This window comes from Lepeophtheirus salmonis, chromosome 13 (genome assembly GCF_016086655.4).
Source record: "Lepeophtheirus salmonis chromosome 13, UVic_Lsal_1.4, whole genome shotgun sequence".
Lineage (NCBI taxonomy): Eukaryota > Metazoa > Arthropoda > Copepoda > Siphonostomatoida > Caligidae > Lepeophtheirus > Lepeophtheirus salmonis.
In genome coordinates, this window is record NC_052143.2 from 9,451,765 (window position 1) to 9,726,726 (window position 274,962).

General features: G+C 31.8%; 3 protein-coding genes and 12 long non-coding RNA genes across 19 annotated transcripts; 10 read left to right on the top strand and 5 right to left on the bottom strand.

Annotated features, from left to right (window-relative positions):
* Positions 1 to 3,505: 3,505 nt before the first annotated feature.
* Positions 3,506 to 4,484, bottom strand: LOC139907084 (uncharacterized). The gene is made up of 2 exons (XR_011783412.1): positions 4,368 to 4,484; positions 3,506 to 4,290 (listed from the first exon to the last, which is right to left on the bottom strand). It is a non-coding gene; the product is annotated as an uncharacterized lncRNA (long non-coding RNA).
* A 407-nt stretch (positions 4,485 to 4,891) lies between these two features.
* LOC121127407 (MFS-type transporter SLC18B1) lies at positions 4,892 to 43,084 on the bottom strand. Of its 2 annotated transcripts, XM_040722750.2 has the most exons (9): positions 42,567 to 43,084; positions 28,483 to 30,284; positions 28,349 to 28,422; positions 24,011 to 24,158; positions 23,240 to 23,402; positions 6,662 to 7,016; positions 6,498 to 6,593; positions 5,515 to 5,683; positions 4,892 to 5,461 (listed from the first exon to the last, which is right to left on the bottom strand). In XM_040722750.2, exons 2-9 carry the CDS (start codon positions 28,909 to 28,911, stop codon positions 5,138 to 5,140), a joined length of 1,758 nt encoding a protein of 585 aa, XP_040578684.1. In that variant the 5' UTR covers positions 28,912 to 30,284; positions 42,567 to 43,084; the 3' UTR covers positions 4,892 to 5,137. The 2 variants fall into 2 exon arrangements, with proteins under 2 accessions (XP_040578684.1, XP_040578683.1); XM_040722749.2 differs by lacking the exon at positions 42,567 to 43,084 and having other exon boundaries at positions 28,349 to 33,896.
* LOC139907082 (uncharacterized) lies at positions 24,153 to 29,149 on the top strand. The gene is made up of 2 exons (XR_011783409.1): positions 24,153 to 25,265; positions 25,324 to 29,149. It is a non-coding gene; the product is annotated as an uncharacterized lncRNA (long non-coding RNA).
* LOC121127409 (uncharacterized) lies at positions 34,949 to 42,471 on the top strand. 2 transcript variants are annotated; one of them, XR_011783410.1, is made up of 3 exons: positions 34,949 to 37,183; positions 37,246 to 41,183; positions 42,023 to 42,471. It is a non-coding gene; the product is annotated as an uncharacterized lncRNA (long non-coding RNA). The 2 variants fall into 2 exon arrangements; XR_005867830.2 differs by having other exon boundaries at positions 34,949 to 41,183.
* A 1,962-nt stretch (positions 43,085 to 45,046) lies between the features above and the next one.
* Positions 45,047 to 46,977, top strand: LOC139907083 (uncharacterized). Its single transcript, XR_011783411.1, has 2 exons — positions 45,047 to 46,235; positions 46,310 to 46,977. It is a non-coding gene; the product is annotated as an uncharacterized lncRNA (long non-coding RNA).
* Positions 46,978 to 55,664: 8,687 nt separating this feature from the next.
* On the top strand, positions 55,665 to 59,360 carry LOC121127770 (uncharacterized). Its single transcript, XR_005867916.2, has 2 exons — positions 55,665 to 56,124; positions 56,200 to 59,360. It is a non-coding gene; the product is annotated as an uncharacterized lncRNA (long non-coding RNA).
* An 8,492-nt stretch (positions 59,361 to 67,852) lies between these two features.
* LOC121127579 (uncharacterized) lies at positions 67,853 to 72,471 on the top strand. The gene is made up of 5 exons (XM_040722991.2): positions 67,853 to 69,678; positions 69,758 to 69,847; positions 70,070 to 70,253; positions 70,333 to 71,272; positions 71,358 to 72,471. The coding sequence occupies exons 1-5, from the start codon at positions 69,370 to 69,372 to the stop codon at positions 72,187 to 72,189; spliced, it is 2,355 nt and encodes a 784-aa protein (XP_040578925.1). The 5' UTR covers positions 67,853 to 69,369; the 3' UTR covers positions 72,190 to 72,471.
* LOC139907057 (uncharacterized) lies at positions 72,460 to 74,290 on the bottom strand. Its single transcript, XR_011783370.1, has 2 exons — positions 74,151 to 74,290; positions 72,460 to 74,082 (listed from the first exon to the last, which is right to left on the bottom strand). It is a non-coding gene; the product is annotated as an uncharacterized lncRNA (long non-coding RNA).
* A 14,994-nt stretch (positions 74,291 to 89,284) lies between these two features.
* LOC121127908 (uncharacterized) lies at positions 89,285 to 92,569 on the top strand. Its single transcript, XR_011783437.1, has 2 exons — positions 89,285 to 91,456; positions 91,924 to 92,569. It is a non-coding gene; the product is annotated as an uncharacterized lncRNA (long non-coding RNA).
* Positions 92,570 to 104,309: 11,740 nt separating this feature from the next.
* On the bottom strand, positions 104,310 to 105,227 carry LOC139907114 (uncharacterized). Its single transcript, XR_011783439.1, has 2 exons — positions 105,096 to 105,227; positions 104,310 to 105,034 (listed from the first exon to the last, which is right to left on the bottom strand). It is a non-coding gene; the product is annotated as an uncharacterized lncRNA (long non-coding RNA).
* A 57-nt stretch (positions 105,228 to 105,284) lies between these two features.
* LOC139907113 (uncharacterized) lies at positions 105,285 to 106,122 on the top strand. The gene is made up of 2 exons (XR_011783438.1): positions 105,285 to 105,417; positions 105,776 to 106,122. It is a non-coding gene; the product is annotated as an uncharacterized lncRNA (long non-coding RNA).
* A 1,046-nt stretch (positions 106,123 to 107,168) lies between these two features.
* Positions 107,169 to 111,794, top strand: LOC121128164 (uncharacterized). The gene is made up of 2 exons (XR_005868068.2): positions 107,169 to 110,229; positions 110,573 to 111,794. It is a non-coding gene; the product is annotated as an uncharacterized lncRNA (long non-coding RNA).
* An 8,448-nt stretch (positions 111,795 to 120,242) lies between these two features.
* Positions 120,243 to 123,089, top strand: LOC121128730 (uncharacterized). Its single transcript, XR_005868263.2, has 4 exons — positions 120,243 to 121,764; positions 121,814 to 122,290; positions 122,649 to 122,749; positions 122,847 to 123,089. It is a non-coding gene; the product is annotated as an uncharacterized lncRNA (long non-coding RNA).
* Positions 123,090 to 123,537: 448 nt separating this feature from the next.
* On the bottom strand, positions 123,538 to 189,624 carry dpy (fibrillin-like protein dumpy). Of its 3 annotated transcripts, XM_040723103.2 has the most exons (134): positions 189,352 to 189,624; positions 187,260 to 187,310; positions 186,939 to 187,143; positions 185,072 to 185,541; positions 184,731 to 185,010; positions 184,275 to 184,649; positions 183,625 to 184,137; positions 179,324 to 183,556; positions 178,284 to 178,967; positions 177,801 to 178,214; positions 177,430 to 177,741; positions 176,862 to 177,368; positions 174,597 to 176,762; positions 174,399 to 174,539; positions 174,301 to 174,342; positions 173,040 to 174,077; positions 172,659 to 172,982; positions 172,235 to 172,555; positions 171,864 to 172,178; positions 171,464 to 171,775; positions 171,078 to 171,404; positions 170,704 to 171,018; positions 170,323 to 170,643; positions 169,927 to 170,235; positions 169,556 to 169,870; positions 169,261 to 169,464; positions 168,841 to 169,194; positions 168,563 to 168,784; positions 168,302 to 168,499; positions 168,053 to 168,244; positions 167,607 to 167,981; positions 167,332 to 167,544; positions 167,086 to 167,277; positions 166,820 to 167,029; positions 166,574 to 166,762; positions 166,154 to 166,507; positions 165,867 to 166,088; positions 165,590 to 165,787; positions 165,337 to 165,528; positions 164,906 to 165,277; positions 164,628 to 164,840; positions 164,335 to 164,526; positions 164,065 to 164,277; positions 163,817 to 164,005; positions 163,397 to 163,750; positions 163,111 to 163,332; positions 162,848 to 163,045; positions 162,587 to 162,778; positions 162,156 to 162,527; positions 161,886 to 162,098; positions 161,625 to 161,816; positions 161,335 to 161,547; positions 161,083 to 161,271; positions 160,657 to 161,010; positions 160,373 to 160,594; positions 160,116 to 160,313; positions 159,811 to 160,002; positions 159,368 to 159,739; positions 159,089 to 159,301; positions 158,846 to 159,037; positions 158,573 to 158,785; positions 158,330 to 158,518; positions 157,911 to 158,264; positions 157,627 to 157,848; positions 157,182 to 157,571; positions 156,752 to 157,123; positions 156,466 to 156,678; positions 156,206 to 156,397; positions 155,926 to 156,138; positions 155,627 to 155,815; positions 155,208 to 155,561; positions 154,924 to 155,145; positions 154,655 to 154,852; positions 154,406 to 154,597; positions 153,977 to 154,348; positions 153,700 to 153,912; positions 153,450 to 153,641; positions 153,176 to 153,388; positions 152,773 to 152,961; positions 152,351 to 152,704; positions 152,067 to 152,288; positions 151,808 to 152,005; positions 151,552 to 151,743; positions 151,118 to 151,489; positions 150,844 to 151,056; positions 150,574 to 150,765; positions 150,301 to 150,513; positions 150,050 to 150,238; positions 149,640 to 149,993; positions 149,356 to 149,577; positions 149,087 to 149,284; positions 148,833 to 149,024; positions 148,389 to 148,760; positions 148,111 to 148,323; positions 147,862 to 148,053; positions 147,583 to 147,795; positions 147,333 to 147,521; positions 146,918 to 147,271; positions 146,436 to 146,855; positions 146,176 to 146,367; positions 145,750 to 146,121; positions 145,478 to 145,690; positions 145,169 to 145,360; positions 144,895 to 145,107; positions 144,650 to 144,838; positions 144,246 to 144,599; positions 143,962 to 144,183; positions 143,707 to 143,904; positions 143,448 to 143,639; positions 143,011 to 143,382; positions 142,736 to 142,948; positions 142,479 to 142,670; positions 142,205 to 142,417; positions 133,488 to 133,676; positions 133,055 to 133,408; positions 132,778 to 132,996; positions 132,480 to 132,677; positions 132,233 to 132,424; positions 131,802 to 132,170; positions 131,502 to 131,714; positions 131,206 to 131,397; positions 130,924 to 131,133; positions 130,670 to 130,858; positions 130,233 to 130,586; positions 129,965 to 130,183; positions 129,704 to 129,901; positions 129,454 to 129,645; positions 129,022 to 129,390; positions 128,746 to 128,958; positions 128,483 to 128,674; positions 128,209 to 128,421; positions 127,956 to 128,141; positions 125,524 to 127,875; positions 123,538 to 125,437 (listed from the first exon to the last, which is right to left on the bottom strand). In XM_040723103.2, the coding sequence occupies exons 1-134, from the start codon at positions 189,355 to 189,357 to the stop codon at positions 124,068 to 124,070; spliced, it is 43,944 nt and encodes a 14,647-aa protein (XP_040579037.1). In that variant the 5' UTR covers positions 189,358 to 189,624; the 3' UTR covers positions 123,538 to 124,067. The 3 variants fall into 3 exon arrangements, 2 of the variants coding, with proteins under 2 accessions (XP_040579037.1, XP_071749293.1); XM_071893192.1 differs by having other exon boundaries at positions 158,330 to 158,785; XR_011783436.1 differs by lacking the exons at positions 123,538 to 125,437; positions 125,524 to 127,875; positions 127,956 to 128,141; ... (16 more) ...; positions 133,055 to 133,408; positions 133,488 to 133,676 and adding exons at positions 137,502 to 137,552; positions 137,606 to 137,977; positions 138,039 to 138,230; ... (11 more) ...; positions 141,534 to 141,887; positions 141,952 to 142,140 and having other exon boundaries at positions 158,330 to 158,785.
* Positions 189,625 to 238,938: 49,314 nt separating this feature from the next.
* On the top strand, positions 238,939 to 248,182 carry LOC139907062 (uncharacterized). Its single transcript, XR_011783377.1, has 2 exons — positions 238,939 to 239,198; positions 244,042 to 248,182. It is a non-coding gene; the product is annotated as an uncharacterized lncRNA (long non-coding RNA).
* The last annotated feature ends 26,780 nt before the right edge of the window (positions 248,183 to 274,962 follow it).

Consider the following 274,962-nt stretch of genomic DNA (forward strand, 5'->3'; position numbering starts at 1 on the left):
TTTTAAAATCTTATTAAATACTAATGATTTTACATATTTTTATATTGGCCCTAATCAAAAAGAAATTAATTTCATTACCTCATAAGTTCAGAGCATCTTATAAAATTTCAGATCCCTAGAATGTCATAGCCTGGTAATTATATCCAAATTATTTGATAAATTATGAAAATATTTTTATAGTAATGTGGCATCCTTCTTTTTTTTTCTGTTTTAGGTTTGAGTTTACCTCCACAATGTACGTGATTCATGACATAATAAAAAATTTGAAATATAGTTATACTTGTGTACAAAAAACAAACTATCGCATTTTTTCATTGTGAGGATCAAGTTTGGCTACTTTAATTGCAATTTGCGGTACACCCAAAGGGTTGAGAAACATAACTTACAGATAAAAATGGGCAATAGTGTATCAAGGAATACATAGGTAATCTACACTCATTTTTGACTTAGGGGCCCCATTTTTCATTGGGTGTGAGATAAAAATGCTCAAACAAATGTAAGTATGTACATTTAACAAATAAGAAAAATTGCTTCTTCTTCACTCAGTGTGGGGTATATTTTTCCATGGATAAATTAATATTTGCTCTATAATATATAAACATACACATGAGTAATTTAATACACAATATCTACTTAATTGGCATTTGTTCAAAAATGAAAAGGTCGTTTGAGTCATATAAACAAGTTTTAAGGTAAATCGTCGTCGTAAGGGGTCTTGAGTTTGTAATTAATAAAATCATAAATATTTGGTTCTTCATTTTAGAAATGAAATGAATAAGGTTATACAATTTAAAAAGAATTAGTGGGGGTAAAGTAAATATAAAAACTGCCTGACGTTTCACTTTTAAATGAAGATGGGATTAATGATGAAAATCGTTTGTATTTTGGGCATGTTTCTTGAAAGAAACCGAAAATCAATTTTAATTTTAAGGAATTTTAAACACCTTTTTTTATCTTTAATCAAACGTGTTATTCAATAGAGCAAAAAAATAATGCAATTATAAGCTGTAATACTGTATATTACTGTAAATTAAGTCTTTTAATGATAAAAGTAAATGAATTAAATACATTTTCAAAAAACTAAATTGTCTTTAAGACAAAACTTCATTGATTTCAGACAATTTTGAGAGTTTAATAGGTTTAGTTATAAATAACTTAGTATATTCAAAGCTATCCAAAAATTAGGCTTTTGGTGACAATATTTCGTATCCTTCAATTTTCCTAGTACCCTGTTTAGAGCATGACAAAGCACCATCAGTTCTAGCTCTTGACATTGCCAAAGGAGTGATGCAATATTCAACTACGATAGAATACACATGATATACAAGAAAGGCTTTAAAGGCTATACTTTAAGAAATATGGCTACAATTATGAAAATCAGACTTCTACTAATGAAGTTATTAAACAAGATGAAACAATATTATTAAGTGTACTAAATGTTATACAAAGTATATATTCATATACGATCCAGTTAAAAAACATATGTACGCTTCTCCAATGGTTCGGATATGCACATATTAATCCCCTCAGTGATTAAAATAATATAATCTGCCAGTAGACTTTAAAAATAATAAAAATGAATGTAGTCAAACTGACAATTTGGAGAATCTTTGGGAACAAAGCATCTAAGCTGTCATGATTTTTTATTAGATTAGCTGTGAGAAGCTATGATACAAAGGAAATAAACATAAACCACCACTCAGTATCCCATAATGATGTAAGCAGGAACTACAACAATGTCGATCCACTATTCTACTCCAAATCTAACAAGGACTTACAGATATAATTCCACAACAAATAATCGGCATTAATCTTCGTCTTTCACGCACTACGAGTGAATTACTGTTTACATATTGTTCTCTCTTCAAGAATAAAATAATAACGATAAGAGCTTTGGAAAATCAAATAAATTTTTTCACCACAACTAATCTCTGGAAAAGTATTACAATCTTATGTATTGGACACAGTCAAAAAGAAGTTCCCCATACACTCTGATTGGATTGTACATGAAAAAAAACCCAGATACTTTGAGTCATTTTGGACCATGGGTATTAAAAACTATATAGAATACTCCAGCTGTTGAATTGATTTAAATGATAGGGTTATCGATTGGGAAGGCTTCTTTGAGTTCAATACCCCAAAAAAATATTCAAAAAATTAGATAAGTAAATAAGATACTTGACGCTTTTAACACTTCATATGTGAGGCAGAAAAACACTCTTGAACATTTAAATAGTTTCTAAAGTAATTCACTTACTGAGAGTAACCCTTCACAATTATAAAATTAAAGAACAAAAATTCAACTAGAACGGCGATTTATGCAGTTACTAAAAAAAAAAAAATATTTATCACTATAGGGCGTAAAACCTACTAAACAACAATTTTAAATATAGGATAGACAAGATCTACGATGGAGCAATAAGCAAACTGAATGATGGTTCTGAAGAACTTAAGGACTGGGGAATGCTAGTTACAAAATCAATCAATAATCCCAGTCAATACATAGGTTACTTCCTATTCAGAAATTCTGATTGCAGCAAATTTCGTATATTCAAAATCTTTTGGAAAAGGCACCATGTCAAAATTTGGAAAATCAATAAATGTGTTGATTTTTTTTATTTTTTGTTTTATATAATGTATTTCCCTTTTTTTTTCTTTTTAATAATAGGTTTAGCTACAAACGCTAGTTGAATAAATTGAGACCTCCACTTACATTTTATACAACTCATATATGGTGTTTATTCATTTCAACTTTTTTTTCTTCCGTGTATAAGCCTATGTGCATGTTCGGTTCCGATTAGTGTCGTATGTATTATGTTGTAACTATACATTTATACGAGTATAAATGTAATATTGAATACTGAAATGTATTTGTCATAAAGCTTGCCAAGATTAAACCTAATTTATATCAATATCCAGTACTTTTTCCAAGACGAAAAAGAGACCAAACTATTTATTGAAATTTATATTCTGATCAATAGAATTAAAAAAACATGGACGTGAATAGATATGATTTTTATTTTTTTCAATTTCCACATGAACCATAGGTCCTTCTTCTTATATTATGTACTTAATACACTTACAGTTTTTAGTGCATGATTTGTATTCAGATATATGGGTTTTGTTTAATTATTTGGAAAACAACACATTCAACGATATCCGTAAGAAGTAGAGTTTTTTGTTTAAAATAATTTTTAAGATTAAGATTGCGTATTAAAAAATGTGTTGAGGAGCAATCTTTGTTGAAACTTGATTATTGACATTTTAGAAATGTTAAAGACAATATATTCCGCCATTATTTAACTATTATTTATTATTATTGTACACATAATAGAGTAATTGACTAATTTGCAAAAAAGGAAAAATGCCGTCTTATTCTAGATATCTGGAGTTTCATGTCTGACCACAGCAAAAACTTTATCTTCATGACGACATAAGGAAAGGATAAATGCCTTATCTTGAGTGTATGTGTGTGTGGGGGCAAATGGGACTAAAACAAAAGGAATTGACCAAATTATGACTTGCACTTTATTTCTAAATTTATTTTGTGCTTTGATATTTACAAAATCTTGAATGAGATCAATTAATTTATGTATCTTATTTCTTATTGTTTACATAAACAATACTCCTATTAAAATCAACAATATTCTCAATTACTTCCTCTTTAAGTTTAAGTCAACATGAGAAGTGACCGAATCCGCACTCTCCGCTTCCTTGAAGGCCTCCGGAAGTCCATCAAGGCTTCGCCGGGAACTTCCTTGCCCAGGTTGACCAAGAACCGTGGAGTGAGCAAGCAGCTGGTCTCCAAGGCTGTGAATGAGGACCTCGGGTACAGGTCATACCGAATGGCCAAACAACCCATCCTCACGGCATCCATGAAGGCCACCAGGCTCACCAAAGTGTAAGCGTCTCCTCAATTACCTGAAGAGCCATGGAGGAAGAATCATCTTCTTCTCCGACGAGAAGAACTGGACTGTCGACAGAAGCTACAACGTCCAGAATGACAGGTGGCTTGCCAAGGAGAGAGAAGAGGTCCCTGCGGTCTTCACCACAAAGTTCCCGGGCTCCATTACGAGGGAGTGGAATGCTGTCGGTTCCGCGGAAGTCATCAGGGCATGCAAATCCTTAAGGGACAGGATGGAGAAGATGGTGGCTGCTGAGGGAGGACATGCTGAATAAATTTATTGTTTAATATCATGTCTAACTTTTTCATATTAACAAATACACTCCAAATTCCATTTTTATCAAGCAGGTTGAATTTTAAGATGGTTCCAATTTATCGTGGACACCCTGTAAGGATGAAAAAAAGGAAAAACGGATATTGCGGATGCTGCTTCTTCTTTTTTGTTCATAATTTAATAGATCACCTTGTTGATAACTTATCCTCTGAAGTAGGAATTATCGCCTATCTTTGGTGTAAATTGTTTTAAAAATGCATAATAGAATAAACATATATGAATTTAAATTTAAGTGTAATATTTTACCTGTACTACTGCTGTTTTAAACTTAAAAGGTTCTCCTTTTTATAATAGTAATTCAAGCTGATATAACCAAGTGCTTAATTACGTAACATCATACGTCTTGCTCCCGCCTTTCGCTCACGCTCTTACACAAATCCCATAACTAGTTAAATCACATTGGTACAAGTAATCAATACATTTCTTTCAGCATTCTTATTTCAGGTTATTTAAGTAAATGTAACTTAAGGCCAAGATGGGACAATATGATTTGAGTGACCAGCAGTCCTCGAGCTTGATATCCCTGGCTTAGAAATTTAAGAAAAACTTACATACACGATGATGATTTTACTTTTACTCAGAAGGTTTCAATAATAATTAATTAGTCAAATTTATTAGTAGCCTGAAAATAAAAAATGCGATTCGAGAAAGGGTTAGAGTAAGATAAATGATATATTTAATAAGAATACATAGAACGGAATTATTATTAACATATATATGAATGAAAGATCAGTTTTCATTTCTTTAAATGTATAGGTATATATAAATATAGTAACAGTTTAAGATATTTTTTATTAAAGCTCTCCATTAAAAAATCATACGTTCACAATAATACTTTTTAAGAGACTATACTAATAATTAAAATATGTGTCTGCTCTGCTCTGTTATTGATGAATGACTTAGTTAATATTAGACAGAACACTGCATGACAATCTCTCCAATATGTCTTCACGATCTCCAGACATTTTATGCCTTCGGATAGGTTGAACTCTAAGGCTTTTCTCAGGCTGAACCCGAGTAGGACAACTATTAGCAATTCGTATATTCGGATCTATTCCATCAGGTATGTCTATACAAATATTACTCGGTGTCATGGATGCAACAGAAAATATGGGATGATCCTCTTCTACTTCGACATAGGGAACATTATCCCAAGAAATTGATGACTTTGGGTAAAGAAGACATGACTCCCAAAATATCATATAAATAACAGTGATTATCACCTGTAAAAACAAAAAGACTCTTAATGGAATCCCTAAGAGCATTAAATACCTACAATGATCCCTTGAAGACTCATCACAAATGCAGCTGTATAGTCAAAGCCAATTGCATGTACCATCATACCCGATCCGGCTCTTGAAATGAATCTACCAGCGCCACTCAAGGATGACCATAATCCAGCAATTATACCATGTATATTTGGATTATCAGGATAGCCAGCATTCCTTGAAAGGAAATGTATCTTAATGATAATATTTCCTATCATGTATTTATTGAAACTTTGTTTAACTGATCACATCAAATTGATTTTAAAATATAATATGAACTATTAGTTCAAGAGGCAGCCTGCCAAGGAAGATTTCACACCCTTGAAGCACAAAAGGTTGAGTCCCTCCTGAAATTACTTGTCACCTAGAATATTGAACTTATTATTGTCAGCGTGACCCCCCTAAAAATAGCCTCTTGATGGTTCATTTGGACCATAAGGTACATGGACAAAACTTGCAGACCTATGTTAGGACATCATAAAAATCCAAGACTGACAAAAAAAATGGGAAAAAAATTCTGTAAAATGTACATTTTTCACCCCATAAGGTACATGGACAAAACTTGAATCAGTATATAATACTATGTCACATCATCATAAAAACCTAGACTGATAAAAAATTTCGCTCCGAGAAAATTAAGCCGAGCCCCTAAATTCCCAAGTTGTGACTGTCCATCGGCATTCAATGGAAAAGGGAAAATGAGACCAGTAAAGCTCCTCCAGAAAAACAAAGAGGCAGAGTCAGCCTCTGAAAGCAACTTTTTGGGAGGTCTGACTTAACTTTCCAGGACGGAAATTTGTTGGCATTCTTGGCTTTTTATAATGCCCTGAGATATAAATTGATGCTAGTCTTGACCATGTACTTTATGGGGTGAAATAAACCTTAAATTCAATGTTCTATTGTTACATAAGTAATTTCAAGGGGTAAAACCTTCTATGCCTAATGGGGTGAAATCTTCCGTGGCAAGCTCTTAGACTATAAGGTAACTTACCCAACTTCATGCATTGCATCAACAACTCCTGAAACCTGTTCACCTCCAATTCCTATACCGTTCAAACATAGAGATATAATAACAATGCCCAACGTTCTAAATTCGGAAGAAAATATCTAAATATATGTACATTAAACGTATCCAAATATTTGAACTTTACGTACAGTTTATAACCTGTGTCAACGATTCTAAATGCTCCAATGAGAAGAAATGATACTGCAACAAGAATAGCACTTATAACAATGAAAGGCTTAACTTTTTTCTTTCGATCACAAAGAAATCCCCATAATGGAGATGCGAAAGAGTTTGCACCATCCTTGAGACCAAAGAGCACACCAACAACAGGAGGTGTTAAATGAAATTGGCGAATCACACAGGGCTCCAGGTTGATGGAGAGGAATCCATTGCACATCGTAGCGAATATAAATGTAATAAAACTGATCCAAATTGCCTTTATTTTTAAAATTTGGCAAATCGTTATCTCCATTGACTTTTTCGAACTGTTTCTATACTTTGGGTCTGAGGTGAAAGGTAAAGTGAGGAAATAAAAATATAAAAAAAAAACAGTTACAATAAAAATAAATAAAACCATAATTTATAAAAGATGAAATTTTTAAAAACAAAGTAAATAAGAATTAGTTCATCAAAAGTAATTCCAAGTCAATGAAAGCATTCTTAATTTATTCCGCTAAAATTATCCAATATTTTTTTATTTGAGGTTTTTTTCTTCATTCATCAGGAGAATTCAATTAAGTGAGACAAAAATCTTGAAATGCATGATCATAAATTCAACTGAAAAAGAACCTTAAGAATGGATAAGCTGTTTACGAAGGATTTTCTTTTATTTTCAAAGATATGTCGTATGGAACTTTAATGAAGAGTTTGATTTTTGAGTGTACTCTTAATATATTGGAACTGCAGGATCTAAGAAGTAACTTTATAGCAACAAGCATGTATAGCTAAACCTCGCTCAGCGGTTTACTTTCCAAAAAGAAATTGAAAAAAAGGCTCAAAATCAATTAGTGGACAGCCCATTCCTCCAAACTATTGTATTATAGTTATTCAATTAATTTTTTATACAAATTGTTCACAACCTGTAAGAGTTAATTCTAATTGAATAAATCAACTTTCAAAACACTGATTAGAAGGCAAAAACATATACATCGAAATGCGACAACAAATATACGCTCGTAGTATATTTTGGTGTTAGTGAGGTAAGTCCGTGCTAGAACTAAAGTAACTATAGACCTATTCAAAAATATATCTACGCATTTTTTCCCCATGTTTTAAGATGTGAGAAGCTCAAAAGTCATTTTTTAAGGATCTAAGCATGTCTTATATCCTAGCTCATCGGCCTGAAAGTTTTTACAGAATGCAATATTTGATGATTTTGGGTAGTTTTGGGACATAGATAAAATAAACGATTGAATACCAAGAAAAGACATTAAACTAAAATTTGATTATTTTTCAATAATACTCTTTATATACATATATTGTATTATCTATGTAAGTATCAAGATTGCCAAGTGTAGTGAAAATAAAGAAAAACATCTAGGTGGTCGGACAGCAGCAATACTAAAATTGTATAACTCCCATCTAGGTATCAATATGATTTTTTTCTTATATCTACCCATTTTTCGCAAAAAATATATAAATATTTAACATAGATTATACACTTGACTCAACTTCTTATTTAAAAATACTTTTTCCAATACCAATTTGGAAATCAAAATATTATTTTGATTTCTTTTATACTATTTTATATGTATATTTTCTTAGATTTCTATTGCTAAAACATGAAATTAAGAGAAGAAGTTACTGGATTAAGTTATTAATAAACTAGTTTAGCAACTTGTTTGCAATTATTAATGAATTAAGATTAGTGAAATGACATGGCAAATGTGATTTACACTGTTAATGACTTACACCAAAAAAATTATGGAATGTGAAATAAAATGCAATACTACTGATCATTTAGGACTATATTAATAAACTTGTTTGTGCCACATGCAGAATCCGTTGATCATGTTCCCCTTCCCCTTCCTACGAATTCATATTTCTGACATTTGAATATCCAATTCACACTCCTTCTAATCCTCTCTCCAATGTCAACGTCTCTTTGGGCCTCACTCTGTGGATATAATCTCATTTAATGGAAGGATCATTTTGTGCAGATTCCCCTTCACATCAAGGTCTGGTTAGTGTGACTTTTGACTTTTTGAATCATTGCATCTATTCTCAAGAACATATAAGTTCCGTCAGATCTTCTACAGAATCATCATCCTATATTTTTATAATTTATACAACTAATGAGTTCTAAAAAAGACAGGATAATAGACAGAAGGAACCAGTTAGGAACAAACTTCTTCATTGAAATTCTAGAGTCAATTCCTTACAGCAATTATGTATAGTCTCCTAAACTAAGAAAACTAACTCATTGATATGAGTCCGTCAGATTCCATAATGTGAATAACGAATAAATCACTTATCTCAATCCCATTTATAGCAATTCTATTAATAAGTTCATTATAGAACGTCTATATAGTAGTAACCTGAACACTTCAAACTTAACCTTGATATTTTTATTCATTATAAGTAGTGTTGTGTCAGTGCTTATTTATTTAGGACTAAAGACTGTTCCTGCTTATCAGTCCTAAAACTTATTAATTTACGTAATTGATGACGTTATTTCTTCTTTTTTAAACAGTTCTAATACTGACTGTCCAAAGAGCTGATAGGATCGGTCCTAAGACTGGACTAAAACAACACAACTTGTGAATCTCTTTCGTCATTGGAAAACAAGAAGAAGATAATTCTAGACTCTTAAAGATAGTAGTGCGCTTCTTCTTTCTCGGTGGCTTGGTGAGCAAAGCATATTATATTCTACTACTTAGTATATTTATTTCTGTTTTCTATTTTTAAACATAAATAGTTATTTGGATCAGTTCAGAGAGAATGAGTTTAAAATAAATATAAGTGACCTCTTAACTTCTGTAGACTTGAGTTGGAATATCTGAATGCTGTTCTGATTCCCAAACTGATTGAGTCGGGAATTATCATCACATCTAAACTACGAAATTGCTTGTCACTGCTTTGAGATTGATGTCGAGTAATTAGGTGTTTAAAAATTATTCCAAGGACTTACTTGTAGAACTACTATTAGTGTGTATTACAAAATATTCAAGTAATATGAAACTAGGGATGTTTTATACAATTAGATTCCCCAGAGTAACATTGAATTAATTATTAACTGACATATATATCTCTCTAAAGAGAATAGTCACAAATCAGAAGGCAAAAGAGGCTTATTCGAGGCATCATATTTGGTTCAGTTTGCAAAATAATTACATTGACCTTTATTTATTATAAATGACATGTTAAGACCTTTTCGGTTCTTTATGTTTAAAACAGTATCATAATTTCATGTTCAATACATAATATACACTTATTCTTAATATATTATTGATTTCTACGCTACACTTATGGTTTTTTTATTACAAAAGTATATATAATTTCTATGTATTAAATGTGAATGTCTGTGTGAGTGTGTATGTCCTTCAATCACGGCCGAAGGAGAGATTTTGCTGAATTTTTTCATGTAGGTACTTATGGCTCTAGAAACAGAGTTGAAACATTTTTTGGGTCCTCAGGCCCATGGAAGCCTGTAAATAGCATTTTTAGCACTTCGCCTGAACAACTTAAGGGCAGGAGGGTATTATGGATACTAGACGGGTTCTTTGATGCTATAAAAGCGACAGTGGTAGAATTTAACCTTCCTCAGGGACCAACACCCCACAACCAGTAGGAGGAGGTATATTCAACATATTTGAAGGGGTTATTCTTCAAAACAAGGATGTGGTAGAGTTTAAACGGCCTGCATGCCCAGTATTCCACCTGTACAGCCTGAGGGGCCGGGTATATTTTCGGATATTAGGAGGGTTTCTAGATGCTCAGGGACGTGGCGGTTGGATAAATTTAACTTGACTCCGGCCCAGCAGTTCATTTGCACACCCCGAGTACGGGGGTGTATTTTAGCATATTGGAAGGGGTTCTTGGTGCTTAAACATGGAGTGCCGGTGCAGTTTAAATTGCCTTGTGGTCCGGTACTTCCCCTGTATAACCTGAGAGCCGCGGTTTATATTGCAATATTAGGAGGGTTTCTAGATGCTCAGGAAAACGGCTCCGGAGAAATTTAATTTGCCTCAGGTTTAGCAGTTCACTTGTACAACCCGTGGGCGAGTTTGTATTCTAGCATATTGGAAGGGGTTCTTGGTGCATAGAAATGGGATGGAGGTGTAGTTTCAACTACCTTGACGCCCGTTACTTTACCTGTACAACCTGAGGGCCTGGGTGTATTTTGGGGTATTAGGAGGGTTAGTTAGTGCTCAGAGAAGGGTGATGTAGAAATTTAACTTTACTCGGGCCCAAACTTTCACCTAAAAACCCCACAGTCGGGGTGGGGTGTATTCTAACATATTCGACGGGTTCCGTGGTGCCTAGAAACACAGCGGTGGTAGAGTTTAAACTGCCTTTATGCCCGATACTTCAACTGTACAAACTGAGGGCCTGGGTGTATTTTGGGATATTATGAGGGTTTCTAGATATTCAAACAAGGGCGGCAGAGAAATTTAATTTGACTGGGGCACAGCAGTTCACATGCACAACTCGTAGGCTGGGGTGTATTATAGCATATTGAAAGGGGTCCTTGGTGACTAGAAACAAGGCAGTGGAAGAGTTTAAACTATATTTTGTCACAGTACTTCACCTGTTATTAGGAGGTTTCTTTGACACTCATGGAAGTGGCTGCAAGACTACGAGTTCGGGGTCTGCCCAAGAAATAGCAACTACTTCCTCATCGTCTGAAAGAAAAGTGCCGATATATTTGTATACTTATACTCAAAATACCTTAATGACGGGTTTTTGTTTTATAGTTGGTAGTAGTGTTCTTAATTAATTTTGATTTATAAATGTCACGTGCAACGCCGAGCAAATTTACTTTAATTATGTATTCTTATATGCCTTAGATGTATTTGTTCAAAATTATAAGGTAACTAAGTAGTTAAGCGTATTAATCATCAATGTGAATTAGTTTTTTGGTTTGGTTTTTTTCATACTTACTAAAGTATAATTGAATAAATATACGATGCAAGTCGGGAATATATACTGTCCCAACTCCGTGATATATGTATGTGGTACACGAGGTTTTGCTGAAATACAAACAAATATATGTTCCGTGTTCTTCATTAAATTTTTCAATAGTGGTGCAGTGTTAACCTCGTCAGCTATTTTCAGTTTCGTCCCGTCTTTGTCAGAGTTTCCTCTGCATTGGAAACAATTTGTCCAGTTTGACTAATACTTTCTTAGCAATAAATAACGTTTGAAAAATAGGGTTTTAAAGTACAAAAAAATATGTTAATATTGCCCGGAATCGGTTCATACCCACAACCAAATCATTTAAATTGGCAAAGGAAACGCTTCTTCGAGACTATGTTTACTTTTTCTGCCCAAAAGTTGTGCAATATAACAGCGGGGCAAGTGGTGGCCCATAACCCAACACCAATTCAATCGTTTTTGTGTATGACTTCTAGAATATAACCAATTTGTTTACTTGTATGATCCATTTGACTTCCTTCTGGGTTTGCAAAGGAGGTCACAGGTACGTCTGCAGGGGTTGTTGTTCTGGGAAATTATGCAGTAGAGCAAAAAAATTAATATTTAATTTTTTTTTCCCAAAAAATTTAATCTCTTTCTGTAGCTTGAATTTTTGAAATTTTTCTACCAAAAATTTAATATTTGAAATTTGATTTCTTTCCTAAAAATTACTTTTTTGTGAATAGCTATTGATTTTAAAAAAATTTCTAAAAATTTTAATTTTTGGAATTGTTCCAAAAAGTTCCAACAACCAAGCCCCCTCAAAATATAATATTGCAAAAAACATGGGTCAGCATCAAAAATGGTCTATAAAGGTTTAAGAGTTTAACCATAAATTGCAAAATAACATTCGTTGAAGTTAAAAAGTAAAATATTCAAAATCCGTTAAATTTAGTCCAGGTTGTGAATCATTTTTTGAGAAAAGTTATAAATTTTTTTTTACAAACATTCTCATTCTTTGTGGCTAGTGGTTGTTTCTTTTTCTTTATATTTGAAGTCGTAATAGGCAAATATTTATGTATTTAATTCGATTGGTGATCTATAATTTATTAATTATTTAAAATTGATTTTAAGACGCTATGATTTTGTAAAACAGAGAACAAGTAATAAAAATATTAGTGCCAGTGATCGGAAAAACTCTGTAAGAAATCATCATTTTATTTATTCACCTGCTAATTATGAATTTACATGCAATTCATACAAAAGCCACAACATACAAATTAATTGAGCTTTCTACTTCACATTTTTCAAGTTTGAATCTATGAGGTGTATAATTTGAAAAAAATATGCACCGAAAAATTCCATTCTGATTCATTATTGTTATATTCGTGACTTTTTCTTCCAAAATAAGAAAAACGTTGGAAAGGTATTTAGTGCCTATTTACTTACTTAGATGGATTATCCCTGATGCAAGCATATTACCAAATATTATCTATTGAGGAGATCAAATTTTATGTGGGCATAACAATGATATTGTAAAACACCGGTGCCTTCAAGTAAAAGTAATTTAAATGAATTTAATACGAAAATATTCACGTATTACGACTACGAATACAAAGAAGGAGGAACACTGGGCCCAAAGAATGAGAACGTCTTCAGACAAAAAAAATATTTTTTTTCTCACAAATTCATGAATGAATTACAAGGGACTAAAATTTAACCCATTTTGAATATTTTACTATTTAAATTCAACAAATGCTATTTTGCAATTTAAAGTTATGGCTCTTAAACGTTTATAAGCCTGAGACCCCCATTCTTGATGTTGACTGCCTTTGCAAAACCAGTTGGAAGTCAAATGGATCATATAAGTAAAAATTTTAGTTAAATTCTAGATGTCATATAAAAAACAGTGAATTAGCGTTGGGTTATGAGCCCACTTCGAGCTTCGCTGGTATATTGCACAACCTGTGGACAGAAAAAGTAATTGAAGTCTCGTATAGTCGGGTTCCTTCTCCCATTACAAGAATGTGGCGGTGGGTTATGAGCCTACTCCGGCCCATACTGATATACTGCACAACTTGTGGGCTGATGAAATACATATGTTACGGACAATGTGGAAAATCGAGCCTTTTGCAAAATGCCGTTAGAGCAGGCAAAGAGCATAATTCCCAGGCAAAGTGCATAATTCCCGGACAAAGTGCATAATTTCCAGGCAAAGTTTATAATTGCATAATTCCGGGCAAAATAGCCGGGCAAACTATAAATTTTCCAATAGTGTGCTCATTTTTCGTTCATTAATATTGAGAGGTAGAATGGTTGTGGGTAATTTGATTATGAAACAATTCATAGGTAGCAATTTGATCATTAAGGATTTTATTAAGGTACAATTTCATTGCAATTAATTGGACAATAGAGTGCAGGGATGTCTAACCTATGTATGGACTACTGGCCACCTAATGTTTAGTTGTGGCCAAATACTCATACTCACTTCATGAAGTATTTTATTAGCAAAATTGTTGCAAGATCATCATAACTCGTAGAACGCTCTTAATACATATAAACACTGAAAAATATTTACTCAGACTCTAACAGGGTTGCCATATTAGCTTTTATAGATTTGTCCTTTTTTTACTTTTGGTATGAAATTGAAATAAATTTTTTTTTTTTAGACATTTTTCAAAAAATTTAACTTTCTGAGACCCATTAAAATATTTTTAGTGGCAATGCGGCCCATTATATTAAAATGTTAGACATCTCTGATTTAGTGCATTTTCATTGAAATTTATGTTACATTCAGTCAATCAAACTATAATATGATAAGAAATTATCACACGAAACTCAATAATAAACCTCAACCAACAGGTTGGGCAATGAACAGCTGGTATCTAAGGTGGATTAGCACCTATCACCACTACTATCATAAGTATCAAGGGCCCCTTCTAATTTAGGCAATATTAGATATTTTAGGTATGTTCAAAAAGATGATAGGTGTTGATCCCTCTTAGGGACCAGCTGTCCATCTACACAATCTGTATAGAATTGAATTTCTTATGAAAATGTATTATCATACAATAGCTTGATTATGTGAACACTATATCTATTTCAATGAAAATATACCAGAGTATCAAATTGATAGCAATGGAATTATATCATAATCAAATCCTTAACGATCAAATTATTCAGCATTGAATTGTTTAATAATCAAATTACCCATAATCATTTCACCTGACAATGAAAATTAAGTTAAAATGACCATTGGATCACTCTATTGGAAATTTTATACATTGCCTGGGCATTTTGCACAAAGCCCGCTCTGATGGGAATTTTGCTCAATGCCCACTCTGACGGGCATTTTGCACATTGCCAGTAACACATACATATATATTACAAAGACACTTAATTATTAATTTAATTTAATATGTTTTAAGAAAAGTTTTGCGTTATGAGTTTGTTTTCAGACCATAATTATCTTATATTTCGTCTTCGTCAGAATTTTGTGTTCGTCTCGTCTTGGTCATGATTTTTGTATCTGTCTCGTCTTCGTGAGGAAAAGAAATTTTGTGAAACGAAATGATTTTGTCTCGTCATGCTTCAAGAAGTTAACACTGTAGCCTAGCCTTTAACAACCTGTTATCACATGTAAATATATTTTTGTTAGTAATTTTTCCATGTTGCTGAGTAATATTTAAATGTAGGTATAAGTAATATGATAAGTTTTGTTACAAATTTTATTTGTGTGTATTCAAAAAATATATAAGAGCAACGATTAACAACAATTTTGCTGGATTTAAATAAGTTTTGAGTCAAAAATTGTCTCTCTTCAAACCTCTGACTACCCCAGGCAGCTTTGATCACATTTGATACGGTAGACCGGTCTAGGCATTTTTTTTTTCAAATTCGTACATGGCAATGGCCGAGTTGACCTTAAAAGAGTGTTTGTCAGCTTAGGGGGTTAGTTTGACTTGCCTACTGCTTCAATTCGCGGTAGATATTGTATCCGTTGACCCCGAGCAGCTTGACAATGTCCAAGGTGTCGTGATCGTTGCGGATTAAAGTTGCAATCTACAACAAATTTGTTCCCATCTTTGTCCAGAAGTGAGATACATTTGTTTGCAATATCTGGTTTGAAAGATAACTTCAACAGATTTTCATTAATGTGCTCAACTGTATTATTGAAACTCTTTCCACTTGTCAAAAATACAGTTAAAAAGGTGGTGCAAGACTTATTTACAACCTGGTATATAGGTAACCTACTAAACCCCCAATGTACAATTGTACATCGAATGTAATAGTCAAAATTGATTTTTATTGAGGGAAATAATATTTATTGGTTTCAATGGAGATCATTTTTACTATTGCAACTAATGTATTTTTAATTACGATAAGTGTATCAAGAAGCTTCATAAATAGAAACGGATGAAATACAATGGATTCAGTCATTATGATAATTGCTCCTATAATATATCCCCCATATATTGAGGCAATGAAATAGTTATAATAACATATTTTTAACACTAATGATAATTGATTCACAATAGAAGCTTCTTGAATCAGTACCATTATTTCCTCTGAAGGAGCCTTAATGCAACTTACTTTAAACTTATTTTTAAAGAACAGAAAAGAAAAGATGGATAAAAGTAGAATTGATTACACAAGAGTCCTATGATAAGAAGTTACACAGCGTGTATTGTATCTCGCTACCTTTTCTCCGACAAAAAACAAACCAGAAATAAGTTAGTAGTTAGTCAATTCTTCACAACTAAAGAATTCTAATGATTCAATAATTCTTGATGGCAAGAGCTAATTTAAATTCAAACAATCAACAATCAGAATACTAATCGTGGGGGAGCAGCAAAATCGTCAACTGACTACAGTATATAATGTTAATTTTTATGTTAGTGAGTAATTTTATTTAAGGAGCATAAAACTGACTTTAACTCTTACCTCATACCTCCACCCACACAAGCATAACCAGGCTATAAAATCTTTACAAACTTACATCAGACGTCAGATTTATCTTTGTAGTACTCATAGTACGTGGCTGTTTTTTTTTAATAGAACACATAAGATTTACATCCTTCCTACTTCACTGTTTCCTTTCTCGCCATCCAATAAATAATGAATGATTTCCCCCGGACTACTACACTCCAATATGTACATAACTACAAGTAAATAGATTGAAATTGAAGTATTTATTGTTTGCCTATCAAACCATTAATTCTAAGCGGATCCTTTGTATGGATGTGGACTTACTATCATTGATTGACAATCTAAAGTCCAAAACTATACATCGCCTGTTATATTCATCTCTAGCTATTCCAGATTAGTACACTGACTTCAACTATTGTAATTGCTTCAATTAATCAATGTGTGCTCTCAATAGTCTTTTAATTGTCTGAAAATGTTGTTTTATGAAGTATCAATTCACTTAAAACTAGACTTGCAGAGAAAAATTATTATTTATATATCTAAAATCAAAAATTCATAACTAATTTTATCTTATACATAAAATGATCAATTATTACGTTTTGGTTCTGAACCCCATGATATGATGAATCGTACAGCTTAATTATTATCATAGTCAATTACCGGCACTGCATTTCCTCTGTATGGCCACATTTTAAATATTTATCATTTGGCGGAGTCATGAGAAATTAAAAACTATTAAGTTAATTAAAAATGTCACTGGGAAGTATTTCTATTTTCAAAAAAGGTCATAAAAATATCAAATTAAGACGAAACGGTAATTTCTTCTTTTTTTTTTTTTACATTCTTAGGATTTGTAGCAAATTGGAAATAGTTAAAAAAAGGAGGTAAAATGTGAAATGATTCTCTTAATGGTTGAATGATGAACAGAGAAAAATAATCATATTTGACTCCCATTGCAATACGACACATCCATTACAAAAAATAACTTATTCAAATCACAGAAAACAAAATTATAAATATTAATATATGAAAAAAAGTTTTGATTAAGCTTCCTACAAGTAGTTATTTAAATCAGATATTATATAAGTCTCTGCAAAATGAAACAGTAGCCATCATTTGAAAAATCAAAAAATTTTAACTTCCCGGTTTCCTTTTTTTTTACCACAAAAAAAAAATACTAGACCTGTGATGATTTTGGTCCCTTAAAGAAGTTCGGTCTAAACCGTTTTCAAAGAAAAATTCTTTGTAAATCGGTAAAAAAATCGACATAAATCAGTAATTTAAAATCCGTTCTAGAAAGGTCCTAAAAAATATGATCTGATTAAAAACTCGTTTTAGAATCTGTAAATTCTGTAAATGTGTGTTTTAAAATTTTAAACTCCGAAAAAACAACGTCCTATGAAACTAAATGTCTGCATTAATCATATTAGTCAAACTAATAAATCAGAATATGGATTGAGATCCAAAAAAATCCGTCTATATATGAGTATAACGAGAGAGCGAACAAAATTGGTCTATTTATTACCTCAAAAAAAAACGGTCCTCGATTTGAAAATGATTAAATTTTATTCTACGGTCTGGAACAAAATATCAGTCCAAATCCGCATAGAAAATATAACTTTAGACATAGCCGGGGAAGAAATTGGGTCCTAAATCGAGTCTGAACAATAGTATTTATTCTGATTGATCCCAAAATTGAATACAAAAAACTATGTAAGTACATATGTAATGTCAAAATGTGCATGTACGAATAGATGGATTTGAGTCATTATGAATTAAAAGAGTTACCAGACTCTAAAAATAAAATTAAATATCATAAAAAAGTTTATCAAAATGATAACTACATACATAATTATGCATTACACATGTATAGCACAAATATTGAACTAATCTATAGACAAGCAAGTTTTTGCTTACGTAGTCATACGGATATCAAACAGATCCCAACACCACAATCTATACTTTGATGATAAGAAGTAAGTCAATATTTGAATCAAAGTACATTATGATTAATTATTAAAATTCAAAGAAAACTTGGGATTGTTGAGACATTTTAAACTACATATAAAGTTACTAAACACTTCTTGAATTAAAGATCAAAATATGAATAGTTACATCCAAGGTTGTGCCTGGTTCAGGTTCAGCGGTACTATCGGTCCCGGTTATTTCATTTCAACGGTTTCAGTATTGGTTCCACTTTATCTGTCCCGGTCTTCGGTCACGGTTAAGCTATCTCGGTCACGGCTAAGCTGTATCTGTCTCGGTTCCGGTCTTCGGCCTCTGTTCTTTTTTATACAGGCTCAGTTTGGCAACGGGACTTAAAATAAGGGGCGTCACTAGAAAATTTGGGCCCAGGAAATACAAACAGGGATGCAACTACCTTATACAGAGAGTGCGTAATGCCGTAAGTTCCAGCAGGGTCAATGGTTTACAAAGTAAGGGGAGGCTAGGGCGGGGCGCAGGGAGATGGAGAATTGAAGATTGCTTTCAGTCTATAAATAAATAGTATTTGTATAAGGTAAAGTTTGGGAACCCCTGGCTAAAGAAATATTATAGGGCCCTGACAAGCTTAGTAGCGGGCCTGGATCTATATTCTACCCCAACACTTCTACCCTTTATTTACACCGTCTGGTCCTTAAAACAACTTTTCCGGATCCATATGTAGCCCTTATTTATTTGGAAATCAGATACAACTTTATCACCATGGCGATGAAAAAAAAAAACCTTGGAAAACGCTGTAATTGTGCAAAGAAAAAAGCCTCAAAAAATTGAGTTCTTGATTAAAGTTAATTTTTAAATAATATATACATATTATATTGTCTTCATATATTCTATATAGGAACAAAAGCACAAGAACCGAGACCGATAAACAATATATTGCAGTCTCGGTTCGACTTTGTCGGTTCCAGTTCTAGCAGTTCAAGAACTGGAACCGCTAGACCGATAAGGGCAGAACCTTGGTAATATTTCATAATGTTTTGTTGCAAAATGCCAAAATCATTTGCTTATCTGAAAGAAATATGGAAAAAAGGGATGCGCCTCATGTACGGAAAATACATACGTTATATATTATTTCGCCTTACATAATAATGAAGGTTACATTTTACAAGAAAATTTTAAAAATACTTTAAGTTATAAAAAATATATATATATTCGTGCAATTGGATGATAAAGAAAAAAGAACAAAAATTGTTAAAATAAATCGTCGATTTTCTTAAATTTAAAGGCAATGAGCAACCTCTAAATGTTTTATTTTTTTATTTTTTCGAATTCTGTAACAAATTGATCTATTTTTCCGATCCCTGTCAATTTCTTGGGGAAACAAATTTAAAAAAACAACAACATTTATTTCTTGTAAAATAACAACACATGAGATAATATAAAATAAACATTATATCAGCTGACGAAATTTGATTTTTTCATAAATCATAATCAATCTTCTGCAAGAGAAGCATTATAAAAAATTTGAAGACCCTTGGATCTTGGGTCAATGAATGGATCGATCCTCGGGGAAAGCAACATCTTTCAAGTAATCCATGAGTACCTTTCGTTCATCCCCGTAAAAGTCGTCATGATCATGGATTCAAATCGATCAAAGAGTCCCTGAAGTTCATGAACTTATCTCCGCTCCGTAGTCCCGGCCTAATCTAATTTGTTAACTTGATATATTGAGGACTCATAATTTTCCGTTCAACATACAGGGTAGGGCAGCAAAACGTGGACTCCAGATATGGATTTAGAAATACATCAATAATTTCAAATTTTCAATTTTTAGTCAAAAAAAAATGTTAACAAAACATGTAGACAAGGTTACGCCAAAACTATGGCCACCTTCATGATCAATCACAGCCTTTACACGTCGCTTGAAGGCCATGCATGAATTGATGAAAAACTCCTCTGACAAGCTGTATCATGCAGCCACTATGGAGAACTGCACAATGAGTCCACATTTGGGTGTGATATCCTGTTGGTTTCCCTCTCCAAAGTGCCCTATATAAAAAAGTCCAGTGGGCTCAAATCTGGTGAGGAAGGGGCTATATCTCTTTAAACCAGAATCAAGCCATGTTATCTAAGTGGAACTTTTGGCACTTGGCGGAAGTGTGACAGGGGGTGCCGTCCTGAGTCCACCTGTAGTGGCCCTCAAGGTAGTTGTTCTTCAGTCATGGCAAGATGGTGTAACTAAGCACCTTATGGTAGGCCTACTGACCAATTTTCTGTCCAGCCATGAAAAAGAACGGAGGCATCTTCTTTCCATCAGAGGCCACAACTCCGAGGCTGGATATTTGGTGCCCTTAGACTTATTTTTTTTGTTTCCGCAAGCCAGCAGACATTCTGGCAGCTTTGGAATTGATCAATTTTGAAAATCTTCTTGTCCGATAAACTTTTCTTAATTAACTCATTTGCCTTGATCCATATAAGAATTTCCTTGTACCTCTCGAGCCTCTTGGATGACATGCCCACTGTCAGAAAGTGGCGTGGGATCCTTATGAAAGAAACTAATGCCAAGTTGTACTTTATAGCCCTACTGATGGTCCTAAGAGCCACATAGAAGTCGTTGGGGAGGTGATTCATCGACTTAATGGGATCCTCCTTTAGATTCTTCTCCAAACCTAACGAGAACTTCGTATCCCTCTTTAAATTATGTTCTCCACTTTCTGACATCCTGGAGAGGTATTTTTCATTTTTTCCCCATCTTGGCCAACTTAAAAACCAGGCTCCTAGAACACTTTCACAGCTTGTTGCTCGCTCATGATGATTAAATGACTACATAAATAGTTTAGTTTGTTTATGTAAAAAGGACGGCGGAAACAGAATATCAAAAAATAATCATTAAATCTTTTCATAGTAAAGAGAAAATAAACATTAATTAATAGCCCACGTCTTGCAACCCTACCCTGTATATAAACTAGAGTTCTTTCGAGCCCTCGAATCCCAGTTTAAGGTCTCTTAAATAATCCCTTTTTTATACTAGATACCTAATGTTTCCTTTTAAGATGCAAAAAGAAGTCCAAATTCAAACGAGAATATTGCGTGTAAAATACGTTAAGGGGATGATTAATACACTGAATTTCATGACAAAATGAACAGATTTGGGGGTCAACAACAACACAAAATTTATAATTTAGTTTTCAATACATATGGATTGACACCCTAATCTACATAGTATCAAAATAAATACTCCGCATAAACAAGCATCCAACAAAATGATTTAGAAACTCTGATTTATCTAGCTGTTGACAAATCTTACATCATAAAAATAAATTTTCAAATTACTGTACTTAGGGAATTCATTTGTAAAGGAATTCAACATGATGACAAAAGGAGATTGAGCTCCTATGTTGGCCTCTTTCTAAGAGTATAAAATAGAAGACAAACAACTATACGAATTTCACTCTCTTCATTCATATTTTTACCTTGCAATATCACAGGAAAAGGTATCAAATGGCTATATGCATAGTGTATACCTATAGTAAATTCTTTACATAAGTCGAAATTTATTTAGTATACACTCTACTTGTGATACTTTTTAAATATCCAGGTCTATCATAATAGCCAATCATAATCCTTTCAAATTTAGGACATCAGTATAATTCTCATAGGCTAGTAATTTTCAACAACTTAGGGAGCGTGGAAAAAGGTCGCAACACTTTTCCACTAATGATACAAGACTGAAAAAACGTAAGTAAACTAGTATAAGGGTATGACTTATCTAAAGATAAAAATACTTATGATTAAACGTAAAAAGCATACGCTCGCCGGGGAAAACTTCAGATACGTTGAAGAAGAATTCAAATTGTATATAAACTAAGCAGTCTCCATTCGATCTTCATCAGTTTATTAGTGAAACTGATCGGCGAGAGTTGTTAAATGTGAGAATTCTCCCTAATTTCTACACCTCCTTTGTTCTTCATAGTTGAAATCCTCATAATTTTATCACGGAATTCTTCATTAGAGATATGTCACGACGTTACCTCACTAACACAAAAATGTACACCGTATTTTGTTATCAGCTGTCCAATTATCTACTTCTTTTACCATTATCAACTTTGATTAGTTGACTTCGAATTAGCTCCTGTTAAGCTCTGAACTATCCCCAATAATAACAATTCCAAAGTTGGGGAAAAATTGACTATCTATCAACTGCTTTGGCCTTTTTTTTGTTTCTTTCCGAAGGAAAGGCTGCAATATACAATGAAGGTAACGACGTGATATATTTAATTTTATATTTTTCTTCATTGGTAGTTTTGTTGTTTAACAAGAAAGATAAATGTTCCGCAAGTCTAGAATATCTATCAACTGTGCAGCCTCTGTTCCATTGACATTGTTGTTAAGCACTTTTTCATATTACAAATTCAGTTAATATTAGGTGTAGTTCACAGGGAAAATTAAGATACGTTCTTCTCTCCTAAAAGGTTTGAGGTATATATATATATATGTATGGAAATTGAAATGAACTTTACACAGTTTGACTATGAATGAGAAAATGTGTGTTTATGCTGAAAGAGATTGATACATGTGTGATTTTAATAGTAATTTGGGATGATCTGAGACCAAATAAAGTTACGTATGAAGATATAAGTCAGAGGGCAACATTGATATAACTTAATTAATAAGAGTTGTGCTTAATGAGCATTAAATATATAGGTATGATGTATTTATGATTGAAATAATAATCACCCTTGAATTATAAGACTAATGAAAGAGTGATGTGTAAATCTTACCCTCAACAAAGTCCGGCATTATTGGTATACTAACAATTGAAAAAATCACTTGAAGTGTTCCCATAACGACAAATGGCATATAAAATCCTCCAATCATTTTGAACGCTCCTCCCACAGTTGGACCAAAGAGTTGACCCAGGTTCATGACACATCGTGTCATAGACTGAAATTAAAATAATTCATTTTGAACTACCTATTTGACAACAACAAAAATGACCATATAATTCCACTAACTAATGTATAACATTTTATGAAAGTAATTATAACAAAATATATGATAATTTGGTTTCTTTTATCTTTTTTTTTTGGTCATATTAGCTAAAATGACTAATGTTTCACAACCATTATCTTTCTCTTAACAACCAGAAAAGAAAACATTAAAAAAATGCGACGATTCTCAAATCGTTCCTAATCAACTCAAAACGCCATTCAACTTGGAGCAGTAAATCCCTCAGCAAGATCAAGAGGGATAATTTCTTGTATAGACTTTGTGTGAAACTGCTTCGTTAAATGAGAAGACTGGAAATATGTCTTTTTTGGGAAACATTAGTTTTTTAATATAGTAAGTTGACACTTGAGAAAAATTAGTAGTAAATTCAGTTGTTACCTCTATCATTGAAACTTTTTTTTTTTTACGAATGTTATACATTACTTAACAAATAATACATAATTAACGACCTCTTTTGACCATAGACATTTAATCTAATACATTTTTTTGTTTTTAAAAAAGCACTAGAATGTTATTGATTGAAAATTTGTATATTAACTCACAAATATTTTCCCAACGTTATCTGGAAATTCACTTGCAATATATGAGAACGTAGCAAGGATCACAAAAGCATTACTGCATGCATGTACGATTCGGATACAGACTGCAATTATCACAAATGTATAATCTGGAGAGAAAAATTCCAAAAAACTGAAAAAAAAAAAATGACTTCATTATAATATAGTTCAATCTCTTGTACAAATATAACTAATCATATTTATGTCACATCCTTCATAATAATAATAATTAATTAATTCATACAAACACGTAGGATAACACTTATTAATATATGCATATGGTACATATCACGGTGTCACCTCACTAACACAAAAATTTACAATGGGTTTTGCTGTAGGTTGTCAGATTTTTCTACTTATTTTATCCACATCCGTGTTCTGAATGTTGATTGGTTGAATTAGAATTATCTTTTGTTAAGCTTTAAACAATTTATGTCAACTAATTCTGAACCTTTTTTATATTTCTTATCAGAGGAAAAGTTGCAATATACAATACGAGTAACAGTGTGATATATATATAACCTCTGTTTCAAGCTGTTGGTAACTTTATGTATAGGTATAGCCGTAGACACTAGCAACTGGTGACTATCATTCATGGGGGTGCTGTTACATAAAAAATGATTGGGGGAGGGGGTTGGCGAGCAAAGTGAGCCTAACAGCGGGGGAATTTAGGGGGCGCTATAAGCTTCTCCAAGAAAAATTTGGATAATTGAGTACTTTTAGGGTACTTTTGAGGCCTATAGAGGGAGTGAAATACTTAAATTTATAGTAGTTTTAATATGATAATTTTATTTTATATATGTATAATATACAGTAGATTAATTAGGTTTTTTTTTTTTTTGTAATTTTAATTTCCTATAAATTTAAATGCATTTTTCTACAAATACATTTTGTTTCGTATTTGTTATTTTGACATTTTTATTTTGTTTTATTAATTTGATCAGTAACCTTTTCGTTCGTTTTCAATTTTTTTAAACATAAATATAAACACAAATGATCTAATCTGTGATCTAATCAAATATGATATTCAAAACTTTCACATCAAGATAATTGAATGAATTTTTCAGGAATTACAAAATTCAGTATTGTGTAAAAGATGATACCTTTAAATACCTGCAATTGAATGGTCAAATAAGAAATTCGAGTATAAGAATATCTTCCCGCGGTCTCCAGACAATAAATGATAATTATTGAAAAAAGAGAGATCAAAAATTAAGACAAAGCCCATTCATATTGCGCAGTAATAAAGATTAAAGGTACTAATGTAAAGTTAAAATGTATTTACTTCCTATTGACAGACTGGTTGAAAACTTTACAAGATATTAGATACATAAATGTATTAACGTCCATTATACCTTCGATCCATTACACCCTATCTGTAATTTTGAAGGATATCTTGAGATGACTCATTTTACAGTGAATGGTGCGATTAACGAAAGCATTTCGTTTGTTGCTAGTATTTATAGTTTATAGAATAGAGAGTCTGTGTAATAATTATAAATTTAAGGACTATTGATTATTATTTATATATATATATATGTTCATGTGACACAATATAAGAAATTAATAGAGGGTGCTGCAGTTCCACATTGCAATTGTGAAGCCGTCATTGGCGATAGATGAAAATAATATGATAATGGAAATTACTTTTTGTATTTGCCAGCTGAATATATGTATTTTTATTACTCAAAACGATTATCCCCTTCTTTTATTCTTAAAGAGAGAAAATTCAAGTATAAAGGGATTCTTAGTACGTGAAAAACGAAAATTAAACTGAGGATTTGTTGAGGAGTTATAAGTTGAAGTCTTTGTTGGACTTAGAGTAGAATTGAGAATTGATCTCGGAGTAGTTCCTACCTATATCATTTTGATAGAGATAAATATGGAATAGGATTTGTGTTTATTTCCTTCATCTAATAGATACTCGTTTGTAATCTCATGAAATGTACTAACGGCTATGATGCTCTTCTACCAAACATTCTTTAAAGTGTTAAGGGTGACCATGTTAATTTTGGATTGTTGTTTTTTACAGCAGACTGATAGATAATACTACTTTCACCTATGACTATATCCTTTAATAGATAATTTAAATATAGGACAAATAATTTTCAACTCTTTGAATCGCCTCCATAAATCAAAACCCTAATTAATTTCAAGATTTAGTACTACGTATATGAAAAGCCAGTGAGTTTTACTAATATCTGGAGTAACAAGGCTCAGTCACTCAACTTCATGTAGCCGGAAGTGTGTTTTTTATGGTTAAAAATCAAATTGCAAAACTTAAATTACTTTGTAAGATACTACTCCCTTGTTATTTCATCAATCACAAGCATCAGGGAATCTTTTTCAAGTCACATAATACAATTATTATCTCTTCCACGAAATTTTTGAACTGAAATTTGAAAAAAATTCCAATCATAAACACTTGTATTGAATAAGTGCTTCAACCTGGGAGTGCTACAAATATTAATTTCATTTTTCAACAAGGAAATTACAAAAAAATTACATCAAACATTGTATCCGTTAAAGTTAGGAATCATATTTTTGGCAAATGATCTACAATATATGTATATAACGTAAATATTTAATATAGAATTTAAAAAAGGAAGAGGATCGATGGGATGAATGTTGATTAATTGTCCCATTTTCATCTCTTCACTCAATATTATAAATTAATTTTGTTTTACTATAAAAATACACTTCCTTCCTACATGAGGTTGAGTGACTTAGCCTTGCTCCACACTAAATGTTAGTATAACTCATTGGAAAAGTTTACTTTCTGAAAGAGCTTAGTTCAATAAAAAGTATCTAGCTCTCAGCTCTAATAAAATCTAATAATTACTTTCAAAACAGATCCTTAAAGCTCTAAATTCAGTGACTAACAACAAAATATAATGGATTCATAGCAAACTTAAAAAGTAACATAACAAAATTATTTATGACTCGGAAAAAAAAAATCCATCCTTTGTGTATTTACCTACATACAATTCCAGCTGAACGGCAAATACCTTGAAACTCTGGAGTGCCTTATACGATTTAACTTTTTCAGATACTATTATCAGATTATTCATCTCTTAATCTGGCATTTTCAAATGTTCTAAAAATAATATGGATTTAGTATGTACTAGTTTGAAACTTATATGCTCAATCTGAAACACTTACATATTTTTTTTTTTAAATGGCGACAAAATAAGCCTTTCTGATAAATAAGTTTACATGATTTAGGTGTATAACACGTCACGTGCAGGTGAATCATTGCTTTTAATCATTCTTTATAGTGTAATACTTTTACTAAGCCTGAGATCAAACAAAGAGTTTGCACTTTTTTCATAAATAATAAACACATATTTGCAGTATATATAAGTAAGATATCATTTAGATCACAAGATAGTGTCAATGAATAGTATTTATATAAATTACCCCCTTGAATTTTACAAGTTCCAAATGTACATAATCAATATTGTGTATAAAAATAATAACAGAATTGGTATTCTCCAAAGAGTAATATACATAATATTTACTTAGAAGTCAAAAGGCAAAAAAATCCCTTTCACAGATTCAAAATACCTTTGATTTTTTGAGAATATATGAAAATAATGAAATTGAAATGAGTCACCAAACATAAACGAGTTGTATGAACGGTGTCGGTACATCCTAAAAGTGTATCAATTATCTTTTATTTTAAAGAAAATTGATGGATGTAATTCTGGATTTAAATAAATGAATAGTCCTGAAATATGTAGAAACAAACTTCTCAATAATTTAAGTGGAAATAGTATCAGTATAATGTGTTTCTATAATAATAAAATAATAAGCAATGCTGACAAAGTCGTTGGGTAAGAAAACTTGATCATTCATGCAGTATTTATTGAAGTAGAAAATTTTGATCCAAGGGTTCCAGATTGCACTATTAAAACTGTGGATTTTTAAAACTATAACCCTCTTCATTTGATACAGAATATTTATTGTAGCTAAATGTTTTTGTTTTTTTACATTAAAGAAACAAATTCAAGTTAAAATCATATTGTAAATCTTAAAATAATTCAATACATAACTATGATATATATATTTCAAAGATATCAGACCATGTAACACAGAGAAACTCAATTTAATCAATGCGTAATTTCAATAAATTAGATGTGTCTAATATAATGGATAATAAATTTAAAATATCTTCCTCTTAAAAACTTATAAATATCTCTTTACTTCTTCATAATATACTCCCTTTAAATAACTTTAATCTTATAATTCATGTATGTATACATTGAATTACTCCTAAAAGTAAGAACATACCCAAGATATTATATTATTAGTTTCACTTACCCGGAGAGAGTACAACAGAATCCTCCAGCCAACATTCCCATGACCAATGCATATCGTATTCCAATTGTTTTAAGCTGTTGAGGAAAAAAAGAAATCTGAAATGGTAATTGTATTACTAAGTATACATATCTTACATGTCTACCAATAAATGGAGTTACAATAAACGAAGTAAGACAATTAGTTCCTATGATTGCTCCGTATACTGCAGAAGAGAATCCTTTCTCCTCAGCAATTCTTGGAAAGAATGGAGGGAATAAACAGACAGCAAAACTAGACGTCATAGTCACAAACATAAGCACTATCAAAACGACCCATTGTCTACTCGAAATGGAGTTGATTTTAGATTTCTTATCTATGTCCTTTGAGTAGAAAATATCTGATCCATCGTGGTAACTCCCAGAAATGGTAGACACGTTAATTCTCCGATATCGGCGAGAAGTGTTAGATACATCGTCGTCCGATGATGATTTTATTGTATTATTTATGGAATTATCTGAAAAACTTTGACGAGATCTGTGTGTACTCGTGGAAGAGACCACCGCACTTATAACACTTGGAGCCATGATCCTTGAAAGATGTTCCTTTCCGAGTGTTTACAATTATTTTTTATAGTCATGAAAAGGCTGGAAGTACCTTCTCAACTCGACTTACAATGTTTTATGTTTACCATTTTGTGAGATAATATCATTATCTCAATGGATAATATATACAATGTACATTGTACAGGGAGGGAGGGAGGTTGCGTCTGTTAAAAAATCATTTGTTCCGAATTGAAAGTCAATGAATAAATATCAATAAGTACTGTAGTCATTAATTTAATACACATTTGGGAATATGTCTTTTATTTAATTTATGAGTTTTTAATTCAATAACGTTTTATAAAGACGTGTCTTTAAGAGGCATTTTTTATTTTTTTTTAAACGTAGGTTTTTATTACAATCACCAAATCTTCAAAGTCTATATCTCAAAATCTGGATAATTATATTTTTTTAATGACAGGTACCTTTATTAATAAATTTTCACCGAGTATTCGTAAGAAAATTGAAAAGGATATAAAACAATAATTTATATTTAATTGATTTTTAAAAGTATCTAATTAATTGAAATAAAAATATATCTTATATATGTACACATTATTAAACATTTATCGATATTTGATTAATTTGACAAATAATTTGAATGATTTTTCCTCAAATCAATTTTAAACCAAATAAATTTAGATTAAAAAATAAAAAATCTAATTTGATCCGTATTTATGAGGTAAAATTTGAAAAAAACCATATTTTTCTAATGTTCTCAATTGTTTATTATTATGGGCTGATTTATAATTTCGATATTATAGTTAAATAAATATTTCTTTCTATATGGGCATTATATAATACATATACATACAAGTTAAGTCCTCGATGATACATCAATATAAACCCAAATCCTTTAAAATACATTTTTTGAGTTCATAATACGTAGATTCCAATGCTTTAAATAAGATTTGTCCATCCTGTGGGACAGGTACAGGCAGATTTTGGCAAAACATGCATTCACTCATTGCCTATGACGTCACTATTGATAGAATTTTCAATTTGATGTATCGTACCGAGTGCTGGGTAAGAAAGGCAGATTTCGACAAAAACGCAACCACTCATACACTATGACGTCAATATTAAAAAGTGTGGAGGAATCCAAATATAAGTCGTACACGCGTTATGGTATAACCTTGTATTTCTATTAACTTTGTCTATTTCCTTGCCTATGTTTTCCTTTATTACATTCTCCCTTCGTCAGATGTACTTGTAGCTGATCTAATGAAACGTCATGACAGCTAAATTGCTTACCTCCAAAACATTCCTCGAATTGCCAGTGTTACCACATTGATTTTTTGGTTTATTAACATTCGCGATATGCGACTGATTAACATTACTAGTTATTGTGGTAGGTCCTACAAGATATGGAAGGAACTAAAATATGGTTTTATTTTTTTTTTAAAGAGAGAAGATAATTTTTACTAAGATGAAGGGGCACTTATATTTATATCACCCATGGGGGTCTGCAAGATTTTATTTGAGAAAGGGGGTATTTTGAGAAGAGATAAATAACTTTTTTGGAAACATTTTAGAGTTAAAAGTTCTTGAAAAATTCTAAATTTGTACGAATAACAATTTTATATTATGAGAACGTTAAAAACATTTTAATTTCAATGAGTTGGGATTATTCAAAGGTATATACTTACTTTTGGTATGAAAGTTCTTGAATTAAAGTGTAAAACAAGGCCCAAATGGACATTTTGAATTTGATGATAATACCCCTATTACAATGAAAATTGTTATTAGGTAAAAATATTCATTTAAATGTTATGATTTTACTTAAATAATTAGGTTGGGGTTTTATAACCAATTGTACTCACATATATGCGTAAATATGAGTATAAATGTATCGAGAATGATACCATTATACAGTAGGTATGTATGTACATTGTAGAGTTGTTTTATTGTATAAAATATGTCCTGTCGGTAAATAACAATAAAATAAAATGAGAATGGTTGTCGCAGAATTTGAAGACTGTCATGACTTTTTATTTTATCAGCTGCAAGCCGTAGAAGACAATAATCACAAATTCTACTCCTTCTATAGCAAGGACCTATAGGCTGAAATTACTTTGATGTTGATCCTCAATTCTACTTCGAGTCCAACCAGGACTTACCAGGCTTGTACCCGTTCACCCTTTTCCCGCTGAATTGTTCATTTTTGAATTATTTATTCATTCATTTAATATTTATCTACCATCAAAAGTCCAAATAAAAAAATACTCATTAATATAAAGAGCCCTTCTTGTTTCTCAATACATAAAGATGAACTTCAAGGGCGTAGCTAACTAAAGGCAAAACAGGCAATCCCAGGTGTCTGTATATGTGCAGGAGTCCAATACACTGGTGAAAATGATGCTCTCAATTTTTATAAAATGGTATCCAATTTATTCCAATTTTTTTAACACCCTCAAAATAGCCTCCAAGCAGTTTTTTAGAGCAGTCTCAAAAACTGTCAAGAGGCAGTACTTTTATTCAAGGGAGCCTACAATTTATTTTCAACACCCTCCTTCCTTTAAAAAACAACTAAACAGACATATTCTTTTAGATTAACCTTGTTTACTAGACAGGCATGGACAATATATGCAAATGCTAAGGGTGTTGTTCATTCAGGGGTGCCATAATGGGTGCGAAGAAAGAAAAAAAAGCCCGAACCTAACCTGACTTTCGGGTCGGGCTTAATTTTTCCAGAATTATAGTTGGGTCAATATCACTCGGGTTCTGTCGGGCTTTAATTTATAATTGTCTAGCCCTCTCCAGTTTCATTTTTGATTTTCTAGTTGATTTTTTTGGAGAGGCCTCTGATTGCTTTTTAATGGCTTTCTGATTTTTTCAAAACAAAAGTCTTAACCTCTCCAAACAAGTGGGTTCTGTTTTTTATTTATTGTTAGAGACATTAATGCAAGCCTTTGAGGGGGGGGGGGCCTGCCGTGTGAAATGACAAATTAGTGCCGAATCACTTGTCTATCTTTTTAAATAAAAAGTTTTTATATCTTTTATTTTTTTACAATTTATTTTGTAACACTTGTCAATAGTTTTCATTTTGTTCATTGTTAAATTTTATATTTTGCATTGGCTATTGATGTTACATTTTTTTAATTTATGAGAGGTCATTATATTCCTTGGTGATGTGCATCCACGAGGTGTAAAATTTATACTAAACCACACCCGACGGCTATTAAAAGTTTTATAATGCCTAAAAATTTGGAGGTTTTGATCAGAATTCAAATTGACAGACATTGAAGAGTGAGAATTGCGCAATATTTGTATGTTTATTGTGAGATTGTATCTCCGAGCCTGGATGTCTGCTACTTAAGCCTTATATGTACCTACTAATGACCTGAATTTTAATAAAATGATAGTTCCCTCGCTAAATATTATTATTCTTTTAGTTCAGACATATCGAATCTCAATATCAAAAAAAAATATTCAAAAACTTATGATACTTGTAGGAGAACCTTCTTGGATTATTTCTTTTTGAAGTGCACTAAGTTCAGAATCAAAAAGACGTATGATAAAGTCCATACAAAATTTGAGTAATCAAACTCACGAAAGATCGTTCTTTAATCTCAACTGAACTAAAATAGTTAAAAACTTGGAACATTTTGCTACAGAAAAATCTCAGAAACTGTTTTAAATTCTGCACTTCCAAGAGAAATTTCTCGAGACGATCCTGACTTATGCAATGATTAAGATGACTACCGACAACTTTTTGATACTATCATTCATTTAAAAGTTGTTAATGAGCCTACTGAGTGTGGAATCAGTCTCATTAAAGAATATTGTGGTTTACCAACATTTGATGAATCGCAGCTCCAATTCCTCCTCCAAGGAGTCGTAGATTATCGAAGCTTTTATATCCTTGATTCAAGAAAAAATATTCTTTTAAAATTTTAATTTAACAAATATGTGCAATGAAGTTATTTGAACTTCATTGCGTTATATTCAAAATATAGATGAATAATAAATTAGAAAAATATATAAAGTCTTATTATAGAAAAAAAAAACTTGGGAAAAGTAAATGGATATTGTATAAAAATAGTTTAAAGGTTAAAAAATGGTTCGTAATTGTACATAAAACATTTTAAAAAAATTTAACAGTTTTGAAAAATATTTAGAAGTAGCTCAAAGGCCCCTAAAGTTTTTAAATCTACATTTTTAATAAAAAACCCCGAAGTATTTTATGAATACTTTCCATATACTTCAAAGTAAAGCTTTTTTGTAATAACAATCAATTGAGCTTACTAAATTTATAATCAAATATATTTTGAGTAAGTTTTAAATTGAGCAAAGAATACATACATACATATTTAGTTAAACAAAACAATGTGTTTTGTTTAACTATAAGTTCAAATGCCTGTAACAAAATGGAAGTTGTGTTCTACTTGACAAATTACTAGGTAAAATACTTCTACCATTTGCTTGAAGGTACCATATAATGGAATTAGTTATTGGACTGTATTCCAAGAGTGTATGTCTCCCATATCGTCACTAGCACGTCGTTATTTTTATTATATCACGCAACCTTTCATCCAAAAAGAACCCGAAAAAGGCCCAAAATCATCTGGTAGTTAGCCAAATAAGTCAATCATACCAACCGATATTTATGTCTTAAGTACTCCCCGACTATCATTGCCATATTATTTATTGACGATTTTTAAAGTAAATGACATATCATTAAAATCTACATAGTATTATATTCGATACTGTATCATAATATTGCTTTGTAATATTTGATTAAAAGAGTAGTTATGAGTAGTTTTTATTTTATTTCTATGGAGAAAAAGCCAAAATTTCTTCATAGAAATAATAAAATGGCAAATATATAAACGACGCGGGATCAACAAGAAATTGTATTTTTGTTCTTTTGGAAACGGAGCAAATGTATAGAATAACTTATCTCTTCGTGTATTTATGAAAAAGAATAAATTATGAAATAGCCATGACGTAAAAAGGGAGAAGAGTGAATCGACAGCTGACAACAAAATACATAGGGTATTTTTGTGTTAGCGAGATAACGGCATGCCAGATGTTTTGTTCTTCAAAGGATTCAAAGAAAATTTAATCATTAATCACCAATACTGACTATAAATATGGAACTTTGAAAGAGATAATTTTAAAAAAGATTTTAAAGAGACGAAAATAGAGAACGATTAGTACCATTAGTTATATTTTTTAGCGATGCCCCTGAGTGTGGAGTTAAGTTCATGTCGCCTGGTGCAATGCACCCTGTCTTTTGGCTTTATAAAGTGATATATAGTTGGATATTTAGATTAGAATACAAATTGAATCTAAGGCAAACACGAGGATTACGTAATGGTTGTGTTTTCATTGTAAGAGTATGTATCAAAACTAGGATTAATGCATCTCAAGCCTCTAGAAATTATCCTTTGAATGATCTCAGTGTAATCGAATAATCCTCAATTAATATACATAGTTATAAATCCACCTCTTGCAAATTTTCCAAACATTTATGGTATTTGTTGGAGGAACTCGTTAGATACTTTTTCTTCGATGATTAGCCGCAAAAAGAAAAATGCTTAGCTCTCTGTAAGTTAAGCACATGAATACAAAAAACTTAACTAATGATTTTATACATAAAAATATTGAAGACTTTGTCACGAAGAATTTTCAGGAAATTTTTGCACCGCCTGATAGTTTATTAGAAGTTGACCCTGCACTTTTGAATGGTAGGAAAGACTATATGGAGGCATCAGAAAAAGTTGCTTCGCTCCACGTAAGCAATGATCCTGCTGAAAGAGGAGTAGTGGCGCTCATCATAGAATATAGTGGGTTAATAACAAATGACGATTCTACAAATTGTGGAAGACCATCGAAGGATCTACCCCAATAACAAAGTTTTCGATTTTAAATTTATTCAACTAACTTTCATGCGCTATAAGATTTGTTTTAACAACATAGGTTTAGTAGATATTCAGGTCAAAAACCTTTCCTTCTTTTTTTTAAATCGGTAAATTTTAAAACTTTGGGCCCGTTGAGCTACCTCTAAATATTTTTCAAACCAGTTCAAAACTTATATACGATGTCTTTCGCCTAAAAGAAAAAAATTGTGATCCTCACAACTTAACATTTCTCTAATTTAATAAATAAGCTCAACCTTAATTTAATTTCTCCTTAGAGAGAGAAATGGCACAGTGTACGTTCCTACAAAACTACAAATTGTGTGGTTAGAAATAAAAGGAGCCATTAAGTCTAGATAGTGTGTTTATTGGGATACATTTAATATTATTCTGTTCTCACAACGTGAAAAGGGGGACGGAGGAGCGTATGGACGTGTCAAACTAGGTTAAAATAAGAAGATCATTCCAAGTACAGCTAAGTTCATAGGCACTATGTAAACATTAACCCAATAAATCCGAAGGTTTAACATTTTTTACGAATTTGAACAACTCCTTCTTTGGAAATAATGAAAAATGATTCTACATATGTCATTTGTAAAATTTGCACATACATTCTCATACTATTACTTCATAATTAAGTATTTAGATGCAAAAAGATATGCCTATAAAAAATTTGAGGAAGAAACTCTTCAATTGTTCTCAAAATAAATAAAAAATTTGATAAAGACTCTCTAATATCGAAATGATATTTTTCTTAAATAAAAAATGAATTTACGCAGGGGCGTCCACAGGGGGGCTGAAGAGGCTATAGCTCCCCCCCATACGAGAAAAAAGAAATTCAGATTATTTTCTGAAAAGAATGGTTATTGGGAAATTTTTTTGTGGGGGGTTTCTTTTATAAAGCAAGGTCCTTCGATTAAATTATGCTGTGGACACCCCCCTCCAATAAATATATATATATATATTATCTTGTGGACACCCCTGTTACGATTCTCAAATTTTGAACCTATATTTTTAATTTCTAACGTATCGTATAAAATAAAATAAAAGTATGTCGTAAAAAAAAAAAAAAAAAAAAAAACGTTTTGAACGTAGTGTACGTGACGTACACCATTTTTGAGGTTGTTCTTATGAATATAGCTACAACTATTCAAATTGAAAGTACTTTATATCTAAAAGATAGATAATAAGATATTATTTCGATCATCTTGAGCTTACTTAGCAAAAACAAAAGTTCAAATAAACTCAATATTTATTGAGATATTACATGTAAAGCCATTTCGAAAAATCTACACTTCCGTCTCAATGGGTTGATCTTTATGTACGTAGGTGACATAAATACAAATCTGCTTATCCCTTGTGACCATTTCAGTGAATAAATATGAGCGTCTTCCAATCGTAATGAATTCAAATCCCTTTCCATTGAACTACTACCAATAACTTCAGCCAATTTTTATGACTTTGTTTATTCTGTTTGATCATCTTCTGATGTCAAAAAAGGATATCTTCAGACAAATACAAGCCTCTCCCTCCAACTTGGACAATGATCCCGCTATAATGAATGATCAATAAACTACAAATCAGGTTGTTAGAAATTTCATAGAAAGTAATCAATGTACAAACTAATTGAAAGTTGCACACACAAAATCAGATCTATAATTTTTCAATATATATATATAACTATATGTTCGTCACAATCAAAGATAATAATTATAATTATACCCATGATCAATAAAAAAAGATGTAGTAACTTTAGAAAAAAATACATAAAAAGCAAGGCCGTTCATATTATTTTCATGTTCGTCGTTTATTCTTTCAAAAATGAACGGAAAGCGTTAATGCCGTTCGTTTTTCCGTTCAATGTCCAACCTTGGGACTTACAATTGTAACTCCAAAGGAGCGAATCTTTATTTTTATTCCCCGCCTTTCATGAGTTCCCTCTTCAAAAATTAAATGATAATGATCATTATGGATGTGAAAATTGTCTAAATCCTCGTGAGTGTCAATTAACAAGAAAAGTTAACAGGGATAACTATAGTGTACGTTGCTCATTAATATCCATAGAGAAAGAAATACATAGAGGCGACCAAGGGCGCAAAAGTTTGAGTTATATATTCCACCTTATGGCGAGGGTACGTTTAAAGAAATGACGTCACATATGATTTTTAATAATATACATTATTTATTTTAATGGACTTATATCGGATCTCATGACGTCTTAGGTTAGAGGCATCATCACTTGGACTCATCTCGGAGCATGAGGAATTGGACTCAGAAACATGATAACTTCGACTTGGAAAAAATATATGCTATGGACATCTATTCGACTGGGATGACAAGAATGATATATTGCATGCATTAGAAGAGTTCAATTCGTATGTGAATATATATTTGTATGTATCTTAAGTCAATCAGGAGATAATTATGGCCTTGAGCTTTATCACAGATATTTTAGTCAGTTTTTAGGGTTTGAAATTCATGATATGACTATATGTTAAAGTGATATATGTTTCATATAGTATGTTAAGTGATAGAATCGTCTCCATGTTTTCCTATAATGCTATGAGGATGGATACTATATGATTAATCAGACTCAACTTGGACAAAATAGCAGGAAGACATGAAGGCATGCTAACTTAGAGTAGTCTGGGAATCTTTAAAATAACTTAAACTCGGGAAAGATGAATTCGACTCCAGCACAGGATATTACATTCAAATGAAAGAGTGCTCTGCTGGATGTGTTTTGGTCATCTAAGGATTTATTTGTATTAAGTCAAGAAGAACATCATTATCTTCTCCACTCTCATTGTATTTTAACAAAGACTTTAGTATTTATTTTAATGAATACTAAAGTTGGAGTTACGAAGACTATGGAACTAAAATGATCAAGCAAACAATTATAATGAAATGTTTATATATTTATTCATCATATATTTTAATAATAAAAATTAAATATTGTAAAGATATCAGATATCAACTATTTATTTAAGATTTTATTCGGATAATTTATTTATCGGTATTTTGCCAGGTGGATCATAGACTGATCCGTAATTTGTCATGGAGTTTAACAATATTAAACAACTATCTTCCAGATGACCAACATATAGATACTTTTTACATTAACTCACGGGGATTTCGATTTCACCTCTAGTTATATATCACAATTGTTTTTAATTATTGTTATAATCAATAATATACATTTTACTTACAACTATCTCCGCCAACAAAGTTGAGCGGATGTTTTGTAATCATCTCCGTTTGTTTGTTAAGGTAGGATATCCCATCTATCGTGGGTGTACACGTTTAAGTGTATATATACCAATATATAATTGATATTTTTGTGAGAGCAACTCTTATCCAGATATCAAAGATCAAAATCAAAGGTATGCATTAGAAATATTTGTGTAGTTAGATTAGGATTGTACCCCCAATGAATTAGTTATTATTGAAAATTACTCTCTTGTATTTTAAGAAAACTACATTGCTCATATTTGTATATTCCTCGAAGGATCTTTGAGGAGGTCTTTCAAGATCTCTGCTGGAGAACTGTAAATGTATTGATAAAGTATCCCCATGTGAATAAAATATATGAATAGGGGCATTGGAAATATCATAAACATGTCTTAAATTTTACTATAAGGAATGACATTCCGATTTTTTAAGGTTAGTTAATCACTTACTTCTTATATACTCTACATAAGTTATATATATATATATATATCCTAAAACCAAAATTCAAAAGGATTGAATGACAATATTGACACAAAATATCCCAAGAGGATATGTACAAACTACGTCTGCACATGGTCGTTGACATGAGGGGGACCATATATATTGTTAGAGTCGATAAATTTAGTTTATTTAAGTAATGATGGTCCTTTGAAAAAATAAAAATATGTTTCTTAAAGAACGTCATTAAATGAAATATGAAGACAGTTTATTAACAGATTGAAAGAAGGATAGGCCTTTTCTCGAAATTATTTCCATAAAAAATACTCATCATGTATAAAAGGAAGTCTTTAAATTTTACAAATACTAAGAATTTTCGTTGCCTTGAAATTGTCAGCTACTATAAGATCTATTTGAAAGGTCTTGGATGTACTTTATTTACTATTTTGTTGGGTTAATTTTTATGATTAGTTATATTTAGCCAAAAATTCCAATATATTTTTCATAATGGTAATGTCAAATGTGTAGTGGAGTGTATAATAAAAATAGATCAGACACAGTTAAAAAGTTTCTTCACTTCTCGTTCATGAAAATGATTACCGTTTTAAGAGAAATGAATAGACTAAAGTTGTGGACCAATGCCATCAAATGTGCTAATTGGAATCCAAAGAAAAGCTCAAGAGTTTGTCATGTAATATAATCAACATTTTTTTTAACTATGTGAGGGGTTTAAAAATTAAATGAATGGGGTTTTATAAAAAAGGATGTCACTTGGCTTTATTTGCTAATTTTTTGTACTTGAATTATTTGCTTTAGGCTTATTTTGAGAATATTGCTTCTGATGAAGTCTCTAGGAAGATGGTGGAGGAGTTTGGTGCATAATACAATTACATATTAGTATTTGAACACAAAGAATATAAGATACATAAAAATAAAAAAACCAAAGCTCTTGTTTATTATAAATTTGGGAATCTATATCATGTATTCAAATGTTCATTTGCCAAGAGGAATTCACCTATTCGTTTCCTTACCCAAGTCTTCCTATTTCTTCGGAAATACTTTTTAGACTCACCAAGATAAAATAACGAATAGCTCACATTGGATTAAGATTTTTCAAGAGAATATAACTGAATATAGTCCATTAATGAATTACTCCTTGACACGTAGTAACGGATGATTAATTTAAATAGAGTTATTTGTATGGCGGGTAATTTTGTGGAGGTTTGAGGAAAGTGACCAACATTTCTTCTCATGAAAATCAAGATAATTTTTATAACGGAATGATTACTTTTCAGATCCATATAAAGGCAACAACAACTTTATCTTAATAAATTTTATATAAATCTAAATATAATATTTATATGACCCCTCTCTTTCCTTGTGCAAGGAAAGGAAATATCGATGTTTTAATAATTCATAGTAAATTTCAAAGTATTTTTGAATTAGATACTCATGACTCATACTTTGTACAATTTGACTTTTTTTTTTCTTTATAGAATGTGAACATTTAATAAATATACGATGATATCTAGCGAGTCCTTTTAAATTAACTTTTTATATCTACATCCGTTTCAATTAATTGATTTAGCCTATATTTTTTCATTATGTTAGAATAGCAGTTCTTTATTTTAAATCCATGGGTTGTGGCTTATTTAAAATTAATTCGATCACTAATTTGAATCTTATAATATTACCAAAGATTTGGGAGAATAATATCCACGATATATTTGATAAAGATCCAATTATTTCGCTGTTTTTAACTCTGGGTTCGGAACTTGTTTCCCCCACACACTAACTACGCCACTACGCAAACCAACACATATTCAATTATAACAACATCAATTTTAGTTGCTTGTAACGATACTATAATTTCTTTTTCTTTTTTTTTTGCCCACTTCATAGGTTTGTATGGACATTTGGATGATCTAATGTACGACAGAATATTTATCAATTAATAATTTCAAACAAAAATGCATTAATAAAATCCCAAAGACTGACTGTTAAAAACCGGTCCTAAAGACCAGTCCCAAGGTTGTAATTCCCGATAGGCCCAGTCCTAAGACTGGGCTAGACCGAATAAATAAGGATCGACACAACACTAGTCAAAACTGAATTAATACTTGATTAATTCATCTATGAATTAGGTTAGTTAGTTCGATTAAAAATCTCTAATATGTGATTGGAATTATTCTAGTGAGTCCATGTCATTTAAAAGAAAATATTTCTCTTAAATGACCTTAAACAGATAAGAATAATGAACAAGCTTCCCCTTCCTTTTGTCTCCTCCTTTCTCGCAAAAGATTCGTCCATCTGTAAAAAGAAAATTGTATTATGCAATTAGATTCATAGGTAAACTCGATTCGTTTCTCCAATGATAACGTTCCAAAGACTGTAAATGGGAGGAGCTTTTAAAATTTAATGCATATGGGCATGCACTAAGCATATCCACTATATTCCTAGTTTATCCGTAATTGCATAAAAATATTAATTGAAAAGTGGCGTACTTTTAGCAAATAAATATATGCGTATATTTTTCCGTGAAATGAAGAGCTCAAAAATATTTAAATATATAATAAAATAATGTCGAATGTTTATCTCAACAGATGTATTGATCAATTTACTTATGTATATAAATATAAGACATATTCGGCTTAGATTTATATAAGTCTTCTTGACAATACGAATAGATGTGAAAATATCAATTGAACCCTCATACTTTGATTTGTAAGTAGTGGTACATCATTGATCCACAAAAATCTAATATTTGATGTGATATACGGATGTACATAATGATCGAGTTGTTTGGAAATGGGGTGGGGGGGGATGCAATTTCGTCTACAATGAAAATGGCCTAAAATCATTCCTCCTTATTAAAAATGGCCTAAACTTATCTCATTTCCCTTTAAAACAGGAATATTGTGCTAAAATTGCACTTGAATGAAAAAAAAACCAAAACAAAACATGGAGAATCTTCCGAACTTCCAATAATCAAAATCCATTGCTGAACTTCCCCCCTGGTTTGATTATACAACTCAACCACTGAATGCAGTAAAGTCTATCAATAGTAATAATTACTGATCAGTGGTAATTAATTTACATTACATTTTAACCTTTCCATTTTCAATTGGAAAAGTTACTCATAAGATAAATCTTCTCAATTCAAAATGAGAGCATCTGAGCTCCAAATGAGAATACAAAATAAACATACATTGAGTCAAAATGACATACACGTTTAGTTCATCAAGTTATCCCAATATACGTCCCCCCTATCTTGGATCTTCGTGTCTCGGGTCCAACTTATTTTCATAATGTATATCATACTTTAAGTAAAATAAGATGTGTGTCTAGTGGCTATATTTTTGTATATTTATTTGTAATTGAAAAATAATCCAGATAATTGCATCAAACCCATGGATGGGGTCCAATGGGTGTTACTAACTTTTTTCGTGAATTAATAAAAAAATTATAGCCTATATTTATTAAAAACTCTTACCCAGATACCAGAATTATAGGCAACAACAATTGTATTCAGATTTATTAATTAACACCCTTTTTCTTTATAGTAACGTCATCGGGAACCTTTCCATCTATTAATTTAATAAATAAAAAGTAAAAAATGTAGTTTAAAAGCTATCAAATAAGCTGTTGCTGGACATTACATGTGTTGAACCATATCCAAACTCTTTATGTATGGACACATGGGACAATGGACATGGAATAATATTAGTACAATAAGAAGAAGAAATAAAAGCATTATAACGATTTGAATAGAAGAAGTGCGTATCACTTCTCTGTTATCAATTAATTATAATTACACATGATGGATTATTCATATTGGAAAATACTCATAGATGACAAACAAGTCTAATATGAGGCAAAAACATACAACATTATTATTTTAGCAGAAAACAACCATTAAATGCGTTTTATAGTAATAAAAATTACATATTTGATTTATAAATTGAAATGAAATATCAATTTCAACCAAAAATAAACAATAATTAAATATAAATCTCATAAATTTATATACATATATAAGGCAAAATGTCCTGAGTTTAAGGCAAAAGTACTATACACCGACAATGAACAGTATTAATAAGGACATACCCTTCTCCAAGTGTTATTTGTCAAAGTTCAATCTTGATTTAAGGTGTCGAAGTTTGAGGTAATGTGTCTTTCTTGGACGTTTCCCATGATAACCTTATTTGTGAAGCATTCTAGATGTCGTTCTTTGTTAAACAACAATTCAATTCTTCTCTAAATCATCTAAAATCACCTTGGTATCTATTCTGAGGTTAATTTTGACTTCCCCGACCACTTTTTATTGCAAGTGTGGAAAATATTTTAATGGCCTACCTGTTCTTTTACGATCATAAACTTCTCCATATTTCTTGACGATGTATTGCAAACAATTGATTTGGGAACATCTAATTTCTTGGAAATCGATTTGTATGCACTGCCTTGCTTAAAAAATTGAACAATCTTCTCTCTGCCTTGAAAATAATATCCTTTGGTCTAGCCCATACAAGTCCATACTGAGGTAGTTTATCACATATAAAAAGATAATCAAGGGAGGATTGAAAGTACTCAAATAAAGAAGTTCTCAACTCTCCTGATCTTATTTGAGTAAAAACATATTAAAAGTGATATTCTAGACTCGGATGGAAAAAATACGACAAATATTAAGAACTGGTCATGAAAATAGCCGAAACTTTTGAGAGTGCCAATACTTATGCACATATTAGTATCTAAATAAGCTAATACATCTTGACGAAAAACTATCTAAAAAACATAATTTAGTATTTTTTTAATAAGCAGTCTTTAAAAAATATAATTTAACGTTCAAAAAACTAACTTTTTTAATGTTTTTGAATAATAAGGATTAATACTTAAAAAGAACTTATTTGAAGTGCAAGTATAATTCATTTTTCATTAACAAAAATTTGTAGTGTTAGTCGAATGTTGGAGAATAAGTTGAAGTTTAAAGTTGGAATTTATTCCTAATAGACGTAAAATTATTTAACAAATTACATAATCAATTTCACAAAATATAACTGAAATAAATAAATATGTAATATAAGTTATGCTAAGAATTTCTTAACACTGATAGACAATTTCCTGAAAAAAACCGTCGTATTTTTACTATAATATAAATGAATAATTATTCTTGCATTTAAATGAAATAAAGAATTTAATATTATCTTAAATGTATAAAAGTAATTGCTGACATATATGTATTCTTTTGTGGAATGGAAGATAGAAATGGAACTTTGAATCGTTTAGTGAAAGATTTCATTCATTAATATTGCATTAACTAATAACTCTCCGACGATCTTAATGATGTATAAATCAATTTGATGGAAGGGAACCCAAATTTGAATATTCTGATTTTAGGATATCATTTTCAGATATATCCTTTAATCTTAGATTTCCTATGTTATTGAGTTTGTAATAATTACTTTAAGACCTCATAGTAGAAAAGTTTTCCTGAAAAAAGGATTTTATACCCTATCAGCTCGTGTTGTTAAACTGTCAATTCCTTCAAAACACTAAATATTTTTACTTATGTCGGAGAACAGATATGGCTCTTGATGAACTTATTATCATCTCGAGAAAAACTGATGAAAGGAACATATTTGTCGCGTTTTATAATTAGTCAAAGTATTAAATCATTGGTTTTTTAGGGATTCATTTTTGCTAAATATATTATTAGGGATGTTCATTGAAAATGTATGTATAAATGATTTTCGCTTGACTCTGTGCATTAATCTCAAGAAAATTAAATTTAAATTATTACAAAATGAAGTTTATTCGTTCTTTAATTTAATGCAACAGGTCATTATTATTGCCAAAGCTCAAACAGAAGACACTGTACATTTTGAAGTTTGGTTGATATTTCTTTAATTTAAAGTTGATTTTAATGATACATGAACTGCGATGTCGCCTTTATGACATTCAAAATATTGTCTTTGTATGAACAAGGATTTTAACTACGAATTCGAATACTTTTATAGGCTTTTATAATGTGTCTTTTTGATCATAATTTCGATTGATATTCTCTGGGAATGTAAATAGGAGTAACAAATAGGGCACAATCTTATCTTTAATATATTTATGTACATATAGTATGTGAATTTGTATGAAAATAGTTTTTCCTTTGATGAAATTAGGTCAACCTTTGTATTTCATTTCAATTTTTCATGCATATAAGGACAACCAATTAGTTCTATAGATATGTCATTTTTGAAAGAAATACCAATGTTGCATAAAAAGTGTGCATCATATTCAAAAAGAAAAGAAATAGGAAGCAAATATATAAAATAATGAAGTTTTAGTCACGGTAAGTGTAGCTAAAGCTCTACTTGCGAGTGCCCTTGTGACCAAAGTACTTCTTGACTCCGGTAAGTACATTAAAAAGGAAAAGAAAACGGGAAACACATATATTCATGGTCGTAATTCCTAAGCATTTATAAGCGTGTGAGTTTTGCTGCCGCTGTTGGTAATTTGAATATATCTTTAATTTTCTCAAGAATTATTCTTTCATTTTTGACGATAAAAATTTTAGTAATGATTTACTACGTGTGAAAAACGCAGAGTAATATTGAGTATTTCTTCAGGAATTATGTTCTATATTAATAAGGCAAATCTATATTATTTAAGGAAAGTTTCTTTGTTTGTCGACTCCTAATAACTCCAAGAAATGCTTCACACTACCGACATTATATATATATATATATATAACTAAATAATTCAATTAAAACACACCCTCCCATATAACGAGTCTCATTTTCTATAGAAAATATACAATATGATAAGTATATGAGTAATTAAGTCAACAAATATTAATACGATAAAATATATGCATACGAGTATATATTTTATCACTGTAGGCCGTAATGAGTTTTTTTTTTTGTATCACAACAGGAGGTATGACGTCATCCCCATGAAGAGTCTTTATGCATATTGATATACAATATGATGTCGTAAATCAATTTACCTTTCATACTCAAATTACAACTTGAAATTGTAACTAGACTTTAATTTAAGTCGCCTGTAATGCAGTGACGTCTAAGTTTCGTGTTGAAGATTTTGTAGAGATGGAGCAACTGGGCATATATCTCTATTAATAATAACATCCTTGGGAATGAACAATGCAATGGATGGAAAAATAAACAAATAAATTAGTCTTCATAACAAACATTGCTTTGATTACAAAATTAATTATATAGACTTTTCCAAAACTTGGATATTTTAAAAACTTTTTCGAGAAATGAGATCAATACTAAGGTTGATAATTATTTTTAACAAATAAAAAAATATTGTTGATAAAAAAAACAACAACGAGAAAACAATATTAATAAAAATATTTTATTAAATACGAATGTCTGTGTGTGTTTATCTGGGAATATCGGCCTAGCTACTGGGTGGATTTTCTAAAAAAAAATGTAGGTTTTTAAGGCTCAATTAATGGCTCTGGTAAAAAAAAAAATGCGCTTCAAGGCCATTGTGGTCTTAAAATAGCATTTTTCCAAAAACGATTTTTTTGACTAACAAACGACTACTTCATATACAACTAAAAAATAAAAATAATGTATGCTGATTCCTTGGCCTATGAAAATGAGTTCATTTTAAAAAGTATCAAACGAAGCCATCACGATTTGTAGAAAATAACTCCGTATTCTAAGCTTGAAGGAAGATTGGACAAGCCATATAATGAATTCAACTAAAGGAATTGCCGATGGCAGGAAATTCACTGCCCAATTTTAAGCGGCTAGGGTTTGTATAATATTTAATAATTATTGCAAAAACTGTGATGGAGTTTTTAATTCTGTTGTTGTTCATGCTTTTAGCTGAGTGTCCTTTTTTGCTGTTATTGAGGAAGTTTGTTGAATGGAACTTAGAAGGTCATGTAAACACCTCACCAAACCATATCTCGGCCATAATACGGTTTGGGCTTCCCAAAAATATGTTAATTCCTTCGAAGAAGGCTAAAGTAATCGGGTTTGGCATACTTAACTCTAAGTCTTATATTGACTTTGAAGGAACCAACGGATGACATGGAGTTAAGAGGCATAATTATTGCGTACGCGTCAAGATACAAGGCTTTTGAATTGAAAATAGTCAAGGACGATACATTGACATTCGATTTAGTGCTGGATATTATACGGTATTTTTCGGAAAACTCAATCAAATATATTAAAATTTTAAATCACATTATCAAGATATTTAGTGGACATAAAAATGGGCAAATTCTAGATAATTAGTTTTGGATTTCTGATTTTTTGGGTTATTTTATGTTTTTATTTGTTGTAAGGGTTTTTTGTTCGTCTTTTTTTAATGATTATTTATTGTATAGATTTTTAGTGTACTTTTGTAAATAAAGAGGTATTTGTCTTTGGGAACTAATTTTAAACTACAACGTTTATTTATATTTATAACCAAATGTAATATCCCAATTAGTTATGATGTATTTTTTTATATTATATATTGTAAAATAAAGGCCTTAAAAAAAATCTAAGAATTATTCTTGCGTTAGTTGCTGTGTATCTTTCCACACTTTTTTTACGGTTTTGCCCGGATTTTTCGAGAACATTGAAAATTTCAAAAGAATTCTGAACTTTCTGCTTCATAAAGCAAAAAAATAATAGCATTCAAATTTTAAGACAGTGAGCTGGAGCAACATAGTTTTGCAATAAAATATACCCTCAAAATGACACCCTCAACCCCTTAGCTGTGACATCTGGCTTTCAGAATCTGTTGAGAATAAATTATTCCAGGCAAGGAACCATCTTTGTCAACTTTGCAAATTTTAAATGTGGTCAAAAACATGATTTTAAAGCACATACAAAATGGTTTTCCAATTTGTTGAAGTTTCTGGTCGCCATATGATTAAATATTTTCCCGCATTTTAGGATCTTTTCTTGAAAATATCACTTCCAGCTCTCACAAATCACAATGGCTATAAAAACTCACATTGGGGGTTTTATACCAATTCAAAACAAAACAAACGTACACATTTTTTATCCTTTGTTCCTATGCTATTGCATTATCAATTAACAATGTCATCCCGTAGCTGATGTGCAACAAAAGTGAAAGAATGTGTAAATTCGATTTTAAATGAGTAAATAGGGGTAATACACACCATGTTATTTGAGGATTAAGTAACCACTAAGGCACAAGATGGCTCCAAGAGGAGATCAAAAGGCAGATATACCTGCCATCTGAAAAAGGCCAACTTGGCAATGCTTCACCTGAGCCTATTTTTTATGGTCACGTTGTCCTTCCAAATATCTCAGAAAGCCCATCCCACTTTCAGATGGGCGGAAGCTTACTTCAAACTAACATAGACCAGATCTCTGCTAAAAACTTTCCTTTCTATTCAGCATTCTCCCAATCTGTCAGGTCGCCAGACCCTCGAGGCTGCCAAATCTTTGAAAGCAGATCTCAGTAGGCTTTTAATTGCGGCCAACCTTCAGAGGTTCTTGACAGAGAGAGGAGTTAAATGTCAGGAGTTTTTTTAACTCGAGAGAAATATAGTTCCGGAAAAAAGAGAAGGATGAATCTTCTGAGCTTGAGAAAAGGCTTGTTTAAATCTGCAAGGATGTCAACAGCTTCATTCAGTTGATTGTAAGTAGTAGGACCATTACTGGAGAAGACTATTACATCAAGCTGAGACTAGATGGATGGGGAAGTTTCTTCAGGGTTTGCCTGAATGTGATACTGAAAGACAATTTTCTAGCAGGCCCATCTAGGGGATTCAAAGACTCGGGACTGATGGGCTTGTTTTTCCTTGCAGCGCTCCCTAGTGCCCTAGAAACTTTCGAAAACGTCTGTACCCTCATTTGTCTATGAGGAAGTAATTGAGTTTAATGGGCCAGACACCGAACTTGGAGTCTCACATCCACTTCCATGAGCATCAAAGAAACCTCATAACACCCCTGAATACACCCCAGCTCTCAGGTTGTACAGGTGAAGTACTTGCACAAAGAAACCCTTCTGATATATTATAATATTTCCTACCCCATTTCTAAGCTCCAAGAACCCCTTCCAATATGAAAGAATAGACGCCCACCCACGGGTTGTGGGATGCTGGTCCCTGAGGTAGGCTAAATTCTTCCCCTGCCCTTCCCTGACCATCAAGAACCCCTCCTAATATCTAAAATACACTTCAGCCCTCACGTTGTAAAGTTTATGTGCTGGGCCAAAATACAGTTTAAACTATACCTTAACTGTTTCTTGACACCCTTCTAATATTCTATAGTACACTCCAGCTCACAGGTTGTGCAGGTGAACTCGTGGACCCAAGGCAAGTTTCCCCTTCACTGAGCACCAAGGAACCTTCCTAATATCCCAAAATATACAGCAGCCCTCAGATTTTACAGGTACATTACCAGGTTTTAAGTTAGATTAAACTTCACCGCCACTCCGTGTCTAAGCACAAAGAACCCCTTCAAATATGCTAGAATATATGCCCTACCCACGGTTGCTGGTCCATGAGGTAGGTTAAATCACTCCAACACCACCTCCCTGAGCATAAAAATAAAACGTCTAATATGAAAAAATCAGCAAAATCCATCCATGGGGTCGGCTGTGATTGAAGGACATACACACAAAGAGAGAGAGAGATTTACGTTTATTATATAGATTATATAGCTTAAAGGTTTAGAGAAGAAAAAGATGAAGAAGAGAGATTAAGACAAAGGATTTTTGACAATAATATGAAAATTGAGTGAATAACAGTTCAACGGTCAGCACTTGCATATTTCTTCGTCTCTAAGCCTTATAATTTCCTTTTGAAACCAGTGCGGAAAGATACATGCAGACAAGCAGGGAGAATAATTGTTAAAATTTTAAGACCTTTATTTTTTGTTTTATGAAGCAGAAGAGTTCAGAATAAAGAAATTTTAATTTCTTTATGTACAAGGCAACGTCAGGCAAGCCTGCTTTAGTATATAACTATACTAAAAAAATATTTATAATGTACCATTCAATTTTGCTATGTTTCTTTGATCAGTTGTACAATCTTTGTTATGAAAGTTGTTCACTATTACTTAATCAAACATGGTTTATCTTTTATATTATTGATGTGCGAATAAATGAGGATGTCCAAATAATGCATCATAAAAATGGAGCTAACTAAATATCTAAATAAAAGTCTAGAAAAAAACGAAAATGCAATTACAAAGTAGAAAAGGCCGAAAATCCAAATAAATCCAGAAAAAAAAAAGTGTTTATTTTGGCTTAAATATTTATATCAAATTATAATTTTTTATTATAACAAGCTCTTATTCCACTGAATAATTATCTGATCCCTTAGGTGTTCCTCCGTTAACCTGTTCCTCTTATTGTTGAAAATGTCCTTGAAAATGCTAAAGGCTCTTTCACAGTCCACAGATAGAATGGGGGCACTGTTGAACCTCGTTTTGATGTTTGAGTTCAAACCGGACATATTCTCACCAGAGAGGACTACCAATTTGTTTTTTCTTTTTCAAATACTTGGTTCTTCTTGAAAATTTCCTGCAGCTTGGGGGCAAATTTGGATATGTTCAGGCTCTCACGGACATTCCTAATTATGGACAAGAGGCAATCTTTCCTTGAGCTGAATGATTCTCTTCTTAAGGACCTTGAAGTTCGACTTTATTAAGGCGATATCTTTTGCAAGAGAGACATCCTCAAAAAGCTTCTTGGACTCCTCGATACCATTGTTCTCCTCGTCAGGCATTTGCTTAATTAACTCCACTTTCTCCAGTGTCCTGTTCATGGTGATTCTGCTGGGAATTTTCTTCTTGGTGTATTTTACCAAGAAGTCTTTAAACTCCTTGTTGTCAATCTTGGCTAGGGGGATGTTTGCAGACATCAAGGCCCTCGCCAGGTCAGTGTTAAAGATTTTATCACTGTATTTGTTGACGTTGAACAGCTTCTGTGTAGCCTTGTCCCCCTTGATGTGCAATTCATCATTATTTTTGTGCCTAGCGCACTGTCCATGCTGATCTAGGACCGACTTCCTGCTGGCCTTGGCGCTGAAATTGCAAAGCTTACACAGCAGGGATTTTGTCATTGGCACATAAGTCCATATCTTTGTGCCACCGAGCTCCTTAATGAGTACTGAGGGTACAACTATCTTTGGCATAGTCAAATACTTTAGACAGTAATACTTAATGTTCAATAACACAGGGTATTAAAACCATGTGTCTTCCAGTAGAGTTATATATCGGTAATGAAAAAAAAATTTAAAAAAATGGAAGACCTTAATATCTATTGTGGAAAAAGGATTGTAACAACCTCAAGAGCTTTAGTGGCTAGAGGGAAAGGATAAACGAGATTGGGGAACCGAAAAGAATCGCATGTTTTGGAAGGGCAAAATTAGAGAGTATGCCATGAGGGCTCTTACATTGCGACGATTGCAATAATATTCATTTTCTAAATGCAAAAAAATGACAATAAAAGCCAAAATGCAAATAAATCTTATTTGCATAATTTGACATCACTACGAATAAATATCTACAATGCACCCTTCAATTTTGATATTCTTCGTTGATAAGTAGTAAAATATTTCCAATCAGAGTTGTTTCGATAATAACTTTGCTGAATATGATCCCTTTTTTCTGACACAAAAATTTTGAAGAATACTGTGAGCATTTTCCCATCAACGGTGTTTGGTTTAGGGTATGGAAACTATGAACAAATCTTCATTCATATTATATTAATTAAGTCTACCACCTCCACTTGCAGAGCAGTGGGAGCAACAAAATAAAGTTTATGATTAACGTTCTGAAGATATGGCTTTTCTAAATTATTTTCCAAAAATGGATTAAAAAATCCATAGTTATTTAAAACGGAAATTTTATGGGAAAAAAATTTAATTATTAAATTTTTGGCGCTGCTGCATAATTCACCCCATTGACAAAACAAAAACTCTAGAAAAATAAATCCCCTGAACTCAGAGTGGAATTGAGAATCGACATTGGAGTAAGTTCTTGTCTTTACTAGATACAAAATGGGATTTACGGTACATTTTCTTTCTCTCACAGCTGTTTGTAGCTAATATAATATATAAAATGTAATGATAACACCCCAAAATATTTTTCAAATTGTCAGAGTTACCGAGTTACTTAAGGGTTTATTTTCTTATAACATACAGCCAGGTCATACTTTATACAACTCTAACTATTCAGCCTTATCATTAAAATGAAATGGAAAATACTTCAAAGGGATTTCTCTAAAATTATTTATAACTTTAGAGAAATTCAGATATAATCTATATTGATATCTTTTGACCAATCAGATGAACAAGTAGAAAATAATAATTCCTCATAAAATATTGACATAAAAAATACTCATGAATAATAATCAAAAGAAAGTCATTGTGATAAATACTAAAAGACAAGGCGCAAATACAAAAATAAAGTACCATAGTTATAAAAGATGTCAAATAATAATCTATTGGAGTCGTGGCTAATTCTATGCTCCTCCTTGTGCATGAAATTAATACACTCCTTATTTAAAATTAGGCCCTCCTATTCTATGATAATAAATATTTTCTTTTTAAGAAAACAAAATACGGAAATCAAAACTAGGTCATGAAGATGAGAATAACCGGTTTTAAATATAAAAGTCGTACGAAATCCTGAGAATCAAACTTAATTTTTAAATAAACTTAACAACTTTTTGGCCTATTAAATTACTTATTTATTTAAAATTAAGGGGAAAGAAGAAATCAAGGGCAAAGGCGGAATAAATCCATATTGTGCTCCATATAAACACACAAAACCTCAATTATATTGGTTAATTGATCTTGGACTTTTCATATCCAATATAATTACTATTTATTACATTACACACATGCTTTTCAAATAAGAAATAATTATTCTATTGTAACTTGAATTATACTAAGGAATATAAGACTATATTTATGAAATGAAATTGTGTTGACTATTAGCCTAAAAATCAGCATCATTAAAAGGAATAAAATTACAGTAAATTATTACATTATTAATCAATTCGATACTTCTAAATTCCATGTTAATGTCCCAGAAATTAAATATCTTTGAAACGGCGTTATCTAATTTTAACATGATAATTTAGTGTGTAAAGAGCGTTCTCATGTGACGTCAGCATGGTTGACATCGGTGAATTGGGGGAGGCTAAACAATCAAGTCTAAAAATATTAAGGAAAATAGTGAACTATGGGATGTTAAAATGTGCCCAATAAATAAAAAGGCTTAAATCTTAATGTCTATCAAAAAATAGGTTGCTTTATTGTCTAGTTTTATAATATATTTGATCCTAAAATGTATTAAAAATATCTTTTACAACTTTATAAAACCTCATTTTAATATTATAGACAAAAGTTAACTATTACAATTTAAAGGATAACATATTTTTCTCTAATTATCCTACTTTTCTCGTCCCAAAATCAATAAAAAAATTGTACAAATGTAGACATCACAAAGGGATGTTCAGTGCCTATTACTTTAATTTAGTTTAAATATCCCTGTGTATCAGTTGTATCAAGTAGTATTCAATACGAATTAAAAGTGTTTTTTTTTACTGATAAACATAATTGGAGTTTAATCAAGAATTATTGGAAATTAGTCCATTTAATGTAGTAAAAATATCAACTTTGAGCCCCCAAGATAGCGCCTCTACGGGAATGAATCCATATATCCACTTCTTTTGCCAGTTGTCGACATAACTTGCCTTATATTAGAGTGATAAAGGTGGATTGGTTAACCTAGATTCAACTCTTGCTAAATTGTGAGCAATTTACTACAATTACATAAACGAGACTTTTTTACAATTAAAACCCGTAAAATGGGAGAAATAATTTTTCAAAGTCAACTTTTTACTATTTGTCTTTTGTTTTTTAGTATGATTAGGATAATTAAAAACATATTATTCATCCAAGATTATTAAAAATATTGTATGCCAGACAAGATACTTGTCAAATAATTGTAAAATTGAATCTTAATAAGATATTTACTTGATTTACAAAACCGTAATTTCAATGATGTCAGATTTAAATATTTATCTGAACCAATATTTATTCAGGAATATTTTTTATTGCAGGTTTGTTTGTTAAGCAATAACCAAAAAATTTCAGTCTATGTATCAAACCAAATGCTTAAAGTACAAACCCCCCACCCCCTTATGCAAAATTATACTATATAAAGTTTTTTATAATTAATTATGATAATATACCAAACTGCGTTATGAGGAGAATATATTTTATTATACGGGGAGACAGAATAATTCTAAACACCGCCTTATGCAAAATCCGCTGTGTTTGAAAGCACGTTATGCTGAGATCTCCTCTACTAGGAAGAATAGGCTAATTTCCAATTAATCTTTTCCCGTTTCTTCTCTATGCTTTTGGGGGAAAAACTGAGAGATATACTCATAGATCACATTGTGATGAATTACATAACATTGATTTTAATAATCTTATTACTCTAGGTTTGTGGGTATAGATAAATTACTTCAAAGGAACTTCCTCCCCTCCCCCCTAAAAAAATAGGTTGAGAGAGATTCATCAATTTTATTGAAAGTGATTTTTGACAAATTCTTGACATATAAATGTTTAGCGACTTCCTCTTAATTGCTTAACGCAAAAGAAAAAGGTATTTTTTATTATTGAATTGATATTCGAATGGAGAAAACATTTATTCCCGGTTTTTTCAAACAAAAAAAAAAGAGCGAGGAAATTCCGCTAAATATTTTAAGGCGTTCCATTTTTTATTTTTTTTATGAGGCGCTTCTTGAGATCGCTTTTTTAAGCGAGTGTTAAAAAAAATTAATAAATTGTTGTTAGTTGAATAATTGAAGCTTTCAAAAACGGGGTTTTTAATATATGGAGGCCGTATTTATTTTCATTATTTATTTTTTCAGTTATGTGCTGTGATATTTTTAATAAAGTGATTCTGTTCTTGTATTACCATTTATTCAAACATCATACTCAATTATTGTAAATTAAATCGATAATAAAGGTTAAATTTAAACAATGTGTGTACCATAGCCATTATTTTCGAGGGTTCGGAATCCTTCTCCTTGTTACTTTAATCATGAGGGAATTATAAACAGTATAGTCGATTCCAATATCTAGTTTAAAAACATTTATAACTTTCTTCATAGGCAAAATTTTTAATATTTTCCACATTAAGTATACAAATTTATATTTAAAAAAAATTAAGTTTTTTTTTTTTTTGTTATATAATGTTTCACCTATTATAAGGTAATTACCGATATAAAATTTAAAAAAAAACAATTAAATCATAGATATTTATTGAGTTAAAGTGAAAGCAATTAAAATGGTTTACAAACATTAACTTCTACACTATTATTATTTAATTTTTCCCTATATTTTGTATTTTAAGTGGAAGAAAGTTAAGTGAAGTTGTCAGTTTTATAAAAGGTTATTCCCATGTTCATTTAAATTTAATTTGTATCTTTATGAGGAAACCCGAATTGAAAGGATGGAAATACCCATAAATGTTTCAAATATTTATTTTCCAATTATCTTTTAAAGCAGAATTATCTTGTTACCATCACTTAAACTCGAGTTCCGTATACATTTACTTTTGTATATCCCATTGTATTAGCATCTCACCAGTTATGATTATTTTTTTATTGAATTAGGTTTTGATTTTTTGGAGTATTTTACAATATTTAAGGATTTGTACACATTTTGAGCAAGAAAAAATACATAATTTTTTTTTTTCTTTTAAAGTTTAATGTTATACCAGAAATCTGTACATATTTTGAATGTAACGAATCACTGTAAATATATTTAAAAAATACCATTTTTAAAGGATTTAGATCCGAAATACGTCTATAAGATCTTTTTTTGTAAAATTATTTAATTTTTAATACATTAGTATTAAGCTCCTTTTATTTATAACTTTGATTTGTAGTCAAGAATCTGTGGTTCTTAAGCGTCCCTTCAGAGGCCCATTGATAACACAGGGGAACAATTGGGGGGGGAGTTGTATTGTACAAATGAATTAAAGACAATAATCGAATTTTTCTATGAGCGTAAAATCCAAAACTGATCTCAGTTTTTTTCTCACTCATCTGAATTTGGAAATATCTGGGATTATAGTAATTCGGGACTATAATCATTCAGACCCATTTTTTACCTTTAAAACAATCCCCCAATTAAAAGTAGTATTAAAAAACTTACGTAAAAGTGTTTTTATGATTAAAAAATGTTTTTATTGAGCCTGTATCTTGTTTTGAACTCGATATATTTTCAATTTTAGATAGAAAAATGATGAAAAACGACACTCTATTTTTAGACTCTTATAACTTATGAAAGATATTCAACGTATAATTTAAGAAATATCCATCTGGAAGGATGTTTGTTCCATTTTTTATGGGGGTGTACTAGGAAATAGTCAACATTATCATCTTATTTTTTCCAATTTCAATGTCAATTTTATGACGCCGTGCCTTGTCTAAGGAAAATGGATACAATCGAAAGAAGATAATTCTAACTTGATCCCCCATCTCAAGAGATGTTTGAATTTGGATTCCGAATTCCACGGGGGACGATGGGAAAAGAACTCATCCCAGAAAAACTACCAGACCTCATAAAGAAGACGAGTGAACTCCGTTCTAGGGAATGAGATACCAGGATCAAACCAAAAAAGCGATCACTTTATTAAGAGTAAAGAATTTTAATATTTCAAAATGGGATCACTTACAAAAAGGTCTCGAATTACTATAATCCCTGTTATTTCAGAATTGGGATGACCGAGAGAAAAAAATTGGATCCATTTTGGATTCTGCTCTCAAAAATAAATTCATTTCCACAAAATAATAAGTGTTCCCTTTAATGAATAAATATTTCTTAAAACATTTTTGGGCTGCAATTCCTAACTTAAATAATTTTTAGTCTATTTCATATTTTTTGCAACAAAATTTGAATAACTTCAAGGTATAAATGATTATTCATAGTGTTCTGTTAATCCTTATTTAGGACTGTAGACTACATTCCCGTTAGGTTCAGTCTCTGTCCGCTCTAGTTCAGTTCTGCATATCATTCCTAAGAACTTATAAAGTTTGGTCCTTGATGAGATCAATCAAGTTTATTTTTTGTTTATCCGAAGGATCTGCAGTCTTAAAGACCGGTTCCAAGGACTAATAGGACCGGTCCTAAGATTTACAGTACTGAATAAATAATGACTAACACCACACTAGTTATTTGTATTCCTATTCAAAGATTTCGTTCCATTTTGTAGTGGTTCCATTTTTTATGGGAGTGTAATAGGAAGATATCAACATAATCATCTTATTTTTTCCGAGTTCAATACCAATTTTATGACGTCGTCCCTTGTCTAAGGAAAATGGATACAATCGAAGAAAGATACTTCTAACTTAATCATCTAACTCATTGGCCCATTTTACTATTTTGTTCAGTTTTATAATATATTTTTATTATGAATAAAAGTCTGTTTTGAAGGAGAAAGAAAGCAAAACTTATTTCAAATTATATTTACTCTAATTTTTGAAGACTTATTAGAAAGAAGATTAATAAAATGAATTATTATTAACTCATAGGGTCATCAAATTATGCAATATTAGCAAAGAAATTCGGATAAATAAAGGCATTTGTCATACTCATAACAATCTTCTTAATATTTAAGAGAATTTGTAGCTCAATTTCCTATTATAAAAAAATGTGAATAACTTTTTGACCCATGTCGTAATTATTGAGGATTTTTTTATTATTTTAACTTAATTATCAAATAGCTCCAAGCCTAATATAATTATACATAATTTATTTTCACATCAATAAATTAATGTTTTATAACTTTTTAAACTCTCTTTCTTTTGCTCTAGACAATTTTTCCTTTCAAAATAGGAAATTTTGTTAGTGTAAAAATTAAAGGAATCCTTAGTAAGGAAATTAAGGATATTTGAAGGAAAGTTTTATTAACACATGAGTGTTAATAAAACTTGTGATCAGCAGTTTCATTACATAAATAACTTTATCCCATGTTTTCCCCATGAACAATTAACTTTTATTTCACAAAACCTCCTATTATTATTATTATTGAAAGCCGATTTTTGTAAATCAAAATATAGAAAGTTCTGAAAATTGATGACTCTGGAAATAGATTTGTAAAAACCCAACACGATTACGTAAAGCTGGAAACAACTGTTGCGAATATATAATTTATTTAAGTAATTATAGAAAATGAAGTTTTAAATTTTGATCATTTACGGGGAATATTAGGTAGGTTTGGCACTTAGAAGTGAATATAAATGATTGATTCTGCCTTCATTTTACGAATTTTAAATGAATGCTAATTAAAATATTTTATGTGCAGTAAAAATGATTTTTATTGCACATAAAATGATATATTTCTTGAGGGCATTCATTCTAGATTGGAAATTGCTTGAAGCTAAAATAACTTAACTTTACATAAATAATCTAGATTTAATTCCGGCGAAATATTGTTTTGATTCTCGCTCATTCTGCTTGAAGTTATTCGTAGATTATTAAAATATTGATTCTATATTTTTTTTTCTTTACACATTTATATATCCTTATCTATTACTTTATAATTTGTGCATAATCTCGAAAAATGAAACTTAAAATACATACAAAAATAACTTGATTAGATTAAATATCACAATAAAAATAGAAAATCAATTTTTATCCATTGAAATAATGAAAAAATATTATCAATGACCTTTTATGACACACCTTTAAAAGTATCTGTATATATATATACCCATAATAGAGTTTCTGTGTGTGTGTATTTTATAAGTGGCCACACCGTTGGACATAGGGGCTGAAATTTTGCATGTGTGCCTCTTTTAAGCCTGGTTGGGCTAAGATGGGATCCTGGATTTTTGTTTTTTTATTTCAGAAATTTCAGATTTGACTAGGACTCAATGTGAAAGATTCGTAACTCGACTAGAATTCGTCGTCAGATCAACGATTTTAATCAGACTCAAGGCTTGAAAATCACTGACTCACGTATCCAAAAACTTGTGAATTGGTTTGGACTCGTATTTGGAGATATTGAACTTGTCTCTTCCGACTTCTTCGAGCTTATATCTCAATAATTGAGATTCTACTAGCGCTTGTAAAAATTAATTGTGAAGAGCTCCGTTTACAAATATGCACGTATTGATATACTCGTAACATTGAATTTCTATTTGATATGTGTTGAAAGAATTCTACAAAAGAATTATCCTCATCAGATAAAAATATTAATATGGAGTTGAAATTTGTTTGCTCTTGAATTCGACTGCTGTATATATGTTTGAAGATAATTCATTTGACTGACTCAAGAAAAAGAATGATCCCCTTGTTTCATCATCGTTCATAATTTCCCTACAAAGTTTCACAGTGAAGAAACAAGATAAATAAATCATATTAGAAGGTGCAACTAATCAACTTCTATGATTCATATTTTATCAATTTTCTTTTAAATGGTTGAGCTCTATCAACTTGTGCAAATCATTGAATAAATAAATAAATGTAGTAGCTTATAAAATTCTTGGCGTTTTGCGACTTTTACAATGGACCATGCTATATATCATAATATGTAAAAGACGAATCTTTAAGAGTGTCGTTGATGTCAATATTGGGCAGCGCTTGATTCACTATTTGTGCATGTTCATAAAGATCTTTTAAATGCAATACTACATTATCAGAGATTAGAAAATGGCCAAATGACTGAATAACAGAACAAAAAATCATCATAAAATAAGCGAAGGCTTTATTAATAACAACGGATACCTAAACTCCAAAAATAAAAGTAAACACTCGTTCTAGATGAATAGCTTAGTCGTTGGGGAAAGTAACTACCGCATGCTATTACAAGATTATACTAATTCTATCTAACTCTGTATCAATAGAATAAATGTTATTAAGTAATAATCATATTTATAGTAATTTAATTAATGAGTTTCGATGTAACTGATACTACAAGTATGTATAATATCTGTTGCCTTATTTCATTTCTTGGAATTGTTCCTTCCCATTAATTAATGATTATTAGTCCACGGAAACTTATCCATAAAAATCATTCATAGAAAGTTTGTAAACATAATATTAATATAATTTTGTTTGCTTGATTCCATGCAAATAGTAACAGCTTCTTTGGTATGTTTGTCTGCTAGAAGTAAATAACAATACGACACGTCGTTCGTTACCTTAATTGAAAATATATCTCAAACTCTCTTGCATCGTACAGCTCATTAAAAGTCAACCAATTAACGTTCAGAACATTGCTAAGGGGAAAAGGAGTAGAAAATTGATAGTTGCAAATAAAATACAGAGTAAATTTTTATTTTAGTGTCGCAACGCCGTGAGGGCTACAGAATCCATACATTTCATAAAATTAAGGTTTAAGTTGAGAAGTCAAAAGCAGTCTTGACAGTCAATTTTTCAAAGTTGTACGGGGTAGTAAATCAACTTACATGCTGTGCTTCATTTAAATCTGAATGAAGTCAAATGAACTCGGACAGGGTAGGCATCAAAGAGAGATTTATTCAATATATATATACAAGAATATTATTTGTGAACTGTACGAGTGAGGCCAAAATGCCACGCATACATGTGAGATGTAGCTGCAGCTCATTTTTTCCGTTCCTTATTCACGGAGGACAATGTTGCTTTAGCAGACTCGGCAGATTTGGACTCATCTGACCACCAGATATTGTAGCCTAGGGGGTTTGAGGTCCGGTTTGGGGGGGGCAGATATTATTCATTAGGTCATTTAGAAGACTCATACCATGCTCAATTCGGAATGGTTTATGCTTTTAAGTCAAGAATGGCCTCTCCTCAAATCTCTTTGACATACGTCCAGCAGCGTTGAGAGTGTTTAGCTGATTTGAGGACAATCTATGAGCCCGGACTCATTTTCCATAAGCTTGCTAACCTTTTAGATGGTTTGGCAGTTGACCCCCAGTTTCTTGACGATGCCCAAGGTGTCGTGGATGGCGTGCATTGAAGTTGCAGTCTTCAACCTCTTTCTTTCCATCTTTCTCCAAAAGTAACATTGATTTGTATGCTATATTTGATAGATATTAACAGAAGCATTTTATAAACCATTTACTTCCGTATGTGGCTTATTCGATATACTATAAAAAAAAATCTTATATGAATAATAAATGAATAAGAAGAGCATAGAAACAGAACGAGGCTGGTAGATAAAAGGTTTTTTGTACGTTTTCAGTTAGTGTTGCATCAGAAAAGTGGACCACTTTTCAGTCAAAACACAAACTGGTGCATTTCAGTTCCTTCACATTTGTTTCATTTTACTAGATAGACAAAATTCCGGGTACGCTCAGTAGTAGTAAAAAATCATGTAAGTTTTTGAAATTATCCATTTGTGTAACTAATACACATTATAACTTGTGATAAAGACAAACACAACCGTTTTGAAGTAAAAAAAAATACAAAATGCACACCTTTTTCTTTTTTAAATAATTAAAAAAAAATTTTTTTTTATTTAAATCTTATTATTATTGATTAACGATACAACGACTTCAATGGAGGGGATATTAAACTTAAAAATTAAATATGATTCATAACTTTATTATCAAAAATATGTTTACCTGTTCTATGAAGACATATTTACATAAATTATGAATTGATTTACATAAATATAGGACTTTTAAGACAAGACAGTTTGAGATGCCCTATATATGTTATATGAGAACTTTGTTGAAATACCTTCAGTTGAAGTAAGTAATTCTACATGGTGTGTTCCTTCATAAATAAACCCCTAAAGTGGATGTTACCGAAGAAATGCTGAATAAAGACTATCAATTAAATCAATTTTTTTTTCAATATTGCCATTGCAACAAAAACCTACTAATATTTTTTCTGTACCTACAAAAACAAAAAAGTTATGGAGAATAATCTTCTAGAAAAAAATCTCGTGATAACTGGTTCATTTTTACAAATGTTGCAAAAATTACGAAATAAAATGTTCTGAAAATTAAAAAATCTGATTGACAATGTAAGAGTCTATAATTATATGTCCAAAATCCATCGTTTTGTGGAATTTCTTCTTAAAAAATTGAAATTTGACGTTTGACGAAAAAATGAGAAAAATGAACGGAAAATGAAAAATTATTCAGGAAATGAGAGATATTTGAGATAAACCTCCATTCTTATAGGTCAAATTTATATGCAAAGGAATCTCCAGACAAATTTCTATAAACTTTATTTAATTTTCAAATCCAATATTTGAAAGCTAATTGTTTATATTTACTATTTTTTCCTTTGATTATAGTTAACTGTAATTATTAATATATTTGAGCGTACCTTAAATAAAATAAATATATATTGAAAAATGTAACATGGATAATTAGATGTCATAGTTTGGTTACAAATGTAGCAATCAAAACCAGTCCAAAATACCGTGATGATGGCAAAAGCAACTTTCCTTCTATTTTCAACCCTTATTCCCAAAAGAAAAATAGCCTGAATTCATATATTAGTTAGCCCACTCTTCCTAAAAGAAGAATAATTCATAATTTAATTGTTTAAGGATTAAAAGCGATTTTTTTTAAATACCAATCTGGTATCAAACAAAGAATGGATGTCTTTTTGCTATAAAAAAGAAAAGAAGACCATACATAACAAGTACCTCTCTTTTATCATATAATTCATTAACACCTGTAGTACCCGGCATTTCCTTGAGTTATTAGGTGTCGACGAACAAATCTTGTGTCTTTAATCAAATATATTTTATTTATTAATATAGAGGATAACTCCCTCAGCTTTACTTTTTGTTCTTCATAATGGCACATTCAATGCCGACATATTTTGTAGCATGCCTACAATGTAGGTATGTTACAAAAGAGGGAGTACTCTAATCTTTTTTCTGCCCCACGTATTAAATTGCTTGAATATTTTTCTATTCATTAGTGGAAAAAATATATAAATTGATGGAAAAAATCCCTTTTTATAAGATGAAACAGTATGTAGTCGCTAATAAAATAAAAATGTAATGAACTGTAGATTTGCTTGGCAGTTTTAGAGCAAAAAATCAATCTTTCCATTTGACAGAGAAATTTTTGAAAAACCAAAGGAAGCTTGAGTATTTTTTTACTCGTTGGTAAAAAAAAATGTAAAAGTTGATTCACAGAATCAGTTTTTATGAAATAAAGACTTTTTTTAATCTTCAAATCGTCTTCAACGTTTGGGGCAAAAAAATGACCCATCTAATTAAAGATTTTTTAAACTTAAGGAAGCTGGAACATTTGTCTACTCATCAGTAAAAAAAAATTTTTTAAATGATAGATGGAATCAGTTTTTATGCTATGGAGAAGTTTGTAGAGGCTAATAAATTATGAGAGGAGTGTCATGTTTGAGTTATGTTCGTTATTTTCTGGTCACTGAACCTTGTACAATTCACATTTAGTAGATTGGGGAGAAAATCGTCCAAGAGGCATATTACAAGGTGCTGAGGTTCACCATACTGCTATGGCTCAAGGTCACCTACCCAGAGGACAACTATGTGTGGACCCGAGCTAGTATACCCTCACACAAACCGGCCAAATACCAGAAGTTCTGCGCCGACAACATGGCTTATTTTTGGCCCAAGGACATATGGCCATAATCTTCACCGGATTTGAACCCATTGGACTTTTCTGTGTGGGACACTTTGGAGAAGGAGACTAACTAGACATCTCATCCAGACATGGACTCCCCGAACGACGACATTGTGAAGGAATGGAACAATTCCTGCTATGTTTTCCACAGCCGTGTGGAGGCTGTAATTACTCCTGAGGACGGCTTTATTGAGTGAACATGTTCACAAAGGTCGTGTCTCAAAGTTTTGTTGTAAAAAATTAAAAAATTATTGACATTTTTCTAAAAATCAGTCATTCAGTCCGGGTCTGCTTCCGAACCTGTATATCCTAACTAACTGTATCCAAACATCAATTATATTTAATCATAAATAATATACATAAATACATTCTATATTAGTTTGAAAATTGAGGTACAATCATAGGAACTTGACTTCTTTGAGGTTTTTTGATGAAATAGTTCCAGTTTATATACTAGAGCAGGGGTTCACAACCTTTTACAACTGATTGGCAAAAAATTTCTGAAGCACACCTTCTCAAATAAATGAGTAAAAAACCTAATATGCCTCTGGGAAATATTGAGATCAAGCTCTGGTGGGATGGATAAGTGATTGACATACAGAATTGAACTCAAAGTTGTTTCCAGTTTGTTCCGTACCTTTAATTTTGTGAGAGTCACAATGAAAAACCTTAAATCACATAAGTAGGTGGTGGTGGGGAAAAGCAACAGAAATTTGATTGCCTGTTTTGACAGAGAGCTGTTATTATTATTATTTTATTTTTGAAGAGAGAAATCTATGTATAAAGTAATGAGAAGGGATTTAAAGCCAAAGAGGGACACTGAGGATTTTTTTGCAAAGTTATAAATATGAGTCCCTTTAGTACTCTGACTAGAATTGAGGATCAAAATCGTTGTAATTCCTGCCTATATCATTGGTTAATACATTTTGATTCATGTTTTTGTTAGAAAAGATATATTGGATATTGCTTTATTTTAGAAAACAATATTTAGGATCTTGATACAACTCATAAAACTGGACATTTCAATTATTTATAAAAAAGGCCAAACTATAAAATGAGGACATTTACCATAAATCTATTAAACAAAGGGGCAGAACACCTCTGTTGGCTTGAGCCAAGGACTATTAGAGAGAAGGATTAGAGATATAGTTGAGTTTGCTGTGGACTGTAGTCATTTAACTTATTAGTTGTGACATAATAAAAGTGAACCGATAAAAATAGGAAGAATTAAAACTGAATTGAATTTGAGGACTACAGTCAACAGATGTCTCAATAATGCATCCAGTTCCGTCAACAGACTTTTGGCTAAAGGACAATTTGCCGAATGAACATTTTGCCAAAAAAAAAATTACATTTATTGATTGTTTGAATTTAGGGTTTGAATTATATTATCATCAATAGGCGTTGTTCATATGCTTTATATCATATTGGTAAATTATTAAAGGTATACAATTATAAGGGATGGATTGTGCACAACCCGTGGGCAGGGGGTGTATCATAGTATATTACAATAGGTCCTTGGTGCTTAGAAACATGGTTGTGGTAGAGTTTAAAGAGCGTTTTCGCCCAGCACTTCACATCTACAACCTGAGGTCTGGTGTGCGTTTTGTGGTATTATGAAAGTTTCTCGATGCTGGGGGAAGTGGAGGTGGAAAAATTTAACTTGCTTTGGAGCTAATCAGTTCACCTGCACAATACCAAGGGCTAGAATATATTAAGACATATTAGAAGGGGCCCTTGCTATATAGAAACGTGTCGGCAGCAGAGTTTAAACCGTCGTTTATCCCAGCTCTTCAACTGCACGACCTTAGGGCCAGGGTGCATTTTGGGATAGTAAGAGGGTTCCTTGATGCTTGAGAAGCGGTGAAGGAAGAATTTAACTTACATCGGAGCACAGCAGCTCATTTACACAATTTGTGGGTTGGGATGTATCATAGCATATTAGAAAGGGTCTTGGTGCTTAGAAACGAGCTCGCGGTAGATTCGAACTACACTAGAAGCACATTTTACATTGTTGTGCTTATTAAATGATCATTAATTAATATAAAACAATACTAATCAAACTATCATTTTAAATTGAATTAAAATATTCAACCACATATATAAATAAATTTAATCATTTTTCGAAAAAATGTCCCAAATGGTCCATCGGCGAAATATGCGTTCGTTAAATTTCCCTTCAGCAAAATGTACTTTGGGCAAATTGCCCTTCGGAAAAATGTCCTTGCGCGTAAACATAATTCAGCAATAATGTTTTCGACCAATTACCCTAGAACCCTACAGTCTTTCTCTATATTTTTCCTGAGTAGATTAATTGTAACTTGAGTCTTACTGGTATAATTTTTCCAACAAAAGATATCGTTTTTTTATAATAACGAAATATGATTTTACTTTATCATCTTGAGTCATTAAGTTACAGGATGTACAAGCAAATTGTAGAAGTTAAGTGGAATAATTAGTTTTTACACACCGAATGTGGTCGCCCTTCTCTACTCATGACGTATGCTCAAATGTGAAAATCCAGTGTGGAATGGGCATGTTAAAAAAAAAAACCAAAAATCAACCTAGTAACCCTTAAGCTTTAAACCAAGTAGCTAAACGCGACCGTTACCCTAAGAAAATAATATGGCTAGTATTTTTTATATTTTTTCGCTAGATGTCGCTTTTCCTATGAATTTATTCATTTATTTATACTGAATACGATAACACGACGTGTTTTTGTTTATCAGTATCTTATATTATATCATATTCTAGTCTTTAAATAGTTATATATTTAGTTAATTATATTACTTTTAAATTATAAATAAATTATGTCCGTTGACAAGAATAATCTTTGGAGTCTTCGGATGTCTTAGTCTGTAAGGTCTGCAACCTGTCCTTCAAGGGAGCAGATGCTATTTTTGATCATGCGAAGACGCATTTTGAAGGGAACGAAAAAACGTTCGTTGAGCTCAATCTCTTCCAATAATTTCATAAGCATAGATTGTAAGACTATATTCCTGACTGTCGGCGACTTAGTCGAACATTCTCGGTTCCATATTTTGGAGGAGTATGATGAATTTTAGAATTGAACTACTCAAAAACATGGAAACCATGTAAACTAATCTTCCAGTAGGTATCATCCGACAATGGGAAGCAAAGACATACAGACCTCGTAGTGGTTAATTGTCTGGCAGAGTTCTTCTCTAAAATTACTCTTGATATGGTTTAAAGCTCATCCGTTCCCTTGAAAGACAAGTTGCAGAGTTGTCATGCCAACCATTCTCGAAAGACTCCCATACATTCATCTTATCACCTCACATAATTTATTGCTAAAATAACTAAACTATAGTTAATAGTTATTTATTAATGCTAGAATTAGAATATATTCAGTATTCTACTTTCTACACTTGTGACTCAAATCTAGCTATTTTATTTATACCCATATAGCTAGAGTTATTATTGTAGAAATAATAGCCAAATAGTGCCCCTAATGGATAAGAAAAGTAAATTCTGACCAAGACATTTCTCAACTGCTTATTGTTTTCGTGCTCGTTTCGTTACTTGGTTTAAAGCTTTAGGTAACCCTAACAATTTGAAGAATGCCTTGGAGGAGAGAAAAAATAATATTCATGACGTTTCATTAGATCAGTTAAAATCAGCTGTAACAAGAGAGGAAGGAAAAAAGCAAACAATGGCATTTGCTTGTATTACTCCGATGTTGATCCCCAATTCTACTTCGAGTCCAACGAGGACTTACAATTATAACACTGCAACAAATCCTTAGGGTTATGCTCCCTCTTTTATGAGCAAATACGAGCGTTCAAACAGGTTTTGAATATAATTGAATCTTTTTAAGATAGTAATTTAACTATTCATTAATTAAATAATAATGACAACTACACCAAGGAAAATAAAATTTGTTCACAAATTAACGGGCCAGCTAAAATACACATCGGATTTAAATGTATGCGTATCCTACTTATTCTACCTATAGTAGAATTAACGAAATACAGATCACGTGATCTTTGTTTTGCAACTTTGTTACTTATATAGCATTGGGTCACCCTAACTAATGTTTTCCATATTCAAGAATTAAAGAAAGAGGATAAAAACTTTGAAAAATAAAAAAACAAATGTTCAGATTACCACAAACAAAAATACTCTCAATCAAGAAAATACTTAAAATTAACAATTCTAAAATGATTAAGGATAAAAATTGCAGTGAGTGTAAACTCCACGTAAAATGAATCTTTATTAAAAATATGGCAACTCTGAGCGACAACGTATCTGTTGACAGAGATCACTGTATAAAATATGACCTGTTGGTATACAAAAATAAACCGAAACTTAACATAGTCACTCTGATAGATTGAATTATGTTTGAGAGGAAAGCAACTTAGCTGTCATGACATTTTATTAGATCAGTTCCAAGCAGTCGTGAGAACAAGGACTTATGCTTGCAACTCCCGAGCAAACCCACGTTGTTACTCTCCGTCTTTGATGAGTACACGCACTTGTTACCACTTATTACTTATGTTTATAAGTGTTATTTTCTCAAGAATTAAATAATAATGATAGAAGCTTTAGAAAATTTAAAAAAATTATATTTAGGTTGCAATTATGACTTTAGTGGCAATATTTGAACGAGACATAAAAAAAATCGTAGCTTTATCTACTTTAAGGCATTTGGGTATCATGCTAAGAATTATAAGATTTGGGTGAGTTGAATTGGCCTTCAGTCACTTAATTTTTTATCCTTTTTTTAAGGTTTTGTTATTTTTGGTTGTTGGGTACTGGATTCATAGTATTCTACGTCATATTTTATACAACTCTAACTGTAATTGAAATAAATATTATCCTATTCAACTACGAGTATTTTTGTTGTTGCAATTAGAAGAAGATTTTTTTATTTTCTAAAGCAGTAATGATTACTCTTTCATTATTAAGGAGGGATTATCTAAATATAAAGCGTGTTAGCTGCTAATATATAGTAACTCTGAGGATCAGTTGAAGTGTTATCATTGTGTTACTTCGAATAGAATTGAGGATAGACATCTTTGTCATTCCTGTCTATATATTTTTGCTTGGTAAGGAGTGGGATTTTTGTTTATTTCCTTCCTTTCACAGCTGATTGCACCTAATCTAATAAAACGACATGATTAATTAAAGATAAGCTGCTCTCCTCCCGAACATTATTCAAAGTGGGAGGGTGAACACGTTATTTTTTGGTTTCTTCTTTAATTTTTGTGGTGGGTCATATCTTTTACAACTATAGAGATCACTATAAGCATTTATGGTATGTGAAAAAAAAAAAAAAAAGAATCACAGCATGGTAGTCCAGACAATTTGAAGAATGTTTAGGAAGCTTATTTGGGAGTGAGTATTAAAGCATTAAACCCCTTTAGTGAGCATTAGTTTAGCTGCGAGTAGTTCTGAAAGGAAGGAAGTAAACAAATGTCCCACACCGTATGCAGCAAGGGCATAGGCAAAAATTAGTATGCTTCGACCTTCAATTGTACCCTGACTTCCAGAGGGACTTACTATTTTAACTCCTCGACAAATCTTCAATATTACTCTCCGTCATAGATGAGAGCACACACTTTCTACATGCCAACAACATCAACAAAACTCGCATGGGAAAAAATGCTAAGGATTTCCTACCCAAAGTAGTAAGGAGCTCCTTGCTCTCTGATAATTGTAATTTGCAAAATAGGGAGGAATAGTTAATACGAGCAAATATATTTTTTCTTAAACAAAGACATATTTTCTTAAGCTCTTACCAACATTTACTTTTTTATATAAAATACTCGCCGTTATTTAGCCAATATTCACATCCCTATATATATGAGCCTGGAAAAATATGCTCGCCCAAAAAATAACTGTATTTTAATTTAATTAATTTGTTACTTTAAGAACTTCAGTAACGCGTGCTCTTAGTTCAAAACATTAATTATGAAGTTCAAGGGGTACCATATCATTATAAGGATATAAAAATAGGAATAAAAGAAATATTTATTATATTATACATAGGTATGTATACCTGCATTTGTTATTGGCTAAGAATATATTATGTTCTTCTACATTAGTCGAGTAGACTTATTTTTAATTTTGGCTATAAAATAATACTTCCTTTTTTTTGTGTGTGGCAACAGTTCCTCCTCCAAACTACGTAGCACTCTTTTTTTATGTACTTAGGCGTGCAATTGCTCCAATAAAATATAAGGCGTGCGAGAGTGTATACAGCCTACAGCCCACATAGAACCCAACAATATGTATGCTGCATAGTTATTCATTTCAATGAATTAGGAAATATTGACTTTTTTCGTATAGAAAAGTTACTACTATGTCGGCGGAGAAAAAGGGCTACAAGGTCGAACTCCGGACCTTTTTGAAATGGAAAAAGGATAAGATTCTGGGATTTGAAATCCGATCTTGTGGCAGTCGAATGTACGTAGTGAAGATATGGTGCAAGGTATGCAAAAAACACATAAGTGAGCTCAAGTCTCGTCCCGAGTACAGAGGCAGTGTTCGAAGCAGCATCCATGCATTTGCTGATGGAACGACTTCTGTGACTAAACATCAGGTGGATAGACATTTGGCGGGAACTGTACATGCTTGGTCCTTGGAACTAGAGAGATTAGAGCCCATAGAGGTGAGCCTCCCCACAACCCATTTCTTATACAATAGACAGTAACAATAATATGACATTAATGTTTTCTTTTTTTATTTAGCGTCAAGTCGTTGACTTTAGTTTAGAAGAAAATAACTTTATAAATTATAAAATTTATAAAAAGTATCCCAAAAAAAATTTAATGATCAAGGTATGTAATATTACAGAATGTTCAATATTAATCAATAAGGAGTGCTGGATGGTTTCTTTTAGGGGAAAGGGACAGGGGATGGGGTGTGAATTTATAAACTGATAATTTTTTAAGTATTAATGTATAAATGTTATAATAATTTCCCCACTCCCTGACTTCTGACATTTCTGTCAATATTTTAAGTAACCAGTGGTTTTTTTGTTTTTTTTTCATGGGACACAGACTGAAGATGGCGTCCCTTTGCCAAATGAATCTTTTCAAAATGTAAACGGTCAGTTCAAATTAGTTACAAAGGAGAGTAGCTTAAGTGATGTGGAATCAGCATATCAATTGGCTCTTACTTTAAAGGTCCCTATGAAACTTCTGTATGTCACAAATCGTAGGATATCGTTTATCACGAAAAAACGTAAATATAGTCATTAATAATTAATAATCTTAATATCTTGATATATGTATACCAAACGTGACTATTCTTTTTTATTTAGCTCGAGAAACTGCAATGAGGAAACTTATAGGATTCCTTGGAGAAGCTGTTCGTGAAACAATTTCCAGTTTTATTAGTGAAGCTAATTTTATGTCAATCTATATGAATGAAATTAATGACAAAGTTCTCATTACTTGTCGTACAATGAGAGAAGGTGTTCCTAAATGTTATGTCGTCGATGTCATTGAACCCAGTGAACTAGAAGGAGATTCAAAAGACATTTTGGACGTAGGGATAAGGGATATATTCCAACCTAAACATAGCAAACTCAAAATTACGGAGGAAGATTATCATTATAAGTTCATTTCTTTCGTCGGTGATGGAGGAAAAACGGACAAAGAGCTTATTAATTCTCTTCTATTGAAGTTAAAAAGTGGTCGAGGATGGCTACTTGGATCTAATCAATCTATTCATCGAGTAGAGTTGGCCTGTCAAAAATGTTTACTGAATCCTAAATTTAAAACTGTCGAAACCCTATATTCCTCAATATATGACTTGCTTAGCCAATCCAATCGATTTAGAGAAGAATGTATAGTGACTGCCAATATCAATAATGCCAATTACTTGGATGATATTCCTAAAATGCAAACAGATCGCTTCATTGGAAACCGATTGTCGTGTTTATATCAACTTATGCATAACTGGCCTACTTACGTCATTGCTTCCGAAAGGTCCTTTTCGAGTTCAAATCCTTACAATCCTAAGGTAAAAAGCAAAATTTCAGTCATTCTTGATCGACTAAAGGATTATGAGTTGGCTCTTAAGTGTGCCTGCTATCTCGATATTCTGGAAAAGACGTCTCTGCTTTCGACAGTTTTTGAATCTGAAAGAGTTCTGCCAAATGAAGTCAAGTTATCCATCAACAAGACTATTATGGATCTTCAAGACTTGATAAACCCAGTTATGTCTCCACTTGAGGCGTCAATGAGTTATTTGCAAAGGTAATTTTTTTATTGATATACGTATGATGTAACTTTCCATTCTAATATGCTGTAAACATTGAATTGATTCATTATTATTTTATAGGTATACGAACGTAGAAGTGGGAGAGGATAATAAAATGATATCCATCAGACAAAGAGTTAACTGTGAAGAACCTCAAATAATTTCATCAGATCTTTTAAATATTCCTATAAAATTTGATATGTCAAGCTTGAAGTCATCAATTGAAGACATGAAGGAGGAGAACTTTCAAATTTGTACCAGGGTTGCGTTGGATATCATGGAGGTTCTCCAAGAATATGAAAAAGAGTATTATAATGATGTTTATGACTTGATGGAATGGATGGATCCATCCAAGTGGAAAGACGATCCTACTTATGGGAATGATGAACTTGTCAAACTAAGCAAATATTTCGCAGAACCCTTAAAACATGCTAGCTTTGATTCTGCATGTTTGTTGACTGAATGGAGCGCTTGTAAAACCCTGATCAAATCAAGATATTGTGAATTTGCTTATTCTAAACTAATTTGGGAGTTTATACTTTCCAATGAAACAAAGAAATTCCCTAACTTTTCATTGATTCTTCAAATTATTCAAACTCTCTCATTGTCAGGCTTGGACGCTGAGAACCACTTTAACAAGTTGGTTGAGACTTTGAAGAATGCAGACTCAAAAATAGAACCTCCCATTTTTTCTGAACTACTCACAATTTCTTGTAACGACAGCAATTGGACTTCGATGGATCGTAAAGATATAATAAGACTTGCATATCATAAATATTTGAATAGTAGACTAGCATTCCAAAGTGAGGAGGATCATAAAAATCATTTCTCGGATGACGATGAAGATGACGATGATGATGAGGATATGAGTGATGGCGAGTCTATGAACACCAAGGAAATATTACCCGATTAATGTTAGTTAGTAAAGAAATATTGACGCCATGTGTTCTGTCTACGTCATGAGCATGAAGGTTTATTGTTATGTAATAGCCCCCCCCCCTCAAATTTGTACCTGATTCCGTATTATGATTTGCATATATGTATAATAGTACTTGTATATTCTCATCAATAATTTATTGTATAAAATACTTTTAATTTTATTATGTCCACTCAAATTAAATCTAGTGCAGATGCACACTCAATATACATACTATAAAAGATTCTTTAATTAATATACCAAAGATTATAAATGAAATTTCGCTTTATTGTTCAGAAGTGTTAAAGATATATTATACACGTACAGTCAAATTGCCCTTAATTGATAGATAGATCTCCTGAGGTTGAACATGTAGTCATGAAGAGTTAAACATTGTTTAGAAAATTATGTCTTATTAAGTTAAATTTTGATACATTCTGACGTCATGTTTCCACATTGACTAATTACTGTTTTATAGAGCGTATTGAAAGAATATAATATATAAAGAACAAGTACTGTTTTCCTTGATAAAGAACTAAAAGAAAAATACGGGTAGTTTTGATGAATTTGTCGTACGTTAAACAGCAGAAATGCAGGTCAATAACTGATTATATGTATTAAAAATATCTACCTCAGTCTCCTGTTTATCAGAGTTAATAGTTATTATTATTTAAAAGTTAAGCAATATAATTTCTTTTTTATTAACATATCTTCATCTAAAAAAAGATCGACACACCTTTTTGCTGATCTCGTGAATCTTTTCTTATACGCTCAAGAATGCTTAAATTCCTACAGATCTTCTAGAGAATCATCGTATACTTCTACATATATATGTAGTTCCATAAAACGAAAAAATAATCGACTGAAGATCCAGTGAGGAACAAAGAGAGTTCTCATCCACTACTCCTTCATTGAAGTTCTTGAGTCTTTTTCTCCTAAGGTCAACTCTGCTTCGTCTCCTACTTTAAGAAAACTATTGCATTGATTAGTGTTCTTGATGTATATAATGCAGAAATAACTCATCTCAATCACATTGATATCAATTCAATTTTTAAGGTCGAGTTTGAGATGTATTTTCTATATGGATAATTATATAACTAGACACTTTAAGCCTTAACCCTGATGTGTGATTTCTTTAATACATGTGAGTCTCTTTTGTGATTTGAAAACAAGTGGAAGATGATTCTGGACTCTTAAAAATAATGTGCCTCTCCTTTCTTGATAGTTTTGTCTGCAAAGAATTGTCTATTTTCCTATTGCATATAAATAGTTATTGTATCTTGCATCAAATCATTCTATACTTGTATTATTGCATTGAAGAGTTACACAAAGAAACACTGTGATGAAAAATACAGTGAGGAACAATGAAATTTATCATTCTCCACCCAAAAATACTTCATTGAAGCTCTTGTGTTCAATGCTCCTAAAGTAAATTCTTACATTAAGTAAACTTTTTCCTTGATAAGAGTCCTTTAGTGTCGTTAATGACCATAACGCACGAATCACTACAAAATAGTATCTATCTCGAATAACAATTCCATTTATAAGTTTGTATTCGTGCTGTACTGCAAATATGGACAATGATACATCTTGAACACTTCAAGCCTCACTCCCAATTTCCTTAGTACTCCTTCGACTATTTTGCCTTTAGAAAACAAATAGAAGATAATTTTAAACTCTTAAAGATAGTATGCTCCTCTTTTCTCCATATTTTGGTCTTCAATGCAATTTTTCAATGACTTATAAATAGATATTGGGAATTTTTAAGCAACCATGTGCTTTAAAAAATATAAGTGACTTCTGAACTTTAATATATTTCGGTTGTAATATCTGAATGTCGTTGTAATTTGCAAACTAATGGAGTCAAGAATCTTCTTTTAAACAGCTAAACTAAAAGTAAAACATATTGGAATATTACTCTCGTAAATCAACGATCTTTATAAAATTAAATAAATTACTAAATGTGTGCCACACGAGCTAATTATAAGTTGATTGAAATGTATCAAAATGATAATACGATTGTTTGAGTATTAATTGAACAAATACAAATAATTACAACATCAATTTATTCTTCTAAATCCCATATTTTGATCCGAGGACAATAATTATACAAATTTCATTAAGTACATTAAAAACTTAAATTTGATTTGCGTAAAATAAATATATTAAATTAAAAGCAGTACTTGGATAATCATGTAATAATAATATTATAGATTACTAAATCATAACACCATGCAATTAAAAGAAGGTTTTGGAGCGCCCGCAGGCTGAAACTCATATTCATTAATGTTGTTTAATCCGTAAAACAACAAATAAAAGCATTAAATCTTTCAACGGACATCGGTTTGGTCTTTAAAGCCTTTTAAAAATCAAGTTTTTAGGGTATAACTACGATTCTGATATATGACAAAATTAATAAAAAATGTATATAACCTCCAGCAAATGCATTAAAATGAAGGACCTTACTTAAAAGCTAATAGCTTTTTTATATCAACCCTTTTGAGGTGAAGAAATATTGCACTTTTAAGTTGCCATAATTTTTTGTAAGAACAAATAGATGATAAATTGATGGATTTAATTAGGAAAGGGCTATATTGGAGGTAAGAAAAAACTAAGTATAGCGATTAGAAAAGGAAAAACGGTTTATGTGTCTGCTTCTTCATTATTTAATATGTTATAGGGGTGTTAAGATGTCGTTTGAATGGAAGAATTCTTGCCTGTCTTTGTTGTGAATTGATTTCAAAATGTACAATAAAATAAATATTCAAGAATTAAACATAATTAGGATATTTTTTCTGGCTTAATTCTATTTGAAATGTAGAAGCTCTCCTTTATAGCAGTAATTAATTCTCTCCTCCCCCAAATTATGTAACAGGAAGCTAATATTTACAAAGATCTTAATCCAGTAGTACCAAATATTTCGCTCCCGCCTTCTCCTCGCGCTTTTACACAAATCTCATCTCTAGTTATATCACAATGTACAAAGTATATAAACGACGACCTCCTGATGAATTTCTGTACAAATTAACGATAATATATTTTTTTCTTCTAGGGCGCTGAGATTAATATTACTATATAAAAAACTGGATTTCACTCCTCGAACAATTTACCCCTCTATTACAACGAATAGAAACCATACAACGAATTTTTCAATTTTTCTTTATATAATCATACAAAACAAACAAAATTATTATTTTAACTAAATGACATAAAAAGGTATTAATGATGTATTTCACTACTTTTGATATTATCACTTAAATTTATTTAAACTTTATTATTATTTCATTGAAGATTTGGAAAACCTGCAGTCTAATTTATGCTACGAAAAATATGTCTGAGACTAAGAATCAAAAAAATCTCCTTCGGATCTCTTCGTCTACAATGTATTACTAGGGATGGAAATCGCGTGTATTCTGGGGAGGTAAAAATAAAAGTTATCGAAAATCATCCCGGTAACCCTGGAAATTTGAACAAGGACATTGGCAAGAATTACTCCCCCGTCCAATTCTACTCTGAGTCCATCAATAACTTTTATATTATAACTTATTAAAAAATCCTCAAAGTTACTCTCTGTATTTTATGATCAAACAGAAATGTCCAATCAGGTTTTGAATATAATTGAATATGGTAATAAAAAAAATCACTACTCAGGAGTTAAATAATCAGAGATGAAAATAATTCTATTCACCGCCATGCTAAAAAAAAAACTGAAAATAAACGTGGTAACCCTGAAAATTTGAAAAATATTAGCAGTCATGACGTTTTATTAGATTAGTTATAAGAGGCGTGGAAAGGAAATAAACAGAAATCCTACAACTTATCTAATAAAAAAATTGGCAAAAACTACTTCAAAACCTATTCTAAATTCTAGTCTTAGTCCAAAAATAGCTTTTTATCGTAACCATAATAATAAATTTCCGAACCCTGTTGTATATCTAAAAATGGTTGTATTATTGATTCATTATCTTACTGTGTTTTTATCAAAGTTGAATTAATTACCATAGGTTCAAATTTGAGAAAAGTCCTAGATCATTTGTGTCCTTACATTGTAATGCTCTCAATAAAGGCATAAGAAGAGTTGACGATATGAATCCTTTCAATATTAAATTGCCATATCCTCTAAATATTAAAATTAGCCTCTTAATTGCAAAATTTTTATTGCTAAGAATCGGATTCAATATTATGTAGGGCGTCAAAGAACAATTCCTTCGTCATCATCAAGACCCAAAAAAATACAACACAAACTGTTTAAATGTATAATTGCAATGGAAATTTCCAAAGTTTGATTAAAAAGTAAATATGCACAATTTAAAAATAAAAACTTAAGACAATTTTATAGCTAGCTTGTAGTCTTTCTGAATGTAAGATAAAATAAAAATATTATTTACATTGGTATAAAATTTAATACGTATATTATAGATAACTTAATTTTTTAAAGCACATTTATTATAAAACTCATTCTATCTACAATTTCAGCATTACTAACTTTTCTTATGATGAATTCTAACATGTTATATATAAATAAATATAACAATTACATTATAGTTTTTAACATTAAATTTAATTATATAATTGTTATATTTCAATATTAATTTAAATTCCTCTTTCTCCTATAATTAAGGAGAAAAAGTCTAGACTTTTGTGAAGGCTTCTAGATTTTTCTCATGTGGGAACTCTGGTTTTGGGATCCAAGCCTTTAGAAAATTCCTATTTCAACAACATAAGAAAAGCCGTATTCAAGATGATAATTTAAAGCTTTATTCAAAGAATATAATTGAATTAAGTCCAAATGCTTCCAATCTTATCCCTTATATTAACAAGATACATGACTCTTGAAATGTCTTACTCCTTATTGATAGATATCCAAAATGTGTCAAATTCATCGCACTTTATACTGGGAAAGTGATTCCTACTCGCTATGCCTTCACAAAGTCAATGGAGTCCCAAAGTAAACTAGTGTTGTGAAAGATTAAGAAATAACTTCTAGGAAATAGTAATTTTCTTGTCTTAAACAAAACTGTAATCCATGACTCCAGTGTTGATTGGTCCTCTGCAAGGAGTTTTTTTATTGTACAACTTATTAAAAAAAAAAAACTGTCAGAATCCTTTTAAAAAAATTTCTAATAATATTGCATGTCAGTAGTCATGCTCATGGTCTGAAAATAATAGTAACACTTTGTTCTAATTACTTTGCAAATACCATCACTCTTGTCTCTGAAGTAAGAATTTATTCATTCATTATGGTGATTGGCAACGATTGAATGCTAGGGTGAGCAATTCGATTCAGTCTTAAAAGTATGGATGAAACAGAGATGCAATCAATAGCAATTATGTTTTCAATTCATTACATATAAAACCTTTGTTCCAGGGAAATTTGTACGCAAAACGTTAATGTGTCAGTACACATTAAATGATACCAAAGCGCCTTTACTTTTAGGTTATCATCAATAAAACCAACATAACTCACATGAATTATTTACCATCTGTATTATAGATCCTCTTAATATTCCATGAATGATTATTCATAATCAGTACTAAATATTTGAATCCCCCCTTTCAATATACACTCTATATCGCCATCATTTATTAGTACACATTTAAGTAGTGCGTACTTTGTTTATAAACTAATATTTGTAAACAACACTCATGCCTTATTATAAGCATGTTTCATTAAATATTTCAAGTTTGATTAATTGAATGTTTAAACTGTATAAAACAATTTTCTCTTGCTTTGGCTTATTGAAATTTCTCAAAAAATGTCACATAGATCTTATTTCACAAGAAATATTTAGATTAGTTATGTATTAAATATCAAAAATGAAGATGTTTATGTAAATGCATTAATAGTTTTTTAGATTGTTCTAGGATATTATGGACAAAATGAAAGAGGGAGAGTCATATCCCTTCTAAGATTTTCTATATCCTCCTCTCCCGCCTGACAATTAACGGCGCTAATAGAGTGACACCATTGAATTACCCCTCCAAGTTTAAAAATATTAACTGGACCCTTGTAGGATAGGCTGTAATATTATAAGAATTACAATTAAATTTTAATACATTTTGGAAATCGTTTTTTTTAATAATAAAAAACATTGGATTTTTTTTTATTAGACATAACTGAATTGCATTAAAAAAAACTGAGACCCACTCATGTTTATGTCGTAATAATTATTGTAACTTTGAGAAACAGGAAATCCACTGACAACAATCACTGGAACGTCCGCAGGATAATACATACATATGCATTGTTATTTTTATTGATTTTTTTGGATGGGGGGGAAGGGTGTTTGGTTTTGAATCTTTTTTTGAACACAAAATTCAATTTTTTTTTTTCCAAAAATTTGATTTTTTCAAAACAAAAATCAAAAATCCACAGAATTCGACAAAAAATTATACTTTTTTGATTTATTTTTCGAAAATCCATAACTATTCTTAAAACAAAAAAAATTAGACAAACATATTAAATATCCACACTTGCTCACTGAAAAATTTCAGATATAAAATTTTTGTTGAAAAATTTCAAATATTAAATTTTCAAATAAAAAGTAATCATTCCTTAATTTGGGAGGGGGCTACAGCCCTTGTGGACGCCCTGAATTATCAATGATGCATAAAATATTTCTTGTTAGTAACTATAAATAATAGAACCCGAAAATTAACACGGTAATCCAGATAATTTAAAGAACGTTTCGAGGGAGAGAATCATAGCAGTCAATACGTTTTATTAAATGAGCCCCAAACACTTTTGAGATCAAGGAAATAAATATAAATACGAGTGGCGTTTAAAAAGTAGGTGCAAAGTCCGAGAGATGGCACTACTTGTGCGTATCGAGGTTATGTTTTAGTTAGTAGAATCTCTTGGAAGAACGCACACCAACTTTCAGCCAGATTGGTCTATTTCTGTATGTTTGCCATTCGTTTGAGTCGAGGAAGTAGAGTGATTTTCAAAAATATGAACGAAAAATAATTTTGTGTGTTGATTAAACATTACTTTATGAAAGACAAAACGCCGCAGGAGACTAAAAAGAAGCTTGATATGTATTATGAGGGCGTTAGAACAGTTAATAAGTGGTTTCAAATTTTTTTGAGAGGTCATATGTGCACAAGCGATGCTGACTGTTCTGGACGCCCTGTTGAAGTAACTACTCTATAATTTATTGATAAAATCCATGATATGGGGATGAATGACAGAAGAGTGAAGGTCCGTAAGATTGCTGGTGCTGTGGGCATCTCAAGTAGGACCCTTACTTCCCTTAATTTTTTTGACCACAACTGTTGAGGTGTGAGCTGGAAATTGTTGTAATGGAAAAGGACCTTTTATGGCGCATCATGGACAATTTAACTTGCAAGTCGATTTTAAAAACGGTCCAATGACGATGAATAATATGCACCTATTACAGTTTTACCCTTTTTCAGATAGGGAAAAGACTGACCCCATAATCTTTCCGGCCGATTCCTTGATTCAAAACGAATGCCCAACAAACGAAATAAACAGATCTGGCTAAAATTTGGTGTGTATTGTTCCAAGAGATGCGACTAACCAAACATAGCCTCGATATGTGCCAGTAATACAATCTCGCGGACTTTGCACGGCCTTTCAAACGACCCTCATATAGAGGTGTATAAAATATATCCTAGTACGGTGCGATTACTCAAATAATCCTTAATTACAAAATTAACAATAAACTGTTTGTGAATAATTTGTATAGGGAAGTATGTACTAATCAATTTAGTATAAAATTACAATAGTCCAGTTATTAGAGATGGGAACTAAGCTTATACTCGCATCCATATGACAGACCAATGTAAGGAACAGCCTCAGGGTTCATGCCCCTCTCCCAGCGAGGAATATTTTTAAGGGTACCTAATTGAGAAGTAAAATAACTAATTCAAATATGAATTCATATTTCAAAAAGGGATTGTCTCAATGTGTCTTTGATAAAAAAGGCCGTATTAATTTATTTAAAAAGGATTTACTTTTTCTAATGACAAGGTCATATAAAAAAAAGTAAATTAATTTTATTTTCCAAAAAAAATATGTATAATACCATAGATTAAAAAAGGCCGTTCGTGAAAAATATATGTAAATGTCGTCGCTGAAAAATGGTTGAGAAAAGACTGAATTCTATTTTCTAGAACATTTATTTTAAAAAAGAAAAATATTCAACGGGGTTCTGTTATTTATTTTCTAAACAAATACAAGATCTGAAATTCCCCTAAAAAGAATGGAATATTTTTTTGTAAATATGTAGTGTAGGGTTGTCAAAATCTATACTTTGCCTTCCCTCTGAAAATCGTGTTACTCCACGTCTTTGTGAGCCTATAGGATTTCATACAATTTTTTAAGAAATTTTCTCACAATCGTTTCAATTTTTTAAAAGAAATATAATCAAAGTAGGACTCTTTATAACCAGAATACGAGGTTGGATCAATAACTCTGTGACTTTTTGAACTTCAGGCCTCTTAACTGGAATGGAAACACGACTCTGGTCAACAAGCATCCATCAGTTGACTCCTTTAACATTTTGAACTAGCTGCGTCATTTAGTTTGTGTATGTCAGTCGTTCATAGCAGGCCACAGCGTGAATTGTGGTGAAAATAGTAAAAAAAAAGTGAATTTGGTTGTGATCATCAAGCATTATTTTTTGTGGCAAAAAACCACGGCTGAAAATAAGGCTAAGCTTGATCAATACTTACTATGGGGACTCTTCAACATCAATTTCAATTGGTAAAAAAAGTGAATTTCGGCATAGCCGTATAAGCACGAGAGATGCCGAACGTTCGGGATCCCAGTTGAATTTGCTACACCCTAAAAAATTGAAAAAATTAGCGATATGTTGTTGTCTGATCGGAGATTTTGTAAGCCATAGGCATATCACATGGCTTAATTGTTTCTGTATTGAAAGATCACTTGGGTATGAGAAAACTATATTCAAGATGGATATCACGTTTCCTCATGATCGAACACATACACAATCGTATGAATACTTCAAAGGAGTATTGGGCATTGTTGAATCACAATAAAGAAGATTTTTTTTTCTCCGGTTTATAAGCATGGACAGTCATTTCAATTTTTTCATTGAATATAAAGTAATTTTCTAAACTATCAAAAACTCAGTTACATACATCATTATTTAATCAATTGAATATGTGGTAAAATGCGTATAATTTTTGGTCTTGCTTTCTTATTTTAAAGAAAATATCAACATTTTCAATGTGCTTGATTTCGAATCCCGATCGTTCCTTGAAAAAGAAAATATACATATAATAATATGTATGGCGTGTGGCCGTTGTTTAACAACGGATATTGATTATTTTGAGATGGCAAACCTCTTAAACCTGGACTGCTCCTTTGTTAGGACAGTGAGGAAGGAAATTGAAGGGTGCCATGATGATATCAAGACTCTCCTCCAGGCCACACTACAAAGAAAACGTTGACCTGCTTTTCAGAGTTTTTAAAAAGAAAATTTCAAAAATGAAATTTTAAATATTAAATTTAAAAAAAAAAAAAATTTCAAAATCCATAATTATTGACAGAAAATTTAATTTCGTGGAAAAAAAATTGAAAAATTAGATTTCAACTTGTAAATTTTTTCATAAAATTTCAAAACAAAAAAAAAATTGAAAAAAAATAACCAAATTCAACAGTTATTATTACAAAAAAAAAAAAAAAAAAGAAAAAAATAACCAAATTCAACAGTTATTTACAAAAAATTAAAATTAAAAAAATCTAGTAAAAACCAAAATTCCTTGAAAATTCCCTCTTCCCTACCCCCTGCGGATGCCCTTTCCCATAGACTTCTTAGTTTAGGGCATATTTGTGCGTCACAGTAACAGATCCCCTGCAACACAAAATCCGAGCTGATGTCAAAGATCTGAAATGAATTCCGCAATCTGCAAAAAAGAAAAGAAAATGCTGTCATTTAGACCTTCTCCTCTTTCCAAGGTAAAGTCCAAGTCGTTATTTGACTTTCATTTAGGATTGGTTATTATTCAATTGTATGATTAGTTTAAGGTGAAAATTAATTTAAAAAATATATTGTTGGTTGTTAAAGAGAGCATATACTGTATACTGACGGAGACATTTAATTGCTGAAATGTCTTCTTATACCTAATTAATCTTCTTCTCACTAATATGGGGGGGAAAGTACATATTAAGCGAGTATTTCTTTTAATAATCCTCGCGAATATTACCTATATCGCCTGGGCGGATGTAAATATATATTATTTGTTTATTAAGAAACTAAAAACTTTTTAAACTCCTCCTATTCAAATTTTGTTCTTTATCCTCTGACATTGATACACGCCCCCACCGTCTTTTGGTAGAGATGCCCCCTCCCCCTCTCTTCGTAAATTTCCGTGCTTTTTTACATTTAAAAAATTATCTAAAATAATAAGTAAAAAATTGAGAATATATACTCAATAACTATGTAGACTACTTGACAAGAAAAACTACATAATTAAAAATTGATGATTAAGGAGTCTAAGAAATATATAACCACTTCCAAATTATAAAGTTTTAAATCCAATAAATATGAACAAAGCCCCTATAATTTTTTCAAATTCCACCAAGGCTTTAAAACCAAGTTTTAAACACTTATATAAGCGGAAACACTTATATTCATATTTTATTTTCATGAGCAGGAATGTCGCTACGGGAGGGTGTGGTAGGGGTAAGCCCCCCAAAAGAATATGCCAGTCAGAAATATGAAATGTTTATTCAAAAGTTATTGTTAATTTCGTACTATCTTCGTTTCATATAGGCCAATCTTTATTTCTTCAAAAAAAAAAAAAAAAAAAAAAATAGTAGATTTGTTTTAATCGGTCTAACCTTAAAAAAAATATATTTTGTTGCTTTTTTATCTCTTAATTGTCATGCAAAAAAAAATTCTTCATAGCTGACAAAATGAGCATTGGTTGGATGTAAGTAAGTAAAATTAATTACACTTTGTAGAAAAGACAGCTTGTTTATTCGGAAATTGTTTGTCTTTAAAAAAAAAAAAAAAAAAAAAAAAAAAAAAAATACGTTATCCAAAAACTAACATTTGATAAGGTTATTAAAAAATAATTCGTTTCTAATGATGAAAAAAGTCCTGTAAATTTATACGCCACAAAGAAAAATCTTAGTCCTGAACAAATCTATAAACATTTAAAAAAAAAAATATTATATCCATACCTTAAACAGATCTCCTTAAATGGATATTTTATTATTTGATAGAAAAAATTCCACATAAATAAAGTCTATAAATTGAAAAAAATATTGTCTCTTATTTTTTTAATGATTCCCTATAACGTAATCTCCAACCGAAGACATTTTCCCATTTGAAAAAATGACATTTTTTTACGAAAAAGTATAAAAATAAATTATATTAGTAGGAAATTATCGTAGTAATTTATCAATATAATTATATACCATTTCTATTAACAAAAACTCCTCTTTTTCACGAAGGAAATTAAATAAGATCCTCTTAACTAATTAGAACAATGATGCTAAAATAGATAAATACAAGTTTTTAATGAGGGTTTTAATTTTGAATGACATTATTGTTGTAATTTTAGGGATTGAAATAAATTATCAGTAGGAATTGGACTACCACTGGCTTAAGACATAAGACCCTTGACCTTTGATAACAAGGCTTGTGTCATTTTTTATTTTTTAAGGGTGGGGGGGACAGAAAATGCTTAGAAATTAGTATTAGTAAAAGGAGGGATAATATTATCATTATATTTAAAATATATATATCAGAGTAAATCCATGATACATTTTAACAAATACAAGGATTTGACTCAAATTTGATTTTTGAGATTATTGACAGAAGATAAGCTCAAAAATAAAATTTTGAATTTGTAACTCAATCCAACTCAATCAGTTGCAATTAAATAGCTAAAAAAATATAAATGTGTATTTTTTACATATTTTTGTTTTGAAAAAAAAAAGAAAAACAAACCCATGACCTTTGTTTTTTACATTAATTTTTTCTAGGTTGATGATTTTTGATTTTTTTTGAAATTTTTACAATCTATAGATAAACTTCTTTTTAAAAGTGCAAAGTAAAAAATTCATGGATCAGAAGTAATGGTGTTATTTATATAAAAAATAGAACACAATTTATAAAGTACAAAAAGATTTGATCCAGATAAAAATAAAAAAATGTACAAAATTAAATGAAGTTGAGATGTTTATAAGTAACACCACGGCCAGTCCTTAATATATAAATTTTCCACTCTACACGTTTTTTTCAAATTATTTTCTAAAGTTTTGTCTTTTAATGGTAAAAGTTTCAAGTATTAGCTTTTCAATTATAACTGCAAATCATTGTTTTCGTTTACGAAATATGATTTATCAAAATCCTAATTTCTTCATTAAAAAAAAAATTTTTTTTTTTTTTTTTTTTGAAGGGGGTTGTTTTTTGGACTTTTTTGTAAAAAAAAATTTCTAAAATCGACAACTATTGACATAAAATTAAATTTCAAATATTATTTTTTTTTAAAACAATTTCAAAAATCAACAGCTCTTTGCAAAAAATTTAATTTTTGCATATCTACACTTATTAACAAAAAAAAAAATTGGAAATAAATTTCAAAAATGAAATATTGAATTTTTTGAAAAAACAATTCAAATTTAAAAAATTTGGAAAAAAAATCAAAAATTATATTATCCTGACCCAAAAAATTATAGTAAAAAAAAATCCTTGAAGTGGACTCAGAGTTGAATTCAAATGCAGATTCAAAATTTCATTGTTGAGCTAGTCTTGTTTAAATAATACCATAAATCAAATTTGCGTCAAATCCATTTCCTCATGAAAATGTCTTATGGATTGATCCATTATAGTTCAATTTTACCATGCATATAAATAATTACAACAAATGTGAACGGGAGTATTTCTTTCAGAGAAATATAAGTTATCATCCTGACGATCCATCGAAGAATGAACAAGAATTATAATACCAAAAGTTTTCTTCTTTTCTTATAGGATAACTGTATTTTCCTCGACAAAACTCCCCTCTCTACCGGAATTAATATTAGTATTAACTGTATAAATAAATTGCTACTTTAACAAGGGTATTTATATGTATTAATCATTATTATTAAACACGTAAACAACGGTTTTAGAAATGTACACCTTATTACTAAAACCTCTGCACATATTAATATTCAAACCTTTAAAAATTTTCTTTTCTAAATAAAGAGGTTCTGTGTATTAAAATGTATCTTGTTTGAAGGAAAAAATGATTCAAATAAATATATTTGTAATGACGTAATTCTTGGTGATCTAAAATTTAATTTATCGCGGCATTTCACTCCACAGATCGCTCTATGTTGATCTGTTACTTCTTTACATTGAAAAAGATATTTGTAAATCTCTTTTAAGTAAATTTTCTATTGGTCTGTCTCAAAAATTATAGACGTCGTATACAATGTGCATAGTAAATCACATTTAGTTGATTGTTTTAGTTGTAAAATATTTTTAAATGATTTCTTTAATTTCCTTCTCGTAGCAATTTACTCCTGTTGACAAAAAAAAAAACAACGAGTGAGATTTCAAAACCTTAGAAAAAAAATAGTTTTGATAAAATTGTCATTCAATGTGGCATGTGTAAGCTAAATTTAGTCTATTATCTGCAAGGTGGTCTGACAGTATGTAGTTTGCGGGCCCTACATTACTTTTTAATTTATTTTTCTTGCCTCCAAAATACAATTTTCAATAGGAATTCACAAATAATAAATATGTATATTAAACAATATTATCATTTCGGGTGTTGTATTATTTTTCCGCAAGACGCTATTGATCGTTTTATAAACAAACTAATACAACTAAACAAGGAGGAATGTCCCACTCCTTGTTATTAGAGCATATATGATTTTACTATTTATTTCAAGTCATATATTTTGACCTTTATAGCCATTTTTAATATTTTTGAACATTTAAAAAAAATTAAAAAATCTAAATTTTATAACTTTATTTTTCTTACAAACCCTCGACTTCTTATGACATCAACTTTGGATATATCTCTAATTATGCGTTTATTAGTGCTTAAAAACAGAACCCAAATAAATTTTTCATCTGCATTTGTTTTCGAGTATCTGTTGGTTAAGTCATTTAAGTGGAAGAATAAAGATTTCTCAAAAATAAGTGGTTATGTACAGGATGTTTCTCCTCATCGCAGTTTTCGGGAACGAGAAAAATCCGTGTTATATCCGTGTTAAATCCGTGTTACATGAAATACGCAGTACGAGGACTTTTCCAGTACTATTCACGTAAAATAGGAGGAATTATTTTTCCAAGTCCACTTTATTTTAATTTTAAATATGGTTACTGAAGGATTATTATGTTTAACTTGGTTCTTTGAAAAAATTAAAGTTTTTCTCCGAGGTATAATTTGATCGAATAACATTTTCCCCTTAAACAAAACCGAAAGTAGCTCTCAGAAAAAGAAAGATCAAAATTATTCCCTTCAAAATATGTTTAACCCCGGTTTTCTTATTATTTTTTTGTTTCAGAGCAATGATTTTTTCTTAGTCAGAAACAAAAATTCTTTCAGTTTTGGGGTGGGGGTCTACAGACTCTCCATCCTCCCCCACTAGACATCCTTGGGTAAATAAAATATTTTAATTTTTTATTAATCATAAATTACATATTTAAAATAATGTATGCCAGACAAGATACTTGTGAAAGGGTTGTAAAATTTTATCCTAATCGGATATTTACTAGATTTTTATCCGCTTATTTCAATACTGTAACATTTAAATGATCGGAACTTATCCAAATATTTATTCAAAAACCTTTTAAGTTCCAAGTTTTTATTTTAAGCAATAATCAAAAGTTTTAAGTCTAGGTATCAAATCAAAAACTGAGAGGACATTATCCCCTTATGCAAAATCGTATAATTTTATAATATGAATATATATAGGGTGAGTATGAACGAACTCATCAACAACTAAAAAAAAATCTTTTTTAACTAAATATAAAGTTGTTTATAATTAATTATGATAATATACCAAACTGTGTTATGAGGAGAATATATTTTATTATACGGGGAGATAGAATAATTCCAAACACATAATTTGAAACCGCATAATGCGAACCCCCTGCATAACATAATTCTCAAATCATATTCAACTATCTTAAGGATCTTAATAATCTAAACATCTTACAACCTGTGACAATCTCAAAATATGTGGAGATGTGATCAATGAACAATGTGAGTGTTTTCTTTTGATTAAAAGTTATCAACGTAGAAATCAAAAGTTTGAAAAATAAACACGTCACCCTAGAGGCTTTTCCCTTCTCCTAAACTACTGATTTACTGAATTTGCCGCTATTTCAATTTTTTATAAAGGAATAATTTTGATTTTTTCTCAAAGCTATTTTCGACTTTGTTTAATTATAAATATAAAAGTGGATTTTTTTTACTTTCCATATTAATTTTATATTTATGAGCTTTAAGCTACAGAAACGATTTTTATTTCAAAATAGATCCTAATATTACATATGTAATGATTTCAAATGAATTCATGTTAGATTAATTATTACAATTCACAGTTAAGGAATAAATAAATCCGTTTTTCAGACAGCCGTTTGTCTGAAGTGTAAAAAATCCTAATATTATTTCTATAGTTTAATGAGTTTTTGAGATCAAATCAATATTTTGAAGAAAATGTATTCATTTTTAAAGCCTTATTTTGTAGGATATCGGGACTTTACATGCATCAAAATCCAAGTATTTAATAAAAATAACAATTTTGTATATTTTAAACCTATTAAATCCTTATTTATTTGATGAGGTCAATGACTTTTCTCCATATTAAGTAGGATTGTAGGTAATTAGCAAAAGTAGGTCATTGTATAGGATGAACCTCCCATTAATAGCATGCATTATCCTCATAAACCCCCACCCATTTTTTGTCAAAGCTCTAGGCATGAGATTATGAAAATAAGGCAGGAAGGTGGAATCCTATCCAATAGGAAGGCATTAGAAGACATGCTCCTCCCATATTGACACATATTTCATTTCCAAATTCGCCACCTCCTCCGAGTATTTTTTTCTTCTTGCTTATTGTGGTTGGCTCATGCAGAGATGGATTTGATGTGGTAGTAAGGCCTAGATGAGCAAAGTGGACGTTTGTGAGACTGTATTTTCTTAACGTCTTACTTTTTTCACGACCTAATTCGTTCTTAAAGATTATAGATACAACGGAGGATACAGTGTGTTAATTGTGCAAAAAATCTACCGTGTCTCTTTTCAGGAAATTTGGAACATTGTTCTATAAATATATATATTTAAACCTAAAGGACATTTTGTAAAGGATAAATCACTTCAAAATAACATTTATCATCAGTTAACACAAATTTGTGTTAAGAAAACGATAATTTTTTTAATGAACAACTCCTTCTTTTTTTTAAATGTTATTAAATATGGAGTTGTCATATTTTGAAGCTCAAATGAGTTTTAGAAACTGACATTTTTTATTCATCCACTCAATTTCATGGGATGTTAATTTAAAGAAAAAATTGTTTCACATATTATTTCAATAGTTAATTTAAGAAACTTCGTTTGAGCTTTAAAACTTCTTTTTATATTATATATATAAATATGTAAAATTAAATTATATTTTTTTATTTTAGAATAAAAGAAAGTAACTAAAAGTTCATAGACTAATTAATTATTAATACTCATATCTTCAGTTTGATAAAGAAAATACGCTGGTTTATTTGATCCATTGAATCTTTAATTCTTTGATAAAGAAAATACGTTGGTTGTTTTGATCCATTGAATCTTTAATTCTTTAAAACTATTTACTCATTGTAGAGTCGAGTTCGTATATTTTTGTTGAAGAAAAAAAAGAGATATTTTTCGTTTATGGTTTGTTTTTGGAAATAATTTGTGGATCATCCACATTTTTTATATAAGATTCTTTTTTCTATGATAAAAAATAAAGTGCTTCAAAATAGTCTATATTAGTTTGTTTCTCAACTATGTTGTATTCCAATATCCAAACCAAATTTGTTAACTTGAATATGGGCACTTACTCTCCTCATCTCTACTTAAAAGCATAATATGCATGATTGGGGCCCCCAGGCAGGTTGTCACATTTTTTATATCTTCAATAAATAGTAAAAAAATTTCATTTTCTATTAACAAAATTTTAATACATCAGAAAAAATAATGCGTTGTTCATGGTCCACGCAACGGGGGGGCGATATGACCACTACACGATATGAGAATTTACAATTAGGTTTTAGGGAGAATTAGTATAATTTAGGTTTAAGTTTGATTTTTGTTTTTTATCTTAGATTTTTTAATAATACAAAAAAAAAAAAGATTTAAATCTTTTTTTTTTTTTTAAATTATCTTTATTACATATTTTTCTATTTTTTCAGAAAATCCCTAGGTCCTTATTGATTAGGGAGACCAATGGTTCTTTTTTACACCACCCTCAAAAATTGATTTAACCCATTTCACGAATTTATAAAAAATAATTAAAATTAATTTTTTTTAAATTACAGTCCACATTCAAAAACGGTTGATTTAAAATTTGAAACATAAATAATAGGAGTTAATTTACAAATGAATATTTTGTTCTGGTTGGCCTACAATACTGATTTTTTTTCTATTTTATTGCGAAAATAATCAATAATATAAAAAATTTATTGTTTACCTATTTATATTTGAATTTATTTATTTCCGTTTTTATACAATATTATCAAATTATTATCAAAGGATTCTTAACTTTTTAGTAATACACCTCGATTAAGTTACCCGTGAAAAAAAAAAAAAAAAAAAGATTCAAATCGATATTGATGTTAAAATAGATCTTTTAGAACCAAATTTTCTGTTTTAAATGGAACCCTAATCCTTTTCACGTCAAATAAATTCCTTTGGCGTCAAAAAAATAATAAACTTTAATAATATAGTGATTTTTTAATCCGTAAGTTCCATTTTTTCTTAAGCTATGATCTCAGAAGTTTTATTTATTGATTAATTGGTTATTCACGATTTAGCTAATTTTGACAGTAATTTATACCTGATTGATAGATTATTATTGATTAATTAATAATAATTAAGGTATATATACATTGACTAATTTAATGCAAATTTACTATAATTTATTAAATCATTTATTGACTTATAAAAAGGATAACATCCTTCTGATTGACGTAGATGGATCTAATTTCAATCTAAGAGTTAATTAATCAAATGTAGCGATACTTAGAAAGCCACAAATAGATGGATATATTAAGTATTGAGTAATTCGAGACCATTTTATTAAAGAAAAAATTGGAACAACATAATTTTATACCTACTCGTATACTATATTCATGTTAATAGAAAAACTGGCCCGGGAAAAATTACCCGTGAAAGATTGCTATTCAGGAAAATTGCGAGTGAGAAAATTGCCTTTATTTTGTTCAAACTTAAAGATGAATAATTACACATTATAAATTCGGTTAATATTATTTATGACAAATATCTAATCATATTTCTTGGTTCCATCCCCCAAGGGAGTACCTTCAACTGTGAGTAATATTATTGCAATACAATTTATTGAAATCTATCCAATCTTCTAGACTTCCACACCCAACCTAAGGCCTTAAACTATAGCTTGGTATTAGAAGGATTCCTTGGATATATTTGAGGAATTGGTGGTGGTGGTATTTAACAATCTCACACTACTCCTGGGAAATCCGAGGTTGGAAAGTATTCAACCATATTTAAGAGGCCCAAAGCTATTTATAACCCCCCTCCTCCTTCTATATTTCAATAATAATATTACTCACATTTGAAAGTAATTATTTATAATGTGTTATTATTCATGATGAAGTTTAAACAAAATACGGGCAATTTTCCTCTATAGCAATTTTCTCCAAGCCAGTTTTCCGTGCACGTTCATGTGACAGGCAGCCCATGAATCAGTGTGCCAATCCCATGATAACCTACTCCATCTTAGATTATCATCACGGTTTACAAATAAGAAAGCTTTGATGAATTAGAACTTAGATAATTATGGACTTAGGTAGTTAATATATCACTCAATAAATTTACTCAAGCTCATTTTTTCTTTAATTTGGTGAAATTGTTGGTCTAAACTTTTTATGAAAGATATGTGCATTTAAAGGTATTTAATAAATATTTTATAGTCCCTCCAATGTAACATTTATGAAAACAACATAGCTGATAAACTTCCTCAATCCTTACTAAATTCAATTTATTATTTATAAATTTTTTAAAAATTTATATGGAGTTTTTCCTACGGATCCAAGTAATTATCTTAACTTTATTTCATGTAGTATCTTAAATTATACATCAAATCTTCTAGATGGTGTCAAACAGTGGCATTGCAAGTCCCTTTTTATTATTGGGGGGAGGGGGTATTGAGCCTCTCTAAAAGTTATATATTTTAGCATAATGATCTTGAATTCAAAACATAAACAAATTTTTGATTACTTTGTATCCTTTTAAATAATTAATCATTTATTCCTTTAAAAATGAACTGATTTTATAGCTTAAGATACAGAAATGATTAAACTCTCCGTTGTTTCGAAATTGAAAGCTAATCAAATAATCTTAAATACTTTGGCTACTTAATAAAGATACTAAAATGATTTGATTAGCCCCAATATTTTAATAGCATACATCATTGATACAAAAGAAATCATGTTAGATATTTAGTTTAAAAAGTTCATTGTTACAAGTCACTAATCCTTTTAAATCATGAGTTTATCGAAGGAATTTGAGGATGATATCCAACGGATTAACGCTCTTTTTGTCGTCTCCAGTCCTCAGTTTTCCATGGAGAAGGTACGTCACTCACATGATTTGTGTAAAATAAAAGAGGAAATTCGGCAGATCAAGAACGTATTGAAGCCACTTCGTCGACAAACCCCACTCTGCAATCTGGATCAAACTTTTTTCAAAGTCCTTCTCCGTTTACAAAAAGAAGTATTTCAAATTGAGTCAGAGTTTAAAAGGATCAGCTACTCTTTTCGAAGCCCTTCCTGCTATTCGCATGGATCATGTAGAGACATGACAGAGGAACAAAGTGCTTGGAGCTTGAATAATGAGTTCACAACAAATTTGATTAATCGGAACAAGGAGAAGGAAGTCATTCGGCAAAATTGCATCAATAATTTAAAAGAAAGGCTCCGTGAACTCTCTGTAAAGATTTTTATTTTACAGGATTATAAATAGATGTACAGACTGCAAAAAAAAAAATACTCATTTAAAGTTCCTATTGGTCAAAATATCTCTTCATTCTATTTGATGTTGAGATATTTGATCAAACTAAATTATTGGTTATTTATGTCTTTTTTGTCTCATTTAGTTTAGTGAAAATGCTTATAAATTGTTTAATAAAGAGAAAATTTATGTGAAACTGTGTAGATTTATTCAAACTTGAGATATATTCATCGGGTTAGAACTTCACAGGAAATCCCCATTTATATCAGTAAAGGATAAATAACAACAGCACGTTTACATCTATGAACGTGTCCCGTTATAATATTGGGAACTATTCTAAGTACATTATCTATGTCAAAATGAGATATTCCTTACTTAGTGTGCTTAGGTTTGCGGCCCAGTAGTTCCGAGAGAAGGAAATGCACTTTCCGAATATGGACTTCACCCAAGATTCCTAGCTCAGATGGAGTAAATGTAAAACTATAATGTTTACTTATACTTAATCTGTGAAACTAACTCCATCTACCCAATTAAAGGAACATTAAAAAAAGATATTATTTCCCTTTCTAAAAAAATAAGAGGTTTCGTGAAACCAAATTAAATTTCAGGGAAAATATGCAATACATTATGTCAGTGACTAATATTCTTCCAAAATTTTCCTTTTTCTAACAAATTTGTAGTGTAAATAGTTGATTGAACAAAATATATTTAGAAATTAAAGGAATATAAGTAGCTTATAATAATATCAAAGTATGTCCATACAGTTGTCACAAAAAGTTAAACACGACGTATAAATAGAGCTTTAAATGATGACAAGATGTAAATTTGAAATAATATACAGTTATTTTAAAACAATTGATACAATATGTATTGTCCAATTCTTTTTATTCTAAAAATTGAAATAAAATAAGAATCAGACGGAGTCAATTATCAACTGTCGCCTTTATTAATTATAATATTGGTCAAGTGAAAGTAGTTTGAGGTAGGAAGGGAAACTTCCTATCATTTTAAAGGAATATGTATTCAATTATTACACCAAACAAGCAGTTTTTCAATGAGTACCCAGTAAACATTTCGTTGCATATAGAGAGAAGCAATATGGCAGCTATGAACTTGTATGTTTTCACAGCATTTTACCCCTATATGCGAGTATTATTTTGCTATCAGTTAACCCTTATTAGTAATATTATGTACAATGGTGAACATATAGGTAAAAGTATTTTGCTGAGCCTTTCAACACTGGGGAGTAGAGTTGAATAAAATGTCACTTAAATGCTCGGCATACTATAGGAATCAGGTTATAAACATAGAGGGACCCACAACAAAACGTGTCATACCTAGTTTTAGAGATTTTTCTTATTTTTCCTAAAAAAAAATTAACATATACACCTTTTTTATGTCTAATTACTCCGCGAACTTTAATTGTTTTCTTTCTATTTTAAGCAAACTATTTTTTATGAAGCGATTTACAATTCTATGTAATTTTTTCTTTATTTTCATAGCTCTAATACATTTAAAATTTATTTTTTACAAAAAGTTATTTTTGGTAAACTTCCAGACGTCTTTGGTAAAATACAGACATGATTAGGTAAACTTTTGTCTATGAAGTAGTAAAATTTATCGAAAAATTGATTGACTGATATACCTATTATTGGACTTGCAAAATGGTGTTTTCTAAATCACAAATTTAGTTGTATAAGTGACATTAATAACTAATTTAAATATGGCTACGGATACTTTCTTTTGTCAGCTACAACTCTATGTAAAAAAATCGAGTTTAAATAATTTTAATACATTTGAATTCGATTTTTTTTTAAATTCGCCTTTAAAAAAGTTAATTTTCGTCAACTTTCGGAAATCTCTGGTAAAATATGGGTATGAAACCAGTAAACTAAATAGCAATTTTTTTTTTTTTTAAATCGATCGACTGACATAAACATTATTGGACATGCAAAGTCGTGTCCACAAACACTAATAAACAAAATATGAAATATTGAAGAGACGCCATGACGTCATCTATAAAAAACCTTCAATCGAAACTGTGATGTTATATTATTAGGAAGTAATTTTTTTTAAATCATAAATTAAAATTGTCACTACCCACTTTATCTTAGATATTTATATTAAATACAATAATATATTTATTAATTTATATTTGAGATATAACCTTTTGAAAGGTTGCGTTGTAATACAATTAGTAAAATAAACGTGAACAGATGTGGTTGGTTATAGGATGTGGCATCTACCTATACATAAACACAAAATCCAAAAAACACGTGACGTCATTTTTTGAGGAGGCATGAGAACAAAATTCAATTTCCTGCTTCGAAAAAATGCAGTATTTATCCAAGAAATATAATTCTTTTTTGTGTCAACGAAATTGTACACTTAATATATGTACATTGTAAAAACCTATTCCTGGATTGAGTTATTTTTGATTTTTTTAAGCTATCTAACTATAGTTATGCGTGTTTCAAAAATTGAAATTGATAGTATGAAAAGGGTTATTCAACATTGGAAAGTGATGGGAAAAAGTTTAGAGGCTTTATGATTATCTAAAGCTAAAAAATTGTAAGAAATTAAAGATAGCCATTGTAGATTTTGTAATAAATTATTACATGATCCTATGGAATAAATTTGGACTATCTCTATTAAAAGATTAAATTAAGTAGATTGTTATCTCACAATAGATTTCTTAAAAAAGGAAAGGTGTACATTAAGGTATCTTTTTTTTTTTGTTCCAATACAAGTAAAAATAACCTTAATAAAATAAGCAAAAAGTTTATGTAAAAAAAATTGCAAAGAAAATTTATTAGGAGTCATTTTCATAAAGAAATGCCTTCTGAAATCATATGAGGCCAAGTGTAGCAAAGAACAAGGCAATATATTAGTATCTTTTTACTTTAACTTAGTATCAAATGTAACAAAATTATTATTATTGAAACTTAGATCTAGAAATGTCAGCTAACAAGTTTTTTAAAACATTATTATTTCTATTAAATAATGGCAGGAAAATTCCTTACGCCAATTTTGCTAGACGGGGATTCTACTTGACACTAATTCTATAAAACAAAGTAGTGAAACGGGCCTATTAGCTTGAAAAGATTCATAAATTTACTGATATATTTTTGCGCCATGCAAGATGTCGCTTTTTATGATACCACAGATGACGTCACTTTATAATTGTGTGTCATTTTTCTGAGGGGTATTTAACTTTTTTCGCTTTGTAAAATTTACCTTGTTAATCCCTTTAAAAGGGATTATTCATGAAGGTTTGCGTACTAATATTCAATACTCCTTGCGGACAAAAAATGAGTCGATACGACGCACTTTTTATACAAATATTGATCACGTGGTTTTTGTTTGGCTACTTTGTTTCTAGCTTTACCTGATACCACACCCGTGATAAGTACTATAATAAAGTATCCCATCAGTTCCTGTACGCAGTAAGTTTTAATCAAGTAATTAATTAATATGGAATATCATTCTTCGATTGATCTTTGGATACTAATGCGAATGATTAATAAAGTTGATAGAGTCAATGGTATTTGCAGAATGAGTCAAATGGATTTGGAGTCACATAATTCAAATGGTTGAATTTAGAACCAAGATCACAAAATATTATTCCAAACTATAAATTAATAATTTTTTTTTTTAGATTTGTGTAATTTTAATGAAATTGCAAAAGTTTATTTATTATTTTAGGGACTGAGAATATAAATTTAATTTCTAGAGTAGACTCTAGAAATCCTGGGACCGGCTCTTTAGCTATTTTGAAATTTGCAACTCCAAATCATAGATAAATGTACATATTCTCTCTGTTCCACACCGACATGTGACTCTACCGATAAATAAAATGATTTTCATCCATTTCAGCTCATGAATATGGAAGTAGAACATTGATACAGGCTGATTGGTATTTTCAATTGCTTCTATTTCGGCAGCAAATATAAGAAAATTGTTCATCCCAATGAATTAATTACATTATTAATGGGGTAATATTTCGTATTATTAGAATAATACTTATTCTAATTCCAAATCCATTCACCTCCGTGCGTAAATATATGCGGCTTTACTTAAGTCCTAGCTCAATTAAATGTAACTACTTACTGTAAGTTATATTATTTCGATCCCTTTAAACTCATGAAGTGGGGATATGAATAATGTCTACAGGATGTAAGAAAATTATCATTGTATCTTTCAACCTCGGACCTTTATAAAATAATCCTATATCCTGTTATTCAGATCATTATTCCTTTGATATCGAGTTACACAGACTTCTGATATAAACCGAAAAAATATATGTGTTGTACGTCAACATATAAGCAATCTTGAACAATTATCAAGAAAAGGAGACAATCCCAGTTATAATTTTTTTACTTCCAATATTTTTTAGATATATTTGACTCAATTATATTATTTTTATTCAAATTTGGGTAATGATTTAACATACTCCAGAATTTTGGCTATAGTTAAGAAATTTATTTTGATTTATGAGACGGAATTTTGCATTTTCCAAAAAATTTGAAAAATTACTCAAATTCATATCTATTAACAAAAAGTTAATTTTTTTCAAAAACTAAATTTGAAATTTTTTGAAAAAAAAATTCATATATTAAATTTTTGTGAAAAAAATCCAAAATCTACAGCTATTCACAAAAAATTAATTTTTTTTCAAAAATCCATAGCTATTTACCTAAAATTAAATTTTAGGTAAAAAATTTGGGAAAAAATAATCAAGTAAACTACAAAAATCATTTATTTGGGTGGGCGTTACTTTAGCCCACCCCTGGATATAGCCGCATTCAAATCAAATATGTCAACATGAAATTAAAAATTCTAGCAAGTCCGATGACATTATGTTCCAACCTTGTATTTCTATTGATTGTGAAGATCATTTTGGCTACTTTAAGAGCAATTTGCGGCAAACTCACAGGGTTAACAAGAATAATTTACAGATATAAATTGACGATAATTTGCCCAAGAATACAAATGTACTCACAACTCAATTTTGATACAAAATAATTCTAGCTTGCTTTTGTTTTGATAGACAATATATTGTGACTATTTTAGTTTTCTTTTTAGAAGTAATTATATCAAGGAGACAAAATTAGCCCACTTTGTCTATAAACAAAGTAGTTGTTGATCGACAATGACAAACATATTTATGGCGTCGGAAAAATTAAGACAAACGCTTGGGTTTCAACGGAGCTATTTTATCGATAACAAAGAATATTTATAATTGATATTAACAATGTAAATTTAGTTGACCCCTTGTAGATATGTAGTATAGGTGGGAATATGTATCTGAATATAGCAAGCAGCCATTAGAGGAACGAAAAAAGCACAAATCCAACTCTTTTTATATCTTGGACAATGGACATAATATAGAATGAAACTATTACTCCCAAGAATATCCTTTATTCTACTCCTGTTCGAAAAAGAATCTTCATTGTTACTCTACATCTTTCAAAGACACACGCATGAGTTATTTATTAATTTATATTTAGAGGTTCCCTTCTCAAGATCATTATATTATAATGGAAACATCTTTAGAAAATAAAAATCATGTTCAGATTGCAGCTACAAAGAGTTACTCCTGCTTTCTAGGGTATATTTTATACATTTCTAGTTATACAATATCATAAAATCAATTGTGACATAATCCTTAGATATTACACTAAGTTTTTTTTTTTTTTTAAATAGGGTGGCACGCCTTCCCAAGGGGCGTGGAGTAATACTTGAAGGAGGGGGATTCTTTGTATTGCGATCACCACATCTGTTGTATTTTTTCTTTCTTAAAAATATATAAATTTCGTTATTACGAGAGAAGGAGGTGCAACGATTCATATGTCGTTTTGAGGGGGGAGCAACTTCGTAGAGTTAGAGTTTGAAAGGCCATAGATTATTATTTTTATCACTACTAAATATTACTTCATAATAGTTTAACAGGTCAACTTTCAGAATAATGCATACGAGTATAATAGGTTGGAGAAAAATTAATTTTGTAATTCCCGCCCCTTTTTTTAAACAAAGGATATCTTGCTCATTATTGGTCACATTGGATTTAGCGTTGGAAAGGGGTGTGAGCGTATACTGCAAACGCTTTTTGACAGTATTGCGCTTGAACAACTCAGTCATGAGTTATCGAGCGTCGAGTATGGAGGTCTCAATGTAGGAAAATACGCCATATTTAACATTTTTACTACCCGAAAGGAAAAAAGGCGTCTAAAGCGGCCAAGAAAATTTTCGTGTAGTTGAATGATGTTCCCTCCACTGACAGACCTGTTGTAAAAAATGTGGATAAAATGATGGAAAATATACATATAGAACGGAATGTTAGCATTTGTAGCATCCCCCAAGAGCTGGACGTTGATCATAAAACCGTTGTTTTGGACCATTTGCACAAGGCTGGATACAAAAAGAAACTCGAATAGAAGGGGAATTGTATTTCATGAAAACAACCCCAGGCCGCACACATCTTTGATCACGCAACAGAAACTCCAGGAGCTCAGATGGGAAGTTCTTATACATCCACTCTACAGTCCGGACCTGCCATCAAGAACCTATTACTTGTCTATGGCCAACATGCTTGGGGGTACAAATTTGGTATCAATAGAGGCCTCTGAAAATTAGTTGGTTTAAATTGTATGACTGGAACACTTCTCATAAAGTGAAAAATACAAAATTACTTTTCTTACAACCTAATATGTATATTGATAAACAAATGAATGTGAAAATTGACTCGATCCTCGTGAGTCTAAATTAAAAAGAAAAGTATAAGTTGGCAACTTTAATTAAGGACTTATATATATACGCTGAAAAAGATCACTAAAAACTATTGTACTCTTTGCTTGCCAATACGTTTGAGTAATTAGGGATTTCAAAAATGTGGAAATCCTCGAAACATACATTTAAAAAAACTAAGTATTGGTAAACAGCAAGATACAAGTGCATTTACAAATAATGTTCTTTCTATTTTAAAAATTCAAACGAATTAGCAATCATGGAGCACTATTGTTTTTATATAGATTTTTTTTATTAGATATGTCGTCTATCAGTATTAAAGTTGACAAATTACTTTGAATACTATTATTCTTTTGATTTACACACATGATAATTTAGACAATTTTAGCAACATTTACCTTTTTTTAAATGTATGTAGGTGCATCTGCATTTTTTTTTGGGGGGTAGGGGGTCTTGGTTTTTGGATTTTTTTGCAAAAATTTCAGATATTAAATTTTTTGCAAAAAAAAAAGTCAAAAATCCACACCTATTTAGAAACAGTTTAATTTTTAGGAAAAAAATTTCAAAAATGTATTGCTTTTCTCGAAAAAATTAAAAAATTCCACAGGTGTTCTCAAAAAATTAAATTTACAAGTGAGGCAATAATGAAAATCACATTTTGTGTAATATCGAAGACTTTAAAAATCAGTTACACCTAGTTCAAAGTACAGTTTTGTTACAGTTGATCAATGGATTTACCTATATTAATAATTATATACATTTGAATAATTATTCACTGGATAGTCTCAATACTTGGAACTAATGAGCCCATAAGCTTGTACTTGTCTCTGTATTCTGAGGAATTAAAACTTGTTTTGGGCTCAAAGCTAAGATTCGAAATTTTATTTGACTTAATACAATTTGATATCAATCATTTCAGTTTTTTTCTCTGGTTATCAAGTAGAATTTTCAAAGTACTTTTTATGGTGAAACCAACTCAATTCAAGCTAAAATAAATAACAAAATATTTGATATATAAAAATTGAAGATTGGTTGTGGATATGTATTTTGTTTTATTTTAACTAATTCATCTACTGTACAAAAATAAACACATGACTTAAATCCAGAAATAAGTAGTTATGGACATGTAGTGAACTCAAAAATATCTGAATTCTCAAACTACTGTACTTGATGAAAATATTGAAGGACTAGTGGGGAAAGACTTGAGACTCGATATCAGAGAATTTGGACTTTGCTTAAGCTTACAATATAAGGATTTTTTTCTTACCTCAATAATTTGTAAGTTTCAAGTATTTGATCCAAATCCCAGTCAAGTCTCAAGCGAATAAAGACAAATCACAAATTAAGTCTGATGTTACGGTGGATATGCTTAATCTTAAATGATAAACACTTTGTGAGAAAAAAGAACTTGAGACTCAACTCAAATATCGATACCAAAAGCTTGGGACTTTTCTAAAACTTCCAGATAAGGAACTTTTCCTGCCTCTGTAATTACGAATAGGATTAAAAGGCTATTTAATGGTATACTTCATAATATTCATAACTTAGTGAGGAAGTACATACTAATAGGCCTAGGCTTTCCCGCCTAGTTTTAAACTATATTCACTTATTGGGAATATTTACTATAAATTCGAATAGATTTTCAATAGTTGACTATGTATTTCTTAACTCATTTAAGGTAATACCAGGGCACAGAAAATTGTTTTATTATACAAAAGTGATGTAAAAAGATTGAATTCATTGCAATGTCTCCTAAAACAATTTTGAGCTGTTGTAAAAATTAAAACAATTTTGAGCTGTTGTAAAAATTAAAACAATTTTGAGCTGTTGTAAAAATTAAAACAATTTTAAAAATTAAAGGAAAGTTTGCTATTAAAAGAAGAAATGATCGAAGTAAGTCAGCCTTGCTAATTAAGTAGATACATCTCTCAATTTAGTTATTGTAAGTCTTTAATTGGAAATAAATATAATTTAAAAAAACACAAACAACCCTGGATTTTTTTTTAACTATCTTTCAATTCACAATTAATTAATTGAGTACTCCAGCACTTTCGAGTATTTCAAAAGGGCGTAAACCTTTTAAATATTTAATTTTCCAATAAAAGATAACAAAGAGTTTATTAACATATGGCTAGCGACATTTTTTTAATAGATAAATAAAATTAACAAAATGGCAGAATTTGGATATTATATATTAAAGTTTTCTTTCATTAGACAATTAAAATGACATTTTATTAAATTGAAAAAAATAGTTTCTCTACATACAAATATTGAAATTTTTCAAAGCATTTTTAAGCGATTAAAAATAATCTTTTGCCCACATTAGCGACATCTTATATACATTTATAAGTTTATCTTTGGTGGTATAACATATAATGGTCAAATAGAACAGTCAAAAATTTAGCCAGTACACGTTTAAAACCAAGCAAGTTTCTTATGATATTTTCTGAGGCTTCCCAGGTTATTCAGAGGTTTTTATTTAACTCAAATAAAGCCTCATTCCCTTTCTCTCTTTCTATGAATCTCTCCTTCTCCCTCCTCTTCTCCTTTCCCTGTATCTATTTTCTTCTACCTCCATTCTTTGTTTCTATTTATCTCTACAATGCAAGTACTTTCTGATAGTTATTTATATTAAAAAAGTTGAGTGAGTAGATATTGGATGTTGTTCAACTTTATCGTATCTGAAAACCTTTGCTCTATAAATAAACAGGGGAAGGGCCGAAAATCAGTTGGTAGTTTGTCAATTCTTTATTCAATAATAATTGGTAGTTTTTCTTAGCTAAACAAAAGCTAGTTCTAGCAATTAACGTTCAAAATATTGACTAGGAGAGAAGAACTGGATAAATCGAGAGTTGAGAACAAAATACAATGAACATTTCTGTGTTTGCGAGGTAATATAATTATTGAAAAGCTATATATTTTTAGAAATATCTAATTAATTCTTAAAAGGAGAGGCTCAACATATGTCCATAATTTTAATCCTACGTTTATTTTAACAACGAGAAACATTGTATGAACAAACGAAATAGAGTTTGAAGGAAGGCAAATGCTGACTATAACACCAAGGGCATCATCCTCACTGTCAAGCTTTGAGAGGGTTTCTCTGCTAAGTCATTGAATATAAGAAAACCTAGTCCGTCCTCTAGGAAATCTTGGGCAAGAATTTCCTTCACTCAGTGAGGGCACTGAAAATGGAGGGTGTAGTGGTCCTTCCAGAACGACAATAAAAAAAAAAAAATAATAATATGAAAACTTGCACCGCCTTGCGCAAAAGAAAAAGCAAATTAACGTAATAGGGGAGTAGCCTAGTAGGTCTCAGGATCTCAACCCCATAGAAAATAATAATCAACTTACAAAATCGGCAAGGGATCAAATGTTTTTTTCCTCCCCTTCAATTCATTGAATTTTCAATGCTATTATTTGGAAGGGAAAAAAAGAGAGATGCACCTCCCAAAATCCCTGCATGGACACTCCTACAGGAGCTATGAGACCTCCTCCATACTTCAACTACTTCCTACCTCTTTTATGAAAAGTTGCATAAAATGCAACTTTTCGTTCTTTCTTTTTATGCATACGATTTTAAATACGCGTTGACGTGATAAAAAAAACAAAAAACTTATGTACCTAAAATATGTAAAAACAATCATCAAGTTAAAATATATGTACATAAAAGAAGTGAACTAAAATCCCGGGTAAAATAAAATCTCTATTGACAAATTTATATTTATATGGAGTCAAATGGGTGTATTTTAGTTGTCTGTTTACTCCACTTCAGTTTCAAATAGTATAAAATTTTATTTTATAGCCCGTAGTATGGCCTATCAAACTGTTTAATTTTATTAAATTTATATAAATTAAATGTATATTTTAGCGGTAATATTTGCTTTTAATATTAACAGAGACACACTAAAGCTCCTAAAGCCTTAAGAATAAAAAAGGTAGATTTTCTTAAAATAAACAAAGTTTCAAATAATATATAATTTTTTTTAAATTAAAAAAATCCACTACAATTCACAAAAAAATTTCGAATAATACATTTTTGGATAAAAAAATTAAAAGATCCACAGCTGTTCTCAAAAAATTAATTTTTTTGGAATAAAATATTCAATTATTAAATTTCTAATATAAAATTTAAAAAAAATCAAATATTAAATTTTTTGTAAAGAAATTTCAAAAATCCATAGCTATTCACAGAATTTTTTTTTTTTTTGAAAAATTGAATTAAATTTCAAATATTTAATATATATTGGAAAAAAAATCAAATATCCAACTTTCTATTAAAAAGCAAAAATTATTTAATTAGAGGGGGATACAGCCTCTCCATCCCACCCACCCCGGGACACCCCCGTTCACTCATCACAATTTCTTTTCTCCGCCTAAAAACCAATTTTTTTTTCAAAGTGCATCATTTTTTTTAGTCATGGTCGAAAAAACAGGGACACCTATTTGACCACATCTATATGCCCATGTGGCCACACTTGACTTTTTTTTTCTTCAATAATAATTTTCTACAGTATTTTTCAATTACAAACTAATACTGCCTTGGTGAAATGGACACCCAAGACATGTAATGTTAGCATGCAAACATGAAAAATTTAAAATATTTATCTAATTTCCTAGGAAGGAAAATCCTCAAAACGGCAAAATATACACGCATTAGATCCCAGCCTACTTTATTTGAAGTTGGTTAATGAATGTTTATGAACAGATTAATATGGATACAATTTATTAAAGAAGGCCATAAGAAAAGAAAAAAAGAATATAAATTTGATAAATATCACTAAAAAACCTTTTTAATATTTTTATTTTCTCAAGTAAAAAAAATTCTCGTAAAGAAAATGTTTTATTTATTAGAATGCTAATAATAATATTTGCCAAAATTTGAATGCTTCTCCTCAAAAAAATAAACCTTACGCCCATCTGTTTAATTAATTAGGTCGTCTGAGATCCGGACACATCTATCGACCATCATTTGATATCAGGGGCGTCCGCAGTATTATATATATTTTATTTCCTTTTTTTTTGGGGGGGGATGAGGGACTTGGTTTTGGAATTTTTATTTGAAAAGTTTCAAATATTAAATTTTTGTATTTTTTTTTTTCAAGAAACACAGCTATTCAGTAAAAATTAATTTTTTTTCGAAAAAATAACAAATTAAATTGTAAATAATAATTTTCTAATCTAATAGCTATATTCCATTCAAGTATTTATTTCACAAAAAGTTTGTTCCCTTAGAGACAAGATTTAAAAAAATATATATATGGTGTATATATTAGTATGAACGTTTTCCCCCCTTAAAATAACATCTTTGAGAGAATGAGATAAGAAAAATCCCCTCCTTAACGAAAATACGTTGTTATGCCAGATATTTTTGCCACATGTGTTGATATTTGTAAATAGTTCACTTATCGATATGATGTATATTCCCAGGAATGAAATATGAGTAAAATATATATATAAACAAAGTTTTTCAAATCAATATTATTTACAATAAATGGATATGTTATCTACAAGTTGAAGCCAAAAAATGAGATATACCATTTTAAATGAAGAACTTAGAGTTGTTAGAATGAGGATACTGAAGTAATTGCCATTAAATTCTGAGCACTTTGAATTTTAAACTTGAACAAGATACAATTTATTAATTAAAAATAGAATTTCAACAAAATTAATACTGTAAATAGATGTGCCTCTGAGTGCTGTTAATAATTTATGTAGCAACCCTTAGTGGCAATGATAGCTTCTGGGCGTTAGCGGAAGGCCTTGGAACCTGCTACCGACGTAGTTCTCTATCATGACGTCCCAGTGCTGGCTGACTGTGGCTTTGAGGGCCTCTGTATTTTGGTGACGGACACTACAAGCCTTCACCTCGATATGCACCCAAAAGTTTTATTCGAAGGGCTTGCCATCAAAGCTTTAGGGGGACCAGAAGTGTTAAAAAAAAAGTACAAAAGGTTCATTCAAAATAGTCTTACAACAAAGGAGATGGGTTTATTTCATTGCTGGTGCCAAAATTGCATTTTTCACCCTCACAAGGCTCTTGGATAGTCTGGTGTAAAACCACGGGATTTCTTGCATGGGCCTTTATGTACTTGAGGAGATTGGTCTGGACTTTTTTTTTTTTTTTTTTTTTTTTATCTCCTTGAGATCCAGTTTGACTTTTGTGAAAGAGCCCTTCTTCCTTTCCAACGTTTTAGACTGGCCGACGGCTCAGAAAGTGATCCTGGAGACACCCAACTGTAAGGAGTGTACGAATGGAAATTCGTGGATCACGTCCAAGGGTTATTTTCTCGACTTGTACGTTAGCTAGAGTGTTCAAGTTTGTTATATTTTGTGTTGTAACGGATTGTTTATGCTTTAATATAACAAAATGGTAATTAATTTCAATTACTCAACCTTCTTCAATTATGGAATTAGTAACTGCTCAGATTTCAATAGAATAATAATATATTAATAATGTATTTTTGGCTATTTCTATAGAAATGACTAAAATATTATAGTATTTCGTAGGATAATATAAAGTTGGAATGCCCAGGGTTACAAAAGTATATTAGAACCATGTAAATAATTTAGTGGATCATAATGAAATGATTGTATCTATGAATAGACGTTAATAAAATAGAATAATCAATTTTAAAATTTGTAACTGTTACAGGCAATGAGTAGTGGTGGCAATAAAAAAAAATGTTGCATTAAAAAGAAGAGTACGGCTTTACCTCGTCATCACAAAAATACCATAGAAATAAAATATATAAAAAGATGGTGTGAAAAAGTAATTGACGCCGTCCAAAAAGAAGAGATCGTTGACCAAATCTTTGGAATTGTAATAGTTAGATTTTTTTAAAACATAGAAGGCGCTTCAAATATTTTTTTTTTTAAATTATTGATTACTATAATTATATCAATAATTAATTTTGGGTACTACATATCTGTAGATACGCTTTTCTTATAATATTATGTACTTAGATTACAGTATCGAATAAAATATTATGGTGGATTTTATTATATATGTAATTCATTTTAAAAATTGTGGAGAAATAATATAAAGATGATGGATGGTCTTGAGTTACCTTTAAATATATAGCAATTTGTATAATTGACTTATTTGGCTAACTACCAAATAATTTTGAGCCTTTTTCTGATTCTTTTTGTATGAAAGGTTGTGTGATACAATAAAAGTAACGATGTGAGAGAGATTTAAAAAAACGGGGGGAAAAAATAAAAATAGGTCAACTACATTAAGTAAAATATATGGAGCTTTATTTAACCTATCGATTTAAAACTTTGGAGGGTTATTCTCATAGATATTTGTATTTAATTCACAAAATGTATATTCAGAGCGGCCAGCATGCGGATCGGGAGAAAGTGAAAAGCAGCGCAGACCCTGGTGATGACCTTCAAGCATTTTTTGTGCCAATTTTGCGACTGTAGGGGAATCAATGGAGAGGAATGACCTTTCCATTACTACCCACGATGCACAGAGCCATGGCAGCGGCTAGATTTTAACTCTGAAGGTGGCGGAAACGCCCTTGGAGGAGTAAGTAACAATATGTAATTTTGCATATTCCTTTTTTGACTCAAGACTTGACTTTGTGGTCACGGACCAAGAGAGTTTCATCACGGTCAAGTTATATTTTCATTTTTGCCACGTAACTTAGCAAAAGAACTCACTTTTCAACGTAGAGTGCCTCGTTTCGAAGCATTATTAGTATTATTTTTGATCACCCAACACTTTAACGGTTGTATTCAAAGACAACCTTTCATTAATTTTGGTTTAAATGTACTAGGGGGATTGTGATTTAAGACCAAGAGGACCAAGAATGGTACAATTAATAGGAAATGCAGTTTTCCCTTTCAACTAAAGTTTCAACCGCATAGATATGATCAAAGAATGGAATTCAATTTTGGATACGTTAATATTGCAAAAAGCTGTTCTTGTTTTCTTTCAAAATAGATGTTGCAAATAAATATATTTTACTTTTAATAAGAGATGCGAACAAAAAGCTTGGAGATTGCAACTTTGATCCGTGCCGAAATACTGGGTGCAAGGTGTTGCAAAATTTATTCACTTGCCAATAAACTTTGAAACACCTTGTAACTTAGAGGCAATGCCACGAAACTTTTTCTCTTACGTGATAAAAATCAAGCTGTTGCAATAAAATATGAAGTCGACTCGTATTTTATAAAATAGGAGTCGAAAAATAAAATATTGAATAACGTTCTATTTGTCATTATAGTATCCCTTTAAAAAAATAGTATTTTTTTATTGCAATAACCCATTTTTGTAAGGGATAATTTAGAACAAGATATAATTTTTTAGCATTCAAAGTAACAAATATTTCAAAAACTATGATAGGTAATATAACCTAAATATCGTTTGGTTTGCCTATAATGATTATGCACTATTAAATAAATAATTTGAGACTATCATAAATGTCCCTTTAAATGAATATCTGTACTAAACGTTGACACCTTAAGTGGGATATACTGTACTTGCAAAAAAACCTTCTATCTATAAAAAAAAATATCGTCTTGTCTAATTAAAAAAGATAAATCCTTCAGAGCCCCTTGCATCAATAAGTGAAGAATTGAAAATACTATTTTATTTTTAAAATAAAAACACTTATATAAATGCGATCAGACTGTTTGGAAGTCACGCAATATTTAAAAAGTTTTTGTATTACAAAATGTATTCGATTTCAAATAATATGACGTGAAATACCATACAAAAATATATTTTTGGAAATGAGAAGTTAACACTCGTTACAAATAGCATAATGAACCAAAAGAGACGCCATATTGAAAACAAAAGTCGGCGCTATCTCGCTGACACAACAATATAGAGTATATTTTGTTGTCAACTATCGATATTTTAGCTTCTTTTATCCAAGACAGTGTTCTAAACGGCGATTGGTTGCATTAGAGTTAGTTCTTTTGAAGCTCTAAGTATTTTCTACAGCTATTAAATAATAGTTAAATAGTTGAGAAGTACCAACTGATTTGAAACATTTTTTTTTGTTTCTTTTTGCATGAAAGGTTGTGTGATACACAAAATGTGATAATTATTGATATAGTTATTATAAAAAATAGACCAATTTCCAAAAAATAGCACGCTAACTTCATCTTAAGGTTTTAAAAATGAAAGAAAAATAAATAAATTTTATATGTATGTAAATCCAATTAATTATTATGTCCTCAAAAAGACCGATTTCCAGAATAATGACGTTTTATTACTCTCTTTTAAATCACGGTTAAAATCGTTCTGACCAAATCAAATAAATCCCTAAGGAGAAACTTTTAAGAAAGGATAAAAGTTGATACTCTGAGTAAAAAGGCCCCATTTGTTCAACAAATTGAATTAAAAAAACAAATGAGCATCCAATCAAAAGAGAAACAAATCAATGGCCTACAAAAGAGATTCATTTTATTCATTCATTCTATGTACGAATAGAAATAATAACGCAAAAAAACTTGAGTTTTTTTTTACAGATATGGGAGGAGCATCCATTCGTACCTTCCCAACTTTTTTTCTTTGTTTCTTCAATTGAGAACATAGTAAGTGCTTGAATTATACGGATTAAAACCTTTCCCTCCCTTAAAATCCGTCCATCCTCTATGATTAATTGCTGGATGAAAAGAATGACGGGCATTGAATATCAATTTAAAATAAGCGAAATACAACCTTCGCGATATGTTTAAAACACATTTATAATATAAAGCCAGTCAAGTTATATTAGATAATAAAGAAATGGATCTGGTGAAACTTTCTTTCGCTACATCCCTCCTCGGATCTCATTTGAATCTCCTCCTTCTTATATTTATAATATGATATATGTACTATGAGTTGTATTTACTAGATTACCCTAAATTTAAAGTTGAAGGTATATTTTAAATAACTTTAACTTTTAACTACCTTTGGAAGTTATAAAAAAGGCGAATTTCCACTCCAAAATCCTATTTTTTCTTACTTAAATGGCCTGTATCACTTCAAAAATGGCCTGAAAGGCCTATAATTTACAGGGAAGGGGGAGGTAATATAAATATGAAAAGGAGATTATATATATATACGAGGTGTGTTCAAAAAGTAGGGATACCTCGAAGCACTTTCTATAAGCAATTTTCGGCATAGCCTTGAGCTCTTCCAGTGATGAAGTCTTTATTACCTCAATCTTTGCAAATATCCGTCCTTTCATAGGTTTCTTCAATTTTGATCCCTCGGCGATTTTTTAAGTTTGCAGAAGGTTTTATCATTTTAATTGTATTTTTTTCTTAACAGTGAGAGTGTTTTAAAAGTGTTTGGAGAAGGGGGAAAAAAGGCTAATTATAAACACCGTCAATTATGTTTTGAGGGTTTTTCTCTGCTAAAGAGAAAAGAGGACTTTAACACATCAAAGGGAGGATGTGATCCTCTATTAAATCTTGGGCGACAGCCTCCTTCTCTTAAGGCAGGACACCAAAAATGGGTCGTGTAATGGATCTCCCAGCAGGATAATGATCTAAAAAATAATGACATGACAACAAATGTATGGTGTAATAACAAGGAAATTATGGTCATTGAATGGGATAGTTAGTTTCCAGAACTCAATCCATGGAAGCTTACAAAATAAGTCAGGGAACTCTAAACGAAATACATGTTAAGATTAAGATTTTTTTTTTTTGGACCAGAAATACAAAGGTAATAGTATTTTTTTGGAATCATCTCAAGATTTGTCAAAACTAGGGGTGTACCGATGCATCGAAATTGCAAAATGCAGCCTTTTTTGAGCTATTGGAATGGGTTATCAGAATCAGCTTAATACTGCGGATTCCACCAATTCCTATGTATTTATATGGATAATATGACATAATCTAGCTCATTTTTGGAAACAAATTTAAGGTTACGAAACAATAAAATAGCTAGCCAGTAACGGTAGCAGTTGGGTTGAGTGGTTTACTCTGAAACCATTAATACATTTTCACTAAATATTTCTTTTTTGTATGTTTATAACAGAGCTGAAGTTGAGTCCATATGTTCTGTGTCAAAATGGAGTCATCAGTATCCGTCCTGGTCTATTAAAACGACACGAGACCGGATTCGAGCACTGGTTTATAAACATTTCAATTACTAGGGTAAGCATATACAAATCTCAGTTAGGAACTGGATACAGATCAAGAGCATTGGTTCTCATCTGGGCCGAACTAGTAAAATAATAGAAATAGCTGTCAGTGTCACGAGTATTTTTTTTTTTTAATGGTGAGGCATTTGAAATTATATGAGAGGCCGAGGAGCGATGAGGCTGACTTTAAATATTTAACTAAAAAGGAGTGGCAAATTCTTTAATATGAGCCAACCAGAAATTTATTTACTCCTGAGCACAGAGAAGAATTAACTTTTTTAATAAATTTAAATTTATTAACAGCTAATTATAATTCATAAATTTATGTAGTTTTTTTTTCCTATCCATAATTACAGGGCGTATATTGGAACTACTTTAAACTTCATCCAGATCCATAATGTGGATATTCGAGGTTGAATCACACTAATATAAAAGGTTGCGTGAACAATACACTACAACATCCACCACAATTGTTTTGACAACAAACATTAGTCATCATGGAACAAGCAAGGAGAGACGAAGGATCCTATTTACGCAATCGACACTACAGACAAAGTTAAGCTCCTTTTCGATTCAGGAGCTCAGTTCTCTGTTTTACCCAAAAAGTTGACATCTTAAAGGTTTTTAGAAAGACTAAGCTAACATCCTTGGTCGCCTTCGGAGGACAAAGAGTTGTTCATATGGGGATGTTGTCCTAGATATGGTCCTTGACGGAAAAAAAACTACTCTTGGATTTTGTATCTAGTAGACAAGGCTCCTCCAATTTTGAGAGTTGATTTTTACGACATCACGATTTCAGCATTGATGTCACGAGTGGCTACCTCTTCAAAAGACGGTATGCCTTCACCTCACCAAAATCACACTTCAGGACGAGTTCATGGAACAGTTCCCTTTGCTCTTCCCTTCTTAGGATTCTCACACACCTGTTCGATACTCGGTGATATTTATGATAGTTACAGGGCTCGGAGACTCAGTGGACCCAAATTGGCTTTCCGAAGAAAGAAGTGGGCGAGCTCCTGGAGCTTGGAGTTCTGCGAGTGTACTCATCCTTCTTTTCATCGGTAGTGCACATCATTCAGAAGCAAAGTGGAGGATTCCGTTCTCTCTGGGGACTTCCATCGCCTGAATTGCATTTCTCAGCTGGATCGTTACCCCCTTCCCAATATGAGGTACTTTTCTCAAGGTTTTGGGGGATCCAAAGTGTTCAGTAAGCTGGATATATGCAAGGCATACCATCAGATCCATGTAAACGGTCGACCGTTTCAAGTCTGCTTGTTGTGTTCAAGACATTCTGTCTGCTTTTAAAACTTCTTCTAGATCCTCCACCAAAGATTTTATTATTAATTTTACACCTTTATATCAATTTTCTCATTTTACGCTTTTATTTCAATTTTTCATTGTATGTTTTTATTTGAATGTTCTCATTTATTAATGTTTTTAATAGATTTGTTGATTTTAGCTTGTCGTAGAATCTAGGGGGGGATCACTGAAGGATCACTCTTAGAGCTCTTCTTGTTTATACCAATAATATGCCTTATAGAAGGACTCTAATAAAGTCAGTTGAAATAAGATAACCAACCCCTAACCAACCCCTATAACCTTCCTGATATATATGTTGAAGTTTGATATCAACTTGATCACTTCTCCCTTTTCTAATTATTATTAATCGAGAATATAATCAGTAGATATTTGAACTGTAAATACTTTACATTGGTGACCCCTACGTGATCCAAAAAATGCTCGTGAATGGAAACTTCACTACCTGTGTCTCCACAAAAACAAGCATGGTCGATTAAAACGGAAGAGGCGAATTTAGTAATGGCCGTTGCGGAACTCCGCCTTCCTAGGTTCTGTTCTTCGGATATTGAGAACTGGTTCCAGAGAATTGAACTTGGTTTTGCGTTAAGGGGGATTTGTTATACTAAAGTTAAATACAGTCTTATGGCGTCACCATTGTTGGGTGAGGTTTTCAATATTATTCCTATTGGTGAGGAGAATCTCACTGATGATGGAGCGAAGAAATCCATATTAGTCCGATATGGGCTATCATCTTCCGCAAGGATAAAAAGAATAGTCGACATTATGGTTGATACTTCCGGGCTCTCGATCATGGAAGTCAAAGATGAGGTTGAATATCACATCGAAACTAAGGGCTCTACCTGCTCTGCAAAATCCCACAAGCTGGATGTTGTGAATCTCATTTTTTTTTTTTTTTTTTTTTTTTTTTTTAAATTGATGGACTTCTGTAGAAGGGAATAATTCGTCCATCTTCTTCAAACTTTTCATCAGCGATTTATGTAGCACCTAAAACCAAAGGAGGCTGGCGAATGTGTGGTGATTATCGTCAATTAAATAACATGTCGGATCTAGATCGATATCCTTCCAAATTTAATGGATTTTGTGGCCAACCTAAAAGGGATACATTTGTTTAGTAAAATGGACTTGCACAGAGCTTACAATCAAATACCCATGAGTGATGACTCCTGCAGTAAAACAGTTACCATTAGGCCATTTGGGCTGTATGAACTTGAGAATGCCGTATGGCCTTAAAAACGCTGCCCAGACATTCCAACGACTCATCGATTCTGTTTTGAGGGAAATTAAATTTTTCTTTCCTGTATCTTGATGATATATTGATTGCTTCTCCGACAAGGGATGACCATTAGCAGTCCATAAATGCAGTTTTGTTGCAGCTTAAAAATGGTACTTTCTCATGAAAATACAGGCTTTTCAGGGACGACGACTCTGTTGAGTTCCTTGGACATTCTATTTCACCAAAGGATTTTAAACCTCTTGAATCGAATGTTGAAGCAATTGCAATAATTTCATCTCCAAAATCGAAAGATGATTTAGAAAGATTTTTAGGCATGACTCAATTCTATTCACAATTCATCAAAAATTTGTCAAAATGGATTGTGATGTTATATCATGTTTTAAAGAAAAAATTTAAATTTATATGGAATAATGAATGGGAAAGAGCTTTTCAAGGTATACAACACAGTTTATCCTTAAGTACTCATCTTTCATTACGGGACAAGTTGTTACCTTTATCCCTTACAACAGATGCGTCTGATACTGGAAAGTCAGCTGTTCTGGAACAGAAAGTGAATGGGCACTGGCAACCACTAGTATTCTGGTTAAAAGCCTTATCTGAAAAGCAAAGTAAATATTCAACTTTTTTAATGGGGAATTACTTAGTATTAAGGAAGGCATTAAATATTTTCTGTGGGCATTGGATGAACAAAATTTTAGAGTATTCACAGATCATAAGCCTTTAGTGTCGACGATAGACATCCACAGTCCCTCCTAGACTCCAAGACAATTCAGTACATTTGAATATGTAGCATAGTTAAATTGCAGGTTTGAGCATATTTCAGGAAAATTAAACCACACCGCGGATATTCTTTCGATAAATAAATGTCAATAACATTAAATTATATTCCAATTTTCTTCAACATGTCATTGACGATCAAAGACTCCATGACCCTAAATTGCTAAATTTTAAAGTTAAACCTCATCTCAAGTGCGTTTCAAGAACTTTACTTGCAGGATGGATTCGGCCACGAAGACTTATTTCGTGTCATAGTGTCCTCTCCAGAACTTCGTCGATGAATTATTCATTCACACCACAAAGATAATCATCTGGGATTCAAATAGACTTTAAGAAGGGTATCACTTTTGAACGCTAGGCCTAAATTACGTTCTGATATGAAAAAATTAATGAAGAATGCATCGGATATCAACAAACGAAGCCTTTTAGATCATCCAAGCCCACTTCCTCTTTCGATACACCATCAGCGAGACTTGCCTTAATGCAGATTGATATAATTGGCCCGTTCACACTCATCAAAGGACAACACTATGCCCTGACTATAATGGATCGTTATACGTGGTGGCTGAAAGTTATCCCAATTCCAAATATCACCTCTAGTATAGTGGCTGGAGCTTTCTTGGAGGGTTGGATATCAAGATTTGGAGTACCTCACATCATTGGGTCAGACAGAGGGACCCAATTCACAAGTGTATTTAGACGTGTGACTGCAGGGCACTTGAAATCGTAAATAAGACAACCCCATCATATCATCCAGAATCAAACGGGTTTATTGAACAGATCCACAGATCCCTAAAACTGGGCTAAATGCTTGGATACTAGAAGAGAAAGAAAATTGGATGAATGCTCTGTCTGTTGTTTTGTGGGGACTGAGGAATTCAGTAGTAATGGATCAAGGATCTAAATATTCGCCCTTCCAGTTACTTACTGGTCGCTTGGGATCTTTGGCGTCAGGTTTCTTCAATTTGCTACCTATTCTTAAGGCAGATGCCGATGTGAGACGCTTCTTCGAGACGATGGAGAAGGTGGCTTACGTTCCCTACAAGTAACCCAGAGAGAAACGTTCGACAATCGTCGGAGCAAGGCTGACTACGTTTCTGTTAAAAATAATCTAATCAGAGAATATCTTTCTCTAACCTTCTTGGGTTCTTTTAAAATCCTGGGAAGATACGATCGTTATTTTAAATTAGACTTGGGTGTCAAAGTCGACAATGTCTCCAAAAGTAGACTCCGTCCTGCTTTTAGAATCGCCAGTATTCTACCAGAATCTCCAGCTGTGCGCTGTACAAGATCGATTTTATAAATTAATTACTGTTGTTTATATTTGCTTGATTATCTTTCGTACTAGACGATAAAAAAGGCCAATTTTTATTTTATATTCTTTCGTCTAAAGAGGAGTACTGTTGAAGTTTGATTTGATCAATTTGATCACTTCTCCTTTTTCTTATTATTATAATTATTATTAATCTAGAATATAATCAGTAGATATTTGAACTTTAAATACTTTACATATATATATTTCTCTTTTTTTTGTGGGGGGGGGGGAATATTTCCTACTAAGCCTTTTTTCTTAATAAAGAAAAAAATTGCTTAATTTGAGGGTTGTACAATCCTCCCCCTTATAGACGTCCTTGATGAGCCACTTAGTCCAATGACGGAACGTCTGTTATGTTATCAGCGTTAAATTGAGTGCAACAATACGAAGAACAATAAAAAGGTTCCTGAATCTCTGTTTACCTATTGTTACTTAGTCCACAAAATGCAGTCATCTACTGGAAAATATTGTAAATTTCATTTACGAAGAACACCACGGACCAGATGGAGCTCCAATTCAAGACTATTGTAAACTATAAGCATGTACATATCAAGTGTTGGGTGTAACGCGTTACCGTAACATATTACATTTAGACAGTAACGGAGTAATATAACGCGCTACTAACTATATTACGTTAATATTAGTACAGCTACTAAGTCCGGAAACGCGTTAAAATCCGAGCTGTCTCACAGGCAGAGTTTTCGAAAAAACAACCCAGACGCAACAGCCGTATATAAAGAGGAGAAGAAGGCAGTTTTAAATCAATAGAAGCAGAAGACTATTTAGTTTGGAAATTTCAAGATAGCTATTCAAGGTACACACTAAATGCAGATGCAATATAGACCTTATTAGACTTTAATGCCCCCCCCCTCTCCCTAGATCAAAATGGCTGAGAAAAATACCGAGGTAAAATTAGGAGCCCAATGAACATTCACAAATTTGTAGTAAGCATTTTGATTCTAGTTGCTTTCTTTGCCAGAGCAATGATTCAAATACATCAAGACAAAAGAACGCCCAACATACTTAAAATAAAAAAATTGAAATGAGATGCAGTTCCAACTATATTTCCAAATTTACCAGTATCCTTATCCTCCCAATCTCAAGTTTAGAGATCAGCATCGTGTACATCAACTGATAGGTTAGGTTTCAAATTAGGATAATCACTGATGTACAGTTTCCTCTTAAGATAATGATACTTTAGTACAAATATCTATTTAATACATACATATTATATAATACCTTGTGGATATTAATATTTTTAAATTCCATAAGTACCTCTAATATGAAATAATATTTTTCTTAAAGTTGAAATATTTTTTCCCAGGTGTAGAAAGGAAGAAACTCTTTAAAACAAAAAAAATATCTATTTTTTTTGAAAATGACAAAGTTAACTCCTTGAATAAACTTCACACAAAAATAGACAAAAGAATAATCCCCACTGATATTTTGTTCCATAAAGAAAAAAGTTGTACAATATATTATACAATTAAAGTGGAAAACGACTTTCCTTTTATAGGCTTCAGTCTATCTATCAAACAAGTTATGACTTTTGCAATGAAGTATGGGCAATTAAAAATTTCAAACAAAAAAATTATTCATATTGGCAAAATTAGAAATTCTTCCCAAGTTGTTCATCTTTTAGCGTTTTTGAAACACAACTTAGACCAACAAAACTCCGTCAATATTCAAGAATATCTTTTAGATATATTATATGAATATTTAAATAAATATACGCTGAATATTCATTTAGAAATTAAAAGAGAGCAAATAGAGCTTAGTTCGAAGCAAAAAAATCTACTCCTTAAGTGTGGGGCACTGCTGCGTTGTGCCAAACCAGTTTTATATGAAGAAATAGTTTCTTCTGGATGAATGATTTTGCCCACTACTAAACATTAGAAAAGAATCTCAAGTTTTTTTTTTTTTATTTGGTTCAAATATCGAGAATTCAACTTATAATTAGCTTAACTATAGAATATCTACATTAGAACCCAAGGATAAATTAATATCAATTCTTATCGACGAAGTGCATTCCTCCCGCGTGTGGAGTATTCAAATGAGAAATTGTATGGTTGTGGAAATAATAGAATCCAACAAAAAAAATAGCATGTTTCCTTATAAAAAGTGTTTTAGGAAAATACAGCGACGTGGTTGCAATGATACCGATTGTTAATATAAATTTATCGCTTATAAAAAAAACTATTTATATAAAGTATTGGAAATTATAACTAAAATTGGATTTAATGCTGTCTGTAGCTGTTATACCAGGTAGGCATTCAGCAAATCGAAAATTTTACTTTGACGAACTACGGATTAACGAAAATCATCCTTATACTTTGAATCTTTTTTTTGTGGAAGAAGAAAAAATATTAATGTTTTTTAATCTAGTTCACCTTTTCAAAAATTTATAGAATAACTTTTTATTCTGACGACATTTTTAACTACCCTTCCATTGAAAATGATAAAATACTAGCTGCCAAATTTGACAACGTCGAATCAATTTATAAAAAAACTTGGCATGGGCATTAAATATGCTCATAAATTATCACATCAAGTCATTCATCCCCAGCCAATTGAAAATACTAAAGTTAACTTGGCCGTTAGGGTTTTCATGAATCTACCATAAATGCATTAAACTATTATGGAAATAAAGATGCAGAAAATCGAAACTGTATAATTTTTAAACATCATTAAAATAGTTTGGAATTACGTAAACCTAGACGCCGTAGTATTTCATATTAAACTGCGAGATGATAGCTGCAAACCAATTTCCTGTGATGAAAGCGGACAAATCGAATATTTAAATTCATTTGGTGAAGGGGGCAAAACATTTTCAAATCGTCGAAATGGTTTGTCAAAAGAAACATTCAAAACAGCAATTCACACGGCTGAAACTTTGGTGAGGCTGGCTACTTATCTCTTAGATGTAAAAAATTCAAAATTCATTTTAATGAGAATGATAAATTCGGATCCTATAGAACGTAGATTCGGGTGGTATCGGCAACTTTGTGGAGGAAGTTATTTTCTAAGTTGTAGGCAATTTTTTAGAAAGCGAAAAGAAAATTAGAAAAAAATCTTTATTAAGAACTAACCTTTTGTCATTTTCATCTCTCAAGGAGGGTTTTCAACAAGAAATGACAGTGGTAAACGTGAAAGATGGCGTAAAAGAATTGAAAAAATTGGTTCATCACATAGATATTTAAGATTTCGACGAAATTACCGATGTTGAAAAGTATACTTTATTATGTGAACGGTTTCATAGGACATTCAATTTTTTTAAATTAACTCAGCAATGATGTAGAATTTAATTTGTACCTCATTGGAAGATGTAACAATAGCGAAGGAGTAGGTAGGAAAACATCAAATATTAAGTTCATTCTTAGATGTTGTTAATCGAGGAGAGCTAAAAAAACTATCAGACATTTTATATAGGGTTACAATGCATTATTATAAAATGATGTATAATATTTTTGAATCAAGAGGGATCATGAAAAAATTATTTAGTTTCAGTGCCCCGAGACAAGTGTTTTCTACTACAATGGATAGAATTATCAAAGAACAAGATCATTTAACTTGGATAGTAGAATTAAAATGTGAAAACGGTCACTATTTCAACAATTTCTTGGATATGATATCCTACAAAATGTCTAACTTGTTCGCAAAAAATCAGGAATCATACATTAACAGCAAAGTGCATACTTGAAAGAAAAGAATCTAAAAATAAAAAAAAATGCCAAAAATATGAAAAAGCTACTATCAAATTAAAAGGGAATATTTATTGAGTTCCTTATAATTATAGTTATAAGTTATATATGGAATAAAAAATATTAAAATCATGTGGTAAAAAAAAAAAACCAGACTAATTATTTAAGTATACACATAATGACAACAATTTAGCATGATTTTTATTCTCTAATTGAATAGGTCTGTAAAATTAAAAATTTAATTTTTTTTAATAATATCAAGCACATAATCCTCATACAAATTCTTAAATGGAGAAAACAGTTAGTATGCATTTGGGACTTAATCGAAATCCCTTAGTTCATCATCCATCAGTATCACACTAAGGTTAATTCATGAATAGATGAAGTCTATATTATATTCATTCACTTGAGACTTGAAAAATCACGATACAAAACGATATGAGCTTTTCTATTTCTTCGTGAGTCAGTCCATGGTTACTAAGAAGAATACTCCGAGGGTTGAGCTTCTTTACTATCATCATCTAAAACATTAAATGAGGATGAGAGCCAGTCGAACGTTATGTAGGAGTTCTTCACGAATAAAGAAGCAAACAGGGGTAAGGAGATGAAGATATGGATTCCTCTTGGTAAACGAACTTGCTCGTGAATCCATGAGATAGATTCACAAATAAAAAGTCGTTAAGTCCAATAAATAATTAGATTATTACCTATAATATTTTATCAAATCAAACAGTTTTCCTTGCCACGTAGATATACTAAAGATGATTGTTTATGTCAACCTATGTATTTTCTCAAAAGAAGTGCACTCTCCCTGTATATAGTACTCCCTCGATAATGACACTGTATTTATGGCCACTGTCTATGACAAGTGACTGTCAAAACCATCAACATATTTTCTTATTATATTAAATGTCATAGAATCTGTATACATATATAAGAGAGATTGTGTATGTATGTGTAGATGTCCTTTATACCGGTATAATTACGTATAATTTATACGTTCCCACACCATTGCACCTAAGAGGCTGAAATTTGCAGAGGTCCCTCTTTTGAGCTGGGACAGGCTAAGACGGAGGTGTCGATTTTTAGGGAGATCATATAAAATGGGCTTATGCTTATACCTAAAACCCAAAAATCGTTTTTTGCAGCTCAAGGAGACTAAATAAGGGGGTTGAGTTATTTATCAATAAGTGATTGGCGTTTCGAGTACAACTATACGAATAACTACGTTTTCTCACTTTAACCAAAATAATAAAAGTTATAAGCTCTTTCAACAAATTTTTATGTATATTTTTTTAGTATGATACAAAGACATTTGAATATGTAACTTCATTTCTAATAATTGTCCTTTGTGAGTGTTAAATTCCATCAGTTAACTAATTTATTGAATAAAGGTATATACATATTTAATTACTACAGAAAAGTCTTTTCTCTTGAAATCAATGTGCGTTCGATCCCGGGTGATTCCTAGAGAAAGAAACATATAAGGAGATGAAGATGATATATATGTATATGGTTTCCCCAATACCGACAATAAGATTCCTAGGTTAGATGGAGTAATTGTAATACTATAAATTATAATGTCTACTTATACAGGTGTGCGCGTCTAAAACTGAACACTCCTTTAAATTTTAGGGCATGCACATATTCGTGATTTTATTGAGTTAAAACCGGTTTATACTTCGAGGCAAGGATCTTGACTAGATATGAACAAAACTACAGAAAAATCTAAATAGCAACAGTGAAACAAGAGCCGATAATATGGAGAGACGTCGGGTCGCAATTTTACAACTTTCCGCGAGGGAAAAACTCCCACTGAAATTGCCAAGGTTCTGAACTGCAGCCGAACAATCGTTTACAGCGTGGTAGCCAAAGGGACTCCTGAGGCGACCACAATATATAAGTCAAGGCCTCGAAGGTCGGACGAAATGGTTGCTGCCGTGAAAAAGTCTGTCGAGGACAAGAGAGGCAAGGTCACCGTCAGCGGCCTCTCCAGGGAGTTTAACGTCAGCAGAAGGACCATGTACCGGCTAGTTAAGAAAGATCTTGGCCTTAAGGTCTACAAGAGAACCCTCGTCAAGCCCTCAAGCCTGTATACAAGGAAAAACGTCTCGCAAGGTCGAATATTCTTCTCAACAAGCTTAAGAAAAAGCCGCCTCACTCGCCTGATTGTTCGCCGCTTGACTTCGCAGTGTTTGTGCATTTAAAGGGGATGCTGTCGGAAGTGCCATACAAGTTCAAGGACCAGCTGAAGTCTGCCCTCAAGAATGCCTGAGCCAACCTCGACCAGAGCTTCATCGCCAAGTCATGCATCAAGTTCCGGTCCAGGCTGGAGTTTACACCCAACATTGAGTTCACAAGCCTTAATTGTTGATTTCAAAAAGGAAATATTTAATGCATTCAGTGAAACTTTCCCGACTTGTAACGTCACTAGTTGTCGTTTTCATATGGCCAAGAATTTGTATCGGCACATTGGTGATCTGGCCTTAAAAGTTTGATTTCTAAACGATTCAAATTTAAATAATAAGGTATAGGGTTTTACAGCCTTGGAATTTCTCCCAGTCATTAATGGGGTTATAGAACTCTCCCACGACGATGATATACCTCAAGAATGTGTTTCTTACTTTCAAACTAATTGCATTGTAGAAGAACAAGGTTGTAGAGAAACCCGACGGAGAATACTACCGTCGTTTCCTATTGAAATTTGAAATAGGTACGAAAAGACTCAAGCTTTGACGATTCGAACGATTGATAGTGTTGAAAGATTTCACAATACTTTTAAAAGCTCTGTTATTCATCTCAACATATGGCAAGTAATATCTACGCTATTAAGAAGGAAGAGAGCCTAGCAAGGAAAAAAATGTGATAGGGTTGGAATAATACCGATATCCAAAAAATATTCAAGTATAAATAGAAGGTTCTACATTACTCTTAACTATAGTCCAGAGGAAAATATGGAATATTTAAGAAACATAGCTTGGAGTTTTGATACGTTTTAAGATTTATTCATCGTCATACGTTATTTATGTTAAATATAATATTTTGTAAAGTACTTTTTTGCTTTCATTTCATTTAAAAAGAGTAATAGAAATAAATCATGTAAATTAATCATTTTTTTTTTTGAATAATTTAGTTTCAACAGCTATTGGTTCTTTGGAAAAGTTGAGAAATTATGCTGAATTTCGGAATCAGAATAACTAGGTACTTAAATGTAAAATAATTTTATTATTTCAATATCCCCTTCCCCTAGGGAGACTCCACACTTCTTAGGGGTTCACCAACAGTTTGAGAGGCCCTGGACTAAGGAGCAGTAAATATAATTAACCAAGAAAAGAGTAATGTTTTTATTTCGTAAGGTGTATCCCACAATAGATGTGAATACTTAATAAAGAGTTATGTGAAGTGGGTCAGTTCGGATAGACTATAATTATTAAAAAGGTGAAAATGCTGGATTTAGCATTGGAAAATAGACTGGAAATATGAATATGCCTTTATCTAATATATTTTCTGATGATTCAACTTTTCATTTTTTCCTAAAGCTTAGGCACGTACAACAACTTGTATGAAAAGAAAAAAAATCTTGGTAAACATACTTAGTAATAATTAGTTATTACTTTTGATCCTTGTGTAGTGTAAGTTGGATTCTAATTCAATAAAAAACACACCTTGAGAATTATTGAGACTCAGACGAACTCAAGATAGAGGAGTATCATCAAGACTTGAACAGGTACATAGGAGCTCCAAAACATTCTATCTAAATTATTCTTCATTCGTATTGTCCATTGAATCTCAATCGACACTCATTGATTAATCCAGACTCAACTCCCTATATTCTTTGAACACCTTTTCTCTTTCGAAGTGGTTGTCATGATTTTTGATACAGTGGTTCTAATTGCAGTTCGAACCAAATTTTTAAACATCCTCATAATTAAATGAATTATTAATTAATAAGCACTTAATTATTGCAATTTGTGACTAAGAATTAAACATTTTATCTTTCAATTTTGAAGTAACGTGAATGGGAATTATAATTACATAGTATTGGGGAATGAATCATCATCAAATATATTTATTATTTTATTCAGCAAGTGGTCCCTCGGCAAACTGTCTGTTCGGAAAAGTGGTCAATCGTCCAAGTGGCTTTCAGCAATAAGGGCTTCGACAATGTGTCCGAGCACGAATAGAAGTATGTTCTGAATATTTTCTTAATTAATTCAGGGAATACTATATTACATGGAATTCGCTGCTATTTTTTTCATTTTCTTTTTTTTGACATACTAAAGGAAGAAAATTGAGGAAAAGGCAAATAAACAAAAGAATCTCACCATTATTTGATTTTGGTTCTTCGTTCTGTTTAATGAAATACAATACAACTTACATAAATTTTCAAAATAAAATTATTTAATATCAATAATTAAATTATTAGTTAGAATTAAGTTATTTAATCTTTTTTGAAGTACTATGTATTTTAGCATCATGCAGTCAGTAGTCAATCAAAGAAATGTGAAAACAAATATTTTATAACATTCTGGACTATATTTTATATCTCTAATGAAAACCAGGTATGATCATTTTAGTGATCTAGCTTTCCTTGGTTAGATGAATTGTACAAAATTTAGTGATATGTCGAAATATTTTGATGACATCAAATTGGATAGTTCGTAAAAATATTACAAGATATGACGACTACCATCCTAGGCAATCATCTCGATTGAGAAAGTGATACTTTTTAAGATGAAAAGAAAATATTGGCAATTTTAATCTATTTATAATGGTTTTTAGTCCGAAGGAGATACGTATGCGTATTTTACATATAAAAAAGTAAATAGGAGACCCAATTTATTAATCTTGTAAGAGTGAGAATCCCCCCCAAAAAATTTACTCCCCCCCCTTTTGTGTGCAAGAATTTGCAAAGAGTTCTATGAATACATACACATGTATAATGTGAAGTTCATTGATTAATAAAGAAACATATTTATTGAATTCATGGAATATAATTAATTATATTTTCAATTAAAGGCTGAACAAAAATAGTAGTTAGACATACTCGAGTAGTAGTAAAATATAATATGTATTAGCATTTTTTAAAGGCAGGATAAAATTACTTACAAAATATTATTTAAATAATGTTATTTTCTTTAATATTAATAATAAAGACCTAAAGGACAATACAAATTATCCAACACATATATAACAAAGTAAAACAATAATAATAAATCATTAGATACATAGAACAAGGTATATTTGTCTATCACAATAATAAGCAATTATTTTGAAGAAAAAAATGTATCTTCAAGGTATAAAGGAAATCTTGGCAGTTTTATCTGTTTCCGTTTGGATCTCGCAAAATCTATTTTGTATTTAATTTTTTTTTATATATTTTAATCGTAATATTTTTTTCTTTTCTTTTTTTACAATTGAGGCGTAGTTTTTGATCAAAGTTCATCAATCTATAAAACTTAGTAACTAATATCACAGATAAAAAGGGGTAGTTTTGACCCAAGTTAATGTAAATAATCTGGATCTGGTTCATCTAAATGATGAATAGGAGGCTCAGGTGATGAAAATAATGGGTTGGGAAATTCCCTAGGATGAGGCAGTGGACCTGAAGATTTAGGTCTTTTTCTATAGGCCATAAGCCAGCATGAGACTGCGATCGCAACTGCAACTAGAGCAAGTAGCGCAGTTATCACTAGGGAAATAATAAATCCAATCTTTGACACACAAACTTCTTCATCTCCTTCGGATTCCAATCCTGAGCCTAGTGTTGCAGAGTTGAAAGGTTCATTCTGAGGAGATGACTCTAAGGTTTCAATTGCATTTGAATATACATCAGTCTCTTCACGGAGCTGTCCAGTATATACTTTTCCATCAATGATATGGGAAGATTCTCGTTTTCTTCTACGTCCAAAGGCATTTCTTCCTCCGCAATTTTGAGGTTGGCATTGTCCAAAACATATTCTAACTATACATTTGAACTTGAGATTAATAGAGTCAGGGAATTTAAAGGCATCAAAGAGAGCAGTGAGATAACCCGTATTACGATCTAGTTTCCATTCTTGAAATATTTCGGGATCTGTTGCACACCCATTGGCATCGGTGACTGCATATTCTTCTTCAAATTTAGAATCATCTAAAGATCTAGCAATGCAACTGCGAGCTAGACCTCCATAAATCTCTCGAGGACTAACAATAACTTTAAGCATTAGTTTTTCACCAACATTCGCCGAACTAATGTCTTCACCATTTTCGTTGCAGATTTTCATTGTACAATTAGGTGGGGGACCATCATTTCTCACGGTTCCAGCTGTCGTTATCATAGACACGTTGAAATTAACGTTGATATTAGTTTCACCAACGTCATACAAACATTTAATTCTATAAGCTTGAGCTTTATAGGTTTCAAGTTTAGGATGTTTTTGCACAACTAAGACAAAATTTGCTTCTCCTTGACTATGGAATAAACCACATTTTCCGAAAGAAACTTGGAAGTCAATAGGTTTTAATGAACCTCCTGAGTCTATATGCTTGATGCAATTGCTGTCCTTACTATGTCCTTTTACGTACATGACACCTCTGAAATTTCCTCCATCTTTCAAGTCTACATTAACGAGAACGCCATCACTAAGACAGTTAACAACCATCTCTGGTCTGGGAAAATCTGTTTTAACTGGAGGAATAATAACTGGAATACATCCAAGGTTTGGATCTCCAGAATATCCTTTGATACATTGGCAATGGCAAATATGATCATAAGGATCACCAAAGGCATTAGGTCCACAAGGATTTCTAGTACATGGATTTGAACATGTTCCATTAGTTTTTTCACAATATTTCTGAGTTGGACAGTCAGGATCTTCTTCACAGTCAGGCACTAAAACAGATTTATTATCATTATAGATTTAAAAAAAGAAAATATTATAAACACATCAATAATATATTAATTAATAACTAGTTTACCTCTTTCACATATTCCAAAGTTGTTAAGTCGTTCGCCTGAAGGGCATTCACATTTTCCACTGTCTGGGTTATATTCATAGCCTCTTGCATCATTACACACACATTTACCCTCATTATTTAAGATGAATCCATTTTCTTTCAAACAAGGAATGCATTCATCTTTATTTTCTGTAAATCCAAAGCCAGTAGGGCACACACACTCTTCCCTATTATCCAAGATTAATCCACTATTTGCAGGACACGTTTTAACTGGGAAACATTCAATTGAGGCGTCTCCTTCATAACCTTCTATACATGAACAAGTCATTGTTCTTACTGGAACTGTATCATAAACAGAGCAATATGCATTAATTCCACATGGTTCATTATACACGCAAGGATTCAAGCATTCTTTTTCAATGCATGACTGCTTCGAGGGGCAGTCCTCGTCGACTTCACATGTTACAGAAACTTTTACGCATGATGTTCCTTTATTTCCAATAAATCCAAGAGCGCACGAACAATCAACTTTGTGGTTTTTAACTTTGCATTCTGATTTTGATCCACATGGATTTGAAATGGAGCAAGAGTCCGTACATAATTTATTAATGCACTCTTTGTCAGTTGGGCAATCAGAATTATCAGAACAGCTAACAATGTTGCATGTAACAAAAGGATTTCCAGTGAGTCCAGCTGGACAGTAGCATGTAGCTTGATGGGCCACGCCTCGACACTCTGCTTCTCCTCCACAAGGAAGATTATCTGCTCCACATACTTGAGTACATTCTCCATTTCTACAGGCATGTGTTTCTTGACATTCATTGTCTGATTGGCAAACTGTATCAGTACATTCAATTTCAGGATCACCATAAAAGCCTGGTTTACAAGTACATACGGGTTGATGGTCTATTATTTTACAGTCAGCATTGAGTCCACAAGCACATGGACTTCTACATATAGCATTGATACAGGAAGTGGAATTAGAGCAATCATCATTCCTTTCACAACCAGATATAATTGGTGGTAAAGTTTTGCAGCCTTTAAGTTCGCCCTTTACATATCCATCCGGACATTCACAGGTCATGGGCTTAACAGGTAAGGATTCAATAACATGACAAATTGCTTGTTCAGCACAAGGCTTAAGAACTTCACAAGGATTATCACATTTTTCATTTATACAAGCCATTCCAGTTGTACAATCTCCATCTTCAACACACTCAGGAGGTGGAATTACTGTACAATTTTCATAGGGATCACCTTGATATCCAACCTTACATCTACATTGAGCAAAATGATCTCTTGATACGCAATTAGCAAATACTGCACAAGGGTTGTCCTTTAGACAGGGATCAATACAATCTCTATTTCTACATGCTTTCTTATTGGGACATTCAGAGTCACTCTTGCACCCTATTATTGAGCAACCAGTGTATGGATCCCCTTCAAATCCTTCGTCGCATTCACATTGAGCATTATGAAGATTTGGTGCACATTTGGCATGAACGCCACAAGGATCATTGATTAAACAAGGATTTACACAACTTGCCTCAACACAGGCTTCCGTGGACCGACATTCCTTATCACTTGAACAGCCTGCAGGATTACATTCAATCTGAGGATTGCCAATAAATCCTTCTGGACATTGACAAATTGGTCTATGTCCTGACAAAAAGCATTCAGCTCCTCCTCCACAGTTACAAGGGTTGCGACACATTCTATTCACACAGGCTTCATTCGAAGGACACTCATCATCTTTAACACAACCTGGAGGATTTGGAGTCTCAATCGGTATACAGCTTCTGTCTTCTTGTGGAATCCATCCTTCACGGCATGTACAAACCATAGTTCTGAATGGTGATGTATCAACGACTGAGCACATTGCAGATGTATGGCAAGGGGTCAAAGAGTAACAAGGATTTTCACAGTAATCATTCAAACAAGCAAGTTGTGATGGACAATCCGAGTCTACCACGCACTCCTTTTCAACTTCAATAGGCGATGGTTCTTTCTCAACACATGAAACGAATGGATTTCCTATTAATGGTGGAATACAAACACAGGATGACGCATGTTGAACGGTTTTGCAAAGAGCATTGGGTGCACAGGGATTATCCAAAACACATGGATCAATACATTTATCTTGATAACAAGCTCTTTCAGAGTTACAATCCTCATTGATAGCACATTCAACATCAACACACAAAGAGTAAGGGTCTCCATTCATATCAGAAGGACACCTACATTTTGACACATGATTAGATGGAATACATTCTCCATTAATTGCACATGGATTGAGTAAGATACAAGGGTTAGCACAAGTATTTTCATGACACATTTTATCATTTGAACAATCCTCATCTGATGTACATTCAACTAAAAGTATTCAAAGGAAAGTTATAATCGTTTTATAGAACAATAAATAATTAAATTATTATAATTCATCTTTAACTTACGTTTCTCACACAATACTTCTGGATTTCCTGAGAATCCGCTTGGACAAAAGCAAACAGCCTTGTGATTAATTTTTCTGCAGAGAGCATTTTCTCCACAGTTACATGGATCAACGCACTTGGTATTTAAACAAGCTTCAACTACTGGACAGTCGCTGTCTGCTGAACACCCAATGCTGAGAGGAGTAGCTAGATGACAAAATAAAATTGTTAATATAGGATAAAAAAGATGTGTATGTATATAAAAGATACTTACGAGGTTTACATTCAATACTTGGATCGCCTTCAAATCCCTCAGGACATCGACATAATGGAACATGATAATTAACTTTACAGAATGCATCTTTTCCACAGGGATCGTTCACGATACAAGGGTCGACACATTTATTATTTTGGCATTGGTTGTAAGTAGGACATTCAGAGTCACTTCTACATCCTGGTGGTAAAGCTTCAACTACTAGAGGTGATACTGAAAAAGAAATCCGGTTTTCAGTAAAAATAAAATTCCTTAAATAGATAGGCATAATTACTCGGTAGACAAGCAACTTCCGGGTTTCCACTGAATCTAATTCTACAAGCACAAGTAGATTCATGGTTTTCAGCAACACAAATAGCATTTATTCCACAAAGACGAATGCGACAAGCATCAAGGCAACTTCCTGACTGACATTGTTCGTTATAGCGACAATCAGAATGGGATCTACACTCGGGTTGACCATCAACTATAGTTATTCCAAAAAAAGGATTGTAAATATTTCCATAAAACGATATATATTTGAAATAATCAACAAACCTTCAATACAATCTCCATTTTTACCAACATAGAATCCTTCTCTGCAAGAACAAGAGACGGATTTAGAAGGTGATGAATCAACAACCAAACATGTTTCAGATGGTAGGCATGGATTTCTTCTTGAGCAAGGGTTTTGACATTTCCTATTTATACAGGCATGTTTAGAGGGGCAATCATCGTCAATTCTGCATTCAGGCTCTTCAGTTTTTACCGCTATTCCAATAGAAAAAGTAATATAATGTATAAATTAATGAAAATATAAAATTATTTCATTACGTAGAGAGCAAAGAACAAAACCATTTCCAAGGAGGGGTGGTTGACAAACACATTTTTCTTTATGATTCTGAGCAAGGCAAGAAGCTCCTTCTGCACAAGGATTTTCAAAGTCACAAAGAGGGAAGCATTTATATGTATTCATATCGCATTTTTCATTTGTTTTGCAATCTCTTTCTTTTCTACATTCAACTTCTTTACATTCAATGAAAGGACTGCCCTGTAATCCTTCTTCACAAACACATATTCCTCTGTGATACTCTGTTTTACATTTCGCTTTAATCCCACAATCAGTTGTCAAGCAAGGATCAGTACACTTTTGGGATACACAGGCCTTATTCAATGGACAGTCATTATCTCTTAAGCATTCATCTGAAAATCAAAGGAGCAATAAGAAATAAATAGGAACAAAAGTAAAATAAATGATTATCTTACATTCATAACAGAAGGAATGAGGATCACCGGCAGTTCCTGATTGACATTTACAAACAGGTCTATGATCAATGGTTTTGCAAATTGCATTTCTTCCACAAGGTTTATCCTTTATGCATGGATCAATACATTCATACTCTACACATGCCTTATTTCCATTGCAGTCACTGTCTTGCTCACATTCATGGTCTTCAACTGAACGGGCAAAATAATTAAGTAAAGCACGGTTTAATCTAAGAGGATATATACTTACTTATGACACAAATAGAGTATGGATCTCCTGTCATTCCTGGTGGGCAAGTACAATGTGATTTATGACGGTTGACTTCACATCTTGCTGTTTGAGCACATGGTCTATCTTTTGCGCAGGGGTTAACACATTCTGTGTTTCTACATGCTAATGATGTGGAGCAGTCCCTGTCATTGGAGCAACCAACGACAATAGGTTCAGCTAGAGGTTAAATAATAATTTAATTAATATTTACAGCCATATGCAAATTAGATCTATGCTTACTAATCAGTTCACATTTTTCATCTCCTTTCCCTGAATATCCTTCTCTACAAGAACATGTCATCGTTCTGAGAGGTAAAGTATTATAAACTCTACATTCAGCATTTTCAACACAAGGTCTGAAAGATAGACATGGATTTTGGCATTCTCGATCAATACAAGCCTCTTGGCTAGGACAATCTTTGTCCATTTGACAACCCTCTACTTCAACAGGTTCTGGAACTTAAAATAAAAATTATACAATATTCATTTTAGTAAAATGAAATTTTACTTGGTTCACAGGCTACTCCATAGGCATTGCCAGTATAATCAGATAAGCAAGTACATATTCCTCTGTGATTTCGAGCATCGCATTCAGCATATTTTGCACATTGACAAGGATCCACACACTTTTCATTTTTACAAGTGAGATGATCAGGACAGTCAGGATCGTAGAGACACTCGTATGGTTTGCAATGAACATATGGATTACCTTTATGTCCTTTCTTACATTTACACATGGCTCTATGACTTTTTGGGCTGCATTCAGCGTTAACACCACACTCGTCATATAAGCATGGATTTTGACATTCTCGGCTAATGCAAGCTTTATCGAATGGGCATTCAATATCACTTTTACATCCAGCTGTCAGTATAAAAACCACATATAAAAACATTATCAATATGACTGTTTGGTAACTAAGTTAGTATAAGTTTTGAATAACTTACGTTCTTCACAGATTTGATAAGGATCTCCGTCATAACCAGCAATGCACACACAAATTGCTCTATGACTTTTGACATTACATTTAGCATTTATACCACAAGTTGATGTACTACACGGCGTTTTGCATGATTGATGAATACACGCTAAATCAGAAGGACAGTCATCGTCAACAAGGCACTCCGGTTCTGATGCTGAAATATAATATGTTCCATGAAATGTATCTATAAGCAATTTCTAGAATTTTAACTCGACTTACGTAATTCACAACTTGTCTGGGGACTACCAATGTAGCCATCAGAACAAGTGCAAACTGGTTCATGATAAATAACCCTGCATTTTGCATTTTTAACACATGGATCGTTTACACAAGGGTCTATACATAATCTATTATGGCATGCATTGTAACTGGGGCAATCTGTATCTATAGTACATCCGGCAGTGAGAGAAGGTTCGATAGTAATAGGAGCTGATATTAAAAAATAAATTGTAAAAGTGAGAAATAATATACCTTTGCAACAACACAATCAAAAAATCTTACCGTGCAAGCATGCATCATGAGGATCACCTACAAAATTTGGTAAACATTCACATGCAAAGCTGTGATCAAAAGATTTACACACAGCATTATCCCCACACCTGAAAACAAGACATGCAGTTATACAAGTTCCTGTGTGACAAACTTCACTTGATCGGCAATCTGAACTATCATAGCATTGAGGTTGTGGTGTAACTGAAAATAATCAAATTTACAAATTTATATATAATTATAAAAAACCAATCGAATATGAATATATGTTTCTAAACATTCGCAGAGATTCGAGTTTTTTTAAATACCTTTCTTGCATTTTCCATCCTTTCCAGTTGAGTGTCCATCTGGACAAACACAAGCAACAGATTTGATTGGAATAGTGTTTTCTACAATACATTGTTGATTATTTTCGCATGGTTTGTTAATGACACAAGGATTCTGGCAAACTGAATTCATGCACGCTAAGTTCGTTGAACAATCAGAGTCGATTTGACATTCTGGTTTGATAGACTCAGGTGCTTAATAAATAATAAATCAGAATTATCATTTTTATTATATATTTTTGCAAGTAACAAATGACTAAAAATGAATTTGTCAATACTTACGTTCAATACAAACAGAATATCCATCCCCAATTAAGGGATGAGAACAGGTACATTTTTTGAGATGATCTCTTGCCGTACACTTGGCTCCAATAGCACATTCATCGTTTGAATTGCAAACTTTGTAACAAGTATAGGTTTTTCTATCACATTTTTCATCATCTTTACAATCATTATCATTATGGCAGTCAAGTAATTTACAAGAGATGTAGGGACTTCCTTGGTAACCTCTAGGGCATTTGCAGACAGCTTGATGATATTCAACAGAACATTCTGCATTTTGGCCACAAATTGTTTTTGAGCATGGATTTACACATATCTTATTTTGACAAGATTTGTCAAGTGGGCAGTCTTTATTTGAGAGGCACTCATCTAAAATAAAATGAAATACAAATTAGCTATTTCATAAAAAAAATAACCTCAAAGAAAATTACAGCTATGACAAAAATTGTGTGGGTCTCCAATTGTTCCAGGTGGGCATTTACAAATTGGTCGATGATTTTGCATTATACACAAGGCATTTCTGCTGCAAGGATTATTCACATTACAAATTTGGATACATTGATTTTCTATGCAACTTTGAGTTCTTGAACATTCGTCGTCATAGCTACATTCCTTATCCTCAACTAAACCATACGAATAATAATAAAAATAGTTCATGTGGATTGTTAGAAAAAATACCTGGTACACATAAGGAGTATGGATCTCCGTTGAAACCAATAGGACAAGTACAGGCAGCCTTATGATTCCTTACGCTACATTTAGCTGTTGAAGTACATGGACTTTCCTCAATACAAGGATTAACACAATTTCCGTTATCACAAGCTAATGAAGTAGAACATTCTTTATCGCTAGTACATCCTACAACAACTGGCTCAGCTATACGAAGTAAAATAAGTATAATTATTTAAAATCCGAAATTGAATATAGACATTACATGGATAATCCCAATTTAAAAAGGAATAAAGAGTTAACTTACTTATTAATTCACACTTTTCATCTCCTTTTCCAGAGTATCCCTCAAAACAAGTGCAAGTCATTGTTCGTAATGGTAAGGTGTCATATACTTTACACTTTGCATTTTCCACACAAGGACGATAAGTTAAGCATGGATTTTGACATTCTCTATCGATGCATGCCTGTTGACTCAAACAGTCAGCATCACTTTCACATCCTTCTTCAACAACAGGCTCTGGAACTAAAAATAAAGTAATGTTAGAATACATATTTCCTGCTCATTAAAAACATGTTCTTACTTGGCTCGCAAGCAATACCATAAGGATCGCCAGTGTAATCTGCTATGCAATTACAATATCCTCTGTGATTTTTGGCATCACAATTTGCATATTTTGCACATTGACAAGGATCTACGCATTTTTCATGATCACATTTTAATTGATCGGGGCAGTCCCGATCAACGAGGCATTCATAGGGTCTACAGAATGTATAGGGATCACCTTTATGTCCTTCTTTACATTTACACATGGCCCTATGATTTCTTGGGTTACATTGAGCATTTTGTCCACATTGTTCAAATAAACAAGGATCTAGGCAATCTTTATTTATGCACGCTTGTGTTGTTAAGCATTCTAAATTACTCTTGCATCCAGCTAAAAATAATAATTTTTTATTTAAGTATCCTTCAATTTGTATTTAAAAAAAAAAAAAAAAAAAAAATCAGAAGCTTACGTTCTTCACAAACTGTATATGGATCTCCAACATATCCAGATACACAAACACAAGTAGCTCTGTGATTATTGGCTCTGCATAAGGCGTTAATTCCACAGATATTGGCTGAACAAGGACTTTCACATTTACCTATTATACAAGCTTTTGTAAGAGGGCAATCTTGATCCACAATACATTCAGGCTTAGGAGCTAAAAAGGAATAATTTATGAAATAAGTTACTCTTCGTTTACAGAATTTATGTAAAATGAAAAAAGAATGACATTATCTTCCATTATAGTCCTTCCTAACATACTAAAGTATGCTTCCGTAAATATTGGAATTCCCTTTGAGTAAATGAAAAATAGATTTTCATTTAACTAACTAAAAGCTATTGCTTTTCGGTTAAACTTAATTTTCATGTAATTGCTACGCTAAACAATTTGTGTTCAATAGGATTTCATACGTATTTATAATACCCAACACAACAGTTTTACACCAAATCTCATACTTTGTCATCACTTTCTATCAATAAAAATATCAAAGAAGAACATAAAACGAAAAAAGTCAGTTCTCAGATATCAAAGAATCCAAAATTAGCACAACAGCTTATCTCAATTCAAACACATGATTCACAATTCATAACTCAATCTTACATAATTGACACTCAGTGGTAGGACTTCCAATGTAACCATTTGGACATGAGCAAACAGGTTCATGATTAATAACTTTACAATTAGCATTTATAACACATATATCATCCTCAGCACACGGATTAATACATAATCGATTTCTACAAGAATTGTAAGAAGGACAATCTTGATCACTTTGACATCCCGGAGTAATAGATGGTTCAGGTTGTGGAACAGCTGTTTAACAAAGAAAAAAAGAGAAATTGATGCATTTCCAACAAGATTGGCAATGTCTTACGAAAGTAGCATGCAGTGTATGGGTCACCCGTATAGCCTGCTACACATGAACATTTGGAATTGTGGAATGATGTTAAACATGTAGAATAGGATCCACAAGAATTTTTTCGGCAAGCGTCAACACAAGTACCATCGTCACAAACATCCGAATCAGGGCAATCTTTATCTGTTTGACATTCAACTAAGCCTTTAACTTTATAAGAAAAAAAAAAGAAAAAAAAAGAGACAGTGAATATAAAATACATAAAATGTATTAATTATATTTATGACTTACTTGCTTCACAATCACCGCGTGCATTCATGTACATGTTATCTGAACATTGGCATGAAATGGTCCTTGTGGGCAAAGTATCGAATACAACGCACTTTTGAGTTGAAGAGCATGGATTATCTAGTCGACAAGGATTTTGACATTGTTTGGAAATGCATGCATTTGAAGATGGACAATCTTCGTCAACTTTGCAGCCAGGAGATGATGGAGGCTTAACTGCGTGTTGGTGATTAAATATGAGATAGCTGAAACTTATTCCTTTTTGGAAACTAAATCATTCTTACCTATTTCCATACAAAATGATTTTCCATCTCCTATAAATGGAGTAGGACATGTACAAATTTCTGTATGTCGAGTTGCTTCACAAATAGCTGATTTTGTACAAGAGTTTTCTCTTTGACATAATCTATTGCATTTTGCTAACCGAAGATTGCATTCTTCATTATTCAAACAATCAGAGTCTTTTGTACATTCAACTTCTTTGCAAACCACATATGGATTTCCTTGAAGGCCACTTGGACATTTACAAACACTGTTGTGATATTCGACAGTACATTCAGCCTTATTTCCACAGATGGTTTCTAGACAAGGACTTATGCACTTTTCAGAAATGCACTTTTTATCAAATGGACAGTCATCATTTGAAAGACATTCAACTAAAATGAATTATGTTGATTAAATGGGATTATGTTTATATAAATAAAATATATGTTCTTACAGTTGTAACAACTTGTATGAGGATCACCGGCAAACCCCTTTGGACACATACAAATAGCTCTATGGTTCTTAGTTTCACAAATTGCATTATAGCCACATATGTTAGCATTGTTACAAGGATCCTCACATTGATTATTAACACATGCTTGATTAGAGCTGCATTCATCGTCAAATTGACATTCTTTCTCATTAACTGAAATAAAATATATTTGATTACTCAAAAAAATCAATTAAAGCTCCAATTAACCTTACCTGGAACACACGTTGAGTAGGGATCCCCGATATATCCAAGTGAGCATTTACAAACTGATTTATGATTTTGAGTTTGACAACTTGAAAAGTCACCACAAGGAGAATCGTTGATGCAGGGATTTACACAATTGCCTCTTACACATGCCAGATTTTGTGCGCATTTATTATCGCTCTTACATCCAGTGTGAATTATAGGATCTAAAATGAGAAATATAAGAAATATTATGTATCAACTAATTTAATTGACATAAAAATAAAATAATCCTATTTACCTATCTTGACACATTGAACGTCTCCTTTACCAGTGTAACCCTCAATACATGAGCAAGTCATAGTTCTAAGAGGTAAAGTATCATACACTTTACAAGTGGCTTTATCTGCACAAGGTTCATAAGTAAGACAAGGATTTATGCATTCTGTGTCTATGCATGCCTGGTTACTTGGACAATCTTTATCTTCGATACATTCGTATTCAACAAGTACAGGTTCAGGAACTTGAAAAGAGAGGAAAAATCATTTATAGATTACATTGCAATTAGTTTGACGGTTAAACGTACTTGGATCGCAAGATATTCCGTAAGGATCTCCTGTAAAATCTGACTGACAGGTACAGTATCCTCTATGATTTTTTATTTCACAATCTGCATTTCTGGCACATTTACAAGGATCCACACATTTTTCATTATTGCATTGTAAATTCGTAGGACAATCAGAATCAATTAAACATTCATATGGCTTACAAAAACTATAAGGATCACCCTTATGTCCTTCAATGCAACTACAAATACCCCTATGATTTTTAGGAGAACACATTGCGTTGACCCCACATTTTTCAAAGTGACATGGATTTTGACATTCTCTATTTAAACAAGCTTGCTGTTGAGGACATTCAAAATCACTTTTGCATCCAGCTAAATTAAATATACAACATTATTTAATAGGTTTTTCAAAAATATGTATGCAGAGAATTAATCTTACGTTCATTGCAGATAGTGTAGGGATCACCAATATATCCTGATCGGCATGAGCAAAGAGCTCGGTGTTTTGTGACTCTACACTCAGCATTTCGTCCACATGCGATACTTGTGCATGGATTTAAACATTGTTGTTGTATACAAGCTTTATTATCAGGGCACTCATAGTCTCTCGTACACTCAGGTTGAATTGCTAATCATAATTAAAAATTGAGATTATTAATGAAAAACTAACATATTAAATGCATTTGAAATTTCTTACGTAATTGACAATCAGTTTGTGGAGATCCAATGTATCCATCAGGACAAGTGCAAAGTGACTGATGATGAACAACCTTACAGTCAGCAGTTATCGCACAAGGTTCATCCATGGCACATGGATTTATGCATTTCAAATTTCTGCATGCAGTATGTCCAGGACAATCATCATCGTGAGAGCATCCAGGATTAATAGAAGCTTCTTGCAATGGAATAATTAAATTACATTCCTTGAGTGGATCTCCTGTATATCCGCGGGTACATTGACATGTAGCTTGATGGAAAGACTGTTTGCATTCTGAATTATACCCACATTTGACAACATCACAAGCATTGACACAATTTCCATCTTTACACATATCTGAGCGAGCGCAATCCGTATCGACTTTGCACTCCGTCTTAATTTGAACTTTATTAGAGGTAAATATAATTTATGAATAATCAAACTTTATCTTAACTGATTACAATTCTTACTTTTCTCGCAAATTCCGTTTTCACTGATAATTTCATTCGAAGGACATTCACAAGTTATTGATCTAAGTGGTAATGAATTAGATACACTACATTTTTGACCAACCAAACATGGTTTGTTCAATTGACATGGATCTTGACATCTATCATCAATGCATGACATTTGTTGAGGACAATCGCCATCAATTTGGCATTGAGGTTTCTTTTTACTCTCTTCTGAAATTAATTAATATATTTCTGTATTAAGAAACACTTAAAAATATTTTTACCTTTTTTAGTACAAAAGGAATATCCGTCTCCATAGTAAAATGGAAGACATTGACACGTTTCCTTATGATTTGTGATTTCACAATTAGCGTTAACAGCGCATAATTTTGGATCAGTACACAAAGGAACACATATATAGTTCTCAAGATTGCATTTTTCTTTAGTATTACAATCAATATCACTTTTACATTCAATTTCCTTGCAAGTAACATACGGACTTCCCTGAAGCCCCCTCGGACAATGACAAATACTTTGATGGTATTCAGATTTGCAAACAGCGTTGGTTCCGCAGAGGGTCGTGTCGCATGGGTTTACACACTTTTGTCCAACGCAGTGTTTATCAAATGGACAATCCTCATTAGTTTTGCATTCATCTGAGGTAAGAGAGAGAGAGAGATCATAAGAGTTGGAATAATATTTTTAAAAATTTATTACATGAGTAACATTGACTATGTGGATTTCCTATCAATCCCTTTCTACATTTGCAAACTGATCTATGATTCGTAGCCATACATTCTGCATTTTGCCCACAAGGAGTATATACTTTGCAAGGATCTTCACATTGGTTGTCAATACATGATTCAGAGTTGAGACAATCGGAATCGTGCTTACACTCTCCAGTAGAAACTTATTAAGTAATTGAATTATTAGATAAATCGGTTGATAGAATAAACTCTTAAAAATCTTTACTTGGTAAGCATGAATAATTAGGATCTCCAGTTGTACCAACAGGGCATGAACAAATAGCAAGATGATTTAATACTTGGCATCTCGCCGTTGAACTACATGGATTTTTTTCTCTACAAGGACTTGTACATTGACGTCCAATACATGCTAAATTAGGAGAACAGTCACTATTTGCTTTGCATCCATATTCCTTGATCTCCTCTGATAATGAAATACAATTATGATGTGAGGTAGAAGTTACAAAAATCAATCAACTTACCGACTCTTGTACATTTCTCATCCCCTTTGCCAGAATATCCTTTTAAGCATGTGCAGGTTAATGTCCTTAAAGGTAAGGTATCATACACCTTACACTCAGCGTTGGTAACACATGGAGAATAAATAAGACATGGGTTTTGGCATTCTTGCTCAATGCATGCTTTTTTGTCGTGGGCAATCTTGATCTAATTCGCATTCCACTTCTATAGGCTCTGGAACTATATCAAAGATTTTTTAATAACTTCCTTATATTTTCCAAAAAAAAAAAAAACCTTACTTGGTTCACAAGCTAATCCATAAGGGTCTCCAGTATAATATGAATTACATGTACAATATCCTTGATGGTTTGTGACTTTACAATCTGCATATTTAGCACATTTACAAGGATCAACACATTTTTCATTTTCACAAGCAAGATGTCTTGGACAATCCGAGTCAACGAGACATTCATAAGATCTACATTTAACATAGGGATCTCCCTTAAAGCTAGCCAAACACTTGCATCTCGCTGCATGGTTATTAACCAGACACTCGGCATTTTCTCCACACTGTTCTAACAAGCAAGGATCTTGGCATTCTCTGTTAATGCATGCTTTATCTGAGGGGCATTCATAATCACTACGACAACCAGCTAAATGGAATAATTTATACTCATTATATGCATAATTATAAATGATAGTTTACTACTATAGTACCTTCTTTGCATACTGAATATGGGTCACCAATATAGTTTTCAAGGCAAACACAAATAGCTCTATGTCGCTTTACTCTACACCTAGCGTTAATACCACATATTGGACTAGCACAAGGATCTTGACATTTTTGTTGAATACATGCCAAATGATTAGCACACTCAGAATCTTTTGTGCATTCAGGCTTTTGAGCTATTTAATAATAGAAAATGTTGATTTACAAAATAAAGATTTTTAAAATTTGCTTACGTAGTTGACAGCTGGTTTCAGATGATCCAATATAACCATCTCGACAGGAGCAAAAAGGTTTATGATTTATTACTTTACAAATTGCTGTAGGTGCACAAGGTTTGTCTACAGCACATGGATTAATACATTTTTTGTTAGTGCATGCAGTATATCTTGGACAGTCGCTATCACCGGAACATCCAATTTCAACTTCTTGGGGAACCAAAATAACAACTGAAATATTGAAGTAAATAAGTTATAATCTAATAATGAATACCATATCAGATAAACCATACCTCTTGTGCACTGAGATCTAGGGTTGCCAGTGTATCCTGTAAAACATGCACACCTGGCTTCATGGAAATTTGGTACACAATCAGCATAAGCCCCACAGGGGAACACTTTACAAGCATCGATACAAGTTCCACTGAGACAAACATCTGTCATTCTACAATCGTTGTTTGTTGTACATTCGGCTTGTGTTTGAACTATTTAAAAAATTTGGATTAAAACCTGCAAAATTATTTGCAATAAAAGAACATTTATATTACCTCTTTCACAGTCTCCATTCTCACCAACAATAGTGTCTGCAGGACAGAAACACGACATACTTGTGATTTGTGATAATTCAGCTATTCTACATTCTTGTGAGCTCGAACAAGGATTATTTAAAAAGCAAGGATTCTCGCATCTTTCATTGATACACGCCTGCTTTTTCGGACAATCAGAATCAACCTTACACTCAGCAGTATCCACAGATGCAACTAAATAATGAAGGAAACAAACAATCTTAATGCTGTTACAGAAAATGTTACTATATTAGAACTTTACTTTTTTTGTCACAGAATGAATAACCATCTCCAATCATATCTGTTGGACAACGACACTTTTCTTTATGATTTACGGATTCACAAAACGCATTAATGGCGCAAATGTTGGACTGTGAACATAACCTTATACATTTGAAACTGTTTAAGTCACATTTTTCATCAAAGTTGCAATCATTATTTCTTCGGCATTCAACTTCTTTACACATTATATAGGGATTTCCTTGAAGGCCACTTATACATGTACAAATTCCTTGATGGTGTTCTGCATTACAACTTGCTCTAACCCCACAAATCGTGTTTTTACAAGGATCAACACAGTTTTTAGCCAAGCAAGTCTTATCAAACGGGCAGTCATCCTTGGTGACACACTCATCTGTTATAAAATATAAATTAATTATTTTTATTTTTCAATCAAGTATATCGAATTCCCGTACATTTGTAACAATACGAATGAGGATCGCCTGCGAGGCCATTGGGACATTTACAAACAGGACGATGTTTTTCGCTAGAACACAAAGCATTTTTTCCACATGGCTTATTGTATTGACATGGGTCAGTGCATTGATACTGTATACAAGTTTCGGAAGTTTGGCAATCATCATCACTTGTGCATTCCTTTGTCGATGCTTTAAAAAAAAAAAAGATTCATAATTAATATTACAAGTCATAAATATCATTGTTCCTTCAACGTACTTTCTTGACATAAGGCATATGGATCTCCTGTATATCCAGGAGAACATGAGCATTCAGGCTGATGATTTTGTACGTTACATTTGGCGTATGAACCACAAGGTCGTTGAGTGGTACAAGGATTTAGGCATTTTCCTATTTCACAAGCAAGATTATCTCCACATTCACTATTCGATTTACAACCAATGGTTGTGATTGGCTCTGAAAAAACAGCAACAACAATATTTATATAGTTGTTATTTTGAATAAATAATGATTAAACTACCTATTTTCACACATTGTTCGTCTCCTTTGCCTGTGTATCCTTGGACGCAAACACAAGTCATGGTTCTTAATGGGAGAGTGTCATAAACACGACACTCCGCATTTTGCGTACACGGTTTATTAAAGAAACAAGGGTTCTTACATTCTTGGTCATAGCAAACCTCTTTACTGGGACAATCTTTGTCAGCAAGACATTCATATTCAACTTTCAATGGTTCTGGAACTACTCACAATCACAAATTAACACAATGCTTTTTACTTTAGAACAAGATTTTACTTACTTGGATCACAAGCAATACCATAAGGATCTCCAGTGAAATCAACCAAGCATGAACAATATGCTTTATGGTTTCTTGCATCACACTCGGCATATTTTGCACACGCACAAGGATCAACACATTTTGTATTAGTACAACGCAAATGATCAAGACAATCATTATCAACTAAACAATCATAAGGTTTACAAAATGTGTAAGGATCTCCTTTATGACCCTCATTGCAAACACACATTGAACGATGATTATTTGCAAAACATTTAGCATTTTGGCCACACTCATCAAATAAGCAAGGATCTTGACAATTTTTATTATAACAAGCTTGAGAATTAGGACACTCAAAATCACTCTTACACCCAGCTATATCAAAAACAAACATCAACATTTACACAAAAATCATAAAACAATTAGATCTCAATCTTACGCTCATCACAAAATTTATAAGGATCACCAACATAACCCCCTAGACATGAGCATACAGCTCTATGATTTTGAACTCTACATACAGCATTGAGTCCACAAGTCACACTAGTACATGGATTTTGACACTTTTGCTGAATGCATGCTAAATGATCTGGGCATTCAGTATCATATCTACATTCAGGCTTGATAGCTATAAGTGAGCAATTAGTACACAACATATCATTCTACATAAATTGACATTCTCAAATTCTTACGTGGACGACAACTGGTCTCAGGTGACCCAATATAACCGTCAGGACAAGTACAAACCGACTTATGATTGATTACTCTACAAGTAGCTCCAGCTGCACAGGGCGTATCTTCAATACAAGGATCAATACATAGCCTATTACGACAAGACGTATAACTTGGACAATCTTGATGATTGGAACATCCAGGTGTTAAGGAAGGTTCAACAGTTGGAAGAGCTATAAAATTATCATAAACGTTACATGTCTTAGTGGATCCAAACTATTCAACAAAACTTACGAAGGTAGCATGCAATTCTTGGATTCCCAGTATGTCCGCTATGGCAAGAGCAAATCGAATCGTGTAGAGTCGTTGCACATTCGGCATTTACACCACAGTTACTTAATGAACATGCATCAACGCATGTTCCTTCATTACAAATGCTTGATGAGTCACAGTCTCTGTCCTTTTCACATTCAGGTCTTGATTCAACTAGTTTTAAGGTAGTATATATTTAGATTACCTATTCCAAAAAAAAAAAAAATAATAATAATTACCTCTTTGACAATTATAATTTAATCCGATAGTTGTTCCAGAAGGACAAACACAAGTAACTGTTCTGAAGGGTAGAGTATCGAGAGTTTTGCACTCCTGTGATGGAGAACAGGGATCGTTCAATTGACAGGGATTCTGACAAATTTTACTGATACAAGCAAGAGACCCTCTACAATCACCATCAGTTTGACACTCTGCTTTTGGCACTAAAGGTCCTAAAAAGGGAAATAAGCTTGTATGAACAAGTCTTTCTTAACTCAATATAATGATAGATTACGTTTTTCAAAGCAATATGAATATCCATCACCAGAGAGGTGACTGGCACAATGACAAGTTTCTTTGTGATTTCTTGCTTCACAAAGTGCTTGAGAAGCACAATTATTTTTTCCCAAGCAGAGAGGTGAGCATTTAAAATTTTGGAGATTGCATTTTTCATTATCTCTACAATCCTGGTCTTTACGGCATTGAACTGATTTGCATTCTACATACGGATTTCCTTGAAGACCTTGAGGACATTCACATATACTTTGATGATACTCAGTTCTGCATAATGCTTTAAGTCCACATTGAGTAGTATCACATGGGTCAACGCATTTTTCTGAAGTACATACTTTATCGAGAGGACAGTCCTGATTTGTTTTGCATTCATCTAGATAATACAAAATATTTAGTAATTAGGTATATTTGTGTGAAGTATGAATAATATATAATTACATTTGTAGCAATAGGCATGTGGATTACCAGCTTGACCTTGTGGGCACTTACAAACTGGTCTATGATTTTCTGTTCTACATATAGCATCTTTTCCACAAGTACTTTTTTCCTTACATGGGTCAATACATTGATTATTTATGCAAACCTGATTATCCGAGCAATCACCATCATAATTACATTCTTCATTTGATGCTGTTAATAAAAACGAACGTTAACTGTATTATTTCATTAATAAATAAACACAAAAATTAAATCAAACCTGGAACACATGAGCTATATGGATCTCCGATAAAACCAATTCCACAATCACATTGAGAACGATGATTCGTAACTTGACATTTAGCGTATGCACCACAAGGATTTTCATTAATGCATGGATTAACACAGTTTTGACTCCTACAGGCCAAATTTGGAGAACATTCGCTATCACTACGACAGCCAACATCAACCACAGGTTCTAGTTAGAAAAGGAATCACGTAGGAATTAAAATAAAATAATGTGAAGATATTTTACCAATTTTAACACATCGTTCATCTCCTTTGCCTGTGAATCCTTCAATGCAAGTACAAGTCATGGTTCTTAAGGGTAGGGTATCATAAACCTTGCATTCGGCATTTTGTACACATGGCTTATACATAAGACAAGGATTATCGCATTCCTCATTGATGCAAGCATTTTGAGAAGGACAATCTCTGTCTTCATTACATTCGACTTCCTCAATGACTGGTTCAGGAACTACAGGGATAAAACCAGATTATAAGTATTATATTTTATCTCAGAAATTAGGATTTATTTACTTGGTTCGCAGGCAATGCCATAAGGATCTCCCGTGAAGTCTGGTATGCATGTGCAAATTCCACGATGGTTTCGTGCATCACAATCTGCATTTCTAGCACATTCACAGGGATCTACACATTTTTCGTTTTTACATTTAAGATGATTGGGACATTCAGGATCAGACAAACATTCATATGGTTTACAGAAAGAATAGGGATCTCCCTTATGACCCTGAAGACATGAACAAATTGCTCTGTGACCGTTAGCGTTGCATTCTGCATTTAGACCACATTTTTCAAATAAGCAAGGGTTTTGGCATTCTCGATTGATACATGCTTGATTATCACGACATTCAAAATCGCTTTTACATCCAGCTAAAATAAAAAGTTATGAGAATTTTGAATATATAATTTTTTTTTCTTACGTTCTTCACAGAAGGTATAAGGATCACCACTAAAACTCTTGATACATGAGCAAATAGCTCTGTGATTTCGTGCCTGACAAATAGCGTTTCTTCCACAAGTGATGGTTGAACAAGGATTCTGACATTTTTGACGGATGCATGCGTATGCATCATTACAATCAGGATCAATAGTGCATTCGGGTTTTTTGGCTGTAAAATAATTTAGATGGAATTACATTCAGTTTAAAAATTATATTTTTTCTTACGTGGTCTACAATTTGTAGTGGGTGAGCCTACGAATCCATCTGGGCATGTACACACACTTTCGTGGTGAACAACCTTGCAGATAGCAGTAATAGTACAGGGTTTATCTTCAATGCAAGGATCAATACATTTTCTATTTCTACATTGATTATAAGAGGGACAGTCATCATTGTAGGAGCATCCTGGTTCTAGAGATGGCTCCACATGGACCATCGCTAATAAATAAACAAATGTATTTATTTAAAAAAAGATTTAGAATGCCTTTAAGTTCAATACCTATATTACAACCAGACTCTGGATTTCCAGTATATCCTTCGAAGCATTTACATTGAGCATCATGAAGTATAGTAGAACACTGGGCGTTGAATCCACATTTCTTTATTAAACAAGCATTTATACATGACCCCTCATAACAAACATCAGTTGATGTGCAATCTTCATTCACAATGCATTCTGAAGTTCCTTCGACTAAAATAAATCAAATTTTCATCATTTCATAAATTGGTCAAATCACACACACACATATATATATGTACGTATAGAACAAAAAACCAGTTATATATATATAAAAGAATGTGCATTTACCTCTTTCACATTGACCACTTGAGCCAATATACATATCAGATGGGCAGATACAAGACACTGTTTTTAAGGGAGATGAATTTAAAACCTTACATTCTTGAAGTGGCAGACATGGATTATTTGTAAAACAAGGGTCAGTACATTTATCTCTTATGCATGCAAATACACTTTGACAGTCTTGATCAACGCGACATTCAGGTTCAATAGCAGGCTCAACTAAAATTACAATATTATTAATTTTTGCTTAATCCGAAAAAGGATAATGGGCAACTTACTTGGTAAAGAGCAAAAACTGTATCCATCACCAATGTAGTTGGATGGACAAAAACATTTCTCTTGGTGATTAGTTGCCTCGCAAGTAGCTTTAGATGCACATTTATTACTTCCAGTACATAGAGGGGTACATTTGTATGTGGTCATATCACACTTTTCATTATCCCTACAGTCCTGATGTTTTCGACATTCAAGTTCCTTACAATTAATATAGGGGTTTCCTTGTAGTCCAGCTGGGCATTTACATGAACTTTGATGATATTCAACGTTGCAAATGGCTTTGGAACCACAAAGAGTTGTTTGACAAGGATCGATACATTTTTCAGATGCACATGCCTTATCAAATGGACAATCCTCGTTTGTTTTACATTCGTCTAAGGATTTAAAATAATCAATTTTGAAATCTTCAAGATAAATTATCTACTTACATCGATAGCAAGTTGAATGTGGGTCTCCAGCTAATCCAGGAGGACATTTACATACAGGCCGATGAATTTCAGTTATGCATATGGCATTGCTACCACAAGGCTTATTCACAATGCATGGGTTTTTACATTGATTATTGATGCATGCTTTGTTGTCAGGGCAGTCTGTATCAAAATTGCATTCACCCTTTTGAACTGAATTGTTAACACAAATATTAATGATTATCAAGGATCACAATTTAATATAGATAGACAAGTCTTACTTGGTGAGCATGAAGAGTTAGGATCTCCAGTGAATCCAACTGGGCAAGTACAAGTTGCTCTATGATTTCGTACACTACATTGGGCAATATTACCGCATGGGTTATTTTTTAAGCAAGGACTTATACAGTTTGCATTTTCACAGGCTAGTGACACAGCACATTCAGTGTTAGACCTACATCCTGTGTGAATGATTGGTTCAATTTTAACACATCGTTCATCTCCTTTGCCTGTGAATCCTTCAATGCAAGTACAAGTCATGGTTCTTAAGGGTAGGGTATCATAAACCTTGCATTCTGCATTTTGTACACATGGCTTATACATAAGACAAGGATTATCGCATTCCTCATTGATGCAAGCATTTTGAGAAGGACAATCTCTGTCTTCATTACATTCGACTTCCTCAATGACTGGTTCAGGAACTACAGGGATAAAACCAGATTATAAGTATTATATTTTATCTCAGAAATTAGGATTTATTTACTTGGTTCGCAGGCAATGCCATAAGGATCTCCCGTGAAGTCTAGTATGCATGTGCAAATTCCACGATGGTTTCGTGCATCACAATCTGCATTTCTGGCACATTCACAGGGATCAACACATTTTTCGTTTTCACATTTAAGGTGATTGGGACATTCAGGATCAGACAAACATTCATATGGTTTACAGAAAGAATAGGGATCTCCCTTATGACCTTTAAGGCAAGCACAAACAGCTCTATGATTTTCAGGACTACACTCAGCATTTATTCCACAGTTTTCAAATAAACAAGGGTTTTGGCATTCTCGATTGATACAAGCTTGCTTATTTGGACATTCAAAATCACTTTTACATCCAGCTAAACAGTATAAAGAATAGGTTAACTTTTGTTTCAATGAATTTTGTCATTAATCACTTACGTTCTTCACACGCAGTATATGGATCACCAACGTAACCACCAAAACAAGAACAAATGGCACGATGATTTTGAACTCTACATTGTGCATTTTTGCCACAAGTAATACTTGAGCAAGGATTTTGACATTTTTGTTGAATACAGGCTAAATGGTCGGGGCATTCAGGATCAGATAGACATTCAGGGACAATAGCTAAAAAAAGAAAGTAAAAGTACATTTTAAAAAGAAAACAATTGTTGAAAATTAAGCTCACGTTTTTTACAATCATTCGTAGGGGATCCAATAAAGCCATCAGGGCAAGTACATAAAGCTTTGTGCTGCAAAACTTTACAATTAGCTGTAGGTGCACATGGTTTGTCTTCTGCACATGGATTAATGCATTGTCTATTTCTACATGCAGTGTATGATGGACAATCTTGATCACTAGTGCAACCAGGTACTAAACTAGGTTCATTGGGTGTAATTGCTGAAATAAAGATAATCATACAAATAATTCTATGAAAACAATACAATATTTGATATATTAACTTACGTAAGTAACATGCAACTTGTGCATTACCAGTATATCCTTGAAGACATACACATTCAGATCTATGGAAGGATGATATACACCTCGTGTTGGCGCCACATTTATTTACTCTACATGCATCAATACAAGATCCATCTTGGCAAATATCATTTGTAGAACAATCATCATTATATTCACATTCAACCTTAGTTTCCACTATAAATAATTATTTTTAAATATCATTCAAATATGTGGAGACAAAAATGAACTTACCTTCTTGACAGATTCCATTGCTACCAATGAATGTACCTTGTGGGCAAATACAGGAAACAGTTCTTAATGGTACTGAAGCAAAAGCCTTGCATTCTTGATTTTCAGAACAAGGATTGATATAAAAGCATGGATCTTTACATCCATGTTCAATACATGCTTTGGTTCCTTGGCAATCTTGGTCAATTTGGCATTCTAGTTTAGCTGCTTGAGGTACTAAAAAAGAAGAAAAATACGATTTTAGCAAAACATTTTTAAAGTAGTTATCATTATGTCTTTACTTTTTTCTGCACAATAGGAGTAGCCATCTCCTTCAAAAGGAGGAGGACATATGCACCTTTCCCGGTGATTAGAAGCTTCACAATTTGCAAATCCAGCGCAATTATTATTGTCTGAGCATAAGCGCAAGCATCGGAAATTTTGAAGATTACATTTTTCATTTGATGCGCAATCTGTGTCTTTACGACATTCCACTTCCTTACAAAATATGTAAGGATTTCCTTGTAGTCCATTGGGACATTCACAAGATCCCTTATGATACTCAGCTTTACATATTGCTTTTGACCCACATCTTGTTGTGTCACAAGGATCAACGCATTTTTCATTAAGACAAGTTTTGTCAAATGGACAATCATCGCTTATTCTACATTCATCTATAAAAGTGAACCGAATCAAAATAAAATGGTCATTTAAAAATATGTTTAAAAAAAGTACAAAATACTAACATTTATAACAAGACGCATGAGGATCTCCAGCATGATTTGGAGGACATTTACAGAAAGATCTATGATTGGTTGTCAAACACTCTGCATTTGTTCCACAAGGTCGGTTAATGGTGCAAGGATCAATACATTGATTATTAATACAAGCTTCATTTGATGAACAGTCAGTGTCATATTTGCATTCTAAATCTTGAACTAAAAAAGATTAAAAAAAAATAAATGAATTAGTTTGCGGCAGGGACAACATCATTAATTACTTGGAGCACAGTTAGAGTATGGATCACCATTATATCCTGCTGGACAAATACAATTGGCTTCATGACGTTTCACCTTACATTGAGCAGATGTACCACAAGGATTATTTTCAATACAAGGATTTATACATTCACCATTTTTACATGCAAGTGTAGGTGAACACTCTGAATTAGATCTACATCCAACATCGACAACAGGTTCTATACGAAGTAGAAAATAGAAAGTAATAAAAATTTAGCTGGTACAAAAAAATATATAATAATAATATTACGTATTTTAACACATCTTTCATCTCCTTTGCCTGTGAATCCTTCAATGCAAGTACAAGTCATGGTTCTTAAGGGTAGGGTATCATAAACCTTGCATTCTGCATTTTGTACACATGGCTTATACATAAGACAAGGATTATCGCATTCCTCATTGATGCAAGCATTTTGAGAAGGACAATCTCTGTCTTCATTACATTCGACTTCCTCAATGACTGGTTCAGGAACTACAGGGATAAAACCAGATTATAAGTATTATATTTTATCTCAGAAATTAGGATTTATTTACTTGGTTCGCAGGCAATGCCATAAGGATCTCCCGTGAAGTCTGGTATGCATGTGCAAATTCCACGATGGTTTCGTGCATCACAATCTGCATTTCTAGCGCATTCACAGGGATCTACACATTTTTCGTTTTCACATTTAAGGTGATTGGGACATTCAGGATCAGACAAACATTCATATGGTCTACAGAAGGAATAAGGGTCTCCTTTATGCCCTTTGATGCAGCTGCACATAGCTCGATGATTTTTTGGTGAACAGTCTGCATTTTGTCCGCACTGTTCAAAAAGACAAGGATTTTGGCATTCTCGATTGATACAGGCTTGATTATCTTTACATTGATCGTCTCTTTTACAGCCCGCTATTGAAATTTAGAAATTACATTATTTATTCATTAACACATTTTGATAAACTTACGTTCTTCACAAACAGTATGAGGACTTCCAATATATCCACTGAGGCATGTACATATTGCTCTGTGTCTTTGGACTCTACATTGAGCATTATCTCCGCAAGTTAACGTTGAACAGGGATTTTGACATTTTCTATTTATACAAGCCAAATGATCTGGGCATTCAGCATCCAAAAGACATTCAGGAACATTTACTGTAAAAATAATTAATAAGGTTAAACATATAGCAGTTTTAATTGCCTCATTTTTTCATTACTTGGTCTACAGTCAGTAGATGGAGTACCTACAAAACCATCCAAGCAAGTGCAAACAGCTTTATGATTAATTGGTTTACATATCGCACTTTTGGCACATGGACTTCCTATAGAACACGGATTTATACACTGTCTATTTCTACATGTTGTGTATGAAGGGCAGTCATCATCATTAGAGCATCCTGGTTCCAAAAGGGGTTCCACATTGAGAACAGCTAATGGAAGATATTAATTAGATAGCATTTTTTTAAAATTTAAAACATAAATCTACTCACGTTGATAACATGCTGAATTAGGATCACCTGTGTACCCATCAAAACAATTACATTTGAATCCATGTATAACTGGAGTACAAACAGCATTAGACCCACAGCTATTAATGCTACATGTCTTTCTGCATGTGCCATCAACACATATTTCAAATTGTTGACAATCATTATTAACTTGGCATTCGGTGGATAATTCGACTATTTCAATAATAGTATTATTAATAAAGTAATAATAACTTTGATATTCAGCCCTTATTTTGAACTACTAATTCTTACCTTCTTTGCATTCAAAGCCATCTGATTCATATGTACCACTTGGGCATTCACATGAGACTGTTTTAAGTGGATCATTGTTTTGTACCTTGCAAATTTGATTTTGAAGACAAGGTTTGTTCACAATGCATGGATTTTGACATCTGGCAGATATACAAGCCATATCTGATGGACAGTCCTTATCAACTCGGCATTCAGGTTCATCAGGTCTTCTAACTGCATTATATATACAAATTAAGTACACACATTTATAATAAAATGATTGATAACCACTTACCAATTTCGGAGCAGTATGCATATCCATCTCCAGTAAATTGAGAAGGACAAACACATCTTTCTTGATGGTTGATAGCTTCACATTTGGCATTATTTGCACACAAATTATTATCAGAACATAAAGCGGAACACTTGAGATATCGAAGATCACATTTTTCATTACTTGCACAATCATTATCGTTTCGGCATTCAACTTCTCGACAAGACACATAAGGATTTCCTTGTAACCCTTGGGAGCACCTGCATGTACTTTGATGAAACTCAGTGACACACTCTGCTCTAGTTCCACAAAATGTATCTTTGCAAGGATCTATGCATTTTTCTTTTGCACATGCTTTATCGAATGGGCAATCGTTATCAGTTTTGCATTCGTCTTAGAAAACAAAATAATTTTTATAGTTGATTTTATACTGATAGATAGTGCATGATACCTACATTTGTAACAGTAAGAATGAGGATCACCACTAAAACCTCTTGGACATTTGCATACAGATCTATGATTTCGATTTTCACATATTGCTCCTTTTCCACATATTTCATTCAGGGAACAAGGCTCAGAACACTGATTTTCAATACAAGCTTGAGTTCTCTGACAGTCATTGTCATAATTACATTCATGGGTCAATACTATAAAAAAGGAATTAGATTAGTAATAACGGGTAATTGAGTATTTTTTTGTTCTGTAACTTACTCTTTTTGCAAAAGCTGTAAGGATCTCCAGCATAACCTACAGGACACGAACACAAAGCTTTGTGACTTCTAACGCTGCATTGAGCCGATGTGTGACAAGGATTGTCTTTAATACAAGGATTAATACAATCACCATCACGGCACCCCAATTTTCTATCACATTCAGAATCAGATCTACAACCCGTCTCAATGATTGGTTCTGAATTTAAAAAAAAAGGTGTTACAATAAATTATAAAATCTATTTTATACCAGCTATTACCGATTTTAACGCATCTCTCATCTCCTTTGCCAGTAAATCCTTCAATGCAAGTACAAGTCATGGTTCTTAAAGGGAGGGTGTCATAAACCTTGCATTCTGCATTTAGAACACATGGCTTATACATAAGACAAGGGTTATCACATTCTTCATTGATGCAAGCATTTTGAGAAGGACAATCTCTGTCTTCATTACATTCGACTTCCTCAATGACTGGTTCAGGAACTTAAGGGGAAATATGTGTATCAGGACAGTTGTTTATTTATTTAATCTATAAAACGACTTACTAGGTTCACATACTATGCCATAAGGATCTCCGGTGAAATTAGGTATGCAAGTGCAATAACCTCTATGGTTTCTAGCTTTACAATCAGCATTTCTTGCACACTCACAAGGATCTACACATTTATCATTAACACAATGCAAATGATTAGGACAATCAGAGTCTCTCAAGCACTCATAACGTTTGCAATTAACATAAGCCTGTCCTTTGTGCCCAGACAAACAATGACAAATGGCACGATGGTTTTCACTCTTACATTCGGCATTCAAGCCACATTTTTCAAATAAACATGGATTCTGACACTCTCTATTAATGCATGCCTGATGATTAGGACATTCAAAATCACTTTCACACCCACCTAACAAATACATACATCCAAATGGTAAATACAGAAAGAAAGAAAAAGTTTTCTTAAATTGCCCTTACTTAGTTTACAGAGTGAATATGGATCACCATTATACCCCTTCAAACAAGTACATATAGCTCTATGATTATTAACTTTACAATCAGCATTTTTCCCACAAGTCAGACGAGAACAAGGATTTTGACATTTTTGGTGTATACATGCACGATCTAGAGGACACTCAGCATCAACTCTACACTCAGGTCGTTCAGCTAACAAAACAAAACAAGACAAGTATAATTAAATATTAAGCACCACCACAAAAAAATAACTCAATCACAATTTTTTTAACTAGAATATCACAAGGTTGATCAATGAAAAGTTTTGAATATATACTAACACATTGGGTCATATTTTTGAAAGTTTTGGAAAGAAGTAGGATTACATTTTGTTTAATATCATTTATGGCAAAAAGCAATATCTTACGTGGCTGACAGTTCGTTGATGGTGAGCCAATAAATCCATCAGGGCAAGTACATACTGGTTTATGTTGGATTACTTTGCAAATCGCAGTTACGGCACATGGGCTGTCTTCAGCACATGGATTGATACAAAGTCTATTTTTACACATAGTGTATGATGGACAATCTCTATCAACATCGCATCCAGGTGATAATAAAGGCTCAATTTCAGTAGGACCTATGTATAATAATTTATAAAAATATTATTATGAAAAAAGTATTGGTTTTGAGTGCTTTACTTTGATAACAAGCATTTTTGGGATCTCCTAAATATCCAGGATAACAAGAACATTTTGATCGATGGAAATTTGCGATGCACTCAGCATTTATACCACATCTTTCAACATAACATGCATTAACACATGTTCCCTCATTGCACATGTCATCTTGGTTACAATCATTGTCAATCGAACATTCATTTTGGGATTGAACTAAATTAAAATTAAAATGTATGATTATTTTAATTATCCATACAAAATGAGTTATTACCAGTTATGCATTGACCATTGGTTCCAACTTGAGTTCCCTCTAGACATTCACATGAAACCGTCTTCAAAAGATATGATTCTAATACTCTACAATTTTGACTTGGATGGCAAGGACTCTCAACAATACAAGGATTTTTACATGTATCAGAAATACAGGCTTCTGATCGAGAACAATCTGAGTCCACTAAACATTCAGGTTTGTCAGCTGGTTTCACTGGGGGGGGATAGGAAACATTAATAAAATAAATAAGCACGATTTTGATCTGAAGAAAACTTACCTGGTCTATTACAAAAAGAGTATCCATCTCCAATCAATGGAGTGGGACATGAACATTTTTCTCGATGATTTTCGGCTTTACATACTGCTGACTCAGCGCAGTTATTATTCTTCCTACACAACGGTGTACACTTATATGTTTTGAGATTGCATTTTTCTTTAGAATCACAGTCAGAATTTCTTCTACATTGAACTTCTCTACATGATAAATATGGATTTCCTTGATACCCGCTCGAACATTTACAAATTCCTTTATGGTATTCAACAGTACAAGTGGCTAATGTACCACATTGTGTATCAATACATGGGTCTACACAACTTTCAGATTTACACTCCTTATCGAAAGGACAATCCTCATTTTTTTTACATTCAACTAAAAATTTAAAAAAATATTATTAAATGAAATTAATTCATAAATAACTATATTTACAAGAATAACAAGAGACATGAGGATCACCCGCCAATCCTTTAGGGCATTTGCAGACCGATCGATGACGTATAGTTTCACATTCAGCATCCTTTCCACAAGGTAAATTAACAACACAATGATCGACACATTGATCATTAATACAAGCCTCATTTGAGGCACAATCCGTGTCATACTTGCATTCAGAATTTGAAACTGTTGTTAAAAAGTACTATCATAGTAAAAAATTAATAAAATATTATATCATTTTACTTTTAACACATTGTGAATATGGATCTCCAGTATAACCAATTTGACAAATACATTTTGCGTTGTGATTCAAAACTTGACATTTAGCAGTATTTGAACATGGATCATTCTCAATACAAGGATTTAAACATTCACCATTTCTACATGCAAGTGTAGGTGAACACTCTGAATTAGATCTACATCCAACATCGACAACAGGTTCTATACGAAGTAAAAAATAGAAAGTAATAAAAATTTAGCTGGTACAAAAAAATATATAATAATAATATTACGTATTTTAACACATCTTTCATCTCCTTTGCCTATGAATCCTTCAATGCAAGTACAAGTCATGGTTCTTAAGGGTAGGGTATCATAAACCTTGCATTCGGCATTTTGTACACATGGCTTATACATAAGACAAGGATTATCGCATTCCTCATTGATGCAAGCATTTTGAGAAGGACAATCTCTGTCTTCTTTACATTCGACTTCCTCAATGACTGGTTCAGGAACTACAGGGATAAAACCAGATTATAAGTATTATATTTTATCTCAGAAATTAGGATTTATTTACTTGGTTCGCAGGCAATGCCATAAGGATCTCCCGTGAAGTCTGGTATGCATGTGCAAATTCCACGATGGTTTCGTGCATCACAATCTGCATTTCTAGCGCATTCACAGGGATCTACACATTTTTCGTTTTCACATTTAAGGTGATCAGGACATTCAGGATCTGACAAACATTCATATGGTCTACAGAAGGAATAAGGGTCTCCTTTATGACCTTTGATACAGCTGCACATAGCTCGATGATTTTTTGGTGAACAGTCTGCATTTTGTCCGCACTGTTCAAAAAGACAAGGATTTTGGCATTCTCGATTGATACAAGATTGTGTGTTTGGACATTCAAAATCACTTTTGCAACCCGCTAGACAAAGTATATGTTTTTTATTTACTAATATAGTGGAATTACTTTTAATAAATTCAACTTACGTTCTTCGCAAACTGAATAAGGATCTCCAATATAACCATCTAAGCAAGAGCAAATTGCTCTATGTCTTTGTACTCTACATTGGGCATTAATTCCACATGTACTCCTTGAGCAAGGATTTTGACATTTTTGGTTAACACAAGCCAAGTGATCAGGACATTCAGGATCGGTGGTGCATTCTGGTCTTTTAGCTATGATTTAAAAACTAAATTAATATCTATGTAAAATTGAACATTTAATCATGTTCTGAAATTAGAGTTGTAAATTTAATTTAATTTAATCCTTATTGACAGAAACTCACGTGGTCTGCAGTCAGTAGTAGGTGATCCAATAAAACCATCAGGACACGTACATTCTGGTTCATGATTGATGACCTTGCATCTGGCACTAGAAGCACAAGGACTAGATTCTGCACAAGGATTGATACATTTTCTGTCTTTGCAAGCAGCATGAGAAGGACAGTCTTGATTTGAATCACAGCCTGGTTCTTTGATCGGTTCAACAAGCAACGGTGCTATATGAAAGGTAATTTTCATGAAATATATGTTTAAGAGAAATTAAATATATTTTATAAATCAAACCTAAATTGCAAATGGACTGAGGATTTCCCTCGAATCCATCAAAACAGCTACAGACAGAGGAATGAGCTCTTGCTGTACACTTGGCATTAACTCCACAGGGTCGGGACTTGCAAGCATTAATGCATGTCCCTCTATCACACACGTCTGTATCAGGACAATCATTATTAGATTGACATTCTGTTGCAGTTTCAACTAAATATAAAATCAAGGGTATTAAGTATAGAAACCACAATTTATGAATAAAATATAAGGCTAAATACCTCGTTTACAATTTCCAAACCCATTGACATAAGTATTGGGAGGACAAATACAAGCAACAGTTCTTGATGGTAAAGTATCAGCAACTTTACATTCTTGTGAAGTGGAGCAGGGATTATTTAAGGAGCATGGGTTTTGACACGTTTGAGATATACAGGACAATTTTGATGGGCAATCTTCATCAACATTGCATTCAGACTTAGAAGCTGGTACAACTGAAGTATGAATAAAAATAGTATTGTAATTCAGATGTACAATGTAAATATTCCTTAACGTTTTATTTCTCACCTATTTTTTGACAGAAAGAGTATCCGTCACCAGTATATGGAGAAGAGCAGATACACCTTTCTCTATGTCTAGAAGCCTCACATCTTGCATTAGCAGCACAAACATTGGAGTTGCTACAAAGTTTAGTACAAGTAAATCTTTGCAGGTCACATTTTTCATCTTGTCCACAATCATTGTCTTTTCTACATTGAACCTCCTTACATGCGACGTAAGGGCTTCCTTGAAGACCAGATGGACATTTACAAATCGATTTATGATATTCTACAGAGCATTCAGCATTTCTACCACAAACAGTGTTTTGACAAGGATCAATGCAGTTATTAGATGAACAAGATTTGTCAAATGGACAGTCCTCATTTTTCTGGCATTCATCTGTGATTCAATAAGAGTGCATGAGAGAGGAAAATAAAATAATAATTCAAAAACTTACATTTGAAGCAAGAACTGTGTGGATCTCCAGCAAAGTTTTCCAAACACTTACAAACAGGACTATGATTCATAACTTCACAAACGGCATTATTTCCACAGAGAGAGTTTGATCTACATGGGTTTGAACATTTATTATCAACACAAACCATGTTTGATGGACAATCTTCGTCATGTTTGCATTCATCCTCTCGAGTCGGTGAACATAAAGAATAAGGATCTCCAGTAAATCCAGGGGAGCATTCACAGGTAGGTTGATGGTTTTGAGTTCGGCAAATAGCTGAGGACGAGCAAGGATTATTATTACGGCATGGATTAATACATTTTCCATTATCACAGGCAAGATTTCTATCACATTCAGAGTTCGATCTGCAGCCCACATCAACAACTGGTTCTATTTAATAACAATTAATAAGGATCTAAATTATACATTAAACAGTTAGATTTACCAATTTTAATACATCTTTCATCTCCTTTGCCTGTGAATCCTTCAATGCAAGTACAAGTCATGGTTCTTAAGGGTAGGGTATCATAAACCTTGCATTCTGCATTTTGTACACATGGCTTATACATAAGACAAGGATTATCGCATTCCTCATTGATGCAAGCATTTTGAGAAGGACAATCTCTGTCTTCATTACATTCGACTTCCTCAATGACTGGTTCAGGAACTACAGGGATAAAACCAGATTATAAGTATTATATTTTATCTCAGAAATTAGGATTTATTTACTTGGTTCGCAGGCAATGCCATAAGGATCTCCCGTGAAGTCTGGTATGCATGTGCAAATTCCACGATGGTTTCGTGCATCACAATCTGCATTTCTAGCGCATTCACAGGGATCTACACATTTTTCGTTTTCACATTTAAGACGATCAGGACATTCAGGATCTGACAAACATTCATATGGTCTACAGAAGGAATAAGGGTCTCCTTTATGCCCTTTGATGCAGCTGCACATAGCTCGATGATTTTTTGGTGAACAGTCTGCATTTTGTCCGCACTGTTCAAAAAGACAAGGATTTTGGCATTCTCGATTGATACAAGATTGTGTGTTTGGACATTCAAAATCACTTTTGCAACCCGCTAGACAAAGTATATGTTTTTTATTTACTAATATAGTGGAATTACTTTTAATAAATTCAACTTACGTTCTTCGCAAACTGAATAAGGATCTCCAATATAACCATCTAAGCAAGAGCAAATTGCTCTATGTCTTTGTACTCTACATTGGGCATTTATTCCACATGTACTCCTTGAGCAAGGATTTTGACATTTTTGGTTAACACAAGCCAAGTGATCAGGACATTCAGGATCAGATGTACATTCAGGTTTAGGTGCTGAAAAATATTTATAATCAATTTTATTGTAATTTAAAAAAATATATAATTTACGTGGTCGACAAACAGTTGTTGGTGAGCCGATGTAACCATTTGGGCATGTACAAACTGGATTATGATTTATCACTTGACAGTTTGCAGTGGGTGCACATGGGCTATCTTCAGCACAAGGATTAATACACATTGTGTTTTTACAGAGCGAGTAAGTTGGACAGTCGTCATCGTTTCTACATCCAGGAGTCAATAAAGGCTCAGATGTAGGAGAAACTAGAATCATTATATTAATATTGTTATAATATCCAACATTCTGGAGATATATGTAATTACCGAAATAGCATTCATGAGATGGATTTCCTGTATATCCATTAGGACATGAACAACGTGAATCATGTGAAGCAGATTTGCAAATGGCATTAACACCACATGGATTTACTTTACAAGCATCGATACAAGAACCGCTTACGCAAATATCACTGATCTTACAGTCATTTGCTATTTCACATTCTGGACTTGTTTGAACTATAATAAATTTATATAACTTGATACCTTATTCAAACTGAGTATAACTACCTCTGTTACAACGCCCATCAATTCCAACGACAGTATCAGTTGGACAAATACATGCAACGGTTTTAGTTGGTGAAGTATCAAATACTTTACATTCTTGAGAATCCGAACAAGGTTTGTTAAAGGTACAAGGATCCTGACACTTTTCTGACATGCATGCTAATAATCCTGGACAGTCATCGTCAACATTGCATTCAGGTTTATCACTTGGTACTTCTATTATTTTTTTAAATGTAATATTTTAAACCTACGTACATGTGTAATCAAATTATGCAAATTTACCTCTTTTGAAACAGGAGGAATATCCATCTCCAATTAAGGGTGGAGGACAAACACATTTTTCCCGATGATTAGAGGCTTCACAAACAGCAGATGCAGCACATTTATTCCTACCTGAACAAAGTTTCTCACATTTGAGTGATATAAGATTACACTTTTCTTGATCTCCACAATCTTCATGTCGTTTGCACTCAACATTTTTGCACTCAATATATGGGCTACCCTGAAGTCCTTTTGGACACTTACAAATAGGTTTATGATATTCAACACTACATTCAGCCCGTGTTCCGCATAAAGTGTTTTTACATGGATTAATACATTTTTCAGATACACATGCCTTATCAAATGGACAGTCACTATTTCTTAAGCATTCATCTAAAATTATAATGATTTCATTCGATTAAAAAAAAAAAAATGAAAGAATTAAATAGGCATCATTTACTTACATTCATAGCAATTAGATTGTGAATCAGTGGCAAATCCTGGAGGGCATTTACATAAAGCTCTATGATTTTGGGCCGTGCAAATAGCATTATTACCACATAATTGTCCATTTGAACAAGGATCTGTACATTGATTAGATATACAAGCCTTGTTGAAAGGACAGTCATCATCATATTTACACTCGCCTTGTGAAACTATATCAATACATAAAACAATATGTAATTACATCACAGTTTACAACATAATATGTAGGTATCAGTACAAATCAAGATGATAGATTAGAAAATAAAATATGTATCATTCTTACTTTGAATACACTTTGAGTATGCATCACCAGTGAACCCAACTTCACAGTTGCAATACATTTTGTGATTTTTAACGGAGCACCTTGCACTAAAACCGCAAGTAGTTCTTGTAGTACAGGGATTTATACATTTTTGATTTTCACATGCTAAGTTATGATCGCATTCACGATCAGATCGACATCCAACATCAATAATGGGTTCTAACAATTAATGTACATAAATCATGATTTCATTTAAAAACATTTCATTTCACATTTACCTATTTTGACACATCTCTCATCTCCTTTTCCTGTATAACCTTCTATACAAATACAAGTCATAGTTCTTAAAGGTAATGTATCATACACCTTGCAATTAGCATTTTCTACACATGGACTATAAACAGTACAGGGGTTATCGCATTCTTCACTGATACATGCTTCTTGACTGAAACAATCTTTATCCTCAACACATTCAACTTCCTCTATAACTGGCTCTGGAACTAAACGTACAAACATGGGAATTTATTATTTTTATCTCTGAATGAGCATTAAGAAAACCTACTTGGTGTACATTCAATACCATAAGGGTCACCAGTAAAGTCAATTATACATGCACAATAACCTCTATGATTCCTTGCATCACATTCTGCATTCGCTGCACACTTACAAGGATCAACACATTTTTCGCTAATACAATGTAAATGATCAGGACATTCAGGATCTGACAAACATTCATAGGCATTGCAATATGAATATGGGTTTCCTTTGTGACCCTTGTTACATTTGCAAGTAGCACGATGATTTCTTGGAGAGCATTCAGCATTTTCCCCACATTTTTCAAACAGACAAGGATTTTGGCACTCTCGATTAATACAAGTTTGTGTGTCAGGACATTCGAAATCATTTCTACAACCAGCTATAGACATTTACATATATACATATTTATCATTAGAAATGAATGATTAAAAACTTAGTTATTGTTTCTTACGTTCTTCGCATACTGAATAAGGATCACCTACATATCCTGACAAACATGAACAAATTGCTCTGTGATTTTTAACTCTACACTGAGCATTCACACCGCAAGTATTTCTAGAACAAGGCGTCAGGCATTGTTGCCCAATACAAGCTAAGTGATCTGAGCAATCAGAATCAAGTCTGCACTCTGGTTCAGGTTCTACAATTTGGAAGATCAATGTCATATGATAACAAACTTAGAAAAAAATAATTGTGTACTTACGTGGCCGGCAATCAGTGGTTGGAGAACCTATATACCCATTAGGGCAAGTACATACCGGTTGATGATTTATCACTCTACATGTAGCATATAAAGAACATGGCTTATCCTCAGCACATGGGTTTATACATAACCTATTTCTACATGATGAATATGTAGGACAATCTTGATTACTATCACATCCAGGTTGAAGTGGAGTTGCACCAGTTACTTGAACTGCAATATAGTAATATTAATTTAACATATGTTTATAAATTATAAACCAATAAAATTTTTGAGTAAGAGTAACTTACTTCGTTGGCATGAATCTTGAGGGTTTCCTGTGTATCCACGACTACATGAACACGTTGATCGATGTGATGATGCTATGCATTGCGCATTTGGTCCACAAGGGTGGACTCTGCAAGAATTCAAACAAGTTCCACCAACACAGACATCTTGATCTCCACAATCATTGTTATTTTCACACTCAGTCTTTGATTCAACTAAAATTTAGAATGAATAAATACATTTCATAATATTAAATATATTTGATTGATTTTAAAAGTAATTACTTCTACTACATTCTCCATTTAGGGATGTTCGAGTGTCCTTAGGACAAATACAAGATACTGTGCGGGTTGGATATGAGTCCATGACTTTACATTCTTGAGTTAATGAGCATGGCTTGGTCACGACACAAGGATTCTGGCATTTTTCAGATATGCAAGCATATTTTTGTGGGCAGTCCGAATCTACATAACATTCTGGCTTCAAGATGGATACAACTACAGAGAAAAAAAATCGTATTTGAAAATAATTTATTGGTTTCCTCGATATTTTACCCTTTTCCCTGCAATAGCTATAGCCGTCTCCAGTAAGAGGTGGAGGACATACACAAGTTTCCCTATGTTTATATGTTTCACAAATAGCTGATGGGGCACATACTCCACTGCTTATGCATAACTCTTCACATTTGAAATTATTAAGATTACACTTTGCATTATCGGGACAGTCATCATTATGACGACACTCGACTTCTTTGCAGGATAGATAGGGACTTCCTTGAAGGCCTTGAGGACATTTACAGATAGCATTGTGGTATTCAACACTGCATTTAGCATTTGTACCACACTTAGTACTCTTACATGGATCTACACACTTTTCTTCTACACAAGCTTTCTCGAATGGACAATCATTGTTGATTTTGCATTCAACTGCAAATAAAATGATCAATAACCTTAACTTAATTAAAATAAATACAATGATATCATACATTCATAGCAGAAAGCATGGGGATCTCCAGCAAGTCCTTCGGGGCACATACAAACAGGTTTATGACTTTGTGTTCTACAGATGGCCTTAGTTCCACAGGGTCTATTTCTTTCACATGGGTCGATACATTGGTGCTTCATACAAGCATTGTTCAATGGACAATCAGAATCGTATCTACACTCATCTTCATTAACTATAAAAAATGTGTGAACCGCATATTCAATATTTCTAAGGATATTAAAATAAATTTTTGATCACGTACTTGGAGAACAATTTGAGTATGCGTCTCCAGTAAATCCGATTGTGCATACACAAGTAGTTCTATGATTCCTAACTGAACATTCTGCTAATACTCCACATGGGTTACTGTTTGTACAAGGGTTGACACATACTCGATTTCTACATGCTTGGTTACTATCGCATTCATCGTCGGATTGGCATCCTGATGCGATTATTGGCTCTATAAATGAATTCAAAATAAGGTTATGAAGGAAATTTGATTTTAACAGGTAATCATAAACTTGCCTATTTTAACGCATCTTTCGTCGCCTTTACCCTCATACCCTTCGATGCAAGTACATGCCATGGTTCTTAAAGGTAGAGTATTGTATACGTCACATTTTGCATTAAATACACAGGGTTCGTAATAAACACATGGATTTCTACATTCCTCATCGATGCAAGCCTCTCTACTTGGACAGTCTTCATCTTCTCTACATTCGACTTCTTCGATGACAGGTTCTGGAACTAGAACGTTATTTCAAATATTAATTAATGTTGAAACTTGAATATTTAAGTATGAAAATCTTACTTGGCTCACAAGATATACCATAAGGATCTCCCGTAAAATCTGGAATGCATGAACAATAGCCACGATGGTTTCTGGCATCACAATCAGCATTCCTAGCACAAGTACAAGGGTCAACACATTTTTCATTTTGGCATTTCAAATGATCGGGGCATTCTTGGTCACTCAAGCATTCATAAAGTTTACAACTAACATAAGGGTTTCCTTTGTGATGATCTTTACATTTGCATATGGATCGATGATTAAGAGCCATACACTCGGCATTTTCGCCACATGTCTCAAAGAGACAAGGGTTTTGGCATTCTCTATTTATACAAGCTAGGTTACTTGGACATTCAAAATCGCTTTTACACCCAGCTAAGAAAAAGATTATTTTTTATAGTATAATTGAAAGTTTATCTACATATAAAGTTGTTGACTTACGTTCTTCACAGAAAGTATATGGATTTCCTTCATATCCAGCTTTGCATGCACAAATTGCCCGATGTCTTTTGGCAGTACACAATGCATTGGTTCCACAGGTTCTTTCAGAACAAGGGTTTTGACATTTTTCTTGAATGCATGCCAAGTTATCGGGGCACTCTGAGTCAACACGACATTCCGGTCTTGGTGCTATAATAATTATTAATTTATTAAAAAAATATGTAACCAATTATTTTAAAAAATCTTACGTGGAAGGCAATTAGTTTTTGGTGAGCCAATGTATCCATCAGGGCATGTACAAAATGCTTCATGGTTAATCACCTTACAATAAGCCGTTGGAGCACAAGGACTGTCTTCAGCACATGGATTAATGCAAAGCCTATTTTTACAAGAAGCATGAGTTGGACAATCTTGATTAATATCACAGCCAGGTGTAAGGGAAGGTTCCAACTGAGGTAAAGCTGCAAAAAGTATTAATAAAATATTTTTTTAATTATTGAATAATATTTTCAACTTACGTAAAAAGCAACCGTTTGCTGGATTTCCCGAATAACCATCAAAGCAAGTACACCTAGATCTGTGCGACGATGCCACACATCTGGCATTGGAACCACAAGGTTGGGCTATGCATGCATCAATACATGATCCATCACTGCATACTTGTGAATTTTGACATTCTCTACTAGTTGTACATTCAGCAACAACTTCAACTGAAATCATTAAAAATACACAATAATTGATGTATAGCGAACTTTGTAAATTGATCATTTAGAATCAATCATAGTAATAAATAAAAAAAATGAGAATTTACCTTTCTGGCATTCTCCTCCAGGCCCAATCACAGTATCCTTAGGGCACATGCAAGCAACTGTTCTAGTAGGTAATGTATCGATCACTCTACATTCTTGTGAGAATGCACATGGATTGTCAACTCTACAAGGGTTTTGACATTTTTCTGAAATACAAGCCAATTTCTCAGAGCAATCGGAATCGACGTTACACTCGGATTTTGGAGATGGGGTCACTAAAATGTAAGCGAAAAAATATATTCATATATTTTGTATTCAGTAATGAAATATAAGTTTATACCTTTTTTGTCGCAGAAACTGTAACCATCGCCAATCATTGATGCAGGGCATTTACATTTTTCTCTATGGTTTGTAGCTTCACAAGTGGCAGATGGATAACAACTCGTTTGGAGGACGCATAATGTTTCACAAATGAATGTGTTAAGGTTACACTTTTCATTATCGGCACAATCATTATTTTGTCGACATTCAACCTCTTTACAGGAAATATAAGGACTTCCTTGAAGTCCAGGAGGACATTTACAAATAGCTTTATGGAAATTCACTTCACATTGAGCAGATAATCCACATTTGGTGCTTTTGCATGGGTCAACACATTTTTCTGTTACGCATGCCTTATCGAATGGACAGTCATTGTTTGCCTTACATTCAACTGAAATATTTAGATAGATTAAATATTACAACAATATTTAAAATCTTAAGTGTTCTTACCTTCATAACAAAAAGAATGGGGATCTCCAGCAAGTCCCTGGGGACACATGCAAATAGGTCTATGCTTACGAGTTTCACACAAAGCTTTTTGTCCACATGGATTATTCTTTTCACAGGGATTTACACAATTATTGTTTAAGCAAGTGTTATCAGACGGGCAGTCAGTATCGTATCGACATTCCTCATTAGAGTCTAAAAATGAAATAAGGTTAAATAAAATGTATGAATTCATTGATCATAATAAAATAATTACCTGGATTGCAAGATGAGTATGGATCTCCAGTGAATCCTACAGAGCAAGTACAAACCTGTCTATGATTAGACACTGAACATTGAGCAAGAGAGCCACATGGACTTTCTAATATGCAAGGGTTCAAGCATTGACGGTTTCTACATGCAAGTGTGATATCACATTCATTATCACTTTTACATCCTGTATCAATAAATGGTTCTACAAAAAAAAAAAAAAAAAAAAAAAAGGATACATAATTGATTTTTTTATTATATATAAATATTGCGTAAATGAATACCTATTTTAACACATCTTTCGTCTCCTTTGCCAGTGTATCCTTCAATACAAGTACAGGTCATGGTTCTAAGAGGCAATGTGTCATACACTCTACATTGACCGTTTTCAACACATGGCTCGTATGTAAAACATGGATTAGAGCACTCTTCGTTAATACATGCTTGTTTACTAGGGCAATCTCTATCTTCATAACATTCAGCTTCTTCGATAACGGGTTCTGGAACTGAAAATGAATGGAAGTGAACTATTATTGAGGAAAAATAGGATTAAAGTCATATAAGCCCTTACTTGGTTCACATACTATTCCATAAGGATCTCCAGTAAAGTTTGGTAAACAAGTACAATAACCTCTGTGATTCTTGGCATCACATTCAGAATTCCTAGCACAAGCACAAGGGTCAACACATTTATCATTTGAGCATCGCAAATTATCAGGGCAGTCTGCATCTCGAAGACATTCATATCGCTTACAAAATGAGTAAGGATCGCCCTTGTGTTCACTCTTGCACTTGCAAATAGATCTGTGATTTCGAGGCATACATTCGGCGTTTTCTCCGCATTGCTCAAAGAAGCAAGGATTCTGACACTCTTTATTGATACAAGCTTGATTGCTAGGACATTCGAAATCATGTTTACATCCAGCTAAATAATGATAATAAAATATTATTTGTATAAATGTTTATTTAAGTATTATTTTAATTTTATTACGTTCTTCACAAATGGAATATGGGTCACCCACCAATCCACTTCGACATACACAAAATGCTCTATGATTAGTGACCTTACATTCTGCATTTTTGCCACAGGTGTTATCATTACATGGATTTTTACATTTTTCTCTAATACAGGCCAAATTTGAGGGACAATCAAAGTCATGGAGACATTCGGGTTTTTTAGCTAAAATAATAAGTTGATAATCCTTACAAAATAAGTATTTATATAAAGTGAGCTTACGAAGTCTACAATCTGTTTCAGGAGATCCAATATATCCATCTGGACAAGCACATTTTGGTATATGATTAATGACAGTACAGATGGCATTTGGAGCACATGGATTTTTAAGAGCACATGGATTCAAACACATTCTGTTATCACAAGCTGTATGACTTGGACATTCATCATTACGATCACATCCAATAACAACAGGTTGAACAGTCAGTTTAGCTGCAAATATATGTAAGTAATCATTCTAAGTATTTTATGGCGAAAGTCAAACTTACGTGGATAACAAGCAGTGTTTGGATTTCCAGTGTATCCATCATAACAAGTACAAATGGTTTTATGGAAGCTGGCAGAACATTTAGCATTTGCACCACAATATGATGCTTTACAAGAATTGATACATGTACCTCCTCTGCAAACATCAGCTGTAGAGCAATCATTGTCTTCTTCGCATTCGGATTTGATCTCAACTAAAAATAGTTATATTTATTTAATTAAATATACTTTTACAAAAGTGAACCTACTAGTTTGGCATTCTCCATTATATCCAATAACCATATCACGAGGACAAATACATGATACAGTACGTGTTGGTGCGGAATTAACAACCCTACATTCTTGAGAGCGGGAACAAGGATTGTTGATTTCACAAGGGTTTTGACACTCTTTAGAAATGCATGCATAACTATTGGGACAATCGATATCTACGTAGCAATCAGGTTCTTCAGAAATTACCGCTATTAGTAAATGATTCAAATAAGTAATAAGAAATATAAAGATATGGCATATCTACGGTTACCTTCAGCACAGAAAACATGGCCGTCTCCCTTAAGGGGTGGTCTACAAGTACATTTTTCCTTGTGGTTGACTGCAATGCAATCAGCATTTCGAGCACAAGTATTAGAAGATGTACATAGAGAACTACATTTATAGGAATTCAAGTCGCAAAATTGTGTAGTTGAACAATCTGTATTTTTGCGACACTCTACTTTTTTGCAATATAGATCTGGATTTCCTTGAAGCCCAGGTGGACATTTGCAGATAAATCTGTGAAATTGTGTTTCACAAATTGCATTTTCTCCACAGAGGTTTTGGTTTGAAGAACAAGGATCAACACACTTTTCTGTTTCGCAAGCCTTGGTCAAGGGACAGTCATTATCAGTTTTACATTCATCTGTAGGGAAAAAGGTATGTTATTAATTCAAAATAGTAATAAAAATTAACTATTTTTGAAGAATTTATTACATTTATAACATAAATTATGAGGGTTTCCACCAAATCCTGGAGGGCATTTACAAAATGGTCTATGACTTTCTGTTTGACAAATTGCTTCTATTCCACACATTGAGTCATTTGAGCATGGGTCAACGCATTGATGGGCAACACATGCTTCATTATCATCACATTCTGTATCATGACTACATTCTCCTTGTTTCACTAAAAAAAATATCAATATAATGAATGATGAAACATTTCTCATATGATCGGTAATACCTGCTGCACAATTCTTATATGGATCCCCACTGAAACCTTCAGAGCATGTACATTTGGGTTTATGGTTTGAGACTGTGCATGTAGCTGTTGCAGCACATATGTTACTCCTATAACAAGGATTAACACATGCTTGATTGCTACAAGCTAAAGAGATGCCACACTCACTATCTGATTGACAACCAACAACAATGTTAGCACCTATTAGATAATTAGGCATATTAAATAATACTATCATTAATCAGCTTTGACTGAGTAACTCACTTATTTTTTCACAATGTTCATCTCCTTTGCCAGTGTATCCAGGGAGACATATACATGACATAGTTCGCAGAGGTAAAGTGTCTTTAACGTCACATTCAGCGTTCTGGACACATGGTTCATACAACTCACAAGGGTTGCTACACATATCATTGATACATGCTTGCTTGCTAGGACAATCAGAATCTTCATAACATTCCTTTTCTTCAATGATAGGTTCTTCAACTGGAAAAATATATTCAAATGTGTGATTGAATCACATCAATTTTTTATTAAATTACTTGGTTCACATGCTGTGCCGTAAGGATCTCCAGTAAAATTAGGAGGGCAGGTACAGTATCCTCTATGATTTTTGGCTTCACAATCTGCATTTTGAGCACAATTACAAGGATCTACGCACTTGTCTTTATTGCACTTTTTAGAACTAGGACAATCAAAGTCACCGAGGCACTCATAGGCTTTGCAAAATGTGTAAGGATCACCTTTGTGACCTTCTTTACATTTACAAAGTGCTTGATGTGATCTTACAATACACTCGGCGTTATTTCCACAGTTAAGAAGTAAACAAGGATCTTGGCATTCTTTTTTAATACATGCTTGAGTAAACTGGCATTCAAGATCACTTCTACAACCAGCTATTTATTAAATTTAATAGTTAAAGATGCAAGCAAGATTTTTTTAGTCGTAATGAATGTACTTACGTTCTTCACAGACATCGTAGGGATTTCCTATATAGCCTTGTATACAAACACAAAGTGCTCGATGTCTAACGACATTACATTGTGCATTTACCCCACAAATATTACCAAATGAACCAGTGTTTATACAAGGATTCTGACATTTTTGATTAATGCATGCAAGATTTATAGAACATTCATCATCTTTTAAGCATTCAGGTTTAATGACTGAAATTTTGAAATGTGTTAATATGCATGATGCAGGGCATAATAAAAAGGGAGAAGTAAAGGGTAATAAAATAATTCATGCGAGACTTACCTGGAGTGCATGCACGGAATGGGTCGCCTTCGTAATTAGGAATGCAAGAACAAATTGCATTGTGTTTTTTGACGTTGCAAACTGCATTTCGCCCGCAAATATTTTCTTGGCATGGATTTCCACACTTATTGTTGAAACATGCTTTTTCGTAAGGGCATTCCTCATTTATGGTACATTCAGGCCTACATCTTGTATAGGGATCACCCGAAAATGAAGGAATACAAGTGCAAAGGCAGTTTGATCCGACCACTTTGTTTTTGGTATTTTCACCACATGGATTAGGATCACATGGATTCTCAGGTCTTCGTTTTTTACCTTAAAAAAATCAATGAATTAAACCCCCCAAAAAATTATATTCTGAGGAAACCTACAGACTGTGAATGGATCTCCCACAAAGGATGGCAAGCATTTGCAAATAGGATTATGGTTAATGACGTGACATTCTGCATTATCTCCACAAACATTGAAGCAAGGATCAACACACTTTGTATCTATACATGCCAATGCATTACTACATTCATCATTATATAGGCACTCTGGTCTACAATTGGGCGGAGATCCAATAAATCCTTCGATACAGGTGCATGAAACATCATTCCCATTATTTATAATACAGATGGCATTTTCACCACAAGGCCTTAATGAGCATGGATCCACATATACCTTTTCTGTTGTTGTTGCTAAAAACAAAGAAGAACACAAAATGAATATACCCATACAAGTTTGATGTATAATCGTCAATCGAAGTCACTAGTATTAAAACTCACCAACTATTTTAGAGCAAGATCTAGCTGCATCACCGGTATAACCAGGTTTACATGAGCATATAGGGTTGTGATTTGTTACTCGACATACAGCATTTGTTCCACAGATGCCAGGACATGGGTCAACACATTTTTTATTGATACAGGCAAGAGATAAACTGCACTCAGAACTAACCAAACATTCTGGTCTACAATTGGGCGGTGAACCTATATGATCCGGTAAGCAACTACAATCACATCTGTCCCCAATAACTCTATGATCACTGTATGGCCCACATGGGTCTGGATCGCATGGATCAATTTTTTCTGTCACAATTGTCCCACCTAATCATGCAAGGATATATTTTAATGAATGACAAAAATACCTATTTCATTAGATCTTACTTGGTGGAACGTGGCATTCATAGGTAGCATCCCCTATATATCCTTGCAAACATGTGCAAGTAGGATCATGGTTTTGAACATTACATACTGCATTAATTCCACAAGTTCCAGGGCAAGGGTCTATACATTTGTTATTCACACATGCCTTGTTAGATTGACAGTCATCATTGAGAACACATTCTGGTCTGCAAGATTGATAAGGATCACCAAAAAATCCAGTGATACATTGACATATGGCGTTACTATTCCTTTCAGTGCACTTTGTATTAGAACCACAAGGGCTTGGGTTGCATGGATCGAGTTTTGGTACAGGTTCTTTAAAGAAAAAAGAAAGAAATATATTCTATAACTACTAATAAATAACTTGGACTCACTTGGTTCAACATATGAACAAGAAACATAAGGATCTCCTGAATAATTTGAATCACAAGTACATGTTGGTCTATGTGAAATAACATAACAAATTGCATTTCTTCCACAAGATCCAGGACAAGGATCTTGACATTTCCTTTGGATACAAGTTTTATCAGTTGGGCAGTCAGAATTGATTATGCACTCTGGACGACAAGAAGGAGGGGATCCAATATAACCCTTTTCACAGGAACAAGCTGCAACAGTTTTAATTGATTTGCATACAGAGTAAGGACCACATGGTGACAGAGCACAGGGATCTTGAGGAACGGGTTGAGGTTGTGGTCTCACTATGGAATATTTCCACATATAAATAAATTATAACAATATTACAATTATATATACTTACTTTGCTTTTTGCACTGTGTATAAGGGTCTCCTGAGTACCCTCTTGGACATTCACACATAGGAATGTGATTTACGACTTGGCAGCGGGCATTTTGTCCACAATAATCGGAGCATGGATTGATACACTTATTGCTAATACAAGCGGTTGATAAACTACATTCAGAACTACCAACACATTCCAACCTACAATTGGGAGGATTGCCAAGGTATCCAGTCTTGCAAGAGCATACACATCTATTTCCTTGTTCTCTAGCAATACTATTTGATCCACAGGGGTTGGGATAGCATGGATCAGTTTCTTCTTCAATTGGTTCTAAAATTATAAGATTGTAAATTAGTAGTCATGCGTTTAATAAACGTGAGAGGAAAGCATATTCTGTATTATTGAAGATAATAGCTACCTGTAGGAGGGATTTCTCTACAGAATGAAAATGGATCACCACTCAAACCTGAGGGACAATAACATTCGGGATTGTGAGATACTACTCTGCACTCAGCTTTGTATCCACATGCACCTTGACATGGGTCAATGCATTTTTGCTGAATACAAGCTTTATTATATGGACAATCGTTGTTGATAACACATTCTGGTCTGCATTCAATATGAGGATTCCCAAAATAACCTGGATTACATATGCATCCAACAGCATTATTTCTAGAAACACATTTAGCATTTGGTCCACATGGATTCCTTGAACATAGATCCACTGGCTTCACTATAATAATCGTAATTTAATAATAATATGGAATGAATATTATAAAGATATATTACCAGGTGGATTTTTAGTACACTGTACATAAGGGTCCCCTCTAAACCCAGCTGAACATGAGCAAATAGCATTGTGGTTAATAACAGTACATTGAGCTTGAATTCCGCATGATCCTTTACATGGATCACGACAACGTTTACCAATACAAGCAAGCTTATGGGAACACTCAGAGTTAATCAAACATTCGGGTCGGCAATTTGGTGGTCTTCCAAAGAAATTTGGCTGACATTCACATTTTTCTCTGTTACCAATAACTATACAATTAGCATTAGATCCACAAGGAGATGGAGTGCATGGCTTTGGAGGAAGCTTTTCATTTCCAACTAAAAATTAAACATTGTAAAGGAGATATTGTGAGGAAAAAAGTTTCATTGTCACAAAATAAAGACATAAGAATGAGATATTCAATTGCAAAGATAAACTCACCAGGAATTTTGTGGCATTGGGAGTAAGGATTTCCACGATACCCATCGAAGCAATCGCAAAAAGGTCTATGATTAATAATGTTACAATTTGAGTTTATTCCGCACACAAAATTTCCGCAAGGATTCACACATTTTTCTTGAATACAAGCTTCATTGGAAGGACATTCTGAATCTATTAAGCACTCAGGACGACAATTTGGAGAGCTACCAATGTATCCTGGCTTACAACTACAAACAATTCTGGACCCTCTGATATCACAATTTGAATTAGGACCACAAGGAGAAGGATTACAAGATATGTCATTGGTTGGGACTTCGGGCTTGGCTAAAAAATGATAAGAAACTATAGTAATCCATTGTTTTCAAATGTAATACTACTTACGTTTATGTAAACATTGATTAAACTGATCGCCGACATATCCTGGAATACATTTACAAATAGGTCGATGATTTATTACTGTACAAATTGCGTTTATTCCACAAGTTCCAATGCATGGGTCCTTGCAACGCATATTCATACAAGATAAATTTGGTTGGCAGTCTGAATTTAAGATACACTCTGGCTTGCATTCCACATATGGATCTCCTAAATAATCTTTTGGACATGAGCATATTGCATTGCCTCGAATAACATTACAGTCAGAATTTATTCCACAAGGGGTCGGATTACATAAATCTTTAACAGGCACTGGTCTAGGACGTGATTGCTTGATACACTGAACGAATGGATTCCCAATATACCCTGATCTACATATACAAATTGGGTTATGATTTTGAACTTGACATTCGGCATTTGTTCCGCAAGACCCAGGACAAGGATCAATGCATCGTAGACCAATACACGCCTTATCGAATGGACAATCATTATTTTGAATACATTGAGGACGACATCCAGCAGCAGAAGAAGGATCACCCTCATAGTTTCGATTACAAGAGCAAATTGCATCCTTTCCATTACTTTCACATCTGGTATTTTTTCCACAAGGAGAGGGTTGACAAGGATCCTTAGGTGGTTCAACTGGAGGAGCAGTACAACCAAAAAATGGATCTCCAATAAAACCTTGGTTACAAACACAATCTTCTCCTACTTCAGATATAAAGCATTCAGCGTTATCTCCGCATGGACCAGGTTCGCAAAGACTAATAACAGGCTCCTCAATAGGAACATGACATCCAGCTAAAGGATCAAGAACGTCAACAGGAATGAAACCTCGCCTGCAACGGCATTCTATATTTCCTAAAGATTTTGGAACACAATCCATATTAGGTCCACATGATCCAGGTCCACATATAGCTTCTTCACGACATTTTACTAGGGGGTCTCCATTCTTTCCTTCCGGACAACTACAAATTGCATTTCCATCCTCCAAATGGCAGGCTGCACCGAGGCCACATGGATTAGGATTGCATAAATCTTTACCTAAGGTTAAAAAATATAATTTAAAATAAAAATAAATGTAGGTGCTGAAAAATATTCAAGAAAAGAGATTTTTTTAAAAAGTCAGAAATAAAATAATTTTCAGATTTGTTTCGAAAAATTAAGATATTTCAGTGTCTCTGAACTACAGATAATAAATAAATCTGTAAAAATGATCGATATAAATAAACTTTACAAAAATATAAATTTTAGATTTTAATATTACCTTCATAACAATCTTCCCCGTCTTCACAAACGATTGGTTCAACTAATTAAATGGTATAAATGAAAATTTGACAAATTGAAGGTCATTAATATACATACTTGGTAAACATTCAGCTTTATGCTCAATGCTATCACATAGAGTATCTATTGGACAGTCATGTTCTTTGCATGGATTAATACATTTTTTATTCTTACAGGCTTGTTTGGATGGGCAGTCAGAATTTGAAGTACAGCCCACGACTAATAGAATAAGAAAGATCTAATATGACAAATAATTGTCTAATTTCTATGAAATACCTTTAATGCAACCATAATTTTTGTCAACATTGAAACCATCTGGACAGAATTTACAAACTGCTTTATGGTTAACAACTACACATGGAGCGTTGTTCAAGCATTTCAAGTTATCGCATGGATTTTTACATTGAAATTTAACGCATGCTTGGTTTTCAGGGCATCCTCTATCTCTTAAACATATGGACACTTCAGGAGCACAACTCTTGATGCACATACAAACAGGCTTATGATTTAAAACTTGGCATTCCTTTGCTGAGGGGCATGTAAAAGTCCTTCCATGACATGGGTTTATACAAGATCCGGATATGCAAGCTAAATTTGCAGGACATTCAGAATCAGAGCGACATCCATCCCGTTTTGGACAATCTAACTCTCCAAATGTGTTAATTACTAGCTTATGCTTGCATCTGCAAACAGCCTTATGATTTTTGACAGCACATCTTTGCCCAGAATGGCAAGAGTCTCTGGTACATGGACTAATGCATCTACCATTAATACACGCTTGACTTTTCAAACAAGCATTATCGCTATTACATTGAGGAGAATTAGGATTGACAGGTGTTGATTGAGGTGGTTTTACAGTGGTCTGAGGCTTTGATGGTAATTCAGTGAGTGGTGCATTTTGGCTTCGGCATTCTGGTCTTGGTTTACAACGGAGATGTGGAATACCAGAGAAACATTCTGGGCATTCACAACGAGGACGATGATTTACAACTCTACATAATGCATTTTCTCCACAGGCAGCACGAAGCGTACAAGGATCAACACAGTCACCATGAATACATGATCGGTCTAATGTACAATCACGATCAGTATTACATCCCTTTATAAGTTTACTAGAGCATTTTATTTGAGGATCCCCATGAGGATGCGAAGCCTTACATAAGCATTGAGCTGTACCGAAAGGATGTTTACAAACTGCATTTTCTCCACATTTTTTTATTCTGCAAGGATCAATTAGATTATCTGGACATATACATCCTTTATAAGGATCTCCAGAGCATCCAGGATCACATTTACAATTATATGAGCCCACAAGATCCAAACAGACTGCATTTGATCCACAGGGCGAATTTAAACACTCATCAGTATCTTCTTTGCACTCTCTTGTAGGATTTCCAATAAAACCAGGAGGGCATGAACACTGAGGATGATGATTTCTCACGTAACATTGTGCATTAATACCACATGTATTAGAAGAACTGCAAGTGTTGATACATTCTCCATCGGTACATTGCTTGTCAGTAGCACATTCTCTGTTTGAGGTACATGAAGCCTTTTTGCATCTATCGTTGTCTCTTTTGAATCCTTTTGGGCAGAAACAAATAGGTTGGTGTCTTGAAACACGACAAGAAAATGAGGCATCGCCACATGCACCATTAAGACATGGATCTACACACTTTCCATTAGAGCAAGATTCTGATTCTTGACACTCTTCATCTACTGAACAACCACTTGTGCAAAATCCAGCAAGACATTTCAAGCCATTCCCACAATCTTCAGATCCATAACACTTTTGATGGCAAACTCCAATTTCAGTGTTACAAACTTCACCACAAGGACATTCGTCTTTCTTACAGATCTTTCTACATAAACTATCACTACAAGATTCATCTTTACTACACTGAGAACTTGAGGAACATTTTAATTTATTTCCTCCATGACATATGGATAGGGGATCTCCTTGTCCAGATGGACAGCTGCAGAATGTTTCATGATTTATTGTTTCACAAACAGCACATTCTCCACATGGAGAAGGTTTTTGTGTTACACATGGATCCTTGCATTCATTATCGATGCAAATTTCATTTTCCTTACATTGAGCACTTGCTGTACACCCCGATAAACATACTCTGTTTCTACAAATATTGAAATCCCCAGGACATTGGTCATGAGAATTACAAATCTTGGAGCAAGCACCCTCAAAACAAACTTCATTGGGCAGACAATCACTTTTGGACGTAGCACAAAGTCTAGCACATAAACCATTAAAACATTTGTTAGATGTTGATGAAGGGCAGTCTGAAATGGAACTACAACGAGTTTGTGGAACTTCACACAGCTTATATGGATCTCCAATAAGGTTATCTGCACAAGAGCAAACAACCTCATGATTATTAGTTTCGCATTGAGCATTTAGGCCACAATTGGAAAATAGGCAAGGATCTATAATGAAAAAGGTAAAATGAAATATAGGTTCATAGGTACATATATTAAAATGAGTAAAATAATAATTTTGAATAAATCAAGATCTATGGTACATACCTTGACACTTGCTGTCAACGCATGCATCTTTTTTAGAACAACCCTCATTATTTCTACATCCCTTGATACATGTAACCCCTTGGCAGATGTCTCCAGGTCCACAGTCATTATCAACTCGACAAATCTCCTTACAAACATTATCGATACAAATTTCATTGTCGAGGCAGTTGACATCTGATGAGCAAACTGGCTTGCAGAAGGACGAGTCACATTGGTAGCCTTTAATACAATCTTTATTGGCTGTACAAGAAATATCTTCTCTAATACAACCAAGAGAAGCAGATGGATTTGGAATGAATCCTGATAAACAGGAACACTGTGCTTTACGATCAACTACAGCACAGTTAGCATTTGGTCCACAACTAACAACACTACAAGGATCTCGGCATCGATTTTCAATGCACGACGTAGATGAAGGACAGTCAGAATTTGCTTTGCAACCAACTAGACACATATTATTTAAACATACATGTCCTAAGAAACAATCATTATCTAATCGGCAAGTTACTAAAAATGAGATGAAACATTAGCATCGAGTTATGATATTTATAACTTAATTATAACTTACACATGCATTGCCCTTTAAGACATCTTTCATTAAAGGCACAGTTGTTATCATTTCTACAGTTAAGCATACATATCCCTTCTACACAGGACATTCCAGGGCCATCACATGATTTTGTGCATGTATTTGGAATACGAACACATTCTACAGATGGAGTTCCAGTGAAAGAAGGTGGGCAAGAGCATTGCTTTTTATGATTTAGTGTTTCACACTTAGCATTAATTCCACAGGCTTTAAAGTCACGACAAGGATCTTTACAATCTCCTTGGACACATATTTCATTTGACTTACAAGTAAGATCAGATCGGCAGGTTTCTACATACATAAACAAATGATATTTGATATTGTATGCATATACTAAATACGAACTATACCTTTCAATGGCAAAACACATCTATATTCATGGCAAACTTTCTCGCCAGGGCAATCTCTGTTTGATGAACATTTTTTCTTTTGACATCCAATTTTTCCGTCATTAGGATCTCCAAAATATCCAGCTGGGCATTTACAAGAAGGAATCCTACCAGATGCAGTGCAAAGTGCATTTCGACCGCATATTACAGGACCGGAACAAACATCAATGCAGTCTTTGTAGCCAAATTGGGTTTCAGAACAGATCTCTGTTGAGGAGCAGTCGTCATTTTCTTTACATTTTTCGAGTGTAACACAAACACCTCCACGACATTCATGATATGAAGGACAATCTTTAGAGTTGGAGCACTTAGGAATACATTGACCATTGAGACACACTTGATCGTCAAGACAATCCCGAGTTGATGTACAAGGAGCTAATTTAAATAAAATATGAAGTTGTAAATTATAATTTTAAGAATTGGTACAACTAAGTTTAAACATACGAGAACAGAGGCCAAAAGCACAGTTCATATTATTAGGGCATCCTTCAGACGAAGTACATTTGAGTATTTTTGAGCAACCGACAGTAGGATCTCCAGTATATCCTTCAGAGCAGGTGCAATAGGGCGTATGGTTTATAGTGGAACATTTGCTGTTTTTGCCACAAATTCTTCGCTCTGAACAAAGATCTTTGCACTTGTTTTGAACACATGATGTTCCCGATGAACAATCAGTGTTTTCAATACATTCGAGTTTTGAACATTTTATTTTTGGATTTCCAGTTGTTTTTGGTGGACAAGTGCAAAGGGGATCATGATTGACTACTTGGCATTTAGCTCCTCTACCACAAACTTTCTTTCTTGATAGGCAGGGATTTACACATCTTTCATTCTGGCATAAAGAAGATGTTGGACAATCTGCATCAGAGGAGCATTGTCCTTTAGGCTTACAACCTCCTCCCACATAAGGATCTCCAATATTACCCTTTGGACATTTGCAAGTAAAGCTTCCAATGGTATTATAACAATTTGCACTTATATGACAAGTAGCAATAGATGATGATGTGCACTCATTCACATCCTCACATTTATTGTTGATTGATTCATACCCAGTTTGGCACTTACAGACAGGTTTGTGACTCTCAGATTGACATACTCCTCGACCACAATTGACTTCCAAACAAGGATCTACATTAACAGGAAATTTTTTTTTAATCTTTTTATCCTCGTTCGAAAACAGATTCTAAATGATAAATACATAGTCTAAACAATTGGTTCTAAAATTGTGGGCAATGTAAGGTTCTATAATAAATCAAAACTCTTATTTTCATCTAACTTTTTATTACAGTATGATATTTACTTCCATATTGAAGGAAGTAAAATCAAGAATAGCCATGCACTTTTTAAAAAAAATCATGGAGTAGAGGGAATAGGGTGAAAAGTTTTGAGAACCTCTTGTCTAAATTCTAAAACATTTATCCTTAGAAAGAAGAATATTGCTGGCCTAAGCCAAACCTATACTTTTTATTAAAAATTCATCTTACCCACACAGCGATGTCCTTTTAAATCACATTTTCGAGAGTTTGAACAATCATCATCATTTTCACACTCAATCGGATAACATCCAATATTGAAGTCAGTTGGATCTCCACGGTGTTTAGTTGGACACTTACAATAAGGAACGTGATTACGTATCTCACAAATTGATTTTTCTGTACATTTGGCTTGTTGACAAGGATTTATACACATTTTAGAGCCATCAGACATGATTCCACATGCAAACTTATCACCACAGTCATAATCTGAACTACATTCATCTGGTTTACGGCAACCATTTTGACTATCGCCAACCATTCCTTGGGGACAAGAACAGGTATAAGACCCAGGATTATTAGAACAAATGGTTGTAGATGGACAAATTGAACTATTTTCACACTCGTTTATGTCTGTGCAGCCTTTTGGAGTTGGAATATAACCTTTACCACATTTGCAATGTTCATTTTCACAAATTTCTCCAGATCTACAATCTTCATGAGTGTGGCAACCAGGATGGCAGAATTTATCCAAACAGATTTCTCCATGCAAGCAATTCTTATCTGAATGGCATAATTTCAAACATATTCCTTGGATACATTGTTCACCGCGAACACAATCAGATGAGGATGAACATTCAAACATACAAAGCCCTTGGTGACATTTATGTGATGGATTGGAACAAGAAGTTTTACACCTTTCTGGAATCCGAACACATCCTTGATGAGGAGTGGGTACACCAGCAAATTTATCAGGGCAAGAACATATTTCTGTTTTATTTTCCGCTCTACACAAACTATTTGGTCCACAAGTTTTCGTTTCAAAGCAAGGATCTTGACAACGATCTTTATTGCATACTAATTGTCCAGGACAATCCAAATTATTCGAGCATCCGAATGAGCATATACCATCAGGCTTACAAGTATAGTTTGGAGGACATTGATCATTGGTTAGACATGAAACCTGGCAGTGTTGGCCTAAACCACAAGATTCTCCGTCTTTTAATGGTAAACATTTTACTTCTGGGGATGGATAAGGTTTGTAACCTGGAGAACACTGACAAATAGCGATGTGATTTTCTGCCACACAAATTGATCCTCCTGAGCCACATTTCTTATATTTACAGGCCGATGTACATTTATATCCATTATTTATGTCACAGAACTTATCTCCTCCACAATCAGCATTTTCCAGGCACTCTACTTTTGAGCAACCTTCACGGGTATATGGATCACCAGCAAATAAACCTGGAGGACAACTACATTTTCCAACATGATTTCTGGCAAGACAAATGGCACCTTTTCCACATTTAAGAAAGTGGCAAGCTGATTCACATTGTGAATTTCTACAAACTTGATCTTCGGGACATTGTGCATGACTTACACATCCTCTTTGCTCCAATCTTTCTGTACATCCAGACCGGTCATTTGGATTTCCAAACGTTCCAGGTACACATTTACAATATCCTTGATGCTCTTTGGCAAGACAATGGGCTCTAGATGGACATTGGATATCAGCACATACATCTGAGCATGTTTTTACACTTGCAACTTCCTTACATTTTTCATTTTTTTCACAATCCTGATTCGTCTTACAACGTGTAGATGATTGAATTTCGCAAATTCCAGATATTTTATTTTTGAAGTATCCTGTTTCACATTGGCAATGAGGTTTTCCATCACTGGACACTATACAAGTCTCAGTTGAAGGACAAGTCATGATTTCACATGGGTTTAAACATGTTCTTTGTCCGGTTATACTAATTCCACACACAGTTCCAGGTGTCACACAATCATTATTAGTAGAACATGAGATGACAGGTCGACACCCAACATCTTGATTGTTAGGATCTCCTTCGTGTCGCTCATTACAAATACAAGTTCTTCTATGATTATCTGTCACACAAAATGCATTTGGACCACATTGAACTCGACTACATGCATCTACACATACTTTTCCTCCATGGTTATTAGTAAGACAAATTTCATTATAACCACAATCAGTATTATAGGTGCATGCAGCATTAGCTAAGCAACCTGTGGTATAAGCATCTTCTCCAGAATATCCAGGAGCGCAAAGGCATTGCCCAAGATTGCAAACAGCATTTGGACCGCAATTTACTCCCTTACATAAATCATTCTCAACAAGTTTTTGATTACTCTCTGGAATGCACCTATCAAATGGATTTCCAGTGTGTCCAAATTTACATCTGCAATCATATGACCCGAGGGAATTAAGACAGACAGCATTTTTTCCGCACACTTCAGATAAACATTCATCAATATCCATGCAATTTCTATTAGGATCTCCATCATATCCTTTTGGACAATAACAAGAAGGTTTTCCAAAACTTATGGTACATAAAGCTCCTGATCCACATTTGATTTTGGAACAGTCAATTTCTTTAGACTCCACTTGAAGAGAACTTACTATACAACCATTATAAGGGTTTCCTTGATATCCAGGATCGCACTTACATGTAGCTCCTCTGCCAGAACCGGAATACTCACAATGTGAATTTATACCACATGAAGGATTCTCACATTTTGGCTGTGTTAAAACGGGCATACAAAATAAATCAGGATCGCCGATAAAGCCATCCTTACATATGCAAGTAGTGCCTTTTGAGCAAACAGCATTTAAACCACAAGTTTTAGAAGATTTACATTGTTCAACACACTGATTTCTTGAATCACAAACTTGATTTCCAGTACATCTTTTTGATGAAGAGCATGCAACAGGATGGCAGCCACCACCAAGGTAAGGATTCCCCATCGTGCTCTTTTTACAAACACAAACAGGCCCGTCTTCAGGAGAAACAATGCATAGTGCATTCACTGATGAACATTTAATACCGTCGCAGACATTGATACACTTCCTAGTTTGAATATCCTCATTAAATCCAGGTTTACATCTGCACCATGCAGCATGATCTTCGGCAATACAAGTTGCATTTGTACCACAAGGAAGAGAAGAGCAGGGATTGACGCATTTAGCATTTTCAGAGCAACTTAATTGTCCTGGGCAATCATCATCAACACTGCACTCTGACTTTGTTTTTCCGACACATCCATAAATGTATGGATCACCACGAGTTCCACGGGGGCATTTACACTTAAAGCTTCCCATGATATTAAAACAGTGTGCTCCAGTACCACATGGGTTTGAGTCCTTGCATTCATCGATGTCTTCGCATCCTACTAAAGGATTTCCAGTGTGCCCTGGCTTACATAAGCATTGAGGTGGATTAGTAGGAGTACACTCAGAATTGATACCACATCTGAATTCATCACAAGGGCTTCTGCATTCAGATCCATGTCTTGTATCAGCAAAAAATGGGGGTAAGCACAAACACTGAGCATCTACACATTTTTCATTACGTGAGCAAGCAGAATCAGATGTACAGACTGATCTTAGTGTTACACATGCGTTATTATAAGGATCACCTGTTGTGCCTGGAGGGCACAAACATGAATATGCTCCACTAAGGTTGTCACAAGTGGCACCAATGCCGCAAACAGGTCCGGTTGACTGAGAACACTCATCTATATCTATGCATTTTCCCTTTTCGTCGATACGGAATCCTGGAGGACATGCACAATAACTCACACCCCCTGCAATTTTGATACACTTTGCTTCCTTAGAATCACAATCTGAATCATGTGAGCATCCAGATAAAATGCACTTATTGTCCACTATACGGTAAGGTGGTTGACATCCACACAAGGGATTAACTTTCTCATCACATTTTTCACACATGCTGAAAGGATTCCCATTATATCCTGATGGGCACTCACAGTCATAAGATCCAGGTAAATTTTTACAAACAGCATTCAGTCCACAAGACACTAAATTAGCACTAAGACACTCATCAATATCAATACACTTTCCAGATCTATCATCCCGATCAAATCCTCTTTGGCACACACATTTTGCTTGAACACAAGTCTCTCCATTAGAACAATCAGAGTCGGACTTGCATTGAGACTCAACAAGTGTTCCTGTACATCCAAAGCGTTTTGGATCTTTACTTTTTGTTCCTGAAGGGCATTTACAGAAATAGCTTCCGATAGAGTTTTCACAAATGGCATTTTCTCCACAAGGTTTGCTTAGACACTCATCAATATCTATGCATGCATTTTGACCTGAAAGTAGTTGAAAACCTGGAAGACATTGACATAATGGTATTCCGTTTTGAACTATGCATTGACTGTTGAAAAAACAGGAAACAGTTTCACAGGGATCTATATGAAAAAGGAAGGATAGATAAAAATAAAATTTATTTACTCTAATTTCCATCAATAGTACTTACTTTCACAATTAGGACCAACATTTGGCTCTTGGCAAACACATTGCCCACCAGACTTGCAGATGGCATTTCCAGGGCATTCAGAACTATTTTTGCATTTTTCCTTGGAATCATCTGGGCATGTTAAGGAATTTGAATCGAATTGAGCCCCGTTCAAGCATTTACAATTATATCCGCCCTCTACATTTTCACATAGGGCATTGTCAGTGCCACAAATATTTCTAGGTAAAGCAGAAGAGCATTCATCCAAATCATAGCATCCCACAAAAGGATCCCCAGTAAAGCCTGGAGAGCATGTACATTGAAAGCTTCCTTCTAAATTGTCACAAACAGTGTTCACACCACATTTTCCAGTTGGGGAACCATTGGAAATAGTGTTACATTCATCAAAATCTATACAACCCTGAAGTAAATTTTTGGGATTGTAAGACCACCCTTGATCGCATACACAATAGGCTTCATTCCCATCAAGCTGGCATGATGCATGATTACCACAATTTACTTCACTACAGGGATCTAAATAAAAAAATTGGATTTGGTTATAAATTTATAAATAAGCAAACACTATTTAAAAAATATATATTTTTGAAAAAAATAAAAATATTCATAACGTATACTTTTTTTTCTGGCTAAAAAAAATGAATAAAGTTTACCTTTGCATGGTACTTCAGGAGGGTTTCCTTGGAGTGGAGGAACACATGAACAGACAAAACTTCCTAATAAATTGGAACATTGGGCTCCTGGACCACAAATATCTCCATTTAGACACTCATCTACATCAATACATAAGGCTCCTTGAGGCTCAAATCCCTTTCGGCAGACACAGGTACCACTTACACAACGAGCATTATTAGTACAATCATAGTCACTTTCGCAAATAGTACGAACTTCAGCAGGTCTACATCCTGATAACTTTCCATTACCACTATAACCAGTAGGGCATTCGCAGTCATACCCAGGACTCTTATTTACACACAAAGCGCCAATCCCACATTGATGCAAGGCTCTTGAGGAACACTCATCAATGTCTATAAAGAATTTGAACATAAATAGTTAATGAGAAAGAGTATTTTGTTAAGAACTAAAAAAATATAAGAGTTGACACATACCGAAGCAGACTTTGTAGGCGTCCCCAGTAAATCCCTCTTCACAAGTACATAAAACTCCACTTGGATCATTTTGGCAAACGGCATTTTTACCACAGGATTTACCTCCACATTTCTTTTTTATTTGAGTAAGGGCCTCAGAAGTAGGACCTCGGCATCCTTCTGGTGAATAAGCATCCCCAGTCAATCCAGGAGGACATTCACAAATATAGCCTCCAATTTGGTTTGTACAAATAGCTCCATAACCACAAGAATTTGATCTACACTCATCAATGTCAACACACTGAAGTAAGAAAAAATATAATGATCATGAGTGAAAGACATCCACCGAGGATTCAACTTACCCCATTGTAGGGATCTCCTTGAAATCCTTGAATACAGCTACAAGTATGATTTCCGACTGTGTTCGTACAAATTGCATTGGATCCACATGCTTCGCTAGTTATACATTCATTAATATCCGTACATTTGACTGAGCCGTCGCCCTCATATCCAGGTTTACATTTGCACACATAATGAGCAGGTAAATTACAGCACTCTGCATTTTCCACACACTTATTACTATATTCTGGATATTGACACTCGTCTATATCAGTGCAAGTATGCCCATCCCCAGTGTAACCCTCTCGACATGTACAAAAGTAGCCGCCAAATGTATTTGTACAAGTGGCAAAGACATCACAGGGTTGATATTTGCACTCATTTTCATCAGGCATATCACAACCCTTGCCACCGTAATCTTCATTACAGTAGCATTGTGAGTCAAGACAAGCTCCATTTTTACAATTCCGCCCAGTTGTGTACAGACAATCTTCTAAAAGGGGTTGCAAAAATGATAATAATTAATTTAAAGGCACTTTACATATTAACTATGTTTTTATAAGTTAGCTACGCCCCATATTTGCATAGATACGCACATTGCTCTTAACAAAAAATGTGCTCTTACTATCTAATCCAACTACATAATATGATATATATATTAACAAATTAAGCTAAAATGATTTATTCTCAAAATGAGTTTGGCATGGATTTGCATTTTTTACCTCATTATCTTCCTTTTCTATTAATAAATTATTCTGATTAATCCTACAGAGGTGCTGTAAATAATCATGTTTAAAGATTACAAAAGCTTACGGTCACAATAAAAAAATATATGGCAGTGTCCCTGATAAAATTCCTATGGATATATATCAATATGATCGATCGAGGCGGAAGAAGTTCGTGGTTCATACTTAATAACTTTTAAAAACTTAATAAATGTTTCATTGAATAGTATAGATTTATTTATGAAGACCATTGAAAGGAAAATCAAATAATATGTATTGTTTCTCTGGAAAAAAGCTGATATGAGTATCAACTTGTTGAATTCTTATGACAACATCAGCTATGATTAAATAAATATCTGAGGCTATGAATAAGATATATACTTATACAAATTACAATCATTGAATGCGGGACTAGCAGGGGTGTCCGCAGGGGGGGGGCTTAAGGGGATGTAGCCCCCCTCCAAATCGAGAGATTAAAAAAAAATCATTAATAAGGAAAACAATTAGCTGGTACTAAAACGGACTAAAAAAGAAGAAATAAAGTTAATTGACGTCATCAAGGACCGAATTTTATCATTTTTAGGACTGATATGCAGGACTCAACTAATTGGACATGACTGTAGTCATTAATCCTCAATTAGGATCAACACAATTCTTTGCGGGTCCCATTCAAGTCACATTAATCAACTCTGTAGAATATAATCCGGCCCACGAATTTGATCAAAGTCCCCATAATTGACAAAAGTATGTATTTGGCCGTTAATATTTATAAATGAAATGAGAATTTCTCAATAGCAATATTTGTACTCAAGCTTGATATTTAGTTGAAGCACCACCCCTCATATGAACAGTATATCTAAGGAAGGAGAAAAAACTTTCACTTAGTCATCCTTAGTAATATGTTGATAGTGTAGTCTACCAAGCTTTACGTACGTACGTTGGATGGGATTTATTTATAATGTATTTAAGTATAATACGCAAGTACGGTTTTTTGTACGAAAAGGTAAAAGGAATAATACAAGAGGCAGACCTTGACATTATTATCTGATGATACAATTGATATATGAAGGAGTTTTCTCTCCTTGAGATACAATAGGTGGAGGAGGGTTGATCATTGAGTGATCAAACGAATTTATCAATAGGCATATAAAAAATTCCTTCTTACTTGTACACTTGAGACTCGGAGAAAACTCATCTGTGGACTTGTAGCACTCTGAAACTCCATCGCATAATTTGGATATTTCAAATAATTGGAGTATTTCATGAGACCCATTTACTTGACACACAAAATATCCAAATTCAGGTCGTAGAAAAAATACTTCTTCACTGAGATCATGATGGTAAGGCGGTGATGGTTGTGAGGCAGTGACCTAGGAACAACATAAACTCGAGTCATAATTATCCTTGCAAAGTTCGAAAATAAGAATTTCTATGTCAAGAATTAAAACCCCCATATCTACAAGGGTCGTGAAATGGGATCACTTACCAATATTTTTAGGAATAAGATGACTAGAAATGGAATGTTCTTCATGGCAACCTAAAAAATAAATTAGGGAAATGTAGGCATTTTATCACTTGATGAAAAATAAAGTAAAGATATTTTGCGTACAAGCTACCGTTTTTGTACAAGTTACAATTTAAAAAAAAATGAGATAAAGAATATTAAAATGAAGAATTTACAATATTTTTGAGAAGGATAATGCAATGAGATGTAATTTTATCAGATCAATATCAAATGATTTTATTAGTTAATTATTTTTTTAAATAAGCCCTGGTGATGTGTGCAAATTGAAACTTGTGCAAAATCATCTTAGCTGGTATACCAAAAATACATAAAGTTAGTATTCTTCAAGTTTAAGAGTAGGTTAGCAAAAAAAAAGGGCACAAAAATACATTTCTTATATCATAAACAGACCAACTTTATAAGTCACCCTTATTATAAGCAAGCCACACACATTTGCTAAATACCGGTTTTGTATCTTTGCAAAAAAAAAAAAAAAAAAAAAACCATCAGACCTATTGCAAAAAGAATGGAACGCGCATGATTCTAAATATATAAAGGGTAATTCATTGTTTATGAATGTAATACGATCCAAGTCTACACATCACATATATATATGACTGAGGGATGAATCAATATGTACATGCTTGCTCGTCTAAAAGTATATCATACATGAGCCGGGATTAATTTAATCCTTTTTTTCTACCCAAAAACTATTATAAATTTTAGTTTATCCTCTTAAAATGGATCTATAGGAAGCAAAATGTATCAACAGTAAATTGTTCATTTTTCTATCATTTAAACTATTACAATTGCATTGTTATCATTATTATAATTATTTTTTTCGCATAAAAATATTCCCTAAGTGCTTATACACATATATTCAAATCTATAAAAACCCCTGCTCATTGACAAATATGAAATCTTAGGAAATTATACAACAGGTGTCTATTCATTGTATAGTTCATTTATCACAAGGTGTTGTTGAATGACGTCATACACCTGTTGCTTAGAATAAGGTTTTGAAAATAACAATAATAATAAAATTATGGTTGTATGTAAATAAATTGTAGAACATCTGCATCAAAAATTCATCATATCATTGTCAAATCCTCTCAGACATGAAAATAAATGCTAAGGAGTCAATTCCTTCTGATAAAATAGGAATAATATTTATACAAAAATATTTAGTTACTTTATCATGGCGATGAAATGATTTATTTATAGACCGAATTGAAGTATTATGTCATAAAGCGTAGGTGGTAGGCATATAATCATCATTATGTATGTAGATAGCTAGATCCACAAAACCACCTTATATGCACATATACATAGGTAACCATACACGATTCCTAGGTAATATTTAGCATGATTCATTTGAATGCAACAACGCTAGAGGTACATGCAGTCGTTCAAATCTCTTTCTCTCTTTTTTCGTTTGCTTGCTTTATATAAAAAATGGGGCGGATATTATTAGTGTGTAGATGATAGTCTTGGTTATATTGGTTTGTACATAATACATACATATGTAGGAGGGAGCAAGCCGCCCAAACGACTCCCACTCCTTCAGAAGCAAAACCCACGCAAATCTTTAAAGCACAACTGTGAGCGATTCTGAGTCAAAATTCCTCTTTTTGTACATATATATATATATATTCTTAGATATGTGACTTTTAAGCACAAGGAATATTTGATGTCATATATTTTTTTATAAATTTGTCAAAACAAAATTTTTTCATCTTTTTCCCCCTTCCTTTCCTTGATACGGATAGAAAAATGGTAGTTATATAAGTAAGTGTATATATATAACATCTTATATAGTTTTTGGGTGGTACAAGGAAGAGTGAAAATGGCCTTCTACATGAGTACGCCAAGAAGAAAAGTGTATAAACTGAGCGCTCGCTTAAGGAAATGGATTAATTTTGTCCTTCACGCATTTGGTTTTATATATATTTTTACTTTTTTTAAATAAAAAGTGGTTTTTATAATTTTGCATTCATGGCATAAATATAATATGGTATATGATACTTCATAAGGAAATCAATAATAAAAATAAAATTAAAAAACTAGTCCTTACCCCCATGATTATCCCTATCCGGAACACTTCACTTGAACACTTTGTATCACTAACACCTTCACTGATTTTTTAATAAAAAATTACTATAAAAATGAAATAAATATTCACCAATGTAGAATATTAAAAAAAAGTTTGAAAAAATCCTTTTATAAAGAAATGACTATAAAAAATCTACTACTCAAAATGCATGTCAACCTATAATAAAAAAAATTAAAAGAGTATATAAAAAAATTACAAAGGATTCTCTCAACACAAGAGCTAAGCTCTGACTGAAGATTTATTTTGGTTTGAATCCAAGAAGGCCGGTAAGCATTTTGACTCTTCAACGCGCTCATTTTTTACAGAAAGAGAAACGACTCTTGGTTTTTTTTTTTTTTTGTACGTACTTTTTTAAATTTTATAAATTATATTACTATAATGATTATTATTTATTTATGTAATTTGAAAGTTTAAAAAGTGGTTATGAAATAATAAGACATCACCTTTTGAGGGACATTTATGATGAAAGAAGGTATTGAATCTATGTACAAATATGCGGATAACGTGAAGACCTTCATTTTCTTATTATTAAACAAGACGGAAGTCGTTGCTCCTACTATTTGGAGACCAAAAGATCTTGCACAAAAATAAAAAAAATCAATCAAATATATTATTTAAACTTCACATACTTTAAATAACGAAAACTGCATTGACCATCTGCAATTTCTTATTCGTGGTTGACCTTCAGAGAGGATACCTATATTCACCTTCAAAAGGGATCTTTTAGGCATAGACCTGTACCAACCTATATTTTATTATAGGTCAGGGGAGTCCACAGGGGATGGCCTGAAGGGCTGTACTTTTTTCTAGAAACTTTTCTGCTCAGAATGAAAATATTTAATGCAAAAATGGGTTAAAAAATGTTTTTTCAAAAAATTTCATATTTGAAATTTAATTTCAGAATTTTTTTAAGATATCTTTTTCAAAAAAAAATACATTTTTAGTGAATAGGTGTGGATTTCTGAATTTTTTTTCCAAAAAATTAAATTTTTGAGTGAATTGTTATAGATTTTGAAATTTTTTGTTAGCAGCTGTAGATTTTTGAATTTTTTTGTGAATACCTGTGGATTTTTGGAATCTTTTGTGAACTGCTATCGGTTTTTTGAAAATTAAAAAAATTTACAATTAGAAATTAAATTTTAAAATGTTTTCTTTAAAAAATTTACAATTTGAAATTAAATTTTAAAATGTTTTCTTTAAAAAATTTACAACTAACCTAAAGGGAAATCATTATATAAAATACCCGATTAATTTAATTTTTGAAATATTTTATGAATAACTATGGATTTTTTAAATTTTTTTCAAAATATTTAAATTTTTTTAAAAAAAAAAAAAAAATATATATATATAATGTTGTGGACGCCCCTGTAAGTAGTTATTATACTTTGTGTCAAAGGTCTCTCAAGAGTTGTTTGAGAATTTATTTATAGATAAAATGAATGACTCATGTTCTTTTCTGCGTGGGTTCCATCATATTCCTCTTCCAAAATGACTCTTTTATAACAACGGCAATTTACTCAAGATACATACCTTACTAGGTAAGCGATGATCATCATTGCATTTGTTGGAGTATTGTGTGGGTTACGTTTATATTTATTTATATAAATTGGGTATTTTATATAATGATTTCCCTTTAAGTTAGTTTAAAAAAAAAGACACATAGACGGAAGCTTTAAAACAGATGTTTCTATTTAGGTATGTGTTCATTCTTTATTTGTAATCATTTGGCATGAATGTTGCTGTTATTCCAAGCCCATGTTGTTGCGTGGGAGAGAAGGAGTTATGTAAAGAAAGATTTTTCATCATTAACGTAGGTTTATGTAATCTTTGAGTTCGTAGTCTCGTAAAAGGACATCAACATTTCTCCCTCGCCATTTCTAGAGCGTTAACAATATATACATATAAAAACTCCATTGTCCTCTCAAGAAGGAACCATTAGTGCCACATTAGTTCCCGCAAGAGGTTTCAATATATGCTTCATCATTCTCACTTATTGGAGAATATAACTGGAATGTAATTAACTTCTCTAAAAGGAAAAATAGAATATATATCATTTTATACATACAAGCATAATATTAGAAATGAATGTAAAGAGTACGGTCATAACTAAGATTGCGAGACACTTGAAGTAGAAGCCTTATCAGGGGCGACCACAGGGGTGGGTACGAGGGACTGGGCCCCCTCCAATTAAGGAGTTTTTGCTTCTTACTAGAAAATTTATTCGTCAATCGGGTAAATTATGGAGCAGAGGGAAAAATTTAATAATGGTAATTTGATGTAAATAGCAATGTAGTTGTGGCTTTTTGAATATTTTTCTCCCAAAAACTTAATGTTATAAATGTTTTTCTAAAGAATTTAATATTTGAAATTTAATTTATGCATTTAAAAAATAATAATAATAATAATTTTGTGTATATAGTTGTCAATTTTTGATTTTTTTTTTCAACAAATTTATTCTTGGAAATTCTAATTATTGTAATTTCAAAAGAAAAAATCCTAAATCCAATCCCTCCTCAAAATATAATTCTGAAGACGCCTCTGCTTAGTGGAAGAGCCGTAGGACTAGGCCTTCTCTCACTTAAAGATTTAATATTAAAAGCATATATATGTACATATATTGTCATTCCATAAAAAATGTAGACTCAATTTAATTTTTTTCCTCTGATTTCAGTCAAATTTGCTAAGCCAAACGCAAAAATGAAGTTTCAGATCACTTACTAAAAACCAACTCTAAGCTCCATTTCATGACTAATTTGATCAGAAATCGTCTTGAAGACCTTTGCTTAACTGACGGAGGCATATAATACTTTATTTGATAGCTATTAAAATATGCTGTGGCGCTTCTAGCTTTCATCATTTTTTTTTTGGGGGGTTAGCCAAAAATTATCAACACCGCAATTAATTCCTTATATAAATTGATTTCATATATATATATGTATATGATAAAAATCCTCCTCTCACAAAAAGAGGCTAGCGACGTCACAATAAGCTATGCAACGAAATTATTTAAAAAAAACTTTAAGCTACCTTATAAAAAAAAAAAATGAACAAACCCATGAAGTATTTTATACATTTCTGTAACTGTATTAATCATTTAAAGTTCCAATTTTCAATTTGGAGGAAGTTTTTAGGGATTGGTAGGTCTAAAAATACTCTATATAAACTTTCTAATGAGTATTTTTTGGGTTGACAATATTTTCCTCGTTTTAGTTACTATACAAAGGCTTTTCTCTTACACTGATGCGATAACCTTTCATATTACTACACATGATCCAATCAAAGTAACTATTTTTAAGCAGTAATATTACTAGAAACTTTCCTATGATCGGATATTGCGTGTAATCTAAGGAATGGCTGAACTTACAGGGGCGTCCGTAGGGGGTTGGCTGGAGGGGCTGTAGCCTTCCTCAAATTAAGGAATTTTTGCTTTTTACAAGAAAATATAATATTTGAAATTGAAATCGTAATAAAATAAGTAATATTTGAAGTTTAAAAAAATAAAAAATTTAAATTTAAAAAAATAATAATATTTGAAGTTTAATTTTTGAATTTTTGTGAATAGCTATGAATTTTTGAATTTTTTTTTCATATAAGAAAATTAACGTATGTAAATTGTTATTCAGAAATATTTAATTTCTTTATTTCCCCCCTCAAAAAACCCTACGGACACCCTTGACTTACATTTATTCAATACATCTGAGTTAAATATATCATTTTCTAAGATTATCCAACCCGTCTCTTTCATTATATATATTTACCTGACCTGCAACGAAGTTGAACAGAAGTTATGTCTTTGCCTCTGTTTGTTAGTCACTAGGATATCGGCGAAAGTTACAGATCGATTTTAATTATATATTATCACAGGAAGAGGCCATTCAATTTTGAGAGCTCAACGTTAAAGGTCATAAAACGTAAAAAATGCATAATTGACCGTAACTTTGGAACAAATTGAAATATATAACTCAATTTGATTTTAGATGGAGCTTTTGCACTCTACCGAGTGTATATTATTAGTATTATGTAGTTGTTGGAGAAGGAATCAGACCTGGACTATTAATTCTGATTTCTTTTTGTATCATTTTTGCCCTATCATTGTATAATTAATGACATTTAACTTGATATTTTTAATAATAATTATCTTATTGGCAAACTGTTTTTTTTTTTGGATGAATAAGCCATTAATTGCATTTTGCGTATTATTACTAATACAGAATAAAGGCTAAAGAGATTTATTTGAATTTATCTTACCTACAAAGATATTATGTATATGTATAATGCATAACAATGTTGCACAAATTCTGATGGAGGATTATGTCTTGCTAGAAAAATGCATATTGTTGTTATATAGTACATGACGATTATAAATCATATAAAAAGTGTTTAGATTAAGAATCTTTAGTCGAAAAACATAAAAGTTATAGGCACCTTCTGTAAAATAAACCAATATTTGATCCTAATATTATGTACGAGTGTATGGGATAGAATGTTCCGTTTTCGGATGAATAATTTTTTTCTTTCAGAACATATACCTTTTCTGCTAGGACAATTGAAAAGTTTGAAGCCTCTCCTAATATTTTTGGCGTAGTACAAGTCATTACATATTTTTTTAAATTGTGTCAAAATCGGCCATTTTTTTTCTGGAACACTTTGTCGAAAAAAATAAAAAATAATTGAAGATAGTTCATGCTATATAATTATGTAATTATGATTCCCATTTATACCATTCTAATTTTAAACGATAAAATGTGTATTTATTTATTTTTGTACGTTTGACAATGTTGTACCGTCACAAATATGATGTTACGAGTCAAAATGGTAGTTATATATTTTTTAATACTCGGGTTATCATTTAAAAATATTTTGGACCTTAGTCAAAATAATTTAAAGGGGTTGTACCACGCCAAAATGGCCTGAGAGAGCTCAAACTTTGACAAAAAATGGTATAATCTAATATAGTTACTAATGTATGTACAAGGTCATCCTCAGGGGGTGGGCTGGAGGGGCGTTAGCCCCCTGCCCAAATGAAGGGATTTTTGTCTTGGACTAGAAAAGGCGCCTCCCCCTACCAAATATAATCCCTACGGACGCCCCCGCTACATTACGTATCAATGATTATATTTTCATTTCTATAATTGTCTCAATTATCAAATAGTGAATGCTTATTATGTATTATAAAACTCTTCAATAATTATTAAATGATTGAATCATATAAATACATATTTACATACAATGGTATTTTTATACATGCCTTTGTAAGAAAGGTAACGTTATGCCTCACGTGGGTGGATGAGGTTATTCATCATGCAATATTAGCACAAGACATTGACCTCTCCATGAGTGCGGATTTCAAAATAACAAAAAAGATATAATACCAAATATTACAGCATGATTTTGTATTTCAAATAGAAATCATTAAAAATTAAAATTCACTCGCAGTCACGTTGCCAAGATGAATAGAAATACAAGTTTATACCAAAACGCTTTTCTGACTGATATTTGACTTCCACCACGTTTTTAATAGTGACGTCAAAGCGCATCTACTATTAATATGAATCAAGTAATTTCGTCTATTATATGGTGTAAATATATCCTTGTTATTTTCTACGATATTAAAATCTATGATCTGTCTTGCCCAGCATTTGGTACGTCATGTCAAATTGAAAATTATAGCATGCCCGATTACATGAAGGTTTAACCTTGCGGCCTTGTCATTTTCATCATTTGGAGGAGGAAGGGTTAGACATAAAAATTATCAACACCGGAATACTTAAATAAATAGGTATATATGTTGTGTACCAGTTGGGATTTTGTAGAAATGTTACAAGTTGCCACCAAAAAAATGAGATGAACAATTTTAAATGAAGAAGTTTACAGGTATTTCAGATGATTAGGATAATGTACTAATTAAATATTCATTGGATGATCAATATATTGATGGGGTAGTTTTTGACTATTTCAAGACAAATGACTAAAATATAAGTATAATAAAAGTCAAATCCTCAATGTTATATTACTCATAAATACATAATAACTATGTATATTTAATCAATTAAAATGACATTTTTTAAGTTGAAAAAAAGATAACGACGCCCCTACTTGTATGTACAAAGAATCTTTACTTTTTGTAACTACTTTAGTTAAGAGTTTTACAAACATACTCTACGGTTGTTTCATTTTTTAATGGAGAAGGTGAAAAATCCGTTGTTCATTTATGTTATTACCTATACAATATATGTATAATTTAATGATAAGCAGTTTTCCTTGGGCTCTACTCGTTCCTTAAAGGATGTATTATTATGTACAAGGAGACCGTCGCATTAGTTTCAAGGAACAGTAAATGGAAAAAAAAATCATTGTATTTAAGTTGAAGAAAATTGATTTATTGGACTTGAAATGTTTTTACTTTGCATCATTTTCGTATCCACGTATTTGTTATATACGAGTGAAATCACAGTAACACATCAAATACGAGCATAATCCGTGCCACAAGAGTATTTGTAATTCAAAATTACTCAGAAAAACACTGAGAACTTGCACCTTATAAAAGTAATGACATATATATACTTGACTTTATTCTAAGAAACTAAATTTAGCTTTGTAGTAATGTGCTGTAAGAAGTAGGGTAGTCAGCTTTAATGATCAGTGAGGACGAGTAAATATATTTTCTTCCCAATTTTTGTCGACAAAACTTCCGACGAGGAGTTATAATATGCGACAACATAATTTCCTTTTTCCAAAAGACAATAAAACAAGTTTTATATATGTGAAATTTTTTTTTTTCTTTTCATAATGATATTTCAGATTTGAAGTTTTTTTTTACATAGCTTTAAAAATTATATCAGGTAGACCATTGTCCATGCACTGAATAAACCGAACTTTGTTATTTTAATACCTCAATTTTTTTGTGGTATTTTTGTTTCTCTTAAAATAACTTTTCATTCCGAGGTTTTAAAGGATTAATTATTTTATAGCAAAAGATGAAAAACTTATTTGGCAATATATCTGCTTTATAAATGAGGAATCATTAGTTCATTAGATAATGCGTTATTGGCAATACCATGAATATCCTAAAACGTATTATTTTCCCAAAATAAATCCAGTTCCATTAGTCTGATTTGGACAAATTGCACTTCTTTATAATTCTTTTAGAAGACAAATTTTATAGACCTAATTTTAACTTTCTAGCATAATTATCTATGGAGTTATTTGCGTTCAAAGCATTTAGCAAATTTCAAATAATGAAAAGGAATTGGAAAAAGTGGTTTTTTGAATATTAGATATCGAAGCAATTAACTGATTTTCATAAAGGGAGTTTATTGTCACACCCTGTAGTTCCATTATAGTATTTTTTACATTATTATTATTATATATTTTCTGCAAGATTATATTTTTTGGGGGTTTAGTTTTGGAATTTTTTTGGAAAAAAAAAAAAAAAAATCAGAAATCCATAGCTATTCACAAAATATCTCAAAAATCCTCAGATATTTACTATTTAAAAAATTCTTTGTTTTTGTATTTTTGAAAAAAAAAATTGAAATAAATTTGAAATAAAACATTACAATTTCTTGATAAAAAATTCAAAAATGAAATTATTAAAAAAAAGTCCTTAATTTTGGGATGGGACTACAGCCCCTCAAGCCACCCTCTGCGGATGAGGTATTGTGTTGTTTGGTCTCAAATTGAATATAAAATTTCATAGACAATAAGGAGGTAGGTAAATGAAATGAGTTCCTTCAAATTTTTAGACCAAGTCTGAATCACGAATATCTATTCTATTAATTCAACTCTTTTTCAGGCAAAGAATTTGTTTTAACTCGATTCTCACGAGTTCATAACCAAGTTATTATTATGATGTGCAAAAAAATATTATATTATTGAGGGATGACAATATTTCTTCCTCTTTGCATAATGTCTTGAATGTTTCTTATATGTTTCTGTAATTATAAAGAATTATAATTATTCATGCAATCATGAAAAAGTATTCATAAAAGTCAAGGGTTGGAGTGGCTGTAACCTCACTCCCCGAATTTCCAAAAAAAAAAAAAGATCTTCCAAGTTTTTTGTAAATAGCTATCGATTTTTAAAATCTTTTTTACAAAAATTTAATATTTTTTTAGAACAACTGAGGATTTTATAACTTTTTTTCAAAAAAAAAATTAATTTATGGATAATCCTACAGACACCACTGTCATGATTGATGAAGAGTAATGCTGAGGAATAATTCCTGCCTATATTTTTTCTTGAAACGGAGTAGAACTTGTATCTATGTCTACTGCATGCAGCAAATTCAATCAAAAGTCACGGGAGGTAAGATGTTCCTTTCTCAACAATTATTCAAATTGTGAGGGTTATCTTGAGAGTTTGTGATTTATTCTTTTTATTACATACCAAAAATGCTTACAATTTACAACGCTAGGCTTCGATTAACTGCCCACTTTTATGTACAATTATGGTCAATATACAAATTCAATAAAAATTAAAAGTTAGATCATATGAAGGGTCAAGTTTAAATAAAAATCTTTTGATCCCCGTATAATTCTGAAAATGCCCATTATTGATCAATAAAATAGGTTAGCCGAGATAGGCATATATATTTTTACTTTTTGAAGGGGACAAACTCAATTTTGCCTAAATGTAAATGTTAATTCGATATTTCAATCCCAAGTAGGGACTATTTCTTTATATATTAACATTTAAAATGTTTATACAACCTTTAAAATGTTTAAAAAATTAATTGGCCGAATATAGTCAATCAGTTGCTAAGTTGAGGGGAGAAAGTTTACATTGGCCTCTTCTGTCCCATTTTTCTATGTTTGTAAGAATTATTTGGGATTCAGAAACGGTGTCTAATACATAAAATATTATTTCTGATACCCTTAAAATAAGGAAATTATCACAGAAAATAAGAATAAATAATATAATGTTCAGAAAGTTACAACGCAATGGTTTCATTAATTAGATGGGGGTTGTTTGTGAAAACCTTTGCTTTGTAAAAATTAAACAATGCAGAGTGTGACTTTTGACATTTCACACCTCGTTTTTTGTAGATCAATATAATCTTTTCTATGTAGAATTTCTCATAAGATAGAAAATGGGTAGAATGCAAGTCTATTGTACTATTGAGCAGCTCAATTTAAATAAAACATCTTTTCACTTATGAATATTTATAAATAGTATTCATCTTTCAAATTAGTTCTAATATACGAGTACATCTAAATTAACATATAAAGCCACTCTAATTATGATGACTTAAGCACCTTAATTGATAACAATGGGCTTAATACATTTGTACAAATAATTTTCTGTGAAAGTTTTTCACACGTACTTTTTAAATCAAAGAGTTGTACAGCCTCAAAATAGACAATGATGAATAGAGAAACCTACTTTAAATATATATATATTTAAATATGACGGCATAGTATCATTTGACGAGATTATTATGGACGTATGTTATTTTCACTCCCAGAGATCTTTATTTCAACTTCTTGAGTGACATAGTTTCTCTTCTTTTAAAAAAAAAAAATATTATATGCCTAAAAAATGCATTTGTTTCTCATTATCAAATAATTGGTAGAATTAACTGATATATATATGTATATGCAAGGTATTTTTCATAATAGTGTGTCTCGCATATTATATAACTATGATCTTCTAGAGATTTAAAAGTATATATTTTTAATTAAATCCATGTCGTTGCTCCAATCATCAGCTGGCAATCGGAAGAATGTTTGAAAAAGAGCAGCTTAGCTTCCATGACATTTTATATAATTAGCTGCTAAAGCCGTGAGAGGAAACAAATAAATACAAATCCCACTCCTTTAGAAAGGACATAGGTAGGAATTACTACAATGCAGATCCTCAATTCAACTCCGAGTCCAACAAGAACTTCCACTTATAACTCCTAGTGATAACTGATACTCTTCCTCACCAGTAATTACTTAATATTTATATATGTTCTCCCTTAAAGAATAAAATAATAAGGATTCCAGCCTTGGACAGATTCAAAAAAATAAAATCATGTTGCAACTTCAAACAAACTACTTAATTATCATTATTGACAATCATATCATAAAAATAATATTTTGTTTCTTCTGTGATATATCCACCATTTAAAAATAATAAAAAAAACTTATTCTATGGCAATCCCGTAACCATGCAGGCCTATATCTAAGGAAATATACTCCATTACTAAGATTTTTCTTGGTGGGTTGGATGGTCACTCATGACCTTTTTCTTGAAATTATTATTATTTTTTTTTTTTTCATAAAATTTCAAAAAGATTATTCTTTTTTTAAAATCAATTATAATTTAACCTTTATGTTGTTACTAGCAAAGAATTACACAACGTTCCTAGAGGGAGTGGAAAATCACATTGGCAATGGCCAATAATATTTCTTCTTAATGTTTAGACCACTTTAGTGAAAAGCGAGGATTAGGGTATTCTTACAGGAATTATAATAAAACGCCTGTATATTACCTATATGAATTGTAATTTAAGAAAAAAAAAAAAAAATTTATAAAATTCAAATAACATTCAAATAGAAAATTGCAAGAAACTGTTATGCGATAATTTTGCAAAATTGTAGTCATTTGTCATTGTAAAGAAGAACACAAACCTACCATGATTATTTTTGTTCTTGTAGAACTGATTCATTTTTGAAAATATTGCAAAAATAAATCAGTAAAATGTTACAGAAATTGAAAATACCATTAAAAAACTTGTACGTCCATTTGTTGGGATTTCTTCTTAAGCATTAAAAATTGACATTTGATGAAGAAAAAAAGTGGAAAAAAAAAAAAAAAATCAGAAAATGACGAATATTTCTCTTAAACATACATTTTTATGTGTCAAATTTATGAGAATACGAATAACCCAACAAATATCAACTAAATTTTTTTAATCTAGGAATCCAACATTCCATCCTCAGAAAAAACCAAAAAAAAACAACAACGAAAGTACAATTTACGCCGATTTCTTTTTTTGAACAAAAACTTTTTTGATTTTTCATAAATTTTGAAAGCATTTTTATTCATATAGGTGTTGTTTTTTTAAACGCCAGCCACTTTTTGCTTTATAATTCAACCCCATATCTAGTCTCATTGAGCTCCAAAAAAACAATTTTTGTGTTTTGGGTATAGAATAAGGCCCTCTTATATACCCCCCCCCTGAAAATCAGCACCCAAACCTTAGCCTGATCAGTTTTAAAATAGTCACCCATGCAAAGTTTCAGCCTCTTAGATCCAACGGTGTGGCACCCATTAAGGACACACACACAAACTCTATTATATATATACAAATTACACCCCTGGTAAGTCATAGATCTGGGAGGGGCAAATTTAATAATAAACGATTGATAAGAACTAAAATTTAGAATGTAGTCATAATTCTGCAGTTTTAGATTAATAAAATTTAAAATATATTTATATTTCAGTTGGGGTTTTGGAAGGACACGCTTCCCTGATGACCCTTTCCGTAGTTACGGTACTTCCGTGACGGACGACTGTATAAGAAGTATTAGAATGCATAAATGCATTACAATCAACCCTTACTCATATCAAGATTGACTCTAACCTTGTAACCTTTGGTAATATATAATTTTATAAGGTTACATACATAGGTGGATAAATATGTTTTGTTATTTATGAGTCATTTTGCAGGACATAACAAATTTGACCATGTATTTTTATCGTAAGGGATTAAGGTTTGTTATTGTTTTTTAATATTACATAATATAGTAATTGTGTTCCTCGAAATCAAATATTAATCATATTTTTAAAATATACATATGTAGAAGTACCTCCACTCATTTTTTAAAATGTAAAAGTCACGAATAAATTCTTGGAAAGGAATTGTGCAAAATAACATAAAAAACACACTCATAAAAAAAGAAGACTTATGATAAATTCTTGTATTTGTATATTTGATTATATCTATTTATAATTATATTTGTTAAAAAATTGATTTGAAGAATTAGGGAAATAAATGATTAATCAAAAATGACTTATATTTGTTATAGTGAAGTTTATGTAGGTTTCTTCAAATGAATGTGAGTGTAGATTAGGTTTAGTAATGAGCGTGTTTATCTAAAGTTCAGCCAGGGAGCGATATAGAGACACTAAAGTACTCCCTGGGTCATCAGCAGGGCTGCGGAGTCGGTACATAAAATGCCCTACTCATACTCCAGTATTTTGAATATCACCGACTCCGTCTCTAACCCACATTATTATTTTTTAATCATATGTTTTATAGTCAATATAAGTCCTATTTGAGTCTATATACTTTAAATATAGATTTAATTTATAGTTATAGGTGGTTATTAGTTATATTTAGTAAATCATTGTGCTATGTATAAAGAAAATATTTGGAATATAGGATATTTAACTAGATGAACAAGAAATGAAATGGATCAAAATCTATCTATTGCTAATATATTCATAAGTTTCAGAAAATAATTCATGCACTCCTAGCCAAGGAACGACAAAACACACTTCAATGTTACACTTTACACTTATGACATTGACTATTCACAAGTCTAATTAATGAACTAGCACGGCTAGTGGCTATACTCTAACCTATACAATAATTTAGACTTTAGAGATGTACGGGGATTGTGATTCCATAGACTATAGAGAACGTTTAACATTTGTGAATTAAACTTATAAATTAGTTAACTTAATAAGTTTCATAAATCAATAGTACCAAATACCTATTATTTATAAACATTTAGAAAATAACTATACGAATACTCGATATAAGACTTATTTATAAGGAGTGACTATTTAAGAAGTGAGTCACAACGTGTGAGTGTGCTCATGAAAAATGAAGATTTCTTGTGGAGTCCTTTTCTATTCAAGCAAATTGTAATCGTGCAATTATAGAGCAAAGCTTGTATATTCGTTGACGCCTAAATTCTCCAGACAATACCGGTTGCCACCGCTAACAATAGTCCAACTATTGGGGATAATTATGACATTGCTTCATTATCAAATTATTTGCAATAATTTTCTTTTCTTTTTTTGAAGGAAAGGTGAACAGGGCGTTATCTGATCCAACATCAAAATGACTTTATTTTTCTGTCAGCTATTGATGTTTATACTTCTTATCCTCTAATCAATATTCTGAACGTTGATTGGTTGAATTTGAATCTTGTTAAGTTGTGAACAATTCTCAGTAATTACTAAGCAATCAATTATTAGTCTATAGTTGAGAATAATTCTTTTTTTTTTTTGAAATTTTGTTCTGTTAAGTCAGTTTGATCCCCATATTTACGAACTTATAAGAATGTATCGAACGGGATATCAATAGAGAACATGTCCAGGGGGGATGTGGTTAATTAGCACGCATAAAGTAATATTTGGCTGTGTATGCCTCCAAGATGGCTGACTTCCATAATGTTGAGTAATGCGAAAAGAAATACATAATTTAATATGAATAAAAGTTTGAATCCAAAATAGGAAACTCAATCAAGTCTATACTGTTTTTTTTGTTCTATAATAATGTGTTAAAATAGTTTATCAAGGCTCCTTCCTCTTTAGACCATGAATTACCTACTCAATCCTAACCCACCAACCAAATTGTTCATGCCTCTGATAATTCCATTCAACCGTAGAGGGACATCCTACAATATTTAATAATAACTATAACAACAGTAAAGTATGTATGTGGAAATACTTAAAATATTCATATTTTAAAATGTTAATTAACCCGTGTGTGTAGCCACCATGAAGTTGTAGTCAGTAGTCACATTTTTGTTCTTTGGTGTATAAAGACAAGACAAGATTGGTTATGACATGTTATTATAATTTATTTATTTTTTAAATTATGGATGAGGTTTCAGCACGCTCCATAAAAGTAATTAACCAACGGTTTGAAGAACTCCTTGGACATGTTATTCCATTGCGTCAGGGAGTAAAGTGACTGAGATATATATCGATGGACAATTGTAAAGATCTGTGCGTACTAAGTACACACATTTAATCCTAAATATGAATTCAGCATTATAATGAATAGTCAATAAGGACATTTTGTTATATTTTAATGGTAATATTTCCCAAGTACGTAGATATACTATGTATATAATATGTAGAATCTTGACTATGGTGAATTTATTATGAGGTGTGAATTGATAAGGAATCAAAGTGTGATCCTTTTTCAATTTATTTTCTCTCATTTCGTGGGGATTCTAAGTGGAGAGGGAGAGAGATACATATCTAATGTTAGCAAGGTAATTTAGTCATAATATTTTCCGCTTATTTTCAAGATTTTGAATATCGTGAATTACAAACTGCGTACTTCTTAAAGGGCGTATTCCCATCCAAAGAAAGATACATGTCTATGCACTTCCTAAATTTATTTATTCACTAGATATTTTAATGTACCCGTTGAATCATTGATGAGTATTACGCATTACCTATTTGGATATAACCGTAGGCGTAGGAAAGGATAGTTTAATTGTTTTGAGAAGCAAATTCCATTTTGACCCAATATCAAGGAATTATTAAATGCAAATTTGAGAGTATTATTTTTTTAAAGACAATTTTTATCAACAAGGCGTTTCTTTGAATGACGTGGAACATACAACTTCTGCCATTTTAAAGTATTAAAGAAATCAATTTAACAAATTTTGCAATTTCCCCATCTTTTACCCTATGGATGGGCTAAATGATAGAAGAAACGTAAAGGGAAATAACAGTTTTGTAATTAGAAAAGGAAAAACGGTTGGTGTTATTGTTATTTTTAATCTTTTTATCATTCTTTTTTAGATCTTCATTGTGTCAACATTTTCCACAGAATGATGAATCCTCAATTACTTTTTTTTTCAAATTCATAATAAAATAATAATATCAAGATTAATAAAAATAAAAGGTTATACCATAACGCTTTTCCGACTTATGTTTGATTTCCACTAAGCTTTTTAATAGTGACGTCATAAAGTATAACTGTTCCCAAAAGTAGCTATATATTGCCTTCCTTGACTGTTACTTTTAGAGTACTGCTGTTATACTGCATGACGTCCAAATTTTTCTGTCTTACCTAGCAGTCGGTACGGTACATCAAATTGAAAATTTTAGCAAGCCCGATTACATGAGTTTTGATAAGATTTTTTTATGTATTATTTTTGCGACTATAAATGTTGAAGGTTCTTCTCTCTTTAAAACAGTTAAAACAGTTATCACCCCCCTCCAATATGTAACAGCCAGCTGATGTTATCAAGGGTATTAGTTCAGTATCACCCTATGTCTCCCTCCTGCCTTGTCTTTGTCTTATTTGAAATACCCACCCCTATGAGGAGTATAATTGATAGAGTTGGGTTGACATTTTTGTAAGAAAAAACTATGTTTAGAAATTAGTTGTTACGTGTGACCTTTCTTATAATTTTGCTCATTATTCGTAGTGGTGTTAGCATCTCCTTCGAAAAGATGCATTATTGCCGATCTTTGCTGCAAATTGTTTTAAAAATACAAAACAAAATAAGTATAATATAATTTTAATATTTTTCCTGTACTAATGTTATTTTAAATGTAGACGATTCTCCTATATATAGAAGTAACTCATTTTCTCCCCTCCCCTGCCAAAAAAATTAATATCTAACCGGCAGCTGATAGTAACAAGGATCTTAATTCAGTGAGTTATATCATATATCTCGCTCACGCTTTTTCCTCGCGCTCTTTCTTTCCTTACAAAAAGGACACCCTTATTAATTACGATATAATCCATCATAAACAACATATCGCTTCTGGACTTTGGTCATCATTCTTTGCCTCATAATTAATAGGTTTTTTACATACTCATTCATGACAGAGAGCGAAGTGAATAAACTTACAACGTGATGGTCAATGTTTATCTTTTTCTTCATTTTTATATGTATTATACACCATGTTCAAATAACAACCACCTAATTGATTCTGTGTTAATATTTTTTATAGTATGTTGTTAGTATATTGTATTGGCTACAATAAAACGTATAGGAAAGGATCTCATCTACCAAAGTTATTATACCTACCTTGTTCAGACTAAAATGCTTCCTAGTACATTATCTAACTAACTCCTAAATACGCCATAAGATTTTGCTAAAATGCAATTACATACTCCTTTGAATACATATAACATTTAGTGATAAAAAGGAACATGTGTAAAAGACTTTTAGAAATATTTTTTTTTATTGCTCAAACCTGTTTCCATCTAACAAAAAGGTTGTTCACCTTCGGGACAAAATGCTAAATATGTACATAATTCTCCCATTGTACAAATATGATAAATATTTCGCTCAAAAAATGGTAAAATACTAGCTTTCAAAAATAGTTCAAAAATATGTTAATGATGATACTAGTATATCAAATCATTAGATGTGTATTCCATCCGTCACTTAAAAAACTAGCTATGTGTTGTTTATAATGAAAAAATATATTTTCTTAGTACTACTCGATAGTTTTATTTCAGAATCAATTTGTGTATATTAAAAAAGGGATTACAATATCTTTATCCATTGAGAGAGGTTGAGTTCATAAACACTATAACAATACAAGAAGAAAATAAAGTTTTTTTAATGCTTTAGGATACCGAATCACTATGTCTTGTCTACATATGTAAATATATGTTTATCTTTGAGAGCATCCATTACAATGTCAATAAAACAATATGCATTGAAAAGGCCTTCCTTCATTTTTACAAATGTTATTTGACATATTCAAATAACATTTGTACTCGTTTATATTCTCAGAAAACTTGTCTCTATACTTTTTAAAATCAAAGTAAACTAATGAATTAAAAAAATATGTTTTTTTTTTCTATAGTTAATATTTTGCAATTGAGAATTAATGTTGCAAAAAAGATTCACCTTCATGATCGATTGTCGAAAATCAAAATCAAAAATAACAATCGAAAATACGAAGGATGGAAATGACAAAAATAAAAATGTGGATCCACCAAATAAGCTCACTAATTATCAATATAAGTTTGTACAGAGACATATCGCAACGGCATGTCGCAGAATGCTTCCTCAAAATATATCTTTGTTTGATTGTCTGTGGACTACTCATTTTGAAAAACGAGTGTGTGTATCTATAGCTCATCACGTCTTATAAAAAAGGGGAATATTTTTATTTAAAGTTGTAAATCCTAAGCATTTTATCACGTCCGAGTTTTTTTGTCGTTTGCAATTTGAGTAGTGTTTTTTTTTCTCAAGCTGTTATCTTTATTATTTCATTCTTGAGGAGATAACATCTAGGTATTGTGTAACTATATGCGAGTTCATGAAAAATGGAGAGTAACTTTGACGATATGTGGGGGAGTGTTGTGTCTTGACGAGGGAGAGGAGACAACAACTATTTATAGGCGGAGAGATCCAGGACGACCGAGAGAAGTGAAGAGAAGGAAAGGCGTGGAGGAATAAGGACAAAGCTTATTTATAAGAACATCTATATTCTTTATAATACAAAACCCTACTCTCATAAATACATGACTATTTATACTAGGTAAAAAAACACTGTACTTTAATACATATATATATATACAAGAAAATACGAGACTAGAAGAAAAAGGGGGAAGGAAAACACGAATACATTACAGGGAGTTATCGCCCAAATTAATAAAGTAAATTTATATTGTATAAGCAAAGTTTGTCTGCTCGTTGACACCTAATAAATCCGAATAATGCTGAGTGTTATAGCTAGAATATATTATCACCATGGTATTTTGATTTATGAATAAATGAATTTTTACCATTTTTTTGTAGTTGTCTTTAGTTTTGATGATGGTGTTAATTAGAAATTATCTGTTAGTGGATTATAATAACTATAAGTAAATATTTACAGTAAATATCATTATATTTACTGTAAATATTTTACCTTCTAATTTTCTAAGCGTTAAAAAAGAGTTATTTGATAAGTATTTTTTTTTTAAATGGAAAGTATATTATAAATGAAACATGACTTTGCCTGTTCAAATGTACAAATATCCATTTATAAAATTTGAGATATATTTTAATCATACTTATATATATTTACTGTTATTTATATTTGTAGATGTAGGAGTAGATGGTCAAATACACGATGGAAAATACTTGAGTTATAGGGCGTACAAATAAATGCCCTCAACATTGGTTGAATGTTCCTACATATTTCTCCGAATAACACATTTTGGACATCAGGATCATTGGATGATTCATTATTATTCAAATTATGAAATACAAAAATACAACAAGCAGCCTGGAGAATTGGTTCCAAGAATATAAGTGACTGTTTGAGATATAAAACGTATTTCATTGCATAAAACTTTTTTTTCAATTTTGTTAAAAGGGTTCTGAAATGAAAAACTGTACTTTTACAAAACCGACAAAGATTAAACCGGGCTTAAAGGAATATTTCCATAGATAAAGTAATACTAGATCAGATTCTCCCAATATTGTGACAGTATGGACTAAATCATATCGTTATTCATTATATTGAGTGAGAAGTGTGTGCTGGGAGATAAGGGCAGGAAACTAAGTGACTCGACAAAGTAAATTAGGAGAAGCCATATTTAAAAGGCCTTAAAATTGAATAATTTAGATTCCAATGATTATACATTGACATTTTTATTACAAAAAATCAATCTACGACAGTTTGTATCTAAATATCATATTTTTAGTCCAGCTGTCGTTTCTCACTTATCTTATATCCAAGTCTCTTCTTCTTATATTTAATTCTCCAATGTAGTCAAATCATTAAATATATATACTAAAAAATAGATGATAAAATGCAGAGATTCTTTATTTTGAGCTGCACCTCCTCAGACATCATTAGTTCCTTTGTGACCTACTCATAAAATTGGAGCAAAATATCTCAGTGAATGGAGAGAAGTTATGCTTAGGGATGTAAATATTGTCTAATTAGATGTGAGCGTAAAAACTGCGCCTGAGAAAATGCCTTACAAAATATGGTAACTTATCTACTAATAGAGATCACTATTCACTATTGAGCTACTTGTTTGCTAATAGGCTAGAATTTTCAAAATAGGAAGAAATTATTAATAACGATAGTTCAATATCCGGTCGCTTGGTCAAAATGGTTTAATTGTAGAACTAAAATGTCTACTTATACCTAATTGGTGCAACTCCATCCGACCAATAGAAATATATAATTAAAAAAAATGAGAGTTTTCAATTGCGTATCTTTCATAATGAATTGTTGGTTTTTCAATATATTCTCTTTGATTTACCATTTATCATGAAGACAATTGCTCGAAGTCCCTATACACAAGCACCCATCTGGAATAACTCCATGCCCCTCCAATGGAATACGTCTCACAGTTTGAGAATTACTGGTCAAAAGAAACGACTTGTTATTATTATAATGGAACAAATCTTCATGACCTTATAATATAAATAAAACCTAACTTTCAGCTATCTAAAATATTTTATCTTTTGATTGCAAGCTTTTTTTTCCTCACCTATTCTAAGACATACAACTACACCGAAACAAAATACTTTCTAATCTGGATCCATAGAGAAAAAATGGAATAGAAAACCTTTTACTTTGATTGTAAAAATCATTTAATGTTAACATAAGATCAATCACTGGATCCCCTTTTTTTGTAGTGCCGATCATTACAAATAAGATAACTGTTTACTTCAGTTTCAAAAATTATGTTGGACTCAAGAGAAGTAAATAAAATGTACTAAAGATTGTGTTTCTTTCAATGTGTAACGTCATTATTTTACAGGAACTTATTCATTCTTTACAACATTGATAGGATGTTATACATTTTTGTATGAGGTTTATAGATTCATTTGTATTGTGGTCAAGAATAAAAAATAAATAAACCCATGTGTAAGAAAAATAAATGGTCATGTTTTTTGTTTGTTTTTTAAAAATAAAATGCTATTTTATTTTCCTTCATATTGGTTTTGACAATGAGACCAAGACTTGGAAGGAAGGAGACCCATAGAGGTATAGACCTTCAAAAGTATATCAAAGCCAAGATTTATCCCGAAAACTATGCATATCACTAAGTTTCATTATATGACTTGGTTATTTGTCGAAGATAAACAGTACCCTTGAGGGTTTTTACACTAGTTAAGCCACAAGGAAAACAAAGATTTAGAGAGACTAGAAAAATGACGGATACATTTTCAGCTATGTATCTCTTCGGACCCATGTTCTTGTCTAAAATAATACATAAAAACAACTAAAATACATTAAAAGCAATGAGAAAAATGTAGAGAAAAATAACAGTTTTGTGATTAGAATAGGAAAAATGGTTGGTACTATCGTTCCTTTTCGTTCAGTCTTCAATCAATCTTCGTGGAGTTAACTTCTCCCTTTCAAGTAAGCATTCTCTCCTATCTTTAGTGTAAATTGTTTTAAAAATGTATAATAAAATAAATACATATTAATTAAAATATAATTATAATATTTTCCCTTCACTTATTACATTAAAAATATAAAATGTCCGCCTTTCTATATTAGTAACACATTTTCTCCTTCCAAAATCATTTAACAGGCAGCTAATGTTAACAAGGGCCTTAATTCAGTAGTACCATAAGCCTTGCCCCCCTTCCCCTCGTTCTACGAAATAATTTTACCTACCAAAAGTTTAAACCTGCTGCTAAATAACAAGGACAAATAGCGGTATTTAACCGAAGCAGAAAATGACTTTTGTTTACATGAAGCCACATGAGGGGTGTTGGATTCCCAAGTTTTCTCGCTATTTTGCGTATAACTCTGTGGTTCTCCTGTTTATAATTTCTTTAAAAAATGGCGACAAAAACTTGATGGAATTTCCTTGTTACTCTTTAGAAATTATTTCACATTGAAGACCTTTATAAAGTGATTCATTATTATCAGACTGAAATGCTATGCAATGCATTTACATAGTATACTTACCTATATTCTTATATTAATTATATACTTTGTTCCTTTATGTAAGACTTATTCAGTAATAAAAAGAAATAACTTTTCATGTAAGTATACAATAAACATTGTACCATAAAATAAAGTCATGCCAAGGCACTGAACAATGGTTTTAAATTCACAATAACTATAATCAACTGTGATAATAATTGCTCTAAAAACTAAACTTGAAACACTATTTGACAGTAAAAACAAATTGAAATTTGTTATTAACCTTTTTATGATCAAAATGATGGTAATATCTTTGAACATATATGAGTCTGATAGGTAGAGTTGCATAGAATATGCCAACTAAAGAACGCGAGACTTTTTGTAGTTGCAACCTGAAGAGGGATTTTTATTTTCCAAAGCTGTTATAATATTTTTTTTATTCTTGAAGATAGAATATCTAAGTATAAAGTAATCAAAGTTTGTATTTTTTATGATTGATAACGAGTTGGATTCAGAGTAGAATAGAGGATCGGCAACGGAGTAATTCTTGTCTATAACCTTGCTAGATACGGAGTGGAATTTATGTTTATTTTATTTCACCCAACGCTGCTTGCAGCTGATCTGATAAAACGTCATGACTGCTATGCATACTTCAAATTGTCAGGATTATCACATTCATTTTCGGATTCTTTTATTTTTACATACTAATTGACCGTATTTTATATAAGTAAAATTATTTTAGTTATTTTGTCATAAGTAGGCATTTTGTCCATGCATATATGATAAATCTACCTTTTTTACACTTTTATTACTATATGTAGGGTCTTTTTATAACTTTTTTGTTGGATAGGGGCTTAGGTTTTTTTTTTTTTTTTTGAAGAAATTTAAAAGAATATTCTTTTTCTCCGGTCCTGAATTTCATCAAATGACCTTTTGTAGGTAAATCCAAAAATTTATAAAATTCTGTGACCCCTACTAATATGTATTTAAATGGAGAAGTATTTTTTTTTCTTTACTGGAACAAGTTAAAATGTTTTTAATATAATATGTCTGATAAAATCATATGACCCGGCAACACCGGCACACCGGTGTTTTTTTTTTTTTTCAGATAGAGCCTAGATTATATGTAAATTTTATTACCGAATTAATTATCGTTCATTTTTGTCAGCAAGTTATTCTAATTTATCCTTTGGAGTGCTGCAAATATCATTCTAACTAGCAAAAAGTCCTTTTCACAATGAGATAATTAGAAATTGATAGATTATGACTTTGAAAGGCTATATCGTATGCAAATTAAGTTCCATAAATCAAATGGAAATCCTATAAGCGATCAGAATACGTTCATGAAATAATGAGCCGAATGTATATGTGATCTTAAATTATACATTTTTCCTTTTCTTGATTTTTGGTGAAAATTATTTTTGTGCACATTGCAAATCCCTTTTATGAATACAAGTTATTGACTATTACTCAATCCTAAAAAAATATACTAATATATTCAAAATATCATTAAGAAATTCACCTTTAAAAGAACGTCATATCCCAAGGAAACAAAGGATGGAGTTTATCCTTGTATAATGTACATGAGCGTGTAGAATATATAGCAGGTAATTACTCATTCTCTCAGCTCATGATGCCTACATACTTAGGAAGCAATCTTATTCTACGTCATCATAGCCCAAGATTCTGGCTTCAGTTCATTCTTCATTGTATCTACCAACTTATGTAATAGAAAGAGGAAAAATAAAAATAAGCCAAGCATTAAAACTATGTACCTTGCAATTTACTTCCTTGATCAGATATGCATACGTCTAGTAGCATAAATATACTGAGGTTTTACTTACTTTAGTCCTATTTGTTGTTTTTATATTATATAGTAAATGTCAATAATACAAACCGCCATATTTTTTTGTTGATTGACAGTTTTCTTTTGTATTTATTTTGACGATTCCTTGGTAATATTATGTGTCTACAATACTCATGGTAGGAAAATAATAATAATTAGTGATGGGCCACAATCAAAGCTTGTCAATTAGTACTCGAGTTTTATGTAGTAAAAAAAAAAGACATCAAAAACTTGGCTCCTGTATCTATAAGGCGAGTATTTCTTCGTAAATCGTCCAAACTTGAGATTCTCCCTTTTTCTTTTTTGAGCAAATTATAGCATCTACATAGATCTTCCTAGACTGACTTCCTCTCGCAATGAAATTTACAGTTTATATATTCCTACAGGCAACACATTGTAAAAGTATATAAGTACTCTTAGGCCCCGTTCACAGGACAACGTTTTTAATACAATGTAGTATTTATTTTATTCGGATTTAAAAAGTATTGTGTCTACAAATTTAAGAAATCCGCTTAGTCTGAGCCGGTTAAGAACATTGACGTATGTAAGGGGAATAATTTTATTATTACTTAATATCAATAAGGCAAATGTTATCTTTCTGTCTGTCTGAATATAGGAAAACGAGTTACCGGGTGCACGGAATGTAGTACTCCGTGATGTATATCCTAAATATATTTTGATCTAAGAAATAATAATTTAGTCGTATTAATGAAATATTGTAGGTGTGTGCATATAGTATCGAACGTGTATACAGGGTGCACTGTATATATTGCTCCCTGATGTAAATCATATAAATATTTGTGATATAAGAAATAATCATGAAATATTGGAGGTGTCTGAATGGTATAACAAGGGCGCTGTTTCTGTTTTTTTTTTTTTTTTTGCTATTGGTATGTTATATATATCAATTCAAGTGTATTTTCAGGATATGTTAAAGAATTGTGTTAAATATAAACTCTAGGTTGTTAAAATGAACATTGTATGCTTTTATTAGTAAGCACTCTAGAGATTGAAAGTACACATCAGTCATCCTGAATATATTTTTTTTCTAAACTCTTATTATTATTTTCTCATTCCTGAGGAGAGAACACCTTTTATTAAGTAAATAAATAAAGGGGAATTTATCAAAAACTTGATTTTTTCTTAAGCATCATTTCTATTTAAACCACTACAAAAATCTATGAATATAAGAAGAGATGAAAATCCGGCCTATATTTTAGCTGTCCCATTTTTTTTTAGGAATTGGTAGTCTGAATAATGAATTTTCTTTTCCTAAACACTTATCATTATTATTTATTAGTGAACGTCCTTTCCTAAATGGATTCAATTATATTCAAAACCTGATTGAACATTCATGACTGTACATAAAAGTCCGAGCGTAAATCTGATAATTGTAAGTCCCTTTTGGACTCAGAGGCATCGACATCGGAGTAATTCTAGCAAATGTCCTTGTTTATATCCTTTTTTCCTTCCTCCCTGGTCACAGCTGATTGTGGCTGTTCTAATGAAACTTCGGGAGCATTATTATTCTTTCTCTCCTACAAAACATTCTTCAAATTGTTAGGGTTACCATGTTCATTATCGGTTTCTTTTTTTAACATGCCATTCTACACTGGATTTTCTCATCATTAAATATAATAGTAGTTTCGTGAAAGTACACTCATGAGAAGCAGGGAGTCACATTAAGCATTTCTTGGGGAGTTACCTTCTATATTACTAAAGAAAAATTAATCTTTTAGCCGACGCCTAATTACTCAGACAATGCCGGGTACTACTGCTAGTTACTTAATAAAGAAGGGAGTTTTAAAATTAATTTATTTTCTTTAGGAATGAGTCGTTAATTTAATTTTATTTTTTTTACATATCATTAATATGTATTCATATTAAGCCTCAGTGTCATTAAAAATATATTGAGTATAAACCGACTATAGTAAAATACTGACACTTTGATTATATAAAATGTTGAACTAAGTCTATGGACAGCATTCAAATAAGTGATCCTAAGCTTTAAGTTATTCTGTAGAACATACATTAGCTAAAAAAATGTCAGGTTTTCAATAATGATTTTGAAAATATGATTTTTTGACTGACAAGATTGTAAACAACCAAAAACTGTTAGGGCCAGTAATAAGTATAGCATTTAATTTTTCGAGTGATTTTTTTAAGGAACTCAAAAATACTCTAGCAGCAAAACTCAGTTCGCTGCAGATCACTAATTATAATAATAATAGACTGTATTTTCTTTCTCAAAGAAAAAATGGTTCATGGGAAGAACCTCCTTGGTGAAAGTGCTTTATGCTTTATATAAGTACATGCATGCATAATATACTTATATATCTACTTATAAAGACGACATAGACATATTATTTATTTTGAATGACATCGGAATTCCGAATTATATAAAATATTTCTTTACGTAAATACATTCAACTTTAAAGTAACCTTCAATAAACTTCGTTTCTAAACCCATGTTTCATCATATATTTTCACCCATTTATATGTACTATTGTTAAGTAGCCATTGTATTTTAAAAACATTTCTCTCCATACCTTAATCCCTTCACTTGTGTTTCATTCTTATAAAATTGTAAACATGATGTAAAGTATAATTATGCACATCCAAGGCTTTGAAGTGGAAGTCATGGGACTAAAAGATTAGTATAAATGTATACACACAAATTCATTGATAATTGCTCAATGGCATAATAATACCATTAGTGTTTTCTAAAAAAGAAGCAAAGCGAAAATATATTAGTAGATATGTATTAGAGTTGTTCACAAGTCAAGTTGCAAGTCTTTTTGCTAGAGTCCAATTGGAGGAGGCAGAACTTTCTTCAAGACGAATTTAAAAGTAATTGACAAAAATGAATATTGTTTATTTATTGTTATTTCAAATTTTAACGAAAGAAAATCATAATTTGTTTTTTGTTGACACATTTGACAATAAGACTTTAGTCAGAGGATGTTGCCTCCACACTGCTTAGTCACGGCCTACATGTAGCTTGAAGTAGTGATCGTTATCAAATATCTAAAAGTGCAGTATTGTGTATATCATCTTTTATCAACTTTGCAAATGTATTCTATGAGGCAAGTTTTTTCACTTCGAGTTCCAGCCGAGTCTGAGATGGGGGTTAAATTACACTTAACCTTTCAATACATGGTGTCCCATATATGGAACAGAACACATTTTTGCTAATTATGTAGGAAGTAGTTGGTTTTGTCTTCACAAATTAATAACTACTTATTAGTTTATCATGACTCAAAAACCTGCTTATTTTCTGTCCTATGGAATAATGTTTTCCTCATAACATAGTGGATCAATCATGAAGTTATTAGAATTTAAAATTAAACTTTTTTCACCTATAAATTAAAATTCATGCATTAGCTGGTTAAGTTCTATTCTAATCAAAGTCTCCAGCCCTGATATATACTTTGGAGCTATCATTTAGTAAGTAAATATATAAGATCCATCTTAGGTGTAAAACTAGAATGTCATTTTGATAACAAACATCAAAAGCATGAGTGATTTCAATGTGAAATCTACGGGAGTTCTAACCATTGTCACATGTATTGGGTTATTACTTATAACTAAATATGGGATCTAAAAGAAGAATTCTCGCCTATCTTTGGTGTAAATTGACTTAAAAATGTATAATAAAATGAATATATATTAACTAAAATATAATTATAATATTTTCCCTCTAATAATGCAATTTTAATTGTAGAAGACTCTCCTCTTTATAACAGTAATTCATTTTCTATCTCCAAAATAATAAAACCAGCAGCTGATTTTAACAAAGGTCTTAATTCAAGTGTACTATATGTCTCACACCCGTCTTCTCCTCGAGTTCTATTAAAAAAACCATACCTACTTATAACATAACATAATTTATATTTGGTAAGATTAAAGTAATTGGTGAAATAAGAAAAGTCATAGAATTTCAGCTCAATAAAGAAAATAGTTTATTTATGTATTTGCTATTAAAGAAAGTAGGAATATCATTTTGGCATACCAGTCCGTTCTAGCGTTAACTGTTATATTTTACGAATATATATTAGATATACCACTGCTTTGGAACAAAAATGTCTTATCTGGACATCACATAATTGTTTAGAAGATGCAAAATAATTTCTTTAAACAATTTATATTAACACACTAGTAAATAAAAGCTTCGCCAGATTGGACGTACAGTTTAACTTGTATTAAGCGGTAAGGCAAGGAAACAGAAAAAGCGACTGCTGAGTAGTACAGGTGATCTCTTAAGCCAGGTTTCCTATTTTGTAACCATTGTAAATTTCAAAAATGGATATGATCGCTCAGTGGGGTGGTGACGTACTTAAAACCAGTTGGCCGTTAGACAAGGTTTGGCTTTAATGCTTTGCAATGTTTTTTTGTTTTTAAATACTGAAATTTGACAATATAGGACATTTTATTCTAAAGCAGCAATCATTTATTCATATATATACATTTTAAGGGGTTTCCAACTTTTAAAATGACTGATTTTGATTATTTGGAGGAGTATGTATCCTTTTTGTATGTGAGTTTTGTTGCAGAACTGTTCTTTTGTTATTTCTGCAAGTTAGCGTCAATTAGTTGTCTCTATCGTTATAGTTGAGTTCATTTTAACGATTGATTAACATTGATAGCAGCTCTCAACATACAAAAATTGGTATTCTTAAATATCAATCCCATCATAACTATTTGTATGGGATCTTTGTTTGTATCCCTTAGAACAATGATCTAAAAAGCCATAGATCAATAGGTATATGTAACCAAAACCTCATACCTTTAATAGCCTTTTTAAGATATACTTGAATAGAAAGAAGTAACATAAAGAAATAGAACTGTATTCCTCTGACTCACAAAATCCCAAGAAATAAACAAACTAAAAAATATATACGAAAGGGGGTAGGACTTTCTGTAGCCTGGGCTAATATAACTATAGATTACTTGAGGGCGCTGGTGTCTCCTCTTTGGGATAATTATCATTCAGGTAGTTGTATTATTTTGTTGCAATACGGCGTTACCCTCTGTCCCCTTATTTACAAACTAAGATGAGTAAACAACGGTCATGCCTTGTAAGCAACTATCCCTTTCCTAGTTGGTTATAAACAATCATAGTTGTTTGCCTCTATTTACTCTAATCCTTGAATGTGTTGAAGTTTGTCTCAAAAATGGAAGGCAAAAAATAAATATAAAATGCAATATTTGACCATCAGTGACTTATAATGCTATAGGAAAATGATAAAATCAATGAATGAAGTTACTCAACAATATTATTTTTTTTTGTTTAGAGTTAAAATCTTAAGTGAAGGCCGATTTCATGAAGGATAAGTCTTCATCCATCCAATTGAAGGATTCTAAGAACTGATTATTTATTTTTTCTTATTTTTTTAAGGTAGGAGATGTCAATTAAAAGAGTTGGTTAAAAAATAATATGAGGATCTGAAGGAAGTGATGGATAAAGAGATGTGTGTTTGTGTGGAGGTTGTTAAGAAATAATCTAAATGAGATTTTAAATAATCTGGTACATACTATAAAAGTTATTAAAGTGATTAAGGGGCATAATTAGAGTATTTTATATGACTTGCCAGGTCAAAAATCACCACTAAAACACTATTATTATGCTGAGTATCTTTCTGAAATAATTTCTAATACAATTTACTAAATTGATAGGATCATAAATTAGAATAATTCATTCAAGTGGTACTCTAAACACTCCTTAGTATTTACAAAAGTGCAAAAATCCATTTATACCTGTACACATAGATGAATAACCTTTAATGCAAATGTCCTTGCCATTTATATCATTCCTTCACATCTTGTGATTTGTGGTGTTTGATCAAATTTGCCCTGAACGAACTTACTCAGAGCGAATTAAAAGGGTTGAGAACCATTTACTTATGTTTATGTTTGTATTGTTTTTATTTATCTTTATGATAAATATTTTTTATATATTGTAGCTCTAATTTTTAATTAGCAATGCTTCATGAATCATAATTAATGTAGGTATATTTAATTAATAAGTATTTTTAAATAAATTAATTGTGGTTATCAGTTTTTATAAGAGGACATATTTTGTAGTTGCTAATGAATAGAGGAGATAATGAATTATGGATTTGCATGATTGTTTGGAGGAAAAAACAAACTCCTTCCAGTCGACAAAGAGTTTTGTTTTAAAAACACCTCACAAAGCTTGAATATTTATCTATTCATTAATTAAAAAAATATAAAAATTGATTGACGGAATCCGTTTTTATGAGATTAATAAGTTTGTTGTCGCTAATTAATAATAGAACTATTTCTTTATCTTTAAATTGGCTTCGACGTTTGGGGCCAAACATTACCCTTTTGATTAATAAACATTTTTTTTTTATAAACGTAAGAAAGCTTGAACATTTTTCTATTCATTAGTGAAAAAAATATAAAAATTTATTTAGAACATCCGTTTCTATGGGAATTTGAAATTTGTAGGCGCTTATAAACTGTGAAAGGAGTGTCATATTTGTGTTATGCTCATTCTTTTTTGGTCACCGAACCTCGTACAATTAACATCTATGATAGTGTAGGTTTCGTGATTAAAACTACAACAGTCCTACATATAGAAGGGCATAATTTGAGATGATATTAACAAACTTCTTTGCGCCATATTTAATACACCAGTGTTAAAAAACCACAAGGAGTAGACGGATTAAATTTTTAAGCACAAATCTCCGTATTTATCAGTAAATAGCCAATGGATTTTAATAATTGAGGTAATTATGGGAAGAAACACTCCATACACAAGGTAAGAGCTCTTTTTCAAATTCATATTTTTACTTTTTTCAGACTTTTTAATATACCTAACAAATGAAATACCAATGCCAAAAATATAACAAAATGCTAATTAAGAGAAAGGTAAAAAGGAGTAACATAAAATAGGAGATTCAATGTCATTTGAAACAACATGTATTTATATTGACAGTCATATTTGACACATAGTATTTTGAAATACATAGTAACAACTAGAAAATATCTCATACTTGGTATTTGTTTTTTTCCTATTTCTCGAGCAGAAAATTATTAATTCTAATAATAAAAAATTCCTTTACAAATTTGGGATTTAAAAAAAGTGATTTTCAAACTTTTTGACATTGGATAGTGTTTAAGCATCGATGCCTCATTCTAAAAAAATATATATTCAATATTGTTTTTTTTTTCTTTCCTCAGAGTGTATACTAACCCCTCTTATGGGATATGCCAAGTTATGTCTAAAATATGGCCTGCCATTATGTAAAAAACAAAAAAACTCGAACATATACTGACAATTGGATGAATGTTTGGGAGAGAGCATCTTAGCTGTCCTGACGTTTTATTAGATAAGCTACAAGGAAGGAAATAAACATAAAAAAACCGGTCCTCATATTGCAAAACATAGGTATAGGATGGAATTATTCTGATGTCGACCCGCTATTCTACTCCAAGTCCAATAAGGACTTACACTTTTGAATTCCCAAGACATCCCCATTGTTACTCTCTGTCGTTCATGAGGATACTCAATAGTTATTCCTTTATAGTTAAATGTTCCATTCTCCAGAATTAAATAATATGGATAACCGCAAGTTAGATAATAAAACATAAGGTTCCAACCACAAAAAATCAATCCCACTTTCTAGTAAATATTTTATACATCTCCAGTTTGAGAAGCAGTGCTTTAATATTTAATATCATGAAGCAATCCACTCCGTAATGTCCCACACCTATACAAAAAGTAAGTACATATTTATTATATCTAAAGCCAAGTGTACGAATTCTCAAAAAAAAAAAAATCTCACAATGATAAGATAAAAACATTTTTAGATTATGATTCCTCATATGGCACCCATTTGTTCATGGTGTGAGTGGGAGCAATGCTATGAGAAAGACAATTATCAAAGGTAGAAAAAACATTTAAAGCATTCAAATTATGAGAGTCTTAGACAACAAAGCTACATTTAAGTATTTATTTCAACTTTTAATGAAAGGAAGAATCATATTATGGTTTGTTTTTATAATAAAAAAATCCTTTTTTGATGGGTATCATCTGTTTAAAACAACGATTTTGATCTATATTTAAAAAAAACTCCAGGTAAAGACGTCAATTATGATTTCCAATGAGGAAATATTACTTTAATATCGTCATACAATGTCCCAATTTTATGTTTGACCAATGGAATTTATATCCACTGATTAAATAATGGATTGAAGAACAATTAAATTTTGCTCCAAAGTCCAAGAATGATTTTCCACCGAAATATTGGCCGAGAAGAGACCTAATCGGAAAAAAAGATCTCAAACGATTTTTCCGAACTATTACTTAGTACCTATGTTGCAGAGCATGGAACTTTGACTCCATTTCGACTTGAGTCGTATTTACTCCTACTTAGACTAAGAAGCTGTCGAACAATAATTAATAATTTAGACCCCATCATTGTATTAATAACTATGAAGTATAATCAACATCTATTAACATTAAAAAATAAAGGCAAAATATTTATTTGAGGAATTCAAATCTAATTTCATTTTCTATCACAGATATAAAGACATATTTTTATATTTTTTTATTAATTTTTGGTGTGTAAAATGTATCTTAATCAAATAATTAACAAATTAGATATTGGATGAGTAAATTATGATATTTAATAATTTTAGAATTCTGGGAATATAATTTAAGTATTTATAATTATGATCCTATCATAACAAACCTCAGATATAGTTGGACTAATTTTTTTTTGAAATTTTACTTGAACCCTAGTGGTAAGACTCTCAACTAAATTACTACTCGATTAATTTACTACTTCACTTAACAATTTCCCCGAAGATTCCGACTCGTAAAAAAGGACTAAGGAACACCTCTGTGTTTTTTTAATATTGCTGGGTATACTGGTACTACTACTACGTGATGAATACTTCTTGGACCACCTCTTTTTGAGAGGTGTAGAGAGCTCTAATAAAAAAATTGGACACATTAATGAAAAGCTGTTGTAGTTATCCTTCAAACTAAATATTACTAAGAAATATATCTCACTACATGACAAAGATACACACAATAACACAAGTGTTTACAAGAGTCTGGAAGATAGTTCCACCCTCAAAGATTGTTCTCAGAGTAGTAGGCCAGTCAAGATTGCCCCCTAAGCTGTCAAACACTCTTTAAACCATTCTGGCTATTCCAAGGCCGAATTTGCAAAAAAGAAGCCCATTAATCAGTCTACTGAGATCAAGACTGCTATGTATTGAGGAGAGGCAATTCTTGACTCAAAGGCATCACCAATTCCATATGGAGTGGTTGTAGAGTCTTCTTAATTAACTTCTTACCAAACTAAGGTCCGGACCTTCACTCACTGCTCTACATAAATTTGGTGGCAAGTGAAGTACAAATGAGTTTGCCACTTCAATATTGCCGACTTTAAATAACCGTGAATAAGAATACAATAACATCTCACACGTGTGGCCCCGTTTTCCAGCCGCTCCAGGAGGCAAAGTCGATAAATAATGTTCCTCTATATATGTATATTGAATAAATCTCTCATTGATGTCTACCATGTCCCGGTTCGTTTGACTTCATTCAGATTAAAATTAAGGTAGACTTATTCACAATAATAATAGAGATATCTAATTTTGGCCAATGTATCTTTCAATTAGCTCCTCCAAAACAAAATTTGTAGATTGATTAACTCTTCTTCTTCAACCCCTTGTACGTGTATTAAGACATGCCCCATTGACATAGGAGAACGATTTTTTGATACAACATCATCATGTTAACGATATAATTACAGAGAGCTTTAATTAATACGTCAATGTTAAATATGCATGATTAATTACATGTTCATATAATGGATTATTAAATCATTAATATTTATGTGCATTGGTAGTAGTTATATATATGTGCAATCCATGAACATTGCATATATTCATATCGAACCTAAAAAGTTTCTAAAAATAAAAAAAAATAAAAGTTATTTATTCATAAGTTGTGTAGAATGCATTTATGTATATATGTATGTAGTTGGTACTTTTTTGGTATTCAAAAAGCTTTTATTTTGTTAGTGTTGTGTCAACTTGAGTCAAGCTGAACCGAGTCTAGTCATTCAGGATTGATGCCCTCTCCTGATTTATAGAGATGTTTTGTGTAAGAGTGCGAGGAGAAGGCGGGAGAGAGGTATATGTCCTAATTCAAGTGAAACTGAAGAAAGACCGTTGTTAATATCAGCTGCTTGTTTTATGATTTTGGTGGGAGAAAATGAATTACTATTATAAAGAGGAGAAACTTCTACATTTAAAACAGCATTACTGCTGGGAAAATATTATAAATATATTTTGATTAATATACATATATCTATTTTATTATGTATTTTTTAAACAATTTACACCAAAATTAGACAGGAATGCTAAATTTAGAGTTAGACGACTGATAAAATAAAGAACAAAAAAGACAAAAGAGCGCACGCATCAACCATTTTTTTTTTTTAGTCGCTATACTTAGTTTTTACTTTACACACATTTCTTCTTTAATAATAAAATAAAAATATAGTATAATACTCATTTATTAATTAACTAGTGGGAGAGCACGTAAGAAATCCTTTCAGTGTTACCCTCCGTTTCTTATGAGAACACTCACATATTCTTACTCAATGTATATGGATGTTCTTCTCAAGAATAAAATAATAGTATCAACAGTTTGATAATAAGAACAGTGAGAGGAGTACTTAAGTTTAGTGACTAAAGTACTGAGAGTTCATTGCTCAACCTCATTTAAATCATCTTTTTTAAATAGATACTGTAGTGTCTAGACAATCTTTTTATACATTAGATTTTTTAACATTGTGTACCCTGTAACATGTTATACAATCATGTTCTTACATTTTACCTCGTCACTCCCTTTTTACCCGTGGGTCGGGTTTAATCACCTTTATTATTTACCCCGTTTATTTTAGTGAAAGTCCATAATATACTCTTATAAATTATACCTCGTCTGGAGTCACTTCTCTTTAATTCAACCCGTTGGGTTAGCGACGACTCTGAATATTAATATATTCACAACAGCTACACACGGTCTTCTTAAAAAAATAGATTTTCTTTATTAATTAAGATAATTAAATGTACAATCATATTAATAAGAATCAGTGTCACAAAAAATATATTGGTTTTAATCCGACTATATTAAAATATTGATGTCTTGATTAGATAAAGTGTTGAATTACGATAATCGTAAATCCTGGTCATAATGACCAGGATTCAAATAAGTTAAACTAATTTTTAAATTAATTTACTTAACATAAATTACAAAAACAATTTTTAAATGACAAGTTTTCATATATATTTTTTTAACTCTAATGCTTTCACAGACAAGTTTTTTTTCAGCAAAAAGTGTTAGGACGTGTAACAAGTATGCAGGTGAGTAATAGGTATAACTCACAATTACTCGATTGTCTTTACCTCAAAACTAGAAAATACTCAAGCAACAAAATTTAGCCCGTGGCATATGGCTATTGATATTTGAATTTTGCATTTATTTTGATATACTTAAACGGTGTTGAACTGTAGGGGACGTTAGTAGGTCGTCTCCACAACGACAAAATATATGTATAAACATAAATAAAACCTTATTTTACTGAAACTTCAAAATTATGACCACATTCAAAAGTTTTTTTTATGTTCCTCCAATTGGTCAGCCGTCAGATGGAGTTGCACCGATTAAGTATAAGTATAATAGTATTACATTTACTACTGATAGTATATTTCCTTCTCTAGGAACGACCGAAACGTGAATCTACGTACATTGAGTTCACAAAAATAATTTATCCAGACTGTCTTGTCCATTGAGCTTCATTCTTCCATCATGTTGAATTATTATTCTTAACAGTAGTCTATTTTACGATTGTATCCTTCAAACTTTGGACCACTAAGGAGTAAAATAGTAACATAAAACTTAAATACATTCTCTATTTTTAAATGATAATAATAATTTCAAATTTTGGGATTATCCAAAAACCCTGTCCCCTTCGAAATGGGTGTAGTTACCGGTTTTTATGTACATAAAAATACACATATACATTAAAATATCATATACAATTTACACAAAATTTATTTTCCTTTAAAAACACGAAACGAACCGATATTTATTGGTAATTCTTAGATTATTTATACAATTCATACAAAAATAATTGGATATGCCTAGTCTGTCTTCTTAGTAATGAAGCTGAAGCAAGCCTTAGAAATTCGTATTGATTAGAAATTCATAGGGTCGTGCTAAGAGACACAAATCATTTATAAGGATTAGTGATAAAATAATGCCAGACTAGGGTGTTTTTTTTCTAATTTGTTTGAGTAAAAAAAATCATTAGCTCAAGTCGATACGAACTGAGAAAATAATTGTTCGAGTCAACACAACACTTGATATTTTTCCATATAGGTACAATGCTAGTTTTCATCATCTGGGAAGGGCTTAGGCCCAAAATTATCAAACCTCTAATATAATTTCTAATATAAATTTTAAATATATGTATATACGATAAAAAAGGGGTAGTGACGACACTGAGTATGTACATGAAAAAATCCAACATTAAATTTGATTTCCTTTCTTAGCTTAAATAAATCCACAGCTCTTTTTTTAATTTAGAGTTACTACAATGGAATATTTAATTTTCATCTAAAATTTGGTAATCTATTAAAATATATTTATTATAAGACTTTATGCTCATTAAACTTATTTTATTACAACCCCCCTCCCATCAAAGTCCTTCAGGCAGTTTCACATAGCCATCAACATCTGTCTTCATATGTGCATAGGTAGAACTGTAACTAAATTCTTTAATGAAAATATTAATTGACTCTTAGGCACATCATTTTTTTGTGTTTTCATTAATACTTTGGCAGTAGTCCATGAACAACAGAAATTCATCACTTATATGACACTGATTTATCTAGATAGTTGTTTCAGGGGCGTCTGCTAAGTGCGGACTGGAGGGGCTGTAGCCCCCCAAAAAAAAAAAAAAAAAAAAAAAAAAAAAAAGAATTTTTGCTTTTTATTAGAAAATTTAATATTTGAAATTAGATTAAATTTTACAATTTTTTTTTCCAAAAAATTAAATTAATTTTTTTGTGAATAGGTATATTTTTGAAATATTCCAAAAATTTAATATTTAAAAATTTTGTGTGATAATTTTTTTGTGAAGAGCTAGGGATTTCTAAAATATTTAATATTTGAATTTTTTTCTGAACAGCTGTGGATTTTTTGAAAGATTTTTCGAAAAAAATTTGATTTTGAGATTAGCTATGGGTTTTTGAAATGATTATTGCAAAAAAATTATTTATTTATGAATACCTGTGGTTTTTTGTATTAAAAAAAATTAATATTTGTAATTTTTATACAGAAAATTTAATTTTGGTATTTTTTTCAAAAACAATTCTATAAGCACCTGCAGAATCCCCTGTATTTAAGATTAAGGTGATTTAAAAACGTTGATAGCCAACAAAATGATTTCGCTCATTACCTACCTAAACATTTTTTTGTTAATTTTACTTTAATAGCTTGCTATTAAATGCAAAATATAAGATTTTGCATACATGCGTGTATCTATTGTGTCACGATGTTTCTTTTATATACCCAGGTAACCAATTTATAGAAAGTGCCTTAAGATAATTTTAGTAATTAACACAACTTCTGAAAATCATTCAAAGTCAATCGCTTATGAAAAAAACGAAAAAAAACAGCTATTAATTATTATGAAAATATATGCAACTTCTTTATGAAGAAGAAACATGCAGATTTCAAGCTGTGACAAACCTATGTTTGGTAAGATTTCCTTTATGTCATGAATATAACATCACTTGATCTCCATACTCTAAAGATTTTAAATGATTTTTCGTGTCTAATATTTTTTGTTTTATTAATGCTAATGGGCGTAGTCTTTCAAGCTTCGTGAATGGTAATCAGGGAAAACACCTCAAAATATTTGTTATTTCTTGGATAAGTAGGTATGTAAACCATGTAAACTTATTTTTTGAAAAAAAATGGAATATTATTTGAAAAATATATTTGATTGATAAGTGCAATTCATTATATACGTAAATATAGATTAGTATTTCAACATCCTATCATAAAAACGTTTCAATTTCCTATCATCCTCCCTTTTCTTATACATATATCCAGGCTTGTGAACAGAACGCCAAATTGAAAGGTGTTCCATGAATGAAACAGATTTTTTTTTGAACGATGAACGCTAAAAATGAGATTTTAGCGTTTCGTTCCAATAGGGTTCCACAGGATAAGTATCCTGGAAATACGGCTATGCAAGTTCAGCAGCAATTTGTGAAATTGGGGAAGGACCTAAAGTTTCTTCCACTGGAGACGCCTCGGATATTAATATTCATGTAAATGTAAATTAACCACTCTTAAAAGTAAATTATTATTATTTAAGTCCCTTTTATGCAGGAATAACTTAATTTATCTTGTACTCAATAAAACAAATTCTCACTCTCTTTTTTTTTTTTGTTATAATTTTTCGTATGGTTTTAAAGTACATCACATTGAATGGACATTTGAGTTAGATATTATGTTTAACGTTACTGGCTGGAATCAAGGGTAATAAATAGTATTTCTATTAATCTTGGCTGCATTGTAGTTGTCCAATGTCGCCTACATGTCGGTGTTTAGTTAAAAAAAAAAAAAAAATTATTTTTACGAAAAATACACGAATCATATATAAAAGATTCTTTATAAAATGACAGGCAATATTTCAAAGAGATATTACGGTCACTAGAAGGCATTGAATTCAAATTTCTGTCACCAATTACCCAATATTGTCTTGGAAATATAATTTATTAATTTTCTAATTCTATAAATATGAGAGTGAATTTTGGCTACTTTAAATACAATTAGCGGTGCCTTCAAAAGATTCGTCAGAATCATTTATTTATTGAAATTAACTATAATTTGCTGGAAATGTATTCTACATTCAATTTTGAGGAAAATATTTCTAGGTTCATTTTGGGTTGACTTGCTACAAATCTGCAATTTTATCACAATGACTTAGTAATACTCATAAGTTATATATAATAGATTTTAATAATTAATTATGACTTAATTAATCTATATTTACATATGGGATTAAGAGAAGATCGATATGATTAAATCACAACTGACATAGCTATTCTAATTCTGTGAAAATAAAATATTTTATTTTTAATCGGCTATCAACGTTTTGAACTTTAGTATGATTAATTTTTTTAATGATTCGCATGACATTTCAGACTAAAAAAACTTTTGTGTCCAAGAAATACATGAAAGCGTTTTCGTTTTTCTCCATTTAATTTAATTTAGCTATTTAATTGGAGTATTGGACTTTTTTTATGCCTCAAAAACTGTAAACTGTATCTGATCTATTATTTACCTACATTCTAAATCTTCCACGTTTAAGTTGATTACCGAGTTCCACCTACAAGTACTGACGTACTACTATATTTTGCAATAGGCTTGATCCATTTGTGAGCGTACAAAACTGATGTGTCAACTATCTACATAGAGAAACCATGAATGACATATCTTGTGCATTACTGACATGTCAATTTCAGTTAAAATAATGGTTGTTTTGTATTATCATTTGTGTTGTTGACAGTCAACGATAGAGGACAATTATGATGATTAATGATTTATTGTACATACGTTAGTGTATTAAAAAAATGAAATAGGCAATACCTTAATAAAAAACAAATAATTATAAAAATATATTTATACAGATAAAAGTATTATAAATAATATTTGCAAAATAACAAGTATGATTTCAATGACTTCCAACAAAAAATATTGAATAATTAATTAATTATTTTACATTTTAATGGTTAGTGTGGTTTTAAAACAGCAACAATGGTTGATTAATAATGTATGTATTAGCATGGAGGAATAATTAATTAATCATGCACAAGTGATGTCATTTTCAGAGAATTTCATGAGAATTCCCATTTATATAATAAATTGTAACATAGTTTAAAAATCCATAGAGTGTATGCACAATTGTTTCCCTTGGACCTACAAGAACAATAGTCCTTTTTGTTTCGCAGATATATCATTAAAAATGTATGTTTGTTTATTTGAGTGTTAGATGAGGACATATACAACACATCAGATAATGAATATATATATAAATATATGAATTTGAGCGACGAGGGTTTGTAGGTAGAGTACGGCCAGTTTGAGTTCTAGAGACTAAAGTACTCCCTGGCTCGTCAAATCATATTCTTTCTTTTTTTGAGCTGGTATTATTAGTCTTTTATTCTTGAGGAGTGAACATTGCATTATTGAGTAGCTACACCATTTTCATAATTTTTCCTTAAAAATTTAATGATTAAAAGATATATTTTTTTCTCTCACATAAAATCGTGAGTGTTAGTTATAATTGCTTTAGTTGATGTATATTTTGCGTTGTGAATGCATTCGGTCTATAATCTTTGATCGACACGTTTAACAAACTGTATTTCTTGAGTAAGATTTGACTACAAAAGTCAACAAGATAGATAAGTAAACAAGAAATATTAAATGAATGTAATTCTTTGTTTGAATTTTAAAATACAATACATTGTACATCTGTCATTATTTATCTATAAAAAGACAAACTTGATATTTAAAGTAATATTTCTAATCAGGGGTTTTGTTATATATATAATTACTGCTTCAACTAAAACGTAATTAGTCTATTTTTAAATTTATTAACTTACAGATAAATAAAAAAGCTTTTTTGATCCATAAAAATATTTTTACCCACATTGAAAGTTACTGTGGATTCAAAAAAGATATTCCAAATTCCTACAAAATTATTGGAAAAATTACTCATCGATACATAACTAAACCAGCTTTTTAATCGACTACAATGATTTGTTAAATTTTTACAGATATAAATATTATGTTACAATGAAATTGTTGCATTTAATCAATATGTAATTAAAATAACCTTGATTTGTATTTAAATAATTCAAATATCCGTTACTTTTCTGGGGTATTTATGAACTTCAGTTTCTTAAAAAAGTCTCTATTTTATCCCTTTCAGAGAAAATTTAATCAAAAAATAGATGAGATATAAAGGTAATCAATGCTCAAATTGGACATTTATACACATACACTATTGATTTGTAATATCTTGTATAGCTATAAATATCATTAGTACTTTTTTAATAAAATTATTGATTTTTCTTATATATTGCTGGCAAAGTTTGATAAAATATTCTTTAAAATTATATTATAATAGATAGAACAGTTGGTAAATACATGAGAAGAAAAAGTATCACGTACCTTCGAATTAGATATTTGATAACATTAAAAGTTGATCTTATTCACAAAATATATATTAACAAATGTTGCTTCGATTAAAAGTTGTTTATGAAGGGAAAAATATCTTTTAAGAAAAAGTTGTTTAATTCCAAATATGACTGTATTTCCGAATCAAGACATTAAAATTAATTGCAATGCATTTGTTAACGATGAAGTAGTATGGAAATATAATATTTAGACTAAAACCATCTATCATTATCCAGATATCTTATAATTATACTGCAATCAAGGTTCAATTTATTGATTATACATAATTTTATAGAAAGAATATCCAAGAATCATATGTCTTAAAATATAAATAATAAAAATATAAAAGCCTAAGGGTTACAATATGTATAGGATGGTATTTTTGTAGAGAAAAATCACATTTTTGCGATTAACAAAGGAAAAACAGTTGCTTCATGTGGTTTTGTTCATTTTTTGATTTTAAAAATATAAACATATATGAATTTAAATGTAATTTCTCTACAATAAATGCTATTTTTAAATAGAAGACTCCCCCTTTTTTTTGCAGTAATTCATCCCCCCCCCCCAGAATCATATAATAGGCAGTAAATAGTAACAAGGATCTTAAAAAGATATGTTATAAGTTGCATGAGCTTTAAATTTAAAGAGCTTAGAGGTAAACATTCAGGACTTTGACTTCCATAGATCCTCAAATTTTATCGTTGAAAGTTAAAAAACTCCAGCTACGGAATTACACGTGAAGGACAATGGTGAATTATTGTAGTGTAGCTGGATATAAAGGCGCAGGAGGCTTTAGGTTCCCAAGGAACCCACTTTACAAGTAAAATGGAGGGTTACAATAAATTTTATCAACCTCAAGACCAATAACCTTTGAGCTCCTTCTTTGCATTCAGTAGTATGTCACGAACATTTCAAGAAAGAAGATTACGATCTTCCAGGAGGATGGGATCCTGACGTTCCCAGGATCCGTAAATACCTTGGAAAAGGAGTGGTACAATCGATTTTTTCCTATAGAAGATCAACAGAGCCATCATTTGGTGAAAAGGTGTATAAAAATCGTTAAAACCAAAAGAAGTTAACACCACTCAAGATGATATTGAAGTCACATACTTTGAGGACAATGTCATTGAATTTGAGATTGAGTTTCGTGATTCAAAGCAAGAGCATATGGAAGATGATGGGATTGGTCAGAAATGTACTGTTCAGACACAGACACGTAGCCTCATTCAGTTTCCTCCTTTCCATTAAGACACTAGCCAATGATTTAGATGCTGTCAAGTTTTACACTGGATTTTATGATTTAGATCACCTCATCTACTTTTCCAACTATCCTGGTCCAGCTGCCACAAATCTCAAGTACAAATCCAAACTGTCACCACTTGAAGAATTTGTTCTGATATGAGTCAAGCGTAGAAGGAACTTGTAGTGAATGTCACTACAATTTGGATTTAATATATAGTTTGAGGTGCATAGAATATGTCTTGGAAAGTATGAGCAGCTTTTACTAGATGACAATCTGAAAAGGCTTTTCCAAAGCTATTACCATTATTATTTCATTCTTAAAGACATAGTTTCTATGTATATACTAATAACTAATGGGTGTGCTCATGAAAGACAGAGAGTCATAACGAAGGGTATTCTTGGAGTTATAAGTGTAAGTCCTTGTTGGACTCGGAGTAGAATTGAGGATCAACATAAGAGCCCTTTGGTACCGGAACCAAATGGGCCAAGGAATATTTGCCCCCCCCCCCTTTGCAGAAGTTATATAGTTATCACAATAACTATAACATTCCACTTTAAAAATAATTTTGCCTTCTTTTTAAAAGGAAAAAATTTGTAAAATTTGGTATATATAAAAAACAAAACTCCCTATCGAAATTGTCAAAAAAGTCCAACGACCCCAGACTATGCGGCCTCCCCTGATGAAGTCACCATGATATAATTTGTCCTCCATCCCATTAAAAATACATTACAGCGGCGGTAATTCAAGCCTACTATGTCATTACTATTTACGGAGAGGGATTTGTGTTGATTTCCTTCCCACTCAGCTGATCTTATGCAAACGTCATGACAGCTAAGCTACTCTCCTCCCAGAACCCTTGACAAATTGTCAGGATTTCCACATTCAATTTGAGTTTCCTTTAAGTACATATATTATTTTTTTCTATACATGGAACAAACACTCCTTTTTTTTTTAACAACTACGGGGTTTTTTTTTGTTTGTTTGTTTTTTCTGTCAGTAGAATAGGAAATTGAGTTAATAATGTCTTAAGGAATTAAAATAACTGTATTTATTAATTAATCCATTTATGACATTAAATAATTAGATCGACTAATAAAAAAAAAATCTTTGAATTCCTTAAGACACTCATTAGATGATTGTTTTACTTCAATTGTGTCCTTCATTTTATAACTATACTACTCTAAGAAAAAACACCTTATTTTGAGACACTATGTGATAAAAAAGAGAGTGAATGTTCTATGTATAGTATATACCTTAACCAGGTATATTCTAAGTAAAAAGGGCTCTTGTTCAGGCAAATTGTCAATAAATAGTTATTATATTTGATTTTTCTGACATTTTATATCAATTTATTAAATTATATATTTATAATAATTATGTCATTTGAGGATCATGTATTGACCATTTTGTAAGTTAAAACTATTCTATATAAAGATTATTATTCAAATATCAAATAACAGATCCATGTTCCATGTTTGTACATAGGTATAATGTGCCCACATTGTTACAGAATGTTGTAGCTTATATAAAACAGCTATTTACATATTTAAATTTATACAAATTGGAACGTGTAAAAGAAGGTAAAACGAGATGCAATGCCAATACAATATAATTTGATTGCTTACAAGGTAAGTAAGGCTATAAAGTACAACTTAATTAAACAAATTAGGCTTAATTATTATCATAATATCCAGCTTAAAAATAATGTAGCTATAATAATTGGTACAGCTGAACATAATTGGAGGTGCCTTTATTATAAACGCTATGAATAGTAACAAGTCTTGTTATCTGATTCGAATTGAACTGCAAAAAATCTCAAAATTCACCAAAATTGTTCAAATTCGTCAATTGAATTTGTGCCATGTCATTTTTTTGGCTGTGTCTTGCACAGACTGTATCTGTGATGTTGTTCAAAATTTGTTTCCTTGATATTCAGAGATATTTCATATGGCTAATGGCTATTGCTTTTCTGTATTAGTTATTATTCTTCCAGGATCGTTTGCTTTTTACAAAAATTAATACATACTCCGAATAGTACAGATCTCAACTATATCGTCGCCTGAGCCTCCTCCCTCCCAAGACTATGAATGAAATTATTTTTAATTTTATTTGCTCTAACATTTGTAACTCCTTCTATTAAGTTCTTCAAGATGTTTACTTTTTTAAATTAAATCATTTCACCTAAAAATGAGCTTTTAGCGTTCCATTCCAATAGGCCATAGTAATTTCGGAAGGGGTGTAGTTGTCCATGGGTTTGGAATGAGTGTATCAAGACACACATTTTGATATCCAATTTACGATAAAAAAATATTTCTGTACACAAATTTAATCAAGATTAATAATATCTATGTCAGAGACAGCAGTCGTGGCTGAGTGGTTAAGGATTTAACTATGGAAAAATGTATTACAATTACAAAGTGGTGTATAACATTAGTTAAATCAGCCACCAACAATGAACAACAATGATAAAAACACAAAAGCCTCTACCCCCGGAGACGCCTCGGATATTAATATTCATGAAAATGTGAATTAACAACTCTTAAAAGTAAATAATTATTATTTAAGCCCCTTTTATTCAGTAATAATTTAATTTATCTTGCACTCAATAAAACAAATTCTCACGCTCTTTGTTTTTTTTTGTTGTAATTTTTCGTATGGATTTAAAGTACTTCACATTGAGTGGATATTTGAGTTCGATATTATGTTTAACGTTACTGGCTGGAATCAAGGGTAATAGTATTTCTATTAATCTTGGCTGCAAAGTAGTTTTCCAATGTCGCCTACATGTCGGTGTTTAGTTAAAAAAAACTATTTATTTTATGAAAAATACACGAATCATAACTAAAAAGGCTCTTTATAAAATGACAGGCAATATTTCAAAGAGATATTACGGTCACTAGAAGGCACTGAATTCAAATTTCTGTCACCAATTACCCAATATTGTCTTGGAAATATAATTTATTAATTTCCTAATTCTATAAATATGGGAGTGAATTTTGGCTACTTTAAATACAATTAGCGGTGCCTTCAAAAGATTCGTCAGAATCATTTATTCAGTGAAATTAACTATAATTTGCTGGAAATGTATTCTACATTCAATTTTGAGGAAAATTATTCTAGGTTCATTTTGGGTTGACTTGCTACAAATCTGCAATTTTATCACAATGACTTAGTAATACTCATAAGTTATATATAATAGATTTTAATAATTAATTATGACTTAATTCATCTATATTTACACATGGGATTAAGAGAAGATCGATATGATTAAATCACAACTGACATAGCTATTCTACTTCTGTGAAAATAAAAGATTGCTTTCTTTAGTCGGCTATCAATGTTTTGAACTTTAGTATGATTAATTTTTTTTTATGATTCCCATAGACATTTCAGACTAAAAAAAGCTTTGACGTCCAAGAAATACATGAAAGCATTCTCGTTTTTCTACATTCAATTTAATTTAGCAATTCCATGTAATTTTTCATGCTTCAAAAACAGTACAGCTTCATAAGGAGCATGTTAGTGTATAATTTACTAATTTACTATTTTAATAGGAGCCATCGTATCAATTAAATAGTGGGCATGTTAGCTTTAGATTCACAAATTTACATATATCTTGTGAACCATAAGAAAATATATAACAATTATAATTTCCATAAGTTTTTTAGCATGACTATGTAATTATAAGTTATACCACCCTTAGATAATATATAACTAAATTGAACACGATTAAATACGCAATAAGTATTACTGATTCACATCTCCGTATAGGTATATTCTTAGATTTACAAAGAAAAAAAAATATGTTTGGTTTATTATTAATAACAACTGAATTTAATATTTTAAATGATAAATAATATAAGTATGTACTTAAAGTTACGAATTGTTGCAATCACAATAAGAAAAAACATTAGAAAAATTAATTATAGAATTCGTTTTAAACAGTTTACATCATTCCTTCATCAAAAATATCATATCCCTAATTGTTTCGATTTCCTTAAAATATTAATCTCACAATGGATTTAAGTAAATAAATAATTCATAATAATAATTAAATATTTAATTATATTTTCCTTTGCATCTTTGCTGTTAAAAATAAATATAACAAAAATTAATCAAGGTAATTTTCCTTGTATTAATAATTTAAATAGAACCTGCTTACGTCCAATCTCAATCTTCAAAACTACCTCACATCAAAAAATATCCTCGATCACAATATGTCAATGATCAAGATATTTTTTGACTTTTTTTTAACAATGCTATAAATGACCTAGAATCCGTAGATGAAGAGAAAAAAATCGGACAAGCTGATATGGAAGGATGAATGCCATTTTTTGAAAATTCGAAATGTATGTAGAAGTAATTCCCTAGAAATAGCTTTCAAATGGCTATTTTTATAAATTTCGTGGTATAAAACAAAAAGCCATATTAATATAATATATACATTAATTCCATCTAGAGTTACTCAGTTGTATATAGCACAAATAAATCCTTTGCTTGATTTCTTGAGATATTTTTTCTTAAATGTTTACGAACTCCACATATTTCCATCTCCTTCTTCAAATATTTACTGTCACAGATTATAGTTGCAGATTCGTGTAATTCCTGGATCAAAATGGGTTGAGAAGTTACTTTTAGAATCAAAATAGCATGTTGAGTCTGTTTATAGAAAAGGGGTGGATTGCAGTATCTTCTCCAAGTAATTAGATGGGGAAGATTCAAATGATAAAGAATCTTTGGTTAAAATGACAGATGCGGGAGAAGATGTGAACGTAAACAAGAAATCTTTATGTTAAGGAAAATAAATATTAATAATTAGATAATATTTGTGCAAATATTGAGAATTATAAATTCAAATTCTATTTAAAAAGTTATAATTTCAATACAAAAAGCGTCTCAAATTCAGAAAAAATGTTAATTAAGCTTCGGTCTTAATGGGTTTATAACCTTTTATTTGAAATTACATTCTGGACCTGGCAGTATGTACTGAATAACCAATACAAAATACCCCTGTTAGCTATCTGAAACATAAATTTGGAGAGATAATTATCAGATACACTATAATCATGGCCTATAGGCGTGTACAACTTTTATCATCGCATAGCCGATGCCTTTATCTTAGGATGGCTACTGGACGCCGCCTTATTCATTAATTAATGCTGGATCGGTGTAAGATAACTAAAACGACTCTAGTCATATCAGTCAGGGTCATAATAAAATTTGTTAGTCCTAGGACTATGGTAACTAGAACAGATGAAATGACGTAGTACAAGCTTTATAAAGTTTAGAATAGGAAGTGGGTGACTTATTATTATAGATTTTGGCTATCATTAAATATTTTCTTTGTTTTTAAATTATTCGATGTTAGCTGTTTGTGAAGAAAGGTTATGAAGATAGCATGGATAGCTAGTGGGAATGAAAGAGCAACGTATCGGTTCTTAGGAATGTTGAATGGTAAAAAAGATCAGGCCGATAAAAAAAAATAGACGGGAAGGGGGAGGAAAGACTGATTAGGTTGGAAATCAGTCCTAGAACCGATCTAACACTATCACTAATTAGTACCCTTTTAGCTTTAAATTCATAAACTCGTAACGTTAGCTGGTTTAAATAAGAACTCATAAAACAGCTAAAGAAAGAATAGATACATAGTAATTTTGTTTAGCCCAAAAAGTGAATTGTGCTCAGACCGATTTATTATTTCCAGCCCAAAACCCAACACTAATATGTATGTAGATACAATAATAAAAAGGAGTTTACAATTTCATCTAGTCTTGTTCCATGAGGGACTTTTTTTGTGTTAGAACGTTCATCTAACACACAAAACTTGTTTTCATATACATCATTATTCTACCAATGTACCAATTGGATCCATAGTAGGTATGTATATAAATGAAAGAAACGTTCACTTAAAAATAAATCCCATCTCAACATTCACTTCTTTATTTTTATTTCAACAATAGACGTTCATTTTCATCTATATTTTTAAATATATATGTATATAATATTTTACCAATTAAAGACATATTCATTATGATGCAAGGTCTTTTACAAGGCATATGTACATTCTACATAAACCTACATAAGTATATACTTTATTTTTTAATTAGAGAAAACTTCCAAGAAGGAAATAAAAGAAAAAAACAGCTGACAAATCCGTGACATCATCAATATATTTAAATAGGCATCTCTTGCATCGATTTATTGCATACAATATCTATGTAATATTGATAGATTTCAAGGTTTAATTTCTACCATAATAGTTCTATATTACAAATACAACATCCGTGTCTGAGAAGTCATCGTAAAACAAAACTGAAGGAAAGCTGAAAATAAATTGAGTAACGTTCATAGTGAATGATCAACATGTCTATCTTATTAAAAGAAGTTGCATGGTTGACGCTACTGGTGGGTTATCTAGATCAAATTGTGAAGATATCGTAACTCCCTCATCCATTTAATGCATTGTCATTGTTGTCATAACTAGAACCATTTTTTAAATTTTCATTTTACATCTTTTTCATAGTAGGTGAATTCTTCATGAGGCAATCCTCTCCAAGAGGGGACAGTAATTAATTAATTCAGTTCACAGACATCTATCTTGGTGAAGTATCTCTGATATTTAAAAAAAAGTCAATTACACCAAATCAGGAGTTTTAGGACTATCAAAAACAGGATTGAAATGTACCGGATCGAGATTGAACTGGACCCAACTGGTTTTCAGTTCTAAATAATGACCAACACAACACTAGTTTTATATATATATAAACCCTTCTCATCTAAAAACCTTCATAATTTGAGCAATAAAGGGTTGATTCCTGTTTAAAAATAATATTTTGTATCTTGATAAAACTACTTGGATTTAATATTTTGTGCAACGTCCCGAAATTAGGCAGTAAAAGCCGCTTTTCTTTATGGCATGGAAATAACATCCACTACATTTACCCTAATAATTTGTAAATTACCCCATTTCTTTGATTAATCCTACTTTAAATGTATGTAGAAAGGTTCACCTCTTTATGGGAGTAATTCATTTCCTTCCCCAAAAATAATATGATAGGTAGCTGATGTTAACAGAGGTTTAATTCAACAATAGCTTAAGGTCTATGTTTCACCTTCTCCAAAAATCCCATCCCTTGTCACAATATCTCTTTCTGAAATAATAATTATTTCCTGTCTTAGGTGTAAATTGTATTAAAAAGGCATAATAAAATAAATAAAACTATAAATATTTAAATATGTTTATAATATTCTCACTGCTCTAAAGTAAATTTAAATCCCTCGAAATCTTAATTCAGTAGTGACATAACCCACCACTACTTGTGTTCTATAAAATCCCATCTCTAGACTTACATCTATGCCATTAATAAAAAATGTTCTTCGGGATCATTAAAAAATATTGAAACTTTTTCGGCTAAGGTTCTTGATCTTATAGTAGATTATTTTAAATAAATGCGATTGATTATATGAATATAAACTTATTGTCTAATATTTATTGATGATTAGATATCTAAATTTATATTGGTATATACATGCAGAGAAGGAGTAAATCAATCATTATCGGCCTTGTATGCATATTCAAATCAGAAGAGGTATACAATTTGAAGAAATAAAAAGCAATCAATATTTTTAAATTATGTAATATTCCTTGGCAAATTCTTTATATTAATTTTTACAAAATAAACAATTTTTTTGCTAAGCTTAGAGTAAATCATCGTCAATTTCTATTACTAACCTCATGGAGGTCTTGGAAATTGCCCTTAAAGTAGGAAAAAATTGATGCTCACAATAAAATAAATACAGATTTATATATTATATTTTATTTGAAAGGGCCGATATAAGTTTCTTAAAATATTAAAAATAAAACTTAAATTGAAAAAGGCTTTATCCTATAGCTAAAATTCTTGGGTATCTTAACTCAGCCCACAAATATAAATAAAAAGGCAATATTTGACTCAAATATGATCAATAAATATTGGACTGTATGTACAATGTATATATTTATTCTTTTCTTGATTTTTGTTCAAGATTGTTTATATGTTGACCCACCACAAATAAGGCACCCATTTGAAAATGTTAAATAAACGCTTTTGATGATCCAAAGTATCCTTTTGTGTGAGGCCTATAAAAGCACTAATGATCCTTGTTCAGATAATAATATTAACTTTTTAAGGAGGAACTGCATTAGAGCCTGTTAACAAGTGATGAATTAGAATGACCTAACGTCTATATATAGGTATATCAAAAATAAAATTCCTCCAGGTACAAATGAGCACTACCTAGTGTGTGTGTGTTTAAAGTGAGTCATTATTTGGTTTAGGTAGGTAGGTTGAGCATACAATAATAACGATAATAATACATGGGATCGAGATGAAGGAGCTACCTGTGGGTTGTGAGCGTACTACCTTTTGGTACATATTTAACTCGCACCTCAAGATTTGATTTCTTTTTTCTTTTCTTATGCATCCTTACCATGGTACTATAAATATAAATAGCAATGGACTGCTCAGATGAAGAAAGAAAGAAAGACAAAAAAAAACATCAGGAAAATCCATTGGTAAATAAAAGCATTGATATTCATCAACAAGGTAAAATTAAATACACATTTTTAAAAATAACATAAAAATGGGCTTCTAGCATCAAATTTAAATGTATTTATCTAATATCTAGCCCAGGGATTTCCAACCGAAAGGTTAAATACAAAAACACTCGTCCTCTTTTTGTAGAAAATAATTTTTTGATGAAATTGATATGTTAACAGAACCCTGAGTGTTGTTTACCGTGTAGCTCAAGGGCTTGTTCCGATTTGGATTCACTGATATAGGCTATGCTATTCAAATATGATAAATTAAATAATATCCTAACCTCAAATTGGGAATAAGAACGATATTTGAATGATATCAACTTTTTATTCCATTATATTGTCCATTGCATTAAAACTTTGCAATGAGAATAATATTAATCATCTTTACTTTTTTGGGGTCTAAACAAATCCCACAAATATTTATTATCCCTCTTTCTGATCGAGGTTTTGTGAAAAATAGATGGTTTTAAAATGGTCACTTTTATGTGAGGGCATTAAAAACACAAGAAATTGTACACGTTATGATTTGAAGAGCAAGTAACTACTTATAGTGGGCTAAAAAAATACTAGACTAAAACTTGTTCTTTTTAATAAAACCGTATATTCTCTGCAAAAAGATTGACTCATTAATTCCAATAAAACTCTACATAGAATTTAGTTGTAAATTAGCTGACATTTATGGAAATAAGATTTTTATACATTTTCCTGCAATTAATTTCCCTCTTTTTACATATAATGAACATTCTGGTCATCTACAAACATGAACTTCATAACTTTAACGTTATTGAGAAAAAACTTAAGTTTTTTTTTTTAAAACTTTAATTAGATGATTGCATATCAAATATAAGCACATATTTGAAATTAGCAAACAATTTGTCAAAAGAAAACTTACTAATATATGAATTATTGATTTTTTTCCTTCTCAAAAGTTGGCTCAAGCCTATAAAAAAGGTAAAAATACAAATAATTTCTGATGTTTAGATAACTCGTCGTCAAGAACTAATCAAATAAAATAAACAATTTAAAAGATTTTAAGAAAGTAAAGTTTTTTGACTTGTGTAATTCGTCGAAGAATATGAAGTAATCTACAATCAATTTTGGTGGAAATTTTAAAAACACATCAAATAGAAACAAGATCAAAATATTAGTAACATTTTCGTTTTAAGCAAATCAGGGCAATCTGCAAAATTATATTTTTATCCAGAGTTATTCGCAAAAAATTAAAAATTTCGATTTTTTTTTTCAAAAATTACAAGTTCTTCTCATAACATTAATTTTTTTTTGGAGAAATATTCAAAAATCTAGAGCTTTTAACAAAAAAAAATTTTTTTTTTTGTAGAAAAATTTCGAAAATCCATAGCTTCACACAGAAAAATTAAATCTTTTTTTGGAAAAAAATTTGAAAAATTTAATTAAATTTAAATTAGTAAATTTTTTGAAAAGAAATTTCAAAAATAAAAAGGAAAAATTCCTTTATTTTTTTTTTTTTTTTTTTTTGGGGGGAGAGGTTTCAGCACCCGCAACCCATCCCTGTGGACGCCCCTGCAATATAATATTCTTAACAGGATATTACATTACATGAAATATCGTACAATTGGAGAGATAATTTGTCAAATTTTCAATTGTTAAAATGAACCAGTTGTTTTGAATTTATTTCATAGAAAAAAATACTTCTTAATAAATAGTTGTGGGTTGTAAATACTGTAAAGTTATAAGAAATAGTCCAGAGATGATCTAACCCTGTTTGTGAGACTCCGAAAACAACAATCCATTATCTTATACAGTTAACAACATCATTAACTAAAAAAAACATTCATACAATTAAAACAGTTATGAGGTTTGACATGTAAATAATATTCTACCATTTCTTGAAAAAATCAAATTTTATTTAATAAAGAATATTCATATTGATGTATTCCATGGTCGTATAAAAACTATTTAGAAGATAAAGTATATATATATTTGAAAAGACGGAAAATGTATGGCTCCTTCATCAATGTCCTGATCCAATTCAATCAAACTAATAAAGTAGTTAACAGAGGGTAGATTGAAAGAAACGCTAACGGTCTATAATTGAGTTTTAAGCATCACACAGGTATAATATGTAGACAAGATTTGAGGGAAAACGTTTTTCCTATCAAGAAATAAGGAAATGATCTCTCATTCTTAATGTAATCTCCTTGGGTTAGTATCATATAATCCAATCAGAGGTGTGCAAAAATTACAAGTAACCAAGCAGTATATATAATATATTTAATGTTCCGTATGAATAACTTCATACTCTTGGTTTTTTAAATGTTTTGACATTTTCATAATCACATTATTCCGTTATAAAATAAGGAAATATTTTATCAAAATCATATAAATAAATATCAAATATAGTCAGGAGTATATGTATAAATAATAATTATTATCTATATAAAATAAATACACTTTTACACTATAAATTGATGCAAATTAGCCTTTTATACAAATTTATAATAGGTATTACATCAATTTCATCCATGAGTTCATCTCTTATTTAAAAAAATACTGATTTAAATACCATTTGTTTAATTATATATAGAGGAACGAATGCCAAGAAATATATAGATATGCACGTATTTGTCTAAAAAAAAAAAGACCGTAAGATGAAAAAAAAAAATCAAGATTTTTTTTTCTTCTATTCTGCGTAGGCGTATTTTTTCTTATATAACCTAAGAAAAAAACAACAACTAATAATATGATCAAAACGGTACAAAGACACGCAGGTCTATAAAATTACCTCAACATAGGTATAATATAACCAAGTGTCGTTATATGATTATTTTACTCCTACAAAAGCAAAGAAAACGTTTTTCCCAGATTTGGCAACACCATAAATGGACAAACGGAAGCAGAATAATTTTTCTTTCGGTCTCTGAGGAAAGGTTGAGAGAAAGAATTAAGATTGCTAAGTGCTCTGAAAGGAAAAGATAAAAATAATTAGTCGGATCAAAGTTTTAAAAACAAAGTAACGAAGAGTGCCTGTTAGCGTGAGGAAATTTCCATGCGGCTACAAGAAAAACTTTTCCCCACTAGATGTCGCTTTTTAGATATAACCAAGGTTAATAGAAATACAAGGTTAGACCATCATGAAATCTGGCATGCTAGATTTTTCAATCTGACGTATTGTACCGACTGCTCGCCAAGACTGGCAGATTTTTTGACAATACACGCAACCACTCATAGTCTATGACGTCATTATTGCTATAAATTTCAATCTAATGTATCGTACCGACTGCTGGTAAAGAAAAACAGATTTTGACAGAACACGCAACCACTCATCTGCTATGACGTCAATATTAAAAGCAAAGTAGAAGTCTAACATCAGTTTTATTCGTGACATAAACAATATCTTCTTCCCTTCTCGGAATTTCCATTGTTAATTCACATGTCGTCAGCTTTATCGTATGATGCAATTAATAGAAAGTAACTGATGAAATGCCAGATATCATTTGTCAGTTAGGCAAATATGTCAATCGAACCAACTATTTTTGATCTTTTAAGTACTTGTAGACTATTATTGTCATATTATTTCTCCGCAATTTTTAAAATGACATAATGATTTAAACATATCTATATTTCATAATATTAAAATTTTACATCGTATTTTATTTGATACGGTATTATAATATTCCTTATTTTATTAAAAGCGTGTCTATACAGTTGTATCTGTGTATGATAAACGAAAAAATTCATCGATAAAATAAAATGGCCAATATATATTAGGGTGATGCAGTTGCCACTACATTATCAGAATCAGCAGAACCTAATTTTGATACGGCAGCTAGGTAATTAAAACACAAGTACAAAATTTTAGAAAATTTAATTAACGTTTACCTCTTGAACAATTTCAATTTCAATACGTGTATGAAGGAATACTTTTTACTATGGGGTTTATAAAAATATGTGCAAAAGTGATATATTTGTATAATCAAATAAATATTATCTTGTTATATAATTTTTTTTGTCACTTCACTTTAATTAATTGTAAATCGAGCAATAAGTGATGGCGCCTAGATTGTTTATTAAATAAAAAATAAAAAAACATCATTAAACTTGAGTTCAAAAAGAAGAAGAAAAATAAAAAATCTTTTCTTTTTTTGGTTATTATAATTTTTACTAATTATCATCTTGATATAATAATATAATTATAATTAAATTAGTAACTACTTTACATATATAAATACATAGATAATTCTTCAATTTTTAAATACTAACTACTTTTTTTTGCTTTCTGTTTGTTTGATTTGGAATGGAATATCTTAAATTATTATCTTAAAGTCAGTAATTTTGATACCAGGTATGTTTTGATGTCATTTCTAACTTGATCAAAAAATAGTGCTAATGTTATGAGTTCTTCGGTTAGGTACCACACATTTGCCAAGAATGTATTGATTCCTGCATCCACTCACATTATATTGATCTTCATATAACTGATCAAGTTATTGACTGGTATAGGATCATTCAAAAGGTGCTTCTGAAAGAAGTAGAGCTGTAAGCCAACAAGGCAGGCAACCAAAAATAAAAAAGCGTACAAAACAATTTAGTTTCTGCTGCTGTCCATCACAAAAACAGTTTCCTTAGGTAATTTTTGGACTATATTGTTGAGGAGCAGATCGATCTTTATAGCCATAAAAAAGCTTAAACATCCACCTTGCTTTGTGTTAGGCCACCAGATCAGATGAGTAGTCGAAACTTTTATCCTATCCCTCACTTATGTAAAGAATTACCAGCATTTCCAGTTCCTTACAATCCTCTCTAAATAAAAGTCTTAGTGGACAACGTTTTGCAAAGCTGAAGAATATCTTCTTTTTCTCTTCTAGTCTAGAGATGGATAATTGAGGTCCTTGATATCAAAACAAAACAATGACATAGGCTGAAGAATAGTTTAACCCAACACTCAAATATTGACCAAGCCTACTAATGAACAAAGCGTTCCCTGTGAATTTAAATTCGTCAATCAGTAATACTTAAACTTACGTACTACACAGTAAATTATGTTTTCCTCTGCTAAGGGAAAGGACGACCTTACTGCATCGAAGGGAAGATGGACCTTCCTTAGCGAAATCTTGGACGACAACCTCCTCCCTCGGATCAGGGTACTGAAAATAGTGTGTGTTGTAGGTCATTGCAACACGATGACCCAAAACATACGGCCTTGGCAACAAAGGAATGCCTCAAGAAGAAGCAAGTTAACGTTAATAGAGTTGCTTGGCCAGGCTATGGACCTCAATCCCTTATAAAATTTGTAAGTTTACCATTTGATCACTGGGAAAACCTACAAATTAGGAAAGGATCGAATATTTATCTCCTCCACTGTATATATTATTCAATAAATAAATCCTTCGTAAATGGCACATAATTTCAATTAAAAATAATATATTTATTCTTATGATGTCAGGAAACTTAAGGTGGGTTCTTACTTATCATAATGTACACAATGCTATTTATGAACTAAATTTGCTATGAACTTTAAATATTAAAATACTTAAATTCTAAACTAACTCCTTCAAAAATACAGAGGTTACTATGGCTTAATTATTATAAATATAATTAAATAAAAATATATGAAAATTTTAGAGTTATTTCACTCTCTAAGAATGTACCCATTTGCTTTTATAAGGATGCAACCTTTTTGGTCAAAGTCAAGCCTTAGTTAATTCAGTCCATAAAATTACATCATGCGCTTTGCAATATGTGAGAACCCACCATAAATTAGATTCTCAAGCATAATGGCATCTCCAAAAACATTAACAATTATAATTTATTTGGATATCAGCTTTCGGTATATCAAAAATTATTTGGCTGTTTTCCAATTAGGCCATCCTTGTTGAAATATATTATATTTGGAGTGTGTTCAATGCTTAAAAATATAATTCAAGTTCAGTAGATCCGCATTTAGAAGACTTACAAAGATCAAAATCATTTATCAAAAAATCAAGGATCATTGGGCTGGAGGGGCTGTAGCCCCCACCAAATTAAGAAATTTTTCCTTTCTGCTAGAAATTCCTCAGGCAAATCCCTCAAGTCCATGAGGTATTGTGAAATATATACCTCAGGGTATCACCCCAGACTGTTGAGAGAGCTATCAAAAAAGTGGGTGGAAATAACCTTATGAAGAAGGAGAGACCACTTTTGACACCATCAATGAAAAAAACCGATTTTTTTCCGTTGGCCACCTCCTTTGAACTCTTCTTTTACACTTTTGAATCCCCCCTACAGTCCTGATGCTAACCCCCTCAATTACACCCTTTGGGTGCAAATAGAGGGGAAGCCCTGTAGTATATATCATCCAAACACTGAGGCCTCAAACCCACTGCGAGCCAGCACTGGGACGCCATGACAGAGAACTACATCTGCAGTGGATGTCAGGACTTCTTCAGCCGCCTGGAAGCCATTATAGCCGGTAAGAAGTCCTGCATTAACGATTATATAGTTCAGACACACATCTATTTATAATACTTATTTTGTCAAAACTCTATTATTAATTCTATAAATTATATCTTGTTGACGTATAAAATTCCAAGTGTTCAGATTTTAATGTACCACTCGGTATTTGTACAACTCAGAAGTAAGACGGGTAGAAGAGAAAAAAGGTACAAAAAAAAAATCAATCCATGATTTGAAAACGAATACATTTCATCAGTAAACGTACAACCGAATCGGTAAAAATCTGTCTCGGAACGAGTCTCAGCACCAGAAAATACCATCCCATTTTTTCTGAGTCTAGTATGAAATGCTTTTTTTCAGTAAATAAAGTCCGGGGGCCTTTTCTTCACCCTCCGCTAAGAAAAGTAATTTTTATGGAATGACTTTACTTTATTTTTTAGAAAAGGCTTACCCTTTTTATGATTTTTTTTTTTTTTGATAAATCTTGATCATATTTCCTTTCATGACTTTAGATAGAATCATTTGTGATTTAGAGATTACCTTTTTTTTTTGTTACGGTCACTACATAATCATCAAATTTTCCCACTCAAATAATCTATGGCAACAACCCTGGGAGCATGTATATTAATATGAGAAAAAAAAATATATCATATACTTTGGGACATCCTAATGTACATACATAATTAATAATTGGGTCTTAAGCTCATGATGAAGTCAACAATTAAGAAACATTAAATTCTAAAACTCAACATATTACATATAAAGCAGTATATTTGCTACAATGTCATTAAGTATTATCTGTATGTGAAATCTCCTTGGCTATAGGTACATTTAAGATGAACGCTGTACGAGTATTTTAAATTTTATTGTTTTAGTTCTATTTTTAACCTTATTTATCTTTTATGTTCTAAAAAATGATGTATCTACATATATATTATGTTCAACATGTTATTAAGCTCTTAACTAATATTTTACTTAAAGTATCGCAATATATTTTTATGTCCTTGCCGTTGAGAATTATGGTATTTTAAGTGTCTATCCTTTTCTTTTAAAAAAACAACAAATATAATGTTAACGCTATACTGATATGTACTACGTAGTGAATAAGTCGTTCATCACCACCTTGCATACTCTACTTCATTTTAGTATAAATGAAGTAAAAATAGATATCAAATAGCATGATAGATATCAAACATAGTTTTATTTATATACGGGAAAATTATTTGTGAACTTGGACGCCATTTGCAACATTGAGAGCCTCCAAGTGGAGCCGGAAGGTTGCAGCTACATGTGACATGTAGCTGCGGCCCATCTTCTTCTAATCCTTATTCACAGAGGACTTGAGGACGTCAATGTTGCTGAGATAGGATCAAAAGGCTTTTGATTCTACTTACCTCCAGATATTGTTGTCTAGCGGTCTAAGATTCGGGCTCTGGAATGGCCAGAAGTTTAAAAGACTACTCCAACGCTCAATACTGAATGGATGATGCTTTTGATGGAAAAATGGCTTCTCTTTAAACCTTTTGGACTTCCCCTAAGCAACTTTGGCATGGTAGATGAGTCAACCCTGTTTTTTTTTTTTTTTTTTTTTTTTGCAAATTTTGCCTTGGTCCTGTTGGCCTCAAAAAAGTTTTTTGCAGATGGCTGGACCTGTCTCCAGGTGCTTGCGTATGCGATAGATGATGTGTCGATTGACACCTATCTGTTTGATGATGTTGGATATGTCATGGCTGGTTGCAGGTCGAAGTTGCAATCTCCAATTTTTTTACTAGCATCCTTGTCCGAAAGTGAGATATATTTTTGAACAATAAGTCGTTTGAAAGATAATAATACAGGCTTATCATTTATACTCCTAACTTTATGATAGAAACTCTTTAAACCTCTCAAAATACAGTTAAAGAGGCGGTGAAAGATTTATTTTCTACCCAGTAATGTTATAAGGATGAATTCAACGCCCATTACTTCAACATATCTACATACCTTGGTACATCAACAAGAAAATAATTCAATTGTTACTCAAATAAAGTAAGAACTCTCAAAACATACATACCATTGAAATAAAAAACCCACATATGGATTCTATTGAAATAACTGTTTGTATTGTATTTCTAGTTTAAATATGTTACTTCTGAGAGATATATGTAATGTTTATATAATTTGTATCGTGAGTTAAATAAACCAAATCTTTGCACATTTGATGGAAGTTGATTCAACTTATTAATTATTAATATTATTCATGACATGTTTTTTGAGTTATGATTACGTAAACAATTAGGCTATTACCTAATTAATTGTATATATTTTCCCATGTGGAAAAAAACAACAAGCCATTGAAGGAAAATGAAAAATATTGTCATTAAGATTTATACTCATGAATTTTGTACATATACCCACATACACAATAACAACGCCTTTCAGATCCAAAGGATCCCTTCATTTTGGAATAGAATTCAAATCCATTTAGTTTTATTCTTTTCTCAATATAATTTGTTTTATTCTTCACTAATTTTGACGTGTTTAAGACAGCTCTATAATACCAATTTTTATAAATAAAAATTGTAAAAATGTCTCGTCTATGAATTTAAGGTATTATTTTATTGGTCAATGACATATGTCCAGTTTTATCAACATAAAGGAGCACAAGTTACTTTGATGACATCATATGAATTTCAAGAATGACTTATTTTAATGTGAGCTCGGTGAATTATTCGTTGCCAGTCTGACTAAAAGTCGTTCAATATTTTGAAAACGATTAAAAATGAATCCTCGGTCTGAGACCGATTCTCCAGCAAAATATCGTTCAAAATTGGTCTTTAAGGAATCCCTTAATACTAAAAGGAGAAAAAATCCATCTCAGACCAAGTACCAACACTAATGGTCTACCTTTCCTTCAAGGTAGTTGGTAGACATGGGCTGATATCAAAATATTGTCCAATTTGATACCATTAAAAAATTATTTTCCAATCCGATATTTACAAATGTACACCTGAAAGTATTTGTTTTATTTTCTCACAATTTGTTTGTTTCGTTTGTCAAGAGATTTATATGCTGATTATACAATATATAAATTGCTGATTAATGCTGTACTTGATCAAAATATTTGAGTTATAAACTACGGATTCATCAATTTGATTCTGGTTGAGTAATGTTAGCAAGATTAACGTTTAAAGCAAAAGAGAGCGATTTTTTTGAAAGAATAATCTGACAATTCTTAGAAATATATAAAATCAATCTTTTCTTGGATTTTTTAACCAATTTAACGACCAGGGAGGCAAACTTTGTATCGCACTCTTCTTAAAAAGTACATTTCTCATAACAAATGCATTCATTCATTCATTAAAGCAAGAGTACTATGTGTATTAAGCGATCCCTGACTAAAAAAATGGAACAACAATTTATTTTTCCACTCCCTCCTTTCTGTTGATTGCATCATATAAAATATAAAAATTTATAAGAATGTTCTCTAATATGATATTGATATTGGATATTTTGACCCATATATATATCAGCATTCTAACTTGGATCAGATATATCAGCCCACGTCTCAGATTGGCTACAACAATGTTTTCCCCATAGGAATCCAATGTTAGTCTTCAAGTTTTGAGAATGAGTAACTGTCATTTCCTGTATTTAAATGTTTCGTTAAAGCAAATGAAACAAAGGTTTTGTAAGCCCTATGCATTCCAAATATGTTAAATTGAAGAAATTTCTAATATTAAGTCGTTGTATAGTTCATTTTATCTGACAGTGAATTATTTCATAATTTCAATTTGCAATGACAAAGTTTCTATAGGCTTCCTTTACAATGCATACATACAACAAATTCCATTGTTGATCACATAAAATAATATAATTGATATTTCGCAAAAAGAAGTAATTTTGACATATTACTTCATGGTATGAGAGATTGCAATCTAAGTATCTCTTTGTTACTAATCAAATAAAAGTCAAGTTGATAGAGCGTTTCAAAAAAGAAAGAAATGCCTACTTCGTCGTAAAACTTGTTTGATAGGAAGAAATTTCTCTGTATATTGTGTTTTAAAATTATTTGCCCTCAACAAGATACAGATTCATTACGTAACCCCTACCATACATTTCTAATTACGACACTTTGGATTGCTTTACACATATTAATATACAATACTTACAAAATCTTTAGTGTTTAGTGTATTTTTTGTTTAAAAGACTCAGGTTCTCTGTGTCATCTTGCGGTTATACACGTTTTGTTAGAGTTTATCTTATAAGCCCGTTCACTTCGTTAACTTTAATTTATCACGCAACCTTTCTCCAAAAAAGAAACAGGAAAATGCCCAAGATCATCTTGTAATTAGTCAAACAATCACTGTCATACTATTTCTTCACCATTCTTAAAATCAATTACATATTATTATAATCTACATAGTATTTTATTCGATTCTATTTTATATTATTCTTTGGTAATATTTGATTAAAAGAGTAGTTATGATTATTTATTAAATTATTTCCATAAAGAAATAGCCAAAAATTCTCCATGGAAATAATAAAATGGCCGATATATATATATTATATAAACAACGAGGAATCAACAAGAAATTGTATTCCTGTTCTTTTGGAAACGGAGCATAATTGTAGAATAACTTATTACTTAAAAAAACAATAAATTATGAAATAGCCATAACGTATCAGTGGAGAAGAGAGAATCGAGAGTTGACAACAAAGGTGTTAGCGGGGTAACACCATGCATGTAAGAATGTTTTCTTGGTTTACTCAAGTCCCATTTGTAGGGATGCCATTTCGAGTAGCGCGAGAAGACAGTGGGTGTGAGAGACTTATGCTACTACTGAATTAAGACCTTTGTTAACATAAACTGTCTGCTCATGACTTTGGATAGGGAAGATTTATGAATGTTATAAAGAGGAGAATATTTGAAATATCTTTACCTTTATTGTATCACGCAACCTTTTCTCCAAAATGAACCAGAAAAAGACTCAAAATCTGCCGGTGGTATCATCTGGTAATATTTTATTTGTAACTGTATTACAATTGATAATATTGCTTAGTAATACGAGTATTTTATTTAAAACGTAGCTATACATTTATATTTCTATATGATAGGGAAAAATGTCTTCATAGAATTCAAAAGAGGCTCAGTATGGATGACAAGGGATCAACGAGAAATTGTATTCATTTATTTTTGAAAACGGAACTTAAGTCTGTATAACTTATTAATTTGCTTATTTATCAAAAATAATACATTTTGACATAGCCAAGAAATATCAACTAAGACGAGGGAATCGACAGTTGACAACAAATACATATATAGGGTATTTTTGTGTTAGGGTAAGTAACAACGAGATAGAAAAGGAAAAATCCTCATACATTTCTATAAAACTTAAGACAAAGTTGAATTTCTTCAGTTTGTTTTGCTTCATGTTTCTTCTATGCAAAGTATTTTAGGTAGTAAAAAAAAGTTAACTATAAGATTATTTGTATTCTATCCGGATTTGACTTTATTTTAAAATAATATTTATACTCCAGATTATTATTTTATTAGACCAAAAGAAGGCGGGAATTCATTTTTCAGAGAGAAATGTTGACATCCCCATGATCTATTAAGGAATGAACCAAGAATAAAAAAGAACAACGCACCAACCGCTTTTCCTTTTATAATCTGAAAAACTGTCATTTTTCTTTATGTTTTGCCTATCCTTATCAGCGGCCTCCGCAGGTGTGGGTTGAATTAACTCCCCCCCTAATTAAGGATTAAAAAAAGTATTTTGGGAAAATTATGCAGCAGCAGAGAGAAAAAAATAAAATTAAAAAATTATTTTCAAAAAAAATTTAATTGCTTTGGATTTTTCAAATTTATTTGGTTTACTTGAATGTTTTTAAGTAGACTCCAGATCTATACTCCATCTTGTAGCTATCAATGTTTTTTTTTAGTTTGCTCATATCGTATTTGTAACCTAATTGTTATTTGTTTAGCCTCTTATCTATAAATAATCATATACTCCTTTCTATCAAGACAAAATTGCAAAATATTTGAATTAAATTAACAATTATAATAAGTATGTTATGTATAGACGGTTAACATTTGATAACATCTATTAATATTTATTGACCTGACTCATGCTTAAAAGTAATTTGTCAAAACACAAAAACAATGGCGCCGGAACTGGAAGGGCTAATGTCTTCTTACTCCTCCCCATTTTTTTTAAAGCAATAACAATGAAAAGTTACGTGATAATGATGTCATTATTATGTTATGCCATATATATTTTTTAAATGACTCTAATTTTATGAATAGATTACGGCGCCAATACATATCATATATGTAAAAGATTAACACATAAATTATGTTTCTCAAAAGATTAAAATTTTTTTGCCTTGGACAAAGAAGAACAAGATCTGCCTCATTGAGTCTTTTGCAATCATTCGTGACTTATGTTTTATTTGATAAAGGAAATGAAACTCTTTGTAACCGTAAAAGCTAACTTCCTCATTGAAATGGTCAGTATGTTTATTTCTTTTTGTTGAAATTGATGTATGTTACTATAATGTATTCAATTTTGTTTGACCAGAAAATAAAAATAAAACATGCTATGAATAACATATATTTTCTTCAATCTAAAAGGATGTTCAATTGAGGAAAATAGGGCATTTTATTATTTGACCATGAGATACATACAATTAGACTGTATTGAGTGAAACTCTTTTTTTTTTTTTTTTGGTAAAAAATATTACTATGGGTCGTCTAAAAGTCTTTAAAAAGTATCATTGATCCAATGAAGGGTACATCTAGACAGTAAAAATAAGATTTATGGAACTACATTAACTCAATAGACAACGAGCTCAAGAGAAAATATTCTCTTGAATTCAATGTGCGTAGGTTCGCGTCTTGGTCGTTCCTAGAGAAGGAAATATGCATGATGTATATGGACTTTAACGATAATTCCTACGTAAGATTGAGTAAATGTAATACGATAATATTTGCAAATACTTAATCAGTACAATTCCATCGAACCAATTAAAGGAACATTAAAAAAAAAGAATAATATGTATGTATGTAATTCGTATAATCATTTTTGATCTAAGAAATATAATCAAATCTGGCCGGCATTTTGCATGCAGCGTAGAGCGTGCACGTCATACTGGCTTATCACATCATATTAGAAAATTTGTGGAATCTATTTGTATTACTTTTTCATTCTTGAGGAAAACATTTAAGTTTTAAAAACTACGTATGAGTGTCCTCATGAAAAAAAGAGAGTAACTCTCACGAATTGTCTTTTATTTAAGAAAATAGTTTATTTGTTCGTCAACCCAATACAACTACTTGAAAATATATTTCTAATTGTATATCTTGCGTCATTATTACCAACCCTTTCCACTCGAAAACATAATTGCATGTTATTAACAATCTGTATTTAATGAAACCAATATTTTAGCACACATGCCTTATTAAAAAGAACATAATAGACTATTTAAGTATATAGATACTATATCTATGGAGGATACAACCCATTATGAGCGTTGAACGTGTTTAAATTAACAATATACACGGTAGGGCAATAAAACCTGGATTGTTAACTAATGTTTAATTTCTCATTACTATGTAAAGGTTTAGTGATTATTTTTTGATATTCTGTTTCCCCGTCCTTTTTACATAAACAAGCTTTACCAATCATTTAGTCATTTCCTCCTCATGAGTGATGAACAAGCAAAAAGGCAGCACATCCCAGATCTCCTAGATGCTGGAGTCGATGTCATGAAGATTAAGGACAATGGTAAGGGTTCTAGGAGCCGTATTTTTAAGTTGGTCAAGATGAAAAAAAATATATTTATCCATTTCACAACGATCACTAGCTGACGTAAAGAAAAGAAGACGTCCAAGGGGTTTACCACACCAAATATCTGGCCCAAACAATGGTCCTCGGGGTTGTGGCCTCTAATGGAAATAAAATGTCTCCATTCTTTTTCAAGGCTAGACAGAAAATCGGCCAAGAGACCCACTATAAGGTGCTTAGGTACACCATCTTACAATGGCTGAAAACTAGATACCCAGAGGGTAACTACGTGCGGACTCAGGATGGAGCCCCTTCTCACACGTCTGCCAAGTACCAAAAGTTCTAGGAAGATGTTATGTATTGCCTTTTATATACTTTTATCACATGACGTAGGGATTTGTTTGAAATAGATAGTGATGTACCTTTTTATTAAGTAGAGTTTACGTATTGATATATTTTAATAGTTATGTCTATGCACATCCTTTTTAATATTAATCCCTTACAGAAAATATATTTAGTGTATGAGTGTACCCCCCAATCAAAAGGTCTTCTTATTGGCTTTGCTCCGTTCCGTTACTTCCGTCTGTTGGGGGAGTTCGCAGAATACTACAGAAGATAACATGGCTCGATTCTGGTCCAAAGAGACATGGTCCCCTTCCTCACCAGATTTGAGCCTACTCTTCTTGTCTATATGGTGCACATTGGAAAGGAACATGACCTCACACCCAAATGTGGACTCACTGAACTCCTCTATAGTGGCTGCATGGGACAATCTGTCAGAAGATTTTGTCATCTACTCCTGCATGGCCTTTACGCGACCTGTAAAGGCTCTGATTGATAATGGGGCCATATTAAGTGGAAAAAAAAAAAAACCTTGTCTATAGGTTTTGTTGACATATTTTTTTGCATATTATTGAAAATATAAAATTATTATTATATTTTTAAATCCATCTCTCGAGTCCACGTTTTGCTGCCCGTCTCTGTATACGTACAATATTGATAGTTGATATTGTGATACATTCAGACACGCCTTTACACACACAAAAAAAAGAAAAAAAAAAGGTTGGCTTGTCTAGTAGATGACACTTTCTTAAACCTGATTCCTTTACTTTTAAAACAATGCAATTAGAATCGCATCCATGGGTGTGTAGTGTGTATGTCCCTTTTGCCTCTTCTTGGTAATAAATGTCAAGACAATTTGTATAGATGTTTTGAAATATGATTAAAATATTGAGTGTGCAAACGATTCTTTAAAGGTAAAAGAGCTATAGCTAATTTAAAACTCTCTAGAAGACAAATAATCTTTTGGACATCATTAGATGATCATTTTTAAGTTTCCTGAGGGTAGAGCACCAGGTTTGAATGTGTTTTTACCTTTTCTTTAGTCGAGAAGACTAAATAATTTTTAGTATCCCATACCATACTTAAATGTTCTAAACTTCTAGCGAGTACTTGATTACTCTTTTGCTCACTTACATAAAAACCTAATGTAGTAAAAAGTAGAATTGTTCGACTGGCTTTTTGTCCTCCTATTTCATTAGTTCATTATCTTGCATAATTATATCATTTAGATGGATACTACATTATATAATTATTAAGAGTGTTATTTTGTAATGAAAAAACTAGTGGAAAAATGGTGGTTCAGTGTCCTGTTTCTTCTTTTTTGTTAATCATTTAATATATGTACACTTCTCCATATAAAATAAGTACTCTCGCCTATCTATGGTTTAAATTGTTTCCAAATGCATCATAAAATAAATCTATATTAATTAAAATATAATTATAACATTTTCCCTGCACTGATGCTATTTTAAATGCAGAAGGTTTTCCTTCTTTATTTTTTTCTCCGCATACAAAAAATCTCATAAAAGGCAGCTGATAGTAATAAGGGTCTTACTTAAGCAATACCATAAGTCCCATCCCTCCTTGAACTCTCTTTTTTTTTTACATAAATGACATCTCCTTCTTAGACACACGCATGGATTTATTCTGCTGATTTTTTTTAGATAGCTTATTAAAACTTGCACCAGTTGGAATACAAAGGACTCAAATGACAAATTCGTTGTTCCAAATATTTTGAAAAGGTACGGATCCCTATTGGGAATCTGAGCCAGGGATGACAACACGGATGCCTACATGGACGTGATAGAGGAGAAGATGAAACCCTTGATCGACATGGTTGCCAATCGCATGCCTTACATGTGGCAGCAGGACTGGGCTCCCTGTCCCACCTTGAAAAAAAGGCTCAAATGGCTCTAAGATAATTTAGACAACTTAATCTCGCCGGACTTTTGGCCTCCAACCTCACCGGATCTTAGATGATTCGTGTGGGGTGTGATCGAACGGCAAACCGATCAAATCCCCTATTTTACCAAAGACGACAAGAAGGAATTCCATGATTTGCCAAGGGACCATGTAGGGAAGGCCTACTCGTACTTTCGGCCTCGTATAGAGACTGTAATTGAGGCTGAAGGTGATCAAGTCTTAAGAATCTGGATTTATTTTTTTAATCAGGCAACTGGTTGGATAGATAATTGTATTTGAATAAAATTCTTTTACCGGCAAGCATAGCTGGTACACGCTGTCTACACTCCCACGGATTATTTGAGTCAGAATGGGAAGGCAATGGAAAATTTGGACTATTTATGTAATAATCGGAAAAAATAAAAAATGTTGCTTTTGAAAAAAAATTATAATTTTAGTAGGGAAAAAAGGAGATGGTTTTTTGAAAAAAAAAATTGTCTTTTTTTAAATATCATTACGAATTCGCTGCCTACGAATAAATTTGTGGAAAAGAAAGATAAAAATATTTGTGGGCTCTGTGAGGAGTAAGAAACATATATTTATTCATTTGAAAAGTGTGCTTATTCACGAAATTATTTTGGAATCGTTGATTAAGTGGATTTTTATTAGTCTTTGGACTTAAGAAAGGCTTATAGTATTACTCTAAAGTTCGTGCCTATAACTTATAGACTGTTATCCATCGAAAAAAAACACTTGCTTTTTAACACTTGTAAATGTTGTTTAAATATTTATATTTTAAAGGCTTAGTCGTTTGTATTTAAAGTGTTATTTCTTGCTGATGAAAATGAATAGTGATGCTAATCAGTAGCATTATGAGCATGTAAAAAAAAAGGAACCAAATATCAATATGTTAACACAAACTATTTGAATAATTCTTGGAGGAGAGTAGTTTAGCGGTCATGACGTTTCAATAAATCAGCTACAATCAGTTGTGACAAGGGAGGAGGGGAAAAGGAAATAAACAAGGGTATAATCAAAAATTACCCAAATTCCCCAAAACCCCAGTGATCAATTCTACTCCAGAAATAATTTACAATTATAACTCCGTAACAAATCCTCAGGTTACTAACCGTCTTTTATGTGCACACACAAATGTTCAATCTGGTTCGTTATATACTAATCCTTTTGTAAGCTGTATAAAGTAGATAAAAAGGAAACTAAATTATTTGGAATTAAATAATAATGAAAGAAGCTTAGGAAAAGAAAATTAATTCTTAAGGTTGCCGACACAAAAAAAACATCAGGTCCTTGTTGGATTAGGAGCAGCATTGAAGATCAACATCACTAGATATGGAGGGGGGCTTATGTTTATTTCCAAACATTCTTCAAATTATCAGAGTTATCATATTAATTTGTAGTCTGTTTTTTTTTTTGCTTTTTTTTTTCATATCGGCGTTTTATATTAATTAATTCTCATATATTAGCTCCAGTCCTGGGTATAAGACACTTAGCAAAAGGAATCCTTTTGTATATTTTTTTCCTAATCAATTATTATCGTATTGGCAATCAAAACAGTGACGGTCGGACTCAAAGATGTCCATTATTTTATCTACGTTTTTAACAATTGGTCTTTCAGGGCGTGGTACATCTTTGACATCAAAAGTATCAGAAGGGAATCAACGAAACCTAAATTATACTAGTTTGGCTGTTACAGTATAAGTACCATAAACAATATTTACGTTTTCAATCTGTCAGCTTGCATTTTCGCTTTTATCGAAGAAAAACTTTAAAATATGAAGTTTTTTCTCTGTACTTGGTGTACATTTTTGACGCACGCTCAAACAATACTGAGTCAAGCAATCACAAAACTGTCTTAAAAGTTTTGCACGGAATCGTATCTTTATAACGCCATCTATCTTAAAAGGATGACACCAGATAAACATTATTAAATATATGATTAGTTGTAATTGAATTGCTTGTAAATATAATTTATAATTTCATCATATTTAAAAGTAATGGAATCTGGATTCAACGTCATTTCAAGGACAACAAACCAGCGCACATAAGGTATTCAATTCCATTCATTAAGGCGTAAATATATGTAACTCATACATAAATTATGTTGGTATATTGTAGAATTACGTAATGATGTATCTTCTGAATGGCTTTAAATAACATTAGTCAAGTTGCAGTATGTATAAGTATTTGTTATAACCTATCATTTCCTTCAGTATACTTTAAAATAGTTTGTTATCTTATAAACATTGTTTTTCAAACACTACCTAGGTAGATTAATACACACTCAGATATATAGACAATCTCCATTTGTATGCAGTTCTTTAAATTAACGTCACAAAGTAATAAAATGCTTTACAATAATGCTAAAAATGAAAATGAAGCTGTAAAATATCTCATGAACGAAATTTGATATAATCTAAATTAAGATTAAGGAAGAAGAGTCACTTATATATTACTTATAAGATTATTGAGTTTATTTTGAATACACGACTAAGAATTGATATCATGACTCAATATTTTATGCAACAATCACAACAATAAAATAGATTCAATTTCGTAACTTTTTGACTAACAGTAACATAGATTTACATAATTATGGATCAAAAATTCCTTATACTCTAGAAATTGGCTGTGAAAATCTTTCATTTTTGAAATGTGTAATTCACTTTCTTAGAAACAACAATTTTGTTAACATTTACGTTGTTATTACACCCCAGAGTAGTCACAGATCTGAGGGCTCGTTTTTTAAATAGCCCATTGTTAAGCAAAATAATTTAGAATGTGATCACAATTCTGTAGTTTTTGTAGAATATATCTAAATTACATTTATATTTTGGTTAGAGGAGAAGCAAGCTTCATTTTTTTGGGGAGTGGGGGGGGCGATCCTCTACGACTGCGTCTTTGATGTCATAGAGAATATCAGCGGTACTCTAAAAGTTACTACGATGTCAATCCTCAATTCTACCTCCAAGACTAATAAGGACTTACACTTAAGTTTCACAGCCGATCCTCATTATTACTCTTTAACATTCATGTTGTAGTGATTACTTTGTCTTAGTTGTTCTCTCTTCAAGAATGAAATAATAATGTTAACAGCTGTGGACAATAAAAAAACACCTTTTCCGATAGCATCTACAAAATAATATTTGTTACAATTACAATCTTCCTGTAACCTTAATTCGCCCCCATTTACTTCAATTATAAAACTATATACAAATATTTCCAGAATGGTATACCTCTCCCATTTAAAAATCAAATCTACACCTCTGAGCCATTGTAGGAAACATTTATCCTACATCTTTTATATTAGATTGTTGTTGTTTTTTAACTTTTTGATATAAGTACTTATATAAATATATTCATATCTGTTTGAAGTATGGAGCAATTGTATCTTTTTAAAGAATTATTTTATTAAAAAAGTGGTTCTCATACATATTCATTGAATATTTGTACTGAATCTCTTAGAAACGAAAAGAAAGTTCTTTGTAGTACAAAAACGAACTTCTGTATGAATAATACTTATAATTAATGTAGTCTGTTACTATACTATAAGGTCATCAATTATAATATTTGAAAAGAAATATATATCTAAAAGTAAAAATAAAATAGAAAAGTCATGTACCAGTGGCTCCTATTCTACTCATAAATCAAAACTGTCACGAACATGCAAAAACAACAGCTAGAGTATTTGGAGAAGGAAACATAATGCCATATAAATTAATTGAAGGATCTTTTAAACCTATTGCAGTAATTGACGTATTATGACTGAACATAAATGCCCAATGAATATTGCATTTTAGTATATTTTGTATAATTTTATATAGTGTCTTGAATTTTATTATTCTGTAATGAATGTTGTCAATCTATGAAATCATCTACGAAAAACATTTTATTTTGCTATGGTATAGATACACATCTTTTCCATTCATTAAGTATGCAGGAACATCACGTTCAAAGAAAAGGAGAAAGTACCTTTTGATGATGTTGATCCTTATCTATGACTTTGGGTCTGTTTGTAGGTCATTCATAGTTTAATGCGAGAGAAACTATCGTCCTTAGTTATAGCTTCCTCAATCCTCTAGTTTCTCCTTTATTTATACATATTTGTTGATGAAAAAAAAAGAAGAAAAGGTAGAGACAGTCGAAGTAGACGTATAAATAATTTCATCTACAGTCATTGTCACTATTAGAAATCTTCAACTCATTTTATTATTTATGTTCATGTTTTAACTCAATTGTAATCAGTGGAGTACTTGTATTGGAGGGAAGTGTTATTTAGGTCCTAATTTAGGTTTAAAAACTATAGTCTAATTTACCTATGTCTATAGCTGTAAAAAGTATGATATTGTACGGGCCCATCTTTTTGTAATTGCCAACTGAAAAGGGGTTTTTACTTCCCACAACTTTTTCATTATTATTTTATTCTTGAAGAGAGAACATTAGATTATAAAGTAATCCCTATTGGATGAAAGACGAAGAGTATCACGGATGATTTGTTACAGAGTTATAAGTGTAAGTCCTTGTTAAACTTGGATTCGAATTGAGGATCGATATCGGAGTAATTCCTGCCTATTTCCTTGTTACTGGATATGGAGTGGAATTTGTATTTTTTCCATTCTTCTCATAGCTGCTCGCAGCTAATCTAATAAAGATTAATGAATGCTAAGCTGCTCTTGCCTCGTACTTTTCCAAGTTGTCAAGATGACCTCGTTAATATTTTTCTAAACGTACCAGATGTTCATATTTTCTATAGATATATGTATGTCACAATAAACATAAAAGAAAAGAAAAATGATGCCATAAATATTATGTCTTTTTTCAGCTTCATCAAAGCATAAAAAATAACCACTCTTCAATTAAAACTTACTTATTACTAAATGTACAATATCGTTTTTATTTATTTATACTGAAAACTGAACATTTATTCCCTCAATTACGTTGAGAATACCACAAGTTATTAATATCTATATAAAAAAATGTATACAGATATATAATATGATAATTATTTTGAAATTCAAATCCAATTTTTTATTGCATTAAGTATGAATATTTGGACAAAATTGAGCTTGTTCCCTTAATGAATTGTCACATCCTTCAAGGCTCTGTTTGGAAAAGAAACAAGATTGAGGTTTTTTCGTATTTATTAGGATGTGTTATAATTAATATTTACTTAGCATGATAATTTCATAAGCCTTATCAAGTAGGTTCTGAATTGCTTCTAAATAATATCTACAAAAAAGTTAAGGATCGAAGATGAACAAAAATAAATCTTTTAAATTCCATGTTCAATTATAGTAGAACCGAAAAAAATATATTTACATAATTATCAAAGGTCTTGTTCAGCAGCAATATTGATTCGTTTTCAACTTTATGAATGGGGTAATAAAAAATAAATTATCAAACATAGATCCAACTCCATTGTTTACATATCAATATTTGGATCTATTTTTTTCCTTTTTTTATAATACTAGCAAAGGGTTACGCAGAGTAGCTCTGGTCAAGGAGGAAGCGGGAAATCACATTGACAATGAATAATATTATTATTTTCTTTTTCTTTGGGCCCCTTCGGTGCGGGCAAGCATTTTAATATATGTAATATAATTATTTGTTTTTAAAATTTGTCTAGATAAGAAGTCCATCTTACATTTTTCTCAAAAAATTGGCCAATCGAAATTTGTGAATAAAATTGCAAAAAACTTTTTGTTACTAACTTTGCAAAAAAAGTATTAAAAAATGTCGTCGAAAAAAAATCCTTCTATAACTGGTTCCTTTTTGCAAATATTGCAAAAAATGTGCAATAAAATGATTCGGAAATTGAAAATACTTTTCTGACAGGTGGAGATTAAAATTTGATGAGCAAAATGCATTGCTTTGTGGTAATTCTTCGTAAAAATTCATAATTGACGTGTAATAAAAAAAAAGATGGAGAAAAATAATTAAAAATTATTCAGAAAATGACAGTTAAACATAGAAAAAAAAATCTGTAAGGGTCAAAAGAGGCACCCATGCAAAGTTTTTAATACTTAATCTTGATAAATTTCCGCTTTATACAGAAGTTTGAGTCAATATTGCAGCTCCATTAGACTTTTTATAACAAAATACTCCTTTCTAAATAAAACACTAAGTATTCACGCTTTAAATAGGTTATGTTGGCGTAAACACTGAAAGAGTCAATGAAAATATAGATCGCTCAATTCAAGTCGATGAGAATATATCGACTCATCATTTTAGAGCGAATTAAATGTTGGAACATGGTAGTTGTTCCAAGATTGAACCATATCCTAAGATAGACGGCCTATAACGAAACACATAGTCAAATATGGAGGCAGAAAGGGAGGGAACTTATTTGTTTAGCAAAAACGGTAGGATTGAGAAGACTATTCACTCCAAAGTGTCTATGCGGCCTTGGTATGATCTATATTGGGATACAATGGAGCATCTTGTTGCTATCATGGCAAAAGAGGGGTCACCGCGCTTTTATATTTCCGTGGCAAAGAATAATGCACTTGGGGGAAAAAGAAATTAAATGCTCACCATGGAAAGAGATTCAAAGCATACCCAAAGAGACGAGGAAGATGTATGGAAAGGTAGAAAGGGTGGCTTGCTCCATGAGAGTGAGCTTTTCTAAATAAAAATATCTGAAAATGTAAAGACATCTCTTAGTTTTAGAACGATAGACGATGTGTTAAAAACGGAAACTACTCACACCTTGATAATTATGGTTCAAAATCAACTTGGAGAATACACACTCAACCCAATTACGAGGAAGGGGAGTTCATATAACATCCCCAGTAGAAATATGAGGATCAACTTGCCAAAGGATGATCTCAGAAATAAGTTTGCTCGGGTAATAGTCATGATGAAAAAAGTAGCTCAATATCTCAAGACAATTTGGGATCCAGACCTCAATCCAACGGAAATGTACCTGAAATATCGAATATCGTCGGGGGTCTTCTTTACTGGGAGACATTTTAATGCCACTCGGGCACTCTGTGTGGAATGCAAGCAAGTGAAGACAATCTCTCACATATTCCGGGGCTCTATAACTTTGCAAGGCATAACAGAGAACGTTGGAAAAGGTATAGGAGAGAAAATAGGAAGTACCCCTGAACCAGACGAGCTTATATACGGCTTGAAGAAACCAACGAGGGGCTACGGGTGGCGTCCAAGGTGATATGTAAGCTTCAGACTCTTATCTCAGCGGCACACTTCAGAGGTGTCTACCCTTCACCAAGAATAGCGGAGGTGGCTCTCAACGAGCTTAAATTATCGCCAATAAAGACGGACCTTCAATTTCTTTAATACGACGACAATTGTATTGTGGACGTGATTTGTTTTGATTTTTTTTTCTTAATGTTTATCTATTTATTTTTGTGTTTTTTAGCATCAAAATTAGTAGTTAATTCTTTTATTATATGTATGTTATAGCCGCGGGGAAAAAAAAATAGTTGAAAAACCGAGATGTTATTCCTTTTCAAACAAAACTCTTACAATATGATTTTTTTTTTAAATCTTAAAATTACAATTTCTCAGGATTGGATGTTCACATATCAGATATAAGCACAAATTTAAATCAGTATACATTTTTGAATAAAAACTTTGTATTACTTTTTTATTCTTCAAAATTTGCATAAAAAGGGTTTAAATATTCATACATTTTAAAGTAAAAATGATTGGAAATCTGATTTGATAAGAAAATAAATAATTACTGATTTGTAATCAGCTCGTCAAGTACTACTAGAATTAAATATGGAGTTTAAAAGAATTCCGAAGGGCTAACATTTTTTTGCCTTATGTAATCAAATAAAAATAGAAAATCCACAGAAAACTAAATTTTTTGAAAAAAATATTTTTCAAAATTTATTTTTTGAAAAAAATTGAATTTTAAATTTTCTAGTAAAGAGAAAAGTTCCTCATTTTTTTTTTTTTGGCGGGGAGGGGGAGGCTACATCCCCTCAACCTCCTCCCTGAGGACAATCCCGGATGTACACCTACTAGTAATTACATAAGCATTAACATCCGTCTAGTTTTTTAAATACTAAGTGATAGATGTTAAGAAAGCTGAGAACAAAGGTCGGCAAAATGGAAATAAGTATAAAAGTGCACCGTCACGCAAACGATAAAATACGGTACTTATTATACTATTGTTATAGGGGTTTTGTTGAATATATTTGACCTAAAACACGTGGTTACCTCACTAACACAAAAAGGTACATTGTATTTTGTTGTCAACTGTCGATACTTATGTTTATTTTCTCCTTTTAGTATTCTAAACACTGATTGGGTATGTACTCCATAGTTGGGCATAACTGGTCCCGAAATGGTTATTTATTAACTGACATTTGCTCATTTTTTCTGCATCTTTGGCATGAAATGTTGCAAGATAAAATAAAAGTAAGGACGTTAAGGACGATGGTCCTAGGATTGATCTTTTGTGGGATAGGGTTGCATCTTCCTGGACCTAAGATTTTGCTAACGACATCTGACTTAACACTAATCAGGAGAGTCAGCAGGATTATATATATATATTTTTCGGGGTAGGGTTTAGTTTTTGTATTTTGAAAAAAAAAAAAATCAAAAACTGAAAAAAATTAAAAAATTAAATTTTTGAACAGCTATCAGCAAAAGATGAATTTTTTTGGATAAAAATGAATAAAAATTTGGAAGAAAATATCAAAAAATCATAGCTGTTTTTTCAAAAATTAAATTTTTTGTTGAAAATTTCAAAAATCCACCGCTACTCTAAAAAAAAATTAAATTTTTTTGGATTAAAACTTAACAAATTGAATTTGAAATATTAAATTTTGTGGGGGGAAAAAAAAAATCAAAAATTCAAAGGAGTTCACAGAAAATTTATTTTTCTAAATTAAATTTCAAATTTTCTGGTAAAATGCAAACATTTCTTAATTTGGGTGTTAGAATATTTGCTGTCAGAGTCCCTAATCAAGTACTTTTATGGAAGTCATTTACAACTTTCCTTTAATTTCAACATATTAATTTTAAATTTTTACATATTATATAAACCTACATTTATGTAGATTAGAACAATTATGGTTTAATGACTCTCAAATAGGAGCAGAATTGATTATAACCCCTATATAACTTTTAAATGCATATACAATTAAGTACATAAGTATTCTGGTATTATTATTCCAATGGTATGTCAACAAATCCATATATACATATATGCGTGTCTATGTAATTGGTTTACAAATACACCATACATTAAAATTAAATAAGTAAATTTTATTCCATATTTTTGAGTTGATCATTTGGATATTTAGGTGAGTAATTTAATTTGTTGTTGTATATAGTTTATTATTTTTAGTTTCATTACGTAATACTTACATAGGTAGTATATAAATATGTTTTCTAATATCTACATATGGGTCTCAACCACTTTCACCCTTTCCTCTTCCATCGTTCCTTCCTAAAACACCAAAAGCCTGAATGCTAATTTCCTCGTTATTCCATATATTATGGTAATAATAATTGTCTGAATGATGTAATTAAAAACAGTCATAAGAACTTACACGAAAACACTAATTACAGGTTTTACGTTTCTTTGTATGAATATGGAACGAGGGGGTTTCTTTTCTCCATTCACGAAAAAAGAATCAACATTATTTTCAATTATGAACCTTCGTTGCACTAGGGCATGAATTTTATGTATGAATAATTATTTGCCAACTAACAAAAAATACGACATACACTAATAACAATAACAAAACCAGAATGTAAATTTCCATTTACTAAAAATATAACAAGCATACTTTTCCTGCTTTTATTAATGAGTGCAATGACCCAATGGATTTTAATATATTTGGGGGTTTACATTACATACATCTATTTATAGAACTTGATACAAATCCATTGATGATATTTTGCACAAGTGTACTCCACTTCTTGTTTAAGTCTTTCAGAGTCTATATCTACCTATGTAAATATGTATAGAAACGGACGTATAGCTTTTATGAGTAAGTTAAAATACAGTTTTGCTCCTTATCTAGATGAATATATTTTGTACATTTAAATTTTATCATCAATTGCCCTCAAATTCGTTGCAAAAAATAAGACGACACAAAATCCAATCTACAAAGAAAATGCACATTTCTGTAAGAAGTAACGAAGTATATTCAACTTGACGGAAATATGCATATAAATAGGTAGATTAAAGACATTATTCTCTTATAACCATTGAAAATCAATTTATATGGTGCATCTTAATTTGATTAGTTGATAAATTATATACAAGGCTTTTCTACATATAATAGGGAAGAACAGGGGCGTCTCCAGGGGGTGGCTGGAGGGACTATAGTCTGCACCCTAAATTTAAGAATTTTTGGTTTTTACTAAAAAATCTTATATTTGAAATTTAATTTTTCTAATTTTTTTTCCAAAAAATTAAATTTTTGAATTTTTTTTTTTCCAAAAAATTAATTTTCTGTAAATGGTTATGGATTTTTGAATTTTTTTTCTATAAAATTTAATTCTTTGTGAATAGTCGTGGATTTTTGAAATTTTTATATTTGAAATTTTAAAAAAAGTTATATAATAACATTTTTTTTCAAATACTTTAAATTTTTGGATTTATTTGCAAAAATTTAAGAAGCAGCCCCCAAAAAAAAAAAAAAAAAAAAAAGAAATATATATATAATACCACGGATGCCTCTGACTAATGAACGAATTAACGTTCTAATCATAGCAATTCCAACACTATAAAAATACTATATTACATTACAGTCCGTTTTGTAAATAAAAAAAAATTTACTAAATCAAATTGAAACTATTAGTCTCAAAAAAGTTATCCCATACTATATTGAAATTAAAATTTTCAAATACTTTACCCCAGACCTTTTAGGTTTCAAAAACTTTTATATCTTGTACAAAATATTTACCATGAGTACAATCATTGAACAAATAATTTGAACGCTGGCTATACAAATATCTAAAGGGGTTTTAGAATAACTAATTTTCTTAGGTTCCATTCTCAAAAAATTGACAATACTAGTTTAATCAAAAATATTTACATAAGGTGCCGGAAAATATGAAAAATATATGAATAGTCCAGATCAAAATGATATCCTCGGATTTGCCTCTGACTAATGAAGAATGAAATTAACATCTCATTGTCCATGTTTCCAACACTCTTAAAAATACTATATTACATTACAGTCCGTGTTAACCACTGCATGGAGATTTTGAACACCTGGTAAGGTGATACAAGATACACAGTCCCTTATTGTTTTCTCATGGCAGCCCAGATCCCTTGCCATGGCCTTCATGGACCTGGTAGGGTCATCCTCAACCATCTTCTTCACCTTGTCGACAAAGTCGGTGTCCCTGACCTTCCTGTCGGTGCCCTCCTCCTTGGGTGCCCTCTTTATGGTGGCATCAACATCTCAGGTGTCCTCTAGCTTCTTACGGATACGCTGAACAGTCCGTAAATTTACTCCTAAGGTTGAAGCAATCGTTGAATTGGAGATTTCACCTCCATTATTAACCAATGCCATGACTACGGTGGACCTCGAAACCTCCTCGTTCCACTTATAGCTCTTTATCTCCTCATATGATTACGGCATGATGCTAACTGAACTACGTATCGTCAGCTGACGAGAATAGCTTTCCTATTTGGTAACCGGTTTTTTATTTGATAATGTCGTCTTCAAGTTATCAAGGTTTAAAGTAGGCGACAATCTGATCCCCGCTCCCTGTATAAGAAGTATCGCTTCATATCCAACTTAAAACAGGAGCTGAGCGTCCAAAACACTAGCTAACCAAGTTTTTTTCGAGTACAATGTTTCATTTTAAATCATAATACAATAATAACAAGGTAAATGTAGCAATACAATGAAAATCAATTTGTAATAATCGTGATGAAATACTCAATAATTGCTCAAAACCTTTATTTATTTTTTTACATGTAATGCAAAAAAAATAATATGTAGATATATTCAAATAAACCCTTTGTTATAATAAATAACAACAGGTAGTTTATAAAAAGGCTTATTTCCAAAGATCTGATGAAGAAAAAAAACCACATAATTTTCGATAATTCAATTTACTAAATCAGGGGGTTTCAACCTTTTTTAACTGAAGGTGCACATCTGATTGTCAAAACATTTCCAAGGCACATCTTCACAAATAAATGAGTAAAAACCTAGCATGTTTATTCAACAATAATAGTGGAATGGGTTAGAAGCTGACATGCTGAGTAGAATTCAATGTTTCATGTGTTTGATTTCGCGAAAGTTAAAAATAAAAAATTGACTTAGATCATGGAAGATGCGCTCGATAGATATTATTCTCTTGAACTCAATATCAATTCCTATGTAAGATGGATTAAATGTAACGCTATAACGTTTACTTATGCTTAATCAGTGCAACTCCATATAAATAATTAATGGAACATTAAAGAAAGAAGAAAAAAGAACCACCTTCTCAGGTTGTAAGTACAAAAGTTAAGTTTTACTATTTTTTTCATCCATAGTTATTCACAATACAAGACCTGTGTTCCACGTGTCTTAGCCTCCTTAAATAGGCTTTGGTTTTGCTGCACCTGGGATCTTAACTCATTTAGGTTTGACCTATTATTAATTAATATCTGACAGACTCATTTAATATTATAGCCTAGTTTTTGTTCATCTAAAAAATTATGGAAAAAGTTGTATTTGTATGTTTAAAATACGACTAAAATACAATTAATAGATTTGCCTATGATTTCAAAGACTTAAAAATATACATAATTTACTCAGTGTGCAATGGCATCCAAGACATAATTCAGCAGCCTATTTTAAAACAGGTCTAAGAAACATAGTTTTCCATTTCTGTACAAATATAAAGCTTATCTTTATATTTAAAAATATTCAATTATGAATAATTTGGAAATGGTTTAAAAACATATTTTGCCTATCTTAAATATCATTTTGTTACTTACATATGCACAGTGGAGAAAATCAGTAATGGATCCTTGTCGATTTTGTTAGTTTGACAACTGATAAAGATTTTTTATGTGATTGAAGTCCAAAGACTGGTAGAAACATGTGACTACTTTAGGCACTCCTTTGTTGGGGCATTGTCGTGCTGTAAGACCTAATACAAGATCCATTATAGTTCCCTGCTCTGAAGGGAGGATGGACTGCTGCTGATGGATGCGGTGAAGTCGTCCCTTTTCCTTTAGCATAGACGCAATCACAAAACATTATGTTTCCACCTCCCTATTTGACGGTCGGAATGGTGTTTTTGGGGCTATACTACGGATTTTTCTTCCTTCAAGCCCTTTTTTTGTTCATTTAATGTCTTTCACTGCTAAATAAACCTACCATTAAAACTTTAGTCTGTTCTTTTGTTTCTCAGTGTCGAACTTACGAAAATTGCAAGAGATTTTGTATACTATATATGGCAGATGGAAAGTTATGGCTGTCGAACAAATCCTGAGCTGTGACAAATTTTCTTAATGAACAACATCAGAGGTATATTTTTTATTTTCACTCATTTTTGTATTGAACTAAAATGTTAGCTTAAATACCAAAACCATTTTTTCTTTTATGAAAATATAATTACTTGTAGTTCATTTATAACCCAAAATGAGTTAATTAGTAAAGTATTCAGACAAATATTAGTATTTGTATTCAAATAATAAAACGAATGAATACAAAGCCTTTAAAGGAAAATATAAAATTCTCGTAATCAGCGATACCAATTTGTGATATGACTTTAATTATAATAAATTAGATTATTTATTAATTAAATAATATACTATTTACTAGTGTTGGTAGTTGGCATTGCCTGGAGCAATGAGGCGTCGATGAACAGTTACACCTTGCTTTAATATTATAGAAGATAACTCTCCAACAAATCCAGTATTACTCTACGTACCTTTCTTTTGATACCTTATCTTCGTAATTACTCAATACTAAAGTGTTCATTCCTCAAGAAGAAAAGAATAATAATGGCAGCTTTAAAAATAAAAATATAAACATTGTTGAGTTTGCCAAAAAAATGAACGCTTAGAAATGCTTTGGATTTACAACGAAATATATAATGTATATATATTCTCCATTTGTTTTATTTTTTAATATGAGGTGATGAGCGTACACTCTTTTGTTGTTTAACCTCATTTAAAATTACATACATCATTTTTATTTTATATAATATAGCTTAAAAACATTTATGAGTTAAATATGTTTTATTCTATTTGAGCATGGAAAAACTCGTCTCTGTGGAGGAAACTGTAAGAGTGAAGGCTATCCTGAGAGTTGCACGAAAGATTTGGATAAAATTCACATATTATCTGATTTTTTAAAAATAAATAAGTGCTAAAGAGTTCATGAAGATTTGATTGGTCTCCTAAGCCTCGGCTTCTGATGCCTTAATTAAGTAGAAATACACATAAAGTATCTTTGGATAGACCTTAATAAGAAAGCTTTCCTTCAAAGAACCCAAAGTCCCTTTATGTATTTTGCTTGAGCCTCTCTAGAAAAAGGTATCCTTCAGATACGGAGTATAATGACTTCACCTTAACATAAAAATATGTATTGATTAGTTTTGAATCTCCTAACTAATAACTACTTTCGAATTCGAATTGAAAAGTAGCATTGGCCAACAACCTCTCCTAACAACAAGAACATTCAGTTGACCTTCTATCGTGTACTAGCTGTACTTCTTAATAATAATGATATAGAAGGATGGTGGATAAAGGGTTCGAGGATCAAGGGCACAGGGAGTGAAACGGAAGAGGTAAAAGTACAGGTAATATTTCTGTATCCCTAAAGGTCCATAGTACATAATTTTACATCTGTGTATGGATGATTCAATCATAGACATTCATAAGCTCTTAGAAAAAGGAAATGCCATATTACGAAGAATAACTACCTTTCTGTAATAAATCATACTTTTATGTACATACAAGTACAAACTAGGTTTGATTATGAAGTAAGCTTTGTATCTTTAACTACTTTTTTGCTTTGTTTCTTTCTGTATAAATATTTCTGAAAGTAGAAATCAATGTAATTACATACTTTTACCCCAAAACATTTAATTTCAAGGATAAAGTCATTATCTTTCGTTTCACAGACCAAACTTGGGGCATGTCACTATTAGCTCGAGTTTAATTGATATTTTAGCTAGAGTCCAATAATGTTTTCAAAAAATTAATAGATACACAGGGAGAGTGTAGTTCGGTACCCCGGTAAAATAGTAGTACCGGAGTACTGACGCATTTAAAGCATTATTATACTAAATTGATATTAGGACAAGGACTTGCATTTCTACTGCGTCATAAATTCAATGCCATAATTTCTCTAAACAATGTGTTCTTAATAAAAAAGAAAGAATGATAATTTTTCTTTAAGAAAAGTCATTCGATTTCTGAGCTATCGGCCCCCACCCAAAAATAATTCTATACTAGACCGTGCAGAATTATTTACCAATTTTTGTTCAGAAGATATCGCGGACAATAATGACTTTTCGAATGACTTGAGAAACAATTTATTCATACATTTTTAGAATAATAAAATAGTTTGTGATCAAATTTAATCAATGCATTTGGATTTGATCCATGGAAGGACCTTGGACGCCAGAATCTTCACATAATACTCTGCTGTTAATCTGTAGCCAGTGGGGAACCATAGCGGCTTCATGGCCTTCCCGTTGGAGGCCACGAGACCCAACATCATCACCGAAGCAGGGTGCTTTGTTGTTGCCACATAGCGGTGCTTATCTTGCACATCTCCAAAGCTCACAAAGCTCACAACATGGTCATTTTGCCTGTTGAAAACAAGATCGACCGTAAAAGTTTTCTCATCTGAAAAAATGATGATGCGTCCAGATGAGCTTTTGATATCATTCAAGATTTTCTTGGCACGCTCAAATCTGACTTCTTGCTGACGTTCAGTTACCAGAGGGCGTTCAGTACGCCTCATGGGCTTTCATCCAGCCCTTTTCAATGCCCTTGAAACAGTTGATCTCGACGTTCCCATCTTTCTGGCCATCTCGGCAATGGGCATGTTGGGAGTCCTCTTGAACACTGCCTTTACTTGCCTTGTTGAGACAGTGGGCTTCCTGTCAGCCCCAGGGGAATGCTTGAGATCACCCCCAGCCTCCAAGTGCTTGAAAACGTTGTAAATTGTCTTCAACGAGGCCCCAACCTGTTCCTTAGTGTTGTTATGAGGGACTCCCGCTCGGAAGAGGGCTGCAATTTCGATCCTCTTTGTTTCCTGATTGGACATGGTCTCACGTGTGGAAGTTGTTACGCTCTCACAGGAAGGATTTTGTTTATTTTAACAATAAAAATACGAAACAATCAGATTGGTTGCCACAAATCCTCTTAAAATGTATATTTACGTCATTGGTAAATAATTTTGCACACCCCGGTATATAAATATACGAACGCCCCTCTAGGTGTATTTAAGTGTATTTTCAGGCTGAGCTTTGGCTACACATACTCGTTGATAAAAAAGAGTCCTCAAACGCTTACAAGATTTAATTCATTTTTACACACTGTTATTATGCGACTCTAATCTTATTTTCTCTCCTTTTCTTTTTTTAGCATGCCCCACATGCTTGATTATATTGTTATTTCTTAGCTCAAGTAGCAACACAGTCCCAAGATACGCTCAAAAATGACTTAACAGAAAACATACACACATGAAGACCCACATTGCTATATTAATATAGATAGGTCTCAATTGATCGTCTTCCAAGGTTTTACATTAGGGGAGAAGCAATGTCTCATACATAGTTACATAAATTCCCTACTTCATTGTTAATTCTAATAGTAATAGATAAAATAAAGATAGTCATAAAAATTGATCATAATCTGTGCTCAATTTATGTTTTTAATCTGTGTTATTAGGGCTAACTTTTTGTATTGAGCAAGGTGAAGATATAAAAAAGTTTATTTAATTCAAATTTTATAACGTAAAAAGATAGAGCAAATATTCAAATTTGCTTTTAAAAAAATATATTTGTTCAATAATGATTCAAACACGAGCATTTGTGTATATTTTGAAAAGGTCACGTAAATATTTTCTGTAATTGTATGTGCAAGTATTTTTTTAAATAGCTACATCAGTTTGGTTATGAAGCAATACAAACAAATCAATGGAATCGACGTAGCTCGATGGCAGCACGCTCGTGGGAAATTTTTCTTTGAACTCAATTTGTTTAGGTTCAAGCCCGGTCATTCCTAGAGAAATAATTGTAATTTATGTATATGGATTTCACATAAGATTCCTAGGTTAGAGGGAGTATATGTAATTCTATAATATTTACTTGCACTTAATCAGCGCAACTCCATCTGACCAATGTAAAAAACTGATGTTATGTTAGTTTTTGAAGTAACCCTCAGATGTAGTCAGGAAATTAAAGACTCTATACTAAATAAAGCATTGAATGAAATACCTCTATACGCATCTACATATGTAATATGTATATAAAACCAACAAAGCACATTTAAAACAGTTCCCTTTCTAAAGATTCATACAAAAATGATTACAAAGGGATTAAGATATTTGCTCCACGTTTCAAGCATATCATACATTTTTTTACAGCACAATCATTTGAATCATTATAACCCATGAGGCTCTGTGAAATAAGTAAGTAAGTATTTAGCTCCGCGATTACGTAATCATAACTTTACATATATTTTAATATTTTGAAGAGTGACAATTTTCTCATTCTTCGGAAGTCATGATAGGAGGACAACCTATTACTAATAGCCTTGGGTTATGGTTACATCATATATTTCATTTTTTGAGTTATCTTGACAAGGTTAGAATGCATAGAAATGACATGAATAGGTCGGAAATAGGAAGTTCAGGTATTATTATTTTTTTACTGTTCCTTTAATTGATGACATGGACTAAGTATGAGTAAATATTTTAGTATAACAATTGCTCCATCTAGTGGTACCGGAATTATATTGGTCATTGTCTCCCCCTCCACTTTTGAGTAATGGTTATAGTTTTAACAATAATTTTTTTTGTTTTGTTCCCATAAATTAAATGTCAAAGATTTCTAGAATTTGTTCAAGTCATTTTGAAAGTCTTTTTCATTCAAGTCCATATACATAACACATATTTCCTTCTGTAAGAACGACCAAGGAGCAAGTTTACATACATTGAGTTCAATATAATAATTTATCCCAAGTGCGTTGTCCATTGAGCTACTTCTTTCCATAAATTTCCATAAGTTTTTGTAAATTTGACGTGCATTGAAATGATCAATAAAGACTTAGCACAGACGTCTTCTACTGAGGATCCATCATCTTTTGTAATGATACAATAGTGCCAAATTTGTTTTCTTGAATATTATGGTCTGGAGTGCCGGAGCCTATCTATAAGTAGGGGCATCTTTTACAAAAATGATATCATAATTAATTATACAGCTTTTGATTTATATTATTTTTCAAAAAGTTGACCCCAATGGTATTCTAAATACATAAAACACTCCGACATATTTTTTGATGATGGTCGATTTTATACTTATAATGCTACATATTCATCCACTCTCAACCTCGACTGTCAAAAAGGAAAGGATACATTTGAAAAACATATGGTACCTTGCATTTTGTATATGCTTGTTGTCAACTTTTTATTATTATTAATGGAATAATAGTTACTAATTATTTAATAAATAGAAATGATGATTTTATAAAAAAAATAAGTATCAATGACAGAGTATCTTATAACACAATTTCTAAACGAAGACCCTTGATTGATGTACATTAATATTCAAATCCTATTCAATACCTTTCTTGAGTTCATAATACGTAGAGTTAGCTATTTTAGAAATAGAGATAAAAAACATAGGGGCTGTTGATCTGAGATAGAAGTTGACACTGTCGTAGTTGATCTAAACTAGTAATAAATTATTAGCAACATCGATGGTGCTTCAAATATTTTTATCCCTATCTTCAATATATTTTAGATTATGATTACATTTGTTTATTGAATTCTTGAAAATTAATTATATTTTCAATTATTTTGGTTAACTAACTTTCGGCTTAAAAAAAAATGTTCCTTACTTTTGCTTAGCATGATAATTCTATGACTTTTATCTCTTTGGTTTTAAATCATACAGAAGTCAAATTAAAAAATTTAATTAAACCAGCAGAAAATAAAAAACACGGCATCTTTGTTTCTTTGAAAAAACTATTAATTAATCTTTAATAGTTGATTGGTCGGACTCGACTTAGCTGTTGTTACGCTACAGGAAAAAGTTGCCAACTATTAATTGATGAATAGCCCCAAAGTTGAGGAGAATTGGCTTTTTAAAATTTAGCCCATATTTCTTCCGAGGTACAATGAAACTCGTTATTGGTCC

What these genes read in the sequence shown, in the direction of transcription:
- LOC121127407 (XM_040722749.2), bottom strand. Translation starts at nt 28,911, where the DNA reads ATGGCTCCAAGTGTTATAAGTGCGGTGGTCTCTTCCACGAGTACACAC. An exon ending in ATAACGTTGGGAAAATATTT is followed by an intron (nt 23,403 to 24,010) that starts GTGAGTTAATAT and finishes TTTTAATTTCAG; the next exon opens with TCTATGACACGATGTGTCAT. An exon ending in TGAGTCTTCAAGGGATCATT is followed by an intron (nt 5,462 to 5,514) that starts GTAGGTATTTAA and finishes TTGTTTTTACAG; the next exon opens with GTGATAATCACTGTTATTTA.
- dpy (XM_071893192.1), bottom strand. An exon ending in TGGCATTGCCTGCGAACCAA is followed by an intron (nt 157,849 to 157,910) that starts GTAAATAAATCC and finishes TTATCCCTGTAG; the next exon opens with TTCCTGAACCAGTCATTGAG. An exon ending in ATATTCACAATGTGTTAAAA is followed by an intron (nt 154,598 to 154,654) that starts GTAAAATGATAT and finishes TTTTAACAACAG; the next exon opens with TTTCAAATTCTGAATGCAAG.
- LOC121127579 (XM_040722991.2), top strand. Translation starts at nt 69,370, where the DNA reads ATGTCGGCGGAGAAAAAGGGCTACAAGGTCGAACTCCGGACCTTTTTG. An exon ending in AAAAAAATTTAATGATCAAG is followed by an intron (nt 69,848 to 70,069) that starts GTATGTAATATT and finishes CATGGGACACAG; the next exon opens with ACTGAAGATGGCGTCCCTTT. An exon ending in TCAATGAGTTATTTGCAAAG is followed by an intron (nt 71,273 to 71,357) that starts GTAATTTTTTTA and finishes ATTATTTTATAG; the next exon opens with GTATACGAACGTAGAAGTGG.